Raw genomic sequence first — 262427 nt, forward strand, 5'->3', positions numbered from 1 at the left:
CTTGGGATTGGGAGTTAAGGAAATGACTAAGAGGTTACCATTTTACTATGATCTAAAAATGATGAGAAATCCAAGTTAATAAATACATCTCTTATACATCACCAATAAGTGATCATACTTGCCTCTTCTTGAATCCCTACTAAAAGACTATAAATTAAAATCAGATTTAGGCTGAAAGGGATTAAGATGATAATCTGGAGCCACTATCTTCATTGTGAATTATAAAGAAGTAGTATACCATGAATGTTATCCAAAGAGCCTAAATAGAAGACTCCTTGAAAAAATTAAGATCCCCTATAACATTCCTGAATTGGGTATTATGACTGAGATGACCATAGATCATCTTTTCACTGATTCTCTTCCTAGAGAAAGAGAACCAAAGAAAATAGGTTAGGTCATAAAGCACAGATTTATCTAATCAGTCAATATACACATTAGTTATTATTAAAATATTTGTATTATAGGGCAGCTAGGTGGCACAGTGGATAGAGCACTGTGCCTGGAGTCAAGAGGACCTGAGTTCAAATCAGACCTCAGATACTTCATAATTATTTAGCTGTGTGACCTTGGCAAGTTACTTAACCCCATTACCTTGTAAAAAAAAAGATAATTGTTTTAGGGTTTTTGGGGGGTGGAGAGGTAATTGGGATTAAGAAACTAGTAAATATCTGAGACCAGATTTTGACTCTGGTCCTCCTGAGTCCAGGACCAGTACTCAATCCACTTTATTATTGTTGACTTTTAAAGATGAGGTGATCTGAAGGATTCACCTGAAAGTCTTCTGTGACTCTTGGGCTCTATTTTCCCTGAATAATTTTGTGCAAATTTGTCCTACATATTCATTAAATGGATCAAAGCTGAACTCTTGACTAGTTATGGAAATTAACTGATCCTAAGTAACTTAATCCCATAAACTGCACTCCCAAGGGATTCTTCTTCTACAACAATTTTGTTCTTCAGCCAACCTCAAATATTCATTCATCATTCAGCAAATATTTATTGTTTTATAAGCAGAGTGCCAAGCCAGATGCTGAGAAGCAAAGATGAAACCAGACCCTACTTTATAATCTAGTAGGGAAATTGCAACAAAAATTCAAATAATTTTAATACATAGTAAAGTACTGTGAGAAATCTGAGAGAAAAGAAGACACTACATGGAGGAGGCAAAATTCAAGTTGGGTCCTAAAAGGGGAGGGAAAGATTTCACCTGGAAGAGATTGGTGGTAACTGAGTGGGAGGGAGAAAAGAAGAGAGATATAGAGTTTCTCTGTAGGCCAGAAGGATGCTATGAGCAAAGACATGATCTTGGGAGAGAGCAAGACTAAAATAGGTAACAGTTAAGTAAGTAGTTCAGTTTGGCTGAAATGTGAAGTAAGTGTGAAATGGAGTTGGAAAGTTATATTGGAGTTTAACTATAGGGAACTTTAAATGACAGGAGTTTTTACTTTATTCTCTAAGCAAAGAGGAGAAATGAATTTTTTAAAGTAGGTGAGTGACTTAGACTAATTAATCACCTAGACTGAAAGATGACTGATGGATAGAGCATGGAAAATCTGGAACAGGAGAGATTTATTATTATTATTATTATTATTATTATTATTATTATTATTAAAATAGTTCAAGAAGGAGGTGATGAGGACCTGAATTGGAGGAGAAGAAAGGAAGGGAATGATATTAAAAAAGAAAAGGTTTGGGGCAGCTAGGTGGCATAGTAGATAAAGCACCAGCCCTGGAGTCAGGAGTACCTGGGTTCAAATCCGGTCTCAGACACTTAATAATTACCTAGCTGTATGACCTTGGGTAAGCCACTTAACCCCATTTGCCTTGCAAAAAAAAAAACCTAAAAAAAAGAATAAAAGGTTGTAGCAGTAAATAGTATATGGAATCTGATTAGATATGGAAAAAAAGGAAGAGTCAAAAATGACTAAGCTTTCAAGTTACAATGACTGGAAGGTTGCCAATATTATTAACAGAATAAAGGCATTAAAAGGTGTAAATTTTGGATAAAAGATTAGTAATTTGTTAGAAATCTATTTCATACCAATAACTTTCCTTATTGAAAGGCCATGAAGAGAATGAAATTTAATATCTCCAGGGAGAGGTCTGTTCAGACAAAATGGTGTCAGTGAAATTTGAAAGATCTGAACTTGAAGCTGCCTGCTGCTTTAATCTAGGACTGAGAAAGTAATCAGTCACCTACCCTTTTTGTCAATTCCAGCAATTATGTAGGAGACAAGATCAGGTTGAAGACTTGTTCAGTTTCTGTACCTTTAAGTACAAGGACTTGGCAGGGGAACTTGCTAGTAAGGAGCAGTCAGTGGTTAAATAAAAGGCTGGCATATGAAGCCAAGGAAAGTATAATAAATACTATAGCCATCTCCAAAGTATATTTGATGAATTTTTTTTAAAGTTCTGACAACAAGATAACTAACATACCATAATTTCATGCTACAATATGCTCCATCAAAAACTGAGTATTTGGGATATGTTTTTATATAAGCATGCATGTTAGCCCAAATTCCACAATACCCAAGAAAGGAAACCAAGTCATTCCTAGGGAAAAATCATTATGCAAATAAACAAAAAATAAAAGCAGAAAATCCAATGTAGCACATATTTGTTTAGGCTACTGATGTCATCATTTGGGAATGACTAGGAAACATTTCCCACATTGAGAAAATTTGGAGATTCATGAAAAACATTTTTCACATATCTATCTGGCAGACTAAAGGACTTAGGGTAGTAAGTGTTGAAAGAAAATTTAGTCAGTGTGAAATTCATGGGCAATGTGAGTTTAGACCTGAATTTACAGGAAGTTAGCAATAAAAAATGTGTGAGTATAAGAGATTTTAAATCTTTAAACCTAATGATGAACCTAGGAATAAAACACTAATGATTTCAACCTCCCAAAGAGAAATCCAAAACCTAGAAGACTGTTTAAATTGCACCATCATTTAAATTCAACATACATAGAAAATATGTTCTTGATGGGAGTGATATTCAACCTTGAAAGACTTGCTCATTCCATCAGTGCAACAATTGGGAGCAATTTTGGGCTGTCTGCAAAGGCGAGTGCCATCTGTATTCAGATAAGGAGCTGTGGTTTGAACAAAGTTCAAGGACTATCCCATGCAATTTAGAAAAATACAGATATCTTATTGTCTGATCTCTAAGGATATGATTTCTCTCTCATCACACCCAATTTGGATCAAGGTACAACATGGAAACAAGGTAAAGACTGACAGATTGCTTTCCATGGGGGAGTGGGGGAAGGGAAGTAAGATGGGGGGAAAATTGTAAAACTCAAATAATATCTTTAATAAAAATCAATGTTTGGCAAAAAAAAAAAGAAAATATGTTCTTGATTTCTGAAGCAAAATCCAACAGGATAAAAGAGAGAAGATTCACTATTTCATTTCACACTAAACATTTCAGAGGTGAAATTTAGCTCTTGAGGAGAAAAGAAAACTTTTAGATGTAGCAACAACCAAGGTAGCACTGGGAGGAAAAAAGAAATAGAGGGGGGTTAAGGAATCAGGCAGCAAAAACCTGTTTAAACAACGTAACTCCTGGAGGTTCTAAAACAAAGAAACTTGAGTTGGGGAAATTGATGGATGGAAGGATGGTTGGATGGATGGATGGATGGATGGATGATGGATGGATGGATGGTTGGATGGATGGATGGATGGATGATGGATGGATGGATGGATGGATGATGGATGGATGGATGGATGGATGGATGGATGGATGATGGATGGATGGATGGATGGATGGTTGGATGGATGGATGGATGGATGGATGATGGATGGATGGATGGTTGGATTGATGGATGGATGGATGGATGGATGGTTGAATGGAAGGATGGATGGATGATGGATGGATGGATGGATGGAAGGATGGATGGATGATGGATGGATGATGAATGGATGATGGATGGTTGAATGGTTGGATTGATGGATATCTCTAACTAGAGAGAGATTGTTAGTGTGGAGCAGCCTATTAAGAAAAATAATACTATAACAAATAGAGCCATCAATCTAACTAGCTGAGACTGGGTGCCCGGATCTTGCCAGGGCTGGGGCTGCAGGCTGCTGTCCGGGGTGGAAGGGTGGTCTGCCCCAGGTTCACCGGGCAGCCCGGCGGCCCCTGCCGCAGCTCACAAGCCCACAGCGCACCAGCCTCAGTCTCCCCCGAGGCTGCAGGATTCTCGTCTCATGGCAATCATGGAGCTGGGAGAGTCTGCCCGAGCCAGTGCCCGCCGGTGGGGGGAGGTCCTGGGAGGGGGCAGCGACACGGGCCGAAGCCCGGGCGAGGCAAAGTCGAGTCTTTCCGCTCGCCAGGGCACATGTCTACGTTCCTGGAGAGGAGAGCCTGCGATCGGACCCTTCACCCCCATTCTTCTTAACAGCCTCGCCCCTCCCCTCCCCCAAGCTTCAACCCTCTTTGAGCAGGGGGTGCTGGGATGCCCTTTCCAACGGGCTGGCTGTGGCAACGAGGCCGCCGCCGCAGACGCCAGGTCTGGCCTCTGCCACCCTCCGCGCCGCACTGAGCCAGAGGGCCGGCGCGCGCCTTCCCGCGTTCTGCTCTGGAGGTGCTCGCCCCCTGGCGGCGGGAGCGAACAAAGCGCACGACGGGGGTCCCTCCGGCACGCCTCCCGCCCCCCTGACCCGCCGTGCATCATGGGAGTTGTAGTTTCTAGGTTGGCTCCATCGCGGCCCCGAGCCGCCCACCCCTGGGTCCTCCTTTGGGATGTTGCCGTCGGTCCAGCCTGCCAAGCTCTGGCCCCGCCCCCCTCTCCGCCCCATCACACCCTGGACACGAGGGAAAAACTACTGTTCCAAGCGCTCGGCTTTTCCTTCTTTAACGTGATTTCTGAGAGTCTGTGTAAAAATCACTTTTTCACCAGCGGCAGAATTGGCCGCCATCTCCTCCCTTAGCTGTGGCTTCCCCGGGCAAAACAACTTGGGTACCTCGGCGCCTCTCCTGGCTCCGGCCCAGCGAGGAGGGGGCCCCCGGGGCTGGTCCAGGGACCCAGCCCCACCCTACTGGGCCTGGAGGGGAAAATGGTAGAAACACCCGAGCGAAAGTGGGTCCACAAGCTCAACAGGGGCTCCCCCACACACACCTGAATAGGAGGGCAGGAAATTCTGCCCTCCCTTGGCACTGGGGTAGCTTTTCTTCCCTTTCCTTTCTGGCCATGCCCAGCATCCCGGGCACTGCACCGCTATTCTATTCACTGGAAATGAGCAATGGAGAGCTAGGAAAATGAGATGAACCCCAGGTAAGGGAACCAAACTGGGAAGAAGGAATTTGGAATAGTTTCTGAGAATCTCTAGCTGAACTGGATGGCTCCTGAAAACTCTATTAATCAGGTCCCTATGCCCCCCCCCTTTTAAATTTATTCTCCCAGAGTACTTAGATCATCGCTAAAGATGTGTAGACTTACCACAATTCAGCATTGTGGGAAGCCCAGAAGACTGTTCTAGCCCCTTCCTTTCTCCGCCACGCCTTGCCTCCCCAGCCGTGAATTAGCACACTTGAATTCTAACCTTCACCCAGGAACAGCTCATTGGGGGCTTAAAAAAGAAAACACAGATATTTTTAAATTGTTCTACCAAGAGGGGCGGCTAGGAGGCACAGTGGATAGGGCGCCGGCCCTGGAGTCAGGAGTACCTGAGTTCAACTTCGACCGCAGACGCTTAATTGCCTAGCTGTGTAGCCTTGGGCAAGCTACTTAACCCCATTACCTTGCAAAAAACCTCAAAAAAAAAAAAGTTCTACCAAGGAACAAGATGTGAGGGAAATTTTTTTTTCAGGCAAAATGTGTATAATAGAGAGCTTGTCTCAAAACTAGAGTTTAAAATTCATTTCTCATGGATATGTCTTCCTGGGAAAATCACTTAACTTCTCAAAGGTTTGTAGGCAGTTCTTTTAGACTGTAAGTTATAGAAAAGGTGCAAATCTGCATTGTAAAGGATGCAGTACCTAAACCTAGTTGGAGGAAGGTGGGAAGGAGTTAGGAAAAAAAGAGAATTTGAGACAAGGAGGGCAAGAAGGTAATACCCCTCTATTCATACATCCTATTTCACCTGTAATATAATATTAACTTTCAGTATAACAGATAGTGTTTCTATGTGACCAAAGAAGAAAAAATTTGGAAAAAAATTTTCTTCTTATTAATGCAATATTTTCATTACTTCACAGTCAAATATTTTCAAAACCCACCAATATGACCTGTCCAGTGAGGGACAATTAATCTTACTATTTTTAGAATGTTATAGTTAGCGTGATTTAAACCATGTAAAAATATCAGTGCCATTATCTTAGAATTAAATCTCTTCCCGATACATATGCTACATTTATTTTTAAACTAATTTTTTTCTTTGTCACTATGGAAAGGGAAATAACTGGCCAAGGGAAAAATGGTGACTGTACGCAATAATGAAAGGATCTATAAAGATTACCTTTCTTTTAAACCAAATGCTTCTAACTCCAATGTAGACAGAAGTCTCTTTTCAAAGTTGTTCTTCCTGACATCTAGTCCTTCATTCCTCCAGTCACTAAGAAGAACCAACTTCCTACTGCGTCCTTTTAGGAGATGAGAAATAATGGATCCTTTTTTGAATGTTTTCATAGGCTCATATTTATTGAATCATAAGATACAGAGCTGGAAGGAACCTCTGAAGCTCCAACTCCTCATTTTACAAATGAGGAAACAAGCCTGGGGAAATTGAGCAACTTGCTCCAGGGTCACCTAGAGCATAAGTATCAGAGATGGGACTTGAACCATCTCTGACTTCAAAGCTGGTTCTCGTCTACTGTACTGGGCTCAGAAAATTGAAGAACATGCTGCTGCTTCATTTAACCCTATTACCCACTCTTTTTTCCCTTCTCTCTTTATTCCTGCCTTCCTAACTCTTCTTTCCAACTTCTCTGTATGCCCTGAAATATAGAGCTCAGTCTGACCTTATTGTCCCTTATTGCTCTATGACCAACTGCCCAACCAATGAAGTATTTACTCTCCAACAAAACCTGAAGAAAGAGGTGACTTAATGAGGCTGAGCCAGCCTCAGTCTTCTTGATCTCACAAACTGCTAATGGCTGCTTAAAGACAAATATCTCCCAAACTGGGAATTTCTGTTGATTTTAGATGCTCCTCAATATTCCATGCCTCTAAGAGCTAAGTAACTAAGTGACTTGCCCAAAGTTAGAGCTAGTAAGTAACTAAAATCACCCATTCCTCCTGTCTCTTTGTCTGGGCTATAGCAATTTCACATAGGACAGCTTTAACCTCCTTTATGCTAGCCTTTCAATCTCTAACCCCTCTCTATTCCAAAATATTTTGCTCACTGGCTTAAAATTTCCCTTGATTCAATTACTTGCACAATTTTCTTCTACATAAAAAAAAATAAATAACTTCTGACTGTGCCTCAAAGTAGGTACTTAATGCTTGTCGATTTATTGTTGATGCCTTCCAGGATTTACACCAGGATGATCCATCCTGCTCATCTGGGATACCCTTCACTTAACTACTCTTCTCTCTTACTATTCCCCAGCTTGTTCCCTATAATCCACATTAACTCCATCTTCTCCCACTTCTTGTCTTTGAGAATTTATTCAAGTCCAGGCTACCTGGAATATGCTCACTCATCTTCCCTAACACATCCTTTTATAACATGGAAAATTCTCTGTCTTCTATCCCCTATTAATTAAAAAAAATACCCCCATAGCACTAGATGGTGAATTCCAAAACTATCTGTTTGGAAATATGTACCCCAAGTGTTTTATAAAGTGATATGCATGTACCCTGCATTTAGTGATCACCAAATAACCTAGAGAAAATCTGCAAAGCCTATACTATGAGCCTAGAGAGCGAGAAGGGAAAAAAATATACACAGTGTGACTAGATCCCAGAATTCATTTACTGATTTGAGGTTGGCAAGTCAACAGCAAATTTGGACGTATAGCTGGCAGCAAAGAGTCCTTACCCTCCCCCCCAGGAATCAGCAGAGTCATGGAGGACTGTAGATCTTCTAAGATGGCCATCTGTTGTTGGGCAAGTTTGGTTTGAAGTTGAAGGTTGGCATGCATGCACTCAAGCAGACCTAAGCAATCCTGGGGCTTTTTCATGTAGACTCCTAAAGAAAGAGTGGGATGGGAAAGAGGGACAAAAGGGGAGAGACACAAATTTTTGACTATCCCACAATTGATCATTTTGTAGTTGGTGGGGCTCTGCAAAGATCAACACTTTGAACTTCCCCCTCACTCACCATCTCTCAGACAGATTGGGGAGAGAAGTTGGGGCTTCTCATGTACTTCAAGAATTCCACCAGAGGGACTCACCTGCTCCAGTGCCTCTTAAGGAATGACCATTAGAACTGACAATTTTCCTGTTGTCTAACTTCAGGACTTCCTCCTGCAATATCAATCCATTTGCTCTAATGTTTCCAATTATCTCATGCAAGGCCAATTCTTAATTAGCCTGTGTAATCATAATCATATCTTTTAATTGTTTAGGTATTTGTGCTATCTTCCCTATTATACCACAAGCTCCTCAAGAGTAGGGCTCAGGGCGGCTAGGTGGCACAGTGGATAGAGCACTGGTCCTGGAGTCAGGAGTACTTGAGTTCAAATCCGACCTCAGACACTTAATAATTACCTAGCTGTGTGGCTTTGGGCAAGCCACTTAACCCCATTTGCCTTGAAAAGGTTAAAAAAAAAAAAAGAGTAGGGCTCATGTCTGCTCTGATTACCTGGACCAAGAAATCTTTTTCACCTGATTAGGAAAATATGTTTAATCTAAATCCAGAACGATTTAATTTAACCCAAAGTCTCTGATGTGAAGTGTTGAAATTCTTAGAACTACTGGCATACTTGTGTACAAGAAAGAATAATGAATTTGGGAGTCAGGAAACTTGGTTTTGAATGCCAGCTCTGTCCCTTATTGCTCTATGACCATAGGCAAGTCACTTTATTTCTCAGTGTCATTGTTTCTTCATCTATAAAATGGAGATAATACTTGAGCTACCTATCTAACAAAGTTATTGAAAGGAAATTAATTTAAAGTTCATAAAATGCTCTAGAAATGAATGTCAGTGATTTTTCTACCCCTTGGAAGGTCTTGACAATTATGGAAATTACCCAACCTGAGGAAGGGATGGGGAGTTGGGAGGAAGGGAAGGAAGAGTAAAGACAAGAAGTAGCAATAGCATTGGATAAGGCCCACTCTATCCATTAAAAATTGAGAATTGACTAGACACAGGATTGGCAGCCAAGTCAACAGGAGGAGAATTCATAATGAAAAATGCTTTCTATCTCCAGAGAGAACTGATAAACTCAGAATGCAGTCTGAAGCATTTTTTTTTTTTGCTCTTCATATTCTGGAACATGGCTAATGTGGAAATATGTTTAACATGATTTAAATTTGTAATGGCTATTATATTTCTTTTCTTCTCAATGGTAAGGGAAGATTGTAGAGGGAGGGAGAGAAGAGGGAACTGAAAATAAAATTGAATGTAATTTTTAAATAAAATTTTTAAAAAAGAAAATTGCCAGCAGGAAGCTTTGATCCCCAAGTCTGTTCTATTTGGGAAATACTCTCTATAGGTTACCTGTTTGTAGCTTTGCTGACTGATTGTTTTGACAAGTGGCTGGGTTGCTTGCTGGAAGATGAATGAAACTTGGGGAGGGCTTAGCACGACAAAGAGGCAAAAGTTTGCATTCCTCTTCAACTGGAATAAAATTAGAAACAGCTAAATCAGTGTCTTCCAATAAAAATTGAGCATTATAATTAATACTGTGTGGCAGTGATTGTTCCAAATCACTAACAATAAGAGAAATAAACAAGCCTCTAGTGCTCTCTCTTACTTTTTTTCTACACACACACACACACACACACACACACACACACACACACACACACACAAATTTGGTAAACATGGCAAAATCTCAAAAAACACTTATTAAGCACCTAATTACATGCCACACCCTGAACCAAGCACTCAGGCTACAGAGAAAGGCAAAACATGCTCCCTTCACTCAAGAGAGTTAACAATCTAATGGGACAGATTCTGAAAGAAAAAAAAAGTAAAAAGCTGGAAAGGGGAGGGAGGAGCACCCAGCATGGGCAAATGATGAAGTCCAGAAGAGTGCAGCTGAGTGGGTAATGAAAAGATGGCTGGCCTGGTCATCCTCCTTAAATGGAAGATCTAGGAGTAATACTCCACTCTCCATCCTCTGCTCTCTAACCTGAGGAAGGGAAGGGTCCCAGGGGCACAGGATACTGCGGAGGTGTGAGTTCCAGGGTAGATGTGATCTTGCAGGATGACGAGGTTCCTGGGGACAAGATGGTATGAAGAGTCAACAATCTAAATGGAATGAACAGAAAATAACTAACAAAACCGAATCTTATATAATTAGAATTAACAGAATAAGAGATAAGAAAACATGCTTTCCTCCCTTTTCTGCAAAGGATGAGGACTGATGGAGCAGAAAACCATAAATACTATCAGATTAAGATGATATGTAGGTTAATTTTGCTAAAATACCCTTCCCTCTTATTCTTTGGTAAAGCAAATGGCTCTTTTGGGAAGAAAAGGAGGGGAGAGTATTTATGGAAATCAAGGTAACATTAAAGCAAAAGCATTTTTTTCCAAGATTTTATGGGGTAGTGAGGGGTTAAGCGACTTGCCCAAAGTTACAGAGCTAGTAAGTATCAAATGTCTCAGACAGAATTTGAACTCCAGTCTTCCTAATTCCAGGGCCAGTGCTCTATCCACTGCTCCATCTAGCTGTCCCTCTATAATGCTATCTTTTTTTGTTTTTGTTTTTAATTTTTGCAAGGCAAATGGGGTCAAGTGGCTTGCCCAAAGCCACACAGCTAGCTAATTATTAAGTGTCTGAGGTAGGATTTGAACTCAGGTCCTCCTGACTCCAGGGCCGGTGCTCTATCCACTGTGCCACCTAGCTGCCCCTATAATGCTATCTTAAAGAAGGCATCAATCCTTGCCTTCAAACACTCTCCCTTGACAAGAGTCATTAGAATAAACAGAACCCCCCCAAAAAAAATCAGAGTTGGCAAAATGGAAATCTGACCTAAAATTCTATTTAGTCAGTCAACAAATATTAAGTGCTCCTATTTGCCAGATACTGTGCTAGGTGCTAGATAAACAAATAAGAAAAGATATTCCCTAAATGCAGATTGAGGTACTGTTTTTTTCTCTTTATCTTTTGGAACACGGCTAACGTGGAAATATGTATTACATAATTTCAAATTTAAAATGGTTATTGCATTTCAACAATAGTGAAGGAGAGTATAGCGGGAGGGAGAGATTAGAAAACTGAAAATAACATGCTGGTGCTAGGTGATGCAGTGGATAGAGCATCAAATCTGGTCTCAGACACTTAATAATTACCTAGCTGTGTGGCCTTGGGCAAGTCACTTGACCCCATTTGCCTTGCAAAAACCTTAAAAAAAAAAAGAAAGCTGAAAATAAAATTTAATGTAATTTTTAAATAAATTTTTTTAAAAATGTCAACAGGAAGCCTTGATCCCCAAGTCTATTTGATTTGGGAAATTCTTTCTATAAGTTACTTGTTTGTAGCTTTGCCGAATGATTGTTTTAACAAGTGGCTGGGTTCCTTGCTGGAAGATGAATGAATCTGGGGACTGCTTACATCTTCCTCAGCATCCTGTGCCTCTGGGACTCCTCCCTGCCTCAGTTAGAGAGCAGAGGATGGAGAGTGAAGCATTCTTCCTAGATCTTCCATTTAAGGAGGATGACCAGACCAGCCAACTTTTCATTGCCCACTCAGCTGCACTCTTCTGGACTTCATCATTTGCCCATACTGGATGTTTCCCCCTCTCCTTTTCAGTTTCTTACTGTTTTTTTTTTTTATTTCAGCATCTTGTCCCTTTAGATTGTTAACCCCTCTTGAGTGCAGGAACTATCTTTTGCCTTTCTTTGTAGCCCCCAAAGCTTAGTGTAGGGGGGGAAGATAACACACAAAAGAAAGCTAAAAGGAGGGGGAAGATGTCTGGTATGATGTCCTGAGGGAGAAGTTTAAAGAAATGCACCTGGGTGGGAAATGCTGGCCTGGGCACTTTCTTAAATGGAAACTTGGGAAGGAGCTCTTCACTTTGCCCTCCAATCAGAAGGACAGAGGGTACTGATGTGAGGTGTGAGGATCTAGCCAGATGATGATGATCCTGGGGGTGGAGGGGGGGGTAATAGGTTAGTTAAGTCCAAAGGAGGGAAATAAAAAGAAGGTTGATCTGGACACTATTTTAACAAAACAAAATTAAAACAAATTAGGTGTTTGATAAGTTCTTGTTAGAATTTACTGTTAGAATGCTATGATTCTAACGAAACATCTAATTTGTTGGGATTTTATTTTTCATTATGTTTTCAATTGACATGCCCCCCCCTTTTAATTTATTTTTTTTTGTTTTTGTTTTTGTTTTTAGGTTTTTGCAAGGCAAATGGAGTTAAGTGACTTGGCCAAGGCCACACAGCTAGGCAATTATTAAGTCTGAGGACGGATTTGAACTCAGGTACTCCTGACTCCAGGGATGGTGCTCTATCCACTGCGCCACCTAGATGCCCCTCCCCCTCTCTTTTAAAAAGTCTTTGTAGCAAATATGTATAGTCAAGCAAAACAAATTTCTACTTTGGCCATAACCCAAAACACCAAATATCTCATTTGAACCAAATGAGGTGGTATAATGTAATTAAGAATTAAGAAATTCCGAGGTTCTAATCCTGCCTCTGATATAAAAATACAGGCTTCTCTAGGTAGCAACATTTAAACTCTTCTCTGAGCTTGTTTCCTCATCTGTATAGTGGCAATAACAATATCTGCAGGACATATTCATAAGGAGGTTAGCTGTAAAGATCCAATAAAACACTGTCAGAAAGTTATGAAGAAGCACTATTCTTGGCACAGTCTCTGCCCCCAAGAAGATTACAAACAAGTCAAGATGAGACATTCACATGGGAAATATATGTAGACAAAGTTCTGCATACTATGACTCTAAAGCAGAGTGGTATCAAACATATAACAGCTGCAGCCCCAGAGGAAATGGATTAAAATTAATTAGGAAATATCAAGCAAAATAAATAAAAATACAATAGAACATAGATAATATTATTATGTTTTTTCCTAAAACAACATGCAGGCTTCTCAGGATGTTTAGTGGTCCTGTTTCTAAATGAGTCTGACATCACTTGCTCTAAAGGACTGAGACTCTTATGTGGTTGATAGAGAAAGAATCATTACTTGATTCATAAAGTACAAAGCTGAGCATAGCAGATAATGACTACAGGAATTGAGCCCACAGTGATCACTTCTTCCTCTGGAGTAGTCATGAAAGGTTTCATGGAAGTGAGTAGATTTGGATTGACCTTGAAGAATGAACAAGATAAGAACAGACCTACAATCCTGGTTGGGGGAGGGGGTGCAAGAAAAGGCACAGGAATAGAACTGGCTCTGGGGTATTCAAGAATTAACTTTGGATGAAATAGGAAGATGATAAAGAAAGTTGGAAGTTAGTGTTTGGCCAGCCTTGAAATCTAGAATTAAAAAAAAAAAAACTCGAGGGATAAGAAGATTTAGATTGGAAGGTGCCTCTGGTTTAATTTAGTCTAAATCCTTCTTCATTTTACAGATGAAGAAACTGAGGTCCAGAAAGTATAAATCTATTAAGTAACCAAGGTCCCAACTATTATATGGCAGTATTTTTCTCCCCACTAAACTATACTACTTGTTCTAAATTATTATAAAGCAGAGAATAACCAATGAAAATTTCTAAACAAAAGAGCTATAAATCTCTGCATACCTTTGACCTATCAATCCTATTACTAGGTCTGTATACCAAAAATATTTAAGGAAAATGACCCATTTGTATAAAAGTATTTAAAGTAGCTCTTTTTTCTGTGACAAAGAATTGAAAATCGAGGGGATGCCCAGCAACTGGGGAATGGAACAACAAGTTGTGGCATATGATTGTAATGGAATACTGTATAAGAAATGAAGAAACAGCATACTTTCAGAAAAACCTGGGAAGACTTACAGAACTGATGAAAAGTGAAATGAGCAGAAATGAAATGAAATACAGTAACAACAATATTCTATGATGACCAGCAATGAATAACTTAGTGATTTCTCGGCAATGCAAATATTCAAGACAATTCCAAAAAAAAAATCATAAAAAAAAAAGTGATCCACTCTAGAGAAAGAACTGATGGAATCTGAGTACAGAGAGAAGTATACTTTTTTCCACTGGTATTTTTTTCCTGGTTATTTTTTTCTCTGTGTTTTCTTTTTTCTTTTAGGTTTGTTTTTTTTTTTGCAAGGCAAATGGGGTTAAGTGGCTTGCCCAAGGCCACATAGCTAGGTAATTATTAACTGTCTGAGTCCGGATTTGGACCCAGGTACTACTGACTCTAAGGCCAGTGCTTTATCCACTGTGCCACCTAGCCGCCCCCCTCTGTGTTTTCTTTTACAACATGATTAATGAAAATATGTTTTGCATGATTGCACATCATTGCTTGCTGTCTCAGGGAGAGAGGGAGAAATTATTGAACTCAAAATTTAAAAAAAGAATCTTAAAAACTATTAAAACTATTATTCAAATGTTTCTAAACAAAGAACTGACACAAAAAGAGTGATGTTTTGGGGAAAATTAATTGGTAGATTCCAGGAGATAAGTTATTAATGTATATAAGAAATGACTACATATGAAAATATGCTCCCAATAATGCAAATTTAATAAATTTTAATTAAAGCAAGGTTCAAGTTTTATCCCACATCACAAAAATTAGCAAAAAAGTGAAAAAAGACAGGGTGGCTAGGTGGCGCAGTGGATAAAACACTGGCCCTGGAGTCAGGAGTACCTGGGTCCAAATCCGGTCTCAGACACTTAATAATTACCTAGCTGTGTGGCCTTGGGCAAGCCACTTAACCCCATTGCCTTGCAAAAACCTAAAAAAGAAAAAAATGAAAAAAGACAATTGCAGAAGTATGGGTTGAATAGACACCATGATAATGCAGCCAATGTGGGAGAGAGCATCCTGGAAAGGGGAGTGATCAATAGTGCCAAGAAGGGCAAAGAGATCAAAACCCATGAAGACTGAAAAAGACAGAATTTACAAGATTTAATAAGAGGGCACCAGTTGCAGAAGCAAAAACAATAGGAGTCTCTCTGAGAGCAGCAATCATTCTATTATAGAATTATAGAAAAGGCAAGAAAACCTGGCAATAGTCGAAATTTGGGGGGGGGAATAAATTTCAGAAAGCTTAGAAAATAAAGTGTTCTGGTGATCACTTATATTAGGGATCCCCATAATTGGCAGGGGAAGGGGACTCAGGAAGAATGGAGAGAGCTCTCAAGAAAGAAATCCTAAAGGCACAAACAGAAATTATTCTAAGGAGGATATACAAGGGAAACTATCTAAAAAGACCTTATACAGAACCACCTAATTTTAGAGGTGGAAAGAACCTCAATAACCATCTGGTTCAACCTATACTGTAAAGAAATTTCCTACTATTACATACCCAACATCTGGTCATCAGCCTCTCTGCCTGAAGGCCTCCAATGAGGAGGTGGCACAGGAAACAAACTGACCAACTTGAATTTTAACGAGACATATCTAGAAGATGGAAACAAGGGCAAACAACTGAGGATAAATACAAAAGAGTAGCCCAGTACACTATAAATGGTATAAAGAAATATCTCAGTCCACTGCAATAAAATCTTTTAGCTTTATTGGTGAAAAGAATATCAAAAGAAGGGCCCCATTGCTGGTGGATGGTATTTTGCTTATTTTATCTATCAAGAGCAATGATTTGGGATCAGAAATGACAGACTAAAAATGCCTAAAAGTAAGCTGGTACCCAAGTCAAGTCAGGAAATAATTCCTAGGTGCCTTTTCTAAGTCACTGTCACTAGCATTTTATAGAAGATATTGAATAGGAGAGAATAATGTATTTTCCTACTTTCAAGAAAGATCCAAGAATGAAATTTGCAAACTATAAACCAAAGAACCTGACTTCCAATTCCTGGCAAATTTCTAGGACATTTTATTAAAGAAATGGGTTGGTAAGCATTTAGAAAAGGAAGCAATGAGAAATAAGACACTTGGGTTTAATCAAGAACACATCATGCCAGATAATTTCCTTCCTCAACAGTATCACTAGAATGGTAAAGACATAGTAAACTTAAAGACTTAGAGACATAGTAAACTTAGGTTTCAGCAAATGTCAAAGTCTGTCATGCTATCCTTTGTGTACAAAACAGTGAGCTACAGACTAGATTAGAGCTTTTCAAATTTTTTGACCTCAGGACCCTCTTACCCTCTTAAAAATTATTTAAGACCCTCCAGAGAGCTTTGGTTTATATAGGGTATACCTCTTGGTATTTACCATATTTGAAATTAAAACAAACTAGCATTATAATGAAAATAATTCCAATCTAATAGATCCTCAGAACACTTTTTGAGAACCAATGGATTTAATGATATACTTAAGTGGATTTGGAACTAGCTGAATAACTGAACCCAAAGACTAATGAAGGAATCAGTGTCATTTTGTAGGGTGTTCTCTAGTGGAATGCCTAGGCATCTCATCTGTCCTGGGATCTATATTGTTCCACATTTTTTCAATGAATTTGTATTTGTCATTAATGCCTTTTCTTTTTTTCCTTTTTTTGCAAGGCAAATGGGGTTAAGTGGCTTGCCCAAGGACACACAGCTAGGTAATTATTAAGTGTCTGAGACTGGATTTGAACCCAGGTACTCCTGACTCCAGGGCCGGTGCTTTATCCACTGCACCACCTAGCTGCCCCAATGCCTTTTATTTTCACACAAGCTAGCTGCTATTATCTCCCCTTGCCATATATACCAATTCCACCATTAAAAAATTATAACAAAGAAAAATTTTAAGCAAAAAAAAAACATGTCTGACAGTATGAAAAATGTCTGACATATTTCACATCTGCAGTCCCTCATATCTTTACTGAGAGTTACGAGATGAATTTCATCATCAGCTGAACAGATTGTGCAGACAGCTGGACACTGTTAGGACAGATGTGATGTGACATGATAACCAAAAAAATGAATACTGTTCTAGACTGCATTAAAGAGAGTCCTTTGGGGGGCGGCTAGGGGGGTGCAGTGGATAGAGCACTGGCCCTGGAGTCAGGAGTACCTGAGTTCAAATGTGACCTCATACACTCAGACACTTAATTACCTAGCTCTGTGGCCTTAGGCAAGCCACTTAACCCCATTGCCTTGCAAAAACCTAAAAAAAAAAAAAAAAAAAAAAAAAGCTTATATAAGCTATTTAATTAACTTCCAAATTACTCATGGTAAGAGAAGAAAGTGACCACCCAGTCTGTGAATTCTCTAGGCCTCTTTTCCTCCTTCTTCCTCCAGATTGGGCTATCTTTGGCCATTTGACTATAAACTAGAAGATGGACAGAAAACAGAACAGATGAAATTTTGATTCATTTTTGTTCAGATTCTGAATCTCTTATCATCACTTTGAAATGTAACAACACTGGGGCGGCTAGGTGGCACAATGGCTAGAGCACTGGCTCTGGAGTCAGGAGTACCTGAGTTCAAAGCCAGCCTCAGACACTTAATAATTACCTAGCCGTGTGGCTTTGGGCAAGTCACTTAACCCCATGCCTTGAAAAAACTAAAAAAAAAAAAAAAAAAAAAGTAACATTTCCCTGAACAATTTAAATCATTTTACTCATAAGCCTTCATTCTGAGAGAGCATGTTGTAGTAGAAAAAACAGAGTCAAGTGAGAACTGGGTTTGAATCTGCCTCTGATAATTCTTTAATTATACAACTAGAGCAAATTACTTCACTTCTCTGAACCTCAGTTTTCTCATCTTTAAAACGTGGAAAACATTACCAAAAACCCCAACCTTACAGGGCTATTGTGAGATGATATAACTTAGTACAACAAGGAGTTGGCAAATTTCAAAGTGTAATATAAATGTCAACTATTCCTCATAATGCCTTTCTAGCTGTGATGAATAGTTTTGAGGAATCATTCACACAAAATGGTCATATTTTTCAACTACCAATGTAGTGGAACAAGGTTGAGAGGGAGGAGAAAGCTGTTACTAAGAAATAAGAGGGAAAAGATTTGTTTAAATCTACTTCTTTCTGCCCACCATTGTGATCCCCAGATTGGATCTTTCCTGGATGCGGGCCTGAGCATTTTATTTTTGAATTTTCAACTGTAAATAAAGCTTGTGTTTTGGTTGCCTTCTTTTTTCACTAAAAATAAATAAATCTACTTCTTTCAGATTGAACCCTAAAAGCTGTGATGGTAGGGAAGGGACAATGGTTTGATTTTAGACCATTCTAGGGCTCTAGTTTATATATCCCTCTTTCCAAAGTGGCCTGAAGCCCACTGGGCTAGAGGAAGAATTTTCCATGTTAATCCTAACTGGAAACAAATGAGGGAGTCCAAGCTATAGATAAACTGAAACACTGCAAATTGTTTTGTGAGGTGTCTCACATCATGCAAATATGTATTTATTACCTAATGTGCAACTTTGGCTTACATATGGCAAGTCACAGAACAAGGCTCTACTCTTCCCGGCCTATAGACAGTCATTCTTAGAAATCTGAAGCAGTCTCAAGACTTTGCACAGAATGCCTATCCAGAGGTCATATGGAACTGGGACCAGCCCCCATACAGATGGCCTGAGTTCTAGCATACACTGGTGATCACTGCTAAGAAATCCTCCTGAAAGGAACACTGAGGAGGTTCAAGAGAATCAACAGTATCCTTTGCGGAATGACTATTAGAGAAGACAGGGCAAAAGTGAAAAAGCACAAATAAACACAGCAGGAAAAAATGAGCATCCAATCAACTACAGATTTAGACACCATTACTATATAATAAAGAAGGTCTGGGATTCAAAGGAGGAGAAAAGGGGACCCGTGCCAGGCTGCTTAATTTTTTTTTTTTTTTTTGGTTTTTGCAAGGCAACCGGGGTTAAGTGGCTTGCCCAAGGCCACACAGCTAGGTAATTATTAAGTGTCTGAGACTGGATTTGAACCCAGGTATGCCTGATTCCAGGGCCAGTGCTTTATCCACTACGCTGCCTAGCTGCCTGGCCACCCCCTGCTTACCTTTTCTTTTGGCAGAGTTACTTTTTGGCTTCTCCATCTGATTAGCAAAGTTCTGGTTCCTGAGAAAGAATAACCATATCACTGGGGTGGATAACATATCATCTCTGTATTAGTTCAAGTGTTCTTATCACAATTATATAGAATTTTCAGGGCATGATAAACCCTCCTCTCCATAACCCTGAGATCTTAAGCCATTTCAGCCACCCCATGGAGGATACTGTGAATTTCCATACTTATGACTACATGGCAAATTCAAACATAAACAATTTCTATCATCTACTACTTGGGGGGGTATCATTGCCTCATTCTCTCTACTATTACAAATAATCCAGAGATGATTATGACTATCACTTTTCCTGTTTCTGGGCAGAAGTGTACTTATCCCAACCCAGATTTGTAAAGACTCTCGAAAAGAAAATTTCTGTATATGGCACCCTCCTCATAGCTCCTAGTATCTTCCTTTGTAACTAAGAACTCAAGGTCAGCCAACTTAGGCAATGTCACCTCTTCCTTTTCTATCCTACGACAAAGCAGAAAACAGTGCTGCCATGATCCCCACAACTTCCTCAACCATCTCTACAATCTGCACAGGACATCAAAAAAGATCTGTGAGACTTCAGAATTCTTAAACAGAGAACAAGTTTTTGGACCTGTGGTTTTATTGCTAAAGGGAATTTCCAGGTGAGGAAACTACCTCTACCTCTATACTTTATAATCTTTGAGTGGTTAAGTGCCCAGGGCCACACAGCCAGGATGTAGCGTTGGCAAACCTAAATCTTCCTCACTTCCAAAGAGCTTTTTACCAACCTTGCCAGACTACTCTCAAGAGTTCCTCCAGGAGTGGCTAGGTGGCACAGTGGATAGAGCACTGGTCCTGGAGTCAGGAGTACCTGAGTTCAAATCCGGCCTCAGACACTTAATAATTACCTAGCTGTGTGGCCTTGGGCAAGCCACTTAACCCCATTTGCCTTACAAAAATCCTAAAAAAAAAAAAAAAAAAAAAAAAAAAAGAGTTCCTCCAAACTTTCACCTAACTAGGACAGAGCTCCCAAGAGTACAAATAAGTATACCTACATGATGCATCACTACTATCATTTACTTATACAGAAGTCTGGATTCTGGTTCTGAGACTTACTTGCTGTGACCATGTAGCAAGTCACCAAATATGTGAATACCACAGCTACTATCTGGGACAAGTCCTCATTACATGACCAGGGGCTATTACAACAGTCTGCTTGGGTGGTCCCCACCTCAAATCTCTTCCCCACTCCAGTCCCTCCTGAACATAGGTCTGACCTAGCATCCCATTAATGAACACAGTGGCTCCCTGTTTCCTTCAAGATCAAATATAAATTATTCTGTTTGCCATTAGAAGCCCTTTACAGCCTGGTACCCCAAATTTTTCCAGCCTTCTTACTCTTTTTTCTCCTTCATGTACTCTACAATCCTATAATCTTGTAGCAGTTCATGGAACAATAATTCCACCTCCAGACTCCGTGCATTTTCACTGGCTGCTCCCCAAGTCTAGAATGTTCTCTTCATGTTGCTAGGCAATCCTACTATGCCTCCCTCATCCATTCATTGTCCAGCTCTCCACAGACACTCTTCCCAACCTTTTCATTCCTCCTCATTCCTCTCATGGTTCTAGGATTTTTTTTTTTTTTTAGTTTTTGCAAGGCAATGGGGTTAAGTGGCTTGCCCAAGGCCACACAGCTAGGTAATTACTAAGTGTCTGAGGCTGGATTTGAACTCAGGTACTCCAAACTCCAGGGCCGGTGTTCTATCCACTGTACCACCTAGCCGCCCCAGAACTCATGTCCTCATCTTCTTTGACCCCTTTGAAGTCTGTGATACCACTGATTAGTCTCTCCTCGATATTCTCTTCTCTTCAGGTTTTTGGGACACCATTCTCTCCTGGTTCTTCTCCAACCTGTCTGACCACTCTTTCTCTGTCTCCTTTGCCAAAAAGATCTCCATCCAGGTGACTCCCACTAAAGATAGGTGTCCTCAGGGTTCTTTCCACAATTAAGACTTTTTCTTCAATATCATATCACTTGGGGATCTCCTTAGCTTCCAAGGATTTCATTATCTTTATCCTAAGGATTCTCAAATTCACCTATCCCGCCCCAAACTACTAATCTCATATCTCTACCTTTTAGTTCAAAATGGAGCCAAACACATCCAAAACAGAAATTTCTAAAGCATCCCCCTCTTCTCCTACCTTCACTATTAGTGAGATAGCCTATTAATTGGTCTTCTTGTTTCAAGCCTCTTTATTCCAATACATCCACCAAAACGATTTTCCTACATTGCAGATATGACCATGTTACACCCCTCCTCAATAGATTAAAAATGCTTTGTTTGGCATTCAAAACCTCTCATAACTTTGTTTGGCATTATTCATGCCATAACTCCATCTCTCAAATCTGGGAATTTCCTCTGTCTGTCCTCCATGCCTGTATGACTCTTTCTCAACTCTCCCTGATGACTTCCCTAGCTTTCTTTAAATCCCAACTAAAATCTCATCTTCTACAAGAAAGCGTTGGCCAACCCCTCTTAATTTGAATTCCCTGTTGTTTTTCCTTTTTATTCTGTATATAGCTTGCTTTGTCTCCCTTGTAAACTCCCTGAGGACAGGAACTATCTTTTACTTCTTTTTATATCCACAATGCTTGGTACATAGTGATCAGTTAATGTTTATTGATTGATTGATCTGTTCTCCCTCACCTCCTGGCTTCCTGGCTTCCTCCTCCCTCTCTCTCTCCAGATATGTCCTGTATGTTCCACACTTGTTTGCATGTTGTCTTCCACATTCGAATGTGAGCTCCTAGACGGGAGAAACAATGTTTTTGTATTTTTTTGTGAACCTAGTTCTTAGAACAGAGCCTTACACTTGATGCTTAAAAATATTTGATAATCTGTGAAGTGAGGATGCTCCAACTATATGACTCCCAGGATTTTTTTTTAAGAAAAGTGCACTGTAAATTTTAAAGTGGTATAAAACTGTGTTATTATTACTGATTATCACGTAAACAGCAATAATCTAAGAAGGTAAGATTCGGTCACAAAGCTGACCAGGAAAACCAACTACAAATCCCAGCAGGTACTGTTATCCAGTTGTGAAAACTACAATTCCCATAACAACTTGCGGCAAAACGTCACATTTCTGTCTCAAATGCCGGTTGACGTCTCTCCCCCACCCCATTTCTTCACCTTTGCTGGGTTGAACCGATTGAAGGCTGTTCCGTCTCCCTAGTTCTTCAGAGGCCTGGTAGAGCCGCAGGAGACGGTTCAGTTAACTCACCTGCTATGTAAAACAAAGCATAAAGCCTCCTGGCTTCCAGAGCCCCACCCAGAAGCTGTTGCGCTTGCGTGCTAACACACCGACCAATCAACCGCCTGTGCTAGTGCGGCTGCGTGGAGTACACCGGCGAGCTAGAGCCTGCACGCGGCCCGGCCGGGAGCGGCCATTCAATTGCGCCTGCGCTCACGCTGCCCCGCCCCTTCATTCGGTGTTGTCTCTACCTAGCTTGCATAGTCGTTCGGGGCGGAGAGGCGGGGCCGTAGGTATCAATTGGCCTGCCCTGGTGCCTATCATCGAGACGCGTGAGCGGATTGGTTGGAGCTCAAAGGCCAGCAGGCTTAGCTGTAGGTGCTGTAGCGGCGCTGCTTGGGCTCTGCATTCTGGCTCCATCTCCAGAAGGTTCTGCCGGTTCACCTCGCTCCCGGTTCCCGGCTCCGCGCCGCCATGATGGGCCATCGCCCCGTGCTCGTGCTCAGTAAGTCGTGGGGGGAGGGACAAGGGGTCGACCCGATCCCCCCTGCCAGGCACCCCCACACTCTTCTTGGAAGGCCTCTGCCCCTCAGTAATCCCCCCCGCCTAACCGATCCGCGCCCTTAGTAACGCCCGCATCTCCCCGACGTGCGGGACCCCGGCCCTGCAGGCAGCCCCTCCTCCCCCCATCCGGGCTACTCTCCCTCATAGAGGAAGGAGACCCCCCGGGTCGAAGGCCCGGTCTGCCTCGACTCATTGGGGAGCCCCATGTGACTTATTCCCTTCCCCCAATCTGGTGCACCCCAACCCCCCATCCTTCCCCAGAGGAGGAGCTCCAGCCTTTGGAGCAGAGACCCCGGGCCACGACCCACAGAGCCTCGGTGTCTTCATCTGTGGAATGGAAACAGCCCCCGCAGGGTCGCTGTGAAGGAAGAACAAGAAGTTCTTTATCCCTTTTAACACCAACTCCCTTTAATTTTTTCCCATCCCAGGACCAGTTTTGCCCTTTGGCTCTGTATAGACAGACCTGCCCTCAGATAGTGTTCAAGGACCTCCGAAATAGGCCCGGAACACATTCGAAGTTACTTCGTATTGTTAGGAATTGTGTATTTGGTGACCTTGGTTGTGGTTGTGGTATGTTAAAGGGTTTAAACGACGTTAAATCAGATGATCATAGATCTAGAGCTGGAGGGAATTTTGGAAGTTACCTGGTATAAATTGGATTCTCAACTGCCCTGGTTATTTCTACACACCCACCTGCCACGTGCAGTCTGTTGCTAGTTTTGGTGAATTAAACATCCAAGCTAATACCACTAAAACAGAAAGTAATCTGTGAAGAACTAATTTTTCCTGTTTTTCCTATAATACCTTTGGAATTTGGTCTGATAAAAAATGATGCCAAGAATATGAGGAGTTCTCTTTAAGTCATCATAAGATAATAGATTTTTTTCTTAGTGACACTGGAAAAGTATCTCTTTCCTGGCTATCATTCCTTGTATCTTAGGTGTTGTCTCTTGGCTTTAGAAGATAAACTCTTTGAAGGCAAACTGTCTCAATTTCATATTTGTAGCCCTAGCGCTTAGCTTAATGATTACTATATAGTAATCGCTTGATATAAATATTTTTAATTCTTCATAAATATGAAAAAGCAAAGGCAATCTTGAGACATTGTTTTAACTGTTCGTTTTTTCTGCATCTCAGGTCAGAGTACAAAAAGGGAATCTGGAAGAAAAGTACAATCAGGGAACATCAGTGCTGCCAAGGTATATCTCTTCAGCCCCCAGGATTATTTTAGTCACTATATTCTTATTTCTTTTTTCCTCAATTTCACAACAACCCCTCAATGATATATTTGATGTTTTCTTACTCAAACTTTACAACCAAAGTAAGCAAAGGCAAAGGTGGCATGTGGGGTGAATGAAAGCTGGTATTTAGAGTGTTATGTCTGTGGTGAATGGTGAATGGAATGGACAAAGTTCCTTCAATATCTTACTATTAGAAATGTGAAGTTCAAGGAACCCAAACTCATCCACCAATATGTCCCCTGGGCTTGTTGAGTGTTCTCCCACATTGACAAAAGCAACTGCACAACAATTTGACACATTCACGTAAAAAAATTGTTGGCTGAAGGTCAGCTACAATTCTTGTCCATTTCTTTTTTATATGGTACTCCAATTAAGAAAATTTAACATATAGGTAACTTCTTTATTTGTTACTTTTATTGAATTTAGATATACCTTTTTTAAAGCAATATTAATATCGTATCAATACTTTTTCCCCCAACAGACTATTGCAGATGTCATCCGAACATGTCTGGGACCTAAATCCATGATGAAAGTAAGTTTTAATTCTTTTAATGATACCCAAATTGTAAAAATTTTGCTTCCAATTTCCCCATCCCTAGTACATTCAACTAAGTAAACAATGTTCTCTAATTTTGTCTTAGATGCTTTTGGACCCAATGGGTGGCATTGTGATGACCAATGATGGCAACGCCATTCTCCGAGAGGTTTGATTTTATTTTTTCATTCTTGTAGTTTCATAAGTGATCCAGTATCAAAAATAGAAGAGATTATCATGCTTTTTCCTAAAAAAGATTTATTAAGTGACAAGGGTATCGTGCATGCATTTTCCAGAAAAAAGAATTTAAGGTATAATTTACTTTTATTCTGTTGAACCAATTTTATTTGTAATCTCCTTAGAAACAGAATAAGAAAATACAGAAGTGAGTAGCTACAAGTTGCGTTAGGGACAAGCAGGATAGATAGGGAAAAAAGAGATATTGGGAAATGTCTTTATTCTTTCCAGATTCAAGTCCAGCATCCAGCAGCCAAATCAATGATTGAAATCAGTCGGACCCAGGATGAAGAAGTTGGGGATGGGACTACATCAGTGATTATTCTTGGTAAGATACAAGGAAGTTATTGAAGGAAAATAAAACAATATGAATGAAATTCTATACAAAATAATATTACATAAGTAATTTTTTCTACTCTTTATATATAATCTTAAAAGATTCAAATATGTAAGATAAACTTTTTGGTCCTAGTTGTGATTTATAAGCCATTTGGCATGGTAGGAAAAGCACTAGATTTGTAGTTAGAGGAATTGGGTTCAGCATCTGAATAATAACCTTAGAACCTTACAAGTCATTTAACATCTGGTGACTTCAATTTACTTATCTATAAGTGGAGGAAGCTATATGGATTCCACCAAGGGTAAAGCCTTTGTCTTAGTTTTCCATTTCACATAGTAGCTCTGGTGTTCACCTTACCTTCCTGAAATCTTGTGCCTCACTTTGCTACAAGTTGATACCATTCTCTATATAAATTTCTATTTGGTTGCTTAATTCTGCCAAGAAAATTTTTGTTTAACAATGAATCATTTTGGGACTTGGCCAATATCAGAATTTGTTTTGTTTGACTATGCCTTTTTGTTATAAAAGTTTTTTTTATTCTTTTTCTCATTGGGGAAGAGAAAGTTGGACAGAGAACATAATTGCTTGTACATTGAAAAAAATTAAAGGAGTCAGAAAAAAATTGAATAAAAGCATACTTGGTGTAGGGATTGCATGGAGTCAAAATGTTAAAAGTTGATTTACTTTACAGTGTTGACCAACATATCCCAAAAAATATATTCCTACTTGATTTACTATATCATGTTTAGTGGTGGTTGAAAAATATAGTCTGTGACTGTTGAATTGGATGGGAATTTGTTGAGGCATCAAGCCTGATAACCTCTTTACCCTTACACCAGTTTGCTCAGAATTTTACATTTCACAAGAACAATTCTGAGCTTTAAGAAAAACTTGAGTGAGCTATTAATTCTGTAAAAGGGAAGCAAGGAACTGGATTTCATGAATGCTTATTAAATGTAACTCAAAATATGAAAAACTGATTGGAAATACATTAGGGAAAGTTGGTCTTTCAAAGATATCAAACAGATTTCTAACATTGTCAGATAAACCAAAGATATAATTCACCTGGGGATTAGGAGAAAGGTACTTTTTAATAAATAGGCAGTTTTGATACAGGCAACCTCAAGAGAACACTAACTGTATCTGATCTTGAACAAGATAAACCCAGTTCTTTTTCATCGGAATGACCTATTGATAACTTTATTAAGTTGGTTCTGATGTATATCTATCTCTTCTTTCCTTTAGCTGGAGAGATGCTGTCAGTGGCTGAGCATTTCCTTGAACAACAAATGCACCCAACAGTAGTGATTAGTGCCTACCGAAAGGCACTGGATGATATGATCAACACGCTTAAAAAAATCAGGTATTGGGGAAAAGGGCATAACTGGACCCATCATGTAATGAGATGATAAAAATTGATAGGATATTCACACATTTAATTATGGAGAAGGGGTTATAGGAAGAAGGTGGTTTAGAAAATAAGTGATAGGTATTCTGAACTGGGAAGAATTAAAAAAGGATGAGATCATTGAAAATTCTATGGGATAGTGATTAGCTATTTTCTTTTGGATGTAAGTTGAGAGCACATATAAGTTATTCTAAGTTAACCCATGATAAAGAACTTAATTGTCATCTTGCATAAGCAAGCTCAGTGGGCAATAGATGTTTAAGTCACCCAATTATGGATGGTGGTAAGTCTTGTTTTCTCTGCACTGGTCAGACTACATCTGGACTATAAGGATGGTGACAGATTTAGGAACCGTGTGATATGAAAAGTAGTTAAAAGAACATGGGATGGGGCAGCTCGGTGGTGCAGTGGATAAAGCACCGGCCCTGGAGTCAGGAGTACCTGGGTTCAAATCCAGTCTCAGACGCTTAATAATTACCTAGCTGTGTGGCCTTGGGCAAGCCACTTAACCCCATTTGCCTTGCAAAAACCTAAAAAAAAAAAGTACATGGGATGGTAAAGCTTGGGAAAGAAAATGGGAGGAATATCTTTGGATATTTAATTAAGTGGGATTAGATTTATTCTTTATTTCTCTAATGCACAAAATGACTATTGAGTGAAAGTTAGAGACATACTTATTCCTTGAAATGATGATTTATTGTATCCGTAGGAAATTCCTCTACAATTTTGACTTGAGAACAGTCCTTCATGATAATGATGATAATGGCAAAAGACTTTGCTTTTAATGGTTCCTCTTGACCATATATCTGTTTTGGGAGTAACCTACTTGGGTGCAGGGTGATAGGTTTTTTTCAGGCAGAATAATTTTAAAAATACCACACATGGGAAAAAAAATTTTAAAAAATACCACACATGGGGCGGCTAGGTGGTACAGTGGATAGAGCACCGACCCAGGAGTCAGGAGTACTTGAGTTCAAATCCGGTCTTAGATACTTAATAATTACCTAGCTGTGTGGCCTTGGGCAAGCCACTTAACCCCATTGCCTTGCAAAAAATAAACCTAAAAAAATACCATACACAGACACATACTTAAGGCTTTGTCAAGAGAAAGTATGAGTTGAGTTTGAGAGTTGATATATCTGATCCCTAACTGTGGGAAGCATCTAGATAAACAAAATTTTTGATCCTTGAAGCATATGTTGACTTGTTCTTGGAATTTCTCTTCATCCTATACAAAAGATATTAATGCATAAACTGCAATAATTTCTGTTTGTGAGTCCTTCAAGATGATGTCTCTCTAATGTGGCCTTTTTCATGGAATTTTGTATAATGTTTCTTTTGAGGAGGAAGGGGAAGTAATTGCAGTTAAGTGATTTGTCCAGGGTCACAGAGCTAGTAAGTATCTGAGGTTGGATTTCAACTCACGTCCTCTTGACTCTGGTACTGGTACTCTTACCTACTAAGTCATCTAACTATCCCAAGAGAAATGTTTGACCAAATACTTTACCTTTTTTTTTTTAATTTTGAGACATTCAGAGTTAAATGACTAAGCAGTGTCACACAGCTAGTGTCTGAGGTCAGAATCCTTGACTCCAGGAATTTTATTTCATGGAATTTTGTGTGATTTTAACATTCATTGGAGGTACCTTGTTTGAGGAAAACCTTTAGGGTATCATTTTGAATATGTTGATTGCTTTTTTGTAATAAGTGGACACACAATACCTCAGCAAAAGGTACCATCCCACTGCCTTACCATAGGGAGAAAGGCCATGCTAACAGAATGAAAGTTCTGCCAGATCCTGTGGCCTCTGCTCAGGTCAGCTTTGTCTTATGTAAAAAGGTTTCCTCCTAGTAGATTGACTAGTGGTCATTGGGGTAGGAGGTAAGAACAGAGCAACCTATGATCCATGTTTCATAGCATCTAGTTTCTTTTATAATCACTAGTGATCATGGCAGAACAGTTAAAGGTGGGATGGAGGATGTTAATATGCTTTTCACGCCATCTGCAAACGTTTAATTAATTGTTGACACTTGGCCTATAATCTTTGTCTAATGACCAGAGTGGATGGTTCCTGAAGGAATTATTCTTACTATAAATAAAACCTGGATACATTATGTTGTAGCTTATACTACAAAAGTTCGTTTTGCTTGTCTATATTTTTTTTCAATAAGGGGGAGGTTTTTTGTTACTTTTCATTTAAAAGGAAACTAAGGGGTGTCTAGGTGATGCAGTGGATAAAGCACCGGCCCTGGAGTCAGGAGTACCTGGGTTCAAATCCGGTCTCGGAAACTTAATAATTACCTAGCTGTGTGGCCTTGGGCAAGCCACTTAACCCATTTGCCTTACCAAAAAAAAAAAACCTAAAAAAAATCACAAGAAGGAAACTAAATGGAAGGATGGGTTTCAGAGAAGCCAGCAGAATAATTTCCTGAGATACTTAGTCAAATAAAATATTGTTAATTCACTTTTATATGGCATTTAAGGCTTATAGTTTGTAGCAGTTTTTGTGATAGATAAATCTTAGTTATCCCCACAAGGCTCATCTAAAGTAAACCCACTCTACTTAGTGTAAAGATGAATAAACTTGAGACCCCCAGAAATTAAAGGATTTAAAGCTTACAGAAATATTATAGAGAATTTTTTCTAACCCTATCATTTTATAGATGAGTAAAATGAGGCCCCAGAAAAGTTAAGTAAGCCCAGAAAGTAAAGCAGCACTAAGTATGAGAGTCAAGATTGCAACCTGTGGTGCCTGCCAAGAAGGACCAGCCTTTTTCTCACTTTAGCACATATATTCACTATGATTGAGTGGTCTCAGAAAACTCTCTGGCTCCATGTGATTTCTAGGGTTGGATGTCAATTCCTTGGGCATCTAAAGAGCTTCATGATCTTTTATAGTAACATATGTGCAGAGGCACACTCTTCCTGGATGCTTGTGCAACCCTCTCAGTTCAGCCAAGCTAGCCCCATCCTGCTGGGTGTCACTCTCCCTTAGAATCCTTAGTTTTCTTCACAGGTTGTTTTAAAGATCCTACTACGTCCTCGCCTCCAGTGTACTTTATTCAAAAAGTTGCTTGGCCTTTATTTTGTATAGACTTCATTAAGATGAGCATGTTGCTGTTTCTGTAAAATGGGAGTTCCTTAAGAACATGTTCTGTATCAGTTTCTCCAGCACCTAGCATAATGCCTGACACATTGTGTAAACTCTTTGTGAAAATGTTTAGTAATGATGGACTCTTTTATTATTATTATTTTTTTAGGTTTTTGCAGGGCAAACGGGGTTAAGTGGCTTGCCCAAGGCCACACAGCTAGGTAATTATTAAGTGTCTGAGACCGGATTTGAACCCAGGTACTCCTGACTCCAGGGCCGGTGCTTTATCTATTGCGCCACCTAGCCGCCCTGTGTAAACTCTTAATAAACTCTTTGTTCATTGATTGATGAAAAAACAACATTGCAGAGATGGTGAAGACTCTTTGGAGTGTAGAACTTGAACTTAATTCTTGAGGGATGAGTAAAAGGTAGCTAATGAAACATAAGGAGAGTAAACGTAATACAAATTATATGTTTAAACCATTTAGAGTGGGGAGGGTTCTAAATATGTGCATGCACACCAATTCATATCTCCTACAATTTCTTAATATAGTAAATTCCTAGGAAAAAAACTGCCATGGGCAGCTAGGTGGCACAGTGGATAAAGCACCGGCCCTGGAGTCAGGAGTACCTGGGTTCAAATCCGGTCTCAGACACTTAATAATTACCTAGCTGTGTGGCCTTGGGCAAGCCACTTAACCCCGTTTGCCCTGCAAAAACCTTAAAAAAAAACAAACACCTCCATCAATGCAGGCCAGAAATAGATCAGGTGCTAGACCTATTATCAGAAAGCCTTGAGTACAAATCTTACTTCAGACACTGTGTGAGCCTTGCATTAAGAACTTAAATTTTTTCTTCCTCAGTTTCCTCATCTGTAAAATGAGAATAAAAAGAGTACCTATTTCCCAGTGCTGTGAGAATTAAATGAGATTATAGGTAAAAAAAAGCTTAGCATTGTACCTGGCATATATCCAAGGTGCTTTTAATAAGCGCATTTTTCCTTCCTACCTCCCAAAGAAACTGAAGATGAAATAAGATAATATTTGTAAACACTTTGCAAAATTTAAAGCAATATATAAATGTTAAATTATCAAACTGCCTCTTGGTTTATGGAGAATAAACACAAAGTTGAATACAAAGTAATTTGGAAGAAAACTAAGGTTTGGGGATGCGAGATAGGAGAGACTTCATGTAGTGGGTCATGCTTAAGCTGGATCTTGAGGAAAAAGTATTTTTTGATGCAAAGGTGAGCACCAAATATATTCCAGATGTGGGTGGATGGCAAAGAAAGAGTTGAAAAAGGTACCTTAATTTTATGGACTAAAGGATCACATTGAGTTTGAGAGGCCTAGAGCACATTCAGTTTGAAATGAACAAGAGACAGTTTGGGCCTGAAAATCAGAGAAGGTAGTACTGGATATGTATGATAGATGTCTGTATATCAGCTGCCTAATGAGGATAATGAAGCCCAGGGGAGCTGATGGAGGGAGAAGAGCATAGAAAGATGATTAGGTTCACTTATAGAAGTTGTTTCAGTCACTTAGGAAGTAGGATCCCTCTCCTATATCTCAGCTCATTATTTTAGTCATTTGGCACTTGACCTGCAAACAAGTAACTTTCTCAACAAATGTCCTACAAACTGCCACCTTAAAATTTATTGCTTTCCTCTTCTTCCCCAGTATTCCTGTTGATATCAACAACCGAGATACAATGATGAATATAATTGACAGTGCCATTCGCACTAAGGTGATCAGCCGCTGGTCTTCCCTGGCTTGTGCCATAGCCCTAGATGCTGTGAAAATGGTACAATTTGAGGAAAATGGCCGAAAAGAGATTGACATTAAGAAGTATGCTAAGGTGGAAAAGGTAAGGTCCTCAGTGCACTTTATCCATCCTCAGAAATACAGATACAGATCAAATAAACAAGATTGTCCCTTATGTGGATTATGGGCCTGATAAAGGAGTCTTCTCCATATTTGAAGTTAAACTCAGTACCTCTTAGCAGAATGTCACAGATTTGTTAGTAGATAAACTAGTTGCTCATGTATAAAAGGAAGGTAAAATTTGAACTCAGGACTTTTGGCCCCATTACATATACATAACTATCACACATACCACCAATAGGGCCTTTGCTTTCTATTTTGCTTTTAGTTGGAAAATCATAAAGATTCTTAAAAGGGTGAAATTTTTAGCCTTGCAGTGTTAACCACAGAGTAACAATGTTAGCACCTTGTCCTTATAATTTAAGCTATTTATAGTTTGTCCTTACAATTCAAACTATTTAACCCACTCCAGAAATACTAAACTTTATTCTATATTCCAATCTCTTTGCTTCCTTAGGAAATCAGTTAATGTAGTACTTTTGGGCCAGCAGGGGGAGCCCAGAGCCCTAACTTTAATTAATAGGTTCATAGTCTTAGATTGGAAAAGTCATATATTTCAGCCATTCTTAAACTGTCTCTGACTCCTATATATTCTTTTAATATTATTGAGGCACCCCACCCTAAAAAAACCCACTTTTTGTTTGTATAGGGTACATTTATTGGTGTTTAGTATTACATGGAAATAATCTTGATTTCAAGGACACCCTAAAAATGTGTCAAAGACTGTACTTGGAGAGCTGATTTTGCAGATGAGGAAGCTAAGACCAAGGAAGGTAAAGTCACAGTCCTGAGGTGATTTCCTTAATTGACCAGACTAAATTATACATTGCCCAGCAGGCAGTGCTATTTGGTACACTGTACCATTTCCCTTCATTCTGGGTGGCAGCAGACTTTGAGTAGATATAGGGACTTGGAGTAGCATCAGATGGGCTTTCTCCACAGTGATGTACAGAATACCCAAACTGGACAGGACCTCAGAGATGGCATAGTCTAACCTTTTCATTTCACAAATAGGCAAACTGGTATAGAGAAAAAAGTGATTTGTCCCATTTTTCTTGACTCCCAGCTTATTGGATTCCCCATGATTTTGTGGACTACAGTTGTTCATCTCTGGACAAATGTGGTTTCAGGAGATCTTAGAACATCTGAGGAAGAGAGCTCAATAAAATCAGAACAGACTTAGCTATAGTAGGATAATGGAATGCTACTTGCCCTAAACGAAAGGGGAGTCTAGGAATATCCAAACTATTGCTCTGAAAAACTAGAACTTGCCTTCTACTCAGAGTCCTGGTTCTCATGTGTACAAGTGTGACATATTGAAGAGAAAATGAACCCCACTCAAGATCTGGAAGGCTTTTAAGAGCATTTCTTGGTCTTTTTTCCCTTTAGAGAAAAGGATCTCAAGCAAACGTTCCCAGTGGGTACCTTAAAAAAAAAACAAAATAATTACTATATACCATTCGATAACATATCACTGAAAATCTCATGACCTCAGTCAGTACCACCTTTGACACTAGGAATCATGACCCATAGTTCCTATATATCTCCCTTTCTCTCCCCTCATCCAGTGATATTCAAGGTAAGAGGTATGTTTTGTGATTTTTCAAATAAAGGCATAATAAAAACTGAAGCATGTGTGACGGTGGTATGGTATTTTGGAAGGATGAAAAATTTGTGGAAACAATTGAAGCATGGGTTTCTTAACTTGGTAATATAGATGGAAGTTGGGTTTGTTCCCCACAGATTCCTGGGGGCATTATTGAGGACTCTTGTGTGTTACGTGGAGTCATGATCAACAAAGATGTGACCCATCCACGAATGCGGCGCTACATTAAGAATCCACGAATTGTGTTGCTGGATTCCTCCTTGGAATACAAGAAAGGAGAAAGCCAGGTGAGGACCATGGTTAAAGTTGATGGGAGAAAGAAAATATATATCAAGAGCAAGATGATGAGGGAATGGGGATCATTCTGGACTTCCGGAGGTGGTCTTATATCAATTCCACTCTTCATTCATATTCTCCAAAGGTCAGAATAGCGTTGCTTAAAGGGAGTATTTCCCTCTTTGTGTCATCAAAGTGGGAAGATGGTTCTTCTGCCACCACCCTCTCAAGAGCCTATTGTGAAACTTTTATAAAGCGTAACTGCACCTATCCTTCCCCCATTTCAACCCAGGATTTACACCATTTCTACCCCTTCCCAAACCTGTGATTTTCTGCTTTACTCCTTTTATGAACCAGATGTCACACCTCAAAAATGTGCACTAACAGCCAAAGCAAAGGAATTAAATGGTGTTAAATACCAAAAACATTTCTAACTTTAAAGAAGCTTAGGGTGGTAGGTTTTATTGGCCTTATGGGGGAAAGAAGGAAGGTAGTGACCTTGAGTTCAGAAAATGATAAATGAGGTTCCAGATTTGAGAGCCCAGTATCCCACACAGCTGCTTTGTTACCTTGTGGTGATTTGGGGAAAATTTGGCAGAATTGTCTGGAGGATAAGATGTAGGAGAGAATATGACAGAATGTGCTAGATCACCTACCTGGTTAAATAGATGTCTGCCTCCATTCCCCATTTTTACAGACAGACATTGAGATAACTCGAGAGGAAGACTTCACCCGGATCCTGCAGATGGAAGAAGAATATATTCAACAGCTTTGTGAGGATATTATTCACCTCAAACCTGACGTGGTTATCACAGAAAAGGGCATCTCAGGTAAGCTGGGCTCCCTCACTTTGCTTGGGGTGGGGAGAGGGGAAAGAGTGCTTCTCCTCATTGAGAAGCAAACAGGAAAATGGTCTTGATGGAAGAGAAGTCAGAATTTGAGCCTAGGAACTCTGGCTCCAGCTTGATGTTTTTACAACTCTGCTTTGTAGACTTAGCTCAGCACTACTTCATGCGGGCCAACATCACAGCTATCCGCAGAGTCCGGAAGACAGACAACAACCGAATTGCCAGGTGAGTGAGTGCTAGCTACTTCATCTTCCCTCTGCTTTCTTACTCTGGTCACCTGAAGAAAAGTTACAGAGTCAAATCAGCTGCAGGTTACCTGGGTTACCTTTGCTAGGAGCTATGCACTTCAAGACGACTTGTGTCTTTACGCTGGCTTAAGTAAAACAATCAAACTGTCAAAATGATCAAGTTATACATCACAAAGCTAAATTAAAATGTTCCGAGATTTTGGTTTTCTTAATTAATTGTTATATCTAATTAAGGAGTTGTCTGTGTACAAATGTTTAAAATACATACTTATCTTGTTTATGAGTAAGAGGAGAGAGTTGGAGAAAATAAAATGAAGAATCTAGAACTGATTTAATTTGATTTGGTAAAGCAGTCAGACTCTGTCACTCATTCTTTCTTTCTCCCCCAAATTCCTGATTGATCACTGGCTTCTTCCCTCTCACAGCCCTATTGCTGGCTCTGGAACCTGATAGACAGATTGAGGAGAGAATAGATAATTGCATGTATATACAAATGCATTTTAAACCCCATTAGGATATAATGGGTATAAACTCCTTGGAAAAGTTGGAGTTGCTGCATTATTAATGCTTTTATCTTCAACAAAATATAAACTTTGAATTCATCATGATGTAACATCTAATTAAAATAAAGAATACTGTTTTGCCTTGTTGAATACAAATTTTCTAAAAATAAGGTTTGTCTGTTTAGACCTAATACTAGTTCATCATCTTGTCTTTTGCAAAAAGATAAATGAGAATGAATTGCTTATTTTGGAGTGGATGGAGGGGACCTTCCAACTGCAGCAGTAGCAGCTTCACAGTTGTTCCATTCCATCATATTTTCAGAGTTTGAAATCTGAGAGATGGGGGGAGCATTTCTGAAAACCTTGCATTCCTTGTACAGGGCCTGTGGGGCTCGGATTGCTAGCCGACCAGAAGAACTAAGAGAAGATGACATTGGGACTGGTGCTGGCTTATTTGAAATTAAGAAGATTGGAGATGAGTACTTTACATTCATCACAGAATGCAAAGATCCCAAGGCCTGTACCATTCTTCTCCGGGGAGCCAGTAAGGAGATTTTATCGGTGAGCTATCGCTCTTTCCCTCTCTTCCCTTCTTCTGTGTTGTAAAACCAGATGTCCCACCTCAAAGGGGAACAGGAAAAGTGGTAATATTTTTGCCCTAAATGCTTTACTCCCTCCCCTTCTATGAGATTTCAGTTCTCTGCCCATACCTGACTTTATTTTTCCAGTTCAAATTTACATGTTTTGGAGTTTGTAAAGCACTTACAAATATCTCTTTTGTTCACAAAACCCATTTAATAAAAAAAAAAGGGAAACTAAGTCTTGAAATTAAGTGATTTGCCTAGTCCTACAGCTGATAAGCCTCAGAGGTAGGATTTGAATTCCAGTCTTCCCATATTTAGCACTATATCCTATGCAAACCTTTCCACTTTTCCCTAACTCCAGCCATTGGTGAAGAACTGGGTCACATGAGAAAAAAATGAAATCTCCCTTGTGTGAATTTTATATTCAGTCTGAATTGGACCCTAATGGGAAGAGTATTGGATGCAAAGATAATAGATATAAAGACAAGAAGAAATCCTCAGAATGAGGAGAAACTTGAGGAACTTGAACCATGAAGTAAAGGAATTAGGATTGTTTAGTTTTGAGGGGGAATACGCTAAATTTGTTTCTAAATGACATTTTTCTAGTGAGGGATTATTGGTCTAAAGTTTCCTTTTGACAGAAAGGATATTCTCCCTAAGTCTTCCCAAAGATTTAGAAAAACAAAAATTGGGGGGGGGGGCAACAGAATGGAGTCTGGGAAGGCTATCATAAGTTTTCTTAATCACATGGCCATCAGGCCTGATAGTCCATCTCCCTTGGTTCATACTTTGTGATCTTTATTATTAACCTCGACAGATCGCAAATTCTATGTATTTGACCTCATTTTATTCTGAAATTGGGTTAGACTAGAAAAAAGGGAATATATGATTCATGAAGTTAGATCCCACCCCATTTTTTTCTTTTCTTCTCTCAGGAGGTTGAACGAAACCTCCAGGATGCCATGCAGGTCTGCCGGAATGTTTTTCTCGAACCTCTTCTGGTACCAGGAGGTGGGGCCTCAGAGATGGCCCTGGCTCATGCCCTTACAGAAAAGTCCAAGGCCATGACTGGCATTGAGCAGTGGCCATACCGGGCTGTGGCTCAGGCCCTCGAGGTCATCCCTCGTACCCTTATCCAGAACTGTGGTGCCAGTACCATCCGTCTGCTCACTTCTCTTCGGGTAAGTCCCTCTACCTTTCACCCAATGAAAGAGTTACCTCACCCTGTAGTCCATCTCTCCTATGCCTTGGGGGTGCCACATACTAGTTGTCTCTACCCTATATCTTGTTCTCCCATAAATTCCATCCTTTAACCCACTCTCATTTTTTGTCTTAATTCTTTGTCCTTACCGTTTCCCCTCAATTCCCTCTTAATTCTAATCCAGTTCTTCTACCCAATTCTTTCCTTTAAAGCCTTAAAAAGAATGCTCCTTTCCATTTCCTGTCTTCCCATCCTGACCCAAGAGTTTCCCCCTCAGAGAAAATCTCTTCCCTGACATCCATACAGGCCAAGCACACCCAAGAGCACTGTGAGACCTGGGGTGTGGATGGTGAGACAGGCGCCCTGGTGGACATGAAGGAGCTGGGCATCTGGGAACCACTTGCTGTGAAGCTACAGATATACAAGACTGCAGTAGAGGTGAGGGCCCCTGAATAAGTGCAGAGCTGACCTCCTAGGACAGACAGGGCTTGAGAGGACTGTCTCCATTTCTTTCCATTCCTTTTCTTAGCCACAGCTAAGAAAGAATAGTCCAGATTTAGAGATTGAGAACCAAAGGAAAATGCTCATAGAAACTAGTTAAATGTCAGCCTCAAAATCTTTTTTAAAAAAAAAGATACCTAAAGAACATCATGAGATATCTATCTCCCTTAGAGGTCCTTTGGGCGTAGTTTATAGTTTCCAAGAGGAGTCTGTTTCAGATGGTGGGTTGATGCAGGTAGGGGGAAGAGGTCAGGTGTGTATTCAGTCGCAGGGCACCTACTTTCCCACCTTTGATCTCTCTTGGGTCTTGATTGTCTTCTCCAGACGGCTGTCCTGCTACTTCGGATTGATGACATTGTCTCAGGCCACAAAAAGAAGGATGGTGATCAAAATCAGTCAGGGGGTAACCCTGATGCTGGGCAGGAGTGAGCTGACAACACAAGTGACAGCCCACAGGACCAGCAGGTTTTCTTCATCCTTTCCCCGAGCCAGGCTGCCAGGGCAAACATGGATGTCTTTGGTGGAGATTAGGTTGAGAGGCCTCTCTCAGCCTCTTTCTGCCCCAGCTCAGTTTGCAAAAGGCACTGACATATAACTCCTATTGTAAGCTTTCCATTTAAGTTTGCTTCCGATGATTAAAATCTCAGTCATTTGAGACTCCAGTTGTTCTGTGTTCTTTTTATCCTAAGGTTATACCACTGCCTCTGGGGTAGGGGCAATGCTGGGAAACCTAAGACAAGAAGAAAATGAAAGTCCCACTGTTTTGTTCTAAAAAAGACTATAATTGATATCAAGAGTCTTTCCCCTCAAAGGTCATCTGAGAAGGATTAAATTGCTGGTGTCACAAAAAATTAAGAACCAATGCTTGGATTCAATAACTCAAGTTAGAACTAAAGGAACCTAACTAAAATAAGGGTGGTTCTTTACTGGGATTGATTACTGGGTATAATAACTCAAAATTATATGACTAATGTTTGCAAGTATTTCACATTCTTTCATTTAATTCAACTGAGTGAGGTAGGTGCTACAGGTTTCGCAAAAGGTCAAGTACTTAAGAATCCTAACTAATTGAAATGTCTACCTTTGCTTCCTGCCCAAATTATTTTTCTTCCTACTATTCCTCTTCACAGCTTTCTTTAGAAGCTTCTCCAGAAAGTTTTTGTGTCTGAGGGGAAGTTAGCCTAACCTCCTTAATCATCATTAAACTTTCCATCTTTCAATTCATAACTTTAATCCTTTATGGTCTTTCCTGCCTTTTTTATTCATTCCTATAGGATAGGAGTGAGTAACCTTTTTTCTGCCAAGGGTCATTTGAATATAACATTCAAAGGCCATATAAAATTATCAACGTAAAAATTGGCCAGATTCTTTTTAAAAAAGCTCTTAGATTGATTATTGAGTCCCACCTGAAAGTTGCTGTGGCATCATCAAACCAAATGATTTCTGAGGGCTGGACATTCCCCTGCACCTGCAATAGGACAATGACTATAAAGGGCACTAACGTTTGTCCATGGACAAAAAGATGGAGATGATTTGGGGAACTGGTTTCCTGAGGCTAAAAAATTCTTAAGCTATCTCAGGAACTTTAGAGGTTCATCTTGTATAACCTGACTTCACAGATGAGGGAATTAAGATTTCAAGAGGGAGGACAAGAGGCTTATCCAAAGTTAGGAAGCCAGTGCTGTGACCTAAGTCTCCTGATGTCTATTCTAGATGCCTTGGAAGCTACATATTTTTTTTCCTTCTGCAGTTTTACTCCTCCCCAGGTTGAAATCTTATTATAATCATTTTATATTTTTAGCTAATTAAAAATCTGTGACAAAAAAAAAATCCCTGAACAACTAAGGGAGGCCTTGATTTTTTTTCGTGTGTTACTTCCTCTTGGCTGCTGGTTTCCCCTTTTCCCCCTATGATTCACAAATTAAGTCATCCTAGTCCTTCCTTTCTAGATTTTAAGAACCTTTGTTCACGAAAAGTTAAGAGGTATTAAATGGAGGTTGGAAAGGGGGGTGGGGGGAGTGTTGGGCAAAACACTGGGAAGGCTGGATGTGGATAAATTCCAGAGGCCCCACCTATCTCCCACCCATCCTTTCCTGGCATCTCCCAACTCCTAACAGTTTTCTCCCCTTTCTCCTCAAGGATCCCTCAAATCACACTGCTTATCTTCTTTTGCTAAAATATTTTCTTGGGTTGTTAAAAATTTACTCAGGCTTTAGTTACTTATTGAAAAAGAAGAAATTTCTCAGTATTTTCAGCGTTTTTGAAAAGGGACCAAAACCTTGGAAAGGCATAATTCTTGCTCTGGAGGAGCATGATTCCCGAAACTCTTCCACCTTCATCCCACTTCTACAGAAATTCACTATCTTTATGCTTCTCCAAAGAACTTAACCTGTGAACTTTATGTAGTCTGTGGACTTTTTGTGGGAACTTAAAAATTTGTGGTTTGTACAACTTATGAATTAAGTCTAAGCTTTTTCTTACCTCCCTGAAAAAAAAATTGGTCTGTTCCTCAAAAAATTGATCTAACTTTCCCACCTCTCTGAGTCTGTTCCATTCCCCGATTCCCTATATCAAATTCATAGCTGAAAATTATCTTCCTCTCTTGCTAAGAATTATATAGAGATCAAGCTAATACTATATAGAACTGGGAAGAAACTTAAGAATTTATTTAATTTTGCACAGAAAAGTTTCAGGAGGCGGCTAGGTGGCACAGTGGATACAACACCAGCTCTGGAGTCAGGAGTACCTGGATTCAAATCTGGCCTCAGACACAATAATTACCTAGCTGTGTGGCCTTGGGCAAGCCACTTAACCCCATTGCCTTGCAAAAAAACCCAAAAACAAAAGTTTCCACATGATTTTGACTTGTTATATATAATTTAAATATATATATATATATATATATATATATATATATATATATATATTTTAAGGTTTTTGAAAGGCAATGGGGTTAAGTGGCTTGCCCCAAGGCCATACAGGTAATTATTAAGTGTCTGAGGCCAGATTTGAACTCAGGTACTCCTGACTCCAGAGCTGGTGCTCTATCCACTGCGCCACTTAGCTGCCCTGATTTTTATACATATCTTTAAGCCTAATAACTCACATTTGGGGAACTAATTAGACACATGAGAGCTAATAATGCATCACACAACACATTTAACTCTTAACCCAGTGAAGTAGTTAATGCAAGAATCATCCCTGTTTTACAGAAGAAAAGACATGGAGAGGTCCTATTCACTAAAGATCACCAGAACAGACTCAAATTTAGGCTCAGACCAGTGTTCTCACCATTACACCAAGTGATTCCCAGGATTTATATCCCTATCCCTAGGCCTTAACAACAAACCAACATTTGTCTAAATTACCTACCAGGGATTGCTCCAGACTCTAGAAATGAAAACCAGGCTGCCTCAAGGACCTGAGATTCTACTGGGAGATTATAACATTTTCTTTGATTAAAAATGCAAAACATACACCAAATACATAAATATAAATCTATTGCAGAATTAGCATGCCATAATGGATAGTCTCATAATGAAGCAGAACCAGATCAAGTTTTGTCTCTGATGTATACTGGGCAAGTCACTTAACCCTAGGCAAGTCATTTAATCTCTGCATGGTCTTAGCAACTTTTTTAACATTTATTTTTGAGATGGCTAGGTGGTGCAGTGGATAGAGCACTGGCCATGGAGTCAGGAGGACCTGAGTTCAAATCTGACCTCAGACATTTTTTTTTTTTGGTTTTTTTGTAAGGCAACGGGGTTAAGTGGCTTGCCCAAGGCCCCACAGCTAGGTAATTATTAAGTGTCTGAGATCAGATTTGAGCTCAGGTCCTCCTGACTCCAGGGCCAATGCTCTATCCACTGTGCCACCTAGCCTCCCCTGGCCTCAAACACTTAATTACCTAGCTGTGTGGCCTTGAGCAAGCCACTTAACCCCATTTGCCTTATAAAAACCTAAGAAAATAAATTTATTTTCATCCATATGTACATGCATATTTCCAAGTTACAAAATTTCCCTCCACCCTCCCCTCAGCATTTTGCATACATATTTTGTTAAACATGCTTACAAATTAGAAATTTTTGGCATGAGAAATTAGGATTAAGGGAAAGAGATACATAAGACAATTTTTATAAAGTGTTCATCAGATTTGGAAGGGTTTTTTGCGTGTGTTTTGTTTTGTTTTTCTTCCTCTGGTTGGGGATAATGTAAGTCCCTAACCTGTCAATTACCATTGTACTAGCTCTCTGGACTGCTGAGAGGAGCTGCCTCTATTAAGGTGGATCATCTCACAATGTTGATTTGTACATTGTTCTCTTGGCTCTATTCCTTTACCTCAGCATCAGATCTTGTCATTCCATGCTTCTCTAGAGTCTGACCATTTATGGTTTCTTGTAGAACAATAATATTTGATGGGCATCCCCTCAATTTCCAATTCTTTGCCACTACAAAAAAGCTGCTATGAATATTTTGGAATATGTAGGACTTTTCCCATGTTTTATAATTTCTTCTGGATATAGACCTAGAATTGAAATTGCTGGGTCAAAGGGTATGAAGTTTTATTGCTCTTCAGACATAGTTCCATATTGCTCTCCAGAAAGGTTGGATCTGTTCACAACTCCACCAGCAATGCATCAATGCCCCAGTCTTCCCACAGCCTCTCTAACATTGATCTTCCCTTTTTCTCATCTTGGCTAATCTAAATGGTGTGAGATGAGACCTCATTGTTTTAATTTGCATTTCTCTAATCAATAGTAATTTGGAGCATTTTTTCATATGATTATATATAGCTTTAATTTCATTTAAAAACTGTCTATCCAACAATGGAAAAATATGGAAGTAGCTTTTGTGATGGACTTATAAAGAATGTGATCCACCCACGACAGAGCTGGTGGTGTTGGAATACAGACTGAAGCACATTTTTTATTATTTTTTAAAAATTTTTTCTCTTTCCTTTATTGCTCATGAGAGTCTATGTTTTTTTGGGGGAGGTGGTATTACATTTGCTCTTAAACAAGAATATTTTAGTAATGTATAAAAATCATTTGTAAAAAAATAAAAACATTTAAAAAATAAATATAAAAACTGTCCATCTCCTTTGACTATCAATTGGGAATGACTTGTGATCTTATAAATTTGATGCAATTATCTATATAATTTAGAAATGAGACCTTATCAGAACAACTTATGGTTGTGAAGATTGTTTCCCAGCTTTCTGCTTTCCTTTCAATTTTGGCAGCATTGGTTTTATTAGTGCAAAACCTTTTTAATTTAATATAGCCAAATCATTCGTTTTGCAGTTTATAATCTACTCTGATTCTAGTTTGGCCGTAAATTATCCCTTTTCCATAGATCAGATAGATAAGGGCATTTTTTGGTCTATTAATTTATCTACCTGTACCCTTTTTGACCTTACTTTACTAAAGGGTGTGAGATGTGGATTTATGCCCTAGTTTTTGCCAAACTATTTTCCAGTTTTTCCCAACAATTTTTGTCAGATAGTGAGTTCTTATCCCAGAGGCTGATGTCTTTGGGTTTGTCAAATAGTAGATTTTTGATTTCTTAGCTTTTTTTTTTTTTTTTTTTTTTTTTAGTTTTTGCAAGGCAATGAGGTTAAGTGGCTTGCCCAAGGCCACACTAGGTAATTAAGTGTCTGAGGTCGAATTTGAACTCAGGTATTCCTGACTCCAGGGCCAGTGCTCTATCCACTGTGCCACCTAGCAGCCCCTCTTAGCAACTCTTAAGTCACAAAAAAGATGCCAACCTGCTTTGGTAGAGCAAGTATCCTCATCTGTGTTATTTCGTTTACTAATAATATCACAGGTTGATATAATGGAATTTGGGAGTTAGAAGGGCCCTTGATGGTCATCTAACTTATCATGTGAAAGAAGAATCAATACTAGATAGTTTTTGGCATGGGTACAATTTCATACTTGATAAGAAGAAAGTATAGAGTTGAATTGGTTTACCAAAAGGTCAAGATGGGAGAAGAGAGAGTGACTAGTGCAGGGATGGTGGCCAGGGAGAGAATCAAGAGCTCAAGGGGCTGGAAGTCACTATGGGAAAAGTGTGGGGTTTGGTAATGGAAAGCCAATATGGGATTAGATAATGCCCTAGCCCACTCCTCCAAAGTTTTTCATCTCTCCTCAAACCTCCCAGGGCTTTCCCTTCCCTCCCCATCTCAGCTGAGAATCTTGCTTCATATTCTACAGAAAAAATTCACCAGGTTCTCTTCCCCCACTCCCTCATATCATTCCATTGCCTTTTACTACTACCTCTCCTTTCACCCCATCTCACCAATAATGTGGCCCTATTTCTTGCCAAAACCACCCCTTTGCATGCTAAAATGATCTCACTCCATCTTAATCACTAACAGATTACCTCTTTTTAGTATTCCACATTCTCACTTACCTTTTTTATTTTATTTTTTCAATTACATGCAAAGATAACATTTTCAACATTCATTTTTTTGTAAACTTTGAGTTCTACATTTTTCTACCTATCTTCCCCTGCTCTCTTCATGACAGCAAGTAATGATATAGATTATACAGGTACAATCTAACATATTTCTATATTAGTCAAGTTGTGAAAGAATCAGAACAAAAGGGAAAAAAGTGATAAAAAGCAAAATAAATTTTTAAAGTGAAAATAATATATTTTGGTATATATTCAGACTCCACAGTTTTTTCTCTGGGTGTCCCATTTATCTTTAATCTCTTCTGATCTACTGGCTCATCTACAGCCAAAACATACTTATATCCTACACATCTTCAAAACAACCTTCCCTTTAACCTTCCATCCCTCCTAACTATCATTCTTTTTTTTTTTAGATTTTTTTCAAGGCAATGGAGTTAAGTGGCTTGCCCAAGGCCACACGGCTAGGTAATTATTAAGTGACTGAGATCATATTTGAACCCAGGTACTCCTGATTCCAATGCCGGTGCTCTATTCACTGCGCCACCTAGCCGCCCATAACTATCTTTCTAAATCTCTTCTAAATTCCTAGAGAACATCTCTTCATTATACCCCCTTCTCTCTCCTCTGACACTGTTACCACCCTGGTGAAGACCCTCATTAACCTCACACCTGGACTGTTTGCAATAGCCTGTTGGTGGGTCTGTCTTGCCTCATGCTCCCCCACTTTAATCCATCCTCCATTCTAACACCAATGTGATTTTCCCCAAGCAGTGCTGGATCCTTTGTCCTCCTGCTCAATAAACTCTTGGGGCTCCTTATCTATCACCTTCCAGGATCAAATATAAAATCCTTAGTGTGATTTTTTGTTTGTTTTTAGGTTTTTTTTGGAAAGACAAATGGGGTTAAGTGGCTTGCCCAAGGCCACACAGCTAGGTAATTATTAAGTGTCTGAGGTCAAATTTGAACTCAGGTACTCCTGACTCCAGGGCCAGCGCTCTATCCACTGTGCCACCTAGCTGCCCCCTTAGTGTGACTTTCAAAGCTCTTCATAACCTCGCCATTCCCTCTTTTTCCTGTCTGTTTTCACCTTACTTCTTGTCAAACACTGATCCAAGGACCCAAAAATGAGGTACTTTCTCTGACTCCCCCCCTCCCCATCTCTCCCTCCCATCTATGGGATGCCCTCTTAAATTCTAGTGCCTTCTGCAAAAGAGCTTTTTTTCTCAGTATAACAGGAAAAAAAATGAAATCCTATGTGTACTGAACTAGTAAATATACAAATTTTATTTTTAATTCCACTTGAAGTTACATTTTGTATATAAAAGTTTTCCGATAAGTTTTTATTTTTCAAGTATAAAAGATGGACTTCCAGCCAAGATGACGGAGAGAAGACAGACGCAGTTCTAAAATCTCCTAATCTTTCCCCATATGTGATATGAAACAAACCTCTTAATAGAAATACGATCAACAAAACCCAGGAGAAAGAACATTTGCATCTTCTTCTCATCACCTATAAAAGATGCCTTGATAGTATATGTTGACATAATGCATACCTCTAATGCTAATTACTTGTAGGATAGTTAAACTTCAGTATTGAAGTCTAATCTTTAGCTATTGTCTTGTAGGTATGAACAAGAGTTCATCAAACTTGTATTATGTGTTTTATTTCATGGTACACTGCAACTAAGAAGCCAAGGAATCGACATATGGTAGGTTTGTACCATTCCTATAAACTACAAACTAAGAATGATAAAACTATCAATGTAGTTTAATATTTGCTAATTTTACTAACTTTTTTTGTTCTGTAAATGTAGGGAGGTCATAGGGATTATAAATGCCGTTTGAGTAAAGGTTAAAAGCCACATATTTTATGATAAAGGGTCTTTAACTGAAGATGACCAAAGCATGGATGTTATAAATTTGCTATAAAGAGAATTATGAGTTTTAGTTATCTGTGTCCCTCCTGTTTGTACAATCACCTGCTTATGCCCCCCAATAGTGAGCTCCCTGAGGGCGGGGACTGCCCCCCTCCCCAGGCTCAGCACCCGGGGGGCAGTAAAGGGCCATAGAGGGAGCCGGGCTCCCACTGTTCTACAGACCGTCATTTGAGGCGTCTCCTGGGTCCCCCATTTCCTCCCCGGTTTCTGCCAGTCCGATATCCAGCTAGGTGGGCAGTGGGGCCAGGGCTGGGCCTGGAGCCAGGAAGCCTAGCTGTGCGCCCCTGGGCAAGTCACTGAACCCTCTGGGCCTCAGTTTCCTCATCTGTCAAATGGGTTGGAGCTCCAGGCTCTCTGCCAAGAAAATCCCATCGGGGGTCGGGACGGCCGCGACGGAGGTCGCCTGTGCGGCCTGCCTGGCCCGGGCTCGAGTTCCGAGGAATCCAATGGGGTGGGGGAGGGGACGTTCTGTGTCTAAGCCTTCAGAGGTTGCGGCGCCAAAGGCTTTTCCCTCGGCGCCAGGCACGAGTCGGAGGCCCCTTTAAGAGGCAGCGGGACTTCCGCCCTTTAAAGGGCTCGGAGGCAGCCGGCGTCTGTCATGTGACGCGAGCTGCAGCCGGCGCCTGTCATGTGACGCGAGCTGTAGCCGGCAGCGGCGGCGGCGACGGATCCGAGCGGCGGCGGTGGCTACTACTGCGGCGGCGGATCCGAGCGGCGGCGGATCCGAGCGGCGGCGGCGGCGGCGGCGGCGGCGGCGGAGGAGGAGGATCCGAGCGGCGGCGGCCTCCGCCTCCGGCCCGCATGTTCCCGGGGCGGCCCCCGGCCCGGCGGGCCCCTGCCCCTGCCCTCCGCCGCGCCCTGCTCCTCCTCCAGGTCTTGCTACTGCTCCGGGCTCCCGCCGGCCTGCTCGGGGACCGGACCCGCCGGGTGAGGGGCGCCGCGGAGGTTGGGGGGGGTGAATCAGGGGTAGGGGCTGGCGAGGTCTTGGGGGGCCACTGCAGCGCCCCCGCCCCGGTTCGCCCGGGCGCGTGACCCAACTCCGAGTGGCCGCCCCCGCAGGCGCTGGTCTGTTCGGCCTCGCACCTCCGGGGCGTCTGTGCCCCCCATCGCCTCGGCCTCCCCCCCCCGCAGGACCCCCGCCCATCCCTGCCCCTCCCGCACCGTGCCCAGACCCCTCTGGCCCTCCCCCCAGTGTCTCTCCGGGCCCCCACCCCCTTCCCTCCTGTGAGTCCTGAAAGTAAAATCGGGTCAGATGCTCTCCTGACCTCGGACCCCTTGGACCAGGTGTCTCTGGAGGTTATCCCAGGACAGACGGACCTCTCGCAGACCCTGCTGCACGTCCGGGCCGTAGGAGCCAACTCTACAATTCACTACGTCTGGAGCAGCCTGGGCCCCCCAGCCGTGCTCTTTGTGGCCACCGACACCCCTCACAGCGTCCTGACCGTCAACTGGAGCTGCCTGCTGTCTCCAGAGCCTGAAGGGGGCCTGGCTGTGCTCCCTGCCCAGAGTGTTCGATTTTCCTCTGCCCTGGTCTTCCTCAGGGTGAGAAGGAGACAGAGACAAATGCAATTCAGCTTGAGCCTGTGAGCTGAAAATTGGTGGGATGGCTCAGGGGCAGGGTGGAAAGATGGAATCTGGGAGGGCCTGTTGGCTAGGGTGGCAGAAAACAGAAACTTAGAAGTGAGTGTGAAAACTCAGCTTCTCATCCCTTCCCCTCTCCGACAGCTGTTTGAGTTTGACAGTACCAACAGTTCAGAAGTGAAGGATGGGTCCCCTGGAAAGCCTTATCCACCCTACCAGCTGGCTGACTTCTCTTGGAATGACGTCAACAGTACATTAGACCCTACCACACTGAGTGCAACCTTCCAAGGTCGACCTACAAAGGATCCTTTTGGGGCTTTCACCAATGGCAGCCTGGCTTTTAAGGTGAGGGAGTCTACCCAGGTGAGGGAGAGGGGAGGAAGAGGTTCTTTGTGTTTTATGTCTGTCCTTGCCCCATCCTCTCAGCTTCTTTTTCATTGAACCTCTTCTCCCTCTCTATTTCCCTGTTCCCCCCATCCCAGGTTTGTGCTTTCTCTGGTTCTGGTCATCCAGCCCAGCTCCCTCGACTCTTGCATACAGCAGATACCTCTCAGCTAGAAGTGGTTTTGTCTGGGGCTGTCCCACGAGGGAACCACTCCCTTTTTGGTCTAGAAGTGGCAACTCCAGTTTTCAATTCTGAGTGTCCTCAGCTGAAGGAGCAGGAATCTGTTGATGATGAATACAGTCCTGCAGTCTTCCAGGTCAGGTTTCATTCATTATGGGGGGGATCCTATTAGGGATGGTTGCCAAAGGAATAACTAGACTTTAGAGTGATAAAATAATAAAATATATAACATGTCTAGCCCCTTTTCAATTTACAAAGCACTTTCTCACAGATCCCACAGAAGTACACTTTGAGGTTACCTTTGGAGCCTCCTCTGGTCCCACCTATGAGGACCAGCAGTACCTCAAACTTGTTTCAAAACACCCAGCTGATAGCAGATCAAAGACTTGAACCCTTGTTGAAGGTGGCTTAGCAGCCCAAGGAATAAAGTGCTTAGACTGGGAGAGACTTGAGTTCAAATCCATGCTCAGACACTTGCTGGTTGTGTGACCCTGGGCAACGAATGAATCGCTGAACCTTTGTTTCAGTTTCCTCCTCTGTAAAATAGGGTTCATAATAGGTTTCCTATGGTGGTTGTGAGAATCAAATGAAATAAGAAGTATAAAGTACTTGGTACATAGTAAGCACCATAGAAATGTTAACTTGTCATCTTCATCATCATTATTTTCTGACTTCTCCCCTCTTCTCTGGAAGATTAGTGAAAGTGAAAAGTCCATATGACTCCTAGGTTGCAAACCTGAGTAACTGAAAGAATAGTGATATTCTTGACAGAATTAGGGAAGTTAGTCCAACTTTTGAATATGTGGAGATTGAGGTACATCCAAGTAAAGACAACCAGTTAGCTGTTCAGGACTAGACCTCAGGGGAGATATATGTACATGGGGGAAGTCTTTTCTATTGAGATGATAGTTGAACATATGGAAACAAATGGATAGAGTCCTAGGATTACATCAAAGCATAGGGGGCACATGAATAATCCTGCAAAGCAGATTAGGAAAATTGGTCAGACAAATAGAAAAAGCAAAGCTGAACAGTGTCAAGAAAATCCAGTAGTCACAAGAAGGGAGTAGTAGTCAACAGTTTTTAAATACTTTAGAGTTGTCTTCTATCACATGAGATAATGTATGTAAGGCATTCCAAAACCTTAAAATGCACTATAAATGTCACTTATTCTCTACCCTTTGCCCTATTGATAAGTCCTTAGGGGATAGTAGATGGAAAGGGGATATATGGAGGTGGATTGAGATTTTAGAGGGGGTAAATGACAGGAATACCTTTTCACCTAAACTCCCTTCAGTTGGATCAGCTACTGTGGCATTCCCCACCAAAAGGCTTTCTACAGTGGCGACCAGTAGCCTTCTCACAGAGGCAACCAACTTGGAAAACAGCTCTACCCTGCCAAGTATCCCCTCCTGGCCCCACCTTGACTGGCCTACTTTCCCAGTCACCAATAGTCAGAGCCTTCTTTGGCCCCTCCTTTAACTTCTGTACCTTCAACCTAACCTTTGGAGACTCTACTGGTCCCACCTATGAGGACCAGTACTACCTCAGCTGGTAAGAGATGGAACTGAGGGGGAGGGAAAGGGAATTCTCAGTTGGGCAGGTGGGTAGTGAAGGGAGGGTATGGGGGTTGATGAAGGAATAAGGAATAAATCTAGAGCTTTCTTTTTTCCTTCCTTATTTCCTATCTCCTAGGTCAGCTCTCTTGGGCATAGGAATCCCCCCAGTGGATTCTTTTTCACCTCTGGTCCTAGGAATCATGGCAGTGGTTCTGGGGGCCCCAGGACTTCTCCTGATAGGAGGTGGCCTGAGCCTCTTACTACTACGACATAGGCGCTACTCAGAGTATGAACCAATCAGTTGAAGTTCTGACCTCCCCCCAGGGATCTTTCCAGGTCTTCCTCCCTATGCCATCCCAGAGTGAAGACAGACAAGGATATACCTTGGAGAAGAGGACATTATGCCTTCTATTCCTCTGTTTCTGGGTCCTGCTCTTCATTTTGATGCCAATATCCCAACTCCTTTCCCTATTTTTCAACTGCTGGGTTGTTTTTTTTTAACAAGACAGTGAAGTTAAGTGACTTGCAGCTAGGTAATTATTAAGTATCTGAGGTTAGATTTGAACTTAGGTCCTCCTTGAATCCAGGGCTGGTGCTCTGTCCACTGTGCTACCTAGCTGTCCCTCCTTTTCCTATTTTTAACAGATCCTTCAAACCTCAAGTTTCTTCAGGTCTCCCCTGGGCAAGGGGACAGCTGGAGAATCCATTAATGATTAAAGGGGGATGGCTTAATTTCTAGCCTGATACTGGCCTGTTTGAATTCCTTTCCCCACCCATTCTTTTTGAGTATTTGGTTCACAAGTGTGAACCTTGTACCAGGATCAAAGCAATGGGAAGCCTAACTCCTGATATTTGGGTTCCTAGAAGGGTGAAGATGAAATATATACTTATTTTTTTAACCATGTTGTAGAGTCTCTTGATGTATGTTGAAGGAGGGGGATAGAGGTGGGTGAGGGAAAAAAAAAACCTTCCCAGAGGATATTAATTCTCCCCATTTCCATTGGAGGTCCCATGACCCAAACATACACAATGAGTGTTGTACATCAGAATTTTCTGAAAGTTTGAACTAAGCAAGTAGGTTTATTTTAAAAAGGAAGGAACTGAGAAATATGGTGATCCACTCGATCAGAATTTGCTTTCTCCAACATCATTTTTTACAAATGGACCCAAAGCTTAAAACATAACTCTCCCATTCCCACTCTCCTCTCCATTGCCACATCTCACTTTGGGGACAGGGCTACCTTAACCACTCACAGATAAGTGGGTCACTATGGCAGTCTAAATTAGGAGGAGGAGGAGGAGGAGGAGGAGGAGGAGGATGGTAAACCAGCCAAAGCAGTGAAATTGGAACTGTTTGGATTTGTTTGGGATGATAGGTTTAGTACTAGAACAGTCCTTAGAGGTCATGAAGTCTAATGTTCTCATCTTACAAGTAAAGAAACTGAGACTGACACATCTCTTCCAGCTAAGGACATAGTTAAGGGAAACCCAAAGTTAAGACTTGGTCTTTCTCAGGTCCTGATGAGGAAACTTCTATCAGCTCTGAAAACCCTACCTCTTTGTTTTGGTCAGCTGGGTGGTTGTGGGATAAGGAAGACTCATCTTCCTGAGTTCAAATCCTGTGTCTCAGATACTTACCAGCCATATGACTCTGGGCAAGACACTTAATCCTCTTTGCCGAGGTTTCACAGCTGTAAAATGAACTGGAGAAGGAGATAGCAAACCACTCCATTGTCTCTGCCAAAAAATGCCCCCAAAAGAAGAGTTGGACACAGCTGAAATGACTAAACAATAACCTCCTATTTCAAAATGATTTATTAAGTTATTCCACAGGTTTTCTCTTATGCCAGTTAAGACCTAAAAGGACAGGGATTTTGCTTTCCTTCACTATTCTTTCATCTCTAGGAAGGAGGAATTCCTCTCATTAGTGCTACAGAAAAATCAAGGCAGTAATAACCCTCAAGAGGATTTAGGTTGAAATTGTCTAGGGCAGTATAAGACCTCAGCTACCTGAGGTTGCATGCCCCTTCCTCCCCCCAACTCTCCACCCCAACCAACAGAGTCAAGAATTGGCTAGGTACAAAAGCAACTAGTCCAAAGGTCACAATCCAGGGGAAGTCAAAAGGCAGAGGCAGCATATCTGAAGTCCATTCAGTAAAGAGTTCTGGATCATCTCAATTCCCTGGTGTTGGGGGAGAGGAGGAAGGACATCAAGAATAGGCAGAAGTGGATATCACCCCCAGAGGGGTGACTTGTAGTCAGCAACTCGAGTATGGTCTGGGTAGTCAAGTCGGCTGTCTGAAGCAGTGAACATACGCTCAGGCTCCACCAAGAACATATAGTAAAGATTCCACCCCAGCATTGAGAGGAGAGGCAGGAAGGTCAGCCCATAGCCAAAGCCTCGGAAGGACCGGCCCACTGCAAAAGTCAACCAGTATACCAGCCTGGGAGAAGAAACCAGAGAATCTCAGAATTAGAAGGGACTCTTGAAAATCTCAAAGAAAAAGGCATCTGCTAACTTCTGAAGCAGCCTGTTTAATGTTTCAATAATTAAATATTGGGAATTTTTTTCATTTCATATATATATATACATACATACATATATATATATATATAGGATGTCCTAAAAAAATTAAGCTAAAGACTTAAAACTTCACTGAGATTGGGTCACCCTGGGTAAAGCCTAAATCTGCCTTTTCTGCCCAGTACTCACTGGAGCCTTAAGAATAAAATGAGCCTATCTTTCTTTCAAATACTTGAAGACAGTTATCATGACACCTTTTACCTTCTCTTATCCAGGTTAAGCATCCCCAGTTCCTTATGTGACCTGGTTTTCAGTTCTTTCACCATCTTAATCACCCTGTTCTAGACTCAATTCAGCTTGACATTATCCTTCCTAAGATGTAGCATCCAAAACTGAACATAATACTGTATGTGCCACCTAACCAGGGCAGAGTACAGGAGGGGGATCACATTCCTCATTCTGGGCACGATATTTTTATTGATGCAGCCCAAGAACACATTATCTTTTGGCAGTTAGTATTGAGCTTGCAGTCCAGTAAAAGTCCCAGGTATTTTTTGTGTAAACTATTGCCTAGCCATTCCATCCTGTAATTGCACAGTTGATTTTTTTTTAAGTTGTTTGCCACACAGCTAGGTAATTAGTATCTGAGGCTGGATTTGTACTCAGGTACTCCTGACTCCAGGGCCGGTACTCTATCTACTGTGCCACCTAGCCTCCCTGATTATTTTTTTAATAATTCAAGTGTAGCATTATTTTATCTCTATTAAACTTCACCTTGTTGTGACACATATGAAGCCCCTCAAGATATTTTAGCCAACATGTTAAGACCTTCCAGTTTCAGTTCATCCTTGATTTTAAGTATCTATATCTTTAACCAAATCATTGGCTCTTGTTCCATACTTTTAGGATAGATTACAAAGGTACTCCACTAGAGAGACAGGGTCAGGGAAAAGATCAAGTTTTTAGGTTAAAAACGAATCCCACCCCCTATTACCCATAGCAAAATTGTGGTAGGAAGTTAAGAGTTAATTGAGGTATAAAAATTGAAAAGAGAAGTAGGAGCAGTTGAAACCAACCCATGCTGGAGGGTAAATACATTGAAGTTACCCAATTTTCCCTGTGAGTTAATTGGAAGGAAGGATCTGTATAAATTCTTCCTAATTACTAGAAAAACTCAAAAAGATTCTATTGATTTTATATATATATATATAAAATCTTCAACCATAAAAGATGGCATATTACATTGTTTTTGATAAAGGACTGATAGCAAAGATAGCCCATATCTCAAATTAAGATGTAGGAAAGTGGAAATTGCCAATATTTGAGCACTGTATGAGTTACCCATGGTGTCCCAGATGTCTTACTGTAGTTTTTTAAAATTCAAAACTGTATTAAGACTTGTAGGACATACTAAATAATATTGAAGGAATCTAAGAAGTTAGGAAGCAGCTAGGTACCTCAGTAGACACTGGACATGGAATGAGGAAGACCCCTGTTCAAATCCAGCCTCATACTAGCTATGTGAGCCTAGTCAAGTTACTTAATCTCTGTTTATCTTAATTTACTGATGAAGAAATGGCAAACCACTTTGTCAAGAAAACCCCATGGATAATATGGTCCAGTGAGTTATGGAGAGCCAGATATGACTAAACAACAGGAAGACAGTTAATATATTGGATAAATCAATGAAGCATCAAAAAAGTTTGACAGGCTGAGAAAAATTGGCTGGAATTTAAGCTCTAATGGGGACAAATGGAAAGTTCTTCATTTGGGTTTAAAAAAATACACTAACAACATCTAGGTGGTGCAGTAAATAGAGCACCAGCCCAGGAGTCAGGAGGATCTGAGTTCAAACTCGACCTCAACACTTAGTAATAATTGCCTAGCTGTGTGACTTTGGGCAAGTCACTTAACCCCATTACCTTAGATAAATAAAAAAAATTTAAAAAGTAGATGAGGATTAGAGGAGACTTGATTTAATGCCAGTTCATGTGAAGAATACCTAATAGTTTTACTTTACTATGAGCTCAATGTGAGTTAACAGTATGACAGGCAGCCAGAAAAGCTAGTGTGTTTTTGAGGCTATATTAATAGATATATGAAGTTCTAAAAAAGGACAGGTTTACCATATTCTATGTATTATATTCACCTCCAGGCATTTTTTTTAAAGGGGGTAGACTGAAAAACTAAGACACGTCAAAAGAAGAATGACCAGGATGGTATGAGGTCTATAAATCATCTTATATAATCATCAGATGACTCCAGTGGGAATGTTTTTCTCAAAAGAATACTTAGGATATAATCATGATAGCCCTGTTTCATGTTTTTATACCATTAGAGCTACTACATAAGAGAGGGCAATAAATTTGTTTGCAGTTGCTTTAGAGACTACTATAAGGAAGGACTTTCTAATGATTAGAACTGTCTAGGTCTTTCCCCTCCCCTTCGTCAAGCTTTCTATAGACTGTACAAATATGCAATTCATCCCAAACTCACCGGGAGATGGCGAAAAGGCCAGTGAGCAAGGGCAGCAGCTTGAGGGTATCCTGAGGCAGGTAGGTGGCAAGTACAGCCAGGTTGAAGAAATAGAGAATGAAGAGCTGGACAGATTGAGTCACGTATCGCCTGTGGATTTCAACTTCTCTCTTTTGTTCCCCAAAGGGATGGAGTGCAGAGAAGCACAACAGGGAGAGACCATAGACCAGAAGCCCTGGATTAAAAAAAAATGGGTTCATGATATAAAGGGTATGGAGAGGGAAGAAAGGGGAAGTGACTGGGTAAAATAAAGGGTGAAGAGATGAGGTAATGAGAGCTATTAGGCACAATTAGATTGGACACTTGGGAAGAGCAAATGCATAGGAAGCTGGGGTGGGGTGGGCACTCAAAACATGGTAATAGGGGATGAGAAAGTATTAAATGAAGATGTCCAAGGGCATAGAATAAGAAAAGGGGGTTTGAGGATGGGAAGAGGGAGAGATTAAACTGTCTGGAGAAAGAAAGGTGTAGGATAGTCAAAATCTCTGACTCAGAATTTTGATGAGACCAGTTCTCATGCCTAGACTTCCCCACAACCCACATCTTGACATTGCCATCACCATACCTCCCCAACACACATACTGTACCTTCACTGTACCAGATACAACCCTCACTAGAGAGCCTTAACCCAAGCATACAATACCCCCTGAGATGGCTATTTCCTTCCCACAAATACTCACCTAGAATTATAGGAAAAGTTGCAAAGACCCCACAGCGGAGTGTGTAGACAAGTCGAGAGCTCATGGTAGGCAACCGGGGGGCATCAAAAGGCAGGAAGGCATAAGCTCCATATAACAAGCAAGGGAAGAGGATAAGAGCAGCCCCAAAAGAGGCTACAGCCCTTAACCCTTCACGGCCACAGCTTCCACAACTGCCACAACTGCCACAGTGGGCAGGGGGCACAACTGCTGCCTCTGCCCACTTCCGTTCAGGGGGGTCTGGTCGGGCAGCCCGAGCTAACAGGAAGGCTTGGCACTCACCCTCAACCTTTTTGTCACAGTGGACAATTAACTCTTCTTGGGGCCGCCTCTCAATGCACTGTGGGTCAATTGGCACAAATGCTCGGGCTGCTTGCTCAGGCATCAGGTTAATGTCCTCCTCAACTGGTTCCTCTGACTTTGGGGGCAACTCAGTTAGAATGGGTTCTTTATCACATCCCTGCCAATCAGGGGAGTCTGGGAAGGGGGCACTGGGCTGGGGGCTAGTACCTAATGATGTCTTCACCCAGGGCAAAGTAGTAGCTTCACTGCCAACCTTCCCAGTCTCATTCTCACAAGGGACAAGCTCTTCCCCATCTTCTTCCTGTGGTCTATGTCCATTAGGGATGAGGGGCTGGGACAAATTCTTCTCAAAGTTATCTTGCCCCTTTACCTCCAGCAGAGCCAGTTTCTCAGGTTCTGTCATGCTGGGACAAGGAAAGGCCCAGGTACCTGGGTTCTGGGGTATAATACTGGATTGTCGTTACCCTAGGAGGAGCAAAGGGAGAATTTGTTAAGAATCCTTTTCATCCATGGGGAAAAAGCTTTAGGAAGGAAAGGAACTAGACTAGACTAGAGAAAACTGTTATTGCTCCTCCTATGGTGGTTAAAGTTCTCCATACTCTAAAAGATTTTACCCTTATCATTAAGATGAGTACAAGAGGTCTGCCAGAGATATCCCTGCTTCCCTGGAAATTCAACTCATATCCCTCCTAGCTTGAAAATTCTGTATATCTATGATTCCAACAACTTTCTTCCTAAGATCTTAAGAAGCATTGTGAGTTGGAAAGAAATTGTGGAAATTGCAGAACTCGAGAAGGGGAAAACTGAAATGGAGTCACATTTTGACATAATCTCAGCAGGAAAAGGGTGAGTCAGGGAGACAGAACCCTCCTATCCAGGTCTCCATTCCCTCCTTCCCTCAATTCACAACACTGCTGTGGTCTTGGCCATGACCATCCAGATCTAAGAACAAGTGGAGGATACAATGTCTTCAAGTCCCTCCTTCTGCCCACCACCCCAAGGGCCAGGACCCCCTCCACACTTGACCTCCCCCCATCAATCTTATGCCCTTACTTCTGCTCAGGACCTATCTGGAGATTTCAGATAGCCATTCCCTCTCTTTCCCCATTGAAATCTCCTGCCCTCAGTACACCTGAAAAGAGAACAGCACTCACAGAAAAATGCCCATGGTTAGAGTTTGGAGGACAGGCAAAAATTCAGCCGCCCCTTGCAATAGCCCATTCTGTCACTTGGTCAACTTCCCATCTCATGGATTAAGTTTCAGGGTTCAATCATTGCACACCTGGAAAATCTATTTCCAATCACTGAACGTTTCCTGCCTTCCTTTTCCTATTTTCTCTCCTTTTCCTCCACCTTTCCCCATCACTGACTGGGCTGACCTCGCTCAAGTTCTCCGTATCGGAACCTCCCCCACGCATCCCAGACCCAGGGTCCCTTACTTTCCATCTAGAGAGTCAGAAGGGAGATCCCAGGGCCCATCCGGGAAAAGAGCTCCTCCAGCTCCCTACTGGCTCTGCAGGTATTTCTTCGTGTCTCCCTCCCTTTACCTGCAGCAGCTCCAAACCTGTCTGACCAGAGCAGGTGGGGCTGGGATTAAAGGAGAAGGCCCCACCCTCACTCCAAAGAATCCTCCGACAGAAAAAGAGAGAGCAAGAGTTTGTCACAGTCCCCGAGGTGTAGGTGTGGCCACATTAGGTGTCTCAAGGAGTGGTCTAGCCCGGGCAGGAGGAGGTCCCGGGCTGTAAGATGGAAACCTTGCACCCATTTCCACACTTTCTAGCCTGGGGACTGGGCTGAATCACCAGGAAGGTTGAAGGTTGGACAGTGCCCAAGATTTCTTTCTCACGGGGGGTCATGCAGGAGACACGAAAAAGAGAGTGGAATAAAGGCTTGCTTCTCTTTTCCAAAACTCCTTAAAGGAATTGTAGAAAATCATGCTGGCCTGAGCTGAGGTGGGCGAAGCTACACCGGGCTGGGCTGAGCAACGTGACCTTAGCGGAATCGGGGCAACTGCTCCTAAGCGGGGGGGATCAATGGAATTAAGTCTTTGGAAGAAGAGTCTTCTACTTGAACCAGGTCTTAAAAGCAGAATAGACTATGTGATCGCGGGAGAAGGGCATGAGTCTCCCGCTGGATGCCTGAGCAGCCCTCTCCCAGCTTCCGCTCTCTGCCTCGCCCTCTGTCCCTTCCGTCGGCTTTGTCAATAAAGTTTTTTCGCGAAGCGTGAGAAGCTAGAAAAGGAGCCACGTTGCCCGGAGTTAGTATTGGCAACACCCGATATACCGGGAGAGACCGGGTCTCGCGAGATCTGGCGAAAGTGAAGCGCCTGGCGTGGTGGCGCTGTTCTCGCGAGACTCGGCGGCCGGAGGAGGAGCCATCGCGGGCAGCCGCCTCACAGCGATGGCGGCCGAGCAGGGCCGGCGGCGGTGGCGGCGGCGGCTACGGTCGGAGACGGCGAAGGCGGCGGCGGGTGGCGGGGGCTTGTAACCGGGAGCCGCCCCCGGGCCCCGGGCACCATGAGCCAGGGCCCCCCGGCAGCGGAGAGCAGCGAGCCCGAGGCCAAGGTCCTGCATACTAAGCGGCTTTACCGGTGAGAGGGACCTGGGCGGGAGAGGACCCGGCGGCGAGGCGGGGGGTGGGGGAGGAAGAGTGTGAGGTGGGGAGGTGGGGGGCGGCGGCGGCCGGGGCGGGGCCTCCTCGGAGGGGCGGGGCCTTCCGGCGGGGGGGCGGGGCGGCGGGGCTCCGGCCTGGGGTCTGGGAGGCCAGGCGGGTGGACACGTGGAGCCAGCCCCGACCCCCGGGCTGCGAGAGGAGACCGGGCCTTGGGGAGGGGTGGGCACAGCGAGGCCCCGGGCATGGGGCAAGCAAGGGGCTGGGGGGAACCGAGACGCGCCGGACAGAGCCCTGGGTTCAGATCCGCCGCAGACCCTTAATAATGACCTAGCTGTGTGGCCTTGGCCAAGCCACTTAGCCCCACTGCCTGGCAAAATCTAAAAAAAAAAAAGTGGTTGGTGGATGCCCCGCAGGGGCGCCCGGAGGCGCCCGGGCCTTTCGTTTTCTCTCAGCCTTGTGTGTGGCGGATTCCACATGCTTTATGCTTAGTCCCTGGTTTACAAAGTGACTTTGGGCCTTTGGCAGGAAAGGAGCAGGATGGCCTCCCCACTTAGGGAGGGTATTGGGGGAGATGGGGAGGGGAGAACTCCTTTCATCCCAGAATTGGGTCCCCCTCTGTGGTGATGCTGCATTTAAGCTTTCCATCTCTGACCTGGGGCTGTCCTTTGCATTTGGGACCCAGTATAGAAGGCAACTAACTCCTCATATCCTCAAGCAGCATCCCAGTAGGGAAAGCGGCAGGGCTTAATGTATCTTCTTCAGCAAGTGGGCATTGTGCCTGTTTCGGCTGTGCCAGCCAGAGAGCATGGGAAGCTACAAGCTGCTCCAAAAATAGTCCAGTGATCAAATCCAGCAGCCTGAAGGCTCCCACCTTGAGCTGCCCCTTAACAGTCCCTGGGTGGGTGAAAAGCAGGCTGGGGGTGGCACGTGTGTCAGTGCTGTCTGTCACATGAAGCGTGGGCCGGCACTGGGCGAGATCTCTCTCTAATCTTCTGCACCTGGTAGTTCTGACCCTCTTCTGAATCATCTCAGAAATCCATTCCCCTTCTAAAAACCAACACTTTGAAATACTTAAACTGGAGTGTTGGTGCATGCATGTGCAGGTGTTGGAGTTCTGTCCTGATCTGAAATTTGGGATAGCCAATTATGTGTCATGATTATTGATATGTAGCAAAGGCAGTTGGCAAAGGGGGGGGGTAAGATTCTTTTTGAATTCTGTATGCAGAGAAGGAATTCCATGTAGAAGTATTGGACATGTATCTCTGACCTTAATTGCTTTAGAGGTAATGAGTTACCCTAATAAAAAGGGATGTTTGAAGTTATAGAGGTAGCACAATAAGGGATACACACACATACACAAACACACCTACTCCTCCCTAACACCTTTCCCTTAGTTGTTCATCTACAGGCATTTTAAAGTGCCTTCTTTGTGCCTGTCAATTAAACTGCTTTCAGGGAGATTACATTCTAATGAGGGAATTACATAAATAGATACATAGAAGATAAAAGAAAGGTACCAGCATCTGGGAGGAACCAGGAAAGGCTTTCTACAAAAGGTTTGATCGAGTCTTGATGGAAGGCTTAATTCCAAGAGTCAGAAGTGAGAAAGGAGAGCATCCTAAACGGAGGGAACAGCCAGTGTAAAGTCAGACACAGGGATTTATGGCTTGCCTCAGGAACAGCAAATAGGCCGATCTGTTTAGGTCATAGAATCTGGGAAGAGGGTAATGTGTAAAAAGACTGAAAAGATGAGAATGGGAGTTTTTAAATGCCTAAACAGAGTTTTTAAATGCCTAAAAGGACTTGATATTTTGTTCTAGAGGCAATAAGGAGTCAAAGTTTAGGAATAGTGGGGTGATTGGTCAGATTTTCATCTTAGGAAAATCACTTTGGCAGCTTTGTGGAAAATGGATTAGACTAAGGGGAGAGAAATCATTGCAGTAATCCAGGCAACAGTTTTTGAGGGTCTAAACTTCAGTAGTGGCTGTGTGAGTGGAGAGGACATATCCAGTACATAGTGTGGCAATAGAAATCACATTTGACAAGTAATAAATTATCTGTAGAACATGAGTTGAGAATGACATTAATCTTGCAAACATAGGTGACTGAAATGATGATGTCAACCCCAACAATAATAGAGAAGTTTAAAAAGCTCTTGTTTGGGGAGAAACAACAGTGGGTTTGGTTTGGGATGTATTGAGTTTGAGATTCTATGAAATGGAACAACTATTTTGAAAGGTTCAAGGGTCAGTGATACAGAACTGGACTCAGGAGAGAGAGACTGGGTCTGAATATATAAGTCTGAGAGTCATCTGCATAGAAATGATAATTGAGCCTCCATTGGAGTTCATGAGATCACCAAGCGAAAGAGAGAATATAGAAAGAAAGAGAAAAAGGAAAAGAGCCTTGGGGAACATTCAGTGTGTGTGAGTATAACATAGTGGGTCATATAGTGGTCATATAGCTACTAAAGCCAAACAAGAGCATGTCATGAAAACTCAAGAGGGGGTAGTAGGTTAGAATAAAACATATGCTTACTAAATAGTAGCTGGGACCCTCTAGAGACAAATTACTGGTGCAGGATGAGGTGCCTAATCCTGCTGCCAGAAGTCCACCTGTCCTTTTCCTTGATTGCCTGCTAAAAGACCTTGATAACCATTTAGCCAGATACTGGCAGCTACCCTGCTGGCACCAGAATAGCTACCTAGGTGCCAGACCACTAACATTAAGGTAGAAGTGCCTGCCCCACTCCAGGCAGGGTAGTAGAACTTGGTCTGCTTATGTCTTGGTAGGGTGGTCTTTGCCCTCTGAAGGAGATGGGGGAACAGAAAAGACATCACCATAATCCCTTCCCAATCCAGACAAAGTAGTTGAGGTGAGAGCTGCTCTGCTTGTTAATGTAATGTCACTCCTGGGTCCTTTCTCTTCACCACTCCTAGAGTTGCCTAATCTAAAGCAAAATAGGACACTAAGAATGGCTTTTCTTTGTGTCTAAGAGATGATCAGTTTGCAAAGTTTAGGTTCTATGGATTCCTTGACTATTTTCCTAATCCTAGTTCTTTTTTTAGGTTTGTTTTTTTTTTTTGCAAGGCAAATGGGGTTAAGTGGCTTGCCCAAGGCCACACAGCTAGGTAATTATTAAGTATCTGAGACCGGATTTGAACCCAGGTACTCCTGACTTCAGGGCTGGTGCTTCTAATCCTAGTTCTTTTATCCATGCCACACCAAACTCATGACTCAAGGTTTGCCTATCTTGGATTTCTCTTCAGGGCAGTGGTGGAGGCTGTGCATCGACTTGACCTCATCCTTTGCAACAAAACTGCTTACCAAGAAGTGTTCAAACCAGAGAACATTAGCCTAAGGAACAAGTAAGCTGGGGAAACTTCTAAATTACCAATTCTCCTTCCCTTCTATTCCCCCCTCCCTTGCCCTGCTATCCTTAGTAAACCACATCAGATTCAGAAGTAGCCTGACAGCCTGATAGGAAATAGGAAAGACTTTCATCTTGTTACCTAAGATCTTTGATTTTTCTGAAAGGAGGAAAGAGGAAACATTTCCCAGAGTTTGTCCTCCTTTCTTAACTTCATCTTCAGTTTCCATATCCCAAAGATTGGAGATAGGAACCACATTTGAATCATGTCTATATTTTACCCTGGAGAGAAGGAGGGGAAAAAAAAAGAGAAATCAGAGGAAAAGAGAACAGGATGCTAGGAAGGACAGGTGTAGTTTATTCAAGTTCTTACATATCTTTTGGGACATCTTTTTTTTGAAATAGTGATACTCAGTATCATTTTAGACTGTCTCTTAAGTGAGAGTAGTCATCTTTGTAGTAGGTGTATTTTCAAATACTCCTTGTAACCAGTTCATCTCTTCAGATAACCCCAGAAAGCTTTCTTTTCCCCCACCCTCTCTCCTCCTAGGCTTCGTGAACTCTGTGTCAAGCTTATGTTCCTACATCCAGTGGATTATGGGAGGAAAGCAGAGGAGCTACTGTGGAGGAAGGTGTACTACGAGGTTATCCAGCATATCAAGACCAACAAAAAGGTAAGAAGAGAGGTAGAGCTAGGGGAGGAAAGACAATGAGGAGCAGCTTCTAGGAAGGGGGGAGAGCCAGTTGAGGGCAAAAGAGGGTGGGGTAGAAGAAATGGAGGGTAGGGAAGGAGCCTGTGGTAAACAGTTGGGGATCAAGAGGAAGTAGTATCATTCTGGATTTGGAGAGTTAGGGGAGGAAGGTAACCAGTTCTAGAGAACAGAACTGAGATGGAGGGCATAGGAATATGTTCTAGTTGTGGTGAGGGTATATACTTCATCCTGGGCTTTAAAACTGTAGGCATATTCCCCCTTTGTAAGAGGCCAGGGTGGTGGGGGGCGGTGCCCTGAGCCCTTTGCTTAGCCGGCCCCTCCCCTTCCCTGATCCACCTGCCCCCCAGCACATCCACAGCCGGAGCACCTTGGAATGTGCCTACAGGACACACTTGGTTGCTGGTATTGGCTTCTACCAGCATCTCCTCCTCTACATCCAGTCCCACTACCAGCTTGAACTGCAATGCTGCATTGACTGGACTCATGTCACCGACCCTCTAATAGGTTAGTGAGTCTCAAGGACTTCTCTTTTAGTGGGAGGTGGAATGTGGGCTAGGAGAGCATGTCATATACCCTTTACAGAAACTGTATCAAAACTTGAGGATGAAGTTCTTCTGGTTTTTAAAAATGGCAAGATTCTAAGGTACCAAACAAAACAAAACAAAAATAGTAATGGATGTGAAAATCTTAAGAATGGAAACTCCCCATTAGTTTGGAATGGATGGTGGCAATCTGACTTAGAAAAGGGGAATAAAGAGATGATTTTGGGTAGCTCTGGGTGTAATTGTATTAATCCTTTTTTTTTTTTTTTTTACCAGAACCTTTTTTTTTCCCTTTTGGCTTTGGGAATTATCTTTCAGTGTTTCATTTAAGAAAACTGTTGAAAATTACAAATAGACATTTTCCAAAGTAGCACAAATCACTCCTTTTTCAATAGGTATGCTGGCTAATGTAACCCTCACCCTTTTAATGATTGGCTGTTTGCTTTCCAAAGCTAGGCTTTCTTTTCCCTGTTCATCTTGCCTACCTTTGCTCAGTTAAAAAAAAAAAACCATTGACAGTTCAGATAGATAACTCATCAGCTTGTGAACATTTAATAAACTGATTCTCTAGGAAAGAAGTCACTAAAGAAGACTTATTGATATCTTTTACTCTTATGAAATTCATTTCTGATTATACACCTTCCTCTTTCCTATTGAGCAAGTCTTCTGTAAACAAAGATTAAAGAAAAAAGCTAATTCTCCAACTTAATCTTCAAAAAATTAATTTTCTGATATTGATTTGTTCAACTTAAGATAAAATGGAAGGATTTGAGAATTCTCAAAACTGAAGGAATAAGTAGTTGATTATGCTATCATCATCACCTGGTCACTGAAACCTGTCAGTGGTCTCTTCCCTAACCACAATTATCTATTATCTATTAAACAAGATCATCTTCCTCTAGCATGAGATACTTGGTTTGTCTGGCTCCAAAACCTGTAGTAGTTTCATGTGTATCTTCTCTTCAGTATCAAGTCTTTAGTTTAGATTTCTGGGCCTTCTTTCATTAGGGTTCTCCCTCTCTCATCCTTAGGTCCTCTCCTCCCACTTTTGAAATAAATATTAACTCATTTTTAGTCTTTCTGGTTCAACTTAACAAACCTCCTTTTTTTCTCTCCTTCTACTTCTTATTTATTTGTATTTATATTTAACTTTTTTAATGACTCCAAATATTTTTCTCCAAATATTTTTCCCAATTTCATGCAAAGATAGTTTTCATCATACATCCTTTTGCAAGCTATTGAATTATGAATTTTTCTACCACCTTCCCTTCCCATTCCCTTCCCCATTGCAACAAACAGTATGTGTACAAATTTTATGTGTACAATTGTCTTCAACTTATTTCCATAGTTGTTCCACTTCTAAACCTTTACATACCTTAGTACTTGCCCACATCTTCCTGCTCCATCCATCCCAACTATATTTCAGCCTCTTTTCCAAGAAACTTTTTTAGAATGAGATCTCTAGGTTTGCTCTCCCTAGTTCCATCTTAGTCTCCTAATACTGTTGCCCAAAGTACTGGTAGAATTTTCTATACTTGTCTCTGTCACTATCTGATGGGTATGACCTTTCCTACTCATCAGCCAGAAGAGTTCCCAATGACAAGTACTGCCTCCCCCTTCTAGGTCTTTTCCTCCTCCCCCTACCCTACTCTTACCCCTAGACCCCAGCCTAGGAAAGAGCATGGTGAAGACAGGAAGAAATGTTGAGAGAATAGACTCAAAAGATTTTTTCCCCTCAGGTTGTAAGAAGCCAGTATCTGCCTCAGGGAAAGAGATGGACTGGGCTCAGATGGCTTGCCACCGATGTCTGGTGTATCTGGGAGATTTGTGTAAGAATCTGCATCTTTATTTTTTTGTTCCTTACATCTTCCCTTTTTGGATACTGGGAACAGTCAGGCCCTGGAATAAAAGAGCTAAGCTGCTTAAGTTTTAGCCTCCCTGCCTGGTGTATTGTGTGATCTAAGAGTTAAACCTCTGATTCTACTTCTGCCTCCATGTGCTAATCTCATTTTTCCACTACCTTTCAATAATGCAGAGAAAGTCAGTGAAAGAAATTAGATTCAAACTCTCAGGATGTTAAGAGTTTTTTCATGGTAGGTTAGAGAAAGTTTCATTTTTATATCTATCACTTCACCAGTTTCTTGTCTCTTTGAGTTATTGAATGAGAAGAACATACCCACTCTATTCCTTCATGGAACCTCAGATATACTAGCTCCATATCAGAAAAAGAAATGACAGATTTCAATAAGAGCTTTCTAACTCTCAAGAGTGTCTACTTCCCTGTCTGTTTTCCAGGCCAGACATTAATTTATTATGTAGCCAAGACTGTTTTCTACTTTATGGATTATCTACTACAAATATTTGATCCTTGGTACAATACCTCCCCATCCCAATGTTGTGTGTGCTTAGGGAATATAAAGCATATAATATGAACCTAGGCAAAGCATATTTAGGAAGATAAATGTGCTGCCTTTTCTCTCTCATCCTCCCCATCCCCCCTAACTCCCAGCTATATGATATATTCCAAAACCAAGTAGAAATTTGGAGGGGTTTTTCATTGACTTGGATTATCCTGCTATAGTTTGAGCTCATCACTTCCCACTCTCAAACATATTCTCTCTCCCTTTTTTTCTCCTCTCTCTTCCTCCTCTCCCCCTCTCACATACTCACACGCTTACACTCACTTATTTTGGGGGATATCCTAACAGGTGGAGGGAATACTGAGCAACTTATCCATAGTCAGAGTATTGTGACTATTGCAGGGACCCAAGGTATTGCCTGCATTTCAACTCAGGTTCTTTTTATTGGGGGGGGGGTGTTTTTTTTTGTAAGGCTGAGCAGTGGCCTTGCCTAAGATCACACAGCTAAGTAAGTATTAAGTGTCTGAGGCCAGATTTGAACTCAGGTTTTCTTGTCTCCAAGGCTGGTGCTCTATCCACTGCACTACCTAGCCCCTCAGCTGCAGTTTCTTTATCTTTTATTGCACCTCCCCTGAATGGGTTCTGAGATGAAGGCAAGCGAGGAGCCAATGCTAACTCTAAGCTTTTTCACCATTTGTCCCCAGCCCGATATCAGAATGAATTAGCTGGTGTGGACACAGAGCATCTGGCTGAGAGATTCTATTACCAAGCCTTGTCAGTGGCTCCCCAGATAGGTAAGTGTCATCCCATTAGTTCTCCTGATCATCATCTTGCTTGTGAGAAAATTTCAGAATCTGTATACAGTTTTCAAATTGAGCTCCATAAAGGAAGAGGTTGAAAATAGATTTGAAAGCCGTTCAGACTTTCTTTTCTTCTCACCTTTGATCTCTATAACTTTACAACTTCAGCTTCTATTGACAAAGTTTTCTTCTTGATGTTTATTTTGCCCTGTGTGAATTTCTTTTCTCCTCCTTCCTTATGTTAAAGGGGATTGAAGCAGTAGGAGGAACCAGGGCATCCACTATGGTAACTCTGAAGGAAGATTCTCTGGAAAAAAGATATATACTTGACTTGTTGCCACTGAATGAGAAGGGACAAAGCCCTTCTAATGGAAGAAATGGAAATTAACAGGAAAGATGGCCTAGACAAGAAAAAGTAGGCTGGGATAGTAAAAGAGATATAGGAGATGTCCCTATGCAGCTGTTGATTCCCATGTATCAGGGAGGAAGCAGAACAGAATGCCTTTGATCATAGTTTATAAAGTGAGAAACTCTGTTTCCCTAGGGCTGTCACTAAGAGCAGGGAAATTGAAGCTGGACAGGAATGAAAGAGATAAAACAAGTTTTAACTTCTAATTACCATTAACTTTATAATTTCCCCTTGGCATTTGATTGTCTTTTCTTCCATCTTCTACCTCATCTTGAATTTTGAGTGGGAAGAACATACCCACTCTCTTCCTTCTTGGAAGTTGCTTGGATTGGTCTAACATTTCTTGGTCAAGGCATTCTGACTTCAGCTTATCTGATTTCTTTCTCACTAGGTATGCCCTTCAATCAACTGGGTACCCTGGCAGGCAGCAAGTATTATAATGTAGAAGCCATGTACTGCTACCTGAGGTGGTGAGTAGCCTCCTGCTGCAGGGGGGTGGGGGCGAGTGTGTGTGTGTGTGTGTGTGTGTGTGTGTGTGTGTGTGCGCGCACGTGTGCACACGTGCTGCGTGGAGTATGTGCATGCATGAGTATGTGAGTGTGCACGTGAACTACATTGCCATATGACAGTTTATGATCTGTATCTAAATGGAGTTTCTGCTTTCTGGAAGTTTACTTTCTTTTATTAAAATTTCTTAATTTCTTCTTGTTTTTTTAAATTTAAGATTTTGTTTATTTTGAGATTTTACAAGTTTTCCCCCAATCTTACTTCCCCCACACACACATACACACAGAAAGCAATTTGTGGAAGTTTACTTTCTAAGATGCAAGGGCAAATCTGTAAGATGTAGAGCCAAATAAAAATAACAGCATTAAACCAAGACATGAAAAAAATACTTAACTATTGTATAAATAGGTTCAGAATTTTAGGAATGGGAATGAGTAAATTCATAGATAAGAGAAGAATAACTTTGGTCTTGCCATTTTTAAGCAGGGAAAGTATGAAGAAGGTAAGTCATCTACTCTTGTCAGATTTACCTAGGAAGTCATTTTGATGGAGGTATATTTTTTGGTTTAGATTTTTTTTTTTCCTTGTGACACTTGTCTCTAGATCTAGAGTTGGCTGGACATGGCAGGGCAAGATGAGTGCCATTTGTGGTTATTGGTGATCCTTTTCCCATATGATATAGTATCTTTTCCCATAATCTTAAGCAGCTGTCCTGTACTTCATTTTCTCCTCTGGCTTCAAGTTATAGACACAATGCCTTTCTTCCTCTCTCTCAGTATCCAATCAGAAGTGTCCTTTGAGGGGGCTTATGGGAACCTCAAACGGCTATATGACAAAGCAGCCAAAATGTACCACCAGCTGAAGAAATGTGAGATGAGAAAACTGTCTCCTAGCAAAAAGCGGTGAGTGAAATGAGAGATTCTATGCAGTTGAGACTATAGATACTTCTCCAGAGCCCTCAGCAACCACTGTACTTTTCTTCTCAATTCAGATGTAAGGACATCAAGAGATTGTTGGTGAGCTTCATGTATCTGCAGAGTCTTCTGCAGCCCAAGAGCAGGTATGTACAAGGTTCTATTAGTTCTGAAATTAAGGAAGGAGCTGCATTTCCCTTTCCCAGGATTGCTCCCTGACTGAAAAGAGTTAGAAGGGATAAGATACTCTTGCCAAATTCTACCTTATTGTGGGAAATCTATTTTGTTTCACTTTAATAACATTTAGCCATAGGCAGGAGATTCTTTCTTGGTGTCTAACTTTCATTCTTAGGGGAAGTACAGTAGAGCCCATTCCTTTCCTACTTGGATAGATCAGTCTCTGGGAAGTAGCTTTCCATCCATTTACATGAGGGTAGAGTTATGAGACATGAGACAGTCCTGTTTCAAATCCTTTAAGGTGTATAGTGCCATTATCTCTCAACCTTCTTTTTTGGATCCAGTTCACAAAGCTCTTTTCCTTTCTGTGTCATCTCTGTCACTTGTCATCACTTTGTTTGCTGGCGTCTAGTACCCTGGACTTGGAGCTGACATCACTCTGCCAATCAGTCCTGGAGGACTTCAACCTTTGCCTCTTCTACCTACCTTCTTCACCTAACCTCAGTCTGGCTAGTGAGGATGAGGAAGAGTATGAGAATGGTTATTCTTTTCTTCCTGACCTTCTCATCTTCCGGATGGTCATCATTTGCCTCATGAGTGTTCACAGCTTGAAGAGAGCAGGTAACCATCTTATCAGCCTTTATTACCACCTTCAGGCCCTAGTTCATTCCAGGCTCCATAGAGCTCTCTCTGAAGCAACTTGTCCTCACATAGATGCATAGTAAGTTCCATGATTGCAACCCCTCTGTAGCTCCATTTCTATTTTTCTTACAGTATTTTGGTGGAAGCTAAGGGAGGAGGGGGAAATCTTACTCTCAGGTAGATTCCAGGTAGAAAAGAGTAGAAGACAGTATGTCCCAAGACCCACAAATAAGGGCTTAGGTTCCAGCCAGCCAGAATTTTCTCCACTCTCACTAATAGGACTTAATCAGGCTAGGAAGCCTTTCTTGTAGTGTAGGACAGGGTTTGGGAAATGAGACAGGATTGGGTAGAGTGAAAAGTTGAAGAGACCTGGGTTGCCAGGAATAGCCTGTGTCCACACAGACTTTAGAGCAGGAGAGTATTTCAGTGGCCACCTAAAGTTAATAGAAACCATAAATGGAACAAAAAGTATAAGGTTGTTTTGAGGTCCTATGGTGGAGGGGTCCTTAGCATATAGAATTTGTAAAGTAGTGTAGGAACTTGAGAGAATTGGATGAAGCTTCCTTTGAGCTTCTATATGTATGGGAATTGGAAAAATAAAGGATCCTTATCTCCCAAGGGATGCTCTCATATCATAATTCCTAATAACTTTTCCCTCTCTCTAATTTTAGGATCAAAGCAATACAGTGCTGCCATTGCCTTCACCCTAGCTTTCTTCTCTCATCTTATCAACCACGTCAATATCCGGCTACAGGCAGAGCTGGAAGAGGGAGAGAATCCTGTACCAGCATTCCAGAGTGATGGGACAGGTGTGGGAATAGTGGGAGGGATTTAGGAAAGTCATCAGGAAGTCATTTAGGAGGGGGTATTATGTAAAAGGTGGGGAAAGAAGATATAGCTAGATTCTGGTATCCTTCTGTATCTGTCTGTGGAATTCAATTATGGTTTGTACTAGATGGCATTTCTCTGGCATCCCTTCTAAATGAAACTCTTAATTCTGAGTATTTAGAGGTGGAGAGCTGAGGAGAAGATGCTACTGAATTGAGAGAGAAAGCTAAGCTCTATCCTGCTGCTGAGCTCCTCTCAGACTTGCAAACATCACTTCTTCCCACAGATGAGCCTGAGCCCAAAGAACCACTGGAGAAGGAGGTCGAACCAGAGCCAGAGCCTCCTCCTCCAGCACCGAGAGTGAGTGAGGCCAAGAAGAGTCGTAAGTTCTCCCGCCTGTCTTGCCTTCGTCGGCGACGCCACCACCCACCTAAGGCTGGTGATGACAGTGACCTGAGTGAAGGCTTTGACTCAGATTCAAGCCATGACTCAGCCCGGGCCAGTGAAGGTTCAGACAGTGGGTCAGATAAGAGTGATGAGGGTGGGGGTACAGCTTTTGATGCAGAGACAGACTCAGAGATGAACAGCCAGGAGTCACGCTCAGACCTGGAAGACATGGAAGATGAAGAGGGAACAAGGCCTATGGCCCCAGATCCACCTCGATCCAGGTCAGAAGCTTCTGACCCCTCCAATGGCCCATTGGGTCCAAATGAGGCCAGTATTGCCAGTAATCTACAAGCCATGTCCACTCAGATGTTCCAAACCAAACGCTGCTTCCGATTGGCCCCCACCTTCAGTAACATCCTTCTCCAGCCTTCTAATGAAACTCGGACCACTGCTGGTAGTAGGGCCTGCATCAATGGAGACCTGGACAAACCTGAACCAGGTATTTTAATCTCTTGGGATTATCCAGCCCTGCTTAATATATCTATATTAAATGGGGCTTATTCCAGTGGGAAGTCCTATCCTCTTTTGGATGGTTGCCCTATTCTTATATCTTAGGGAGTCCTTAGTGTAATCTGGATTCCTTTTTTGCTTCTGTAGTAATGGACCTATTTGTTCATTCTACCTGCCAGAGATCTGGAATACTACTTCCTCTCCTCTTTTCTCCTCCTTAATTTTATACTTTCAACTCCTAGCTCCCAATATTTTCTTTCTCTTACTTCTCCATCATTCTTGCTCCTAGACTTAGTGATCTGTATCTTAAATATGTTAGGTGGGTCTTCAGCTTTGGCCTCTGGAGGAGCCAGAAAAACTGACACATAGTGGGACACAATGAAGCTTATTTGGATGTTGAGGAAAAACTGGGTCCTGCCTGTCCTTCCTTTTAGCTCAATGATTATGTATAGGATCATAGATTTAGAACTGGAAATAGATCCTCTGATGTTGAAAACTATGTTTGCATGTAATAGAAAAAAATAAAATAAACATTGAAAAAAGAAAGAGCTCCTCTCATCTAATCCCTTCATTTTGTTGATGCGAAAATTGAGACTAAGTGATGTTAACCAAGGTCACACAAAAGCAGTAATTGGCAAGACCAAGATTCAAACTCAGGTCAACTGACCCCAAATGTAGAGTTTTTTCTACCTCACCATAATGTGGGGGCGGGAACCCCAAATAATCAGCTGTATGCATTAGCATGAACCTAAAGGGAACTAGATGATAAGCTTAGGATAACAGACATCAAACTTTTCATCTCATCTCTTTGTCCTTCCTCCTCCATTCTAGCATCTGATGATGGGTCTGAGTCAGAGGAAAGTGTGTCCAGTGGACGCTCCTGTCACAATGAAAGGAGCATCCAGGAGAAACTTCACATCTTGATGGCAGAAGGACTTCTACCTGCTGTGAAAGTCTTCCTGGATTGGCTTCGGACCAACACTGACCTCATCATCATGTGTGCACAGGTCTGCCTCACTTCTCCCTCTCCTTCACCATCATCCCCCCTCCCCCCAAAGAAATTTCCTGTCTATTAGCTTCACAACTTCTGCTGGGGGAAGTGGGAAGGGTAGGACATAATACTTAGGAATTTTCCTTTGATGTGTTTGCAAATGATTTGTGCTGGAAGGCCCAGCGTGATTGTCTCATATATGCTCCTGTTTCCATACTTTATTCCTTTTATCCTAAGAGTTAAAAAAAATCCTTTGAGAAGACAGTTTTGAAGCTTTGCTCAAAAACCAGATTCTATCTAGTCTTACCCACCTATACTGTCAGAAAATATATCCTATGATATGACTTAAATTTTTCTGTTACATTTTGTCTATTTCCTTTTTTTTAAATTTTATTTATTTAAGACAGTGGGGTTAAGTAATTAAGTGTCTGAGGTGGGATTTGAACTCAGGTCCTCTTGACTCCAGGGCTGGTGCTCTATCCTCTGTGCCACCTAGCTTCCCCTTGCCATTTCTTAATAGAGCTGATTTCAATTCCAGTGTAAGAGTTGAGGGGGGGTGGGGAGAGTTGCATAAAGAGAATGGAGTCAAAAAGACCCCAGTTCAAATCCTGCCTCAGTTTCCTAATCAGTAAAATGTGATTAACACCATCATACACCACATGATTGTGGTGAGGGTCAAATGAAATAACACGTCATTATTAGTCCTTTCTTCACAACATCTTGTGGGGCACAGTAAATACATTTGGATAATTAACTGAAGGGAGAAGAATGTTTAATAAATGAGATCACTAGGGCTTAGGGAAGTGAAGTCTTGTCAAAACAGATGACTGCTGTGCTTTTATATGATTCTTGGGAACACAAATGATAAAGCCAGAAAGGACCTAAAAAGTATTGCTAAAAATTGTAAAGTCATGGGCAGGGAACTGAATGGGAAAAGATATTATTGCTTATTGAAGGCAAGGGATTCAGAAGAAAAAACTCAAATTTAGGATGTGAACAACTAGCAAAAAAATGGCATGTGAAAATGAGATTGGGATTGCTGGACCCCACCTTTAAAATAAAGTTATGACTGATTCCTCCTGAAGGATGCACCTAACAGACCTGTAAGAATATATTTGTTGGGTGTCTTAGAAATCAAAAGTTTAGAAGAACTTTAAACTAAAAGGACTGGAAAAAGAAAGCTGCTTATATAGATCCACCAATCTGAATACCATAGGCAGACTGCAATGAAAGAAGAGTAATAATTGAAACACTTGGAAGTTTATAGAATCTAAGAAAGGAAACAATAGTAAGCACTATAGCTTCAAATAGCTAAAGTTTAGACAAAATGTAAGAGAAACTATAGTACTTATCTCAAGGATCCAAAATCTTACCTTGTAGACTTAGCACTGAAACTTGATGGGGTTAAACACTGAAACAGATGTAGTTCTGAGCATTCTTATAAAAAAAGGTTGCTAAAAGGTGAGATGGAAAAGCATTGTATATGAAGATGTGTGGGAGGAAATCTGAAGAGCAGGGGGAAAGCATGGTAGAAAGCTTTTAGATATAGATTAACAGAAGCAGCATTTGTCGTTGGAGTGGACTCTAGACCACCTGAACAGAATGAGGAAATAGATGAATTGGGGACATCACAAACCTAGCAGAGGGCCAGTGTAGAAATCATTGGAAACTTGCATTGTCCACATAACTTGATTGTTGAAATTCACTCTCTGCCGGAAGGCTTTATGATACTTAGACCTTAAAATACGGGAGCCCACAAGGTGAAGTTCTTCCCTAAATCTGATTTTATAGGGAAGATTGTTTACATACAAGGGATCTCTACCTCCCAGAGTTTTTGAAAAAGGACGAAAACCAGTGTAGTAGCTAACATGGCCTTAGCATAAGAGATCTTCTTTCAGAAGTTTCAGAGGAAAGTTCTAAATCTGTAGGATTCCATGGACTAACATTCAATAGAAACCAATCCAGCAGTGATGGGGAAAATTTAAAGAGGAAAGGAAAACAACTCCATTGAAGAGGAGTTATCAGAGGAAAGTGACATTGGCTACATTAGAGAGCTCTCTGACCATCTGAGAAAGTAGAAACAAATGAGGAGAAAAATGGAACAATACTGCAAACTATTAGGAAGTTAATGCTCAAGATAAATAAGGGAATTGTATCTGGCTCAGTCAGATTATATTTTGAATATGGTGACTGAGCCACCATCAGGGTAATATAAAAGATTGTGGAAAATGTGGAAAGTGCCTTGTGGACTGAAGAATGGCGCAATCTTTCCCTGTTTACCTAAAATCAACAAACTCATTGTTCCATCACAATCATGGGCCACAACTTGTTTAGCCATTCTCCAGTTGAAGGATATCTATCATTTTAGCCAATATAACAGATTTGAGATATCTTCATTGAAAAACTCCCTGTTCTTATCCTTTGATTACCTTGGTTTTCTGGGGATATTCTGAAATAGATTATGCAACAAATGGTTAGTGAACATCTAGAAAAGGAAGCAGTGATTCCAAGGAACTTAAGTGGTTTTATTTTTTTTTTTTTAGATGACTATTATTCATGCTTAACTAACTTAATCTTCTTTTGACTGGGTTAATAAATTAGTATGTCAGAGGCATTTGTTAAAATATAGTATGTTTTGGGGAGGGGAAGATGGCTAGATGTGACCTACTGAGATGGATTTGAAACTTTTTGAATGGGTGGAAAGAGTAGTCCCATTTATAGTTTGTTAGAGAAGGTCTCCTATAGAGTGCCCTAGAGATCTGTTCTTGACCTTTTACTGTTTCATGTTTTGGTCAGTAATTTGGATAAAGGCATAGATGGCGTGCTTATCAGATTTTCAAATGACACCAATTTGAGAGAAGAGAGCTGACCCAGTAAATGAAAGATAATTCAAAATTATCTTGCCCAGCTAGAGCAGAATACTAAATCTTCTTAGATTATATTCAGTAGGCATAACTTTGAAATTTTTTGCTTGGGTTAAAAAAAAATCATCTTTTTAAGTAAGGAGTGAAGAAATATGTTTAGTTAGCATTTTGTTTGAACAACTCCAAGGGTTTTAATGTACACCAGCTCAATATGAGTCAGCAGTATAATGTCCTAGCTGTTTGCTAATTTGATATTGGGCTGCACTGAGAGGAATACCTTCAAGGAAAAAGGAGGTGATAGTCCTGTTTAGCCTGTGTAGTCCACACATCTGGATTTGTGTTCAGTTATAGGTAGCACAATTTTAAAAGGATATTAACTGCTCTTTGCCTCGGTTTCCTCATCTATAAAATTGGGTTGATAATAACCACACCTTCTCAGGAGTAGTTTTGAGATGCAAATGAGATACCATATATAAAGTATTTGACAAACCTTATAGTGCTATATGAATTTTACCTATGGTTATTTTATAAGCTTGAGGCTATCTAGGATGATGAAAAATCTTGAATCATACATTTGAGGATCGATTGAAGGAACTGATTATGCTTAGTCCAGAGAAGAGATGAGTCAGGACACATTAAGGGTTGTCATAAGTAAGAGGACCTAGATTTGTTATTTAGTCCCAGAAGGCAGAATCAAAAATAGTGGATGGAAGCTGAGGAGAACCACACTAGGCTTTAAGGCAGCTCTTGTCCAAAAGTAGAAGGCTTCTTTTTCACTTGAGGCCTTCAAATGGAAGCAGAAAGATTGCTTGGTCAGCAGATGCCTTTCAGGTATAGGTTGTACTAGATAGCCACTGAGGTTCCTTCAAACTCTAGAATTCTGTGATTCTATGATAATGACCTAGAGTGCACTATAATTTTGTACTTCTCATCACTCCCATGTACACCATCATACTAGAACCACCTCTACTCATGGAAAATTCTCTCTTCCTATTTTCCGAAGTGTCATACCCTTTAATAAGTTTGTCAAGTCTACTGTTGAAGTTCAAATCACTGAGACTATGGGTAGTACAGAGAAAAAATGGAGTTATCTCTGAGAGAAATATTTCCGAGCATTTCCTCACCTGCTATTTTTCTTTGACCAGGTGTTGAGTAGACAAAGAACAAGTATTTATCAAGTGCTTACTATGGAGCAGACACTGCACACTCAACTTTATAATTATCTCATTTACCCTCAAATAATTCTAGGAGGTAGTTGCTATTATTCTCCCCATTTTACGGTTGAGGAAACTGAGGAGGTTAAGTGACAGAATCACACCTAGTGTCTGAGGCTAAATTTGAACTTAGCTTTTTCTGACCCTTAGATCCAGTACACCAATTTAGCTGTCTCCAGAAAAGTGGGGGTCTGGGTTTTTGTTGTTCAACCCTTCAGTCATGTCCAATTTTTTGTGACTCGATTTTGGGTTTTCTTGGCAAAGATATTGGAGTGGTTTGCCATTTTCTATTTCAACTCATGTTTTACTAGTCAGGAAACTGAAATCCAGGGTTGACGGACTTGACAAGATCACACAGCCTTCTAAGTGTCTGAGGCCAGATTTGCACTCAGGAAAAGGAGTCTTCCTGACTCTAGGCCTTTTTATCCACTGTGCTACCAAGCTGTCTCTGGGATCTGAGTACAAATTATTTTTTGGAATGGAAAGACCACTTTTTCTTTTGCTTGCTCAATCTGGATCATTCCGCATTTGGAGATTAGGTTTTTCTATGGCCTAATTTCCATCTTTTTTGTGTATGCATTCTGCCCTCTGAGGTAATAGGAATCACCCCTACTTTAATTTTTCGTCTCAGTCCTGCTAAACCTCTTTTCTTGCTCCTGTCCCTACAGAGCTCCCAAAGCCTATGGAATCGCCTCTCTGTATTATTGAATCTCCTGCCAGCTGCTGGAGAACTCCAGGAGCCTAGTAAGTCAGTCCCTTTCCCTTCCTTACTCTTATCTTAACTCACCGGTTCTCCCTCCCTTTTCCAAACTCAGTCCTCTGCTATATTTTAGCCTAATCCCAAAGGTAAGGATGTCAGTGAGATTCATCCCTCCACTCTTTACAGTATACAACAGAACATTGTGGTACCAGCCAGCCTCTTCTGGTTTCCCATCCCTAAACACTATCTCCAGTGTTGGGCATGGAAGCTAACTTGATCCAGTTTGGAGCTCCCATGGGGGCTAGAGAACTGCTGACTGGGGAGAGTGGTAACTAGTGTCACCCTGGTGCTTGTGGTGATTGAGAGACACTTGTCTCTGCTCCCTGGAAATAAACTGTCTGGTGAACACCCTAGGCCAAAAAAACCTGACTTTGTCCTATGAGCTATCCACCTCATCTATTTATTCCCTTTTCTCTTTGCATCTCTGCTTTATGCTCCCCCCTTTCAAGGAACCTCCTCAGATTGTTTTTTTCACCCATACCTCATATGTTTTGTTTCTGCAGTTCCTTCATATCAGTCTTTCAAGTTAGGAGAGTTGGAATGACAGTAGTTGACTCTCCCTTTTTAGATTGACACTTCCCCCAAAGGCAGGGATTCACCCTCATTTAGATCTTTCCCTTTCTTTCCAAAGGTGGGTGCACTAATGTAGTTTTCTTTTCCCAGGCTTGATCTTGTGCCCTGAGGTACAGGATCTCCTTCTGGGCTGTGAACGACCTGACCTTCCCACTTCCCTGCTGCTCCCAGAAGACACAGCTCTCCGCAACCTACCCCCACTTCGAGTTGCTCATAAACGCTTCAACTTTGAACTGGATCGACCCTTGCTCAATCCTATGGAGGAGGTGAGGGTATCCCTGGTTCCCATATATTAGTCAAATATACCTAAAATCACAGGACTTTGAAGGGAACTTTTCTTACCTATGTCCTTGTTTCTGGGTAGAACCACCCCATTCTAACCAGAGCATGGTCTCCTGGCTTATGTTTTCATTCTGGGTCTCCAGCCCCAAGTGGAGCTACTGAAAGAAGAGCAGAGGAGATACACAGTAGAGCTCTGATGGCTGAACCCAAGACTCCATACTCTAAACCCTCTGTTAGGCTACTTTTGTTACCATTTTGTTGAAAAAATATTGATTAACATTCTAAATTCAAGCATGAACTTGAGTTTTAACTGATGGTCTCTTCATCCCCTGAGTTATTTCTCTAATACTGGCTATTTTGAAGTTACATTAGGAATCTTTTTAAAACTTTATTTTTAAAATTTTGAGTTTCAAATTATCTTCTTCCCCCTTTTTCCTCCCCCACCCATTGAGAAGGCAAGAGGTATAAAGTAGGAATCTTGAACAGGGAAAAATATAACTGATAAAATGCAAGTTGAATTAACGTTTTGTTCTAACTTTTATAGTCTTGGGTAAAAGCCATTTATCTCTCCTTGACTCTTCCCTCAGCTCATCTCTAGTGAAGTAATCAAGGGGGATCAGTAGTAATCAAGAGATTAGGATCTCTTCTAGAAATCTAGAAAAGAGTGGGGCTATCCTTAGGTGTAGTATAACTAATCTTTTGGGGGAAAAACAATGGTTTTAACTAGATATTTCTTTCTCTAAATTTGTTCTCTCATTTTCCCAAAACCATCCAGTCTGTCGTGCGAATCTGCTGCATCCGTAGTTTTGGCCATTTCATTACCCATCTGCAAGGCAGCATCCTACAGTTTAATCCTGAGGTTGGGATCTTTATCAGCATTGCTCAGGCTGAGCAAGAGGATCTTTTGCAGCAAGCCCAGGCCCAGTTCAGGATGGTAAGTGTTGGTCCTTCTCCCTAATGTCTTTAATACCTTAAGGATCCTGAGGTTCTGCTCATCTCTTCTATTCAGGCTTATAGACAAGGGAACATTGTCTAGCTGGCAAAGGTATAGCTCTCAATATAGGAGGAAAGATGGGAAATATCAGCAGGGTGGGAAAGGTGCATGGCATGGTTGTTTGGGGACAGAGGGCATGGGGAACAATTTTGAGAAGACTTCCTGGAGAAGGGATGCTGGACATGGTCTGGCAGAGAGAAAGAGGAGAGAGAACACCTTTAGTTAGGAAGCTAAATCATGTTCCTCTTCAGTGTTTCTATGTAATGACCTGTACCATCTTCCCTTCCTTAGGTGCCCTCCTATTTCTGACTCCAGGTACTTCTGACTCCAGGCCCAGTGCTGTATCCACTGCATCCCCTAGAGTGTTTTTTTTTAATTGTTTATTAACTTGATCATCAAAACACACAAAAAGGTTTAAGTGATTGGTGTGATTAAAAGCAAACTAGTTTTCGAAAGGCAAACTTTATCCTTATAATATAAATAGATAATGTCATTTGAACTAATTCAGTCATTTATTCTTCCTCCCTTTCCCCATCTCTTGCTGCCCTCCCTACCCCCCCCCCCCAACTTTCTACATTGCAGTTCTTTCCTGGGCATACATTGCTTTAATAAAAAGCTTCCTTCCCATGGTTCTTCATTCTTCATAGGATCTAGTCTACTCTTGCCTAGTGTTCAGGATTACTTGCTTTGCCAGTCAAGGCAACTAGGTGGTAGAGTAGATAGAGCACTGGCCTTGGAGACAGGAAGGTCGGAGTTTGAATCCCTCAGACCCTTAACACTTTATTAGCTGTGTGAACTTGGGCAAGTCAACTTAAACCTCATATCCAGGGCCATCTCCAGTCATCTTGAGTCATATCTGGCCACTGGACCCAGATGGCTCTGGAGGAAAAAGTGAGCCTGGTGACTTAGCACAGCACCCCCCTCACTCAAATCCATTTCACATGCTTGTCATGGCATCACCTCCCTGATGTCATAGTCATCTTCGAGAACAAAGGATATCAATCATCATTATCATCAGGCTTTGCCAGCCATAGATCCCATTATGCTACTCCTATGACCAGCCTGAATAGGCCACTTGATTTCATTTAATACATTGTGTATTCCTGCTCTCTAGTCTTTTGCCCTCCTCTTCAACTGTCTTGAGTTGATAAAATTTTTTCCAGGTGTCACTTTTTAAAGCCTTCTGTCAACATTTCAATCTACTATGACGCCTTCCTTCATCTAAATGCCTATGCTACCTATATAGTCCTTAGCAAATTCTTCCTTGTTTGATTAGTTACATTTTTATATGTCTATACTTTCTCTTCCTAACTAGATTGTAAATTTTTTGAGAGAAAGGACCAGATTTTTGTAACCATCACAGCATATGATCAGTAATTGTTGGCTGATTGATACAATGCTTTAGATTCCAGGAATGGACTTTTTTTGTATTCCTCTTTCTCAGTAGGGACAGTTGAAAAGTGTTTGATTGTAAGGCTGGTGTTTATCTCAGATCAGAGGGATTTCTTCTGATTATGTTTTGTAAGAAAGGAGATTTCCCTAATCTAATCCTTGTTCTTCTCTAGTTATTCTCTTCTTTTCTTCCATAAACAGGCCCAGGAAGAGGCTCGAAGGAATCGATTGATGAGGGACATGGCTCAACTTCGACTGCAGGTGGGAAATAGAAATCCTGTTTTCCTCATTTCTCCCATTAGAGTATTTCCCATACAGAAATCCCTCCTGCTGTCTTAATTCCCCATCCTTTATTTTGCTTCATTTGCTATTACTTCATAGTTTCAGTAAGTTTCTCTATTTTGGGGGCAGCTAGTGGATAGAGCACCAGCCCTGGAATCAGGAAGATCTGAGTTCAAATTTGACATCAGACACTTGATACTTAACTTAGTTATGTGACCTTGGGCAAGTCACTTAACCCATTACCTTGCCAAAAAAAAAAGTTTCTATAATTTGTCTTCACCTTTCCATTTCTTGTTCTGTCTTTTCCCTTCTTTTTTCTTCTCTCCATCCTCTTTCTCAAAACCATGGCGACCTAAAAATAGCCTGAGGAATTTCCTAATTGTCAACTTCTACCCTTCTTACTGAATGTTAGACCTTGAAGAGAAATAGGAGGGCACCTAACTCATTGCCTTTTGCCCTTCTTCCACCAGCTCGAGGTGTCCCAGTTAGAGGGCAGTTTGCAGCAGCCCAAAGCTCAGTCAGCAATGTCCCCATACCTCGTTCCTGACACTCAGGCTCTTTGCCAGCACCTCCCCATCATCCGCCAGCTGGCCAGCAGTGGCAGGTTCATTGTCATCATCCCTCGGACAGGTAAGGATTTGGGAGTTGGAAGGCAGAAGAACTATGTATAATAGTCAGCAGTGCCATGACCAGTCGGCCCAAGATTCTCTCACCAGGGACACAAGGCTGTAGGTGGGACCTTTTTTCTCTGAGCTCACCAGGCCTCCCAATCCATCTCCCTTCCTCAGTCTCTCCCTTTCCTTTCCATCTTCCACCAACCACCACATTAACATTCTTAAAATACAAATCTGGTTGGTCCCTACTCTAGGGTCAAATATAGATTCTTCAGTCTGATACTGGAGCCCCCATTCTTTCTAAAATTATTTCATGTTACTGCCTTTCTCTAATCCCCAAGTCTCTGAACTCAGCTGGATTCATACCAGTAATGAGGAATTTTGGAAAGAGGAAGCAAAACATAATTAGTTCAGTTCTGGGCTTGTTGAATGTTGGATGTCCACCAAGCACCCAGTTTGGGTGTTGAATATACTCGTTGAAACCCAGCAGAATGGTTAAGTCTGGATGAGTAGATTTGAGAATCTAGGATAGAGAACATCATTGAAACCATGGGAATTTATGAGATTACCAAGTGAAATACTACTGAGGGAGACAAGAGGAGGGCCCAGGACAGAATCCTGAAGGGCATCAATAAACAGTAAAAGATTGTGCTAGGTGCTAGGAATACAAAAAGAGGCAAAGGACAAACCTTGCTTTCAAGGAGTTTACAGTTTAATGTAGAGTGAGCTACATACAGGATAACTAGGAAATAATTAAAAGGGGGAAACACTGGAATTTAGAGAGGTCGGAGAGCCTGTAAACCAAGTGTGGAGAATTTTTTTTTCTACCAACATTTGCTGGTTATGTTTGGTCAAACAATTCTCTCCTGAAAAACTACTAGATTTATTGAATTTTTATTCCCACCTGCAGTTGCCTTGGCTATGCCAGACCAATACAGCCTTTGGGCTAGAGATTTTCTGCCCCGGCTATAGAGGATGGAATTGGAGTTGAGACTGAAAGAAAACCAGGAGGTTAGTAGTTGGAGCAGAGAAACAAAAGCATTCCAAGCATAGTAGACAGCCAATGTCCGGAGTTGGAGTGTCTTAATCATGGGACAGCTAGGAGTCCAGTGTCACTAGATGGAAGTGTATGTGCTAGGGAGTAAAGTATAAGAGTCCACAGAACCAGGAAGAAACTGGGTTAGAAAGGACCAAACATAACATCTTGTATTTGTACCTGGAGGCAATGGAAAGCCACTGAAGTTGGTTTGAATAGAAGGAAAATGATTTAGAAAAATCATTTTAGTGACTGAATGAAAAACAGATTGGAGTGTGAAGTGATAAGAGCCTCCAGCTGGACTGGCAGTGTCAGAGAAGAGAAGGGGGTCTAAACAAGATGTTGTGGAGGTGAAATAGTTGGGCCTTGGCAGGTGTTTGAATATGGCAGGTGAGAGATAGCAATCCAGAATGACTCCAGGTCAGAGCCTGAGGGACTGGGAGAGTAGTGTTGTAGCTATGGGGTTAGAAAAGGTAGGAAAGAGGGAGGGTTTAGGGGGAAAGATACTCTATTTTGGATATAGTGTGTTTAAGATATATACTGGAAGGCAACTGGAGATGTGAGATTGGACATCAGCAGAGAGATTGAGGGGATGGGGGGGCAGCAAGTTAGGTAGATTTGAGAATTGTCAACTTGAGATGGTAGTTAGATTCCTGGGAGCCAATGATATCACCAAGTAAAGTTGTGTAGAGAGGGAAGAGAAGATGGCCCAAGACAGAACTTTGAGGAACACATACAGTTGGAGGGGCTTGATCTGGAAGAGGTTCCAGAAAAGGAGACAGAGAAGGAACAGTCTGATAGGTTAGAGAAGGAGAATGGTCCTGAAAACCTAGAAAGGAAAGTACCAATGAGTAGGTGATTGACAGTGTCAAAGGCTTTGGAGAGATTGGGAAAAATGAGGATTGAGAAAAGGCTGTCATTTAGGCACTTAAGCGATCATGGTAAGTATGGAAAGAACAATTTCATTGGATGATGATGTCAGAAGTCAGATTGCAAGAGGTTAAGTAGGTGAGGAAAGAAAGTTTGTTCAAGAAGTTTGTTCACAAAAGGCAGAAGAGATATAAAATAGCATTGAAAAATGGAAGTTTCAAATGAGTTTTTTTGAGTGTGAGTATGTTTTTAGGCAACAGGGAAGCATCAAATAGGGAAAGATTGCAGACTCATGAAAGAATAGGGATGACAGGAGACAGCCTGTTGGAGGAAATTGGATAGAACAGGATGTCTTTTGCATGTAAAGAGATTGACCTTAGCAAGACACTTCGTTAAAGATAAGGATGAAGGAGAGTGCTAGAAGACATCTGAGTGATGTAAGATGAGAATGGGAGAGGAGAAAATTCAGTAAAATGAGGCAGTTTCTATCTGAAAGGGGAGAGGGAAGAAGGAAGCATCCCTTGGGAGGGATGAAGAGTTTGAGAAGAACCACTGTATTGAATGGGATTATGAAAATTTGGGTGGTGAGAGCTTAGTTGAAGTTGTGTAAATTTGTAGTAGCCCTAAACAGTAGGGTTGCATGATTTTTCTCCACCTTCATTCAGCAGCATATTTGTAGATCGGAAAACAGTGGATGATGGGAGTAATCCAAGACTGAGACTTGACAAGGTGCAAGCAGCCATGTGATAAGAGAGCCAGGGATCGGGGAGAAAAAAAGGACAGTGTGGACTTAAACTAATTTGCTAAGGATCCAGATGGGGAAACAAAGAGAGTGTAGCTTGTGCAGAAGGAAGATGACCTAGGAGGGAGCTGAGGAGGTGAGACATTGGAGGTCCGAATGTGAATGAAGAACATAGGCTTTGGGATTGAAAGGCAATCTTGGTTTTCTTCAAAGACCTGCCCAGGCCACAGCCTCTTACAGGAAGCCTTTTACTCTCCTGAAATTACTCAGTTGGCATTGTATGTCCAGTGTCAGCACAGAGAAGGTAGATAACTTTGTGGATTTGTCTTCATCTTCCCAATCCCTAACATTGTGCCTTGTATGTAACAGGTGTTTAATAAATGTTTGTGGAATCAAATAGCTGACCTTTCCTGATGTCATATTCACTGATTAAGGACCTTATTACCAAAACATTCCAGTTGCTCTTAATCACCCATCATGGTTCTGCTATCCATGGATTTATCTAAGCCTTTAAATTTCTGCCTGTTCATCCTCCATCCCCTTAATACAATTAATTATACCCTTCAATATTTCCTTCCCCCTCCTTGTTTTCATCCTTGCTTCCTGGGAGATCAGAATTTGGGACTTTAGTTCCCTCCTCTAATTGAAAGCTCAGAAGAAAACTATTTCATAGTTCCTGCCTTCTCAAAACATAGCTACTAGTCTCTAGCTTTGGTGACTAAGAAAGCCTTTCTCTTGTCTAACTACTAATGTAGTCAAATGCTACCTTTTGTAGAATCAAAAATGACCCCTCTCAAAACCTTATCTTTCCCTCTTTTCCTATAGTCTGCTTCAGAAAAGAGCAGTCTGAAAGTCTCTTCCTTTTACCAGTAGGCCTGCAAGGGACACTTAATCAAATTTTTATTGAGTTTCTATTATTTTAAAATGTTGGGCTAGGCAAAGTCATTCAATTTCTTCATTGTAAAATAACAACATAATAACAATTATTCCTACTAACCAAGGTTGTAATGATAAAATGAGATATTTCTAGCAAACCTTAAGGTACTGTATAAATGGTAGCTATTGTTTTTCCTGCCTTTGGGGAATTAGTGATAGATGGCTTAGACTTGCTGAAGAAAGAACATCCAGGAGCTCGAGATGGAATCCGCTACCTGGAAGCTGAGTTTAAAAAAGGAAACAGGTGAGAGCTGGTGCAGGTGTGGGTGGGGTTTTGATGGGACATGGCCAGAGGGTTGAAGAAGCATCCCATTTGTCCTATCTACCTCTTCTCCCTCTCATCCCTTGGGCTTCACTGTTTTGGTCTGTTTAGGTATGGGTTGGACATATAGCTTTAAACTAGGAGAGGACTAGGTAGAGCATTACTAATTCTATCAGACTCCCTTTGACAGTGCAATGGGGGTGGTGGGTCAAGAAGAATAGAAGCAAGAGGAAGATCTCTCTAGAGCTGTCTAGATCATTCATACTAGACTCTAGGTCTAGGTGATTTAACATCCCTCCCCCTCACCTCTCCAGAGAAGTACTATGTTGCAGTCTGGCATAGGTTGAATAGTCAGTCTCCCAAAGCGTTCACCTCTGTTGGTACTTCCATAGAGCATGCACATCATAATAGGCACTCTACCCAACAGAGACCAGGACTGTGTGACTGTTCTCAGTCTGGGAGGGCTTGAGAGGGGACTAGTACAGAGAAAAGAAAGAATTCCCCCTCCTCCCCCTCCTCGTTCAAGGAACTGCCAGCCGAGCTGACGCTTTTCTCTACCCTACCCCACCCTGTCAGGAAACAGCACAAAGCTGACTTGTTTAGGCCTTGTTGTCTTCAGAAGCTTTGACTTCAAAAGCATCTATTGCTTTTCTCTTCCTGGCTCTTGGCCTCCCCAGCTGCCTCCCCAGGGAGGAACCAAAGCGGTGATGTTATCAAGAGGAAAAGTGAGCTGGGCTCAGCTCAGCAGGAAAGCAGCCTCAGGTGGCCCTTGCAGACCCAATGAACTGAGCACAGGGCTCCTTCCTCCTCCCCCACCGAAAATTGATTCCCCCAGATTCATAATGACACCCTTTGTCCTGTTACTCCCTCCCCGACACACCCAGTTTCTAGAACCAAAAATATCTTTCTCTTATCTCTCCTTTAAAGGTACATTCGATGCCAGAAAGAGTTGGGGAAGAGTTTTGAGCGGCATAAACTGAAGAGGCAGGATATAGACGCCTGGTAAACTTATAGACTTGGCACCCCCAAGGCCTAAAATGGAGCAAGGATGTTCTCAGGAGTGTCACCTATTTGTCCCTCCTGGGAATGTGGCAGGGAACTAGAAAATCATTCTGTGAGATAGCAACCTGGAATGAAAACAATTAATTCCTTCCTCTTCCTCTGGAGAATGAGTCCCAATAAGGTCCCACATTTTAACATGTCACCTATAGCTTCTCTCAGACCCCTATTCTCGATTTTGTATCTTTAGAAGTTGAAAAGTAAGTCCTTCCTGATGACCTCCAGCTCTTTAAATCATGAGCTTTGTTGCTCTGCTGCTATGGAGATATTCAATGTCTTCCCTTCTCCCCGCTAAAATATCTCTTTGGGATACAGCATTCAGGATGTCATTGCAGCCTGTATTCTCCAATCTTCCCTCCTACCCATTTCTCCTTCCTCTCTGAGTTAAATTGATTTCTAGAGAAAAGCCCAGCTCATGGGCTGATAGGTCGTTTGTCCATCTCAGGACTCTGTATAAAATCCTGGACAGTTGCAAACAACTGACTCTGGCCCAGGGAATTGGAGAGGATGACCCTAGTGGCATGGTGACCATCATCACTGGTCTTCAGATGGATGATCCCAGTACTTTCTCCAGTTCCATGCAGGTAAGCAGGTGGACAGAACTCAAGGCTGGACCCCTTCAACAGGAGATCCCCAAGCTCAGCTACTCCTCATCTTGTACTTCTAGGAAGTTGACTTCTCCACTCAAAGTCAGGTCCTTTAGTAGATAATAAGTCTTGAAGAAAAGAGTGATGTGTCCACAGTTAATGAGTGGTCTGTTCTGCCACAGGTACTTCCTGGCCTTGTATTTCTAAGCAAGTCTTTTCCCCTTGACCTGTAGATTAGAATTTGAATTTAAGCACAGAATTAACAGAGTTGTTGTGAGGATCTAGTGAGATCATATTTGTAAAAAACTTTTGTAAACTTGAAAGTATTTTGTAAATACCAGATATTATTTCAGCTACATGATAAAGGTCTGGAATTATCTACATAGTTGGATTTCTGAGGTCCATTATTCCATTTCCCTTTTTCACCTTTCTCCTCTGACCCATCCACCTGTCACTTACTCCTTGTACTGCAGGAACAGACAAAAAAGGAAAGTTCTACAACTTCTTACTCATGACACCTGTACCTTCTCTGTTCTCCCCTTGCAGGCAGCAGTACAAGCAGCCACCCATGCCAGTGTTGAGATCAAGAATGTGCTGGACTTCTACAAGCAGTGGAAGGAGATTGGCTGAGACTTCCCCCATGCCCCATACTGGGGTTGACTCCAATCTCTCCTCCCTTCCCCTGCAGCCGGGGTCATCAACAGCAACCATTCCCCCATTGTACACAGACAAACACACACACGCACACACGCACACATGCACACACGCACACATGCACACACGCATGGTCCCTACCCCGGTCATGCAGAGAGGCAGCAGGGAGGGCAAAGGAGGGGGCTAGGAGGATGGGGTCCCCTCCCCCAACCTAACCTGTGTCGAAAAGAAGGGAAAGAAATCTTGGAGCAGGAGAGTGCCTCCGGTTCCTTTAATCCTTCCCGTTTTATTTTGCTCCTATTGGGAAGGTCTTGGCACCCTCACCTACCCCAGCCCCCATTGTCACCCTCAGGGGGAAAGCTACAGGCAAAGAGGATTGTATTTCATTTGATTCAAAAGCAGGAGCCGTTTGAGGAGCATTTCCTGGACCTTTTGCAAGGAGGGGATATCAGAGAGCCCCTCTCCTTTCTTACCCAAGATCCAGGGCAGTGGGGGGAGGAGAGGATGACTCGACCCCTACCCCCAACCCCCAGAGGTGGTGAGTTGGTTTGAGGTGGGTGTTTGGGGGTGGTCTGTCCCCAGAACCCTGCCCCCCTTCTAGTACCTAGTCCCCTTCCCTTCATTACCCCTCATCAGGGTCGGGGAGCAGAACAGCTCAGGAGCAAAAAAGAGGCCTACAGAGAAGGCAGAAATGGAACCCTACTTCTTCAGGCAGGATATGCAAGACTTTGGCCTCTTTTCTAGTATTATTGTTCTAACTCCACTCCTGCCTGCTTTGTGTTCCACCGGAACCTAGGCCCCTACTTCTGCTTTTTGGTTCTCCCCATAGCTGCTGGGGCAGGAAACTGGAGGCATCTCCAGGAGCCATGGGCTACTGCATCTGACCCTCAACTTGAGCAGGGTTTCCTGTTCCAGCCATCTCTCTGTAATCTTTTGGCTGCTGAGTTGTGACAGCTGGGAGCTGGGTGGAGAGAGTAATGGCTCCCCTGACCCAGAGGTTTTGGGAAAGGAGAACTTCTGCTAGGCTCAGGGTTAGGTCTCCCCCACTGAGAACTGCAGGGAAGGAGGGACCCAGAAATTGTAGAGACTGAGTAGGTGGGAATGAAGATAGCCCAGAGAGGCTCCCAAGCTGTGCCTGCCCTCCCCTCCCCACCATCTCTGCAGGCCCTGACCAACACAGACTTGTGGGGAAGGAAGTCAGGGTTCTGGTTTCTTGGCTGAGCACAAGGGGCTCATCTCCCAGTAGGGTAGTTTGGGGTTGTTGAGATCAAGATCGGGGTAGCAGGAGCAAAGATCATGGTAAACGCTCAGGACATTGAGGGCAGATCACAGCAGCATGAGCACACTGGGATCCACTGCATAGGCAGACCTCCTTCCCTCTTCATTTTCCTCAGGACCCTTTGGCACATAACAGTGCCCCTTCTTTCTCACTCCCCCTCCCCCAACTCAGTCTTCTTGGGGGCCTGGGGAGAGTCAGGTGGGCACCCAGAGAAGGGGCTGAAAGCAAAGAAAGAAAACTCAAGTTGGATGACTGAAGGGAGAGGAAGAATTTATTGCTCCTGTCCCCGACAGATACCCATACCAACTTCCCTGACAAGGTTTCCAGAGGAGAGGCACACCTGCCCAGCACCTCTGAGAAGCCAAATCTGGGAGAATGGGGGCAGGAGTGGGGTGTTCTCTAACCCCACAGCAAAGACTGTAAAAATGAAACATCACTCAATAAAATCCTCCTAACCCTGTCCCCTGCCTTTTGGAAATTCCTTTCCACATGCTCCTAGAGAAAAGGAAAATGAAATGGGATGGAAGATTTGCTGTTCTCCATAGTTATCCTTAAACCCCGCCCCCTTCCCAACTTCCAAGACAAGTCCAACTATGTGCTATGTTATCTCTAACCAGTAATGTTGAGGTCAAATATGATCTTGTAAGAATAGCCAGTTCATCATCTCATCTTCTCTTCCTTGTTTCAGGGCAGAAAGGTTTGGGGAAAAACGTGCTTTTCACTAACACCTCGTCCTGAATATTGGTGGCCCATGGTGGGAGGGGGGGTACCCCCCCTTTGGCCCCCAGGAGTCATAGAGACTGTACAGGATATCCGGAGGACAAAACCTGAGACGTGCCTTCCAGGAATCATTTTCTTGTGAAGTAGAAAGAATTTAAGTCTAGACAGGGTGTGAGTATAGTTGAAATAGGAGGTGAAAGCAGTAGTGAGGAGAGGGTGTTGAAGTAGAGAGCAAGCTGAAGGGTCATACATCTAGCATTTTGGAGTTGGGGACAAAATGGCCTGGAAGGGTCTCTTTGGAAAGGGTGATCATCAAAATAGGAAGTGTCATTCAGGAAGGCTCATCTCTGTAAGGGGAAAATGACTTGAAGCTTAAAGGAAATAATGTTATGCCACATTAATGCAAGTCAAAAACTTTCACTTATCTTTCTATCCTGGGGTGCCTTCTGCCTCCCTCTTAGAGATTAGGACACATTTAATGGAATTCTAGGCAAGATAAGGTAGGAAAGTACCAGAATTTACCTTAAAGGTTATCACCTCCATTCCTCTGTCTCTGCACAGGACCATAGGATTTAAAGCTCGAGGGAACCTTAGAGACCATCTGACCCTCATTTTACAGATGAGGAATCGGGTCCAAAGAGGATGGAGCCCTTCCCACCCCAAGGTCAACCAGATGGGGTAAGGGGTTATCTGAGATCCTGTTTCGGAAGAGAGAAGCTGATGCCTGATTTTAATTTTAATGTTTCAGAACTGGAAGGAACATTAGAGATCATTTAGTCCAATATCTTTTTAAAGCAGAGGAAACAGACATTAGGCAACTTTGTATGCAAGTCCACACAGCAAATGGCAGGACCAGAATCAGAATCTAGCGTCTCCCTCTTCCATGAGGGAGTTTTCAGATTGGTTTTTAGCCCTCTCCAGAAGGAGTGGAGCAGTTAGGGCTTTAGGGGGACCATCAACAGTCAAAAGGAGAGTGATCAGAGAAGGGTTTGAGAGGAAATCAGATGCCTGTGTCTACAGGCCTCAGGAATTTGGTGGTCAGGACATAATGTGAGTAGCAGAGGTCCTAGAGATGTGGGAGATGGTGTGTTGAAGGGAGCTAGTGGAGGAAGGGTATTTCAGAATTACAAAATGACAGTAAAGGTGGGGGACTCAGGTAGGTTTCTTCCCCCCACTTTGGAGGGAACCAGCAAAGGCTGTGTATGTCATGCCTACCCAGACTGCAGAGAAATTGTCATTGTTCCTTCAGTCACCTCTCCCACACACAAGCTAGAATCTCATTCTTGATTAAATGATATTATATATTAAATAGTTCTGAGTGAAGTTGCTGAGTGGTATGAAGTCCGAGAATGATTGTGAAGTGTTTCCTGAAGTCTGATCTCAAGCCCTTCAACAACTAGTCTCCTGATTAGGAGGATCCCAGATTTAGTCTTGTTACCCCTCTCTTGCTTCTGTCCTAGGCACCCCCCCCCAAACACACATCCTTGGCAGAATGGGGAAGGAGGAAGGGCTGGCCATGGTGGCTGTGGGCATAGGGCCCAGGTCATGTGTAGAGCCAGGCAGCAGTGATCTGCCTGCTAATGGGAATGTACAGATTGACAGCCTGGGGACTTAAGGGTCCCCCACTGACTGAGCCCTCCAATTGGCTGAATTACCACCTCCTTTCTGCTTCCTTCAACTCCTAGTTCCATAACACTATGTCCCACCAAGGCAGGACAAGGCAGGAATTGTTCCCCCTTTGTCTCTCTTCCCATTCTTACCCACCCCCAAGCTCCTGCTTCCTAGTCCAGATCTCTAGTACCAGTAGGGAGATTTGCCAGCCTTGCCCAGCCTCTAGGGCCTAAGAAAAGGAAGTCAGGCCATGGATTGAGTTCCCTGACCACAGTCTCAGTGGGAATCCTACCATCTGATAGAACAGAACTTCAATCCCAGAGACATCCCAGATCAGGCCCTTTACATCAGACATACCATCTTCTGGGTAAGAAATGGCTGAAATTCTCATGAGATAGGGACTGGCTTAGAGACTTTGTCCTGGACTCTGATAGACATTCCCCCACCTCTAGGGCAGCTCTTTCTCTTCCCCCCTCTCTTTATGGGGATACTGAAGCTCAGAGTTAGAAACCAGATGTCCCTGATGCTGGTCATGCCTCTTTGTCTCAGCCTCCCTCTTCCCCTACCCCCCTTACATCCATGCCCACACCCACACCTCCCAGGACTAGACTACCTCCCTGGAGATTGTATAAAAGTCCCCCCAGCCACCACCTCCATGGTGATGGTGTTTCTACCCCACCCCCAATTTGTTAAAATCTCTAAGCACTGCTAGCAACCTTTACTTATAGGACAGAAGGGACTGTAAAATTAAGAACTCTTTTAATTCTTAAGATTGAGAACCTTTAGGATTTGGGGGTATGGAGGAGAAGAATGAAGACCTAGGCATTCTGTACCCTTCAATCATCATTTGAGCCCAAGTTCTTCCCCAAGGGCTGTGCCAGGCTCCCACATCTAACCTTTCTCCTAGCTACTTTCCACTACCCATAATATTCCATAGTTGGACTGGGTGGACAGACTCCTAGATCCCATCCTCACCCTCCTGTGGTGTCCCCTGGGCATCTCCTAAAAGGGCCTGGGAGATCCATTAGTGTGAGAAAAATGAAGGGAGGGAGAAGGGAGTTGGGTGCCTGATTCCCCTGGGATTTTCCTGTAGGAAATGAGAAGCAGAGTGGGGAGAAGATAGCAACGAGGGTGAGGAGAAGGGGAATGAGGATGGGCAGTGGGAGACGCTGAAAGATCAAAAGAAGCAAACAAATTGTCAGACAGGGTGGGAAAACAAGGAGTTAAAAGAGTGAGAGAGATACCAATGGAGATAGGGAGGACTGAACCCCCAGGCCAGCTGAATGACGGGGAGTTGGCAAACAAGGAATAGAACTGGAAAGTTTTATGTTCTGGGGCTGGGTAGGGCTGGGCTGGGCTGGACTTGACTTGGGGGGGGGGTATCTCTCCTCCCCAGGGGGCGGTTCCTACCCAGCCTGGCCCTGCCCCTCCACTTGTGCCAAGGAATGTGCCTAAGAAAGGAGGCTAGAGCAGCGGGTGGGGGAGCCTGGGACAGAGCTGGGCCCAGACGGGGGCCACGGAGCCTGGAGAGAGAGCTTCACAGGTCTGGGGGAGCCCAGAGGGAAAGGGGAGGGCAAAGGAATCAGAAGAGACTGGAACCCAGTGTGGATCTCCCCCAGGCCCCTCCCCTTCCCAAAGAAGACCCAGACCTCCAGTATCTCAGCCCCCCCACCATCTTCCAGAGGACCCAGACTGCTGCCCCTGCCTCTCCCAGGCCTTCTCTCCAGGTGTCTGGGACTTGAACCCATTTCCTCATCCCAGACTGGACTTAATTCTTCCTTCTAAGACTCCTCCCCATTCCAGAGAGGACTCAAGCGTCCTGTCCTGGGTTCCTAGTTTCAGACCTACTTTCTGCATCCTAGGTTGTGAGACATTTTCTGGGTTCAACTGTGCCTGGGCACTCTGCCTGCTGAGTGTCTGCCCTTGGGTGGGGCAGCAGCAGGGAGGCCTAAAGAGGTCAGAACACCTGGGTCTGGTGCCTGAAAACAGACTTGTTGGGGAGGGGAGAGAGAACCAGGCAGCCAGCCCCTGACCCTTGCCTAGGTCCCCTGAGGCTGCCCAGTCCCTCTCAATGGGGTACTTGTCCATAAAAGACAAAGGAGGATTGAATGAAGAAAGCGGTCACAGCGGAATGGGCCCTCCCCAGGGCCAAGCAGAAGAGATAGTCACCCCATCCTGAGTCCATGCACATAGGGGAGGTGACTGGGGTCAAAGAATCAAACCTCAGGGGCTTCTCTGGGTAAAGGAGGTTGCAGAGAGCTGGGAGCCCAGGTTGCCTCTGTGAAGGAAAATACATCAGAAAATTTATTTGGGAAAGGAAGGTAGGGGTTGGGGGGTCAGGGGTCCAGACATTTAAAAAGCCCTTCTGGGAAAGAGGTACAAGGGATAGGAACTACAATCCTGGGCAAAGAGGCTATATTTAGGGAAGAGGCTAGGAGGTGGGGAGGGGGAAGACATTGGGTTATGTTAGACAATTGTTAGGTGGGGGGTAAGTTGGGCTCCTTCCCAAACTGAAAGGAAGTTGAGCCTGGCTTCTCACAGCCCTACAGGAAACCAGGGCGGGAAAGGGCCCCTGACTTTTCTCTAAGCACACCTCTCCCTGAATACACTCCCTCTTCCAGGGAACCTGTCTCCCCAATCCCTGGTTCTAGCCTCTCAGAAGACTGACTCCCAGAGGAGAGGGGGGCCAGTCTGGGAGTCGGGGTGCCTGGTGCCTGCCTGCTTCCAGGTCAGGGTTTGGAGAAGGGCAGTGGGCTGGTTGGGAGTGGGACTGGGCTGGCTCTGTTATGGGTAAGTTTTTTTTTTCCTTTTTCCATGTCTGTAGGCGTCCAGGGTCCATTGACTGTGGCTGAGTCAGGGAGGGGGGGCAGCCCCTCTCCTGGGGGCGCCCCCCCACTGAGCCACCATGCTGAGCATCAAGTTACCACAGCTGCTCCAGGTTCATCAGGTCCCTCGGGTAAGAGAGGGGTCCCCTCCATTCCACTACCCTCCTCTTTCACAACTTGCCTCTTTCCATACCCTGTCCTTTCAACCTAAACTCGGGTGAGGGTTCTCTTTCCAAAGAGAACTTTACTTCTCCATTCTTTCATCATCTTCTCCCTGATCCTTGGGAAGTCCCCCAGGCATCATGTTATGGTGTCAGCTCTTCCTGATGTGATCCTTGGAGGGATGATAATGACAATTTTATGGGTTCACATTTATGTAATGTATAAAAAGTGCTTTCTTGCCAGTATTATAGTTTTTTCATGAAGAAACCAAAGCTTAAGTGCCTCCTCTGGGTGAGGCACTGTTGACTCAAAGAAAGGGCAAGGATGGTTCCTGACCACGATCCACCCATAACCTATTGGAGCAGACAACAGAGGGATAGAGAGGGCACAGTCAATGGAAGGAAGGCACTAGAATGAAGAGGGATTCGGATGGGCTTCCTCCAAAAGGTAGCGGGGTTTAGGGTCACAAGAGGGTTTAGGGTCAAAGAAATGAAGCAGGTTCCTAGTATCTAGACTGTCCACGTGATTTATTTTTCTGTATACTTTTTTTATTTAAGTTTTTGCAAAGCAATGGGGTCAAGTGGCTTGTCCAAGGCCACACAGCTAGGTCATTATTAAGTTTCTGAGGTGGAATTTGAACTCAGGCACTCCTGACTCCAGGGCCAGTGCTCTATCCACTTTGCCACCTAGCCACCCCAAAATGTAGGGTTTTTGCTGGCCCTTGGAGGAAGCCCCAAGAGGTGAGGAGGCAGGATTTGAGTTAGGTCTTCTTGCTCTGACTCAAGCTTGCTTCCACTGTGTCACTGTCATCACAGTAACTGCTATCATTTAATGTAGTAACTATTTCATTTGGATATGAGAGAACAGCCTGGAATGGTCACAAAACTAGGATGACCTGGGTTCAAGGGCTCACCCTGACATAGTTACCTAACCTCTCAGTGTCTTTGGTCTATGGTGTCAAACATTAATAGAAGCAGGTGGAAGAAACTGAACAATTAGGATTCCTGCAAGTTGGCACATATTGACTGAGAAGACCACATGTTAACATTATCTATGTTTTATTGTATTTTTATTTTTTAAAATATTTCCCATTTATAGAGGGTACTAGGCAACTTTCAAAAACAATTCCAAATTGTTAAGGGTATAGGCCTGTATTAATAGAGGGAATTTCCTCACCTGGACATGCCTCATACTAAGGAAACCCCAAGTCAGGTCTCTATCCCTATCTCATTTGAAAAGCACTTCTTGAATACTGCCCTAGGTCTTCTGGGAGGATGGAATCATCTCCGGTTATCGACACCCTACCAGCTCTGCCCTGGATTGTGTGCTCAGCTCCTTCCAGATGACTAATGAGACCATCAACATCTGGACCCACTTCCTGCCCACCTGGTGACAAGGAGGAATCATGGGGGTGGGAGGGAAAGGTGGAGGGGATAAAGGGGAGGTGGGGAAGGAAGAGGAGTGAAGAGAGGGGGCAGCAGGGATAGTTGAGGCATGGAAGTCAAGTCCCTGGGTGAGATTTAAAGGGTCAGTGGGTGTGTGGTCTAGATCTAGCTTCCCCTGGAAGCCCAAGACTGAAGAAAAGAGAGCAAGACCAGTAGATCTAATAATCATATTTAAAAGCATTTTCCTCATTCCCAGCATTCCTGGGAGGCAGAACAGCAACACAGATATCATGATCTCCTTTTAATAGATGAGAAAGTGAGCCTCAGAAAGGTTAAGTGATTTACAGGCTCTTAGGATGTTGAAATGGGACCATAAAACCCTCTCTCCTCCAAGGGAAGTTAATTTGCCCATCAATACAGATAGGAATTAGATTAATTGACTCTCAAAATCAAGTGTTCTGTACCATGTACTATATACCCAGCTTCCTCTTGGTAGCATGGGCTATGGCCCCCATATCTGATCAGAAGATTTACAGAGGTCGTAGACTTCTTTGGGTTTAGGAGTCAAAGTTTCAGGTCTATGAAACACTGTAACAGTGGGGCTTGGAGTATCCTTAGGGACATGTGATTATAGATTTGGAGCAGAAAGAGACCCTAGAGACCTCCAGTCCATTTAACAGATAAGGAAACTGAGGCCCAGAGATTGAGGCAGAATAAGCAGTTGGTTTGGGGTCTGATTCCTAATCCAGCTTTCCTGTCCCATGCCACCTCCCTCCTAAGCAAGGACTTAACTCCCCTTGAGGAGATGCAGGGTTCCCAGGTCAGCAACTAGCTACATCTTCTCAAGGTGGCTACAACCTTGAGTGTGTGGTGCAGGGATAGGAAGACAGTTTTGGAAGCCAAGAGATCTGTATTCTGGTCCTGGTCTCTAAAATTGCGGGGGAGAAGCTATCTTGAGGTGGCTTCTGGCTCTGCCCTCTGTATTCCCTGATTCTAGGTATTTCCTGTGGCGGTTCCTGGCCCTGGCGGAGGGCCCTGACTTCTGGTCAGAGCCATACCACTGGCCGCTGCTGGTATATCTGCTACTTATTTGCCTGTACCCATTCACCTCCTGCTGTGCCCACACCTTCAGCTCCATGTCCCCCCGAGCCCGCCACATCTGCTATTTCCTGGACTACGGGGCCCTCAGCCTCTACAGCCTGGGTGAGCCCGAGACCTCCCATCCTGGTGCGGGACCCTGGCTGGGACTTCCCTTCTTGCTTGTCACCAGCTCCCGAGAGTCACAGGGCCAGATCTCCATGCCCTCTTCTTGCTTTCCCCCAGCAAGCCCAGGGACACAGGCTTCTCTATTGGGTGCCCCAGGGGAACACCAAGAACAGGAATGACTGGCACCACTCTGTTTCCCCCAGGCTGTGCACTCACCTATGGAGCCTATGCCATGCCTTCCTCCTGGCTCAACAGCCCCCTGCATCAGCTGTTCGTGCCCGCAGCTGCAGTTAATTCTCTCCTCTGCACCTGCCTCTCCTGTTATTCGAGGTACCTGCCGCCTCAGTTGTGGCCACATTCATTCCATGCCCTCCTCTCCCATCATGCCCATGCCCCTCCACTCAGTACAGAGAATGAGGGTTCAGGCTCCTCTTTGGTGGGACCTGGAGGACGACTCTCTGACCTTCCCCCTTCAGGTTTCTAGAACTGGAGAACCCACGGCTCAGTAAGGTCTTACGCACAGTGGCCTTTGCCTACCCTTTCTTCTTCGACAACCTCCCACTTTTTTATCGGGTAAAGGGGGGGATGGTCCCAAATCGAACCCCTGGTATCACAGCCTCAATTCCTCACCCCAAGGGTCCAGAGTTCTGCCCCCCAGGGCCCAATCCTGAGAAACAGAGGCATCCCAACTTCCTTCCTAATTCCCAGGCCCAGTCATGATCAGAACCCCATTTCTAGCCCTAGGACCCAGGCATCCCAAGTCCAACCAGGGGATCCACATATCTTAACCCCCCCCACCTCCCCGGCCCAGAACCCAAGGATCTAAGTGTAAAGTCATCAGCCCAAGTCCTAGACAACTCTTACCTAATATGTCCCTTCCTTTATGCACCCCCTCACCCCCAGCTCCTGCTGTGTTCTGGTGGGGGCTTCAGCTGTGGGCAAGAAGCTCTGAGTGCCAACCACAGTTACCACCTGCTCTGTGCTCTGCTCACTGGCTTCCTCTTTGCCTCCCACCTCCCTGAACGTCTGGCACCTGGCCGTTTCGACTATATCGGTGAGGGGGAGACCTGTCCTGGGAGTAGGGGGCAGATAATTCCTGGGTTTCTTAGAAGGCAAAACAGGAGGAAATGTGGTCTGGGAGAGATAAAGGATACACAGCAGGAGGAACTTCCCAATGTAAGCTTTGGTCTGAAGGTTTGTTTAGCACTTGACTGTTTAGAAAACAGGTTTTCCACTAAAAACAATGTTATAAATACAGAAGCTGATGATGTAGATAACTAGATAACTAGTGCTTGCATATATAAAGTCCTTTATAAAACATTACTAAGGAAACTAAAGTGCAGAGAAATGACTTACTTGCCCAAGGTCACACAGCTGATATCAGTAAGGACTCAAACCCATTCATCTTACTTGAGATTTATTTTTTCTTTCTTCCTTTTCTTTTTTCTCTTTTGTTTCTTTTCTTCCCTTCCATATTTTCTCTCTCCTTTCTTTTTTCTTTTTTTTCTTTTTTTAGCTTTTTGTAAGGCAATGGGGTTAAGTGGTTTGCCCAAGGCCACACAGCTAGGTAATTATTAAGTGTCTGAGGCAGGATTTGAATTCAGGTACTCCTGACTCCAGGGCCAGTGCTCTGTCCACTGTGCCACCTAGCCGCCCCCTTTCCTTCCTTTCTGTCTTTCTTTTCCTTTCTTTTTTTCCCTTTCCCTTAGTACTTTTTCCTCCTATACCATGCTATCTCCCAGTTTAATGGTCTAAGTCACGGGCCAGAAAAACTGGAGACTATGACCTGTATACCCTCCCAGGGTTTCTTCCTTATTTCAGTCAGAAAGTCTGATGCCCTTTCAACTCCCTTTGTGTTTCCCTACTTCCTTCAGCCCCCACCCACAATGCTCCCAAGAGTTCAAGGCAAACAGCTGCTAGGAGGACATGGCTTTCTTTGCACTCAGGTATTATAGAAACATGATTATGCCTCAAGCCTTGAGGGCTGATTGCAGCCCTCCATGCTTCCTCATCCTTTGCAGTTCTTGTTCTGGATCCTCACAGGAGGTCACTCAGTCAAATGTCCATGGATGAGGTGCCTACTTAATTATGTGCCAAGCCCTATGCTCACCAGTGGGGATCCAAGGAAAGGCAGCCCCTGCCCTCAAGGAGTCCATAATTTAATAGGGGAGCCTATGTGCAAATGAGTTTGGACAAACTATATAGACAGCATAAATAAAATATATTCAACAGAGAAGATTATGAAGGGCTTTGATGCTGGAACTGATAGGAAGCCATTGGAGTTTATTGGGGAGGAGAGGGACATGGTTAGACCTGCCTACACTTTAGTAAGATCTCTTTAGCAGAGGAATAAAGGACGAATTGGAATGGGGAGACATAGGGCAGACAAAACCCACCAGTAGCTATTGCAGTAGTCCAGGTGAGAGATGCCTGCACCAGGGTGGTGGCTATGTCAGAGGAGAGAAGGAGCCAGTAGAAGAAAGATTGCAGAGGTCAATTTAACAGACCTTAGTAAAAGGTTGAATATTGAGTGAGGAAGAGGTGAGAGAGGATAAGGAATCTAGGGTGACTTCAAGATTTTAGGCTCAGGGGACTGGCAGGTTGCTGGTGCCCCCAAAGGAATAAGGAAGTTTAGAAGGCAGGAAGGTATGGAAGAAAAGATAATTCAGTTTTGGACATGTTGACTTTGAGAGATCCATTTGGAGACGCCTAATAGGTGGTGGGAGATACAAGGCTGAAAGTTAGCAAAGAGGTTAAGGATAGTTAAGTAGTTTTTAGAATGATTAGCATAAAGATGATAATTGAATTTGTGAGAGTTGATAACCTCACTAAATGAATCATATAGGAGATCATTGATAACTTTTTGAGAGAGCAGTTTTGGTCTAATGATGAAGTTGAAAGCCAGTCTGTTGAGGGTTCCGAAGTTAGTGGAGGACTCCCTCAAACTCTTAATTTTTTTGGCTATCAGTGGAGTACATGGAATGTTCATCTATTATCCCTTGCTGACACTACCTGACCAGCCCACATCTTCACCCACTTAAATCCTTGATAATAAAGACTACCTCATTTCTGACAATTTAAAGATCCATTTCCTCAGTATCCCAGTAATAGCCCTTTGAAAGCTTAGAAAGCGTTTCCCTTCACACATACTCAAGAGGCTTGCTAATCCCAACAAGCCAGAAATTAGTTTAGGGAGGGTTGAAAAGTGTAATGAAGATATAAACCATGGGGAGAAAGGCACCACCAGCAAGACTGTCCAGCCCAGGAGTCTTTTGGGGTCAGCACACTGAAGCTCTTCCTGCTTTTTCCCAGAAAACAGGAACCCACAGATCTCTTAAGATAGGAACTTATTTTTTAACACCCCCCCCCATTTCTCCCATTGCAGTAAGCAGATGTGTTTATAGGTTTTCTCTCTCCTGACATAGCCACCACCCTGGTGTAGATTCATAAGAGAGAAGCTAAGAGGAGGGAAAGGCTCTGAGATGTGCATAGACTCCTAACATTCTTCCCTTCTCCCAAAGGCCACAGTCACCAGCTGTTCCACATCTGTGCAGTGATTGGCACTCATTTCCAACTGGAGGCGGTGCTAACGGATATGGGGGCACGGAGGGACTGGCTACCAGCCTTTAGCCCTCCCTCATCCCTGAGAGCCACTGTGGTCACCATGGGCCTTGTGGTGACTGGAAACCTACTCATTATAGCCATCTTCACAACAGCTTTGCTTCATGCCCCCCAAGCCTGCCCCCTACTGCACGAGACCCAGCCTGAGGGAGTAGGCAGGGCAAAGGGGGAATAAACAGAGGAGGAAGCCCAGAAGGCTGCTTCTCTCCAGAAACCACTAACTCCCCAGGATCTGACTCAATCTGCTCCCACCCTTCTTCCCCATAGTTTTTTCCATCTCTAGGAGAGAAATAGTCCAGGGACCTAGGTATCCAGATCCCCCGGCCCTGACTGAGTCCTGGGAAGTTTGGGGCAGAAAGTGCTGAGCCTGTAAGAAAGAGAGGCTAAGAGAGGAGAGGAAAAGATAGAAGAAATGGGGATTGGGAGAGGACAGAGTGACTGAAATGAAAGAACAAGAGAGGAAAGGGAGTAGGAGATCTATTGTTTTGGGTGGAGGTAGGTGCTAAGGGTAAGTGATGGGTCAGGATGAAGGCCTGGGGGGGTTGTCCCTCAGGTCCTCAAAGTGAGTCCAGGTTCAAGGGGATAGGCAGGATCCTTGACCAGTTCAAATTGAATTTGTTTTTGAGCTGTATAGAAGAGATCCTGGGGTCTAAGGACCATAGATTGGGCCAGAGTAAGCTGTGAGGGATATTCAATATTCTAATTGGGGCCTATTAGGTGATTATCTGGGCCTAGGTTAGAACAATATAAGGAAAGCTGTCAAATATTAAAGTTTCTTATTAGGGTCCTATCAGGTTCATGCAGAGAATCTGGGCCAGTCTTTGGGGAAATGTCTCTTTAGGAACTCCCAGAGTCCTGGTGCTCTTCCTGAGGGAACTAACGCTATTAATTTAGACTTCACCAAAGGGGCCATCCTTTAACTCCAATCTTTGGGACCAAACTCAAGAAAGGAGGACAGGAAACATCTGCCTCCCCTGGCTCTCCAACATGCTGAAATGACCAGAACATCTTCATCTCCAAGCCAAGATAGGAGGTAAAATGGATAAAGGACTGGATTGATTCCTGGGAGAAGCTGGATTGAAAGTTATAGCCCTCTTGGTGTGTGTATCTGCTTTACTAGCACCTACTATCGGATAAAGATTTTCTTTTCCCCCAGATGCAGTCTGTGGTGGTCTGTAGAGCTGAGGAGCCCCTAGGATAGCCCCATGGACAGGACACATTTGCATATCTGAGTATAAGACCAGAGATGTGTAGTCTGCTCAGCTATGGAAAGTATTCTATTGGGGGGAGAATCAATAGAACTGTTTCCTCCTCCCTGGAGGCAGTGTGGAACAAAGGATTATACATAAAGAGACAAGTCTTTCTTGGAGGGAGGGTGTGGGAGACTTGGACTGGGATAGAAGTCTCATTTGTGGGTAGAGGATGAGGAAAAGTCCAGATTTCTCTCTCTCTCTCTCACACACACACACACACACACACACACACACACACACACACACACACACATATGAAACAGAGACAAAAGAATGCCAGTCCAGCTGATTCCTCATCCCCATGTGTTTATTTCTGAAAAAGCCAGAAGGTAGGAACTTTGGAGTGGGCAATTTTCGGTGTGTATGAATGGGGGTGCTCCAGGGAACAGATGTGTGGCTTTAGGCTAAGAAGTAGGTTGGGTGTTTCGGATGGAGCCAGGACCTAGAGGCAGCATGGGGGACACATGTGAGGGAATGAGGAGGTGTGTGTGTGTGTGTTGGGGGGGGGGGTCCTAGGCTGTCCCATAGAATCGCCGATATGCTTCACTGAAGCCAATGTGGTCAGCTAGCTCATCACAGTCCGGGTTAAGCTCACACACCTCCCGTTTCTGCTCCAAGGGGTCAGGGTAGGGTGCAGGAAGCCTAGGAGAGAAGCTAAGATTAATCTAGTCTTCCCCCTGCCCTCTAACAGAGTATGACTTCTCCATCCTTGAGTTTTATGAAGGACTCAGATCCACCCCTTCCCCTTTAAGGGCTTGTTCAAGTTTTCAAAGATGGGCAAATAAAATGGAGAAGGGTCTCAGTGCTTTGGGCATTTCATGGCAAAGGGGTCACCAATACTGAGTCAGAGAGAATGAAGCAATTCACCCTCACAGACTCTGCAAAGTCTCTCCTCCCCTAGTCCCTATAAGTTAAGCCTGAGGGCAGCACCCCCTCATTTACTCTCCAGTTCATCCCAGTTGTCACAAACACTTACCCTTGCCAGTTGTTCAGGTAGCGCTTTGGTCTCCTCACCAGCTCACTGCTCTCTCGCTTGGAGGCAAAGGCTGAGGAGCAGAAGAGAGGTCAGTGGTTGGCCAGCCCCACCATACTAGCCCAGAGTGAGGGAACCAGTGTCTGCAGCAGATTCCCTTCAACCCAAGTAGAAGATTGGAGGTGGAGCAAAGGGAGTCTCAACTCTCCTGGTTGAGCCTCTGAGCTGTCTTGAGTAAAGATGACTAGTGGACAAGAGACCTGAGAGCAACCTTGAGGGAGCTAGAGGTAAGGGACAGTGGGAGAGAGACAGGGCTCTGGAACCTTTGTAATTCATCATGAAATGAGTGTGCAAATGAAACAATACGTGATGAAAATTAGTTCCCCCCCCTTGAGTCCCCCTTACATACCTGTTCTTTTGCCAGAGTCTTGGGGACCTGCTTGAGCATCTAAAAGATAAGGAATCCTCCTAAGCATTTTTCTTTCTTTCCCTTTGGTTGTTCCTTTTTTTCCACACAGAACAACTCAGAGAGATTGAATTAGGAGGCATGATATGAACTAAAAAAAATGGAACTCCCAGTGGCAAAAAACATTTTCTCCTTGGAAATCTGGAGGAAATGGTATGATTGCTGGTTAGGCTACACTGGGGGGGGGGGGGGGGGTGGCTGACCAGCCTAGAGCAAAGTGAGAGAGGAAGGTTATCCAAGAGAAGATCTCAACTCTACTTTCACTCTACTCTGCAAAATACTCTAAGGTGGTTGGGTTAAGCCTCCCCCAATTGAAACAATGGAAGGAACTGAAGAATGGAGGCTTGGGGATGAGGACCCCTGCTCCTTCCCCAGACCACACTCACCTTGCTTGCAGAGACAGAGGGTGGCCAGGGTCAACAAGGAGAGAAGTAGGACTATCTTCATGATGAGCTCGGTCCAGCAGGAGACCAAAGTTCAGTTCAATCCCTGCTGGTCCTGTCTCTCTTTGCACCCTTTTCCAGGGCATCATTTATATCCTCTGAGCTTCCTGGCTTCCAAGGGGAGGGGCATACCCCTGGCTGACCACAGAAGGGTGGGCCTGAGGGAAACCTTGCCAGCTCTATTTGAAGGCTATCCGCTTAGGACTGACAGGCCCAAACCTCAAAGGATGTTGTGGTTTGGGAGGCATCAAGTGTTCAAGGGATGGGAGATGAAGACCTAGAGATTTCCATGGGTTCAAATGTGCTCTCAGCCACAGGAGCCCCTTTTGCCTTTTATCCCCATTCTGAACTGTCCATGCTGTAGCCCAGCAATTTTACAAGCTAAAATACAGCTAGGATAAGAAAAGAGCTAGGAGGGGTGGCTAGGTGGCACAGTGGATAAAGCACCTCTGGAGTCAGGAGTACCTGGGTTCAAATCCGGTCTCAGACACTTAATAATTACCTAGCCGTGTGGCCTTAGGCAAGCCACTTAACCCCGTTTGCCTTACACAAAAGAAAAAAACTTAAAAAAAGCTTAAAAAAAAAATGAAGAGCTAGGGAACCAACAACCTCCAGCCATTTCCTCTTCTCTAGCTGGTCATATTCTCTCTACCATGTTCCCTTCTTCCTCTAGTACAATTTTTAATCCCCTTCCAGTCCTTTAATCTCCAAGTCCTCCTCCCTATCCCTAAGGGTAGCAGAAACTTAAATAGGCATAACGGGGAGCCAAGGGAGGAAGAAGGGATTCAGGATGATGGGTTTTAAATAGGTCAATAAGTAGAGTTCAGCTCTGTTTCCTCTCCTAGCCTATGATTTCCATGAATCTGATCCTAGTGGCTCAAGGTCCTATGAGAAGATGCCAAACCCAGAGAAAGACCGCCAGGCAATGCCCTCGATTACCCCGGTCTGGTGACCCCTTTGCCAAAAGTCAGGGTGTGACTTATGAGTAAATAAGAGTTTTGCCTAAGACTCTGAGTGGAGGCTTGAGCTGGACTCCCTGGGGCTCAGGAGATGGAGAGATGGGTAAAGGGCTTGAGGAGAATAATGGGAGAAAAGAATGTTAAGGTTCAAATGAGGATAGAGGGTGGGCCACAGTACCAAACGTCTTGAAAAGGACTAAAAATGGGACTGTTGAGTACCACTTCAACAGACAGAAGGACTGAAAGGCACTTACATTTCAGCAAGAGGAATGGAGGGTCTATCCTATCAAGAAAGACTTCCTGGTGTTTAAAGGTTACAGGAGACAATGGAATACAGAAAGACTCTTTCCTTGGAGACCCCCATCTATGGGGGATGGAAGTAAAGGAGGCAGGAAGCTGAATAATCTGGGGTCTACATAGTGCTTTTCCTTCATACAGAACCCCAGAGCTGGAAGGGATACACCTCTCTTGCAAGGATCAAAGATCTCTGGTGAAGCAGTTCATTCCATCCATTTTTTTTTTAATCACTTTAATGCATAGGAAGTTTTTTGTTAACATTTGACCTCAATTTGCCTCCAAAACTTCTATTACTCCTGGACTAGAGTTAAATGAAACAAATTAAATCCTTCTATATAAGTCTTTTCAAGGGGATACACCTCCAGTCTCTTCAACCATATTTCCTACAGTGTGATCACCACCTTATGATTAATATTCTTTCTGAAATGTGGAACCTACAATCAGTCCGGATATGCTATCTTCCCCCATGAAGTTTCACAAAGATGAATCCTCAAAGGGAATAGAAAGCAAAAATCCCAAAACATTCTGTACCAAAATGCCTTTTTTTCCTTCCTGATACAGGTTTGGTTTGAAAGACAGGCCACATGGATCCCCTCAGTCTGGACTGTATCTTAATCAACCCTAGAGAGAGGTGGGACAGACAGTCTGGCTGACTTACCAAATAAACAAACATATTTTCCCCCTGGGCTGCTGAATTGTAGGGGACTGGAATCAAAGGAGTAAGAAAGAAACTGGCTATTGGTGAAGCTAAACTCCAATCTAATCCTAATTTTCCCAGTATCTATGAGAAATGAAATGATTATTTCTCTGGTTTATTTTGTGGAACTCCTTGCTATCTAAGTTTTCTTTCTAACAGCATTATCTGTCTCATTCTCTACTAAACAGTGAGCTAGAGGGGCCATGTTGCTTTTTATTTATTTGTACATTACATTTAATATGTAAATGAATCCATTTTCCTGCTACCTTGGTATCCTATTACTTCTTATTCTGACTTTATTTTGGAGAGTGATGGTGATTAAGAATTAAAATAAAGGGGAAAGATGCCTTTTAGAGAATATCAATTTATTTTTATCTGAATGTAGAAGAAAGCCTACAAGATACATAAATTACATAAGATTTATTCTGAATTCAGACATGAAACAAGAAGGGTGAGGTGAGGGTCAAGGTTAGACAAAATGACAAAATTATATGCTTATCATTGAGATATTTAGAGAAATCCCATTTGTTCTAGTACCAGAGCTAGACTTAAGGTAGTTTATCTCCCAGACCTGGAAGCTCTAGATTCTACAGATTGAGAAAACTGATTTGAGCCTGGGTGTCCTACTTGCAAAAGGAACTCAAGGACCTGGATCTAAATGCTCCATGTTATTCTGGGGACCAGCAAAAGGACAGCAAGTTGGGGACAGTTGAGGCCAAGAGAAGCAAACATCTTGGGAGTGGAAAGATGACAGTGTAGTGTAGGAAGTTTATTTACAGATGTAGGGGAATTTACAGATGACAGGGAATCAGCCTGGCCAGCAAGGCAGCAATCAGTGGAGATTGGAAACAGATTCTGTGATTAGAGGATTCAAGAACTCTGTGGCTGGGGCAGTCTGGACTGAGAGGGATGTAAGAATGGGTGGGGAAAACTGTGGGGGTGGGCTTAGTGAAGAAAGAGATATTAAAATTCAACCCAAGATGAGAATTGCCAATCTTCCTCCAAAACCACATGGAAACAAAGAAATCACAAGTGGAGTTGGGGAGCAGGAGGAATGGCACAAATGAAGAGGCCATAACCTGTATCCTTGGCTTCTGGTCAATCCCTTTACTGCTCTTGGTTCAGTGGGCTTCCCCTCCCAAAGTAGCTCAGAATTTCTTCTTCCATGGGTCCTCACTAAATTTAATTTGTCCAGATGATATGGATCCCTCCAAAGCCAGAGACAAGTTTTAGAGTATTTGAAGGGTAGGGTCCAGTTGGCTGATCTCCTCACTCTGGGTCTTCTAGCACTGTTGCCAGCTCCTTCTGTTTTTTGCTAAGAGCCTGGGTATGGAGAAAGAAAAAACAAGTGATGGGAAAAATAAAATCTTGTCCTTCTATGAATCTCTACTCTAGACTTAGATTTATTTTATTTTTTTTTTTTTTAGGTTTTTGCAAGGCAAATAGGGTTAAGTGGCTTGCCCAAGGCCACACAGCTAGGTAATTATTAAATGTCTGAGACACACAGCTAGGTAATTATTAACTGTCTGAGACTGAATTTGAACCAGGTACTCCTGACTCCTGACTCCAAGGCCGGCGCTTTATCCACTACGCCACCTAGCTGCCCCTAGATTTAGATTTAGATTTATACAAGCCAACAAAGGTAAGATCTTGTGCTCCATCTTCACTAAGAGTCCAATGGGAAAAAAAAATCACGATAGATATCTATACCATTTATTGTAAACCTTACTTAAATCCCAAATTCCTTTTCTATATTTCTGAGGCAGCCTATTCCACTTTTAGACAGGGTTAATACTTAGGAAGTTTTCTCTTATTTGTTAAGATGAAATATGTTTCTAGGTGTTCTATTAGATTATAGTAATCTGCTGTTTGATAAACCCAGAGTCCAACTTTTGGATAAAAACTCTCTTCTTCACTAAAAACTGTTTGGAAAAATGGAAGGGAAGTTGGTATAGCAGAAACTTGGATTAGACCAGTACCTCACACCCTATACCAAGGTAAGATCAAAATGGATACAGAATTTAGACATAAAAGACAATATTATAAGCAAACTAGAAGATCAAGGAGTAGTTTACCTGTCAGATCTATGGAAAGGGGAGCAGTTTAATGACCAAGGAAGAGATGGAGAACATCACTAAAAACAAACTAGATGATTTTGATCACATTAAATTAAAAACCTTTTGCACAGACAAAACCACTGTAACCAAGATCAAAAGAAATGTAGTAAACTGGGAAACAATCTTTACAACTATTATCTCTGACAAAGGACTCATTTCTAAAATATATAGAGAACTAAGTCAAATATTTTTTTGAATTATAAAGATTTTATTTATTTTGAGTTGTACAATTTTTCCCCTAATCTTATTTCTGGGGTAGGGTGGGGGAGGAAAATGAGGTTGGGGGAAAAATTGTAAAATTCAAAACCTTACAAAAAATGATAGGTAGAAATTACTATTGTATATAATTGGAAAATAAATAAAATATATTTTTTTAGTTGTTTTCTTTTTGCAAGGCAATGGGGTTAAGTGGCCTGCCCAAGGCTACACAGCTAAGTAATTATTAAATGTCTGAGGGTAGATTTGAACGCAGGTATTCCTGACTCCAGGACCAGTGCTCTATCCACTGTGCCACCTAGCCTCCCCCAATAAAATATATTTTATTTTTTTAAATTTAAATTTATTTTTATTAAAGATATTATTTGAGTTTTACATTTTCCCCCCCAATCTTGCTCCCCCCCCCCCACAGAGAGCACTCTGTCAGTCTTTACTTTGTTTACATGTTGTACCTTGATCCAAATTGGGTGTGATGAGAGAGAAATCATATCCTTAAAGTAGAGAAGTCTAAGAGGTAACAAGATCAGACAATAAGCTATCTGGTTTTTTTTTTCTAAATTAAAGGGAATAGTCCTTGTACTTTGTTCAAACTCCACAGCTCCTTATCTGGATACAGAAGGTACTCTCCTTTGCAGACAGCCCAAAATTGTTCCTGATTGTTGCACTGATGGAATGAGCAAGTCCTTCAAGGTTGAACATTATTCCCATGTTGCTGTTAGGGTGTACGGTGTTTTTCTGGTTCTGCTCATCTCACTCAGCATCAGTTCATGCAAATCTCTCCAGGTTTCCCTGAAATCCTGTCCCTCCTGGTTTCTAATAGAACAATAGTGTTCCATGCATATACCACAGTTTGCTAAGCCATTTCCCAATTGAAGGACATTTACTGGATTTCCAATTCTTTGCCACCACAAACAAGGCTGCTATAAATATTTTTGTACAAGTAATGTTTTTACCCTTTTTCATCATCTCTTCAGGGTATAGATCCAGTAGTCGTACTGCTGGGTCAAAGGGTATGCACATTTTTGTTGCCCTTTAGGCATAGTTCCAAATAGCTCTCCAGAAGGGTTGGATGAGTTCACAGCTCCACCAACAGTGTAATAGTGTCCCAGATTTCCCACATCCCTTCCAACAATGATCATTATCCTTCCTGGTCATACTGGTCAATCTGAGAGGTGTGAGGTGGTACCTCAGAGAAGCTTTAATTTGCATTTCTCTAATAATTAATGATTTAGAGCATAAAATATATTTTAAAAGAAAGACAAGATGTGTTTCCCTGTAACTCCTCCACATTGGTTCTCCTTCTGCCCTAGCAAATCTTCTCTTCTCCAAGATAAGCATCTTGGAGGATCTTATGGAACCACAGAATCTTTAATTCTTTTCAGTGATACTTAGGAGACCTGATGTGATCACCATATCTTGATCCCCTTCCTGAAGACACGCAATAGCTTTGTTTTTTAAAATCTTGTCTGATTCTTCATGACACCATGTCTTCTCCTCTACTATCTCTCTAAGTCTGCTCAGGTTCGTTTTCATTGTTTCTATTATATTATTTATCCATCTCATCCTCTGTAATCCCCTTTTTCTTTTTCCTTCAATCTTCCCCCACATTTGGATCTTTTCCAATGACTCCTGTCTTCTCATTATATGGTCAAAGTGTTTACACTTCACTATCTGTGAATAGCCTGAATTAATTTAAGTATTGACTGATCTGATCATCATTGATTCTGCAGCATTACAGCCCACTTCTGCTAAGTTGAGCTACACAACTAGTTCTCCCTCCATCCCTCCCTTCCATTCCTTCCTTCTCCTCTCACCCCCCCCACTTCTTTCGTCCCATATCTATCTATGTTCTACTCCAAGATCTGGAAAGACTTCTTGGGGTTTACAGGTCCCAAATCACTCAGGCCTTCCTAGGTCCTGATTGATTCAGAGTGAATGTAAATAGCAATTCTTTGGCTAGAAAACCTAAGGGTTTTCTCCCAGATTGATTTTTTTTTGACTATACAAAAAAGGCTCTTCTGTATTTACAAAAATATAAGTTTCCCAGGTTAAATGAAAAAGAGATTAAATACTTAAACAACCCTATCTCAGAAAAAGAAATTCAACAAGCCATTATTGAACTCCCTAAAAAAAAATCTCCAGGGCCTGATGGATTCACAAGTGAATTCTACCAAACATTTAAGGAACAATTGGTTCCAATCCTATATAAACTCTTTGGAAAAATAGGGAAAGATGGAACTCTGCCTAACTCTTTCTATGAAACCAATATGGTACTGTTACCTAAACCAGGAAGAGTTAAAACAGAGAAAGAAAATTATAGACCTATTTCCCTGATGAATACAGATGCAAAAATCCCAAATAAAATCTTAGCAAAACAATTACAACAAGTCATCACTAGGATAATACATTATGATCAAGTACGATTTATTCCAGGAATGCAGGGCTGGTTCAATATTAGGAAAACTGTTAGTATATACTCAATTATATCAACAACAAACCTATCAGAAATCATATGATCATATCAATAGATGCTGAAAAAGCTTTTGACAAAATACAGCATCCATTCCTATTAAAAACACTAGAGAGTGTAGGAATAAATGGACTGTTCCTTAAAATAATTAGCAGTATCTATTTGAAACCATCAACAAGCATTATATTCAATGGGAAGAGTCTAGAGGTATTCCCAATAAGATCAGGGGTGAAACAAGAGTGCCCATTATCACTACTACTATTCAATATTGTATTAGAAATGTTAGCTTCAGCAATTAGAGAAGAAAAAGAAATGGTTGTTTTTGAATAACAAACAGCATCAGTCAATCAATCAATAGCCTTTCTAGTCTTTTAGGTTTTTTTTTTTGCAAGGCAAATGAGTTAAGTGGCTTGCCCAAGGCCACACAGCTAGGTAATTATTTTTTTTTTAAGGTTTTTGCAAGGCAAATGGCACTAAGTGGCTTGCTCAAGGCCACACAGTTAGGTAATTATTAAGTGTCTGAGACCGGATTTGAACCCAGGTACTCCTGACTCCAGGGCTGGTGCTTTATCCACTGCGCCATCTAGCCGCCCCATAGCTAGATAATTATTAAGTGTCTGAGACTGGATTTGAACCCAGGTACTCCTGACTCCAGGGCCGGTGCTTTATCCACTGTGCCACCTCGCCCCCTTTCTAATCTAAGATACTATGATGCTACTGGAAAAAAAACATAGCTTTGACTATATAACTATAGACTTTTGTTGACAAAAAAGAAAGTCATTTTTTTAGTTTTTGCAAGGCAGTGGGGTTAAATGGGTTTTCCAAGGCCACACAGCTAAGTAATTATGAAGTGTCTGAGGCCACATTTGAACTCAGGTACTCCTGAGGTACTCCTTCCAGGGCTGGTGCTCTATCCACTGAGCCACCTAGCTGCCTCCTGCTTTTTAATATACTGTCCAGATTTGTCAGAGCTTTCCTATCAAGGAGCAAGCATCTTTTAATTTCATGGCTGCAGTTCAAATCTGCAGTGATCTTTGAGCTCAAAAACAGAAAATCTGACAGTGCTTCCATTTCTTTTTTATTTGCCAGGAAGTGATGGGACCAGTTAGCAGGATCCTAGTTTTTTGATGTTAAGTTTTAGTTTTTACCTTTCACCCTTATCAAGAGGCTTCTTAATTCTTTACTTTCTGCCATCAGAATAAATAAGGTGACAAAATACAGCCTTGCTAGACTGCTTTTACAATCTTAAACCAATCAATTGCTCCATGTTCAGGTTCTATTTCTTCTTGACCCAAATACTGGTTCCTTGAGACAAGTAAGATGATCTGGTACTCCCATCTCATTGAAGACTTGTCACATTTTGTGAGCATATAGTCAAAGGCTTTGGTGAAGTCAATGAAATAGAAGTAAATGTTTTTCTGGAATTGCCTTGCTCCCTTCATAATTCAACGAATGTTGGCAATCTGTCACTTAATCTGCTCTTCTCCAATAGTGCTTTGGGCACCTTCCATCCAGAGGGGCTCTTCTTCCAATATCTCTTTTATCATATTAGTATTATCTTTATATCTAGACAGAGCTCTGTCTAGTCATACTACCTTGTCACACTTTATACTTATACTCAGCTTGGGCAGCTACATATTTTTTTGATCTGTAGGAATCATGATTATATTTACTACATTAGATAGAATAACAAGAATGTAATGGAATCTTCCTGAGCAATAAGAAATTATGACCTATTGAGTAATCCTCATGATTTTCATTGAGCTATATAAGTCCCTCTCCTATGAAAAAACAGTAATGCAGGGTGAACACAATAGTTTAACAATGTTCTTTTTAAAACTGATATCTTATTGTCTGATCTTGCTATCTCTTTTACTTTATGTTTCTTCCTTAAGGATATGATTTCTCTCTCATCACATTCAATTTGGATGTATACCATGGAAACAATGTAAAGACTGGCAAATTGCTTTCTGTGGGGGGGGGGGTAGGAGGAGGGAAGTAAGATTAGGGGGAAAAATTGTAAAACTCAAAATAAATAAATTAAAAAAAAAACAGTGTTCTTTTTAAAACATGACTCCCAGAGCAGGAAAACAATAGTTGAAACAGACCAAAGTGATGTCTGACACCTTCAGTCCAAACAGTTGAGCTACACTGAAATGGCCAAGTGTTGTTTCTCCTCAGCCTCTGAACTAAATTCTGTTTTTTTAAACAATTGTCATCAGATAATAGGAAAGTTAAATTAATTGTGATCAGGGCAGCTAGGTGGGGAAGTGGATAGGGCACCAGCCCTGAAGTCAGGGGGACCTGAGTTCAAATCTAGCCTACCTGTGTGGCCTTGGGCAAGTCACTTAACCCCACTATCTTGCAAAAACAAAACAAAACAAAATTAATTGTGGTCATCTTGCTTAAAAATTCATGTGACTTTGATTTCTTGTCCCCTGCGTTATCTTGGAGTAGACAGAATATCTTCTTATAATTAGAAACAAAGCTAATTTATAGAATCAGATTATTAGTAATTTTTACAATATACATAATTGACATTAGGAGAAAGCTGTTTTCTGCACCTTTTGTAAACCACAATTGGAAAGTTCCCAACTGAGTAAGTGTCATACTTGTTAACACTTAAGAACTTGGGAGTACTAGAATCCATTAAAGCAATAATCTTGGGACCATCTATACAAACTAGGTTCAGGGTTGGCCTAATATGGAATTTTTCAAGAAAAGACTGTTATGTTGACAATAACCTAGTAGAAAAAAGCAAACTAAGGAAACAAAAGGCTGTAAACATTTTTAATTGTTCTACAAGGTTTTCTTTTGAAGATTGGTGTAAGAATTTTGACTTTTTATATTTGAGATAAAATATCAATTACAGTTAAATTTGTATGACTAAATAAATAAATAAATAAATTTCTGAGCAGAGTGTTGGAACTCTCACTCTCCTACCCATATCCTAGTCACTTTGGCTGCCATAGCCCAACACTAACTCATTAACAAGCTCTCTGTCTAGTCACGTTTCCTTGTCATGCTTTCTCTATCCTCAGCTTGGGCAGCTATATATTTTTTTTTGATCTGTAGAGTATTATGATTATATTTACTACATTATATAGAATAACACGAATGTAATGAAATCTTCCTGAACAATAAGAAATTATAAATCTCTTCTTTCACATCATGACTAATATGGAAATATGTTTAACATGACTATACATGTATAACCTAAGTCAAATTACTTGCTAATTTGGGGGGGAAGGAGGGAAGAGAGGGAAGGAGAAAAATTTGAATTCAAAATCTTACAAAAATATTAAAGTTGAAAACTATCTTTACATGAAATTGGAAAGATGAAGTACAAAAATAATTTTAAGAAAAGAAATTATGAATCCAAAAAATTTAGGAAAAAGACTGGGAAGACCTACATGAATATATGCAAAGTGAAGAAAGAAAAACAAGGAAAACAATATATATAATAACTATAACCATTTAAATGAATAAGATGAAACTGAACTCTATAATTATGTCAGAGTTTAATACCAGAGAAGAGCTTTAAAAAATGAAATACTGCATATAAAAATATAGGAATGGTTTTCTTTTTCTTTTTTTACTCTGTGGGGGGAAGGAAAAAAGATATATCTGGAAATTAATGTAATGCAAAAACAAAAAAAAGATTTCATAGATTCATAGAACTGTTCAGAGTTGAAAGGGACCCCCAGAGGCTATTAGGTCCAAAACAGATGTGAGAAAGAATCCTTTCTATCATCTATCTAACAACTATTCAAACATCTTTGCTTACAGCGAAAAGGAATCCATCACCTCTAGAAGTAGCTCATTTCACTTTTGGACAACTCTTAACTGCTGGAGAAATATTTTCATTTATCAAACCTGTATCCACCTCTTTGAAACTTCTATCCACTGCTCCCAGTTCTGTCCTCTTGGATTAAGTAGAGTAAGCCTACATAATCCCTCTTGCAGATGACAGTGTTTCAAATACTTGAGGGACAACTATTCTATTTCTCACAGGTGAGTTCTTCTTCATGTTAAACTTCCCGCCTTTCTTCAGCTGATTTTTATATAACATAATCGTAAATCCTGGCTGCTTTCCTCTGGATTATATCAAAGGCTTCCCCAGAAGGTGGTGTCCATAAACACAGTACAGTCCAACAATAATAGATTATAGATGGACAATCAATCACCTTTCTAGTCTAAGAGATTATGACTCTCTTAGTTAAAGCCTTAGTAACTGCATTAGTGTTGTATTTTTGTTTTTAAACGGGCAATAGAAACTCTGTTCTTGAGTTCAGTGTGCTCCCAACCAAAAGTCTACCCACAAACTTAAGTAAATCATCAGAATTTTTAAAAACCATTTAATCTTATGACACTAATAAAAAAAAAACAGGAAAACATACATTAAAATCATTTTGGAGGGGTCAATTCTAATTTTTTCAATTAGCAAAAATCTGCCTTCTTTCCCTCCCACACCCCCACTATACTGAAAAAAAGCAAGAAACATAAAACCCTGCTATACACATTTCCATACAAAACAAAGTTCTGAAATTGGCCATTCCCCTCACCAAAAAAAAGGTCTCATTTTGCATTTTCATCTCTTCTATCAGGGGGATACCATGTCTCATAACTAATACTCTAAAAAAGTGGCTGGTCATTACATTGATCAGAGCTCCTAAGTCTTTCAGATATGTTTTTACAATATTGTTATATAAATTGTTTTCCTGGTTCTGCTCACTTATTCTACAATGGTTCATACAAGTTTTCCCAAGTATCTCTAAAACCATACCCTTCATCATTTCTTACTGTAAAATAATATTCCATTACATTCACATTCCATAGGTTGGTTCAACTCCCCAAATCATAGGAATTCCTTCAGATTCCAATTTTTTGTCATAGAAAAAAAGAGCTGTATATATTTTTGTACATCAGAATCTGTTTTGCTTAGGACTTCCTTTAGGAAATGTCTAAACTGATCATACCTCTTAGTTTCACCTTTCTCCTTTCCTTTTTCTGCCGAGTGAAATGTGTTTCTGGACCCAATTATATGTATATTCTCCCCTCCTTTGACCAGTACTGATTAGTATGAGGTTCAAGTGTCAGCTACTCCCCCCATTCCTTCCTCTACATGTGCAGACTGCTACTTGTGCACCCTAATTATATGGGATAGTTTTCCATAATCTTCTTTTTCTTCCATAGTGTATTCTCCATCTTCCAAGTCTGATGATAATAGGGTTCAGAAGGGAGGTTCACCTGTATCATCTCCCCATTTTTGAATATAAGCAGTGTATTTAACTTTTTTTATATTTCTCTTCACTTCTGTGTTTGCACTTCAAAGTTTTTACACAGCTCTAGTCTTCTCAACAGGAATGCTTGGAATTCCTCTATTTCATTAAAGATCCAATTCCTCCCCTTCCTCCACTCAGTTATATACTCAGTTTAGCTGGGTGTATTTTCTTGGTTGTAAATTTTATGTATGTCACCTTCTGGAATATCATATTCCAAGCACTTTGTTTCTTTATGCTTGTGACTTCTTGTATCTGAAGTCTTTTTTTTTAAGGTTTTTGCAAGGCAAATGGGGTTAAGTGGCTTGCCCAAGGCCACACAGCTAGGTAATTGTTAAGTGTCTGAGGCTGAATTTGAACTCAGGTACTCCTGACTCCAAGGGTGCTCTATCCACTGCACCACCTAGCCACCCCTGAAGTCTTTCTTTTTGACTGCTAGCAGTGTTTTTATTTTGATCTGGGTTTCTTTCAGGAGTTGACCAATGAGTTCTTTAATTTCCATTTTGTCCTCTGGTTTTAAGATATCTGGGTAGTTTTCTTTTCAGATTTCTTGAAATATGATATCTAAACTTTGCTGTTAATTCTCTTACTAATTCTTTTTTTTCATAACTCTCATTTCTCATTTAATATTTCCTCTAGTATGTTAATTTCATATAAGAAAGTAGTTTAAGGGATAGCTAGGTGGTGCAGTGGATAAAGCACCAGCCCTGGAGTCAGGAGTACCTGGGTTCAAATCCAGCCTCAGACACTTAACAATTACCTAGCTGTGTGGCCTTGGGCAAGCCACTTAACCCCATTTGCCTTGCAAAAACCTAAAAAAAATAGTTTAACTCAAAAAACCCCAAAACTTTTTCACCTCTTCCAGAAATTCCACTTGAATATATGCCCAAGGGGTATTTTTATTTTTTTGAGGCTTTCACTATAGTCAAAGTTAGAGTCATTCTTGTCATCTGGGTTTGTGTCTTGTTCACCCCCAGCACCATAAGTTTTTTATGATGGGATTTGTTTTTGTTTGCTCATTCTTGCAGCTCCTTTCTTAATCAAGACTTTGTGTGGGGTCCAGGCTCTTTGGTCCAGGACTGCTTCTACTGTTGCTTTCTAGGAATATTGAGTGTTGTGTAATTCCAGGGCCTAAGGTGCAGCTCAGGCTTCCAAAATGGTCTAAATAAGAGAAGTGTCTGATCACTGTCTCTTTGTTTGCGCCCTGCAGGTTTAGGACCTGGGGTTTCAGTCTGAGCAACAAGTCTCTATGGGCTCCCCCAATAGAGTTTCTCTCTTTTTTTTTAAAGGTTTTTTTTGCAAGGCAAATGGGACCAAGTGGCTTGCCTAAGGTCACACAGCTAGGCAATTACTAAGTGACTGGGGCCAGATTTGAACTCAGGCATGCCAGACTCCAGGGCTGGTGCTCTATCCACTGTGCCACCTAGCCACCCCCTGTATAGAGTTTCAATAAATTTCTGCTAGACAGCCATTATAAACCAGTTGGAAAACTGCTGGTTCAGTGTGACAAAACTGCAGACTCTTTGGTCTGGGATTCCTGCCCTGATTCCTCAGCTACAGACACTCCTAGAAGCTAAAGTCGAGCCCCTGCCCACTCCTGCCCAGCCATCCACTGCTTGCTTCGGATCTCACTTGTCTCTAGGAACACAGCCCAGGACTCTTAAGTGCAGGTCCCTCCTCATCCTCCCCTGAGGCTGGGCCTGGGAACAGGGAGGTAAGGGACAAATGGGCCCATCAGGGCACAAGTTGAGGTCTCTCTGTGCTGGATCTGTAGCCTCTCCCTGGGTGAACTCACTCACTTTGCTCCTAATGTCTCTCTAAACTGACCTGGGCTGAAAAAATGACTTACTATGATATTTTCATTGGTTTCCTGATCAGGAATTAGTTTGGTAGCTTTTTAGATCTATTTAAAAGGAAGGGATCTGGTTTTTTGCAGGGAGGGGTAGAGTTGTAGGACTTCTGCTCTCTTGGTTCCTATAGTCAGTAAGATCATTCTTAACCTCATAAACCAATGAAGAAATAAATCTCTGCTCATCCCCCTTGGGGGGGGGGGTTAGGTAAGTGATGTAATTTATGCTACAAAGACATAGGAGAGAAAGCTAAAAATAGCCCTACTAACCACTACAAATCTCTTCTCCCCTGCCTCCAGAGGGATTAGAAAGAGGAATGACTTAAGATACTGTTGGTATAGTTTTGTGTACTTGTCTCCTCAGTTGTTACAGTCAATCACAACCAGCTCCACCTCTAGAGCTGTCTGTCTTAAGCTCCTCCAGCTTCAACTGCCAACTAAAGGCTTTCTTTCTCCCATCTGAATAAGTATCCCTGTGCTGCTTCTGGTAACAACCTTTTAACTCCAGGTCTCCTAGACTATATATGTCAAGGCTATGTTGTTAATACTTTTAAAGAGCTCTTTAAAAGATGAGGGCTATCTCCCTCTTTGATCTAACCTTTTCACTTATTTCAAGGTTCTACTAAAGTGACATTGTTTCTTACAGAATTTAGCAGTTTCAGAATTGGAAGAGATCTCAGTGGCCCATTCCTGAAAGAGAACCCCTCAATCACTACCTGGCCCAGGAGAGCTCTCACTAAGTACAGAGTACTCTCGCCCATCCCAGAGAGGATTCTTTCTGGTGTCAGGGAGCTCTTCCTAATCCTCAATCCTGGTTCTGCTCTCTAGAGCTGGCAGAACAAGTGCAGTTCCTCCTTCAGATAACAAACCTTCAACTCTTTGAAGACAGCTAACAAATTTCTCTGTGCCCCCAAATCTTTTCTTCTTCAGTTCCAGTCCCTTCTCATCCCCAATTCCTTCAACTAATCCTCATCCACTGAGGAGCAGAGACTGTCCAGACACAAATAGTTATCATGAGCTACCAGACATCTATTGCCATTGGTGGAACTGCTGGGATCTACTGCCTTATCCCCAGTGGTCAATAAGCTTCTACATCTCTTACCCAATCCAGCCTGCCAAAGAGTCAAGCCCTACTCCCCCACTTAATGTTCTCTCAAATCCATCCATATCAATCCTATCCCTCCCAGGTCCCAACCCAGGTTTGCCTTCCCCTTCCACTGCTCCATTTAGAATTAGCTATTATTAACAAACCTCCTTTCATTTTATACTTCTTCCTTTTGTGTTTCAATCTTCTAGAATTCACAAAGCCTAGTACATAGTATTGTAATCTAGAATATTCTGATATTGGTTGCACCTTCTTTCTTACCCTGTTCCCAACATACTAGTCTCTCAAAGAGTCGGACTATTACTTGTTCCCTATTATCACTTCTAGATTCTCCCTCTCGCACTATAACTCAGTAGCTTCTCCTCCTTTGAGGTTCACTCTATCCAAACATATCACTTAATTCAGTTCCTTGAGACAGTCATCTCCTGGCCCCTAGGTCATTTTTCTTACTTTCTCATTAAATTCATTACCTAACTCCCAGTCTTTCCTTCTACTTGGAGATTTCAACACACAAACTCCTTAGCCTCTAACTTCTTCACTCTCAACTCCTGAAACCTAGTCTTTCATGCCATACCTATCACACCCAGGGATTACCATACCTTTAATTTCATTTTCACCCACAAATGACTATTCCATTTCCATGTCCTAAAATTCCCTTTTCCAATAATACTATTATATCATTTCTCCTTATATTTCAGTCCTATTAATGGCACCCAACTATGTCCTCCAGCTGCTCCATATCAAAACTCTCCCAGGCCATCACTCCTTTTTCAGCCTCCCTTTTTTCCTTTCATGCCCTTTATTTAACCAGGACAACATTACACTGCCTTCTATTCCTGAATCTCTTGTTCCCTTGTCCTATTGCTCTTGACTCCTTACAAATCCCTATCCTAGATTATTCTATTCTGTGTCATCCACACCCACTCACATATGGTTAAATGAAGTTAAAGTCACACAATCATGCAGACTAGGCCCACTATAAATTTATGCTATCTAATCTCATTGTAGCAAAGCAAGTCTTTATTATTTCTACCTGATTTTCTTTTTTTAAAAAAGTTGTTTAAAGTTTATTCACTTCTATTGAATACCAAGTAAACAAGGTAACTGAGACTGTTGGAAAGCACAACAAATAGTTTAAAAATTGTGGGGTTTTGCCTTCATTTTTGGTATTTTACTTTCATTTTCCTTTAAGAAAATCATACATCAGAACTTCTTCTAAACTAAGAAGCATGCTTAATCAAAGGTGGAATAAAGAAGGGGGAAATAGCCTCTAAGCATAGCTTATGTCAGGAGCAGGGGAGCAGCAGGAAGCTTATTACTGCTTGTAGAGAAAATCCACAGCTGGTTTTGCTAGGCTTGCTGATACATCACTTCCTTAGACAAAGGTGTCATGGATAACCTGGGAATTTCCTAAATAATCTTGATATTCTGGTGTGGTTGACATGAATGGATGACTTGACTTCCCAAAGATGTAAGGATCTAATTCTGGAAGCCAGAAGATAAGGGTCACTTCTCTAGAGAACACAGCACTCCTATGGCATACCCCTCCACTAGTGGTTATGGGCTGCTCTATGTGAAGATCAGGATTGCTTCCATGTTTGTTTTTGTTTCTAATGATGATACAAACCTTAACAGTGGCTCCCAAGTAGCCTACCAGATTCTGGGCTTTAGCCAATGTAATGGGGAACTCAGTTTCAGAAGTGGGGATGCTGGACAGAAAGCACAGTTAAGTACAGGAGATCATAGTGACATACTCCACAGCAACAGAAAATGCCATCTGTTACTAATCAAAGACTTAGGAATTCTGACCAGTACTGTAATGACCAATCACATTTCTACCCTATCGTCCCGGACATTCTCTCTTCTTTGAGTTTCCATAACACAATGTTCTTTTCACTTTTCTCCTTCCTCTAACTACAGTTCCTTGGTCTCTTTTATTCATATCCTACCCCCTAACTGTGGGTATACTCCAAGGTTCTGTCCAAGGCTGTCTTCTTTTCTCTCTCTACATTCCCTCCTTTTGGTGAACCCATCAGTTGCCTTTAGTTCGACTAACATCTTACAGACAACTCCCAAATCTATATCTAGCTCTAGTCTCTCTCCTAAGCTCTATTCCCATATCATCAACTGCTTATGACATCCTTACCTAAATGTCTAATAGGTAACTCTAATTCATCATACCCAAAACAATTCATTACCCTTTTCCCCAAGGCCACCACACTACCAAACTTCCATGTTTCTGTTGAGGGAAGCACCATCCTTCTTTGAACTCAGGTTCAAACCTCAGTCATTCTCAATTCCTCATTCTCCTTCAACCCAAAGATCTTATCATTTGCTAATTCTTGTTTCTACTTCCACAACCACAACCATTCTCTTCTCTCTACTCACAAAGCACAGGTAATTCCCTTGCCCAATAAACTCTAATGGCTCCTTATTGTCTTACCAAGTACAAACTCCTATCTTGGATGTAAAGTCCTTTATAATCTGCCTCCATCCTCATTTCTGTGTTGTGGTGAATGATGTTCTTTGACTTCTTCCCCTACCTCAGAAATAGTCATATCTCACCCCATTTTTTTTCTGAGGCTAGGGATACACAGTGTATTGGGTTTCAACTCTCATAATACTCCCTATGGAAATGTTCTTTAAATTCTGATAAGCTTCATCAAAATACCAAATGACTAATGGGGTCAGGATGGAAGAGGTACTAGTAGTGAATCCTATGCTGGCATTCTTGCTATATATATTATTGGTAATAATATAATTGCTCTTTGTGTTTTTTGTAATGAAGTTTCTGCTTTAGTGGTAAAGTAGATAAGAATGTTAAAAATCTGAGTTCGAAATCAGGTCTCAGACACTTATTAGTTGTATGGCCCTAGGCAAGTCATTTAGCCTCTCTCAGCTTCAGTTTCCTTAACTGTAAAAATGGAGATAATAATACCTACTTTATAGGGTGATTTTGATGATCAGATGAAATAACAAATGTAAAATGCTATATCAATAAAAGTCATTACTATCACCACCATCATCATCCTCAGAATCACCAAGTTGGAAACTTATTGGCTACTACCAACAGAAAGGAAGAAGACACTTGCCTGCCAAGCTTGTTTCCGGGCCTGGATCTGTTGTTGCAGCTCCAGCACCTGCTTCCGACCTTCCAGGACCATTTCAGCCAATTTGACATTCTCTTGCTCCTGCTCTTGGACCAGTTGCTTCAGGGATGACTGCTGTTGTAAGAAGTAGGGCATCAGCGTACTGCGCACATCATCTTCAGGGATCCCACTAGGGCGCCTAGACAGGAGATTTAGACATGGCAATAAAAACAAAGGGAATAAAGAGATCTGAGGTGGAGGTAGGATGGGGAGAGGGGAGGGTATTGTCTTTTCCTAATGACTATTTCCCTGTCCAGCCTAACTCAGTTTGGGTTTGAGGTTTCTTCTATGTTTCATTTTTAACAACTCCACAAAAGACTATTCCACCTGGGTAGACCTGCCTAGTGGCCCTATCTTGTATCATTCTAACCAGGAAAATCTTTCTGTTGTACTTTTTTTTTATGCTTACCATAATGTTCTTCCCAATTTTAGCCCTAACCCTCATCTCATTTAAGACTGATCAGATTTTTCCATTTTTCCTTTCCAAATACCACCAAACTGCCTGTCACTGGCTGTATCATATACTTTGTCTATCTTGCCTGTTTTGCTTTGTCAATCTTGGAGCTCCTAAGAGCCAGGATCATGTTTCCTCCTCCTTTTAGGATCTCCCCTGGGGGGCGCTGCATATATTAGAAAACCATATATTAACATTATGTTTTAATGAGTTTTATTTATTTTGTTAAACATTTCCCAAGTTTCTGCTCTAGTCTGTTTTTGAATTATGTAAAAACTTTCATTAGCTGCTGCTCAGTGATTGTATTATAATCCTAGCCTTAAGATCATCTGAAAAGCAAGGTTTTGATGCATACATTTTTTTATGTGACCCCACAAATTTTATGGAGACAGATCAGGTGAACACTGTAGCTAAGCAAGAGTAACTCCCTCTACTGATCTACAGGTCTGAAAAAGTATTATCTAGCAAACTGAATTAAAATAAAGAACTTTCTAAACAATATTCATAAAACTAAATCAGTTGTAAAATAAATTTAAATGAGCTTCCAAGTAACTTTTTTGTAAGTTTATAGCTTTTATACTTCTAAAGTTAATAGTTTAAAACATCAAGTCCCTGTATGATAAATATACTTAAATTTTAAACTAGTTTACTACTTCTATTCTTTGGTCTTTTCTCCTATGTCAGTATATTTCTCATATAGCAGGGATCATGACAGTATAAACTATCTGACAAGCACCACATTTAAAACTTTATATTGATTATTAATTATGATGATGATTAACCCACTCTAGTACTATCTATTCAAAGTTGCAGCTATTTGGAAGAGAATTCCAACATTCCCTGATATTGATCACACAAGGGTTTTCAGTTCCCTTCTTCTTCCGTGCCATCAATTCTTACCACGCTGGCTCCTTTTGGCCCTCAGCCTCCTCTACAATCTTATCCAAAGAATTCAAAACAGCTTCAAGATTGCCTTCTTCCTTAATTGTGGAAATTTCTTCCTAAGAGTAAAGGAGAGAAAAAGTACAAAAAACTCCATTGGCTTCATACAGCCTGTCAGACCAAGTCTACAAATTATTGGCATGCACGGTCCTCTATCTGCGTAATCTTATTGTTATTATTGTGCAACACTTGGCTAGGATAATTTTTTCCCACACTCTAGGAAGGATACTGATAAATTTTAGCACATTCAGAAGGGGTTTCAATATGATGCTAAAAGGAGAACAGATCACACCATGTAAAGACTACTTAGTTTGAAGAAGAGATTTAGTATGGACTACATGGCTGTCTTCAAGAATCTGAAGTTCTCTGGGGTTGAAGGCAGGTCTCCCCAATCGGGAGAAAATACAGAAAAAAAAAAATCACAATAAGAAGTAGAGCTGTCCTAGGCATATCCGTTGTCCCCAGAGATAGTAGGCTATCCATTCTAATTCAAAATCTTCATGCAGAGGCCGGATGAACAGTTTTCAGGGATGCCCATACATAATTCCTCTAAGAACAAGTTGGACTGTTCCTCCTCCTCCTCCATTTAACATGCCCTCCTTTTTCCTCTCTGCCTATTCATATCCTTTTTGTTGTTCGGTCATTTTAATCATTTATTCTACTCTTTGTGACCCCATTTGGTGCTTTCTTGGTAAAGATACTAGAGCGATTTTGCCATTCCCTTCTCTAGTTCATTTTATAGATGAGGAAATTGAAGTAAATAGGGTAAATTGACTTGCCCAGGATCATACAGCTAGTAATATCTGAGGTCAAATTTGAAATTGGGTTTTTCTGACACCAGATCTAGAGTTCTATCATCGTGCCACCTAGCTGCCCCATCTATGTCTTACTCTTCTTTTAAACTCCAAAACGAAGCTTTCACTGATTTGAGTCTATTTAGACTTTGTCCAACATCTTTAAAGTCTATATCACATATTCTTTTATTGAAACATTCTTTCCTATCTTAATTATTCTATGTCTATTTAACTGAAGCATAAGTTATTTAGAAAATATATCATGCCATTTGCTTTTGAAAATTTCCTATAATATTTCATAGTTAACTTAAGGCTGGAAATATAGGAACAGCTCCACAAATACCTGCTCAAATCTAATTTAAATGCTACCCTCTTCATCCAGTTACTGTTCAGGGTATTTTCTATACCCACAGATAAAAGAGTCATATTCTGGCACATTGGCCAGCCCTCCAAGTCACCATCTTGTTCTTCAAATCTGACGACCAAGACCATCATCTTTCATTTCTTTTGTACCTGTCCACTGCACCAGTCATAAGGACAGAAATACCAGTTACAAATAATATAATCTGAGCAGCTGAGGTGATTGGCAATAACTAGAGGAATTGTTCATACAATAATGGGACTTAAGAGCTGGAAGAGAAATTAAAGTCTAAGTTTCTCATTTTACAGATGAGAAAGTTAAAGTCCAAAGAGGTGAGAGGACCAGCCCAAAGTCACAGTGGTTACTGTGACTCAGTGTCTTTTCTCCTACACCATAGGGCATCAGTTGTACCTAATTTCCTCATCCTCACTCAGCCAACTGATACTGATAAATTATTATCTTGATAATAATGTGATGTGAGAAACTATATCTGATTTTTTATATAGAAGATAACTAACATATATAGTTAATATCTATATAAAAAAATATAGTTTCTCACATCAAGGGACTTAAATTTTAGTGGCAAAGTCAGAAAACCTTGGGAATTTACTGGGTTTCTTGTCTACTTACCCGGATGGATGTCTGCAACTGAGTAATAAACTGGTCATAAATTAGACGTGTCATTTCAGGTTGAAGTTTGTAGAAGCGCTTGTAACACTTGGCAAATCGCTCATAACTGGACAGAGGGATGAGAAAATAGACTTAAGTCACCTTTACAAGGCACTTGCCCTACTGCTGATCTGATTACTTCCCTTGGAAAGATGAACAGCTCTCTATCATTAGTCATCTCTGTCTGAGCTGAGAATTCTGGACAGATAGTCCAGACTCTTTTTTTTATTAGGCTTTTGCAAGGCAAATGGGGTTACGTGGCTTGCCCAAGGCCACACAGCTAGGTAATTATTAAGTGTCTGAGACTGGATTTGAACCCAGGTACTCTTGACTCCAGGGCCGGTGCTTTATCCACTATGCCACCTAGCTGCCCCCATAGTCCAGACTCTTAATTTTTTCCGACTATTTATTTTTATGCTCTTCTAGCTGGGAAAGACAGAGGAAATTTAAGCCTATTCATGCTGGGCATGAATGCTAGAATGGGACTGAGGATGAAGGAAATTATTTCTCTGTATATTTCAATTATCTGAGGCTTTCCTATCCCTCCCCACCAAAAAAAAACTTAATGTATTTCTAACTCTCTTTTTCACAATTAACAATGAGTCAAATTAGATGAACTATCGATTCTTTCTCTCTCACTTTGGTTTTTATTTCCACTCCACTGATAACTACAAGATAGTATATCTTTTTTTTATTTTTTATTTTATTTTATTTTTTAGGTTTTGCAAGGCAAATGGGGTTAAGTGGCTTGCCCAAGGCCACACAGCTAGGTAATTATTAAGTGTTTGAGACCGGATTTGAACCCAGGTACTCCTGACTCCAGGGCCAGTGCTTTATACACTGCGCCACCTAGCCACCCCAAAGATAGAATATCTTTATACCACCTTCTCTTGATAACCTCAACAAACATTCAAATTTAGTTAGCAAAATCACTATAGGACTGGGAGTGGGGCAAGGGGCTGGCTATGTGGATATGCTGCCAGAGGAACTGGGGAAGCAACTCTAAATTCTATAGTCCCCTTCTAATAAGTTCCAAAATGTCAAACTCCTCACAAACCAATGTTTACGAAATTCAATGAAAGCTAAAGCATCTTGCACTCTGCACTATGTTGAGAAAGGTAGCATGGGTCCAACCTAGATAAAAGATACAACACTTGTGTGTGGGGGGGAACACACTGCTCTTGCTTCCTTTCTACTGTGTCAAACTATTTCTAATTCCCTACCTCCAAAGCATGGGGAGGTAAAAGAAGTGATAATGGCAACACTCCCCAAAATCCACTGGAATGAGTGTGTCAGAAGTGGGAGTTATGAGACCTAATGTTAAGACCTGGACCTTCTACCTTGCTATGTGATCTTATGCAAGTCCCTTTGTCAGTTTCCTGATTTGTAAAATAAAGGATTAGGACAAAAATGATCTCTAATATTCTATCTAAGAATTATCTAAGATTAGCTCTATACCACTTTCCCTGAGAGACTTGTTCATTGCTTAAAATAAAATTAAAAAAGAACAATATATAGGATATGGGTCACAAAACTCCTACTTTCTGGCTAGAGCATAGTATCCTGTTGACTCAAGCAAAAGTTCAAACAACCAATGCAACTAAATTGCTGCTTGCATCTGGTCCCACTAGAAACAAAGTCTGTGGCTGCAAAGAATTGGAGAGGGGAAGATGAAGATACCTCATCCTGGGTAATTGTGGGCTGATGTTTGGCTTAGCTTTTGGAGATGGATCAATTTCTGTTCCTCCCAGTCCTTTCTCAGGACTATCAAGCAGAAAGCTTGAGCTTCAGGCTGTTTTCTTCTCAGTCTTATACCCCTAGAGATAGCTGAAGTGTGTGTTTGTGTGTGTGTGTGTGTGTTTGTGAATTATATAAATCTATATTTATAAATACACATATAGGCATATCTAAAATATGCATATACATTATGTATACATGTATAATACATGTAAGTGTCTATAATACATATATAGGTATATATACACATACATATATACATAAGCATACACACTTGTATGTGTAGAGAGTGCAACCAGAGAATGGCAAACAGTATAGATAAAATACTGTTGTGGAAGAAAAAACTTCAATCACAGAACACAAATTCGGGAAACAAATGTGAATGGGTATGAAATGGAAGGCATTCCTTAACTGGCAACAGACACTGGAAAAAAATTTGAAGCTTCATTTTTGGAACAGGAGGGAGAGGGAAATGATTGATATATTTTGGGGAAATCTTGGGGGAGGGCTGGATGGGGGATAATTCCTTCTTTCTCTCAATAAGATTCTATCCCTTCTACTGAAGTATGAACTACTTACAGATAAGAACCTTCTAAATCTCTGTGCTGTATTCAGCTTGAATGACATAAGGGTCACAGTGAGTTGCTAAATGAATTTGAATGGCTGAATGGCGTGGGCCTCAGGATTGTTGATTAAATGATAGGAAGAGTTCACTCTGTTTTTCTTCTGCCTAGTCATCCCTTTGAATCAGGAGGACACCAGGTAACTCTGATGCCCTAATGGTGAACCCAAGTGCATCTCTGCCAAGGCTCATGGTGGATGCCCTCCCCTGCCCTCCCCGCCCTCTACAAGTGGGCCTGGAATCTTGCTGATGCAATGAAAGAAAGAAATCAGACTAAGCACTCTGTAAACTGAGCAGCAAAAATTAAAACCTGATTTAGGCCTTAAAAATGTCAAATATTACAGCCCATGCTAATGGCGAAAGTCTAAATTCTCAATCTATAACCAAAGATTATGAGTTTGGAATTTCTACCTCTCCTATTAATTGTTCTAACTTGGGAAGGCAAATGATTTGAAACTGGGAAATCTGGCTAGTTATATCTGTGAGAACCACAGAGGTTTCTGGTATTTGTTAAATATTAAAGCAAGTACAAGATAGCCATCTTCTCTATGAGGATGACTCACTAGCTACTAAAAGTTTTAATGATTCCCTTGTTCTTTTGAATATATAAAATACTCCCTCTCTCTGTGTTCTGGTGGTCATCTTGGATAGATAGCTTCCACCTAAAGTTTTCTTGGTAAATTCTACAGAATAAACTTCATGTCTAATCTATATTTCCTGTCATTTTATTTTAACCCCAAATTTTTAAGGTCATAATTTTGGTGTCATGATACATCAAAAATAAGGGTTTTTTTTTTAAAGCTACATTTATGGAGTTTATGCAACTAAGGTAAAAAATCAATTTTTGGGCTAAAGTTTTATTGTTATCTAATGTATCTAATTCACTATTAAACTAAGGATTTTTTTTTTGTTTTAAAAGGTAACGGGGTTACATGACTTGCCCAAAGTCACACAGCTAGGTAAATATTGAGAATCTGAGGCTGGATTTGAACTCAAGTCCTCCTGACTTCAGGGCCAGTGTTCTATACACTGTGGCACCTAGCTACCCCCTAAAACCAAGAATTTTTTTAAAAAGCTTTAAAATATTCAAAATGTTTTCTTTTTAAAAATCAATGTCCATTATTTTAGGCCCATTATTTAAACCGTTCTTTGTACTTTAAGCAGTCCTTATGTGTCAATTTTCTGATAGACTGGTTTTGATCTAAATAAATTTCCATAAAGATTTGTGCTGATGATTCAGTGGCTAAAGTATTCAGTAGCATGGTCCAGTTAACTAAGTTCCTTGGCTTTTCTCTCCTTCCCTTTTCTATCAAGGAAACCCAGAAGGGGGCAGAGAGAGGGCTAAGAGAAGAGGCAAGTTTCAGAGTCTATTTTACTCCTCATGAACAGCTCTGGCAAAAAAAGAAAAAAAAAGACTAAAGGAAAAAAGGATGATCAATTAAGGAATAGCTGAATAAAATTACAGTATATGAATGTTATGGAGTACTATTGTTCTATAAGAAACCATGAGTGGGGGGCAGCTAGGTGGCGCAGTAGATATAGCACTGGCCCTGGAGTCAGGAGTACCTGGATCCGGTCTCAGACACTTAATAATTACCTAGCCGTGTGGCCTTGGGCAAGCCACTTAACCCCATTGCCTTGCAAAAACCTAAAAACAAAACAAAACAAAAAAAAAAAACAAGAAACCACGAGTGGCCAAACTTTAGAGAAGCATGGAAAGAATTATACGAACTTATACTGAACTAAGGGAGCAGAACCAAGAGAACACTGTATACATTAACAACAACATTGCAAGTTGATCAACTGTGATGGAATCAGAATGAATGCTACATTCACTTTTTAAAAACTCATGTTTTGGGGGTGGCTAGGTGGCACAGTGGATAAAGCACCAGCCCTCGAGTCAGGAGTACCTGGATTCAAATAAGGTCTCAGACACTTAATAATTACCTAGCTGTGTGGCCTTGGGCAAGCCACTTAACCCTATTTGCCTTGCAAAAACCTAAAAAACCCCAAAAAACTCATGTTTTTTTCTTCTTTTTTTCTTAGTCCTAATTCCTCTTACACAAAATAACATAAGTAAATATGTTAAACACAAATGTACATATACAACTTTAACCAGACTATTCATCCTGGGAGGGAAGGGAGAGTGATAACAAAATGTATAACTTAGAAATTTGCAAATGGATGAATGTTGAAAAACTACCATAGCATGTAATTGAAAAATAAAATATCAATTAAACAAAATAAATTTTTTAATTTTTAAAAAGGAAAAAAGATGAAAGAATATTTCCCTTGAAAGTCAGGAGGGTCTGTGTGACTGTGGGCAAATTAAGTCACTTCAGCATCCCAATTTCAACTCTAACTGGATCTAACAAGAATCACCACTAAGAAGAAGAAAAAGGGAATAAGCATGGGGTTACATGTATGCCAATTACAAATATTATCTCGGGGCAGCTAGGTGGCGCAGTGGATAGTCAGGAGTACCTGAGTTCAGGTCTGGCCTCAGACACTTGATAATTGCCTAGCTGTGTGGTCTTGGACAGGCCACTTAACCCCACTGCCTTGCAAAAATAAATAAATGAATAAATAAAACCCAAATATTATCTCACTTGATCAACAGCCCTGGGAAGTAGGTATTATTTTTTTCCCCATCTTACAGATGAGGAAAGTGAGGCAGAGGTCAAATGACTTGTCCAGTGTCACACAGCAAGGAAGTGTTTGAGGTGGGACTTGAACTCTGGGCTTCCTGAATCCAGCCCCAGTGCTTTATCCACCTGGCAGCCTACAGCATATCTGAAAAGTGAGCATTTAACCTTTGCTAGAAGATTTCTAGTGAGGAATGCACTACCTCCTTAGACTGCTCATTCATTCAGCTTTTTGATAGCTCCCATTACCAAGGTTTCCCCCTAGATCAATTCTCAGTTTGTCTCTCTGACAACACCTACTTCACAGGGTTGTTCTGAGTAGGTGAGATAATATATTCAAGATGCTTTATAAATGCTCTATAAATGTTGACTATTATTATTCCACCTATCCACTCTTGCTTCTATTCCCCTAGGGTTAAATAGAATAAAGCTAATTCCTAAGGATTTAAATGTTTACAGAATTCTGTGCAAAGGACTAGGGAGATAAAAGCAAAATCGCACAGTCCCAATCCTAGAGAAAATGATATGCTAAGGAGAGGGTATAAGGGGCACATAAATAAATAAAAAAGACATTTCAGGAAGGAGAGTCACACAGACAATTAGAAAAAAAAATGAAGGCTCTGTCTCAGAGATGGAACTTAAGCTAAGCCTGAAAGAAAACCTGGTATTCTAACAAGATGGAAGGGGGAAGGGAGGAAAGCCCAGAACAGAATCTAAGGGAAGAGATGAAGTAATGAGTGTAAGGAATAGAGAAGAGTCATTTTGGTTAGAACATGAAGAAATGATGTGAAGCTGAAAAGATAGCTGGGCTGAAGAGTTTTCAATGTCATTTTGAGAAATCTGGATTTTACTATAGAGAGCCTAGGAAGATTTCTGAAGAAGGCAATTCAATGATGAGATCTATTTTTTTTAAAAGATTTATTTAGGGGCGGCTAGGTGGCGCAGTGGATAAAGCACCTGCCCTGAAGTCAGGAGTACCTGGGTTCAAATCCGGTCTCAAACACTTAATAATTACCTAGCTGTGTGGTCTTGGGCAAGCCACTTAACCCCATTTGCCTTGCAAAAAAAAAAAAAAAAAAAAAAGATTTATTTATTTTAAGTTTTACAATTTTTTACCTAATCTTACTTCCCTCCCTCCACCCCACACAGAAGGCAATTTGCCAGTCTTTTACATTGTTTCCATGGCATACAATGATCCAAACTGAGTGTGATGAGATAAATCATATCCTTAAGGAAGAAACAAAGTATAAGAGATAGGATCAGACAATAAGATATCAGCTTTTTTTTTTCTAAATTTAAGGTAATAGTCCTTGGTCTTTGTTCAAACTCCACAGTTGTTTCTCTGGATACAGATGGTATTCTCCAATGCAGAGACCCCCAAATTGTCTGATTGTTGCACTGATGGAATGAGCTAGTCTATCAAGGTTGATCATCACCCCCATGTTGCTGTTAGGGTATACAGTGTTTTTCTGGTTCTGCTCATCTCACTCAGCATCAGTTCATGCAAATCCCTCCAGGCTTCCCTGAATTCCCATCCCTCCTGGTTTCTAATAGAACAATAGTGTTCTATGACACACACATACCACAATTTGCTAAGCCATTCCCCAATTGAAGGATATTTACTCGATTTCCAATTTTTTGCCACCACAAACAGGGCTGCTATGAATATTTTTGTACAAGTGATGTTTTTACCCTTTTTCATCATCTCTTCAGGATATAGACCCAGTAGTGGTATTGCTGGCTCAAAGGGTATGCACATTTTTGTTGCCCTTTGGGTGTAGTTCCAGATTTCTCTCCAGAAAGGTTGGATGAGTTCACAGCTCCACCAACAGTGTAACAGTGTCCCAGATTTCCCACAACCCTTCCAACAATGATCATTATCCTTTAATATTGGCTAGTCTGAGAGGTGTGAGGTGGTACCTCAGAGATGCTTTAATTTGCATTTCTCTAATAAGTAATGATTTAGAGCAATTTTTCATATAACTATGGATTGCTTTGATTTCCTCATCTGTAAATTGCCTTTGCATATCCTTTGACCATTTGTCAATTGGGCAATGGCTTTTTTTTTTAAATATGACTCAGTTCTCTGTATATTTTAGACATGAGTCCTTTGTCAGAAACATTAGTTGTAAAGATTGTTTCCCAGTTTACTACATTTCTTTTGATCTTGGTTACAGTGGTTTTTGTCTGTGCAAAAGCTTTTTAATTTAATGTAATCTAAATCATCTAGTTTGTTTTTAGTGATGTTCTCCATCTCTTCCTTGGTCATAAACTGCTTACTTTTCCATAGATATGACAGGTAAACTAGTCCTTGATCTTCTAATTTGCTTATAGTATTGTTTTTTATGTCTAAATCCTGTATCCATTTGGATCTCATCTTGGTATAGGGTGTGAGGTGTTGGTCTAATTTAAGTTTCTTCCATATTAACTTCCAATTTTCCCAGCAGTTTTTATTGAAGAGAGAGTTTTTATCCCAATAGCTGGACTCTTTGGGTTTATCAAACAGCAGATTGCTATAATCATTTCCTGCTATTGTACCTAGTCTATTCCACTGGTCCACCACACTATTTCTTAGCCAATACCAGACAGTTTTGATGACTGATGCTTTATAATATAATTTTGGATCAGGTAGGGCTAAGCCCCCTTCTTTTGTACTTTTTTTTCATTAAATCCTTGGAAATTCTTGACTTTTTATTTAGATGAGACCTGTTTTTAAGGAATGCTAATCTGGCAGCTGTTTGGAGAATGGATGAGGGGTAGGGGGAGAGACAATGGAAAAAAGCATCCAAGTAGAAGAATATTACAAGTGTTAGCAAGGGATCTGGAGGGACAGAATTAAGATAAAGTCAGTAAGAGAGGAGAGAAGGAGACAAATGAAAGGAATGTCTAAGTCTTATTCTATATTTCTAATTTAAAAAAACTGACTTCTCAGCTTCCAACTAAAATCTGAATGGTTGTCATTGTGTGTAAAATGTCCATCTAGAGCAAAACCAGAAGAACATTGTACACCCTAACAGCAACATGGGGTTGATGATCAATCTTGATGGACTTACTCATTCCATCAGTGCAACAATCAGGGACAATTTGGGGGTATCTGTGATGGAGAATGCCATCTGTATCCAAAGAGGGAATTGTGGAGTTGAACAAAAACCAAAGACTATTACCTTTAATTTTTTTTAAAGGGCATCTGGGGGCAGCTAGATGGTACAGTGGATAGAGCACCAACCCTGGGGTCAGGAGGACCTGAGTTCAAAACCAGCCTCAGACAATAATTGCCTAGCTGTGTGACCCTGGGCAAGTCACTCAACCCCATTGCCCTAATTAAAAAGAGAGAATCTTATTATGTAATTTTGCTATCTCTTATATTTTATTTTTTCCTTAAGAATATGATTTTTCTCTCAACACATTCAATTTTGATCAATGTATAGCATGGAAACAATGTAAAGACTATCATATTGCCTTCTGTGGGGGGGAGGTGAAGTGAGATTGGAGGGAAAGATAGTAAAATTCAAAAAACAATTTAAAAAAAGGAAAAAAATGTCCATCTACCATGTCAAGGCCTGATCTCTTCCATCTGAATGTTGACTTGGCCTGTGTTAATACTGCCTGGTCAGCTTTGTAATAGCACCAATAAATTCCTTTATCTGGTTCAACAAATCACAAGATAAGAGATAAGTTGGATGAGGAGAGAGAAATCCTATGTTATTTGTAAACATTTTCTCCCCAGCCTAACATTCGAATCAATAGGAATCTGAAGCAAATATTACAACTTCTAAGAGGATCATAATTTACAATTATATCATCTATATGAAATCTCAATGGTTGCCTAACTCAGTTTTATGATTCTTTGTCCTTTCTATATAAAATGCCCCCCCCAAATTTTGTATTATCTTTAATAATATTGATGCAGAGAAACCTGAGTCATACGTGATTCATTGCAGGGCAGAACCAAACCCAAGAAACAAATCAGCAGCAACAATATAATCCACCCATGGGTTCAATAAGATCCCAGAGAATAAAATTTCATAGATAAAACTAACTTTTTTTTGGCAAGGGAGTGGGGTTAAGTGGCTTGCGCAAGGCCACATGGCTAGGTAATTATTAAGCGTCAGAAGCCAGATTTGAACTCAAGTACTCCTGATTCCAGGGCCGGTGCTCTATCCACTACGCCACCTAGTCACCCCTAACTTTTTATTTCATTTTTAGCCAAAGAGAATTATATTTAATAAGATGTGATGGAAGTAGAGTCAACAAGACTTAGTAACTAAAACTGAGACTTGAAGGAGAATGAAAGTCAAGAATAATAGTTTGCAAAGGTGGCTGGCCAGATTCAGGGGACTTCATCATTAACAGTTTAGAGATTTGGAGGAAAGATTGGTTTGGGGGGAAATACATAATGAGTACTGTTTGGAAATGTTGAATTTGAGATGCCCATGTGATCTCCTGGTGGAAGTATCTAGTAGCAAAGGGATGAAAGCTGGATATGTGGATTTGCCACTTACATGCATAGAGATGACAGTCAAATTCATGGGGAAGTTAATGAGGTCACAGAGTATAAGAGAATCCCAGGACAAAACCATGGGAAACACCCAAGCTTATAGGTTAGAGATGGATGATGACCCAGTAAAGGAGATGAAACGAAATCAGAAAAGTAAGAGGGAAATGAAGATAGTGTCATAAAAAGGAGGGATAAATATCCAGGAATGGGTGGTTAACAGTGCTGAAAGCTAAAGAGAGGTAGAAAAGAAGGAAGACTCAGCACTTTTGAAATCCTTTATGTCTTTGAAGAAGGCAGTTTTAGTAGTTTTAGTTTGAAAAAAATAATTTTATTTTCCAGCTGGGGTTGGAAGCCAGAGAGCAGGAAGGGTTAGTGTCTAGAACTGGTGAGAAAAGAGTACCACTCTACTCTGCTCTAGTTTGAACACATGTGTGGAATACATTCAGTTCTACATTTTAGGAAGAAATTATAGGGGGCAGCTGGGTGGTGCAGTGTAGAGCACTGGCCCTGGAATCAGGAAGACCTGAGTTCAAATCCAGTCTCAGACACTTAATAATTACCTAGCTGTGTGGCCTTGGGCAAGCCACTTAACCCCATTTGCCTTGCAAAAACCTAAAACAAAAAAATCAATTGTAAGATTTGGGAGAGACAATTAATACCTTGCAACAAGAAAACAAATCATTGAAAAATACAATTGGACAAATGCAAAAAGAAAATAATTCTTTCAAAACCTCAATTGGTCAAATGGAAAACTCTTTCAAAAATAGAACTGACCAATTGGGAAGAGAGTTGCAAAAGGTAAATGAAGAAAATTCTTCTCTAAAAAAAAAGAATGGAATCTGTGGAAACTAATAACTTTATGAGACAGTAAAAGGCTGTCAAATGAAACCAAAAAATCGCAAAATAGAAGAAAATGTAAAATACCTCATCAGCAAAACCACTGACCTCGAGAACGGGTCAAGAAGGGACAACCTGAGAATTTATGAAAACACTGAAGAGATAAAAAGCCTGGATTTAATATTACAGGATTTAGTGATGGAAAAACTGCTCTGATATCATGGAACCAGAGAGCAAAATTGTTATTGAAAGAATACATCCATCGGGGTGGCTAGGTGGCGCAGTGGATAAAGAACCAGCCCTGGAGTCAGGAGTACCTGGGTTCAAATCCGGTCTCAGACACTTAATAATAACCTAGCTGTGTGGCCTTGGGCAAGCCACTTAACCCCATTTGCCTTGCAAAAACCTTAAAAAAAAAAAAAGAATACAACCATCCCCTCCAGAAAGAGATTGTAAAATGAAAACACCAAGGAAATGTTGTGACCAAATTCCAGAACTATCAGATAAAAGAGAAAATCCTGCAAGCAGCCAGAAAGAAACAATTTAGATACCAAGGAGCCACAATAAGGATTACATAGGACCTGGCTACATCAACATTAAGGGATTGAAGGGCCTGGAATGAGAAGCAAGGGAGCTTCGAATGGAGCCAAGAATCCACTACTCAGCAACGCTGAGCCTTCTCTTCCAGGGGAAAAGATGGACATTTAATGAAATGGGAGACTTCCAACATTTCCTGATGAAAAGATCAGAACTCAATAGAAAATGTGGACATAGGGGCTGCTAGGTGGTACAGTAGATAGTGTACTGGCCCTGGAGTCAGGAGTACCTGAGTTCAGATCTGACCTCAGACACTAATTACCTAGCTGTGTGGCCTTGGGCAAGTCACTTAACCCCATTTGCCTTGCAAAAAAAAACTAAAAAAGAATTTGGATATCAAACAGGAGACACAAGAGATGCATGAGGAGGTGGAGCCAAGATGGTGACAAGAACAGATCTTAGGCACTCTCTCATAAAACTTATAAACTAAGGACTCGAACTAAATTTTCGAGAGACAGAACCCACAGAGGGACCCAGTGAGGCAGTTCTCCTACTCAAGGTAGCCTGGAAGAGAGCAGAAAGGCTCTGCTCCCCAGGATCGTAGAGGCGACCTGCCAGAGGGGTGGCCCCTCAGAGCAAAAGAAGGTCAGCCTCCCAGAGGCAGCCCCAGGGCACTGGGAGCCACTGCCCACAGAAGCCAGGGAGTTTCCTGAGCTACGCCCTGGGGAGCACCGGGAACAAATTGGGAGAACAGCAGGGGACCTCTGCCAGAGGGAGCACATGAAGTCCAGCCCTCAGGGCACACAGATTGCAGCATGGCCAGCACAGCTGAGTTCCAGGAAGCAGAAGCAGGCAGAGCTGGTAAGCAGGAGCCCCCAGGGCATGAGCCCATTGAACCTAGGGAGGGGAGTGCTGAGCTCTGTCCTTTGCCCCTGGAACAGGACTCTGGGGTTCTGACCACATTCAGATCCTGATCGTAGTCTAGGACCCCCCATAGAACAGCAGGGCCCCCCCCACCTCAGCCCCATAGCAGAGGGAGGCGCTTATGGTCATTCACAGACCAAGAGGGAGGACAGAGCCTCACACACTAAGACCCTTGTGGGAGTGTCCCAAAAGCTCGGGAAGCACCCCAAAACCAGGCTCAGGCTGGGAAAATGAGCAAGCAGAGAAACAAGAGGCACACCATTGAGAAATATTTTGCATATGAGACCAAGAAGGATCAAAATACTCAGTCTGAAAATGAGGAAGCACAAGCTCCTGCATCTAAAGACTCCAAGAAAAACAGAAATTGGGCTTGGGCAATGGTGGAAAAATGTGGAAGTAACTTTTGTGATGGACTTATCATAAAGAATGTGATCCACCCACGACAGAGTTGTTGGTGTTGGAACAAAGACTCAAGCACATTTTTTATTATTGTTATTTTGGGGGGGTTGCAGGGCAAATGGGGCTGGGTGGCCTGCCTGGGGCCACATAGGGTAATCATTGGGTATCTGAGGCCGGATTTGGACCTGAGTGCTCCTGGCTCAAGGACCAATGCTCTGTCCGCCACCCAGCCACCCCACTATTATTATTTTATTTTGGGTCTTTTTTTCTTTTTTTTGGTTTTTGCAGGACAGTGGGGTTTGGGTGGTTTGCATGTCATATGACTGGGTGATTGTTGGGTGTATGGGGCCAGATGTGGGTTCGGGTGCTCATGGCTCCAGGGCTGGTGCTCCATCCATTGTGCCACCTGGCCATACCTACAATTATTACTATTATTTTTTTAATTTTAATTTTTTTCTCTCCCCTTTATTGCTCGAATCTATATTTATGGGGAGGGGGTATTTCATTTACTCTTAAATAAGAATATTTTATTAATGTGTAAAAAAATTATTTGTACAAAATGAGAATAAATATTAAATTAAAAAAAAGACCTACCAAGAATGGATTGTCTTCACAAAAAAGCAATCATCATTTTGCTTAAATGAAATTGTTAATGGTTTGATGTCTAAGATATATAGGGAATTAATGCAAAAATAAAAAAAACTAAGATGTTCTCTGATATTGTGAAAAAAAAAAGAGACACATGAAAAAGTTAAAAGCAAAAGGGGGGTGGTAAAGGAAAAACAACTGCTATCCAATAAGCTGAAACTGGCTATATACACACTTGAGAGAAAGGTTCTCATAACTCTTGAAAATTGTAACTTTATTATATATACTTAGCCAGAAGTGATGGACACTCATGACTTTTCTGTGACTCAGAATGATTTAAAAAACACCTCCTTAAAGAGGGGGGCAGCAAGAAGATGAGAAGGGGGAGGAGATTGAATCGGTAAATCTCATTACATTAAGAGGTACAAAAGGCCTATTGTAATAGAGGGGAAGAAGGGAAGAGATGAGAACCACCTGAATGCTCCTCCCATCAGACTTGGCTTAAAATTAACTTACACACTTAGCTAGGTGGCGCAGTGGATAAAGCACCGGCCCTGGAGTCAGAAGTACCTGGGTTCAAATCAGGTCTCAGACACTTAATAATCACCTAGCTGTGTGGCCTTGGGTAAGTCACTGAACCCCATTTGCCTCAGTTTCTCAACTGTAAAATTAACAAAAGTAAACTTATCCACTGCGCCACCTAGCAGCCCGGAAACAAAAGGAATTGTCAAACCGCCCCGTGGGTGTGTGGGTCAGGTCCTAAATGGGGTCAGGAAGAGCAGAAAAGTACTGAATGACAACAGCTCCGCAGATGCCCATGTGGGCCCAGCCTGGGGGAGGGGGGTCCTTAGCACGTGACAAAGGCGGATGGAGGGGAAGTGGGTGATGGAGCGCGAGAGGTGCCTGGCCCTGGGTGGGCCCCCGCCCCGCCCCCCGCCCCGCCCCGCCCCGCACACGCGCAGCCCAGACCGGATACTTGCTGCCGCGGGGGCGGGCCTCATCCGGGGACCTCCGAGCCGGGCCTCCGACTGTGCAGCCTCCCCAAGGCCGGCCCTTCAGCCCCGCCTCAGAACGGACCGCACACGACTAGGACCGACTGCCCCCTAGCGGGAAAAAAGGTGGAGCCCCGCCACTAGGCAACCGCGTGAGGGCTCTGGCCGCTACGATCTCGCGAGATTTGCATTTTCCCTACCGACTCCCTAGGGCCGCTACAATTCTAGCACTCGCGAGACTTCGGGACGCGCTCCTTACCTCCCCGCCGATACTAGTTTCTGAAGGAAAGTGTCCACTACGGTGTCCAGAACCTTCACCTTCGGTATATGAGCGGGAGCCGACCCCTCTGCCAGGGCCGACTCCTCGCCGCCCACTGTCTCACCGCTGCTACTGCCGCTCGCGTTCGCCATGTTAAAGTCGAACCGCCAAAATACAGGGCACCTCCTGTCCCGCCCACCGAGCAACCCGATTGGCGGATCCCACCCCTTCCTCCCCACCATTGGAGGCGAAGGAACGCCCGTCACCGCCAGCCCCCGGCGCGAGCCGCGGGGATGGACAGAAGCTGCCCTTTGGAGTGGCCGGCTCACAGCCCCGGAAAACAAGACTCAAACAATAAAAATGTTTAATTATACGACAAAGACTTCTTACAGTGCAACAGTGAAACCTGTTTGAATTGTCACATTACAAGTCACTCAGTATTAATGGTCAAAGAGCAGTCTGAGTGTTTCTGCATCTTCTCTCCCGGCCTCCCGCCCTCCACAGCTGGAACGCGGACACTCCGGCCCTCCCCATGGTCTTTCTCCTGGAATAACCGCCCTCTCTTCTCTCCTACCGCCGCAGGGCTCAGGGGCAACACCCAATCCCTAAGCTACAAATAACGGGGTGTTAGGTCTCGGGCCCTTTGGAGACACCGCCTTATCCCTTAAAGGTCAGGAATGGCAGGCAGGGACCAGGTGAAGCTAAGGGTACAAACAGAAGCCGCCGGGGGCTCCTGGGGAAGCGGAGGAGAGGTGCGTGAGGCCGGTGCCCAGCTGGGGCAGGTGAGCGCAGGCATCGCCGCACCCGCCTGAAATCAAAGTCTCGCGGCTCAGAGGCCTGGAACCAAGGGAAGCTGGGGGGGGGGGGGGTTCTCCGAATGGTAAAGAGAATGAAGCGATTCTGTTTCCATTGTGTGGGTCACTCCAAGTGTAACAGCTGGTCGTCTCGGAATAAGGTGGGTGCCTCGGGGATGTAAAGACATGGGATGAAACCCCTCGAAAAATAAAAGGAGGGAAGGATGAGCAAGACTGTCATAAAGAACATAGACTTAAAGATGCAAGTAAGGATATGGAAACCAGAGGTGATGCAGAGAAAGTTAAACACATATACATATATATATTATATATAATATATAAATAGATGTCTCCAGGGGGAGGGGGGTGTAGAGCACAAGAAATATCAAGTTTGATGTGAAGCTAGCACCTTTCAATGGAAAGACTCCTAGCAAGAGGTCCTACCCAAGGCACCTAGGCCAGGAACCAACTTGGAGGCCCCACTGGAAAATCAGCAAGGTTCAATCTGATTCCTTCTGTGTGAATGGCAATGGGAGATACAGTGGTTCAATTCCCCAGGTTTTTGAAGGGCTTCAACAGGAGACCTTGGCAGTATCATGCTGGTAAAATGGCGGTGGCCAGAGGAAACACACACTCTTTCCCCTTCCTGGGTAGCTGGGTTCATGCGGCTGCTCCCCACCACCATCACCAGACTTGTAGGTTTAGTGCCTGTGCTAACTTCTAATACCACAGCATGAGAGAAAATATGGGCTCAGTATCTTATAAAGATTCCTCTCCTTCAGCTGAGGTGTTCAATGGAGGATGGACAGCATCTGCTGTCACTGATAGAAGAAATGTATCCATGACTGGAGCTATCTAGAGCTGATCATGACACACTTTCCCCTCCTTTATCTCAACAAACTTCCTCTTCACTGTTTTTAAACCCTTTACATGATCAGTTTAACTTTTCAGAGTACTACCTTAGGCCTGCTCTTCCCTGTCAGTATTAGTTATGCAAGCATCATGCTGATAAAAAAAAAAGGGTTGAGAGGCTGGGGTGGGGGAACCAGTGAAAGGCGCTGTCTAAAGTCTATTGGGGACTGAACTAAGGAATACAAAGAGAATAAGGAGCCAGAAGTAAGGTAAGAGCTACATATTCCAACTGCTATGGCAGACATGGGGTCTAGCTACAGGAATAGTGTTCTAGCAGGACTTAAGACAACAGTCTGGTTCACAGATTTTTAACAAAAAGAACCCCCATTAATCCATAAAGAATTTCTTCCCATTCCCTCACCCCAAACTATCAACTTCTCTAGAAAAAAGGGAAGAATTTTCCAGACAACTAGAGGTTTTCTGCTGCTCCTTTCTTGATGAGATGGGTATTCCCCAATGGTGAAGGAAAAGATAGATGTTACAGTTTTCTTGGCAGCTCCATCCTGAAGGAATTAAGAATCAGCTAGCTTAAGAAAGGGGACCAGGGCAAGAGGTGACCATGGTCCCTTGAAGACTGGAAAAGCAGGAGAAAGAAGAATAAAAAGTAATCTATATACAACCTAAGGATGGCAATGGAAGGAAGCAGAGAAAGGTTCCTTAACTATTCCCTTTTTAAAAAGGAATTGGCTAACGATTAGACAAGGAAGCCTGAATGAGGGGGCTCAATTTGGCCAGAGAATTAAAAATAGGATGAGTTGGAGATCCAAGTTTTAAGCCTATTCATCTAGAGCAGTTTGGTATCCCCTTTCCAGGCAGCCAGCCTAGCTGAGGACTGGGTGCATGGTCAGGGAAGGGTGTTGTCCCCTTTCTCTCTGTCCCTCTCTTCAAGGCATGGCAGGCTCCTCTTCCCACCACCCTTCACTAGTGTCTGGACTCCACTAGTTCTGGCCGAAGACTGAACTTCTTGAGACTCTCATAGCCTATCACTACAACAATGGTGGAAGGTGTAGCTGCAATGATCCGGGCAGAGAGACCCTTCATGAAGCCCCAGGGACCTTCTTCTGCCAACAGTTGCTTGAAGGTCAAGATGATTGAGCTCTTTCCCTCCACCTGTAAAAAACAACACAGGAAAATCAGTATATGGAATAGTAAAATATGAACAGTTCTTTAAAATATGCAAGGGGATTTACAAAAATTATTTGATTCTCACAACAGCCTTGTATAATGCATAACAAGTGTCGTTATCCTTGTTTCAAAGATGAAGAAACTGAGGCTCAGAACAGAGCCAGTAATTATTGAGGCTAGATATGAACCCAGGACTTTTAACTCCCAGCCTAGAGTTCTATGCACTATGTCACATCAATGAAGCTTTACTATTTATTTACTTTTACATTTTTTTTACATTTTTTATTTATTTATTTACTTTTAATGACTGCCCTACCCCCTAAACCAGCACTAGCACCAAGAGTTCTGGCTGGATCTTTTCTTATTTCACCTCTGAAAAGGGGAGAAAGGTATGCTTACACAAAAACCTCTAGAAAACAAGGAATTTTTTCTCTGAATAACTCCTACAAAACATCTCCATCTTTTGGAGACTCTTATCTATGGCCTAAGGTGACCTATAGAAAGACAAAATCTTTCCTTCTCAGATTTCATTCTTTCCTACCTTAATCTTCACAGATTTCTCTTTAGCCCAAAACTAGAACTTCCCAACTCCTCTTCCTAACTTTCTTAACCTGTGGCATAGTGAGAAAGAGCAGTTAATCAAGTCTCATTTCTAACACTTTCTGGCAATGGGACCATGGGCTAGTCCTTTTCAATTGGCTCATTTAAAAAAATGGAAATAAGGGGTGACTAGGTGGCGCAGTGGATAAAGCACTGGCCCTGGAGTCAGGAGTACCTGGGTTCAAATCCGGTCTCAGACACTTAATAATTACCTAGCTGTGTGGCCTTGGGCAAGCCACTTAAATCCATTTGCCTTGCAAAAACCTAAATAATAATAATAATAATGATTACCTAGCTGTGTGATCTTGGGCAAATTACTTAACCCCATTACCTTGCAAAAACTAAAAAGAAAAATGGAAATAATACCTCAACTTCCTGCCTCACAAGTTTTAGTGCAGAAAATGCTTTGCAAACTTAAAATGCTATATAAATGGGCCAATATTAACACTGTTTTGACTCTTTTCAACATTTCAAAGGTCTTTCAACTCAATAATCTGTCAAGTCTTTGTATCTGACCTATTTTCCTCATCAAAGTGGGGACTCCTTAATCATCATTAAGAAGCCTTTATTGACTGAAGCAACTTTCAGCATCAGAGGCAAGATCCACATCTCTAGAGGAGCTCAGACTGACTGAACCCAAAGAGTTGTAATTATAGGTTGAATGTCAGCCTTGCAAGAGAGTTTTAGTGGAGCACCCCAGGAATCTGTGTTTCACCTTATGCTAAGTAACATTTTTATCAATGACTTGAATATAAGTATGGATGGCTGGTATATTCCTCAAATTTGTAGATGATGCAAAGCTGTGAGGAACAACTAACATGTTAGATGGCAGAATCAGAATTTTATAAAGGCCTTGACAGGCTAGAATGATGGCTTAATGTGATGATGGAAGATGAAATATAGCTCAGAAAGCAGTTTATTGGCCAAAGATCTGAGGATTTCATTGCAATAAAGGGTCAAGTGCCTGTAGCATAACACAGCATTCAGAAAAACTACTGTAACCTTAGCCTGCATTAAAAGACTCTCTAGTCACTAGGGCTCAGGATAATAGTACTTCTATCCTTCAGCATACTTAGGCTGTACCAATATTTTTTTTTTAGTTTTGTTTTTTTTTGCAAGGCAATGGGGTTAAGTGGCTTGCCCAAGGCCACACAGCTAGGTAATTATTAAGTGTCTGAGGCTGGATTTGAACCCAGGTACTCCTGACTCCAAGGCCAGTGTTTGATCCACTGCGCCATCTAGCTGCCCCAGTACCAATATTTTTGTGCCCAGAATTGAACACATCAATGGACTGGAGAGCAATCCTAGAAAGGAATTGAGGATAATGGACCTTGAGATTAGATCAAGTGAAGAAATAAAGGAAAAGGAAAAATGGTTAGCTTGAAGAAGCAATTTAGGAAGAAAAAGGTCTTCATATATTTGACAAGCTATCATGTGGAAGAGAGATTATACTTCTGACAGCCCAAAAGACAAACCTAGAAACACCAAAACTTCAAAACAGATTTTTTTTTAAGGTTTTTTTGCAAGGCAGTTATTAAGTGTCTGAGGCCAGATTTGAACTCAGGTACTCCTGACTCCAGGGCCGGTGCTCTCTCCACTGCACCACCTTAGCCACCCTTTCAAAACAGATTTTTAAGCTTCATCTAAGAAACACTTAATAATAATCAGAACTGTCCAAATGTAGAATGGGCTGTGGTGTAAAGTACCATAAGAAAGAATCTGACCAGAATGGAAAGAGCAGGGAGGGCAGAGCCAAGATGACAGCATAAAGGTAGGAATTCCCCTAAAATCTCCAAAAGCCATAAAATTATGACTCTAGCCAAAATTTAGAGGGGCAGAACCCATAGAAAGACTGAGTGATACAATTTCCCAGTCCAAGACAACTTAGAAGTTCCACAGGAAAGGTCTGTTTCACCTGGACCAAGGGTTGGAAGGAGCCACAGTGTAGCCTGAGTCCATGGCAGAGGGGTTGGTTTCCAGACTTCTTGGCCCAGGGATCACCAGGAACAGCTTGAAGGAATGGTGAGAGAACTCTGCCACACCAGAATGAGCATGAAGTGCAGGTCTCAGAGCAGCCCTGCGGTGAGAAACTGCAGTGGGGATCAGCAGAGTCACCCAGAATTTCCAGAGCTCTCGGCCCACAGATGGTAAGGGGGTGGAAGAGACTACAGAGGTCTCTGCTCTCCCTGGAGCAGGACTCTGTTGTTTGCCCACACTCAGATCCAGGTTGCAGTCTGAGTCTCTATACCACCAAAGTGGAGCAGGAACCCCCCCTCTCATCTCCAGGACAGAGAGTAGTCAGAGCCTGTCATAAGACCTTGGAGGAATTAAGGTCCCTGTGAGGTCCCAAAAACCTCCCAAAGCTTTGAAATGTGGTAAATAGGCTGAGGAAATGAGCAAACAACAGGAAAAGAAAAATCTGACCATAGAAAATTACTTTTGTCCCATGGAGGATCAAAATACACACTCAGAAGATGACAAAGTCAAAGCTTCTGTAACCAAAACTTCCAAGAGAAATAGAAAATGGGTTCAGGCAATAGAAGAGCCCACAGAACAATTTGAAAAACAATTCGGGGGGGGGTGGCTAGGTGGCGCAGTGGATAAAGTACTGGCCCTGGAGTCAGGAGTACCTGGGTTCAAATCCAGTCTCAGACACTTAATAATTACCTAGATGTGTGTCCTTGAGCAAGCCACTTAACCCCATTTGCCTTGCAAAAAAACCCCTAAAAAACCAATTAAGGGAGGTAGAGGAAAACCTGGGAGGTGAAATGAGAGCATGTAGAATGGAAAAATCAAAATTAAACAGGTATAGGAGATAAGCCAGAATAGAAACATGAAGGTAGATATTGAAGATGGGACTTAGAGATGTATGGCTTGGGAGATCATGCTGAAGACAGGGTTCAAGAATGATAAAGAGACTTCTTACCTGTACCCTGGCTCGGACAATGTCCATTGGGTTGGTGATGATGGAGGCAGTAGCTGCAGCCAGGGGTCCAGAAATAGCTTGGAAGATTATGTGGGGACAGTCCTTAGGACATATGTGGGAGAGCTGCTCTGAAGTGGAGAGAAAAGCAAATACATAAAAGACCTGCAAATGATTCCCTCTTTGCTCCTTGCTAATTGTCTGAAGTTAACTATCCTCCACTATCGGCCATCCTTCACCCCACCACTCCCACCTTCTCCTTGTCTTCTATCATCCTACCCTTTTCAAATGTCATTTCAATCACATCACCTAATTGAATAAAAGAAGTCCCCTCTGGGGAAACATATTCTATAACTTTGCTTACCTATTCTTACATGATAGATGTGGCATTCTTCCTGATAAAGCACCCCTAAGCTTCTTAGTGCAATATCTCCCATTTCCAAATTAAATAGCAAAATCACTGCTCTGAAAAACCAGTGTACCTCCTTCTCAAAGCTCAGGCTAGTGGAGTTTACTCTTCAAAAGTACTAGGAAAGGAGATGGTGCCATTTATTCAGTACACACAAAGCCTTCTTGTAATCTAGCCTCAATCTCCCCACATAACCACACTGTAATAGCAGCTACCTCCTTTTAGCATATCCTCCATGGAGGTAAAAAAATGAGGGCTCACCACCTACATGGAGACAGGATTTCCTTCAGTGTTCTCTTCTTCAGACTGAGTTACCATAATTCCTATTACTTCTAGAGAAGATACCTTCTGCTGCCTCTCATCTCCCAGTTTTAGTGGTTTGTTCTTATATTACTTAAGAATGAGAAGGGTAGTGGGGACATTATAAATGAATCACAACTGATATGGTAAAAGTCCTATAATTCAATTCTTCAGTTTCTAGCTCCCTTGCCTACAAAAGCACAGTACATGAGCCAAACTCTGGTTGACTACAGGCCAGCAAGAACAAACTGGATTGGCAACACTGTCTTCAGTCTGAATGTCCTATTTCCCTCAAAAAGGCAGAGGACAGAGATTATGCAACTGGCAAAGAACATCAAGCTTAGCAACACCAGTCAAAATGGGTTTATTTGGACTGACTCCTGAACCTGCAAGCTGTGGCACGAACCAGGTCCAGTTTCTCCCTGTGGTAGAGAGTGAGGAAAGGAAAGGGGAAACAATGGAAAGAAAGCAGAAGATGGGAACCATCCCCTTGGACTAATTCAATCAGATGTTTATTAAGTACCTGTTCTGTACCAGATACTAAGATACAAGACAGACACAGAAGTACAAGAGTACTTGTGTTCAAGGAGCTTACGATCCTCCTTAAAATGAAGGAGTCATTCCCAAATGACACTTGCAGTGAGAGGTTTGAAAAATGTACTAGTCAGCAGATAAGAGAAATAATTTCTAGTTGGGGAAATTAGAATCAGGAACGGCTTCATAAAGAAGGTGGCATATGAAATGAGCCTTGAGATTGTGACAAGCTAAGGGGAGGAGAAAGGGAATTTTAGGTAGAGGGCACTGTACAAGCAGATACAGCAAAGTGGAAAAGCACAGGAATAATCTAGAGTGTGTGGTGATGGGAAGGGAAATGGACTTTATCTGGTAAACAATGAAGGGCAACTGAAGTCTCCTGATTCATGAAAAGACATGAGGCAACTGTAGCAGCAATGTGCGGTCTGGAATTAATGGGGGTTGGAAGATGAGTTAGGAGAGTCTAGGGAGAGATAATAGGGTTCAGATGACCCTGGGAACAAGATGGTAGGATAAGTGTCTGAAATATTGATAGGTCTTGACAACTGGAGATGAAGGAGGAGAAGAAGGAGCCAAAGATGTCTCTAAGAATTTAAGCTTGGATGATAGGGGAATGGTGGTCCCAAAACATTGACACAGCTTGGTTGATTAATTCAGTTTTGAACCTGTTGAATTTAAGAAGTCAGCAGGACATGGAGATAAAGAGGTCCAGTTTGAATATATAGATTTGATATCATTGATATGTGAGATTAAATAAAATTCCCAAAGAATACAGTATAAATAGAAAAATAGTCAAGGACAGAATCCTGAAGAGCAAACACAAATAGGGTGGAAAGAAGAGACAAAAGTAACTGGAAAATTGGGAGGAAAAACCAGGACAGTATATGATTATGAATGCCAAGGGAAAAAATAATTTTAAGCATCTAAGACAATGAATACATACTGCTCTTAAAATCTAGAGTTGGCAAGGCCATTAAAAATCCTCAAATCTAACTACCTAATGTTTGTCTTTCATTCTCAAAGAAGACTAAAACATCAGGAAGATAATGCCATGACAAGTACGTGATTTGGATTTGAGTGAGGGGGTGCTGTGCTAAGTAACCAGCCTCACTTTCTCCTCCAGAGTCATCTGGTTCCAGTGGCCCAATATGAATCAGGACAATTGGAGAGGGCCCTGGATGTGAGGCAATCAGGATTAAGTGATTTCCCAAGGTCAAATACTAGTGTTGTGTCTGAGGATGAATCTGAACTCCCAGCTAGATTGGTACAAATGGATAGAGCACAACCTTGGAATCAGGAAGACTAGAGTTTGAATCTGACCTCAGACAGTTGACACTTAGTAGTTGTGTGACCTTGAGCAAGTCATTTAACCTTGACTGCCCCACATCCAGGGCCATCTCCAGTAGTCCAAATTCATATCTGGCCACTGGACCCAGATGATTCTGGAGAGAAAAAAATGAGCCCCTCACTCAAAACCAATTTATATGGGCAACTAGGTGACTCAGTGGATACAGCACTGGCCCTGGAGTCAGGAAGACCTGAGTTCAAATCCAGCTTGAGACACTTAATGATTGCCTAGCTGTGTGACCTTGGGCAAGCCACTTAACCCCACTGCCTTGCAAAAAAAAATCCAAACAAACAATTTTATGTGCTTGCCCTGGCACAGTCTTCTTTAAGATTTAAGGACAAAACATAACTTCCTATGTAATAAAGCAAACCCTTTCTATCTGTCTCTCTCCTCTCTCTCTCTCTCTCCTTTGTCTATCAATGTCTTTTTCCCCTCTGTCTCTGTCTTTCTCTCCTGTCTCTTCTTCCCTTTCATTCTCTATGTTTCTGTCTTTCTATCCCTCCTTTCTGTTTCCTTTCTGTCTATCTCTGTCTTTGTTCGTTCTCTCTCTCTCTCTCTCTCTCTCTCTCTCTCTCTCTCTCTCTCTCTCTGTCTCCTTGGTAGTGAAAGTAAAGAAGAAAAGAGAAAGGACAATAACTCATGGGAGTAGCAATACTGAAAATTTTCTTTTCAGGAGGAATAAGTGGATCAACGTCAAAATGCTATAGACAATGGGGCGGCTAGGTGGCACAGTGGATAAAGCACTGGCCCTGGAGTCAGGAGTACCTAAGTCCAAATCCAGCCTCAGACACTTAATAATTACAGCTGTGTGGCCTTGGGCAAACCACTTAACCCCACTGCCTAGCAAAAACAAAACAAACAAAAAAAAAAACCCTAAAACTAAAAATGCTATAGACAAGTCAAAGCAGAAAACTGAGAAAAGGTAATTGAATCTAATGAATAAAAAGAATGTCATTGGTGATTTCTGGGAGAATTAGCTTCAGTAGAGCAGGGAGAGCAGAAACTTAATTTGAAGGGAGCACCTGAAGATATGAAACAAGCATAATTGATAGAGCAAGATACTAGAGGATGAATTAAATAAAGGGTTAAATATAAAGGGTTATAGGCTGGAAAAGGTACACTTTATGCCCCTGAAAGAGATAAGTAGAGAAATTTCAAGGGTGGGAGTTAGGGAAGTACAAGTTTACATTCCACCTCAAATCAAACAACAGGAGCAATGCTAGGGAAAAAAAAATTCAACTTAAAAAGGCATCAGGGTAGGGTAAAGTCCTGGCTTTGGAATCAGAGGACCTGAGTTCAAATTCAGACTCTGCCACTTACAACTTTATGAAATGGACAAGATAAAACCTCTGTAAAAAAACAAGTGGAGTCTATAACTTACCCCCAATATTCCTTCCATGGTCAATTTAAGCTTCTTTCCCATTCCAATGTCCCATTCCACTAGCTAATCCTGATTCTATTACAGAATGTCACTGGCAATTACAACCACTATTTTGTAATTATACTCTTCATTGGCTACCCAACTTACCCTTGCCTACCTGCATAAAAGTGGTAGAAGGGCCACCATAAAGCACTGTTGGGTATGTAGGTAAGTAGAGAAGCCACATAACCTCGGTAGAAGCCCCGTATTCCATCAGCTTGCAGGATTTGCTGAATGATATACTTGGTTTGGCCAAAGGCCATTATCCCCCGGGCCTCTGTATCCCGATACACTCGGAATCGGCCCAGGGTCTCACCCTTGCGCTGCATCATCAGGTGCTGGGAGACCACATCAATGGGCACTGTTATACTCTGGGCCACCAATGAAGCTGAGCTACCAGCCACTAGGGACTTCACAGTGTTGCTCTGGCTGTACTTTGACACAAATCTTCGGGTAAGCTCATAGGTGGTAACATAGCACTGACCAGAGACCAAGGTGAGTGTGTTGACCAAGAAACCCCGATAAAGGCCTAATACCCCGTCTGTCCGCAGAATCTTGACAAATGCATCAAAGGTTCCTTGATAGAGGCTCTTGCCCTTCTGTATCTGGAGCCGTGTGCGGATTAGGGCGAATGGGTAGACACTGATTCGGATCATCATTGTCATTGCCAAACCAAAAACATAGAACTTCTTCTTGTCCAGATGCTCCCACTCAATGATTGGGATGTTGCGTTTATCCTCCATTGTGCCTGAATGCCTGGGCAATGCAGGGAGTGGGATGGAATGAAATGAAGAAAAGGGGAAGAGAAACAGCAAGAAAGGAAGAGGTCAAGACTCTTCTGTCCAATGTATCTACAATTTGAGTTCTGAAGTTATATCCTAAGGCATCCTAACTAACACTTCATCTCCTAGGAACCCCAGTCAAACACCACTTCAGTCTGACAAATTTCTCCCTGTCTTAGCCATCTCCACCCTCTAAACTTTCACTTTCTTTTACCACAGTACTCTCATGTTTGCTCAACCCTGCCGCCCCTCCAAAGTCATTTAAACACTTGTCCTTTAAAAAGCTCTCAAATTACTATACCAGGCTTCACTTTTAAGTCTGCTCACCAGCTCCTGGATCTAAAGCTTTCATAGATGGATAATTGGCCTTGTTTCTGCTTGGATTCTGGTAGTTAACCCTGGTCAGGGACTATGTCTTCTCAGTTTTCCTAGTCAGGTCCAAAATAAAGCAGCCTGTGCACCTGCCAATGAGTCCAGTTTCTAGGGATCGACATTCCAAAGGATGTCCCTGAGCAAGATGGGGAAATACAGAGACCTAAAGCCATTGTTCTTCTCATTGTAGTTATCTCCCATTACCTAAATGATCCACCTGACATGATGTTCTCTTTCTCATTTTCTCCTGTTAAAGAGAGAGAGAGCTGGGCATGGGGATCATGGTAGTAAGAAGTCTTCTCCTCCTCTGTTTCCCCTCTGTCTCTGATTTTTCTCTCTGTCCCTCTGCTTTCTCTCTCCCCTCTTTCTTTCTTTCTCTCCTCTCTCTTCTTTGTCTATCTCTCTTTTTCTCCTCTCTGTCTGTCTTTCTCTCCTTCCCTTTCTCTATGTTTCTGTCTTTCTATCCCTCCTTTCTGTCTCCTCTCAGTCTATGTCTTTGTCTTCTGTCTCTATCCTGTTTTTCTGTCTTTCTGAACAAAGTTAAGACAAAAAATAGTGTTCCTTTAATTATTAGAAAACTTTGCCAATTAGACTCTTGCCCTTAAGTCCCCAATCCTAAAAATCCACTCTGTTGATTTTGGAAGAAAGAGAAGATAAAAGTCTTCTCAGACCAAGGAGCTTCCAGTTAGATAAGTTAAATAAGACATAACTCCAGGGACACAAACATAAGACACAAAAGCAAATTTATACTGCCCTCCCCGCCCAAAATTAAAGTAAATTCTTCTAATATAATTTCCAACAAAGAAATGGTCAAGTGCACAACTATTTCATTTCTTAAAAAAAAAAATTTCTTAAGAGGAAACTTACCCTTCCTTACTTCTGACTTTCTTAACTCTACACTTTACCTTTCAACCTTACCATTCAAATAAAACCACTCTACAAAATTACCAATGATCTCTTAATTGATAAATCCATGGCCTTTTTTTCAGTCTTCATCCTCTGTAACCTCTGACTGTGTATCACCCTATTCTCTTTGATACTATCTTCTCCCTAGGCTTTCCAGACTCTATTCTCTCCTGGATCTCCTCCAACCTATCAGAGAGAACCTTCTTAGTCTCCTTTGCTGCAGCTTCATCCAGCTCAGCCCCTCTAAATGTGGGTATACCAAAGGGCTGTATCCTGAGCCCTCTTCTCTTCTCATTCTATATATTATTTCACTTGATGGTTTCATCAAAACCATGAATTCAATTAACTTATTCTGTGTTGATGATTCTCACCTTCTCTGATGAATTGCCTATCAGACAGCTCAAACTAGTTGTCCTAAAGATATTTTAAACAATACATATCCAAAATTGAACTCATTATTTTTTTTTAGGTTTTTGGCAAGGCAAATGGGGTTAAGTGACTTGCCCAAGGCCACACAGCTAGGTAATTATTAAGTGTCTGAGACCGGATTTGAACCCAGGTACTCCTGACTCCAGGGCTGGTGCTTTATCCACTGCACCACCTAGCCACCCCAGTACTCATTATCTTTCCTCCCAAATTCTCCCCTTCTTTTCTGATTTCCCTATTACTGTTGAGACTACCAGAGTCCTGACAGTCCCTCAGACTCACAAACTAGTTGTCATCCTTGACTCTTCATTCTCCCTCAACTCCTATTATCAATTCTATTACCAAGGTTTATCAATTTCATCTTTGTAACATCTCTCAAATGTGCTCCCACCATCCGGGTACAGACCCTCATCTCCTCACACAGTGAGGAGTGCACAGACTGCTAGTGGGTCTGCCTACCACGAATCTCTCCCTACTCTAGTCTGTTCTCCATTTATCAGTCAAAATGATTTTCTTAAAACACAGGTCTTATCACTCAATAAATTTCCAGCTACTCAATAAACTTCAGTGACTCCCCATCACTTCTAGGAACAAATATAAAATTCTAGTTAGCATTCAAAGTCTTTCAGAACCAACCCACCTCCCAACCTTCCAGTCTACTAACATCTTACAAGATTCTCACATATGCTTCAATTCAATGAAAATGGTAATCCTAAATGTTCCTTGAATAAGATATTCCATCTCTTGCCTCTGGGCATTTTTTCTGGCTAGTCTTTATGCCTAGAATTCTCTCCTACCTCATCTCTGCCTCCAGGCTTCCTTGACTTCCTAACCAACTTTGCTGAAATACATCTTTCATTAAGCAAAGGATACCTGTAGAGTAAATTGAATGCATGAAGTTGAGAGCTGAGTCAATGAGGAAAATGAATGGTCAGGATTATTCAAAGTTACCTTAGAGAAAGCTACCTTAGAGAAGACTTTCTTGGAGGAAGGGTATATAAAACAGATTCTAAAAACAGGAGACTGAGAAAATACCCTTTCTATTCTTTTTTAAGTAAACAAAAGTTTGGCAATAAAATAGCATTAAAATATGTTAGAGTAGAAAAGTATGAAAATGACTAGAGTGGCATGTCAAAGAAATGAGTTTAGTGAGACAGGGAGAACATTGGGAGCAAGGAGTATAACTTACTTGAAGTAGTGATACTGAGATAAGGTTTGGGAAGGGTTAAAGGATACTTCCTTCTTTCCCTACTTCTGTAGAAGATATTCACCCATTCTAGCATGAGTGTCTCATTCTGAGAGTGAAGAGAAGAGGGCCTTTACCATATCTTGTTTCCCAGACATATGACTGTGTCATATTCATTTCCAATCTTGCAAGTTAAGGTTTTTGCTCTGGGGAGTGGGAGAATCCATATTAGTTCACTCAATGTTGTTGTCAAGGTGTAATAACAACAATAATAAGTCTATGAGTTTTTATAACAACTGGTCAAAGGTTGATTTTTCTTAGCTATTGAGAGGAATGGAAATGTGTCCTCCTTTAGACTTGCTCTGCCCTCCTGCTACTTAAACTCATAAAAAAATGTTACCTCCCTCAGGTAAGAGAGCATTGTAGGATTTATCTCTTTGATATCAAATAAAAAAATAGTCTTCAGGGAAGTTTTAAGGTTTTGTCTACTCTTGATATTTATATTCTGTTCCCCTCCCCTTGTTTTGTATAAGTTTTCTAATTTCCCTCAGCTTGGGGTGGTCATTACTTGAATGGCCTCCACTTATATATTAATGGTAAATCCCAGAGAAAATAAACTTCATGTCTAACTTATATTTTCCATCATTTTATTTTAACCCTATATCTTATGTTTTTAAGGTTAACACTGTGTTTACTGTCCTTCCCAAGAAGGAAACACAGCTGTGGAAATGTGTCCTTCAGACCTCCAGGTCTGAGTGAGCCTGATAACTACTAGATGTTCAGATACTGTTTCAGTTTGCCCTGGAAAAATCAATACCTTTCTCTGTTTTTCTGTTTCCTGAGTAGTAAAATGCACTGTTTTCCTTTGACAAATATAACAGTTTCTAAAAGGTAGGTTTCCTGTTATACTCATGCAAACATGATGGTGCACTGAGAAAGGCAGGAAAATGTAGTTAAAGAAAATAAGGAGAAGCTGGAAGAAGGTGGGATCAGTTCAAGAATTTACTTTTGGAAAGGAGGAAAATCTTTATGAGAAATCACAGGTTACCAAGCTATCTTCATTTATTAGCCCTTATCAATGTTCTTAAGTTTCTACTTTCTCCCCTCTTTAGTGCTCACCTACACTTTAAATTCTGTGAGAGAGAAGGGTTGCTGTTTTACACCATTTCTAAAGGGTCAGGCAGAAGATTTTCCTCAGAAGAGATTCAACACTTTAGGAGGAAGGATAAGCCTGTTGCTGTATGTCCTTAGTTCTCCAAGAGGACCATGACATAAGGGAAGTGATACCATGATATGCAAGTGAATGGGATTTAAGTGAAGAAGGGCTGTGTTTACCAGCTTCATTCTCCTCTGGAGCATCTGGGTCCAGTGGCCAGATATGGATCAGGATGATGGGAGATGGTCCTGGATGTAGTAGGAAACCTTGGTCTTTTCAATCTAAGGTCTTTAACAGCTCTCAGTTTAACTGAAGCATGGCCCATTTAGAGATTAAGGCTAGGTAAGAAAGATAGGGAAGCAAAGGATGAATGGCTTTTACCAAGTGAAAATTTTAAAAAAATCAAATTGGGAGAGGAAGACCCTCTGGCCAAAACATAAACAATTATTATTTATGTTCACTCTGAGCTAATCAGGGCCCAAAAGATGAACAAGTGAGGCTTGGCCTGAGGCTTATTGGCTAATCAATGAGAACCAGAGTGATTTTTTTGGAAGGAAGAAAGTGAAGCAAGGACACAGAATAAGCCCCTCCCCTTCCTTAAGGAAGTCATTGCTTCTAATCACATGTATCTGAATTTTCTCTTCCCGAAGTCCAACCCCCAAACTTCCAGGTTTAATACTGCCCTAAATAGTTTTTCTCTATGAAACATTCCAGCTTATCTTTCAAACTCAACCCCAAATACTTTGCTTCTTTCCTGATCCTTTCTGTGCATGACCTGATGCTTTCTAATTTCTTCACATTATGGAGAAACAGAAAGAATCTGAAATGGAAAGCTCAGTGTAGTTCTGGTCCCTAAATATACTCTAGGCCAGAGGCAAAGTCAAACCATTGGATTATTTAGATGAGGAATACAAAATGTTCTAGGTAGATAATCGGAGTAAGGTAAGCAATAGGCTGGCACAAATCTAGGTCCACGAAGAGTGGATGCTGTTTCCTAATCTTCACCAAAGTCTACCAAATGACTAGGCTGACTTCCTGCGGTTTTCATTACGATTGGACCTAGGGGAGATCACTTTTGTGACATCATCAGTCCTTTTAATACCACTCTGTGCCTGGCTCAGTCCTCTCACCATTCACAGAGAGCCATAATTTCTCTGCTCTGATCTCCCCTATTGACTTGAAACTGAGGAGATTGGGTCGGGGGCCTAAACCCCCACCACCACCCATCTCTCCTGGGCACACAAGGGGGTTGACTGACTCTAGGATGATTTTATTTACCCTTACGAGTTGCTCCTGCCTCTTTGTTAGCGCTTACATAATCACCTTACGTAAGCCCTAATGTGATAAACCATGCGTGCAGCCCCCCTCTTCGGACCTTACCTGCACCAATGCCATGCAACTCCTCCCACCCCCTCCCCAAAACAAACGCCAAGCAGCTCCCAATTCCGCCTTCCCTGACCCCTGCCCAGTCACCCGCCCCCCAAAAGGCCATGCCGGTCCCGGGATTCCAGCCTCCCCCCTCCTCTTCCCTCGGAGCGCCCCACAGACAACCCCAACAAACCCCCAGGCCCGGCCCTCCGGCTGGCCCCGCCCCCGCGCCTGGCCCCGCCCCGCGCCTGGCCCCGCCCCCGGGGACGCGCGCCCTTCCCCCCAAAGCTCCCACCGGCAGCCCCGGCTCGGGGCAGCCCCTGCTTCCTACCTCCCGAGCCCCGGACTGCTCCGTCGACAGGACCGGCGCTGGGCGGGCCGGGATTCCTAGGCTGTGGCTCCTGCCTTAGCTTCAGCCCCAGGAGACAGGACCTGAGCGGCATCTTCCTCCATATCGGCCCGGCTCCCCACACCGCCGGAGCCGGAAGTGAAGCTGTCATCGGCCTCCCCCTCCCTCCTCGGAAGGAGGTGGGGCTGAGCGACGGGGAAGTTGACCAATGGGATGCTGGAGCCTAAATATCACTAAGGAGGAGGTGAGTTCGGGGGCGGGTCCAAGAGCGGTGACGTAGGAGATTTGGAGGCCATCTTAGAAGAGGGCATTCGCCACGCCCTCCTTCGCTTCAGAGAGCGCCAACCCACTCCTGCCTTTCTTGTTTCACTTTGCTTGTTGCCAATCCATGGTAGTCGAGACGCGAGATGCTCGTTGGGTCACCTTGTGAGTGCAGAACGGATTGCAGGTTCGAATCCCACTTCCCCCAAGTCGTTTTGTGTGTGGGGGGGTTGCCAAGGTATATAAAACAATACCGCTGATAATCGACACTTAGTGTAAATTGACGGATTGATTCCCGTTCCCTGCTCAGTGGCAGCAATCACTGAAAACAAAGGTCAGGGAGGCCCCCCCCGGGCCCGGTTCTACGGAGGAGGAAGCTGAGGCTCGGAGAAGTGAAGCCGTCCCAGAGCCAGGCCGCCTTAGCAGCGGGGCTCAGAGCACCGAGGTGGCCTGGAGAGCGGCGGGGGCCAGTGAGCCAAAGTTACCCGGCTGTGCCGAGGGGGTGGGGGCACCCTGCATTGAGGAAGACACCGGGAGAGAAGAAAGGCAGCCGGAGAGAAGCTGGTGTGCCTTAAAGCAAGAAGGGCTTGTGGGGAGAGGAGGGCAGGAGGCCTGCAGGGCCAGGCCTGGGGGCTGCACCGGGCAGGGCAGAAGGCCTTGGGGTCAGGGAAGCGGGGCCCAGCTGATGGAGCGGAGAAGCCACGTGACCAGAAGGCTGCTTTGGCCCGGTGGGTCAGGTGACCTGGGGTGGGACGAGATGGGGGCGGGGAGCCCCCCCCCAGGCTCTGGAGGCCAGGCAGATGAGAGGGGACGAGAAGGCAGAGGATGCAGGATGTGCTCCAGGGGCAGAAGTACCAGGGTCTGGCAACTGGAAGGCGCTGCGGGGTGAGGGAGGGTGAGGACACTCCGTGGGCCAGGATGAAGGTGTCTTTGACAGAAACAGGGACATTTAGAGGAAGATTCGAAGGGAGGTCATGAGCCCAACTTTAGGCCTCCAGAACATCCAAGTCTAAAGTGCCGATAGGTAAATGGTGATGCCAAGGAGAGGTACGGAAGGTTTTTCTCGATGTGGTGGATATCTCTCTGAAGAACTTTGAAATCAGTTGGAAAACTTGGGAGATACTGGCACAAGACCGGCTAAAGGTGCTGTGTTCCATGAGCAAAACAGAATTACATTAGCTCAAATGTAGAGACATCTCCACGCGGAATGTTCACATGGACTATTTGTACCTGACTGGTGGTAGAATTTTCTGAGCTCATGTTCACCCGGCTACCTTTTCCAATACCGGTGCTGCTTAATGAGACTGTAGAAAATCATAAAATCTTACTGAATAGGCTCATTTCAGAATTCTGTTATATTATCTCATCTGAAAGTTCACTACAGCAATGCAATTTTTATACACCTTCCTAATCAATTTACAATTTCATCCCACCTCATACCTTTCATGGCTCCTCTTCCTCACACCTTTTCAGTTAAGAAAATTAATAAAAATTAAGGCCATTTTGCCAAAACTCCCTGTTTTCTTTTCATCTTTATCTCATGTTATGGAGTAGAGGAAGATGTCTTCCCCTACTGTTTCTTCCTTCACCCAGTCTTATAAAAAGTCCTCTCTTTACCAAGGCAAATATCTTTTTTTTTAGCTTTTGCAAGGAAAATGGGATGAAGTGGCTTGCCCAAGGCCACACAGCTAGGTAATTATTAAGTGTCTGAGGCCAGATTCAAACTCAGGTACTCCTGACTCCAGGGCCAGTGCTCTATCCACTGAGCCACCTAACCACCCACAAATACCTTTTTACATGCACAAATGATCCAAATCCATCCCATCTTCTCCAGCACATTGCCTCCTCTATTTTTCCCTATTGGCTGCTTCTCTGTTGCCTACAAACATACCCATGTTTACAGCTTCAAAAATCCCACCTTTGATCCCAGCATCCCTACTATCTGTGGTCCTATATCTCTCCTCCCTTTCATGGTTAAACTTGAAAAGGCCATCTACAATTTGTGCCTCCACTTCTCTTTTTTATTCTCTTAATTCTCAATACTCTACTTCTACCCTCACCATTCTCTTTTTTTAAAAAAAATATTTTTTTTATTTTTCCAATTATATGTGAAGATTGTTTAAAACATTCTTTTTTGTAAAGTTTTCTCCTTTCCACCCTTCTCTCCTCCCACCCTAAGATAGCAAGTGATATGAAATAGGTTATGCATACATAATCATGTTAAACATATTTCCATATTAGGCATGCCATGAAAGAAGAATCGAAACAAATGGGAAAACCACAAGAAAAAAAACAAATAACATTTTAAAAAGTGAAAATAATGTGCTTTGATCTGCATTCAGACTCCTGACTGGATGTGGATGGCATTTTCCATCACAAGTCTTTTAGTTGATCATTACACAATGGTTCTGTTACTGTGTATAAGGTTCTCCCACTCACTTCATTGAACAGCAGTTCATATAAGCCCTAAGCTTTTTTGAACCCTGCCTGCTCATCATTTCTTATAGTACAATAATATTCCTTCCATTACATTTAAATACCACAACTTGTTCAGCATTTCCCAATTGATAGACATTTACTCAATTTCTATTTCTTTGCTACCTTCTTTGCTACCCCAAAAAGAACTGCTATGAATATTTTTATATATGTGGTTTTTTAAACTTTGATTTCTTTTTTTTTTTTTTTTTTTTGGTTTTTGTAAGGCAATGGGGTTAAATGACTTTGACTTGCCACAGTTACATAGCTAGGTAATTATTAAGTGTCTGAGGTCACATTTGAATTCAGGTCCTCCTGAGTCCAGGGCTGGGTACTCTATCCACTGCACCACCTAGTTGTCCTCAAAGCTTGTGATTTTTTTTTTGGAATACAGACCTAGTAGTGGAATTGCTGGATCAAAAGATATATATGCACATTCTTATAACATTTTAGATATAGTTCCAAATTGCTCTTTAGAATGCCAACCATAGGGGGCAGCTAGGTGGCGTAGTGAATAGAGTACCCAGCCCTGGACTCAGGAGGACCTGAGTTCAAATGTGGCCTCAGACACTTAATAATTACCTAGCTGTGTGGTCCTGGGCAAGCCACTTACCCCACTGCCTTGCAAAAACCTAAAATAAAATAAAAAAATAGAATGCCAACCATACCATTCAACTGAAATTCCTCTTTCCAAAGAAACCAGTGATCTCTTCATTGTCAATCTTTTATTTCTTTTTTGATTTATTGGGGGGGGGCATTACAAGACAATGGGGTAAGTGGACTTGCCCAAGATCACACAGCAGGTTCTCCTGACTTAAGGGTCAGTGTTCTATCCACTTCAACACTTGGCTGTTCCCCATTGCCCCCATTTTTACCTCTTTGTAGTCTTTGAAATTGTTAATCATCTTCTCCTTCACATTTTCTTTTTTCTAGTTTTTATAGACACTACTCTCTACCAAATTTTCTTCTGTCAGAATTTCTCCTCTGATGCATCTTTATCCAGATCATGCCCACTACCTTGAGTATCCTCCAAACCTCTGTCCTGAGAACTGTTCTCTTCTCCATCTACATTGTTTCATTTGGGGTTCTAATCAGACTCAAAGAATCCAACTATCATCTCTATGCTGATGATTCTTGGATTGGTTTATTTAGCCCTAAGCACTTTCATGACTTCCAGTCTCCATACCAATTAGACATCTCAAATTAGATGTCACTCAAACATCTTAAACTCAATAAGTTTGATATTGAACTTAACAAACTCTTTCCTTTTCCATACTTCCTATAGATAGACATCTAGAGCTATAAATTTTATGTATATATAAATGCATATATATCTATTTATGTCGATCATGATATCACTTCTTTAGATATATATTTACAGATAGTTATTTCCTTCCTTCTCTTCTCTGACCCTGCTACCCACCTACTGCAGGCCTTCATTTCTTCACACCTGAACTATTATTGTAGAGAAGTACACTATTAATGTTTGTGTAACCCCTGTGTAAAGGGTGCCCTTGGCACTTTTCTGGGTCCAGAGAAACTCCCCAGAAATACAGTTTGTCTAATGCCCGTAAGTCTGGGAACATCCTGACAGGGCTGACTCTGAGAATCACGAGATATACCATAAATTTTATCTGAGACTCACCTGATGTTCTTGTTAATCTAATCTTTTGCTGTTTCTTCAATATTCCTGCTCCCTTCTAAAATTGCTCCCCCCCCCAGGTGCAGCTGGAGCTATGAGATAGTAAACTCCACCTGACCTAAGTCTCCCTGGTGCATGACTGTCCTGTACCACAGGAAACATGTTAGACCCTGACCCCCTTCTGTCTTTAATTGGCCTCCTATCTATGCTATGTCACATATGTGCAATGTTCTGACAAGGAAATACATCTGCTATTTCTGCTTCTGTACCCTGCTTGCTCATTATACCCCCACCCCTCAAAATACTATAAAAACTTTGCACATTCTTGGGTTGTTAGATTTGGGCTTAGCCCCTAATAACCCCCAGGTAAATAAAATTCCACTTCTAAATTTCATTTGGTCTCCAAATCGCTTTTTGGGGTACAACAGTAGCACCATTCTTATTGATTGATCTCCCTGCCTCAAGTCTTTCTTCATTATCCTCCACTCACCTGTCAAAGCAATACTTCTAAAGTTCAACTTTGACCATGTCATCCTCCCCACCACCACTACTCCCTATTCAAGAGCTATTTCATTGATTCCCTATCGCCTCCAGGATCAAATAGAAAATCCTCTGACTTTTAAAACCTTTTTTTAACTTGCCCTCTTCCTACCTTTTCAGTCTTCCTTCCTCCACAACTCTATGATCCAGTAGCATTGACCTCCTTATTTTTCTTCCCACAAAGACAGTATTCTGTGAATTTTTACTGGTTGTTCAACTCATTCATGGAAGTTTTTTCTTTCTTATCTTTTTAACTTTACCTCCCTAGTTTCCTTCAAGTCTCAGCTAAAATCTATTATGAGAAGTTTTTCTTGATTTGAAAAGTGAGGGGACTGAGCTTCTAAGTTCAGATGGTCTGTGAAATCTTCTCAGGGAGGGATACATAGCAAAAAGAAAAAAAAATACATGAAGAATGACTAAACATGTTGTGGTATATGATTGTAATAAAATATATATATATATATATATATATATATATTTTAGATTTTTGCAAGGCAAATGGGGTTAAGTGGCTTGCCCAAGGCCACACAGCTAGGTAATTATTAAGTGTGTGAGACCGGATTTGAACCCAGGTCCTCCTGACTCCAAGGCCGGTGCTTTATCCATTACGCCACCTAGCCGCCCCATAATAAAATATTATTATGCTATAAGAAATAACAAACAGGATGCTTTCAGAAAAACCTAGGAAGATTTAAATGAACTGATGCAAAATGAAGAAAATGAGAACATTGTACACAGTAATAGCAATTATTGTAGATTATCAGCAGTGAATGATTTAACTACTCTCAGCCATACAATGAATTAAGACAATTCCAAACAACTTTTAATGAAAAAATGCTATCCAGCACCAAAGAAAGAATTTGTGGAGTTTAAATTCAGATTGAGGGGGACAGCTAGGTGGCACAGTGGATAGAATGCCAGTCCTGGAGTCAGGAGGACCTGATTTCAAATCCGACCTCAGACACTTAATAGTTGCCTAGCTGTGTGACCTTGGGCAAGTCACTTAACCCCATTGCCTTAAAGAAATAAAAATTGTAAAGAATTCAGATTGATGCATACATTTTTACTCTATTATTCTTAGAGTTGTTTTTTTTTTTTAGTATCTGCATTTTCTTTTGCAACTTGGCTAATATGGAAATGTTTTGCAAGACTGTACATGTATAATCATGCCTTCTCAAGGAAGGGGAAAGAGAAAATTTGAAATGCAAGATTTTAAAATATGAATGGTAAAAACTTTTGTTTATATATAATTGAGAAAACAACAAAAGAAAAAGAAAAAAGAGAGAAGAACTAGAGAGCTAACTCTATTTCTCTAGCTTTTTAAAAAATCCCTCCCCTCCACAACCTCCAAGTTACAGCTACTTAGCTTATATCCTTTCCTAATTCTTCTTTACATACCCAGGGCCTAGAACATGTATGTTAGATGGGAAGTTCCTTGAGGGTAGAGACTGTCATTTTTTTTTCATCTTTGCATGAAAAGTCCCAAGCAGTGAAGGGTTCATAGTAGGTAATAAGTACATATCTGTTAAATCATCATTCAACTATACGTGGAGAAGAAAGAGCCAGGGACCCAGGTCTTAAAAGGATATCTTACTCTATCTAGCTAATGAAGAGGAGAGGTGGAGATAGAAAAGACTGAAAGGAAAGGAAATATCAAAGAAAGGAGGATATCAATAGATAGTTAATCCCTTCTTAGTCTGCTTGGAGGAGAAGATCACCACCAGAGAAAGCCATGAGAAAGATCAATTTAATACTATACTTTTCAAAGGGCACTGCAATAAAAACTGGAGATTTTAAAATTACATGAGAACCAGTGCTTACCTTTAGATGTTCAAAGTCAAGTTTGGAAGATTAAAACATAGGTTCGAAAGATGAAATACAGATAAACAAGGTGACTTATAGAAGTACTTAATGTGTCATTTACGATTAAATACAATATAGGAAATCAGAGGACAAAGTGTTCACTCAAGGCAAGAGTAGTCAGGAAATGCTTCATGGGGTGGATGGTGGGGTTAGGGCTAGGGACTCTTAACTTTGCTTTGAAGGAAGAATGGTAACCTCATGTAGCAGACAGAAAAGGTCTAGATTAGAATTCTGGCCCTATTGCTTCCTACCAGTGTGACATTAGACAAATTGGGTAGGCTCCCTGAGTCTCAGTTCTTTTGTCTGTAAAATAGAACTAATAATAATTATGGTACTGTAGCAGGGAGAATTAATTGAAGGAGGGGGTTTACAAGGATTAGTCAGGTGTTCATTTATCAGTGAAGAAATCCCTAAACTCTCTTACTCAGAAGAGTAAGAAAATTTTAATTCACAGATTACTGTAAAAAGTTCCAAATCAATTTACAGAGTTTTTTAGGGAGGTAGCAAGGTAAAGAGGTTGGTTTTTTTTTAAGAAGATAGTCAAGTTTAAACAAAGATGAAAATGAAAGGATGGAAAGTCAGGCTTTTTCAAAAAACTTGTGGAGAGGGATCAGGTGGAGTTATGGGCAGAAATTGGAGGAGTTACAGGTAGGACTGGGAGGAATTATGGACAGGACTGGGAGGAGTTAGGGGCGGGGTCAGGACAGCACTAGGGAGGGACTAAGGAGTGGCTGTCTTAATGCTTGAAGTGGGTGGAGTTTTAGATTAAATTTAAATTCTTAAATTAAGGTTAAGAATTTTGTAGCACTTTAACTGAAGGTATCAGGTTGTCTGGGAGTTAGGGGCTTGTTAACACAAGATAACTTTAAGGAATTTATGATATATGTTAAAAATAACTTGGAGTCAACTAGTTTAGATAGGATTAATATAGCCAAGTATTACTGGGTCAATATAGGAAAGGTTTAACAGTTTCAAAAAATTAGCTATTTTAGCAGATTGTCTGCTAGATAGATTCCTTGCTTATAGGGGTTTGCTTGTAAGGAAATTATTGTAACAATACCGAAAAAGAAAAAGATTATAACATTTGTCTCCTCATACATAAAAGGGGAAAGATTGCAATATATCTCTCTCTGCCCAAAGTTCCCCTTTTCAGTATCACTTTTCAAAGAGCTAGTAACCTCTTTGGGAAATTATTTGGGCAGTTGAGTATAAGATGACTTATAGGGGAAGGAGCCAAGAAGGAGAACAGAAACTGGAGGGGACCAGTTAAGAGACTACTTGAATAGCCTAACTATGAGGACAAAAAAACCTGGAGTAGGTGTGGCCTTGGGAAATAATAATAAGAATAACTGACATTTTAAAAGAAATTTAAGATTTCCAAAGCACTTTATATACACAACATCTTATTAAAGCATCCAGACAACCTCATCAAGGAGGCCCTAGAGATATTAATCACCATTTTACAAATAAAGGAACAGCCCCAGGGAGATCAAGGGACTTTCCCAAATTTTCAAAGCTAGTAAGTGTTAGTCAAATCTTCCTGATTCCAAGAAAAGGAAAGGAAGAGACATTTAACAAATGCTCCAAGATTTCTAACGGAATTCTCAGGTTTTGAACACAAATGGACAGGCAACAATAGGTAACACTGACAAAAAAGGTGAGTGTGGAGAAGTGACTTCCAGTCATAGGTTGGGCAATGACACCACTGGATGTTGTTGTAGCCCCTCCAGGAACATGTTGCCATCTCTCCCTCTCCCCACTTCCTTCCTATAATCTGCACATCTCTGGAATGCATCATGCCCCTCTACCTTCCTTCTTCCTCTTTCATGGGTTGTTTTCCTCATAAGAATGTCAACTTCTTGAGAATAGATCATCTTTTTCCTTTCTTACCACAGTGTCCAGAACATAGTAAGTATTTAATGGTTATTGACCCATTCTCCCCCTACACATTTGAAGTCTCTGGGAATAGAAAGTGCTCAAATGTAGAAAGTACATGTGGTCAAAGGGTAAATTCACAGTTCCTATTTACTGAAGGGCTTTTTTTGTTTTGTTTTGTTTTTTCAAGGCAAAATGGGTTAAGTGGCTTGTCCAAGGCCACACAGCTAGGTAATTATTAAGTGTCTAAGGTTGGATTTGAACTCAGGTACTTCTGACTCCAGGACCAGTGCTCTATCCACTGTACCACCTATCTGCCCCCCCTTTTATTCTTTTTTTCAGGGCTTCAGGAAAGTCCCTTTAGTGTACTCCCTTCTAGCCTCTGAAGGGAAATGCCCTTCTAGAGTCTTAAAACTTCCTTGTATCTGGTGTGACCTTGGCATATCTCTCAGTTCCCAAAGCTGCTACTCTGGGGAACACTTCTGACAAGATTTAGGGGAATTCTAGATGTTCCCATCTTTCAAGTTCAAAAGATCATTACCTGGGGGACTCCATTAACAATATCTGTGGTAATTCCAGATCTTCCTATGTTTCAAGTTCAGAAAGTCATCAGATGGTAAATAGGTGTGGGGAGGAGAGAATTCTCTCTCAAGAGATTTTCACCACTGGATTTAACCACCACTCAAACTCATTAATGCTGCAATGCGTAAGTCAGAACTGGCTTGCTATGTTTATAGATAGGTTTAGATGTGTGTCTGATTCTTGCAAAACATTTCTTGTTCAAGTCATATATCTTCATCCAATGATCAAAATACTTCACTTCTCCCAAAGTGATGAAACTTTGTTTCCTTTTTAGTCTTAATTGATCCCATGATTAGATAAATCTGACTGACTTTTGTGATTACCTTAATTGAGGTGGGAGTAGAAATATCCACTTTCACAAGGATAAATTGTATTTTAGAATTGGTCAGTTTTATGCTGGTGGGAAAATTCAGGATCAATCAGGGCTAAAACTCAAGGGAAAGATCAGTCTCTGATTTGGGAATTAACTGCAAAAGCTTTATAACTGAATTGTGCTGACTGTATGATATCACCAAGGAAGAATGTGATAAGGCAGCCACAAAAGTTAATTTGGTCTTAGGACACATTACCAAAGGTCATGGTCTCACCTTTGTTCAATTCTGGGCAAGTAGGGGAGGTCACCTGAGGACTTTAGGCCTCAATGTGATGTCATATAAGGAGCTGTTGAAGGAACTAGGATTTTTTTTCCTCTGGAGATTTAGGAGGGCATGTGGTGATTATCTCCAGGTAATAGAACTAGGTTCCACTCCCTCCACCATTCTTACTAGCTTTGTGTTTAAAAAACGGTTACCTAGAGTGACTTTAACAAAAGACAAACAAGGTAACATTCTTGTGTTTATTGTTTACATTAAACCTGCGGGCAATCATGCCTGAAAGAGAACTCTTGAAGAACTAGGCTCAGAAAGATTTTTGGGGGGAGCACAATGATGTTTTGTCCTTTGTTTTCAAAGAAGACAGTGACATCAGCATACATGAATTGGATTTGAGTCAGGAGGTGCTGTGCTAAGTCACCAGCCTCACTTTCTCCTCTGGAGTCATCTGGGTTCAGTGACCAGATATAGATCAGGATGACTTGAGGTGGCCCAGGTTGTGAGGTAATCAGGGTTAAGTGATTTGCCCAAGATCACACAACTATTAAGTGTCTGAGGTAGATTTGAACTCAGACCCTCCTGATTCAAGACTAGTACTCTACCCACTATGCCATCTAGCTGCTCCAAGAACAGATTTTATACACTAGCACAGTCAGAAAGTGGGGTCTTCACTAGGTAGAATTTTCAGTACTTGTCCATCAAAGGAGTTCCCTGATGTGGTTTGGAGTTATGCCCATTAAGGGACCAAGGATCATTATCACTAATTTTATTAAGTTTCTGGAAAGACCTCTCCTTACTCTGGACCTTGGGACTTATCAGTTATGCTAAAAGACCTTTACAAAGTATGGGGATAGGTCTTATCTTGATGGGATCTAAGGGGACAGGGAGGCTAGCTTGTTTAAAGTTCAGCCTTGATAATTTGAGACATTCTATGTGAAAAGTGGCTTTTTTTTTAAAGCACTTCTATTCTTAGAGGTAGAGGAAAATAAGTCACATTTATATATGTATGTATATATATATACATATATAAATGATCAAAATTTATTGTTCACAGTGTCTATGGGAAAAATCTTCAAGTCTCAGTTTTTCATCTGCAAAATGGAGATTTTTGCATTATCTCATCCCACCAGGGTTCTTGCTTTTTAAATTGTAAAGTACTTTATATATATAAACCAGAGAATATTATTATTTTTAATATTTAGAAAGTTATATAGAAGATATGTTTTATATATATATGTGTGTATATATATATATGTATATATATATATACATATATATATATATATATATTCTGCTTGGTTCTAGAGGTCGGAACTAGGATCAGTTAGTAGAAGTTAGAGAAAAGTGTTTTAGTTCAACAAAAGGAAGAATTTCTTAACAGTTCCAGCCTTCTAAAGTTGAGTTCCATATGATTGGAGATCTTCAAACAGAGACTATTTGAAGGTCTTTTTACCAGATGTTTTAAAGTGATTCTGTGCTTCAGGTAGGGAATTTGATGATTTCTAAATTTTCTTTCTGTATAAAACCCTGCCATTTGGATTATGAAAGTGATTGATTGTGGTTTTGATAAAAGTAGAAGTACAGAAAGCGATTGAGTAATAGGGGCTCATTATCTGCTTCAGCTAGAGCACAGCCCAATGTATACTGCTTGGAGTGGGAGATGGGGTCTTTCTGGCCATTTTTGATGAAGGCTGTAGCTTTATCATACTAAAGGACTTGTGCTTTGAGGTGACAAAGTAATCCTCTTGTTAGTCTCTTGGGTGCCTGTATCTAAGAGGAGTAGCCACTGAACCAGGAAGAAACGCCTGTACCCATTTGAGCTGAACCCAGCTCAAACCAGTTTGAAACAGCTGATTAAATGTTCACTATGAGCATTCACACCATTGGCAAAATGCTATTAATTCAGACCTTGACTTATTGTTTTGTTGACTGCCAAGATTTAAGAAAGTGATAGAGGAAATGTTAATATTTTAGATTAAACTTAAATGTGTCTCCTGCAAACAGTTTCCCCCCTAATAACTAGCCTTTAAACATTTGCTAGTATACTTCAGCATTCAGTGGAATTTCAAGAGAGGAACAATTTTTATTTTCATTGCCTTCTTCCTCTCTCCAGAACCTAGGCCATCAACCCAAGACTTTCTGTCTCTCTGTTAGCATGAGAAAGGAGGAAGATTCATTTTAAAAAGATAAACAAGAGTTTTTAGATTTTAATGAAACCCAAATCATTGGGATATAACTTGCATCCTTCAGGAGTAAGTTCTAGAGTTGATGATGGAAAAAAGGGCAGTCAAAAGCATTCTGACACTCTTCAAATACCCCAAGGAGGTCAAAGAAAGAAAGAAACTATATAAATCAAAATATTCATAGCAACACTTTTTATAGAGAAAGAAAGAAAGAAAGAAAGGAAAGGGGGGGTAGCTAGGTGGCGCAGTGGATAAAGCACCGGCCCTGGAGTCAGGAGTACCTGAGTTCAAATGTGGCCTCAGACGCTTAATAATTATCTAGCTGTGTGGTCCTGGGTAAAACCTAAAATAAAATAAAAAAATAGAATGCCAACCATACCATTCAACTGAAATTCCTCTTTCCAAAGAAACCAGTGATCTCTTCATTGTCAATCTTTTATTTCTTTTTTGATTTATTGGGGGGGGCATTACAAGACAATGGGGTTAAGTGGACTTGCCCAAGATCACACAGCTAAGTAATTATTAAGTGTCTGAGGCCGGATTTGAGCTCAGGTTCTCCTGACTTAAGGGCCAGTGTTCTATCCACTTCAACACTTGGCTGCTCCCCATTGCCCCCATTTTTACCTCTTTGTAGTCTTTGAAATTGTTAATCATCTTCTCCTTCACATTTTCTTTTTTCTAGTTTTTATAGACACTACTCTCTACCAAATTTTCTTCTATCAGAATTTCTCCTCTGATGCATCTTTATCCAGATCATGCCCACTACCTTGAGTAGCTAGGTGGCGCAGTGGATAAAGCACTGGCCCTGGAGTCAGGAGTACCTGGGTTCAAATCCAGTCTCAGACACTTAATAATTACCTAGCTGTGTGGCCTTGGGCAAGCCACTTAACCCCATTTGCCTTGCAAAAACCTAAAAATAAAAGGGGGATGACCTTTAATTGGAGACTAAATAAATCATGTTAATCTGAACATGATAGAAAACTAGGTGGAATAATGTATAGAGTGTTCCTGCTCTTTTGGGAGTTGAAAAGATCTGAATTCAAATCCAGCCTCAGACACTGAATAGTTGGATGGCCCCAGGGAAATCACTTAACTTCTGTTTGTCTCAGTTTCTTCATCTGTAAGTTGGGGATAATAAGAACACCCACTTCCCAGGATTTTTTGAAGTTCAAATGAGATGGTGTTTATAAAGCACTTAGCACATTGCCTGTAACATAAGCATCATTTAAAGCATCATAAGCATCATTTAAAACGTTAGCTGTCATTTTTATATAATTGTGCCATTCTCTAGGCCCCAGGCAACTCCTCAAATATTATAAATTCAGGTTAGTAGAGGAGCCTCATCAAAAAGACCACTATGTCAATGAAATCATAGCTCTGGGCCTAAAAGCAAACAAGGAATATGAAGACTTCAGAGAGATATGAGAAGCTTTATATGGACTGATACAGAGTAAAGGAAGTACTTCCAGGAGAATAATATATAAATAATGACTGTGGGTATAGATTGTTGCCTAAGGTATTGGATACAATTGCTATATGGCTTGGTTTTGCTTTATACAGTTTTTTTCCCTTTGTTACCAGATGTATAGTTATTGGGGAGTAAGGAGATCTGGAAATGTGGTGTATCTGGAAATGACTGTGATTAACTACAAAAAAACTTACTGGAAAAAAAGAAAAAGAACAGATAAGATGAACTGGATGAAACTCCACATTGGGATGAAACTGGAGCCTCTGTTTTCCTGAATATCCATTTAGTTGTTTAATGATTGTATTTTACCCCTTCTTCAGTTTCCTCATCTGTGAAATGGGAAGAATAACAGCACTGACCTCATGGGATATTTATGAGGATCTAGAGAGATATACATATAGCACTTTGCAAAACTTAAAGCATCATATAAATGTTGGCTATTATCATCATTATTATTATTAGAAAATAACTACCCCCCAGCCTATCCATTCAAGTTACTATAAGAATAATTGTATGATTAAACTTGAGAGTGTGTGTATATGTGTGCAATTGAATTGTATTAAATAAATCTGGGGAATATTGTGAATTAGTCTCCATATCTCTACCATCTCCTTTGGAACCTAGCATGACCTTAGCGGATGTGGTGGAAGAACAAGAGGAACCCTTGGAAAAGATGATGTTGAAGATTCTGAGGAAATAGAAGAAAAGGAGTAGAGAAAAGTTCCAAGAGCATAAGTGAAAGGGTTAGCCACAGGAAAAATAACTGTTCCTCTAAAACAGATGAGGAGAAAAAAATGCCTAACAGAATAGACATTTAGAGAATTTCTCTGTCTCCTTTACTGGATCTTCATTCAGGTTATATCCACTAACCTTGGTTATCTTCCAAGACTATCTTGGGTCCTCCTTTCTTCTTCCATTATGCTGTTTTGCTTAGTGATATCATCAGCTCCCATTTATTCAATTATCATCTCTACAGATTATTCTCAAATTTTTAAAATTCTTTTTTTTGGGAGGAAGGAGGCATTCAATCTTGTGACTTGCCCAAGGTCATACATTTAGTATCAAGTGTCTGAGGTCACATTTTCTGACTCTATCCATAGCTCCATCTAGCTGCCCCTCAGATTGATTTATTTATTTAGTCCTAACTTTTCTCCTGACCTCTAATCTTCCTACATCTCCAACAACCTCTTAGAGAATTTAAATTAAATATCCCTTACAAATCTTCAAATCAGTATGTTTAATACTGAACTCATTATCCTTCCCATCAAAACCCTCTCCTCCAAAACTCTCTCACCTTGTCAAGAGCATCCTCAATCACCTAGACTTGTAACCTGGGTGTCATATTCCACCACTCACTCTTACCTCTCAAGAGCAGATCTTTTAGCAAGTCCTGTGATTTCTACTTCCACAACATTTCTCATGATATCATTGACACTTCTACCTTATCTCTGACACTTCTACCACTCTGGTGCAGGTCCTTATCACCTTACACTGGAACTGTTGAAATAGCCTTCTCTCTGGTTGGTCTTCCTGCCTGAAGTCTCTCATCTTCCACTCACCTGTCAAAGTGATAATTTTTTTTCAGGTTTTTGCAAGGCAAATGGGGTTAAGTGGTTTGCCCAAGGCCACACAGCTAGGTAATTATTAAGTGTCTGAGACTGGATTTGAACCCAGGTACTCCTGACTCCAGGACCGGTGCTTTATCCACTGTTCCACCTAGCCACCCCCCCAAAGTGATATTTCTAACCTTCAGATTTGAACATGCCACACCCTCCCTCTCCCTTCATTAAGTAGTTCCTCCCATGGCTTTCTATTGCCTCCAAGATCAAAGAGAAAGTCCTGTTTGTCTTTTAAAGCTCTAACTTGCCTGCCTACCTTTCCAGTCTTTCTGCCTTTCTCCACATACTTGAGGATCTACAGCCACAGGGCCTCCTTGCATGTCTTCCTACAGGACACTTCTTTCCCCTCTTCTGTGCATTTTTTACTAACTGTACTCCATTCCTGGAATTCTCTTCCTTGTCATCTCTGCCTTCTTTCAACACAGCCTGCAAGAAGCCTTTCTCAAACCCCCTTTATGCTCATGCCACTTGAGATTATCTCCAAGTTATCCTCTGTAGAGCTGTTTAGTTGTTTGTGTGTCTTTTCCCTATTTATAGATATATATCCCCAGTGGTTAGCACAGTCTTAATAAATAATTGTTGACTTAAAGACATCAATAATTCATGGTTTCACTCTTTTCCATGAATCAAGTAATCTTCTGAGAGGGAAGAGAATATAAAAATGAATTAAAGCAAACCACCATAGGGAATTGACTAAAGATTGAAAAAAAAGGATGAAAAGGGGCAGCTAGGTGGTGTAGTGGATAAAGCACCATCCTTGGAGTCAGGAGTACCTGGGTTCAAATCCAGTCTCAGACACTTAATAATAACCTATCTGTGTGGCCTTGGGAAAGCCACTTTAACCCCATTTGCCTTGCAAAAAAAAAAAACTAAAAAAAAAAGGATGAAAAAAAGGAATGCCAAGCATTTGAAACTGTACAAACGAGTTCACTGCTTCTCTGGATAGTAGCCTAGAAGGCAGGTGGTGGTGTAACCCTTAGTTTGGGAACTGGCAAAGAAAGAAGTTGAGATTGAAGCAGTTGACAGAACTAGAATAGAGGCACACTCAAATGGTCAGCCATGGGGTTCAAAATGAGAACTAGAATACTATAAAACCTCTCAGCTCACACACCCAACCTAGATTCTCTGTTCCAACTTCCCCACTGTGCCTTCAAAAAGAAAGTAGCCACCTTTAAGTTTTGTCTTTTTAATAAAAAATAAACTGTTTGTGGCAAGATGTATACTTTTCCAAAGACAAAAACAAAGGGGAAGAATAGAGGGAGGTTGCATCTGTATGGAGACTAGTAGGGTGGGGAAGTGCAGAGGCAAAGTTGAAAGAGGCCAGGTTGGTCAGATATGTGCAAGGCTCAGTTTAACCCACTCCCCATAATTCTATGGGGGTGGGAGGGAAATTGGATATTGTTCCCCATTGCATCAGGAGAAATGAAACCTTGGGAGAAAACACCCAAAGGTCATTTATGAAAACACTGGGATAAGAGGGGATGTGGCCCTCTTCTCAGATCAAAGTAAGACAGGAGTGCTGGTGAATATAATGGTCTGAGTCCCAGCACAAGTTGATTAGGTTTCCAACCAGGGTCAATGACTGTGTTGCTTGGGAATATTATCTTAAGAGGATTTCCTAGAGTGACCAGTTTCTGGAGCGTCTCTTGGAATGGGTTATGACCACCAAACAGGTCCAGCACTAAGGGCAGTCTCCTGAAAAGAGAGGTTCCACCCTATGTTCTTCATCAGAAGAAAGTACCTAGGTCTGGCATGTCCCTGCAAGATGGGTCATGTCCAAGGGATGGTCTGAAGCTGCTGGGTGTGCTTCTCATTATTTCCTTGGAGTGGCTCAGAGTAGCAGAGGAAGGACGAGTTTCTCTTGGTAAAAGGAAGGTGACTTTCTCTTGCCATCTCTTCCCATTTGTTATTGTAGGGTCACCCCAACAATTTCCTTTGTTAGGGTCAGGTTATCTTTACCAAGGATAACTCTTTGCCATACCATAATATCCATTACAATCTTTCAATGTCTCATGTGCTGCTGTAGGCTCTATGCCACTTCAGTCCCAAGCTGGTTGTTATCCGCATCCACGCCCCCTCCATTCAGGGTTCTGGTATCCTTGGGAGGCTGGAGAGGAGGATCTCCACTTAAAGGAGCTTTTTCCCCTGGAGGCAAGGTACCACAGCCCTGGACTTTCCTTTGTGCTTGGAGTGTCCGAAGTGGAGAAGAGGCAAAGCCAATTAAGACCCCTGAGAGCACCAAAGCCAAAAGGACAGTGACAATGATGAAGTGGGGCCAGTAGGATCTAGGAGTGATCAGGGGGGTTGGTCCCCCAACAGTCAAAGGGGTTTCTACCCGTTCTCTGGGTATTCCTGCCAATTCTGGGTCCAGGGGCAAGGGGTCCTCCTGGCTTTGTATCCAGTAGGAGACAATAGGATGCATGAAGCCACTCTCAGTTGCCCAGCACTGGTAGAGGCCTCTAACTTCCTCCCGAAGTAGGAGTATGAGGGAACCATTGTAGACTGCTGAGGAAGAAGTCTGAATGGGGGTTGTATTGTGAGTCCAGTAGTAGGTGGCTAGGGTGGAGGTTTGGGGACAGGGGAGTTCCAAGATGGAGTGAAGAGGAGCCAGGACTTCTTTAACTATGTGAAGAGAGAAGAGGAAAGTTGAAGGTTGAGAAAGTAAGCAGGTAGAAAGAAGGACTTTTATCCATATCACCTTCTGACATTTAGGACAAGGATCACTTTGGATTTCCTTACTTTACTTTTTTTCATTGTTAAAAGAATTCCTTGGGCAATGGGGAGGCAGATATGTGGGAGACAAATACAGGGGAATGTTTGAATTTGTCAAACAGGGAGGAACAAGACTCTAGAAAATTCCCTACCCCAACTCCAGCTGCAACTCTGGTCTCAACCTCTGCTCTAAATCAAAACCTGAGTCCTAAACCTAAACCTGACCCTCAACTTTAGTTTTAGACCAAACAACTTGCTCTCTACTTCTACAGTACCCTGTTTCTCAGCCTGTCCTATTTCCACCCAGATGCCTAGGTAGAGTTTTAATGAATAAAATTCCTGGCAGGGGAAAGGAAAGATCATCCCTCAATCCTCTACACTACCACCCAGCATTACACCCCTTTCTTTCCTCCTAGTCATATTCCATACTCACTGAGCTGGGGTAGGCTCTGGGGTCGGTGACTTCTACCCATGGGTCCATTGGCACATGCCCATGCTGGGCTTCCTACATCTATGTCCTGTTTCCAGGAAGTTCTGGAGAGATAAGAAGGCAGAGATGATAAGTTGTTGGAGCTTAGGAAGGGAAGAGGGAAGGGTGGAGGCCAGAAACCACTCTAGGAGCTTTAGAAAGCATCACATTGGGAGTAGGTCAAAGATCTTAAAACTGTCTTGGGCAATGGAACTAGATAGCTGGGAGAGGGGAGAAACATATGTAGAGACATGGCAAAAATGGTATATCTCAACACAACCATGAGGGGAAGGAAAGAGAAGGATATTTAAGCCAATATGACAAGCCAAAGCAGGCTGGGAGACAAGCCAGAATTTGAATCTATATATTGCAAAGGGTAAACTTCAAACAAGAGATTCCCTCAAGACAACCACATCAGAGCACAGTGCAAGAAAACCAGAGCAAAAAGGCAGTGGAAAACCTTATTTCTGTTCCACCATCTTTAGAGCAAAAATGGTGATCCAGGATACAACTTACGAAGAATTGAAAATGATGCGGCAGACTTTTTCAGCAGGGTCCCAGGCACAGTGAGGGTCCCTGGCAAGGACACACTCTATACAGCTTTCATAGACACTGCAGTTGGCTCGGGGGACCCTCAGAAGTCCCTTGGAGTAGCCCACAAATAGTGCTCCCTGGGGGAAGGATGGATAGAAAGATGTGTCACCCTGGGTGAGGAAAGCCCAAGACCAGCCCAAGTGTCCCTTTCCCCAGGAGAGACCCATACTATGAGAATCAATCCCCTTGACAACCAACAAAGTTCCCTTCATCTCCTTCCCCACTTAAAGTGGGACTTGGATCCCTTCCCACCTGGGCAGGTGCCAGAAGTAGGTTTCGGATGGGCTCAGGTTCCTGGAATAGCTGAATCTCTTCCACCAGATGTGTTTCATTGTGCTCACCTACCACAGCCTTGTGGAGAGAACCTGTGTCTGGTAGGGATATAGAAAGAGGAGACTGGGGCACTTGGAGAAGGAATTTTGGCTTCTCTTATTCCTTCTTCATTCTGCTTTCTTTTCATATAAGATTTCCTTTTCTAGGTTTCCCCCTTCCAGCTATCAAAAAAGTTGGTGGGTTTTTTCCCTCTTTCTGAGAAAACTTATATCCTTCTACTAGATCATCTCTACGATTTCTTGTAACTCTAAATTTCTACAAGATGGATTTCAGAGAATACTCCTTAAGAATTCCCACCTCCTCCACTGCCTTCTCTTTTCTTCTGGGACCCTAGCTACCCTTTCCTTCCTTCTTAGTTCCCCCCATCTCCAGATCTGAGAGGCATTGTGGCAGATTGGAAGGAACCCTGTACTTAAAATACAGAAACCCGAATTTGAATTTGACCTCTGACATTTTCCAACTCTTTTGTGGTTGAATCAATTCTTTATTGTGTTCATCTATTCCTTACCCCATTTGGGGGTTTCTTTGGCAAAGATACTATAGAAATTTGCCATTTCTTTCTCCAGCTCATTTTACAGATGAGAAAACTGAGACAATCAAGGTTAAGTGACTTGTCACATAATTAGTAAGTATCTGAGGTCATATTTGAGCAAGTCACTTTCCTTTTCTAAACCAGTTTGTTTCTCTGTAAAATCCACTTATAATATTTATGCTGCTTCTCTTGTTGAAATGTAGAAAAACACTTCATAAATCTCAAGATGCTATAAAATGGATCTCTAGAAGACATCTATGACTTCCCATATCAACTCCCTTTTGTCTTATTAAAATTTCTCTGAGAGGAATCTTTAAGCACTTACTGGTGCCCAAGTACATGACCAAGTAGCCTTTTCCACTGATGTCCTTGGCCATCTCCACAGCCAGTTTGGTGTACTCCACATCCAGTTTCACCAACAGGGGTTTTCCTACAACCTTCTCATCCATCAGGAAATGTTCTTTCACGAAGGTCAAAGCTTTGTCAGAGGAGGGACCCACAGAACACTGAAGCCAAACAGAGGTAAGATTTAAAACTACCATTTAATGCCCCCCACCCCCCATTATCCTCCTTTGAGTTCCTCTTTCCATGTTGCCTTCAACTGTAGATGGAAGATGATGTGATAATAATCAGTATATGTAAGGTGCTTTGTAAATCTCAACAGCTTCAATGGGACAGGTGCTAAGAGTGTTCCTTATAGTCAGAAAGGCATGAGTTCAAATCCTGCTTCAAATACAAATCCTGTGACCCTGGGCAAATCACTTCACTTCTGCCTGCCTCAGTTTCCTCCTCTATAAAATGAGGATGATGATAATAGCATTATCTTCCAGGGTTGTTGTAAGGATCAGATGAAATAATATTTTCAAAGCATTTTCCAAACCTTAAAGAGTTATATAAATGCTAGTCATTTTCTGTTGTTTTAAATCTTAAAGCACTGTAAATATCAGTACCTTTACTTACTAATTAGAACTCCTCACTTTCAGGCTGACTCATTTGGGAGTATTTAAAAGGCAGGATTTTTGTCCCCTTTACCCTCTCCCCTTACCCGGGTTCCTAGCTCAGGTCTTCCTCCATGTCTTTCTGTACTTCCCTTTGGAGCTACCAACCCACATAGTAAGGTTGGCAGGACAGATTCTGGGTGTACACAGAGACAGGGATTGACCCATACTTATCAGGCCTGGAAGGTGGAGCTTGGCAGGTGTGTAGTGTTCTAAGGTGTGGACTTACACTGCCAGGGCGGGGGTTGCTCACAGGGCCACTATATGTATTCCATCGGGAGCTTTCTTTGTTCATCTCCTTGTATTTTCCCTCGAAGACCTTTTCAATGTCTGAGAGAGAGAACTCGCAGACCGCAGAACTTCTAGTCTCTCCAACCTGCCTGAAGATACACACAGGGACTGAAATAGTCTTCTGACTGCCTACCTTTCCTTCTTCAGGAAGGGCAGTGCTCAGCATTTAGAGATTCCCTCAGTGATATTGGCCACCCAGCCTGGGGCAGGATCTTTGCCCAGCATGTGATCTGAAGTGGCATTATCCTTAATGAGGATTAATTGAGGCTCAGGCCCAGGGGCAGGTGGCGGGCACAGATGGGTGGAGGTGTTTCTTACACCTGCTCTTCTTGCTTGGTCTGCCCAGGACTGAGCTGCTAAATGGGAGAGATAGTGAGAATGGCAGAATTACAGAACCCAGATCTCAAAAAAATCTCAGGAACAGAAAGGGGATGCTGGAAACTAAATTTCTCTATACCTTCAAGCCAAATCACAGATCTCTCTCAGACCAGATCTTACAATTAACCAGATTTCTAGATGCTCTCCATATAGGGCTATTGGAACAACAAGTAGCTCTCTCTTTAAAAATTAAAAAATAATTTAAAAACTCAGATAATTTGAGTGTCTCACCCTTCAATTACCAGATCTCTCAGACACCAGATCCATACAGATATCCAAGAGTTCTAAGCTACCAGGATTTCCCCCCACTTTACCCCTGAGCAACTGAGCCTCTTACTCACCATTGGGATGTGAAGACTGCATAGACTTTGGGAGAGGCAGGAGGGTCAGCAGGCATCAGGACTGCATGACGGATCACGTTGAAGGGTAGCTGGCCAGCCTGGCCACAAAGCATCTGAGCTTTCAGGAATGTCGTCCACTTCTTCTGCAGCAGCTTCTCTCCCCCTACGTCATTCTGTAGAGCAGAACCAAACATTAGGACCCCTTTCTTTGTTACACTTTAGAATCCACCCCCTCCTGTCATCCTGACCCATTTCCAGCTCCTCCATCCTATCCCAAAGGTCCCCTCTGACCTTACAGACTCGTGCTACTCGGGAGATGGTGAGTTTCTCGAAGAAGTCAAATTCTTTGGCTGTTTCCCCAAAGAAGAAGTAAACGACCTGAGTAGAGGGGATGGAGGCCACAAAGGAGGCATCCGCTTCAGGGGGGAAGAGGAGATGGGGTTAGGGTCTGGGAACTGGAACCCACAGGCTTAGGTCCCTCCCCTAGCCCATGATACCAAGGACCCCAGAAGCTAAGTTGCCTAAATGTCTGGTTCCTCTGCCTAATCCAGGTCCTAGGATGCTGTGATTATATGCCAGATAGAGTTGTGGGATCAGGGCTGAGGTTGGAAGCCACCAGAACCACATGACTCAGGGGTCCTTACGCTGGAGCCATCGGAGGAAAGCATCAGTCTTGAGGACAGGCTGGGTTCCCAGTGTTCGCATCAGGATGGGCTCATTGCCCAGGAAGTTGTTCATGGTGCCAGTGTAGAGCATTCCATCTGAGGTGGCAGTAGGAAGAAACAGAGTGATTGAGCTTTAGCAAAGTTTCTCTAACTCTCCTGAGATGGGGGAGGGCCTGGGGGAACCAGTCTTTTGTCTTACTTTGGTCCCCTTGACTGTTCATTTGCCTACCTCCCTTCCTCCCTTCCTTCCTTCCCTCTTCTCTGGATTCTTGATAGAAGATTTAGATTCATACTGGGGCTTTGGGCATGTCATTTCATTTTTCTGACCTCATTTTCCTTTTTTTTAATTTAATTTAAGGCAATGGGGTTAAGTAGCTTGTCCAAGGTCACACAGCTAAGTAATTAAGTGGCTGAGGCCGAATTTGAACTCAGGTCCTCCTGACTCCAGGATCAGTGTTCTATCCATTGTGCTACCTAGCTTCCCCCTCATTTTCCTTTTCTGTAAAATGAAGAATTTAAACTAGCTGATCTATAAGATTTCTACTAACCTTAAAAAAAAGTCTAACATAGCTGATATTTATATATTGATTTAAAATTTGTAAAGATCTTTATATAACACTATTCAATTTAATCTTCACAACAAACTATGAAATACATGCCGCAGGTATTGTTATCCTAATTTTATGGATGTGGAAACTCAAGCTCAGAGAGGTTAATATCCTTGCCCATGATCACACAGCTTATTAAGAATTGGAGGGGCAGCTAGGTGACACAGTGGAGCATTGGCCCTGGAGTCAGGGGGACTTGAGTTCAGATCCAGCCTCAGACACTTACTAGATGTGTGATCCTGAGTAAGTCATTTAACCTGGATTGCCTCCAAAAAAAATTGTTGGTAGAATTTGAACTCAGACTTTACTCCAACTCCATCCACTAAATCACACTGCTGCTTCCTATAAGCCTATGATTCTTCTCCAATTCAACTGCATCTCTTATAGAAGCCAGAATGACTTAAACTTTTTCTTATTATGTCACTCTACTGCTCAAAAGCCTTCAGTGGTTTTCCAGTCACTGAAAACTGAGATCCCATGTGATCTAGAGCAATCATACCTTTTCAACCTTATTTCCAATCACCCAACTTCATTACTGTTTGACTTTTCTTCACTGATACATGTTTTGTTTCTCCTTTATCTCACTGGTCTCTTAACCATATCTCCTTTTACTTTCCTCCAAAATTTACTCTGAGATCTTCTCTTGCCTCTTCCTTTCTAAAAGTCAGAGGCTGAGATATGGGAACATATAAGACCAAGACTTCTGACTTCCCTTCTTGTGTTTGTGACTGTCTTTTCAAACCTGCAAACTGGAGATCCCCAATGATGAAGACCTAGGGAAGAAACTAGGGAGGGGAACTGGAGGGGAATTTGACACTTACCCACCAGAACTGCAGTGTGCTTGTGGGCAGGGTCAAAGGGGCTCTGTCCTTTGCCATCCAGGATTTTCTCTTCTGGGATAGGAACCAGGGAATAGTCTTGCTTCAGCTCCTGGGTTGTTAGTGGGGAGAGGAAAGAAAGACCAAGTTGATGGAGTCTCAAATCTGAGAAATAAGTTGTGTGGGAGAGGAGGGAGAAGGGATAGCTAAATCTTGGGGCCTAAAAGTCAGAATTTGAGCATCTAGTATGCCAGCATTACATATTTGGGGAAAAATTATCCAGAGGGTGAGTAAAGAAGGAGTGTTTTTTGGTTTGTTTTTGGTGGGAGGAGAGAGATAAGCCTGGATGCTAGAACATTCTCCCCAAAATAGTCTTCTGAAAAGTAGGAGATTGTGGGCTGAGGATGCCTAAGTCCCATATCAGAAAGGGAATATTTTTCAAGGGATGGAAAATGGGTTGTGGCTGGGTTAGAAGGAAAAGCCAGGAGGCCTAAGGACTCACTATGAAGGTACAGGCTGGGCTGAAGGCAAACGTTCCACAGGCATAGAGCTGAGAGGCATTGACAGCCACTAGGACTCTGATGAAGTTGAAGCATTCAGTCTGGAGGACAAGGGGGGGGGGCAATATTTTCCGGATGTTATTTGCCTGGATACCTGAATCCCTCCAAAAGTAGGACCCAAGGTTGACCCAATGTGGAGCACTAGGAGGAGAGGAGCAAGGGTTTGGGGGCACTGGAAGACAGGGTTAGAAACTAGGAAAGAGGGGCAGTGAATCTAAAACCCTTGGAGTCAGGAAGATCTGAGTTCAAATCTAGCCTGAACTTTCCTAACTGGATTTAACCCTGATTGTCTCAAAACAAAAGAACAAAAGGGAAACTGAGGAAGAAAGGCAGAAACTAGGAGAGCAAGGAGAAGACTGAGGAGACACAGGAAAGACAGAGGAGCAATTATGGGAGAGATGCATAGAGAACAGGGGAGGAGGCAATTCTTATCTGACTTGTTGCTTCTCCAAATTTTGACAGTGTTGACTGTCCCCTCCTATTGGATTCTCTCTTCTTCCTTGGCTTCCCTGACACTGTTTTCTTCTGATTTTCCAACCAGCTTTCCATAGTCTGGCTCCCATTTTACCTTTTAAGATTCATTTCATGTTACTTTCCTTACAAAAATGCTCTTATTTGCTAAGCTGGCACAGTTGCAGTTCTCTGAACTGTATTCTTCCTTCAGTTCCTTTTATCTTGGCACAGCAAAAATTCCATTCCTGGAATGCATTTCCTCCTCACCTCCATTCCCTGGCTTCCTTCTAGGCTGTTAAAGGGTCAGCCTCTACATGAAGCCAACCTTTGGGTGGTTGGAAATAGGTTGAAAAGGTATGATTAGTCTAGATCACTAGGGATCTTAGTTTTCAGTGACTGGAAAACCACCAAAGGCTTTTGAACAGTAGAGTGACATAATTAGCCCTGAAGCAGGACTAAGGGTAGCAAGGGTAACATCAATGTAAATTATTTACCACTTTTTTTTAAGGCTTTTGCAAGGCAAATGGGGTAAAGTGGCTTGCCCAAGGTCACACAGCTAGGTAATTATTAAGTATCTGAGACAGGATTTGAACCCAGGTACTCCTGACTCCAGGGTGGGTGCTTTATCCACTGCACCACCTAGCTGCCCCAACTGCGCCACCTAGCCACCCCCACTGCACCACCTAGCCACCCCTTGAGCACACTTAATATTCTTCTTTTAATATTAAGTTATTATAGTTCTCCAAACACTTCTGTTAATTGTTATAAGTGATTATGAATGATTACAAGATTTAGAGCTAAAAGGAATTTCCTCATTTTTTCAGATAGAGTAATAGAATTGACCCAGGTTACATAACTAGCAAAGTAGAAGAGCTGGGCTTCAGTGTAAAGTGCATTTTACCTGTCTGTGTACCTACTGTATACCCTCCCCCCATGGAATATAAGCTTCTTGAGGACAGGCACTGTTTTTTGTTTTGATCTCCCCAGCCCCCAGCATGGTATTATGCATAAACATCTTTGTTAAATTGGATTGGATTGTAACCGGCATCCAAACTGGCATCCATTGATATCCCAACCTGGGGAAAGCCAGACCAAGTCAACTCAATGAACATTTATTAAATAGGGCTCAGGTATCCATCTTCCAGACCTCTACCCCCTCATTCCCTCTTACCTCATTGCTCTTTTTCTTAAAGACACAATCTCTTTTTTTCTTGGGACTAGCTTCCCAGGAAATCTGGAGAGACAAAAGAAGGAGGATGAGTCCAGGTTCATTAGATCACTGAACCCTAACTTTACTCTTCCCTCTCTCATCTTTCCCTCATAGGTTCTGCCCATCAGGTGAAAGTAATTTGTAAAGGATATGCATCAGTAAAAACCTCTGTTACCATTTTATTTAGCATGACAATTAGTAACATCAGTGTAAATTACTGAGCATTCTTAATATTCTTCTTTTAATATTGTTATTATAATTCTCCCAACACTTCTGTTAAGTGTTGTCAAAAGGGATTATGAATGTTTTCAAGATTTAGAGCTAAAAGGGATTTCCTCATTTTTCAGAAAGAGGAATAGAGTTGACCCAGGTTACACAACTAGCAAAGTAGAAGAGCTGGGCTTCAGACTCATATGGACTAACTCTATATCTACTGTTCTTTCTACCAGACCAAGGTGCTCGTGAATATGGTACTTATAATTAGTTTATCAATAAGTAAAACTGATGTTCTTTTTTACCAAAATTTTAGCATAATTATAATTATTTTAACATTCATTATCCTAGGTGATTGCATGCTCATTCTAATTATTTCATTAATTAGTTACATTATACATGAACAATGAATAATCAGTTGCAAGTGAACACCCCAGACAGCCTACCCAGGGGCCATTAGCTTATGTCCTCTTCCATCAGTCCTCCTTACTCTCAATCTGGCACTCACCTCACTTTGAAGGTCCAGGATGCCTGGTTCACCAATGTTCAAGGCCAGGATGGAGTCCCGAACACCCACGTACAGAGTGGCCTCATCCTCACTTAGAAGCAGTTCATCAAAATCCTGAAGACCCTCCTTGCTAAAGAAGCTCACAGAACGATGCCTATCACCTGAAAGAGGGTGAAAGTGAAGAGAGGAGAAGTCAGAGCTTGGTGGGGGTGACTGAAGAGCCAGGCAAGGGGAGGACCCAGCCAGGAAACAGCAAAGGAGTAGGAGCCTAGGGAACAAGGAAGGAATTGGCAGTGTATGCCATCACTACCCAGACTCTGGCAGCAGTATCACCCTTCTCCTGCCCCATCCTGCTGGCAGCCATGCCTTCTTTGTGTGAAAAAAGCAGCTGTGTTGGAGAACTGGGCATCCAGAAGGCAGATATGACAGACATGGGGCTGGGGAGCTTTAAGGAGGGGTAACAAGAGAGGAAGGGCAGGCCCACAGGAAACGAACAAAAGAGAAACACAAAAGTTAGAGGCAACGTTCTGTAAGTTTATAGATCAAATTCATCAAAGTTAATGCCCTCATTTTTTAAAATGTGATTCAGAGAGCAGCTAGATGGCTCAGTGGATAGAGCACTGGCCCTGGAGTCAGGAGGACCTGAGTTCAAATGTGACCTCAGACACTTAATAATTAACCTAGCTTTATGACCTTGGGAAAGTCACTTGGCCCTACTGCCTTGCAAAACAAACAAACAAATAAATAAATAAAATATGGTTCAGGAAAGGAAGGGAGTTGGCCAAGGTCATGCAGGGTTAGTTGCAGAACCTGAACAAGAACCCAGGTCTACCAACTTCCATACCAGGGTTTGTTCCACTGCACATTTGGTATATAAAGATAACAGAAAGACCAGGTGAAAGGGGCACATCAACATGATAGGGGTTGGAGATGGGTACCCCAGTTCTTCCAAATCAATGGGGAAGCTAGGTAGAAGGAAGTAGTGTCAAGAGATGTTCTCACATCGTTGTGCACGATAATGTTGTAATAATCAGTGTTGAAAGGCTTGGCTGCTCTGATCAATACAATGATGCAAGACAATTCCAAAGAGCTCATAATGAAAAACTTTCATCTATACCTTCAGAGAGAAAACTGATGAATTCAGAGCACGAATTGAAGTAAATTTTCTAAATTACTTTTTTTAAAAGTATGGCTAATAAGGAAATATGTTTTTCATGATTTTTCACATGTATAATTGATATATTGCTTGCCTTCCTAGTAGGTAGAGTAGGTGGGAAGGAAAGAATTCAGAACACAAAATTTAAAAAGAAAAGAATGTTTTAAATGAATAAATAAATAAATAATACACTAAAATGTTACCAAAAAAAAAAGATAGTCTCATAGATAGACTGAAGACATATGCAGATAACAGACAACTATAAGATTAGCAGAGATAGATCAACAAATGCAGAAATAGTCCCAGACAGGATCATAAACAGGCAGACTCACAGATGAGAACAGAAATACCCGTAGGTGGCTGCCTACAGGGTGTGATATTTGAGCAGCACCATGTAGCTTCTCCTCTCAAAGACATTTCCCCCCACATCTTAGCCTGCCAGAAGCCTCCCCACTTCCTACCTGGGCTCAAGCTACCCACTATTCCTTAGCCTGTGTTTTAAACAACCAAAAGAAGTATTATCTCCAGCTCCAAATGAAATACTGGGGAGTGAACAAAGCAAAATCAAGAGAACAATATACTGTTAACCACTATTACAAAAGGAAATCTCTTTAAATGGCAGCAAAACTCAGTTAATAAAAAAGAATAAGACATAGTTAACTTTTAAGTTTTGCAAAGTTTTATATATATTATCTCATTCGGTGCTCAGAACAACTCTAGTGTTATTACTCTCATTTTCCAGATGAAAAAACTGAATCTGGAGGAAATTAAATGATGTCCCTAGGATAAGGCTATAAAGATCCTAAGGTAGTGAGTAGAGTAGTGGGGAGAGCTGGCAACAGTGTCAAGAATACTGGGTATCTTTGGTATTATCTTATAAAACACCCACATAGTCTTCCTGTTCACAAACAGATAACTGCTCAAGAGTAAGATTTTAAGTACTATCAGTCACAGTCCTTCATCTATGGTATTTTTTTTAACTGCTCTAAGGGATTGTGTTGGATGGGACAGACCAGGTACTATGCTAAAAGCATAGCATAAAGCAAGCAAGAGATTGAGGTTTTGTACAGTATATTAAGATAAAATATGTTAGCAAAAATTTCAGTGGAAAATTGTGAGCAGTATGGGGCAGGATGAAGGCTATATGTTCTGGGTGGTCAGGGAATAGCCTAGGGTATGGAAGACATTGGAAACACAAGAAGGTTCCCAAGAAATTCCCCCAAAGCAGGGAAGTAGAACAATAGCGGTAAAGAAAATGAAGACAATTTTGACACACTTCAGAACCTGGCCTGGGCCAGGGGTTAGGACAAATATGAACACCCATACTCACTGACCCAGGAAATCAAACATCTAGAGATTCACAGAAATGCAGTCCCAGAGAAATGCATTGATAAAAACAAACTAGAGAAAGAAAGTCTTAAGGGGATAGGGAGGGAGGAGAGTATGATCTCACTGTCTCTGAAGGGCTCTCCCATAGAAGGGAGATTAGATTCTTTCTGCTTGACCCCACAGGGTTGAAATCAGAGAAATGCAGTGAAAGTTGCAGATTTATACCTAATGTAAGGAAAATCTTACCAACAATAAATGCTCTCCCTCGGTGTCTTTATGAAAAGACTGAGCATTTTTTTAGGGGTTTAGTTTTTTTAGGTTTTTGCAAGGCAAATTGGCTTAAGTGGCTTGCCCAAGGGCACACAGCTAAGTAATGTAATTATTAAGTGTCTGAGGCGGGATTTGAACTCAGGCACTCCTGACTCCAGGGCCGGTGCTCTATCTACTGCGCCACCTAGCTGCCCCTAAATTCTTTGTTAATAAATATGATCCTAATGCAACAATCATAATGTGCTATCACTTTCAATTCTATTTCCTATCTCTCTCTTTAACAAATAACTTTAAAACAGATTGATTTGGTGAGAATATAAATTTAGGTTTTTGAAACTATGTAAATATGTAAATAGACCACTTTCTCTCAAGAAAGAAATAATGTAATCCTAAATTCTCACTTCAAATTCAGTTAACACCACAGTTCTCTAGGGCTTAGCTAGTTGCCTATAAGATACCTTTATGCATGCCAAATAACTTTGTATATATTTTATATTTATTTATCTATGTATGGGGTTATTTTTCTCTGCAATCCTTAAGGGGAGAAGTTATTTTTTTTTGTTTTCTACATAATCCAGAGCCTAGCATAATGCCTTGCATACAGAAGGTATTTAACTAATGTTTGCTGGACTGAATTGAATTGACACAAGGGGAAATAGTATAAAGAAGACAAAATCCTTAATTTTGAGGATTTCAGAGGTTAATTGGGGAAATAACATATACACAAATACCGAACATATGGAAGGGTACATTACTTGTTGAAGAATGGATTAGTACAGATCTAGCACTCAATCAATCAATCTGAGATTCTGTGATTTTGAGCCTGTCAGAAACCCAGTTACTTAGGCACGCATAGGCAATGACCCTGACCCAGGTAAAGATTTAGGCAGATAGACATTCACTCAAACAAACATTGACTGAGCTTCTGTCTATAAAAGGCTCTGGGTTAGGGGCTATGGAAGATATACTCCTCTCGAATCACTCAATCACTTCTTAAACTACAGACTCAAATGACCAGAGCACAAAACCCCAGTGGGATGCCTATATAGAATCATCTTTCTGTTGTACTCTGCCCACTGCTCCCCTAGTTCTTGACTCAGTCGTGAAGCAACCCCAATTCTTGTGTGCCCTTTATTTCAGGCTCAGCCTCAGCCCAGGCCCTAACTTTGACTCTTAAGTAGAAAGATGAGCAGTTGCAGATGCCTGGGGGAGAAATCTTAGCCCAACCTTTTATTGACTACAAGAAGTATATCCCTCCTGAGTTGCAGATAAGAGCCTAGGCAGCCATGGTCCTCTAGGCAGTGGGTAGGGTGGCCAGAATCTGGCTCTGTGGCTTGGCTGTGTAGTTGTGACCCTTGTGCCAGGTCTACTAGGTTTTCTGTCCCCTGGTGTAATCATAGGATCATAAATCTAGATTTGGAAGGGTCCTTGGGGGTCAACTAGTACAACCCCTTGGGAACAAAGGCCAAGACAGGTTAAATGACTTGCCTGGTTCATACATGTAACAACTGACAGGTAGAATTTGTACCCAAATTTTGACTACAAATCCAGAATTCAAATTTCCACTGTATTATGCTGCTTCATAGCCTTAAATATGAATATATGCCATGGGATAAGTAGGATCTGCTCTTGGCTTATCCACTATTGATCTCTTAATTGTCAAATCCAAAGGCCTTTTTCTCCAACCTCCTTCTCTTCAATGTTTCTCCAGCCTTTGATACTGTTGATCCCTCTCCTCCTTGATTCTCTCTAGGTTCTGGGGGCACCAGTCTCTTCTGGTTTTTCTCCAACCTGTCTGACCATTTTCTTAGTTTCTTTTACTGTCTCCTCTTCTAAATCGCATTCTCTATTTGTAGATGTCCTTCAGGATTCTATCCTGGGTCCTCTTCTGTTTTTCCTCTATATTATTTCACTTGCTGATCTCATCAACTTTCTTGGATTTAATTATCATCTCCTTACTAACAATTCTCATATCTACCTATCCTGTCATAACCTCCCTCCTGACCTTCAATCTCACATCTGCAGTTTCCTCTTAGTCATCTCAAATTGTAAGATGTCTATTAAAAGATGTCTAATAGACATCTTACTCTCTTAAATTTAAATATTTATTTATTTTTCCAATTACATGCAACAGTAGTTTTTTTAGGTTTTTGCAAGGCAAACGGGGTTAAGTGGCTTGCCCAAGGCCACACAGCTAGGTAATTATTAAGTGTCTGAGACCGAATTTGAACCCAGGTACTCCTGACTCCAGGGCCGGTGCTTTATCCACTGCGCCACCTAGCTGCTCCTGCAACAGTAGTTTTCAAAAATCATTTTCTTTGCATGATTTTGAGTTTTACATTTTTCTCCCTCCCCCCTTCTCTCTGACAGAAGCAATTTAATATAGGCTCTACATTTATAACATGCTAAGCATAGATTCCTATTAATCATGTCGTGAAAGAAGAATCCAATCCAAATGAAAGAAGAAAAATTAGAGAAAAAAAATGACATAATACATAACAACGCTTACTCTTAACATATTCAAAATTGAACTAATTATCTTCTTTTCTTTAACCTTACCTGTTAGGTGGGGCAGCCAAGAGGCAGAATGAATAGAGCATTAGGCTTGGAAGCAAGAAAACTCATCTTCCTGAGTTCAGATCTAGCCTCAGACACTAGCTATGTGACCCTGGATAAATTACTTTACTCTATTTGCCTCAATTTCCTCATTTGTAAAGTGAGCTGGAGAAGGAAACAGTGAACCACTCCAATATCTACAAAACTCTAATTGGGGTCATGAAAAGTCATGCTAAAATGCCTAAAATCAATAACAAATATTCCCCATTTCCTGCTTTCCATGTTAATGTAGAAGGCAATACTATTCTCTCAGGCCCTCAGGTTCACAACCTAGTTGTCATCTTCAACTATCATTATCTTTCACCTGCCACATTGCAGTAATGTCTCTCAAATATGCCATCTTCTCTCCTCTGTCATTGCCATCACTGTGGTGCAGACCCTCATTTCCTCACACCTATACCATTGGATTAGCCTACTGGTGGGTCTGCCAAACACAAGACTCTCCTCACTCCAGTCTGCTTTCTACACAGCTGTCAATGTAATCTTCCTAAAATGAAGGTCCAAACATGTCATTCTCCTATTCAACAAAATCTGGTGACTACCACCTCCAAGATCAAATACAAAATCAAAGCCCTTCATAACTTACCCCTCTTTCACCTTTCCAGACTTCTTTTTTTTCTCTCTCTTTTTTTACTTATTTCTCCAAATACATGCAATAGTTTTTAGCAGTCTTTTTTTTGCTAGGTTTAGAGATTTATATTTTTCTCCTTCCTTTCCCTTGACAGAAAGCAATCTAATATAGACCATATATGTACAACCATGCTAAATATAGATCTATATTAATCATGTTGTGAAAGAAGAATCAAATCAAAACAAAAATAGAGAAAAAATACCTAAGATAATTTTTAAATATAATAATTAAATATAATAAATATAATACTAAGCTTTGATTTGCATTTAAACTCCACAGTTCCTTCTCTGGATATGGATGGTATTTTCTATCTTTTAGAACTGTCTTTGATTATTACATTACTGAAATGAACAAGTCCATCATAGTTGATCATAACCTAATGCTGTTAGGGTGTACAATGTTCTGGTTCTGCACCCACTTTCCCAATCTTGGCATTCTGGCTCTTCCTTGAGTAAGATACTCCATCTCCCAAATCACTGCCTAGTCTCCATTCCTGGAATGTTCATCTCACCTCATCTTGGCTTCGTGTAAGTTCCAACTAACATCTCATCTTTTATAGGAAACCTTTCCCCAGTTCTCTTAATTTTAATGCTTCCCTCTGTTAATTATTTCCCATTTATTCTGTGTATAGCTTGTGTGTACATATATTTTGCTTACGGTCTTCTTTAGATTCTAAGCTCCTTGAGGACAGGAACTATCTATATTACCTCTTTTTGTAACCCTAGCACTTAGCAGAATACCTGATTCTTTTTTTTCTTTTTTTTAAAATTAGAATACCTGATTCTTAACAAGTATTTCTTGTTCTGTCCCAGCAGATTTCCAGACATTTTTTTTGGTATACCTTTAGATTAAGGAGGGAAGGGAAAGTGCAGGGAAGGTCCTGAGAAGCTGAGATAGGGGCACAGGCCATCTCCTTTACTTTTTTACTTCTCTCACACCTCCTTCCTTGTCTAACTCAATTCTCTCCCCAAATGATTTTTCATTATCCTTGTTTCTCCCCTCCTGCTCCAAAGGGTCTCTCTTTTCTGATCATTTCCTACAGTGTTGCTTTGTCTCAGTCTCTAAAGACATATTTCTTTCCTCTTTTATATAATTTTTGCATGTATATGTCTACTGTCTTTCCCCTCTTTTCTCTTTCCTCTCTTTGTACCACTCCCATCTTTCCATCTTTTTCTGTCCTCCTTATCACTATCACTTATAGTGTTTATCGCTCTGATCTTTCTCAACCATTTCTTTTTTCCCCTCTACTGTCTTTCTCTCATGTTTTGATTCTTTCTCTGATGCCTCATAGCAACCAAATTTTGTTTTTATCTTCATACTGTCTTCTATCTTCACACATCTTTTTCTTTCTTCTTCAAGGCCCCACACCCCCTTCCTAGTTTAGACCTCATCATCATTTGCCCTGACTATTGCAAGAACCTCCTTATTGACCTCCCTGTCTCAATTTTTTCATATTTCAGTACCTCCTTCTTATAGTTGTCAAAGAGATTTTCCTGAAGTACATATCTGACCATTTCGTCTTCCTATTCAATACACCCTAATAACTTCTTATAACCTCTAGAACCTCTATCTTAGCTCCCCAGGGCTCAGGTTTCCCTTCCCTCCTTAACCTAAAGGTATTCTAAAAAAAATCCCTGTGAATCTGCAGGTGTAGAACCTCCAAATAACTATGTTTGGTACTTAAGGCTTTATATGATCTGACTCTAAACTACCTCCCCAGGGGTGGCTAGGTGGTGCAGTGGATAGAGCACTGGTCCTGGAGTCAGGAGTACCTGAGTTCAAATCCAACCTCAGACACTTAATAATTACCTAGCTGTGTGGCCTTGGGCAAGCCACTTAACCCTGTTTGCCTTGAAAAAATCTAAAAAAAAAAACCCAACAAAAAAAAACTACCTCCCCAATCTTGTTATATAGTCCTTCCCTACCATAAGCATTGACAGTTCAGCCAAACTACCCTTCTTATTATATGTATATTATATATATGTGTGTATATATAAAATATACATAATTGTGCACATTTATATGTTTTTGTATATACTTGTTCTCTGTCTGGATGTAAGTCCTTTAAGGGCAGGGACTACTTTACTTTTATCTTAGTATGTCTGGTACCTAGCCCAATAATGCCTAGAACATTTAATATTGCCTGTTCATTGACAGATCTTTGCTGTCTATTTTCTCTTATTTCATTCTCTCTCCTACCTCCCTTTCTCTCTCATATCTCTTTGTCTCTGACCCTTCTGTAACTTTTCTGTCTCTGTCTTTATCTTACTTCCATCTCCATCTCTTATCAGCCTCATATCTCTATTTCTGTCCCATCTCTCTGTGTCTTTCTCCCTTGTCTCTCTAGGGCCCCACTATTCCTATTTCTTTCTTGTTCCCATTCCTGTCTCCTCTCTCCTTTCTCTCCTTTGAGACTCTTTTTACCCCTCCCCCATCCTCTTCTCAACAGCTGTCTTTCATTTATCTTTACCTGCCTATATTCATCTTTCTGTATCTTCCTCCCCACATCTGCTACTCCTTTGCTCTTCTCCCACTGCTTTTAATTCAATTTCTTTTTTTTCTCCTTCTCCATCCATTCCCTCTGCCCAAGCCCTTAAGAACCTTCTCACCTGCAGCATATTTCACTCTGGGTATTAGACCTTGCCCCAAACCTCCAGGAAACAGTAGCAGCAACATTGGGGGGGCCAGGAAAAGGAAGGGGATCCTAGAGTTCAGGTGCAGGGCTGAGTGAACCATGGTGGCTTCCAGTGTCACTTGGAGGCTCTGTAGAAAGACAGAAGATACATATTCTAGTTGAGTAACCCTTCCCACATCCTTTCCTCCCCACCCCCTTCCCTCCACCCCTCCCCACTTTCCCTTCCCCAACTCAAAGAGGCACTGCCCAGGGAAGAAGAAGTAGAATGTTAAATTGGGGGTGGGGGAATGATATAGAAAATTAGAGAAAACTTCTATCCCTCTCATTAAAAAATTTGGGTGGCTCCCCAAATCTGCCCTTTGTGGCAGAAGAAGTAGAACAGCTCAGCTAACATTTCTTCTGGGTTTCCTCTGCCACCCTTGATGCCCTTCCATGTCCATACTCAAACCTTACTCTGGCAAAGTCTAACCTCTATCCCTTCTGCTGAAAGACTAACCCCTCTCTTTTCCCTCTCCATAGAGGGATAGATTAACAATAATACCCAGCCTCTATAGAATCCTTTTTCAGATTCTCAGGAACCAAGGTACCTTCCCTCTTCATCTTTTTTTCAGGACCACCAAGTCAGTTATTTGCAATTGAGGTACACATTCATTCAGGTCATAAATGGCTCAGATTTCCCTTCTCCATCCTTCCCACCTCCCTTGTTCTAATCATCTTTCCACAGCATTTTTTCTCCAATTGCCTTCCCCACCCCACCCCAACTCACACATGCCCCTTGATCACAACTCTACCTATATCTGATACAGTTTGGGCTCTAACCTCCTCAATTTCTCTCTACCCCTTTCCCCAACCCCTTGCAAGTTAAATCAACTGGAATTGAATTGCCCCATCTGTTAGAGCTTAGACAGTTCTCTGACACTAACTCCAAGCTAAATGCAAATTAGTAAGTCCTTTTTTTTCTCACTCTTCCTCTCTGGATTTCAGGGAACTGGGTATGAGTCTTGTCATTGTTAGTCCATTTGACTCAATATGGGCAAAAACCACCGGAGGGGCCTGCTGATTCTCCCCAGTCTTTATTTCTCTCTTCATGTCACCCCATTTCTCTGTATTTCCTTTCTTCATGTCCTTCTGTGTCTTGATATTTCTATAGTTCCCTATATTTCCCTGTCTTCATTCTCTCCTTAAGTCCACGTCCTCCCCTTTACCATCTAAGTTCTTCCCACCCTCTCGACACTCCCAGCACTTCCCATTTTCACATACCCTTGAGATGTAGTGCTGAGCTGCCCCCCCAACAAGAACCCAGACGTCTTGGCTCCCAGCCGGGAAGATCATCCAAGAATGGGTGTAGTCAGGAGGGGAAAGGGGAGAATTGGGGGGGGTCAATGCCCCAGTGGGGGGAAGACTCAATCTGGCCAAGTCAAGAGGGTAGCAATCCAGGTGTCCATGGTGCCCAGGAAAATGCCAGTTTCAAAGCAGGGAGTCCTGGGGTGAGTGAGTCAAACAAACCAGAATTTCCGCCTCTCAAGTTGCTACAGATCCCAATCTGTACCCGGAAGTTGTGGGATTGGGGAGGAGAGAGAGGTAAGCTCCCCCTTCTCCCCAAGGAACCCACCCTGTCTCCATCTAGAGCTAGCTAGAAAACCCAAGTCAAATACCAAAAGGTTTAAAAAAAGCAACCCACCTCTAAGGTCATATCAACCATCCCCCTATTTTTATGCCTTGTGGTTCCTCTTCTCCCCCAACTACCTAGATCTTTTCTTACCCCCAGGAAGGAAACACAACACACCCTCTGACTTACCAAAATTCATCCAACCACTACCTGGGGTCTTCCCAGCCCGCCCCCCCCAACCCTCCATCCACCCCACTCCAGGAATCCCTTCTTTGGTCTGATTATGAGTACAAAGGATCACGTTAAAAGTGCCACTCCTGATATCTAACCTCAGTCTGGCATGCTTCAGCATCACTCTCTCTCATATGCTCCCCTCCCAATTCTTGGGATATCTTCTCCCCATTCTTTCTTCCATGAATTCTAAGTCTGTGACAGGATACTATCCTCTCCTCAGCCAATATTTGTTGGGGCTCCAATTCCCTGGAACCTCTGCCTCTGCCCTCTTCTCCTCATGCCTAGCTCCAAGGAAAAACTCATAAAAGCCAAGTTAACGAGGCATCCTTCCATCAGGGGCCCAGTAGCCCATAAATTGAGTTTCCTGTTCACCCAGAACAGGTCAGCTCCAGCCTCCAACACCCCCAGGTGAAGAGATGATACTTAGAGATCCTATGACCCACCTTATTCCAGGTGCTAAAGGATAAGATTCCTGGGTCCTGATTGCAGCCTCCTAGGAATGGGAGGCATGGGAGTCAGGGCTCATATACCCATGCTCTTGCCTCTGTGACCCTTAAGCCATGGTGCTCTGGTAGAAGGAGCCCTGGAGGGGGAGTCAGAAGATTTATATTCCATCAATCAACCTATCGATCCATCAAAAGGCATTATTAGGTGCCTATTATGTGTCAAGTACTCTACTAGATACTGGCAATGCAAAGACCAAAAAATGATCCCTGATCTCAAGGAATTTATTCTATTAGGAAAGACAATATAATGTATAGCATAAATATGAAATAAATGAAATCAATATGAAATCGATAACAAGGTGATTTAAGAGGAGATAGAGGTGCTTGTTGTGAGTCTTGAAATAAGGAATTCTAAGGTAAGCCAGAAGTACTTTCCAGGCTTGGGGGTAGCTAACCCAAAGTAAAGATAAGAGACAATGCTTTGTGGGAGGTACAGGGAGAAGGCCAGTGTGGCTGGACTCATTCAGGAATGGGAGATCTTATAATAAATATACATCCACACATTCACACACATGTGTATATTGTAGGTACATATATATGTATGTCTAGAGAGAGATTAAAAAGCTAGGTTAGGGCTAGGACATGAAGGGAAGGGAGGGAGGGAATGAGGGAAGGAAGGATGGAAGGAGGGAGTGAGGGAGGGAGGAAAGGAGAAAGGGAGAAAAGTTAGGAGGGAGGGAGGCAGGGAGGTAAGCCCCTGGAGTGAGTAATTGAGTGTCATCCATGGTCACATTCCTGGAGCCAGTCAAGCTATCTGCCCATTCGACTTTTGACTGACTCTCCCTCCTTCCCTCTGCCTCCTGGCTTCCCTGGCTTCCTTCAAGTCTTAGCTCAAGTTCCTACTGACCACAGGAAGTCTTTCCCAATGCCTCTTCATTTTCCTGCCTTCATACTACTGATTACTTCTGATTTGTATATAGCTTGTTTGTCCATAGTTGCTGGTGTGTAGTCTCCCATATTAGACTGGGAGCTCCTCAAGGGCAGAGATTCTTATTTTATTTTCTTTTTTATCCCCAGAGCTTAGCACAGGGCCTAAGGCATAGTAGGTACTTAATGAATGCCTTATTTATTACTGACAGATATCTACACTTAAGAAAAGTTCTTTTGGTAGCTGCATAGATAGGAAGAGACTTGAGGGAGAAAAGACCAATTCTAGTCTCAGAATCTTGAAAATATGAGTCACTTCCCTTGTCTATGCCCCAGTCTTCTCATCTGTAGAACAAGGAGTTGGTACCCAAAGAACGTCTTAGCAGGGGTCAGCTAAATCTTCCTCTCCACAGAAGAATCATTCATTTTTAAATTTTAATAAAATAAACCAAAATAATAAAAAATCTATTAGGAATTTAATGAAAATATTATGTACATGTCCATATAAATCAGTGCACAAGGTTCCCTGTTCTTGAGAGTCAACCTCTGCTCCTAGACCAATGAGACCACACCATCTTCCCAATCCAAATAGATACCCACCGTGGTGGTCAAACCAGGATGGTTTTTCTCTCTTTAGTGTCATCACATGTCTAGCAGACTCATTCTTAAGGGGAATGCATCTCCTTGACCTCCATTCATCCTAGATTATTATTTTGTCTACTTGCTTGCTTTTTTCTTTATCTTTTTTTCCCCCGTACCATCATCCTGTGTTGTTCTGTGCTCTCCATAGACTGAATAAAATCAGCCCATCCCAGATCATGAAGAAACTACATCTAAAGCTTTTTTCCTCTCTCTGTCTCCTCCTATTCTTGAAGTCTCTGCATCTAAATCCTTCTCTGTATCCTCTTGTACATAAGAGGTGCTATGGCAGGGCCCCAGGTACTCTCTATTCTCAGCAATTATTATTTAGAAGAATAATGCTTAGCATTTATATAATGCTTTAAAGTTTGCAAAGCAGTACATATATATTCTGCCATATTGGAGGTTGTAGTTTTCAGGGGTTTTTTTTGTTTTGGTTTTTTTTTTTGCAAGGCAAATGGGGTTAAGTGGCTTGCCCAAGGCCACATGGCTAGGTAATTATCAAGTGTCTGAGACTGGATTTGAACCCAGGTACTACTGACTCCAAGGCCGGTGCTTTATCCACTATGCCACCTAGCCGCCCCAAGGTTGTAGTTTTCAATAGACAATCCTGTCTCCCCCATTTCCAGATGCCTGACTTCCTTCATTACCTTCAGTCCATAGGTCTGAAGGAAACTGGGTAACTTCTAATATCGAGACCTGCCCAGCCTCCACCCCATCTCAATTCTGATCTAGATGCCAGCCCTTTTCCCCTAATCTGCCTGAAGAGATACTCATGCATCTGGGTCAACTGGGAGGAGCTCTGATAAAGGGAGAGGACAGGTGGGGTTGGAACTTCCACTCCACATCATCATCAGGTCTCCTGAGATGGGTTCTTTGGTACTCAGACTATAAGGGGCCTGGAGATGGTAACATGAGGCTCTGTTGAATGAACTACAGATATTTAAGCTGGAAAGAATAATCTAGTTGTTTTCAAATATTGGAAGAGTTAGTTGGTGTAAGAGAGATTGAACTTGCTCTGTTTGGTTTCAGAGGTAAGGATTAGGAACAATAAGCAGGAATTTCAGAAAGGGAGATTTAGACCTGATAGAAGGAACCTCTCCAACAATTAGAGCAGTCCTGAAGTGAAATCTTCATTTAAGAGGATTGGTGTGTGTGTGTGTGTGTGTGTGTGTGTGTGTGTGTGTGTGTATGTGTAATTCCTGTTCAGATTGCAATACTGGACCTTTGAAATATCTTCCAACTATACAATTCTGTCATTTTGGGTCTTCTGGCTCAGTCATGTAGATGAAGGAGGGAAGGAGGCACTAACATAGAATGAAAAAGATAGGAAAGCATTCTAACACCTAGTTAGTTTTACCTTGGGCATCTTAATCCCCAATACCCCAAGGACTCAAGTAATAGGTTTCTCCCCCTTCCCAGCTCTCACAAACAGATATGTGTATCTTTCAAGCAGCCTATGTTGGAAGTTCACCCTGAGGATAAGTGGGGAGAAGGGTGTGGTGAAGGAAATTCCCTTCTCTTCTAAAACTGGAGACTTCTTTCCCTTCTTCTGTCTTGCTGTTGTGGGGGGGGGACACAAACTTCAAAAGAGAAAGGCTATTATGGCTGCCCTCCCAGAACCATCACAGTGATCTGCTCTCTTCCTAAACCTGGCTCCACAGATGGAAAGAACCTTACTCCCTCCCCCCTTATCTGTCTCTCATAATCTAGTTCCTCCCAAAGTCTATCTTCCACAGTGTGAATGGAAAAGGGAGGAGCTGATTCAGAGTCCCCCCCCCCTTCTCACTTAGAAATCAGAAACTGATCCTCCAGAATAATAACTGGGGGAACAATGCAACCCCAAAACAGGGGACTGACCATAATGACCTCCAAAAAGGCCCGGGAAACTCTAAAATTGAAACATAGGACTGCTTGGGTTTTCCATTCAGGGTTCCTCCTCCTTAGCTTCCAGACCACATCAAACATTAACCCCTTCCTGTCTATGTTTTATGGCTTTAGAGTGGAGACCAAAGAGGGAGTAGAGATGGGAGTGAAGACCCAGGTATCCCTAGCTTCCCTATGCTAATCACCACCCACATCCTCCCTCTGAAACCTAAATCTTGGTAAGAATAGCTTCCTGAACTCTACTACAAGCAAGATGGGAGGGTATTTTCTCTTTCCAGGAGAGAAAAGGAATGAATGAGCTGTTCTGCTCATGGGGAAACTGGAAAAATCCATACTGGTCTTGTTCCGCCCCTCCACCCCATAGTTCCCTTTCCATCTGATCTAGGAAGAGTCTTTCACTCTAGGGGAATCCAGAAAGTCCCAAAGGATCTCCTTTCTGTTGGTTTAAATAACCTCATACTCCCTCCATGTCCTCCTAGCCCCTAGCACTCCTCTTCGAATGCCCCCCTTTAATGTTTTCAGTCCCACCTTTCTTCCATAGTGTATCTCATCTTCTTTCCCTCCCTTCCAGTGTCCCCTAACCCCTACCCCTCTCTTCCTAATGATCTTTCCAATCTAATCACCTCTCCTCCATCCCCCCCAATGATACTGAAAGAGCTGGGGTCTCCACACAATAGCTTGCCCTCGCCCTCAGCCTATCTCTTCCTCAGACAGGAAGCAGTGCCAGACAATAACATGGCCCCCACCTTTTCGGGATACCATCTGCCTTCTTAATCTCCCCCCCCACAACACTTACCTGGAGCTTGGGAATTCCGAGCCTCCCTCCCCCTTGCAACCGGGCTGTTCCCATCTCCCTCTGTCTCAGTTCTTGCCACACCCCCGCCCCTCACAGCATCCTCATCTCCGCCCCTCTGGTCCTCATGTCACCATGGCAACCGCATCTCCTTGGGGGGTGGGGCCATAATCTCCCCCCTCTCTCTCCTCCTACCCTCCCCTACAGCAACCAGATGTGTGTGTGTGTGGGGGGGAATATATGAACAACCCCCAGTCATCTAATCCTCTACCATCCCCCCCACTTCTTCACAGTTCAAGATGCAGATGTGCTCCAGATGTGGCAAGCAAGTCTGACTATGGTCAGTGCTCCTCATGCAGACCTTTCCTTCACCACTTCCGCTCTATACCCACCATGCCCAAGGGACTATTTGAAAGATGGGACACCTGGGTTCCAGCCGGGTCCCAGGCAAATAAGGATGATAATAGCCTAAAGAAATGTGTGTGTATCAGTGGGCATTCTAGTCCAAAAACCAAAGAAAGCTTTTTTTTTAACCTGCTTTTGATGGGAAAGGCAACCCTAGGATTCAAGCTTGGGGTCTCCTACTTGGCCACCCATGAAGTCTACTGACCTCCAGACAACTTTCTTTGGATTATCCACTGATGATACCCAAATAAGAAGGGAGTACGTCTCAGAAAGCAATTCTCAATTTTCTTATTGGACTCTCATCTCTAAAGAATTTAATCTGGCCAGGTTAGAAAGAGGAGGAGCCAGTGGGTTCAGAGGCAAAGACTGACCCCCTGTATTGTCAGGATCAAGTTGGAATATCTAAGGGTCCAGACTTATTTTATCCTTCAACTCTGTCACACCAACACAATTTCCCAACTGTTTCCCCTTTTTAGGAAACTTTAAGGCTGGAGCTTGGTAAAATGAAAACCACATTACTCTTATTCTCAGAAGACTTAAGTTTGAAATTCAAGCTCTGATACTTCCTAGCTATGTGACCATAAACAAATCATAAACACTGTAAGACTAGAACTGGAAGGGAAACTGAAGATTGGACACAAGGTTCAACCATCTTATTTTACAGGGGGATGAATGACTTACCCAAGATCATAAATATATTAAGCATCAGAGGCAGGATTGGAACCCAGGTCCTCAAATTCCAGAGCCCATACTCTTTCTACTATCACACTTAACCTTTTTGAGGCGGCTTCCTCACTCATAGAATGGGGATAGTAATACCTGTCCTAATGCCTCAAGAATTAATATAAGGAAAATGTTTTGTAAAATACTATAAAGTATTGTAGAGAGGTTGCTAGGTAGTGAAGTGTATAGAATTACAGTGCTAGAGACAGGAAGATCTGAGTTCAAATTCAGCTTCAAACACTTACTAGCTATGTGGACATGGGTAGGTCACTTGACCCCAAATGCTCCCTTTCTCTACAAAAATAAAAAAAAAAAAGAAATAAAAGCAATTTAGAAAATGCTGAGCCCAAAGTGCCTGAGGCTTTGATGAAGAACTGGAGCTTTTTCCCAGAATCAGCGGCTTTTCCAGGAAGAAATAAAAAGAAAGGTGGTGTGTGTGTGTGTGTGTGTGTGTGTGTGTGTGATCAGACTTAGAGGGAGTTTCAAAGGTTAAGTGAAATATGTCCAGTTCCCCTTTAGAGGGGTAACTAGTCTGGGAGTAGAGGATGAGTAATTTCCTGATGAGAAAGGTAGAAAGCAGAAGGTCAGCTGGACCCACATCTCCTCCCTTACCACTTCCTGTCAATCTAATCCAGCTTCCCCAATTATAGGGGGCTGTGGGTGGGGTCCTTGTTTGGGTGAGGGCCTCTAATTCTGTCCTCTTTTCAGGGTCTAGCACTGGGAAATGTAAAAAGAGGATGGTGATAGTAACTGAGGGAAATGGACATTCGATTTAGAAGGGAAGGCTGTTAGGCTACAGGATAGATTTCTCCTTGAGAAAATCTGCCTCAAATGGACAGTAATGTGCTGCCTCCATTTCCTCAATTGTAAAATGAGGGAATTAAATTCAATGAATCTAACTCTCCCTATTTATGATCTTTTCTTTCCAGCCTCATTGAACATAATCTCATAATCTCCTTTTTCTATAGCCTGAGACTCACCCAAACTGATTCTCTCTCTCTCTCTCTCTCTCTCTCTCTCTGTTCCTTGCTTAGACACTCAAATTCCCATCTCTATGCCTTTGCCCTAGCTGTCCCCTCTGACTGCCATGTACTCTCTCTTGATCTTATCCTCAGAGTCCATTTGAAATGAAGCCCAGGGGGTGGCTAGGTGGTGCAGTGGATAAAGCACTGACCCTGGAGTCAGGAGTACCTGGGTTCAAATCCGGTCTCAGACACTTAAACATTACCTGTCTGTGTGGCCTTGGGCAAGCCACTTAACCCCATTTGCCTTGTAAAAAAAGAAAAAGAAAAAAAGAAATGAAGCCCAGGCACCATCTCTCACATGAAGTCATTTCTATTCCTCTCCCTCCCAAACAACTTTGTATTTATCTGTTTTGTTTTATCAGTTTGAATTAATGCTTTATATATTTTTGTTTATTTTCTTCCCTAAAAGACTTTAAGTTCCTTGCAAGTAGATATTGTTTCATTCTTTCTATTGTATCCTCAATATAGAACCAGCAATAATAGATATTTAATGAATTCTTGTTGATTTGATTGATCTCAGTTTGCCCAGTTGATTTCTTATGACCCAGTGCCTGCTACTCAAGAAAATTTTACCATGATAAGGGAGCTAGGGCTTTGACCTTGGGCAGAGAGAAACAAGGGAACAGTTGATTTGGGTGAGCTGGACATGTGGGTACTTCCTGAGTCCATGGGAGAGACGCTCTTTCTTTGGTCTAAATGCCATCTCTCTTGATAAACCAATTTCATGGTTATTAATTTGCTTCTCTTTCCCATCCTTAGTTTCCTTATTTTGGGAAAACTAGAATGCCCAGGGAAAGAAATGAGATTTGAGGGAACCCAGGAAATAGAGAATGGGGGGGTAAACCAAAGCAAAGATGGAAATCCAAGCATCCAACTTCACTGCATCTGTCTCTCAGGATCTCAGTGAGTTATCTATCTTTTACCTAGGTGTCAGAAAACTTCCCAGTCCTGGAACTGTACTCTGAAAATTTCAAAAATACTGGGGACCCATCTAGGGTATCTCCAGGACCTAGAATTAGAATTATAGAAGAAGAAATCTGCATAGCCATATGTCCCACCTCCCAGCCCCAGAGATTCAGGATCCCTTTCCCCTGACCCCAGATCTTACCCCTGGCCCAGCAGTAGAGACCCCAACCCAGGCGTCCAGGCTCCAGAAGTGTCTGTATCAGGCAGGGGGCGAAGCAGGGAGGGCATGGTAGGGGGAGGTCCTTTGGTGCCAGCCCCTTCTGGTGCCCCAGTTCCCAGGCAGCTCTTAAAGGAGCCAGGTTGGATTAGCTGGGGGCAGCTTAAGAGGGTTGGTATGTGTGGAAGAGTGAATGGTGGGGCTGCTAGGGCCTTAGATCCACACCATTCCCTTGAGTGCTCCAGATCAATATTGTTCAGTTATTTCTAGGTCATGGAAAACCCAGGCATCATATCTTCGCAGACATTTGGTTTCTACTTTTCCTGAACCTGTATCCCCTGAGGGACTCTAGTGTCCAAACCTCCCAGTTCCCCTGGATTCTAGACTACCACTCCCCACGGGGGTCCAGGCACCCAGCTCCCCTTCCCCCAGCATTAGTGCCACCTCATTTCCTGACTGGGGCTGCCAGCTGGCACTGCCTAGCACAGAGCATGGGCACCCAGCCCCTGAGACAAGGCCCAGGGAGAATAAAGGGAGGGAGGGGGAAGGGAGCCAGAGCCTCAGATTCTATAGGACAGACTTGACACGTTTAGCTTCTTGAGTGGACCCTGAGGAGAGAAGGAAACTGGTCCCATAGATGCTAGAGCAGAGATTCTTATTGTCCCCTTCTCATTTGCCTCCTTAAGCTTTTCTTGTTTCTGTCCTCGGAGTAATTATGGAAAATTGAAGCTCTGAGGTAAATGACAAGGACCAGGCAGCCTGATCTCCACCCTCCCCTCCCTTTGTTGGAAAAAGGGAAAGTAAGCCCTTCTGCTTAGTCTTTTGTTTGTGTAGGGGTGGGGCTTGTGGGGAGGGGAATCCTTGTTAGTAAACCCCTCTTCTTAATACATATCCAATAGCAGTGTTTTATTTACAACACACAAAATCTTCAAGAATTGCTCAAGACAGGTTGAGTGTCATCCAGAGTCCCAGTCAGTATATGTCAGAGGCTGACTTAACTCAGTCTTCCTGTCTCTGAGATAGTCTCTATCCACTCTATCTTGCTGCCTTGTACAATATATTTAGCACTTTCCAAAATCCATGGCTCACATTTGGCTGATACCTCAAAGTGTTTTACTAGTCACAGGCTGAGAGGTAGGTTTGGCAAGGTTTATTTATCTCCATTTTACTGGTGAAGAAGCTGAAGTTCAGAGAGGTTGCCCATGACAGAGCTTTAAAGACTCCTTGTTGCCTTTCTTAGACTAATGATTTCTTAGGTCACTTCCTGCTCTGTGGTTCTTTGTGAAGCAGAAGAGCCAGAGAGAAAGCAACTGAGAGAAGCTAAGACAGCACATCCTCCCTGTTCTAGGGGGATGAGTGGATGGCACCCTCCAATGACAAAGACAGGAAGTACAAGCAGGCAGGAGGCAGAGCTGTTGTTACATACATGCTGAGTTTCTGAAGAATAAAGCCAAGATGTTAGCTGCCTTCTAATGGAAAGAGAGTCTGAGAGTTTATGTCAAATCTGAGTGAGGTCATTTCCACCTCTTTGAGACTCAGTTTCCTCAACAGTAAATCAGGAATAGTGATAGTCTAATTCCAGTTTTTCAAAAACACTTTACAAACATTGCCTCATTTGTTCATCATAACAACCTGGAGAGGTAGTTATTATCTTCGTTTCACAAAAAAGGAAAAGGGGAAATGACCATACAGTTACTTGACCAGAATCATCTAAGAACCCTGGACAACTCTCAAATACTTTAAGAGGCAGAACAGTTTGCAGTAAGTATGATAGACTAGCTTTGCTTATTGGAAGTTCCCTATAGGGTAAACATCATAGTTCTGGACTAAATTGATATTCCTAAAATATAGACCTAATTCTAGGACCTTAGATTTGTAACTGGAAGGGACATTAGAGATCATCAAGCCCAAATCCACCAGATTACAGTTGAGGAAACTTAATGGAAGAGCTGAAGTTTGAACTAAGTTTCTCTAAGCCTAAATCCTACCCTATTTTCATGCTGCCACACTTGCTCTGATGTCCTCCAAGTCACCCCCATGCTCAAAAATTTTCACCAGCTCCCTATTACCTCCAGGACATAATGCAGTCTGGTATTTAAAGCCCTGTATATTATTGCTCCTATCTACTTTCTGTTATCATTTATTATTATTTCCCTTCAAGTACTTACTGGGTTTTTTTAAGGTTTTTGCAAGGCAAATGGGGTTAAGTGGCTTGCCCAAGGCCGAATAGTTAGGTAATTATTGAGACCGGATTTGAACCCAGGTACTCCTACTCCAGGGCCAGTGCTCTATCCATTGCACCACCTGGCTGCCCCTTGCTGTTCTAATCAATCTGACCCGACAGCTGCTCTAAAATATTTCATCTCCAAATCTGTGCTTGGGGGGGGCACTTTGTCTTTCACGCCCACCTCAAAGTATCTCTGCCTTCCTTCAAGATGTAGTTCAGACACACACATGCAAAATGTATGTGTTTATATACATATGGCATGGTATATATTCTGTCTCTATGTATACATACATTTCCATGTGCATGGGGAGATTATATGTGCACAAGGTACAGATATCCACATAGGTAATATACATATAGATTATGAGTTTACATGTGTGTACATGTGTATTCTAGACACATAGCCCTCTTGCCCCTTTGTATGTATTCACATTAAATGTATATACACAAAGCACCTCTGCATTTGGATTCCTGGTACACTCATACACATATGCATATTCACACATAATAAACACTTGTGCACATGCACACGTATATAGAACATGTATGCAAGTGTCTATCCCACAGTATACATATTCTGTACTCATGTATATATATGTATTATGCCTAAATATGTCCTTTCCTGAACTCTTCAGTTCTGATCATGCTTTCCTTCTTAGTTATAAAATAACCATGTGTTACTTTGTAGTTATTTGTCTCTGTATTGTATCTTCCTCACCTAACAGAAGTTTCTTGAAGGTCAGGATGATTTTAAGATATTTGTATCAGAGTGCCTTGTCTGTAAGGGCAAGAATTGAATATATTCTTTTCTGATTTCAAATCCTCCTGTCTGTCTGTCTGCTCCATTTTCCTGTTATGCACTTGTCTGAGTTACCATTTGATATCTCTTTTGCCTATGGGATGCTGAGAATCATGAGAAAGGTCAAAGAGTCCACTTTCTAGCCGAGGATGGGGGGCTGCAGGGACTTCCTTTGCCTTCCCAGCATCAAGATTTGCAGGTGCTCACACTTGTGTTTCCAAAGACTCTCAACTCTTCTTACTATCCTCTTTTATAGTGATATTAATTAATGCTATTAATAACTCACATTTCTTAGGCTTTTTAGGCCTCACAAAGAACTTTCTTCACAGCACCTCATGAGGTAAGTGGTTTAAATGGCATAGTCCCTATTGTATTGCGAATAATAGTTGGGGAACAGCAGAATGGAGGGAGGGGGGAAGAAAAGAGACAGACAGGGAAAAAGAGAGGAGGGGGGAACAGATACAGAGAATGGGGAGGATAGACGAGAGAGAGAGAGAGAGAGAGAGAGAGAGAGAGAGAGAGAGAGAGAGAGAGAGAGCCAGCAGCCCTGGAGTCAGAAGATTTAGCTTCAAGTCCTGCCTCTGATGTGTGCTGTAGGTTGTTGGGCAGGTCTTCTAACTTCTCAGGAGTCTTAAATCATTCTCAAAGACATAAGTGGGACAACAGTTTCCCAATAGTCATGGATAGAGGAAGTTTCTTTGCTAGAAGTTTCCTACAGGTTAAATATCATGGGTCTCGACCAAACAGAAATAGAAATAGGACCTGTCATTTCATTACCATAGGGAATGCCTACATAAGGAAATTTCCTTTATCCATGAAGGCTGGAACTTTTTCTGACCGTAAAAAATTACCCAGAGACTGAGAAATTAATTAAATTAACTTCTCCCATCATTACCTAGCTAATCCATGTCAGGGCCAGAACAGGAACTCAAGTGTTTTGACTTTGAGCTCAGTTCTACAATCATTCTGCTTCTCCTAGATCAAAAAATAAAAATGGACACATTAAAATTTTGAATTAATTTATATATATTATCTCAATGGATGAAGAAACTGGATATAGAGATTACATGATGGAATAGAAAAGTGGGCTAGATTTAAAGTTAGAGCCAGTTCTGCAAGTTATTACACCTGTGACTTTGGACATATCAATTTACTTGAGCCTCAGTTTCCTCATCTGTAAAAGGGAGAGTTGGGATGAGATGACCTTTAAGGACCTTTCCAACTGTTAGTCTGGGGAGGAGGAGGAAGGAGAGAAGAGAAACCACAGCTTCTAGCTGAAGTAGGGAATTCAAGGCATTTGGATATTATCAATTAGAGCAGAAGTTCTCAGTCTGGAGTCTGTGAATTTTTTAAAAATATATTTTGATATCTATTTTAGTAGAATTACTTCCCTCTGTAATACCCTTTATTTTGTTTTATACATTCAACATCATAATTCTGAGAAGGGGTCCAGAAGCTTTGCCAGATTGCTATTCAGGTGTAGGACATCAAAAAGATGAAGAACATCTGATTTCATCATTGTGGCTCTAGCCAAATGGACTGGTTGTGCCTGGGAAGTAATCCACAGAGCTTTCTTCCCCTCCCATTCTGCAGTCCCAGGCCTGGTTGCTTTTTGACTCTCCTTAGCCTCTGAGTACCAGGTTTTAGGATGGAGTGTTCAAGGCTGACCTAATAGGTGACTCCTGGGTCTGGAGGGCAGATTCTCCAAGTCTTCTTCTCCAGATTACAGATTCTGCCTTGAAGAGTCACCATGGAGGCATAAGAAGTAGGGGATATTAAAGTGGGCAATAAGATATCATGATATCTAAGGCATGTGGACAGGCAAACTTAGTAATGAGTGTGAGCATCCATGGCACTATATGAGGTTCTCTCCAACAAGTTATTCCCAGGATGTGAACCTGCCTTTTGATTGCCCCATCCCCACAAAGGAAACCACACACACAGGGACAAAAAATTCTAGTGTATTGATTTGTTGGGTTTGGGGGCAGAAGGGGAAATTGGGTAGAAGAAAGCAGAGGGGTTAAGGGGTTTGGGGCAAGGGGCTCCTTAGTGTTTGTCAAAAACCACCTGAATAACCATCTACTCCTCTGACCCACCCCATCCCATCTCCACACACTCCCTTTTCTCTTGGGGGTGGGGCTAGGATCTAGCTAAGTTATCTTCCCAGTTATACCCCCATTGTCCTCCTCTCCCTTCATCAACCTTCAGTGACATATTGGAGCCCACCAGTACTAAAATCAGGTGGAAAGCAGATATTCAAAACTCAGCACCTCCCCTCACCCCTCATTCCCATCCCTTGTCTAAATAAAATGCAGGTAAAGGCACTGTAAGCTGGGGGGCTAAGCAAAATGAGGGAGAGGAGTGGCCCTTGAGGGAACAGAGAAGCCTCAGCAAAGGGAATGGCCTAAGCGCCCTTTCTCTCAGCATGCTGGCCACCCCCAGGAGGGCAAGGAAAAGACCTTTGTTCCTCTTAGGACAGAAAGCAGCTGGGCAGGTGACTTTTTCCACCTGCAGGTCAGGCACCATTGAAGAGGGTTCCTGGTTATATGAGGGGAGAAGGATATTGGAAACAGAAGCAGGCAGTATCAGAAAACAAAATCTAGATTCCCTAAAAGCACCTCTCCCCCCTTGGCCCCTACAGGAAACCCTCTTTGGCTTAAAATATAGGGTTTGGGCTTTAGAGGAAGGGGAAAGGAAAAAGGGGGAATAGACCATTATCAGGAAAGAGGGGATTATTTTTCCCTTTTCTTTTTCTTTTTTTTTCTTTTTTTTTTTGCGCTTGTGTTTTTCTTTCAGTATAAAACCACTGTAGAAAATAACTTCTCTTAGAAAAAAAACACAAAACACAGGAAAGGGGAGCAGAGAGGAGAACAAAAAGTGTAGAAGGGTTGGGGTTTTGTTTTTTGTTTTGTTTTGGGGTTTTTTGGCTTCAACCTCTCCCTCCAGGAAAGGAGGAGGGGGAGAAAAATGGCATAAAGTGGGAAGAGGGAGCAGACAAGGCTGCTGGGTTCTCCCCACACCAAGTTCCAGGTTACATGATGCTGCAATTCTGGGGAGTCTAGGAGAGAAAAAAGGGAGAGGTGAATAGACTCCTAAGCATCTTCTCTCCCTACCCCCTTCCCATCCTACTCACCCACCCACGTCCTCTCAATGGGAAGGACAGGACCCTTATCCCTTGGTGGGGGAAGCTCTCTATGGATCCCAAGCTACATAAAAGCTTCCCTAAGGTCTCTCCCCCAGATAACCAGGAGTATAAGGGGTGGGGAAGGAGCTGACTCACCTGGGTTTTCGCACGTGAATTCCCTAGGAGGTAAGATCGGGTAACCAGGCTGTCCCCAAAGCTACTGCCTCCAGTTCCTCCAACACTTCGGTAGCTCCGAGTAACAGTGACACTGGAGGCTGAGGAGGCAGAGGAGACAGAGCCGCCAGCCCCGGCCCCAGCACCGCTCCCGGATTTGTCAGCTGGCTGCCCACAGGTCCCGCACAACACGGTGCGAGAACGAAGGTTGTACTCGGCCGGGTCTCCCGAGCCACTGCAGTGGGCACCCTGGGGAGGGAGACAAGACTCAGGCGGGATGGGGCGAATCTGGGATGGAGTAACCGGCCAAAAGTTCCTAGGCTTCCATCCATGAGGCTCAAAAAGTAAGGAACTCTGCTTCCTACAAGACTATGGAGGCCGAGAATGGCAGAGCACGAAAAGGGAAGACAGACTGTCTTTAGGAGGGAAGACGTCCTCACATTTGGGAGGAACCAGAAGGTAAAAGTCTGGCATTGCCTTAACTACTCTACATTGCTAAAGGGATGAGAAGCAAGGTTTTAAGTAGAAGACAGAGGTTTATGTCTACAGAGAGATGGAGTCAGGGGCTTCCTATTCCTTCTATCTATTGTGCCTTGTAGGAAAATCCAGATCTCACCCACTGCCTTGCTTCCCCTCCTCTGGGAGCACTCATTATATAACATCAAGCTGTCCTCCCTCCCTCCCTCTCTCTCTAGGACATACAGACACCTGAGTGCCAGCTTTGAGGCATGAGGGAGGAGGAGAAGAAAGGCCAGGGCAGCTGTGTGAGGTTATAAAAAAAAACTCTTTAATGAGAATGTACTTGGCATGGAAAGGCCCAAGGAAAGGGTTGGACAGGGTGCCTAGGCTGAGGGCCACCTGTCCACTTGGCTCAGCGGCGGCTGCCACTCACGTGGTGGTGATGGAGTAGGACTTCTCCATCCTCGTCCTCATCATCATCATTGACAGTCACTGTGCGTACCAGCTTACGCATGGCCACCTCCTGATAAGGGGAGAAAGAAGGGGGATGAGGTCAAAGGACAGGGTGGTCCATCCCATGTGATTTAACATCAGGTATACTTTTTTCTACCCTTTGCCCTCCGAAGAATCCTTGTATTTCTTCAGAGTTTGGAATACCTTCTTTTCCCTTAGGTGCCCCAATCACCCTTTGCCCCCCCACTTCCATCTTCTCTAGGAACCCTTCAGTCATCTGCTGTATATCAATAACTATATATGTATTATATATAGATAATTATTATAAAAAACTTTTATGTATACCATCTTCTCTAAGAACCCTTCATTTCAGTTTCACTTAGTACACATTTATTAATCAGTAACTGATTATTAAAATTATATATTATCAGTAACTGATATATATGTATACTATATATAACTATGGATATAAAAATCTATATATATGTATACAAGTGCTACAAATAATTACTATATATAAATAATAGGGCAGCTTGGAGGTGAAATGGATGGAGTAGTAGGCATGGGGTCAGGAAGACTCATCTTCCTGGTTTCAAATCTGGCCTCAAATACTTCATAGCTGTGTGACCCTGGGCAATTCCCTTAACTCTGCCTCAGTTCCCTCATCTATAAAGTAAGCTGGAGAAGGAAATGGCAAACCACTCCAAAATCTTTGCCAAGAAAACCCCAATGAGGTCAGTCAGATATGACTAAAGTAACTGAACAACAAAATATTAGTAAACCACTACAAAGATGAAAAATTACATAATCCCTGATCTCTCAAAGAACAAGGAGGTCTATAAGAATGCTAGATGGTAGACTGTATCGGAGCAAAAGAAGAGTCTAGAAAAAGTGCTCTACTAACAATTCAGATAGGAAATCACAGATTTCCTGTCTCCATACCACTCCCTCTCTTATCTCTTTTCCAAAATTGGGTAAATTCTACTGCCCCCTGCCCAATACTCCCACCGCTCCTACAGAGGTGAGACTTCACTTCCCAGTGCCTCTGGTGATTGTTACCTGATGATTCTGTCCTCCAGATCTCCCTTAGACTTCATTATCTGCCCCTCAGTTTCCCCATTAGATTGTGAACTTTTAGGTTTGAGGATCTCCAGCACTTAGCACAATAGCTGGCACATAGTAGGCACCTAATAAATCTGTAATTACTGACTTACAGACCCTCTGAGAGGAGATCCTCCAAAATGAAAACACAACAGAAAAAAGATAGGGTAGAGAGAGGAGGGAAGAGGAGGGAGGGAAGGAATGCCTGAGCCAAGCAAGTTGAGAAAAAATTGGCCATCAGGGGGCAATCTTGTACAACAAAAGGAGAGGGGAGGGTGAGGAGGAGGGGGAGGGAAGAGAGATAGAGACAGACTGAGGAGGGTTAGAGATATGAGTGTGGTGGTATGTGAGAGAGGGGTGCATGTGTGAAGAATTTGTGTTTGTGTATGTATGTGAGAGGGTGGGTGGGTGGAATTATGTGTATGTGTGAAGGGGATAAGAGAGAGAGAGAGAGAGAGTGTGTGTGTGTGTGTGTGTGTGTGTGTGTGTGTGTGTGTGTGTGTGTCCATGTACCCCTCACCTCTCCAGTGGCACTGATGAGTGCTGTGCGCAGGCTGTTTCCACAACCCCAAGAACTCTGGGCTTTCCACACCATGTCAGTGGGAGGGCTATGGGTGGCTCCTGCCCCTGAGGCCCAGATCTGAAAATGGAAAGAAGACAAAGTTCACAGATGATCCTCCCAAATACTGCCCACTCCACTGACCTCTCTCCAGGACTTCCAAAAGAAGGCCACCCAAGCATCTAGGACCCCTTAACTCACCGTCACCACCTGCCCAGCCTTGAGAGTGAATTTAGGGGGAAAGCGATAACTCAGTAAGGGCTCATCTCCATTCTGGCGTTTGATCTGCCAGTTGCCCATGGATTGGTCCTGGAAGAAAGGAAGAGGTGGGGTTGGGGAAAAAGAATCAGAGAAAGAGGAAAAAGTTCAAGTAAACCTCTTTTAGCCTTGCCTTGACTCTGAAGTGTCTGATCTTAGAAATTTCTCCCCCTATCTTCATCAGCTCTTTGTAGGCTGAAATGGAAATTGGAATTTTAGGGCTCTGGCCAGTCATTTTTGTTCTTTGATTGGTTTTTTTTTTTTTTGCAAGATAATGGAATTAAGTGACTTGCCCAAAGTCACACAGCTAGGTAATTATTAAGTGTTTGAGACCTCATTTGAACCCAAATCCTCCTGACTCCAGACCTAGTGCTATATCTACCGCCACCTAGCTTACCCTTTCATCAGTCCATTGAAGTCTATCCCCATTGTTTATACAAAGCAGCACCCCCAACCTTCTCTCTGGGCCCCTGAGCTATAAGAGGTTGGGAGCCCAGCTCTCCAGATTGCAGGGTGCCTTCAAGCACCTCCTCATCCCCTTTGCCTACTTCCCCACGGACCTCATTGGACTTGTTGCGCAGCCGCACGAACTTGCCCTCTTCATCCACCTCCTCCACAGCCACTCGACCACTGGTGCGGGCATGCTGGGAGAAGCTGCTTCGGCTATCACTGGTCTCCAGCTTTCGCTTCTTGGTGATGCTACCCCCACTCTGAGTGTGGGATGAATGTGATGAGGTCCGGCCCCGGCTTCGCTGAGATGTAGGGCTGGGTGACAGCCTCAGCCTGGCAGAGGGGAGAGAGGAAGACAGATAATAAAGCTGGGCTTAAGGTGGGAATCTTGGCCTTGTGCTTGCCTCCAGCCCATCCTCCCCCTCATTTTTTAGTCCTCCCCAATTTCCTGGGTCCAGTTTTCCTTTTCCTATCCTTACCGCTCCTCCTCTCCTTCCAGAAGTTTTCGATAAGCATGAATCTCCATGTCCAGGGCCAATTTGATATCCAGCAGCTCCTGGTACTCATCCAGTTGTTGCTGCATCCTTGCCCGCATCTCTGCCATCTCCCGCTCCTTCTCAGCCAGCAGCCGCCGGCTCGTATCCCTCTCCCGGGCCAAAGCATCCTCCAGATCGCGCAGCTTTGCCTCCTTGGCTGACAGCTAGTTGAGAAAGAAATCCTTGAGGTTCTAATGAACTCTCCATAGGGATCTGACATCCCAGTGATGAAATAGGTACAGGGATCTTTTGTGGTTCCCCTTTGTAGTAAGAGGTCAGTCTTTAGAATCTCCAGGAATTCCAGTTAATCCCAATAGATTACTGACCTCAATACTGCTTCCCTTAATGCCAAGAAATATTTCACAAGGTCTAACAATTTCAATTACATTACACAAACATTTAAGGAACTAAGTGATTCAGATAAAAAAAAATAAACTTTTTAAAAAAATATACTAATTCCCTCCTCTCAAAAAACAAAAACAAAAAAAAACAGCTCACCTGCAGCTAAAAAAATTTATGGTCTCTATTCAGAAGAACCCAATTGGGTTCCCTAGAGTCCTATTCCCATATACAATCTAACTGTAACCTGTCTCCATCTGCTTGGAAGCTCCTGAAGAATTTCTCTCCCTCCTCCCCTTTCTCACTTTTTTATCCTGACAGCTCCAGGGAGGAACCTTTCCTCCTTGTCACTGGCACCTCCATCACCTTCAGCCTCTCAATCATCATTCCAAGTCAAGAGGGAGGGCATCATAATACCTGTTTCTGGAGCTGGCTGAGCTGGGCAGAAAGGCTATCAATGCGGATGCGTGATTGCTGCAACTCCTCATGGGCAGCTCCTACCATGTTGCTGTTCCTCTCAGCAGACTGTCTGGCATTGTCCAGCTGATGGAAGAGGTGGGGAGGGAAGGAAAGGAAATCAATTAAATTAGTGCTACAAAGGCATGGTGGGATGAAGGAATGGTAAACAGTCTCATTGGCCAACCCACCCATACCCTCCTATGCTTAGGAGACAGGAGAAAAGGCTTTCCAGAGAAGGAAGCCCACAGGAGCCCAAGGGAAGGGGGGAGATCAAGGCACCTTGGCAGAATAGGTCTTCTCCAGCTCCTTCTTATATTGTTCCACTTGTTCCTCATGTTGAGCCCGAAGGTCCTGCAGGGCATCAGCTAGCTTGCTCTCAAACTCCCGCTGCTTTCCACTGTCAATCTCCACTAAGCGAGTCTCATGGCGACGTTTGGTTTCACGAAGCTCCTAGGAAGTGGAGGGGAGCCAGGGGGCAGGATCAGAGTCAGTGCCAGCCAGGCATACAACCACAGGATCCCAGGTATCAGGGATACTCAGCAGTAGCTGAGTGTTTCACCTCCCCACCCAAGCAGTCAAGTTTTCAGCTGTGCCTTCTAAATAAACTCTGGGCTTAGCTTACTGGGCAGCCCTGTGAGCCAGGCAGTCCTTAATACCCTGGCATTCCTGGAGTTCTGGGCCCCTACCTCGCTATAGATGTTCTTCTGGAAGTCCAACTCCTCCTTTAGTGTTTGCAGCCTGTTTTCAGCATCCACCCTCCTCAGCATCTCATCCTGAAGTTGCTTCTTAGCTTCACTCAGAGCTGCCTCTAGCTGTGGGGAGAGGAAAAAAAAGAAGAGATAGAAGTGTCATAAATCCTTAGAAGGGATTTTTAGAGATCAACTAGAACAGAAGTTCTTATTATCTTTTGTGTCCTGACCCCTTCAGTAGTCTAGAAAGGAAACCTAGATGCCTCTTCTCAGAATGTCTTTAAATGCATAAAATACAAAGGATTCAAAGGAAACTATTTTGAAATAGTTATCAAAATTTTAAAAAATTAAGACTAAAATCAATTAACAAATAAGTAAGCACCTATTATGTTTTAAACACTGGTGATATAAGCATAAGCATAAAGAATGAAACAATCCCTATTCAAAAGGAGTTTACAATGTATTGGGGAAGGCAATAAAAACATATAAAACATAAACATAAAAATAGATATATAACAAAAAAATATATATATATATATACACACACAAAGTAGTTAAATACAGGACAGTTTAGGGGGAAAGGTTCCAGCATTTAGGAGATAAATAGTGTTAAAGGTGAAGAAACTGAGGCTGAGAGGGGGGGCAGTTAAGCCTTCAGCCAGGCTTAAAAGCCTGTTCTCACATATTCTCAGTCTACTAAGTTCTCCATTGTACCACATGACCAGCCTATCTCTTTCTCCTGCAAAATGGGACTTAACTACAAGGTCATCTAACAAGTATGTGGCAGGGCCAGGCAGGAACAGATAGAAAATTCCATTTTGAACTTTAAAGTCTACTATCTCCTTCCTTTAATTTTTTTTTTTAGGTTTTTTCTAGGCAATGGGGTTAAGTGGCTTGCTCAAGGCCACATAGCTAGGTAATTATTAAGTGTCTGAGGCTGGATCTGAACTCAGGTACTCCTGACTCCAGGGCTGATGCTCTATCTACTGTGCCACCTAGCTGCCCCTTGTCCTTTAATTTTTAAGAAAAATTTAAAAACCAATTTTTTTCAATTAATAATATTCAACTTTTTCCTTCCTTCAACTTTCCCCATTAGAAGAGAAGAATAGTCCAGCAAATTCCTAAACTGCTTATATGAAAAAAAAAACAAGTCTCCTTCTTTATCCTGAGTCTATTATTTCTCTGTCAGGAGATGTTTACTGTCTCTTAACTTCAGTGGAGGTGATTAGTAAGGGTTTAGTAAGAGTTGGAAATGTATCTGATCCTAGTTGGGGCTACATTGGGATAATAATAATCTGCTGTCAGTCAAGTCTTAGCCTCAGAAAGGAACTGCATGTCACAAGGGCAGGAGATGACAGGGCAAGAGAATGCTGAGTCAGAAGATAGCACCCCAGCTCTGCCATTAACCATCTAAGATGAGCTTAGGTTGCTCCTTGAACTTTTCTGGGCCAGTTTCCCTAGCTTGTAACTTGAGGATAAAAGGAGATAATAGATAGGAAAGTTCTTTGGAAAGTAAAGCACATTATATTAATGTAAGGTGTTATTAGGACAATTACTCTGTGTGTCTGTCCCCTGCACACCATATAATTATTATTAAATAAATATCCAACTCCCAATTATGACTTTTGTGAGCTCCTAAGAAACACACAATTCTTATACAGTGGAAACATGGGCAGAGTATGTCCGTTCCATGTGTAAACTGAAATGAATTACAGATTCTTTTTTTTTTAGGTTTTTTGCAAGGCAAATGGGGTTAAGTGGCTTGCCCAAGGCCATACAGCTAGGTAATTATTAAGTGTCTGAGACCAGATTTGAATCTAGGTTCTCCTGACTCCAAGGCCAGTACTTTATCCACTATGCCACCTAGCTGCCCTGAATTACAGATTCTTTAATTCAGCTCAATTTATTAAAGAGAGTTCAATATGCCCCAGAGAAGTATAAGACATTATTCCCTGACCTCAAAGAACTTTAGAATCTATTTGAAGCAAGATATACTTGGAAATATTCCCACCTCTTCTTCCCCTTCATGACTGGACTGAAAGATTATTATTCTTGTATGAATCTCAGATTAGGAACATCCTGAAGGCATTAAGTATAAAGTATAAACTTGACTTGGAGAAAGGAAGAAGAATGAGAAAAAAAAAACAAAAGAAAAGAATGAACAGTATGTGGAAGGAAAAAGTATGTGGATTATAGAGCCTGTAGATGGTGATTTGTGTTTACCTTGGCCACCTGGCCCCGGAGCTCATGCACCTCACCATCCAGAGTACGCTTCTCACTCAAGGCTGTGCTCAGAGCTGCCTCCTTGGAGTTAAGCAGTGCTTCCAGGTCCTTGAGCCGGGCCTGAGCTGACAGCAGATCCCCCTCCTTCTTGGAATTGCTGAATAGAAAAGAGAAGAGAAGGTAAAAGAAGGCACTCAACATACCAAGAAAGTAAAATTGTCAGAGATGCCTGGATCTTACATGGAGCCAACAGGAGCCCACATTCTGATGAATAAAAAGAATGCCTGGAAACATCTCACCTCAGCCAATTACATATTAGCTGTGTTGACTATGGACAAATCAGTTAACTTCACTGGACCTCACATTCCTCATTTTGTAAAATAAAAGATTAAAGTAGAAACCCTCAAAGGTCCCTTTCAAATCTATCAACATTCTACATCACACTTGTTCTGTAATATATGTGTCTTGCCTTTTCACTTACTACCAGCAGAGGGTACCATTGACTGAACCATTATTTGATTCCTACCTATAACAAAGAGTTAGAATATTGCCAAGGTCCCTCCCCACCCTCCCCCCAAACTCAAACTACAGGGTGCAGCCAGGATCACCCAGGTCCCATGAAACATTCCACCTCTCCCATGACTCAGGGGCCAGGAACGTGCCTGGGGGTTGTACAGAGAGCCTGGGTCCCATGATTTGAACCGATTCCCTGCCCCCCTTCCATTCTTCCTCTAAGAAACAGGGGTACCTTTGTTCCCCACCCTCCCACAGAGATCCTCAACTTTCTCTTCCTTAGACCCAACCCACCTCCTTTCAAACCAGCCTTCTTCCCTCCCTCCCTCAAATCAACCACCCACATCGGAACCCAGCCACCATGGCTCTCAAGTTGTTTCCATGTCTGTCTCCAAGAGACTTTCAGGTGGCTACCATGTCTGGGATTCCCTCCTTCCCTGCCCCCTTCCCTGGTGCAAAGGAAAGAACTAAAGGGAGAGTTTGGGAAAAGGAAATCTAATTGAAATCAACATTCCAGTGAGTCCTTGAAAAACAAGCCAGAGAGTTCTCCCTGTCTCTTCTCTAAGCCGTGAAAGATGTCTAGATTCTCTCTATTCTTTCTTTTCAGTCAACCAGTTCTTTTGGGTGGGTAGGGGAGAAGTTCCATCATATCCTTGGGAGAACTCTACTCATTCTTCTTACAAATGAGGAACCTGAGTATCTGGCTCCAGATGGAGGCTCTGAGACAACTGGGCACATGTGGGTGCTGGCCCTGAACTCAGTTGAAACTGTTTAGAACCTAACCTAAATTAAATCTAGGGATGGCAGAGATCACAATTCAGCTTACCCCACCTTTAGGACATTAGTTATTTCAGATGGAGAAAGGACACACACACAACCAAAAAAAAAAAACTCTTAGAATCCAGACTGTGAGATCCAATGGATTCTAGAAGAGGAGAGAAGAGGGGGAGAAAGAGGCCCTATTATTGTATAGAAACAGCACATATTTGAAATCATTGAATTCTAGAATTCTAGCTGGAATAGAACCTTAGAGACAATACAGTGCAACTCTTTCATTTTTCAGAAGAGTAAACTGAGGCCCTGTGAAGGATTAAATGAGTTGTCTAGGGTAGGATTTGATCCCAGTTCTCACTGACTTGACTCCAAATCCAGTGTCCCACTCACTTAAATCACATTTGAATCATAGCTCTATTTAGTGGACAAGAAGAAACCTCCCTGGATTTTAATTTCCAGATCTGTAAGATGAAAATGTTAGACATTCTTTCATTTTTCAAGTTACTTTTAGCTCTAAATACTACCATCTTGTCTATATTATGGCACCCTTAGGATGTATGTTAAAGGAAAGGGTTAAAAAAGAAGCAGTCACCACTCCCTTCCCCCAGTGCTACCTACAACTCTTAAGCACAAGGCCATAGCAGTGGATATCCAGAAAACAAAACAAAACTATATTTCCTACCCCCAATGGAGAGCAGAGCCACACTTTCATTTATGCTTCTAGTATGAAATCCTTAAGAATCACTTAAATTCCCACTAGAGCAGGACAGATAGAGGTTAGACTTTAATCTAGGGAAAGGCAGGAAATTGGAACAGGCATATTTGTTCTCTCACTACCCTGAGAATTATAAAGATAAGAAGTCACTCTACCCTAACTAGATCTGATTAGCCCAGGAAGAGGGACATGATGACCCTGGCAAGGAGGGGGTTGCCACTTTTGAGTTTTGCCTTCTTAGCCTCTTCTCTCCAGCCCTGCTGCGTGCACCTCCCACCCCTATCCCCAATCCAGGACAAGGTACCTCATATAACATTCATTTCATCTACAGAAAGAACTGATTTCTCTCTTCCTCATCTCAGCCAGAAAAGCTAAAAATAAAATCAAAATCCAGCTCTGGTTTTGGCCGCCATCCCGTCCAGCCCCTGGCTGGGAGTACAGCTCCAACTTTCCATGACTTCAGAACTTTTCCAAAGTTGAAGCAGCTGGAGTAGAGAAGGAGGAGGAAAAGAAAAGGGGAAAACCAGCCATTAAGTGATAGAGCAGAGAATACTTGTCTGACTCCAAAGCTACAGGAACTTGGCTTTTCCATGAGCCCTCAGGGCCAGAAACACATAATAGATGAAATGCCCCAGATCTAATAGGCTGGATTCAAGGTTAACTAGTAAGGAGGCCTTCCTGAGGCAGGGCCCAAGAAAAGCATGGTAAACAGGGAAGGAGAGAGCCATCCCTACTCCTACATAGACAGGTAAGGGTGAGTTGAGCTACCAGCCTGAGCAGAAACAAGAAAGGAAACAGGGTGATCTCAGTGGGCTGGGCTCCCCCAGGCTCCTGATGAGTCATTCTCATCCTAAAAAGAGTTTAAGATCCTAGACTTGCTTAGGAAATTTTATAGCTAGAGATCACCTAGTGATCCTTATCACCATTTGATGGATAAGAAAACTAAGACTCAGAGAAATAATATGTCTAGGCTATTTCTTCTTTACCTTTGCCACAATTTCTCAAATACAGACAAGTTCTTAACACTAAAGGGAGATTGGGGTGGAAAAGTCTCAGTCTCATCGATGGGCTAGGTGGGAAGTCTTTTCCTTAATTTTTTCCACTGTTGTTTCTAAATCATGATATTCCTGAGAAAAATGGATGAGCTGTTTCCCTTCTCTTCTTGGCTGGAGGAGACCTTAGTTATAGTTTAAGAGAGAAAGAGATTAGGGTATGTATGGTAAGGAAGACAGATCAGAAGACTAAGTCACACCCCTCAGACTAGGGAAGTCACCAACAGAGGAAGAGGAGCTGAGGCTTTTGTGGTTTCCTTAGCCAGGCTAGGGGGGTTCCCGGCCCTTGGGAGAAAGCCACCATCTCCAGGCCACATGACTCAGAGCCCGGGGGAACCCACAGCTATTAGTAACTAAGAGATGGCATCTGGTGATGTGGTTCTCCCCTCCTGTCAGCCCATTGCCCACATCTCACTGTCTCAAGAGAACCTTCTTTCCTAAGTTTCCTTTTTATTCTAGGATCCAAAACCAGATCTCTAAATTTACTCCATCACACCTTTAGGAATTTAAAGGGAATTCTTTTTGTCTTTTCCGTTTCAAAAAGTTCAAGGAAGGGATCCTTCAAAAAGAGTTCATAATTGAAGGCTTGTGGGAATTAGGAGAAACCCAAATTGCAGGGCAAGGAGATAGGTTTGAGATCACTGTACCTTGGTTTCCTCATATGTAAAATTAGAGAGTGGCATAGTGATCTCTTTGCATTCTAAATCATATTATCCAATGCTTGTGCTTATGCTCAAGATGGCCATTTGGGTATCAGGATATGGACAGGAGTCTAAGGAGTCTAGTGGGGACAGTCAACAGGGGTTTGGTGGGCATATATCCACTTCTTTTATTTATGCCTGGGCAAGAAGACTGGAAAGGGCGGGAACCAGGGGGTTCCTCAGGTGACTCATCTTCATTCAGACAATACCCGGGCAAGGGAAATCCTCTAGTTCCCACAGGAGAAAAGCTGACTCTGCCCATGTCCTGTTCCAGAATCTCATACCCCTACCTTAGAGAAAGGATCTCGACCTAACTCCCCTATGTTCTACCTACCAAGACCTCAGAGCACAGTTTGGAGCATTCCTTGCTATATCTTGTCAGATGTAATACCACAGGAAGAAATAGGATAAGGTGGGGGTGGGGTGAGATTCGGAGATGAGAGAGAGTGGGAGTGGGTGGGCAAGAAGAAAAGGCAAGGCTTAGCAGAAACCCCATAAACTGGAAATGAGTGAGAAGGTAATGGGGAAGAAACTGGGTGACCCAGAGATTTTCGAGTAAGGGATAGAAAGAAGCCCAGTTCAAGGGAAGGAACTGAATAGAAGGGAGGTCTAAAGCTAGAATGGGGTGGGGGCTGGATCTAAAGTCAGCTATGAGGAGAGAATCCTGGGCACTGAGGCCTGAGGCCTTGTGCAGGGCTGCCAGCCAGGGAAAAGGAGATGCGGGGGTTGCAGCTATGCTGAGAGGTGGGACGGGAGCCAGAGGAGGCTGAGGGGCTGGGCCGGGCCCAGGGCCAGCCTCTGACCCGCCCGCTGAGTCACCCAGATCCAGCCTGGCTCCTACAGCCACATATGGAAACAAGGGCCAGGACTGGGTGGGGGGAGGGAACTCTTGAAGCCTTACTGGCCGGGAGTGCTCAGTGGGGCCTGGGCCGGGGAAGGAGAGGCCCCCATTTCCTCCACTAGGTTGGGGTGGGGCTGGGAAGGGGGAGAGGGAGGAGAGGAGGAGGAGGAAGGCTCCCTGGGCTGGGGCTAACAAAGAGGGAGAGGCAGGGACAGACAGACACAGAGGGGGGGAGGAGCTCCTGAAAGGGCTGGCGATGAGCAATAGGACAGCTATGCAGGGGAGACACACACACACACACACACACACACACACACACACACACACAAACACACACGTTCCCAAAGTAGACAGCAAGAGATTTCTTAAAGACAGGGTGGGAACAATTCTGTGTCTGTCCACCCCCCCCACACACACACACACAGACATGCTCCCAGGCCTAATTCTGCCCCTAGAGCTTTTGCCCATGCTGTTCCTTCTCCCTGGGGTACGGCCCTCCCATCCTTCTGCTGGCTGTTCTTTCTGTACCTCCTTCCCTCAGACTAATAACAACCATCAAAATCATATTAATTAAATGGTCAACTCCTCGAGTACAGGGACTGTCTTTGCCTCTTTGTTTTCCAATGCCTGGCAAACAGTGGGCACTTAATCATTCCTTATTGACTGATTACTTTAAACTGCACAAAGTGCCTCAATCTCAAGCCTCATGGATTTTTTTCCCCCAAAAGAAAGCTAGACATAGTCAGGAAACCTGAGTTTGAATTCATCTCTGACACTTAGGAGACATATGACCTCTGCCAAGTCCTTTTCCCTCTGTAAGCCTATTTCCTCATTTGTAAAACTGGATAATGAGACTTGCAAGACTTCCTTCACGAGGTTGTTGTTAAGAAATTGTTCTGTAAACCTGAAGTACTGTTTTAACATGTCATTATATTATACTGTCATAACTTCTGTTATTTATCATTTAATTATTCTTTTCCCTGGATGTTTTATTCATGTTGGTCATTTGTTTTTTTCTCCCCATCCCCCCCAAAACACAACTAGATGGTAAAGTTTCAGAACCAGGACACATAAACACACACACACACAGACACACCTTTTCCCAACTTTACACATAAAAGGGTCACATCATATCATACCTGGAAGAGAATCTAACACTCCCCCAGTGGAACTACCTCATTTTTACATAAAGGGAAACTGAGGTCAAGAGAGGTTAAGCACCTTTCCAAATAATTAACAGGGACAAACACACACACATGCTTCATGGGTGAGAGAGTCAGACAGAAATAGCAAGAGACTCATAGGGAGAAACAAGTGTCACACAGAAAGACAACAGTAGAAGACAGAAACACAGGGGGAGACAAAGAGGGAAGGAAGAGAGAGCAACAACCACACACATTAGAGAAAGACGCAGAGACTGAGCAAGACATATACACACACATACCCAGATATATATATATATATACATATATATATATACACACACACATACACACACACATATATACATATTATATATAGAGAGAACCTCCCGCACCATGTACTAAAGTCAAGATTCAAGTTTATGGATCCTCTGCTCCTCAGAACAAACCACCTCCTGGTTTCCTTAGTGGTCTGTGGCTCTGAAACCACTTTCAGGTGGACAGGATGTGGAATCCAGGGATACCTGGGCCCTTTGCTCTCTCCCACTATCACCTACCCCCATGCATTCCCCTACTCTAACTATCCAGGTTCCTTTCTTGGATGGAAAAAATGGCTCTGAAGAAGGGAGAAGTAGGTAGGCAAACAGGTATAGGAAGAGGCAATAAGCCATAGTGGAAAGTGAACAGGTCTTATAAACAAGGGAAATTTGAGCCCTTGTTTGACCAGTTACTACTTATATGATGGTAGAAAAATCATTTCACACTTTCAAAGGACTTAGATTTATCATCAAATTAGGGGTTCCACTTAATGACCTCTTACATTTCTTCTAGATTTGACATTCTATTTCTCTGTGATTCTATATATCTGCACCTTTCCCCTAGCAAGAGCAAGTACCCATGGTGCAAGGTCAGAAAGGGCTCTTCCCTTTCACTGCTCCTCTTATCCCCTATATGCATAATTTCACACCGCATGCAAAACACAGTTTGAACCAATACCTAAATCCAATTACATATAACACAGGTACAGAACACCCCCTAGGCACCCCCAAGAGACTTCCACAAGTATGCACTAGGTGTGGCAATCCCTTTCCACACCACTCATGGTATGACACTCGCCAACATGCCCAAGGTGTGAGGCCCCTCATATCTCCACCCAGAATCAACAAACTCCCAGTCATTCTCCTGCTGCCCCCCCCCAGCTAGGTAGGACTAGATGCCAGGGAGGGAAGATGAGTTTTGTGTGTTGGGGGAAGGGACAGAAGACAACTATTTACATGTTCAGACACAACTACAGAACAGAAGAACTGGGGATTGGCAAGAGGCCATGGGGCTGAGTCACAGCTGCTGGGCGTATCAACGTGGCATTGTACAGAAGCTATGGGCCAAAATGCCAGGGTCCTTTATTAAAAGCAAATGGCAGCTTTCCTGACTCAACTTCAAACTAAAAGATTTTTTTCCTCTTCATTCCTTGCTTCTTTTCTTCCCTATCTTAGTCCTTTTATATTCCTCTATACCTCAGCCCAAAATCACTCTGTCTACTTAGGCAAAAAAGAAGTAGAAGTAGAAAAAGAACTAATAGTATGGTTGGAAAGGAAATTACTGAGGGTAGTGGAGGTCAGTGACTGGATGAAGGAGGCAGCTGTCCAAGGTGTTGAGACTGAAGGGAATCCCCTCTCCCCAAACTTCAACCTCAGCAACCCATCTTTGACTATTATGAACCTTCATTCTGCTGGATCGTGGCTAATAATCCTATTAACCATTAAGAGTACAGGAACTCCACCCCTAAATTATGAAAAGAAGAAAGGGGAAAATCTGGGAATTCTAGACCCACTGCATTCTAACCCTGGTCTAGTAATGATAATGCTCCCTCCCAATATAAGAAGAGTGGAATGGACAGGGCATCCCCACTATCCAGGAGCTGAAGATTCCAGAACTGTGAACTTCTAAAGCCCTCTTTCTCTTTCAATCCCCTTAACTAATCTAGAAGAGGCTATGTGTCCCATACTTCCTCCCATCAAAAGACAACATGAATGAGGAGAAATAGTTGTCCCTTGCTTCAATTCTCTTCCCTCCCTCTCCCCATATCACTGTTTCATAGTAGCATGAGACCAGAGGATTCCTCACAGATCATTATAGTCATCTTGCCAATCCTTCTGATTCTCCAAGTACCACCTCACATGGTTGTTCTCCTGACACAACTTTTTTTTTTTTTGACACAACTTTGACACAACTCTTCCTCATTCCAAGTTTTGGTATTTTATTGTTGAAAAGCTCAAGAAACTAACCTTCAATCCTCACAGGAAAGCTGGATTTTACTTTTTAGAAAGTATTTATTTCCTCGGTCTTCTCTTCTCCAAACATTATAATCCCATGATCTTGACTTCTCTCTCTCTTTCCTAGCTCCCACCATGACTCAGTGCTCCCACCCCTGGGATGCCAGCCAGAATTATGGTTGGCTCCAAGAAAAGAGATTCCAACTTCCTCTCCCAGTCAGCCAGGAGAGACACCCCCACTCCCTTTATGTTCCCTCCTCCCCAAGAGACTAATAAAAGTCCCTAAACTACCTCATACCCTAGCCTGAGGAAAAAGAAACCAGAAGCCAACAAACAGGACAGGAGGAAGGAAGGAAGAATATTGACCATTAAAAATGTAATCCTGCAGGGTGAACCCCAACCCTAAACTATGGATACTGGAAAGTTCTTCCTATTGACTACCCTACACTCTTTTCATCTGCTATACTAACACTTCTTTTTTCTTATCCTAAGTGGAGAAAGGATGAAGAAAGACATCAGAATTTCAATGGATGGAGTAACTTTGAAACTTTGGAGCACTGGCAGCAAGCATTATTTCCCTCCTCTCAGCAGATAAGTGATGGACTATAGGTATGGAAGAAGGTATTCCTTGTTAAATATGGCAAGTGGGTTGGTTTGTTTTACTCTACTATATTTCTTTCTTGCCAGAGTCCTGAGGGGATATCAGGAGATAAAGGGAAGAGATGGTTGTTTTTTAAACACAGTACTATCAATAAAATATTTAATTTTTTAAAAAATCAACTGCTTTTTCTTAATTTAATTAATTGATTAATTAAATTAAATAAAAAATTAAAAGTAATTAAATATCACCCAATGGGTGTAAAATTACTGAAAAAGTTCTTTTAAAAACCAATGATAAAGGGCAGCTAGGTGGCGCAGTGGATAGAGCACCAGCCCTGGAGTCGGGAGTACCTGAGTTCAAATCTGGTCTCAGACACTTAATAATTACCTAGCTGTGTGGCCTTGGGCAAGCCACTTAACCCCGTTTGCCTTGCAAAAACCTAAAAAAAAAACCACACAATACATTGTATAGAAAAATATTGCTTAGAATGCCTTTGGCTATTATATTCATATTTAATGTAAATATTTTCATATTTGATAGGGTTATTTCTCCATTTTATGACCAGTTTATAATGATACTTTTTTTTTTGAACTATGGACTGGGACCTAAAATCTAAGTTATTTGAGATCTCCACAAAGCATTTGAGGGAGAGATTCAGTATTTATTAAGCATTTGAACACATGATAAACATATTAGTAACTTTCTACATTCTAGAGATGAAGGGGATGAAAACAGACAGAAAGCCTGTCTTCCTTTCATCTAGGAAGGAGTAAGAGAAAAGTAAAAGAAGGAATTGAGTTTGGGTAGAAAGGGCAAAGACTTGGGAGTCAGTAACTTTGGCAAACTGTGACCTTGGTCAAAACATTTCCCCTCTTTAGGGCTCAGTTTCCTCATCTGTAAAATGAGATGGTTATACTAACCGATCTCTAAGATCCCTTTCAGCTCTAACATTCTAGCTGGGTACAAGGGCCTCTCTAAGATATGGACATCTGAACCAGAAGCCAGCTTCTCTCTCCAGTTGTCCCAGACAGCTGGGCCTTGCTTTGACTCTAACACTGAGGTTTATTGAATTGAGAGTAAGGGTGGGGTTAAGGAATGCTCAGCTATATTGCATATTGAGGTCAGGGTCCTTACCCTATTAAGGTTAGGGAGAGAAATATTCTGATTGAGTAGGAGAAATTTGAGCAATAGAAATGGAAGAAACAAGTTTTTTTTTTGTGCTTTTCTTGACATTTAAATCCTTTACTGACTCCAGGCTGAGGCACTGTTAGGAAGACCAGTACCCAGGGATATATCTTCACCATTCCACCCTGCTTCCCTTCTCTAATCCTTCCATCAGGATCAGGGCTCAAGGAACCTTAAAGGGTTCACTCACACTCCCATAGTCCAAAGGGAAAACACAATCAGTTTTTGTTTTCCATCAAAAGGCCTTGCCCCCTCCAAAGACAGACAGTCAGAGAAAGATGAAGCCAAAGACAGAAAGGCAGAGGAAAACATCACTTCCAAGTCAGGATTCAGAATTGGTTTCCAGCTAAAGGCAAAATGGATACAAAGAATCTGTCTATACCTCTGCCATATATGTACATATTGTCAGCCAACCAAATGAACCCTGTGCCTTTAACCAATTCCTACCATGTAATTTAGCACAGATCTTGGTCATCATGCTGCAAGTAGTGAGTAAAGTAAAAAGAATGATTTATGAACTTGGAGAACAAGAGATCCAAATTCAAAAATCTCTAACCTTGATGAATCTAAGTCACATCATCTGCTTAAGCCTCTATAAAATGAGGATCCTACTTATATTGAGACTATATTGTAGTAAATGAGGAGTCAGTTTTGGGAGTCAGGAATTCCTAGGGTTAATTCTAGTTCTGTGAGGCTATGAGAAAGTCTCAACTTCAAAGGGCTGTAACACTACAACTTATAGATTTAGTGAACCATCTGCATTAATGGAAGGAGCATCCATAACTCAAGATGATATATAATCAGTCTGACTCCCCTATCCTCTCACTATAAATACATATATGTATATGTGATACATATATACCATATGTTTCACAAGGTTATTTTGAAAAAAGAACTTTGTAAAGCCCAAAGTACTATAACACTATGAATGATTATGAGCATGGGTGGGGTAAGGGTTGCAGCACTTCTGGAGTTAATGAGGCAGAAGTAGGAGTAAAGAGATAGGAAAAAAAGTCTATCTGGGACAAAAGGAAAACTTCTGATCCATAGCATAGCTCTAGATCATGAGGCCCCTAAACCTAAATCTTCTTTCTAACTAAATACTCAAGACAAAGATGGCACAGTGTAGTATAAAAAAAAAAAAAAAGCTATTGGCCTGAGAGTTGGAGTCCTGGGCTCTATTTTTGGTTGACACTATATAGACTATGTGACTTTGAACAAGTCCTTTGAGATTTTGGATTGCCACAAAAGAGGCTTCTAGAAAAAAGGAGGTGACAGTCCCACTATACTGTCTCTGGATCATACCACATTTGCAGTATTATGATCTGTTTTAGGAACTGTAGTTTGGGAAAGACACCAAAAACCTGGAGAGAGTTGGTTGTAGTATAGTGGAGATACCTATCATGTATAGATTCAACTGGATGGTTCTTCTTGACTCAGAATTCTGTGGTTATGTCAGCCATAGGAAAGCTGAAGGGTCTTAAGTCCTTACCAGAAGAATATCAGCTGAAGGAAGTGGGAACATTTAGACTGGAAAAAAAGAAAACTTAGGAGTGGATATAAGTAGCTGTTATTAAGTATGTCATTTGGAACAAAGATTAAATGTATTTAATTTGCTTCTCTAGGGCAGAAATTGCAATTATGATGATGATGATGATAACCAGCTTTTTCATAATTCTTTATGGTTTTTTAAATGTTTTAAAGTTTTTCAAAGTGTTTTACCTATGTTATTTCATTTGATTCTCATCACAACCTTATCAGATAGATATTAGGGTGTGTGGTTGTGGGGATTCTTTTTTGGTATGGGTTGGACTAAATGGCTATTGAAGTTCCTTCCAACTCTAAAATTCTATAATTCTGAGAAATCAATTCTAGACCTCAGTCTCCTCATCTGTAAAATTAGAGGACTGTACTCTATGCTCTCTAAGTCATTTTCTTTTTTCTTTTCTTTTCTTTTTTTGTGAGGCAGTGGGGTTAAGTGGCTTGCCCAAGGCCATCCAGCTAGGTAATGATTAAGTGTCTGAGGCTGGATTTGAACTCAGGTACTCCTGACTCCAGGGCCACATTATCCACTGTGCCATTTAGCCACCCCTAAGTCACTTTCCAATTTTATAATCAAAGAATGTTAAAATCTTCTTAATGCCAGAGTCTCAGCCTCTTAGTCCACATAGCAGCTGGGAGAGTAGAGCAATCCAGGAAATCATCGAGCATTAGGACCAAGTCTGGAGGGAAGAGATGGTTCCGCTTTTAGAAGCCCAGGGTCTCCCCCTACTGATTCATACTTCCCTTCCCCCAAGGACCCTAATGGAAAAAAGGATGAAGGAGCTGATTTTCTAATCAAAGTTGACTGCATTTTAGCTCCATCCATCTCCCATTTCTTTGTAGGCATTCTCTAGTCTGACTTTGACAAGACAGCTTCAGAACTACTTCCCTATCTAGAACTCTAGATTCTAGAATTGCTTCCAAGAGGAATCAACTACAAGGGAGGAAGGTATTCCTCTTCTCTTCCTATCCCTTTCTCTCAAAATAAGGACTAAGGGAAGAGGAAGAATCCAAAAGGAGTGATTTCACCGATGGAAAAACCTGTGTGGCATAGTGGAAAGGATAGGTTATAGAGACACATGAAACCAGTTTGAGTTCTGATATCTACAACCATGGGCAAGTCTAAGTTTGATCATGTCATTCCCCTGATCAAGAAACTTCAACGGCTTTCCCAGTTACCTCTAGAACAAAATATAAACTCTTTTGCTTGTTATTTGAAGCCCTTCATGGTCTTCAAACCATCTTCCTTTTATGTCATTCTCCTTGAGCCTTCTATGTTTAGGCCAAATAAATCCTCTTGCTATTCTCCTACACAAAATTCCATCTCCCATCTCTACATTTTTGCATAATCTGTCCTCCATACCCATAATGTTGTCTCTTCTCATCCTTTTTTCTTCTTGGAATCCTTAGTTCACTCCGTGGAACAGCTCAAGTGTTATCTCCTTACATAAGACTTTTTCTGATCCCCCCATTATTATATTATTATACTCCCTCCACTCTGAAATTACTTTGTACTTATTATGTGTATATATATTATTGATTTATTTCTGTATATAGAATATAAGCTACTTGAATGCAGGGACTGTTTCATTTCTGTCTCCTAACCCTATCACCTGGAAGAGTGCCAGACCCATAGAAGGAGCTTAATAAAATAGAATCACTTTGAACCTTAGTTGCCCTGTTAGTTGGGATTAACAATACTAGTACTTCTTATCTTGTAGCATTTAGTAAATCTCAAAGGGTTTAGAAATGTCAGCAATCCTTATAGGGACCACTCTTGCCAAACAGTAGGAAACTTGGGTTCTTGGTTATTAGTCCCCAGATACCAAGATCCAGGAATCCATTAGGCTATACCCCTTCTCTTTCCTTGAGGTATCTCTCAGTCACCCTCTCTACCACCACCCCTCCTTGTAAAGCCACAGGGTGGGGATATAATAAGACAGCAACTGTGAGTCACCAATACAGCTGTCTGCCATTCCCCCTTGCCTCCCCCCTCGCCCCTGACATTTTCCTAAGCTACTGATCCTGACTGTTCAAGACTGGAGGACTAACTTTGACTCGACTTTCCATAGGCTCAGAGGGTTCTATTTGACTCAGTGGAAAAAAAGGAAGGGTCTGGGGGAATCATAGATACTTTAAGTGGGGACCGTGACATTGCACAATATGAAAAGTTCCTTGGACTTTGGAGTCCAGAATCTAGTAAAGGGAAGGTGTTATTGAGGGAACGGCTGGGAAGAAGTGGCCCCTCCTGTGGCTCCCTCCAAGCCTGACCCTGAGCTCTTATTAAAAATTAAACTAACATTTGCTTTCATGTGTATATATATTTATATGTGTGTGTGTCTCTGTATGTATGTATTTACAGAAGCCTCAACTCTCTACCTCTTGTTACTACCCCTAGCTCCAAGCCAAACATTTCCTTTTAGTCCAAACATCTGCTCTGCACTCAAAGACATCCAGAGGATGAGAAGAGCACTGCTCTCAATCCTCTAACACCTGGAGTACATGGAAGGGGATGAAAAAGCTCTGAAAGAGTCCTTTATCCCAGGCACCCCAACTCACAGCTTTCTACTTTCCTTTGAAATTTACCCTCATCTTCATTGCCCCGGGGCACTCAGCCTTCTCCGGAAACTCAGCCCCACCCCAAGCCAGGATCTGTGGGGGAGAATAGAGGCAGCTGGCTAAATAACACATACATAGCCTACACCCCCGCCTCTCCCCCCCCCACCTCCCACCTCCCCACACTCACTGCCATCCCAGAACCCACGAAGGGACAGCTGCAAAAGAGAAGAGTTAGACAAGTTTCAGAATCAAGAAAAGAATGACCAATCCAGATATAGATCTTTCTATTAACACCCCTGTTCTTCCCGGAAAAAAATAGCAGCCAAAGTCTTCCCTTCCAGAGGGAACCAAAAGAGGACTAATTTAAGACTATTAGCTAGTTCTTTCTTATTTCTTCTTGACTCCTTCATCTTGAGAGATCATACTCAGAAAATGAATGAAATATCCCAATTGATCTCCCTCCTGTCCTATTTAGTCACCCCCTTTCCCACTCCCTAATATGGGGGGGGGGGGTTAGATTGTTTAAGCAAGGCCATGAGGAGAGTTAGTTTTCACACTTAACTAACTTGGATTCTTCCTGGGTCAGCAGGGTATTCGATTGAAGGAGGGGAAAGGGTAGGATGAAATCTAACAAATAGAAGGAAGGGGTAAAGGCACAAGGAATTCTTTGGAGAGGAACAGATTAAAAAAAAAACTTTAGAGAAAATGACTGAGGAAACTGTTAGGAAGGGCAGGATCTCAAATCCATAGATTCACTGGAAAATCTCAAAGTACATTTACTCGTCTCATTAAGGAGAATTCAGATACAAGCATTAGAGGGGAAAAATGCCTTAGGTCTAGTGGTAAGAAGACCAATCCTCCCCAAAGCCATTTTTAAAAATTGGGGTGGGGTGGGGTGGGGTGGGGTGGGGTGGAGAAGAGTAGGAGGAGCTATGAGATCGACTACAGACTTCCAACGGCTGATTTTCAAAAAAGTCATAATCTCTAAGCATTTTAATAGGCAAAGATCAAACGTCAGAGAGGAAAGGGATGAACCAGATGACATAGCTGCAAAAACCTGACCACAGAAAACGAAAGTGACCAGTCCAGGCAGAAGGAAATCACTGAGGTCTCTAATCGGGCAACAAAGACAGATTGCCACTAACTCAAGGTTGAGTTCGCACTGAGAGCGCTAGTGCTAGGCGCAGAAGGTAAATACTTATCCATTTTTCCTCTGAGATAGGTCATGGGAGAACACAGTCCAGACGAGTTTTTTTGCTACGCCCCTTTCCTCTCTTTATTTCCATGCCAGAGAGACCAAGGACAGTGGCAACTCCAGAGGCAAAAACTTTTTTTTGTTGCCCAGCGACTGTAAAAGATCAGGAAAGGTCCCAGGCCAAGGGAAGGGGTATTGGGGGAGAAGGGAAAAGGGCTCGCAAAGTTTTTCCAAGAAAAAGGAACAAGAGTATCTGTGCCCACCATTGACAGGAGGAGAAAGTTTCCATGTCCCCATGTAGGGGGGAAAGGGGAATAGTTTTCCAAACCTGCCCTCCACCTCATAAAAGTATGAGAGAGGTCGTGTGCCAGTTTGGAAACCCATACTTGGCTAGTCTATACCACGTGCACGGAGACAGCCTGGGCAAGGTAGGCGTGGTGCCAATTCATGCAAGGGTAACACTTGACAGGACCCTTTCAACCACCCCAACACCTCTAGGACTTCCTGACCGGCCTATGCCAGCTCCAGTTGGTCATTGCCCAATCTTCTCCTCGGGGCTTCGGGAGCCTGGCAAGGTCCCAGGAGGACTCAGCCAGGATTCCTTAGGCAGGAACCCAGGCGCCCTGACACATGAGTCTATTGGTAGCATTCTCCCCCTCACTTCCCACACCATCTCCAAATGCACCCGATTCCCCCGGTTCCCCTACTTAGAGACTCTTCTGAACTGACACGCGTGTGTCATTGGTCTCAGCCCAGCCATCGAGGGGTCCGAGACTCTGGAACAGGCAAACTTGTTCTTTTCTACGGTTTCTTCCTCTGCTGTTGGCAGAGAGGACCCCTCCCCCAGGAGAAAGCTGCATGATCTCCCCCCCCCCCCCCGTCTCTCTGTCTGTCTATCCCTGTCTGTCCCCCCGCCCAGGGCCATGCCACTTGCGGCTTCCTCGCTCTCGGGGACTGGAGGCACCTCACACCCCACACACCCCCTCCGGCCCTGGCCCCCGGGGCCCTCTCCCTCACCGGGCTTTGAGCTCCTTGAACTCCTCCCGCACTTTGCTCAGCTCCAGCTGCAGGCGGGCGCGCTCCTTGGCCACCGAGTCGAGGGTCTTGCGGGCGTCCCCGAGCTCGGCCTCGTAGGCGGCCTTGATGCCGGACACCTCCCGGCTCACCACCTCCTCTGACTCCGTGATCCGGAGGCGCAGACCCGCGTTCTCCGTCTCCAGCGAACGGACGCGGTCGATGTAGACAGCCAGGCGATCGTTGAGCTCCTGCAGGTCCTCCTTCTCCTGCAGCCGCGTGATGCGAGTCGGGGACAGCGGGGTGGAGCCCGCCGGCGCCCCGCTCCGGGTGGCACGCCGCTGCGACGACGGGGTGTCCATGGCGGGCAGGGTGGCAGCGCCCTGGGGGCGGGGGTCCCGGAGGCTGGAGGAGGACGGGGGGCGGCCGGAGTCGGGCGGGGGGCCTCCTCTCGGAGCCGGGCGCCCGGAGGACTTCGGAGCAGGGGTGTGATCTCAGCCCTCCGGGAAGCTGACAGCGGGCAGCGGGCAGTGGGCAGTGGGCAGCGGGCAGCCTCCGGGGCGCGGACAGCCTCTGGGACGGCCTGAGTCTGAGTCAGCGGGCTCTGGAGCCGGGGCTCAAATAAGCCTGGGAAGAGGGGAGGGGCCACACTCTTAAAGGCACAGAGGCGGCCCACCCAGAGCTGGGGATGGGCAGTGAGGCCTGTGGCCGAGACGCAACGGGGGCGGCAAGGCTTTCCCCCCTCCTCCTCCACGCGTCCTTGCGCGCATTGTAGCTCTGACGGATCCCCCGGGGTCTCGGGTCCTCGATGCCCGCCCGGGGCTTGCAACTTGTCCCTTCTTCCAAGAGGCTGGGAACAGAACAGTGGAGATTAGATTGGGGGAGAAGGCAAAGGGGGGGATGTCAGGAGCATCTAGTGTATCTACAAATAGTAGAGCTGGGGGACAGTACAGTTAAGGGGTCCCAGGCAGGTGGGGGGGTAGGCTGGACCCAAGAAATGACTCACTCCACTTCTCCCCTTGAGTTCCCTTTCCTTTTTCTACCATAGTAACCAATGAGTCACACTCCTGGGCAGCCCATTCAGCAACTAAAATTTGATCAAGCCAGATGTGGGGGAAGGGAATACCTGCCTTCAAGTGAGGGGCTCAGGACACCTGAGACACCAAATCACCCATCCACCTCAAGGTCCTGAATTTTTCTGCCCTTTAGCCCTCCTTCATTCCATTTCCAATCCAAATCCAGTTTGGAGAACAAGACCCCAGGGATCTGGATCCCATTCTGGCCATCTCCCCCATGGTTCAAAACTAAAATCAAGATTGCCAGATGTTGCACCCAGAAGATGGGGAAAAGAACTTACCTAGGTCCCTTCCCCCCCTTCAGCCCCTCTCTTTCTTAACTGTAGGACTTATTTTTAACTAGTAATTCAAAACAGACGCCCAGAGACGTGCGTCACGTTGCCAGGACACCAGGGTCCCAGATTCCTGTGGTTCTTAGAGGGGCCAGGAGGAGGGGAGTCAGGCATAGGGGTAGGAAGTCAGATGCCAGAATCCCTATCCCTATTCTCTTTAGAATGGGGGCAGTGGGTTAGAGTTGGGGGGGGTGTAGAAGGAATAGAAGCCTGGACTGTTGGAACCTTGGACCCTGACCTTGATTTTCCAGAAGCCGAAAGAGGCCCAGGTTCCCCCAACTGATTAGCTGGGAGAAAAGCGAAGACAGGTGAACTCCCTAGGGCTCTCACAAAACCTAGGCTTGGAAGTTCCTAATCCTGTCTAGTCCAGCTTCTGAAAGCTTCTGCTCTTACTTGAAAATCAACTATTGAGTTCTCTCCAATACCTATAGACCCAGAGTTGTGTCCCTAACTTTATCCACCCTTATCCTCCACAGCCTCCAGGGTCAGGTATCAAGACCCAGATTGTGTACTTATTCTGATGTTCTCTCTAATGATGAGATGATAAGCCATGGAAATTGAATTACATTGCTCTTTTCCAGCTTCACAGTCTAATTGTTGAAGGAAGATATTAAGGCTCTGGACCTAGGTATCAGAGGTGGCCAAAGAGAAAGAGAAAGGCTGAGGAACAAACTGAACTTTGGGTATCCAAGTTGACATCAAGAAGAATGAGAAAATAGGGGGGCGGCTAGGTGGCACAGTGGATAGAGCACCGACCCTTGAGTCAGGAGTACCTGAGTTCAAATCCAACCTCAGACACTTAGTAATTACCTAGCTGTTTGGTCTTGGGCAAGAAACTTAACCCCATTGCCTTGCAAAAAACTTTAAAAAAAAAAAAAAGAAAGAAAAAGAATGAGAAGAGACTAAGGGTTGGAACACCTGGATCCCAACACTAGTGAAATAGAGCAAAGTGAGTGATTGCCTGACTGGGTTTCCATCATTTGGATCCCATTGATTCTCCCTCCTGATCCCAAGACTAAAGGACCCATAAGCCTGGCTCCCCACCCTTGCAGTTCTATCCCCTCCTAGGGCGTGGTACTTTACTACCACCAAACATCAGCTTCCCCGACAAAACAAAAGCTCTGTTCTCCCTCTTCTGTTCCCCAAACCACCAGCGGGGGAGTGGTGATGGGGGGGGGGGCGGAGAGAGAGCCAGAGAAACGTGAGGGACAGGGCTCGTGCTGTTCCCGTCTGCCTCAGCCCCCCTCCCCTTTGGCATCTTGCCCCCCCCCACCCCACCCAGCCTGCCTGGCTTCCCTTCAGGGCTGGGGAAGAAAAAACCACATTTAACTCTTCCCAACCTAGAGTCTCCCCCTCTTTAGGAAGAAGAAAGGATTTATCTCCTCCCCATGTCTTTCTCTGGGTTTTGGGTAGAGCTTTTGACTCCCCAATTTTCAAGGAATGAACCTCCTGATTCTATAAGCAAGCCTAAGTCTCAACTTCAAACAAAATCTAGATACTGGATCAGAAACCTCAAACTACAAGTTCTTACTGAGACCAGAGGAGTTCATTTGCCATTTCTTTTTTTTTCCACCTCTCCCCAGGACCAGATAGTCCTGAGGATTGTGCCACAGACTGGGTCCTTGGAAATCATTATAGAAAATGGATTCAGAAGTCAGTAAATAGCCAAAAGCAGTCCAAAAAGTACAATAATGGATTTGTGTTAGGAAAGAAAATTTGACTCAATTATAATGGGAAAAATGCATTTTACAGAAAGTCTAGAGACCTGGGTTCTAGTGACTTCATTCTGAGCTTCAGTTTCCCTATATGCAAAGTGAACCCTAAAATCTTGAGATTCTTATGAAAGGAAGCTCTGGAGTCACCAAGAAAGGTACCATGGGGTGAAGAACTACTGACATGACTGGCAAGTTGGAGAAATTGGGTTCTTGTTGGAGTCTGCTTTGAGCTAAGCCCAGGTCAAGAAAATTGGTATTCTAGCCCCTTCTCTTCATGACTTTCTCTCTCTACTGATCACCAAACTTCCTAGAACCTCAATTTCTTGCCAAATGGGAAGATTTCTGAACTCAAGTATTCATTGTCCATTTACTGTGTCCAGATCCTAGAAAGCATAAGTCTCTGGCCATTTTCAAGATTCTAGGCATTGACCCACACAGAAAAAGTTTAGAGAGCAATTTATGAACCCAAAACAGGGATAAATGGAATAGTCAGGATAGATAGGGTGGAGTTAGTCTAGGCAGGCTTCTTGGTAGAGGTGGACTCAGCCCAAGTTTGAAGGAGGTGCTCAATAACAATTGGTTAAATGAAAAAGAGAAGCTAGCAGTGGATTGGTGGAGGTGGGAGGGGAAAAGAAAGGAAGGGAATGGTTTGTGCAAAGGCTCAAAAAAGTGGAATAAGAACTTGTGCCGGGACCAGTCGGAAGTCTGGTCTGGTTGAAGTGAAGGGACTCTTTTGGGGAGTAAGGTAAACTTGGAGAGGGAAGGGATGGGGAGGTAATTGGTGCAAGGGCCTTGAAGACTGAGCTGAGGAATTTGGATTGGCTATAGGGATCCACTGTAGATTCCAGAGGGAGGGTGGGATGAAATGAAAACACTGTTGTGTGGAAGGTAACTAAGGCAGAGTAGGTGGGGAGGAAACTGGATGGAGGCAAGGAAGCCTATTCGGAGTCAAATGCAGGTATAGTAATTGGAGCGATAGGAACCTAAGTAGGGCTGCTGGCAGGGAAAAATGAGGAGGGTGGGTCTATGAGAAAATTATCAAGGAAGAGTTAACCTTCAGCAGGAAGAAGAGCTGACTGATGACTGGCTGCATGTAAGGGGTGAAGAGAAGAATCAGGAAGAACCAGGCACTTTCAAACTTCAGAAACTAGGAGAATGAGGGACAGAAAGACTGTCACTGGTGGGGGGGGAACACACTGGTGTTGACTTTAGGGAAGGTGAGTTCCAGCTTTGGTGCAATCAGCCCAGGTCTACGACAGGGGGAAGCTCGTTGAGGGAGGGAGAAGGAAGGGAAAAGATCAGAATGGCAAGATTTAAATTTTGAGGGCCAGCCCTCCCCTCCCTACCCCAAAGGGTAATTCTGTGGGGATATAGCAACCACAGCTGAAAAGAAACAAACAAACAAACAAAAGAGCTAACTGCTGCAATAGTCTCCACCTCTAGCTTCCTGAGGTCCTAGCTAAAAATCACCTTTTACTGGCAGCTTTTTCCAATCCCTCTTAATTCTAGCACCTACTTTCAGTTAATTGTTTCCAATTTATCCTGTATATAACGTGTTTATCCATAATTATTTGCCTGTCCTCTCCCAGTTTGCTTTAGTTTTCTCATCTGTCAAATGAGCTGGAGGATAAAATGGCAAATCACTCTAGTACCTTTGCCAAGAAAACTCCAAAAGGGGATATAAGTAGTGGGATACAACTGAAAAATGACTAAAATACAATTCCTTCTTTTAGACTATAAGGTCCTTGTTGAGGGCAGGGACTGTCTTTGGCCTTTCTGTGTATCCCCAGAGCTTAACATAGTGCCTGAAACATTAGGAGTTTAATAAATGTTTATTGATGGACTGAATTAGGATCTTAAAACTAGAAAGGACTATACAGAGGCAATTTAATCCCCCTAATTATCTGATCAGGAATTTCTTTGCCAAATCCCTTACAAATGATCACCCAGCCTCTGCTTGGAGACCTCCAAAAACAGGGAATTGACTATTAAACTAGGCAGCTCATTTCAGAATATTGCCATTTCTTTTATGGGGTCCCAGAAAGGAGTCTGGTGGGTCTGAGTTCCATCTCTGCCAAAGAAAGTTGACAAGGGACTGGTAAGCCTGGGTAAATTCCTCCCTACATCCTCCATCTAGATGCCAAAGGTAGTCTAATGCTAGGCTCAGATCCCAAACCCTAAATTAGGAGATCCTTTTTTCCCAAAGTCACAAAAACCTTGAACCCACATTCTGAGCTTTTCAGATGACCCCAGTACCAACATTTCAAATCAACAGAACCAGGTAACAACCAGACTAGATACCAGATTATGAGTTAAATAAAAGTCAGACAAAGGAATGAATAGAAATCTGGTCAGAAAGAAATGGTCTTTCCAGAGAGATGTAACTACCCTGAAATATTGCTACATTTGGTAGTGACAAAGCCTCAGCTGAAAGTCTAGGACTCTCTCCCCATGCCAATCCAGTTACTTCCATCGTAAGTAACTTTACTTCCTCAGATTGCTGCCTGCAACTCTCTTCTTGTGTGAAATCAGTGAAGGAGCAGGGAAAAAGGATTATCGGTATCTCTTTGGACATTCCTAGTCTCTTGGCATAGGTCAAGCTATTATATACTGTGATAATCAATTAAACCACTCTAGTCTATACTATGCTTGTGTACTTTTATGCACATTGTGATGATTTCTGGAATTCTTGGTAAAAATTTTCTGTCCAGTTTTTGACTTTTTCCTTCTTTTTTCTTCTTTCTCCACCAGCATATGCTCTTCACCAGGATCTGTCTTGTAATGAAGAAGTCCTAAAAACAGGCCTCTGAATAAAATCTCATAAATGAGGCCAATTGTGGTTTGGAACCAAACTGCCAACATCTTCAGGGATACAGGGTACTTTAGTAATGACTGAGAATTGAACAAATTGTACCCCAAGTCTTTCTGGTCCCTAAGTGGGTGGAGGGCAGTCCAAGTGAATGGAAGAGACACTGAGCTCTGACGCAGGCAGGAGTAGGAGGCTGTGTGTGTGTGTGTATGTGTATGTACATGTGTGTCTGTCGTTGCCTGGGGCCTCCCCGGCCTCCTGAATGGGGGTTTCCTCTTCTTGTTGCCAAGGAAACAAACAGAAACATTACAACTCTGGCCAGAGTAGAGGATAAGTGAAAAGAGAAGAGAATGGGGGAAGCCTGCTCCCCTCACTTGGAAGGAAGTTCCCTTTCTGCATCTCCATCTCTATTCTTTCCAGCCCATCTCCTCCAGAAAAATCTTCCTATATCAAAGAAGTGGAGAAAGGAGGACTTTTCTTCCCACCAAGTTCCATAGGTTGTTTCTTGACTGTTCTGCCCTTTCAGCTACTCTCCACTTCAACAACAGGGACTCTATATAGCAAAAGGGATGAGAGATAAGGCCTCAGGAAAGACCCCTTACCAAGTTGAAGATGGAGTGAAACAAGGTAAGAGAATCCCTTTGGATTCTGAAAAACTATTCTTCTCATTGGTTTGGGCTATGACATGATGCTGAACCACATCCTGGATGGCAAGAAGATAGACATGATGATCTATGGCATCTCTGCTCTCCTCCCAGAGGGCAGACTCAGTTCCCTGAATAGTATAAGTGAAAGCCCTATTTCATATCCATCTATTTCCCTAATCCCATCTACCTGTACTTGTCTTGTAGACCTTTCTTCTTCATCCAACAAGACTGTTCTTGAACAGTAGCCATAGCAGTAGAAAGCTAGATAGAGGGAGGTTCCTAGCTATGGGGGGGGGAGCCCACCTGAGGATAACTAAGGCTTCCTCTCTACCCTTCCCTCCACTAGGCTCAAGGGGCATCTGTTTCCTTTTGGCTTAGCCTCCCTCCAAAGGAGCTTAAAATGGTTCTGGATTTCCTGGCTTGGATTTCCTTGGGACAAGAGGATGGGGTGAGAGCTGAGTCCAGGAAAAACATCCGAGCTCTGCTTGACACCCATAAAGTTGGGGTCTGGGAGACTCAGTTTAGTCCTGGAAATGGGTGGAGCTGGCTTCCTATGGGAGGTGTGTTAGGTATCTGGGGGTGTGTTAAGTATCTGCACATTCTCAGAGCAGGATTTCTCCAGTGAATTACTAGGCATCACTGAGGAAAAAGTTCTTCTGGGGGAAAGGAATATCTCTGTGGAGAGCTATAGTATCTAGTGGGCAGAGGGAGAATAGTGAATACTACTGAGAAGTAGCTGGAATAGAGACTGGAACTACAGGTAGAGATTTAAGGAAGTGTGTAGAAATGTGGGAAAGGAGAAGGAACAATAGAGGGAAAAGGGAAAGAAGAAAGGGACAAGAAGGAAGGAATGAAGAGAAGAAGAAGTGAGGGAGAGAGAAGAGGCAGAAGGGTAGAAGTCAAAGAAGGAGGAATGGAGGAACAGAGGGATTGTGATGAAAGGTTAGATGGAAGAAAGAGGACAGAGAAAAATGGAGGATGGAAAGAATGTAAAGAAAGGATAAGGATAAAATGAGTGGAGAAGAACAAGCTTAGTCTCATACCTCACTTCCCCACCAAAGATTTTAGATAGATTTGGAACCCATGATCAGTTAGAGAATTGGGGGAGCCAGTAGGGTGGAGCTGGAGAGATGAAAGACAAAAGACCAGAATGCCCAGACAGGCTGGGCCAACACAGAAGCTTTAGCCCCAGATCCTGGTGGGGCAAATATTTACCGGTTGCTAAGGAGGAAGAGAAACCAATAGCTGGAGGGGTTGTAAGGCTCCTCCTCCTTTCCCTCTGGCTTACAGATTCTGGAGAAACTGGCTTCTTCTCAGGGCCACTACTTGTGTCTTCTCCGAACCACCCCCCACTAGAGGTGTCACCCCATTTCCCTCTGTAACATTAAATCTAGTTCCTGGTACTTCCAAACAGACCTGCATGTAAGGCTTCCTGTGTGTAGAGATCTGGGATTGAAGAGGAAAGTGGGATGGAGAGGACTGGCTTAACCCTGAGGTTGCTAGGACCAGAAGACAGAGTATCTCTGAGGCTGGTACCAACTCCCAAAGGACTACAAGTATAGACTCCCCCAAAGATACTTTAATAAATATTGTGGAGGCATGAAAAAGAGAAAACAGGAGAGATTAGAGAGAGAGAAAATAAGGATATTTCTTTGAAAGCACATAGATTAAATTTTGAATGATATAAACATTAGCATGATCCCAGTACGAGGATGACAAGGAAATAGGGGAGGACTAGAGAGGGAGGATTAAAGGGAAACAGAGAAGGGAATTATGAAGGAAAGGCTGGAGAGAAGGTATAGCGAGGGAGAATTTGGGGACAAATATAAAGGCACTTTCATCCTTAGGCATTGGGTACCTTTGTGGGGGGAGGGAGGGAATGGGCAATCTTCAATGCCTAGGCTGAGAGTTAGAGTTAGGTGGGGCTGGGTGCCTGAGGGGGGTGGGGTGGAAGAGGGAGGTGGTAAATGATGCTCAACTAAAGCCAGATGTCGCGTGTGTGGTTGTGCATTTTCACTGTGGCTGGCACGGCAGCCCAGCCACTGGGAAAGATTAGTCAGCCTGCAAGGGAAAGGATAAAGGAAAGGAGGGTAGGGGTGGAGTGAATATGGGGGAGGCAATCCTCCATCCCAGCAAAGGAAGTTAAGAGTTGGAGGGGATATGGAGGAAGCATAGGGTGGTTGGGGGGGGGAACTATCCTGTGGGCAGCTGGGGTGCAATGGTCTGTGGCAATAGGGAGTGGTTCATGGAAGTAGACTACCTCTTTCCGCTTTTGGGGTTTCTTCTCCACATATGGAAGCTCTTTTCCCTCTAGTTCTTCTTACACAGAGTTCCCAACTTTTTAAGAAAATCTGTGGATCATAGAATCTCTGTGTCTCAGTTTGATGGGGATAAATTCAATGTCAATCTGACATGGGAGAGACTGGGGAGAAATTCCCTATGCTTTCAGTGATTTGGGATGTGAACTGGAGAGAATTAAGAACAGCTGGGGAGTCCTGGGACCCTCTGTACTGAAGAGTCTAGGTTTGTTACATAATTTGTAATGCAAAATATGGTTTTTGATTTCAAATCTGGAAGTCTCAGGTCAGTGTTCTTTAATATCAATCTGTGTTTGAGTGAACATAGTTTAAGTGAAAGTTTGAGAGACTTTATGAGATAAAAGGAAGGGAGGGGCTGAAAGGATCCAGAATAGGAAAATTTCTTTGGGGACAATAAGTAACCTGGGATTCAAGATTCAAAAAAGGGGTATCTCAGAGGATAACTGGTATTAGGTATGAGGTGACTGGATGATGCCCTGGGCAGGATAGCTACCAGGATGGGAAAAGGGTCTAGATGAGTGAAGAGGAATTCATCTCTTTAAGGAGAGACAGATTAATCCTGCAACTGCCAGAGATAAGAGGGACATTATATGACAAAATGAACCTCTTTCTTTAGCACAATGTTTCTCAAACTGTGCTGAAACTATGTAACACCCCAATTTGATTTTTAAATTAACTTTATCTTGTTTGGCAATAGATATTAAAAATAATGATTTCAGATGATCTTGCTACAGGGTTCTGCCAAACTTTTATTAAAACTGAAGGGTCCTGCTATTTAAAAAAAAATTAGTGGCGGCTAGGTGGCGTAGTGGATAAAGCACCAGCCTTGGAGTCAGGAGTACCTAGGTTCAAATCCAGTCTCAGACACTTAATAATTACCTAGCTGTGTGGCCTTGGGCAAGCCACTTAACCCCATTTGCCTTGCAAAAACCTAAAAAATAAAAATAAAAAAAATTGAGAACTATTGATCTAGTGGGAAGATAGCATGTTATAGGGGAAGGAACCTTGGGTCTGGAGTAAGAAAGGCCTGGGTTCAAATCCCACTATTTAATAGATGTGTCATTATGGATATGTCCTTATATTTTTTGAGCCTCAAGAGTTAATAATGCCTATAATATTGACTTTGATCCTAATACTAAGAATCAAAGGAGATTATATAATATACTTTATAAATTTTATATATATATATATATATATATATATATATATATATATATAAACAGTAGTGGTGGAAAGGGTATGGGCTCTGACATCAGAAAACTTGAATTCTAATCCTGACTCAGTTGTTTACTACCTGTGTAACTTTGATTGGCAGATGCAAATTGATGATATAATGAAATCTGATTTAAACATTCCTCTTTTCAGTGTCAGAAAATTTAAACCAATGCCAAAATAAAAGTCAATATATTGTATATTAAAGGATTCTTAAAAACGAAAGAAGACTAAAATTCCAATGAGAGCCTAGGAAAAAGTATATAATTTTCTGATTTAGCTACAGAATCCTGGGCTCAGGGCTCAGGAAAGAAACTGTATTGGTTAAGTCCTAGTTTGCAGTAGGAGCCTGAGGGCCAGGTCAGACAAATGACTCATTTCTGACTACCTGTGTAACTTCGGACAAGTCACTTCACCTCTCTTTGACTCCCTTTCTTCATCTGTAAACGAGACTAGATGGTCTTTAAATTCTTCTTTAGTTCTAATTCCTAAATATGGAATGTATTAAGACTAACAATGTAATAAAAGAGAAGGATCATAGGATCTTAAAGTCATGGGGGCGGCAGCTGGGTGTCGAAGTGGATAGAGCACCCGCCCTGAAGTCAAGAGTACCTGAGTTCAAATCTGGCCTCAGACACTTAATAATTGCCTAGCTGTGTGACCTTGGGTAAGTCACTTAACCTCATTGCCTTAAATAAATTTTAAAAAATCATAAGGGGGCTTAGAGATCATCCTACTGCCCCCCCCCCCAATAGCAAGGCAGCAAGATCATGTAGTAGGTAGAGGTTGGATTTGGAATCAAAAAATTCTAGCTTAATCTGTTTGCCTCAGTTTCCTCATCTTTTAAAATGGGGATAATAGTACTTTACTCCCAGGGCTATTGTGAAGATCAGATGAGATGTGGTTGCAAAATGCTTTGCAAACCTTAAAGCAGTACATAAAGGCATGTTATTATTATTATTATTTTAATAGATCCAATTCATTCAATAAATATTAAGAGCCTATTATGTTCCAGAGACTCAGCTACGTTCTATAAATATGAACAAGGAGCTTACATTCTACATAGAAGGAAACTGAGGTTTAAAGGCCATATGATGATAGACCTAGACACAAGGGTAAGCTGCTGATATAATTTCTGACTCCAAATCCAGTAAAGCTTTGAGATTACGGAGACTTGGACTGGTTTATTTCTAATGGGTTTTAACGTTTCTAAGATTTGTGAGTCTATGGTTCTTTGAGGGACTGGTGGTTGGAAGTGGTCAGAACTGGGAGAATTCCTTCCTGCTCTCCCTCCCCTTCAAGGAAAGCTTTCAACACCTCCCCTTCATGGACTCTACCACCTAGTGATCCTGGTCCCCTAAAAAGACACTCCACCTCCCAAATCCCAACAATACATTTGCATTGGCTGTCCCCCATGTTCAGGAATTCTCTCCCTTCTCATCTCTGTCTCCTATCTCCCTGACTTCCTTCAAGTCTCAACTAAAATTTCACCCCAAGAAGCCTTTTATAATTCCCCCTTTAATGCTGGTGGCTTCCCATCACCTCCGGTTACATGTGGATCAAATGTATCTTATTTTTACCAAGTTGTTTAAATAGTTGTTTCTACCATTAGACTGGGAGATCCCCGATATTGGGGATTGTCTTTCCTCTTTCTTTATGTCCTTAGCTTTGCACAATGTCTATCACAAAATAGGCATTAAATAAATACTTGTTGACTTGATTTAATGTAAGGCCCACAGAAAAGCCACACCCAAAGATGAGAAAAAAAACAGGATAGAAGAATCAATGGAGCCCCAGGCTGGCAACTCCAAGGATGTTATTTTCCAAACTTTCAACGGAAAGTTTGAAAAAAGAAACACACACACACACACACACACACATGAAAACGTGATTCACTGCCCCCCTCCTCACTTCCCTCCCCCTTTCTACAGGCTCTGTGATTTTCTCCCAAGAGTTAATTCAAATCACATTCTCAAAAAAAGACTAAAACGAGGCATTTAATAAGAAGGGGGGTGTGGAAAAGGCAGTCAAAGGGACTGGAAGGAGCTTGAGAATGAAAAAATGGAGGGGGGTTACTACTTTATAAGAAGGAGTAAAGTTAGACCGCTGGGAGTACTTGCCCTAGCCATGAGGATGAGGGATCATCTTGGGGGGGACAAGGGAGATTGTCTTGAGGGACTTATGACTTCCCTCCTTAAGCTTCTTTCAAAGAAGAGGATCAGAGTGTTTGAAGCTTGAAAAGTACCTTAAAGGTTACCTAGCTCAACCTCTCTCATTTTATGAATGAAGAAATGGAGACTCAGAGAAAATGACTGATTTGTCTCAAGGTCAAACTGTGACATAAAGACAGGTTTTCTGACTTAGAATCCAGTAACATTTAAAAAAAAAATACTAGTTCTCTTTATTGCACCCATGTTGGATGCCACTCATGGACCAGACTCCACAATTGGTCAGCCCATGAACTGTGACCTGCTCCATTTTTTCTGTTTTGCTGAACTGTGTCATTTTGTTCCTCCTTAATGACCCCAGTAACTCCCTTTCTCCTTAGAGAGCCTGATGGTCCTGGGGGGCTCACTATATTACTTTTATAGTGAGGATGCCCGATTGGTGGGACCTGCTTCAACCCAGAACTCATAAACTCAAAGGATACCCCCGTCTCAGAATGTCCAATTTTCAATGACATTTTTTTCCCTTAAGCCAACCTGACTCCTCTCTTCTTCCAAAGCCAAAACCAAGATGTTGGCTCCTCTCAGTCTTCTTTGATCTGACTCTGATAAAGGACAGAGGTGACTGGTCAGGATAGGACCTTTCACTAGGGCCTAATTCAGGTTGCTTCCATTCCCTCCTTTCATAAACATCTCTCCCTTTGTCTTGTGGTTAAGTGGCCTAATAAATTCCCCTGGGTTAGCTAGGTAGTGAAGTGGATAGAGCACCAAACCTGGAATCAGAAGGACCAGAGTTCAAATGCTGTCTTAGACATTAGTGACTCTGGACAAGTCACTTAACTCTGCCTCCAAAAGCAATAAAAAATAAAAAAGTTTCCCTATCCCATATCATATTCCCAATGAAGTTCTCTAAAAGTGTTTCTCCACCTTCAAGAATTCTCACCCTAATACATAAGGCATGAAAAGGAACTGCTTATTTTATAGATAAGCTACTATGAAGCCTACACATACCCATCTGAAGGTGATCCTGTCCTCAGATTTCTCATAGCACCTGGCCTAAACATCAACTTTGCACTTGTCTCATTCTCTCCTGTGTATTATAGTTAATTGTGTACATGTCTTACCTCTCCTTTTTAGCATCTTATGGTCCTAAAGAGGAGATACAAAGATGGATAGAACACATTCTATCCATCTTTGTATCCCCAGCACATAATAATAATATCTATGTAGCACTTTAAGGTTTACAAAGCACTTTACAAATATTTCATTTGCTTCTCACAACAACCCTGGGTGTAGTTTTACTATTATTACCATTTCATAGATGAGAAAACTGAGGCAAAAAGAGGTTAAATGACTTGTCTAGTAAGTGCCTGGGGTAGTATTTGAACTCAAGTCCTCTTTATTACAAGCCTAGCTCTCCATCCACTGAAGCACATTGCAAATGGAAAGTCTCAATTGGTTAAGTTGAATTGAGTACTATCATTTTACAGGTGAAAGAAGAATCCATTGGCTTTTTTACATTTCCTCCTTTGAACTGAGTATGTATATGTAATTCTGGTTCAGTACTTCATATTCTGTCAAGCTGCTGTGTTATTTTTGCTTAGCTGCTTTTATTTTCTATTTTATTTTTTATTCTTTGTTACCAGGGATGACTTGCTAGCTAGGGCAGGGGAAAAGGGACATATTCAGAAATGAAGGTGATGTAAAAACAAAAGATATCAATCTTTTTGTAAAACCCATAATCATTTTTGTTATGGCACTTTATAGTTTGTTTTTTTTTTTAACATTGTCACATTCATTATCTTATTTGATCTTCATAATAACCCTATGAAGAAAGCAGGGCAGCTATTATCTCAAGTTTATAGCTAAGGAAATTGAGACCCAGAGAGGGTGCAGAGTGATTTAATCAGGATAAAATCCAGTCTTTCTGACACCCAGTCCAAAGTTCTTTCTATTACCCCATGTGGCTAAAGATACTAACATCTGCATGTAGTCTTTCAGAGTAAAGGGGAAATGTTAGAGGAAGTTTGAGAGAGATAAGGAAGTTGCTGACCACCAATTTAGCTCTTCTTAAACCTCTCTTAGTTCTTGAACCCAGGGCCAGTCATCCAAGCTCCTTTATAATGCTAATTGATACATTCCTTTAATTGCCTATCACAGGGAGGCAATTATACCCCATTATGGAGCACAAGCTAATTAGTACTCGTGCTTCCAGCAGCCTCTAGGCACCCCCTCACCCCTTTGAGGTCTGCAGAAATAAGCCAGCCATCTCATAAGTACTTCCCACCCCCCAGGGAAAAAAACTGTCACTATCATCATCCATGGCAAAAATAATCCTTTTAGATGGACTTCGTAAAGAGGTGAGAAGTGAGGCATCCCCACCACACTTTTCTTTTTAGACCTCCTGTTTCCAAGCCTTACCTAACAGGGCAATGGATTAAAAAAAGGTGGGGGGGCGACTAAGTGGCGCAATGGATAAAGCATGGCCCTGGAGTCAGGAGTATTTGAGTTCAAATCCGACCTCAGACACTTAATAATTACCCAGCTCTGTAACCTTGGGCACGTCATTTAACCCCATTGCTTTGCAAAAACCTAAAAAAAAAAAAAAAAAAAAAAAAAAAAAAAAAAAAAGATATCCCATTAAGTAATCAATGGTATTTACACCACACACCTAATCATTCTTAGAAGCCTTCCTCCTATCCAACTATTACTAACCCTGTTAGAATGTCATCTATCTTAGAATGTCATTTATCTGAGCAAAACGCTTCATTCTCTATCTCTGATGTCACAGACACCACCTGAGAGTCAGGTGATATGAATTTTAGTTTGAATTCTTTTATTAACTCACTGTGTGACTTTAGCAAATCACTGCCCCTCTCAAGACTTCAGGTTCATTAGCTAAGAAAAGGGAAGGTTGGAATAAATAACCTAAGTGGCATCATAGAGCTCTGAACTTGGAGTTAAGAAGACCTGAATTCAAATTGACCTTGGATAATTTATCAGCTTTGTGATCCTGAGCAAGTCACTTAACTTCCTTCAGCCTGTTTCCACATCTGTAAAAGTGGAGGATAATAATAGTACTTACCTCCCATGATGGTTATGAGGATAAAATGACATTCTATTTGAAAAGTGTTTTGCAAACCTTAAAATGTTCTAGAAATGCTAGTGATTATTACCCATTGTTAAAGTCTTTCAAGCTCTTAATATGCTATAATTTCTATAATTTAAAAGACATGTGGAATAGTATAAAGAAAAATGGATTGAGGGTCACAAGATCTGGATTTTAATCTTAGTTGCAACATTGATTAGTTGTGAGACTTGAGAAAGTCACTCACCCTTTTCACCATCAATATCTTCATCAGTAGAGTGGAAATAAGATTTGTCCTAATTAACTTAGGAGATTGTTGTGAGAATCAAATGGGATAATGTATTTTTATTTAAAGTGCCTTGCAAATAAGGACTTATTAGCTCCAATTTTTCTGTTTTAGCCTGAAGATATTTCCTCTAAGTCTTGGGTGGAGTAATGACTTTCCTCTTTCATAGCACCTGCCACCAAGGCCCTAGAGAAGGGGATCCCCATTTCCTCTAGGAACTGGGGGTAGATAGAAATCTAGTGCATGAGGAAGAATGAAACCGATCTTGAAGAATGTTGGTGGCATTTTAGGGTCATGTGGAGATTCCAAAACCCTTAAGAAAAGAGAAACTTAACTTTCCTCTTGCTTTGCCACTCCCATTTTCATACCCTACCCAGTGAGAAAAGGAAGGGGATATGTGTGAGGGGCAATGTCACTGAGATGAAGCCCACAAAATTTCACCAGAATGTTAAGTATGGTTTTCTATAGTTGTTCTATGGCCCTCAGGCTCTTTTTTTTTTTTTTTAAATAACTCCTCTCTACATAGATCTATGGTATGCTGGCCAGAGGTTCAAGTCCTTCCTATATCACATACTGGCTCTGTGATCCTGGGCAAATCATTTAATCTCTCAGTACTCTAGACGACTCTTCTAAACCATATGTTTCAAGGAAGATGCTAGCCTTTATTAGTACAAGGAATTTACTCATTTGGAAGTTCCCTTTATGAATGAAATTACAGTTTCTATCCCCTTCATTCTGTAACTTTTCTGGTAGTTCATGTGTGTGCATGCACACGCTATGACACAATCTAAGATCTTGATCAAATGATAACAGATTGAGCTGGTTTCCCTACATTTAGTTAGTTCTCTGTTAATTTTATGTCATTCATATGTTTCATTCTTCTCTTTTGCCATAATTCTGTGGATTTTAAGAATGGATATTCCTCCAAGGGAAGGTAAATGTTACTTTTATAGAACATACTTCAATGACTATTGAAGATATTACAGTGGCTGCTGATGAAAGGACAGTAGAGCATTTAAAGGATCATTTAATGAAATGAAGCAGTCATGCTCAAGTATGGTTTAAAATAAAGATCTTAACTATTGTTTTAAAACAATCTAAGCCATTCTCAGAAAACAAGAAAAGATCTTCAAAGGAAACTGGAAACTGAATGGGTTGGTATTATTGATTCCTTTATGGTGTGTCATAAACTTTTTGAATTTGGATGAATAGCAAGAAGACCAGTTAAAAAAAAAAAGAACCACTGTTAGCCATTGCTATGAAGATTTGTCAAGGAAAGAAAATACAAAGACTAGTTACAAAAGATTTGGAAAAAGATAATTTTTAGTGATGAAACTTACTTCTTCATTCAAGGCTATAGAAGTCTAGGTGAATGTTAAAAAACTGGATATCATCACTAGACTATAAAAACAATCCATGACAAAAAAGTTTGGATAATTTAAAAAAATTTCTAGTGAGTCTAGTGTCTCCATTGAGATAATAATAAACTCCGAAAAAATATTGATTTTTTTATCAGAATATTCATCAAACATTTCAATAATTTGAATCAGATTTACTCCAAAATTACAGAAATTCCAAAAATTAAATGGAATGCTTTAATACAATTTTACAACAAGTCACACAACAGAAAAGTTAAAAAAAATTTTTAAAATTTTAAAAAAGTTAAAAAAGAAGTGGAAATAAACATACTTGTATTGTCTGGGAACTGGCATGATTTAAATCTCATCGAAAACCTATGAACTATATATAATCAAGCTGAGAGTTGGAAAAACGGATTTTTTACCAAAGGCACCCTTTCTATTTTATTTATTCTATTGACATTTTATTTTTCTAATTACATGTTATGAAAGTTTTCCAACATTCATCTACTTACATAGTTATAAGTTGCACAATTCTGATTGTGTGTGTGTGTGTGTGTGTGTGTGTGTTACTATTTGATTTCATGGTGAAGACTTCAAGTATACATATCAAAATCTTGTGAACTCAATGCCAAATTATGTAAAGCAAGTTTTTGTAGCAAAGGCACGACATATTAGATATGAGATAATTTTTAAAGATGTGAAAAAGTTGTAAGATTAATTGTTCACTTCAATAAACTTAATTATTTTTGCTTTGTCCCAAATGATTTGACCTCCTCTTTACTGCACTTTAATGGGCAGGTTTAAACAGGTAAGGGATGCTATAGGAGTATCTAAGGAAGAGATGTCCTCCATATTCTCCATTGAAGCAAAGAGTATGTGGAAAGATGCTTTGGATTTGAAATCAAGGTACTTTGGATTGAATCCAGGGTCTTTTTTCCCTGTTGGTGTGATATTGGGTCAATCATTTAATCTCTTTAGGTCTCAGTTTCATCCTCTGTAAAATGAGGATTCCCTACCCCTCTCCAGGAGCTTGAAGCAGGGGAATAGAGAATGCACAGGATGAAGGAGCCAGAAAAGAATTGGGTTCCCCTAAACACCCTGCTGCCCTGGCAACCCTTCCTTTCCTGCAATGAATCACAGCCCCACAGCCCAAGGGACCCAGGAGTCCCCTCCTCTCCACAAATACCACCATTTCCATAGCAACAGGGCTTCTTTCCTTCCCTCTCCGTGACTGAGTTTTACCACCAACCCTATTTCCCCAGAGAGTGGTCTTGGGTCCTAGCCCTATTTTTTTTTTTGTAATGAGTTCTGTTTGGTCTTAGCCTTTGACTCATTGGAATCTTATTCAAATATTATATGCATAATCTTTTTGAGTTCCTTCAAAGTCCCTCAAGCTCACCTCTCCTTTCCCTAGTATCTCCCACTAATAGCCACTGTCCCTCTCTTCTACTTTCCCTTTAGTTCCTCTCCTCTTCCGAGACTTTTTCAGATCCATAAAACACATAAGAGGGAAAACTTGTCCTGGAAGCCTCAGTTGTGTTGTCTTGCTTATGGCAATCTGTGCCATTCATCTTAGTACTCAGGACCGGATTTCTTTTTCATGTCTTAACACCCCAACTCCCCAATTCCCGTCAGTGAAGAGGCAGGACCTTGGCCAGCAGCCAGATTGGCTGCGCCACCCAGTGGTTTATGCTCAAACTCTGGTGCCTCTCTCCCCAGACTGACTCCACCCCACATACCCATCCAGCACACAAAGTGAAACCACCTGTCTGCTCTTCTCAATCTTCAGCCCTCTGTGGGCAAGTTATGTGCAGGATGACAGAGGGAAAAACTCAAAAGGAGAAAACACAATATCTGATTTCAAGAAGCACCCAAAATGATGGGAGAGATACAGCCCTTGCTTTGAGAGATCATACTGACGGAAAACCCCTGACCTTGAGGAGTTACCAATCTAATAGGGAGAGCCCCAATTACTGTCTTTGGAGAGCCCATATTCTGACAGAGAAGACATGTCACTAAAATAGAAACAAAGACAGTTTTAGATGTAGTTTTAAGTATCTTGTTTGAGGGGGATAGAAAGGAGTTTGGGATAACAAAGTGGGATAGGGGTCTAGGCCAAAGACTTCCTTGAAGAGACTAATATAAAGTAGGATTGAGAAGTAGTTGAAATGGTATTGGGGTAGAGGATAGGATGCACAGCAGAATAGCCCATGGAAATTCAACTAACGTTTATTAAGCACTTACTTAGTGGGCAGGGCAACAGGGTAGGTGATGGAACATTGAAAGAATTGAGAAAGGCATATCATGGTGTGACAGAACACTCTGGACCTGGAGCCAGGAAGATTAGCCAAATAAGTAACAAGTTACTTAACCTCTCCTAGTCTTATACTACTCAGTTCACAGGGCCATTCTAGTTTGTAAATTTTAAAACAGGATAGAAAAGGAGGGAGTCAGTGACCTTTTTTTTTTTTAAACAACGCATATTTTCATAGTGTTGGATTTGGAGTCATGAAGCCCTCCCTAAGTTCAAATTCAGCCTCAAACATTTACTAGTTGTATGACTATAGGCAAATCACTGAACATCCCTTAGCTTCAGTTTCCTTTTCTGTAAAATAGGGAATAATATCACCTCCCTTCCAGTATCATTGTGAGGATAAAATTAAATAATATTTGTAAAGCTTTGTATACCTCAAAGCACTATATAAATTGCTAAAATATTTTGACAATTTTCAAAATGATTGGTTTTCTTTTAATGAAATGTATTTTATCTTATGCATTTAAGAACATTACTCTGAGAAAGGCATCATAGACTTGATCAGACTGCCAAAGGGATCCATTATGCTAAAAAAGGTTAAAAAAAACCCCTAAAATCTGCTATAGAATAAAGGATGCCAGCAGAAGAAAGAGGAGGAATAAGGAAAATTTAGATGATATAAAAAGTCAATAAAATTATTTTTAAAAAACTCTAGAAATGTGAATAATTCTTATTCTTCTTACATTAGAAGTAGTGAATGGTGTGAATGGAACAGAATTATCTACCTGGAATAGAAAGCCTGAACTGGAGGGGAAGAAAAGCAAACTGAAGGATTAAGGAGAGGGTATAATTGAAAATCTATTGGACTTTATAATGAATGCAAGGAATGTGTTTTTCCTAAGTGCTAATGTGTGGATAAGGGGCATAGGAGCCCTTAGCCTTGTAAAATCAAGTCAAAAAGATGTTGATGTGCTAAGCCCTGGTATATTGTCCTCTATCCTGGACTCCTGGAGGAGAAATGGGTAAGAACCAGGAGATCATATTCTCAACAATTTGGTCAGAATGAATAGAGTAAGGTGGCTTATATGGGGGAAGGAATGGAGGAGGAATGGAAGTAGAGGCTCATAATTAGATAACTAAAAAAGAGGGAGATCATATTACAAAGTTCTATGCAGAGCTGAGATCCTGTAGATTTTTCCTTAACCTTCATATGCTTTCATTCTATCTCTATTCTAGGATCTATAAAATATGACCTCTTTCACCTCACCCTATCTAAAAGTCACATCACCTCTCTTGGCTCCACTTTACTTATCTATAAAATGATGGCATCATTTAGGGCCCCTTCTATCACTTCCATGAGTTCCAGGAATCTATGACATCTGGACAATGGGGACCACCAAAGATGAGAGACTACCTTGGGTTGTCTCTCAAAAATTTAGTTAGAGCCATATTTTTGAAATATTTTGGAGAGAGCTTCTAGGAAAAGCTGTTCTCATGCTGCCATCTTGGCCCCACCCTGAGAGACTACCTTGGGAGAATGACCAGATCCTGGAAGAAGTCAATATAGACACATTACAACAGAAGTGAGGCAAGAACAATGTCTCTGGCAATCTTTAGTACTAGGTATTGGCCTGCAGTGCCACCTGGTGGACAACTTCAGAGCATACTCTCCTTTCCCCCCATCCTTTCTCTCCAGTACCCGAGTTTGAGCCAGTCTGCCAACCCAATATGAATTCACACATCTGTTCCAGATATCCTGGTTCCTCAGGTCACCCCTCCTTTCTTTGTGCTTAACAAGTTTTAATAAATATTAATTGAATACCTTAGGCTTCCAATTGCTTTACCTGATTTTGTGATTCAAAGATCAGCTAAAGTCTCACTTCCTCAAAATCTTCTTGGATGCCTCCAGCCCATGCCTATCTCTACTTCTTTGAAACCATTTATTTGGTTTTTATATACTATACTGTGTGTTATCTGTCCAGTTGTGTCTTGTCTCCTCAATGAAAATAAAGAGTGAGAATCATATTTTTATACCTTTTTGTAAATCTCCAGGTGTCTAATCCTAGGTACAAAGTAGGCATTCAATAATATTCATTCAATTAATCAACCATTTATTAAGAGCTGGAAACATGTTAGGGTACAAAGAATGAAGCAATCCCTTCTTCACCAATGAGCTTACATTTCTTGCTGACTAACTTATTGACTCAGTTCAGAAGTTCTAATTCCAGCCCTGTCACTCTGTCCCCCAGGGACCATTCTCCTTCCCAGCTGGCACCAGGTTTCCAGGTGCCTAGATCCCTGCCCTTCTCCCTCCCCCAGGCCGAAACTAGAGCTGGCGCCACTGGGTGAGGAAACCAGGAGCCAACTGTCACAGCTCTAGTGTCTATTCCTGCTGGGAAACCTGGGTCTGGCCTCCTCCCCCACAAGGGGGTCTCGCTAACCAGCTGTCCTGGAGGGGATCTGACCATCCTGCCCCTCTGAGCTGTACTCCTCTGGGAAACTAGGGGTGGGGGGGAGGGGAGGTGTTAGACAATGGACAGAGATAAGGAGAGAATGAGTGTGTAAATCTTATGATTTAAGCCCAAACTCTTTATCCTGGCATTCAAAACCTTCCACAATCCTGCCCCAACTGACCTCCCAGATTTAATTCTAGCTCCTCTCCAGTGCGCTATTGCCACTTCTTTGTTCACACTGTTCTTCCTGCACAGAACCCATCCTCCAAGATCTACCATCCATGTAATCTTGGCCATATCACTTCCCCTTTCTAGTCTTCAGTTTCTTTATATGTAAAATGAGATAATTGACTGGGAAACCTGTTATGAACAATGCTATCTACCTCCAAAAGGGAAAAAATATATATAGAATCTGAATGTATATATTATGTTTACTTATTTAAAACTTCTCTTGTGTTTTTCCTTCTGATAAGAATTCATGGTTTTCTTTCTTTCCCTTTAGTCCTAATTCCTCTTACACAAAATGACTAATGTTAAATACAAATGTTCATGTACAACTTTTACCAGACTCTTTGCTGCCCAAGGGGAGGGGGGAGGAGGAAAGAAAGAGGGTAGTAGAAAAATGTGTAACTTATGAATCTGCAAATGGATGAATGCTGAAAATTTTTTTTAATTTTAAAAATTGAGATAGTTGAACTGACTATATTATCTCTAAGGTCCCTATGTATTCTCAATTTATGATCCTTGCTGTCAGAACTATTAATAAAATAGACCCCCCATTGTAATGTGAGTTCCTTTTGAGCAGTTACCATTTTATTTATTTATTCATATCTCCAGCATTTAGCCTATAATTTGCATCATGATAAGTACTTAATAAATTTGCTTTTATTCATTTATTTATCATGATCCTGTCTTCTCTAATAAATTTGGACATGGACAAACTCTCCTTTCTTCCCTCCCCCTACTCACCTTACAATCCTTACTACCTTCACTACTCACCCCCCATTCTATGTGAACTGAACTATTTTCCTACTTGGTCCTAGGCTGCTTTTCATAGTTATTTTACAAGCATGAGTTCTACTTATATGGTTTGTTTCTAATACAATACATGATTTGAATTTGGGGTAGTAAGGTGCTTCAGTGGACTAGTCAGGAAGGCCTGAGTTCAAATATGGCCTCAACTACATACATATTAGCTGTCAAAACATTTAATCTCGGGGCGGCTAGGTGACACAGTGAATAGAGCACCGGCCTTGGAGTCAGGAGTACCTGGGTTCAAATCCGGTCTCAGGAACTTAATAATTACCTAGCTGTGTGGCCTTGGGCAAGCCACTTAACCTCATTTGCCTTGCAAAAACCTAAAAAACAAACAAACAAAAAAAAAAACATTTAATCTCTATCTGCCTCAGTTGGGAGGTTGTAGACTCTCTCACTAGAGGCCTTCAAGCAAATCAAAAAGTATTGTTGTTGGGATTCTTTTTTATGGCAAATAAAGTATGATTCATGACTCAAATTACTTACTGGCAGTGTGACGTTAGCAAATCATTTCCTTTATCAACTTTATTTTCTTTCTCTAAAATGCAAATTAAAGCATCTCTGAGGTGCCACTGCACACCTCTCAAATTGACCAATATGACCAGAAAGGATAATGATCAATGTTGAAGGGGATGCAGGAAATCTGGGACACTAATGCATTGTGTTGTTGTATTTTTTTTAGGTTTTTGCAAGGCAAATGGGGTTAAGTGGTTTGCCCAAGGCCACACAGCTAGGTAATTATTAAGTGTCTGAGACAGAATTTGAACCCAGGTACTCCTGACTCCAGGGCTGGTGCTTTATCCACTATGCCACCTAGCCACCCCTACTAATGCATTGTTGGTGGAGTTGTGAACTGATCCAACCTTTCCGGAGAGCAATTTGTAATTATGCACAAAGGGCAATAAAAATGTGCATACCCTTTGATACAGCAATACCACTACTGGTCTGTATCCTGAAGAGATCATGAAAAAGAATAATAACCTTACATGTACAAAAATGTTCATAGAAGCTCTGTTTGTAGTAGCAAAGAACTGAAAATTGAGTGGATGTTCATCAGTTAGGGAATGGCTGAACAAACTGTAGTATAGGTATGTGATGGAACACTATTATTCTATAAGAAATCAGGAGGGATGGGATTTCAGAGAAGTCTGGAAAAACCTGAATGAATTGATGATGAGTGAGATGAGCAGAACCAGAACATTGTACACCTTAACAACAATATGGAGTGATGATCAATCTTTTGGCTCTTTTTTTTTTTTAAGTTTTTTTTTGCAAGGCAAATGGGGTTAAGTGGCTTTCCCAAGTCCACACAGCTAGGTAATTATTAAATGTCTGAGGCCAGATTTGAACTCAGGTACTCCTGACTCCAGGGCCAGTGCTCTATCCACTGTGCCAAGTAGCCACCCGATGATCAATCTTGATGGACATGCTCATTTCATCAGTGCAATGATCAAGGATAATTTTGGGGTATCTTTGATGGAGAATACCATCTGTATCCAGAGAAGGAGCTATGGAATTTAAACAAAGGTCAAAAATTATAATCAATTTTTAAAAAGTTGTCTTATGTATTTCATAATTTTGCTATCTCTAATATTTTCTTTCTTCCTTATGGAAATATTTTTTTCTCTTAACACATTCAATTTTGATCTTTGCATATCTTGGAAACAAATGGCCTTCTGTTGGGGGAGGGGGAAGAGGGAGGGGGGAAATTGTAAAATTCAAAACTTTGTTTAAAAAATGATTGGTAGGGGTGGCCAAGTGGAGCAAAGGATAAAGCTCTGGCCCTGGAGTCAGGAGTACCTGGGTTCAAATCCAGTCTCAGACACTTAATAATTACCTAGCTGTGTGGCTTTGCGTGAGCCACTTTAACCCCCGCCATGCCTTGCAAAAAAAAAAAACCAACTAAAAAATGATTGGTAGAAACTACTATTGTATAAAATTGGAAAACAAATAAAATATTTATATAATTTTAAAATTTTCTTTATAATAGGAGAAGGGTAGAATATATCAAAGGTCCCTGATGGGTTCAAATCTACAATCCCATGGATATCCCTGGAAATTAGTTAAATATTTGTGCATATTTTATCTTTTTTTGGGGGGGGCATTGAGGATTAAGTGATTAACCCAGGGTCACATAGCTAATAAGTGTCTGAGGCTGGATTTCAGCTCAGGTCCTCCTGACTCCAGGTCCAGTACTCTATTCTCTGTATACCACCTATTTGCCCTACACTCTATCTCCATTGGTTAGTTTAAGAGGAAGCCTCAAGGAGAGGTAAAAATTGGACAACTGGACAGAGTTCCAGTAAACTTTTTAAACAGGGAAGGAAGCCTTTTCTAGCTAAGATCAATGCAGGCAAGGCAAGAGGATGGATGCAATGACCTCTTAAAGGGACAGTTTTCTAGGTAGGATTTGTGTTGCAAACATTTTTTTTTAAAGTTTTTGCAAGGCAAATGGGGTTAAGTGGCTCGCCCAAGGCCACACAGGTAATTATTATGTGTCTGAGACCGGATTTGAACTCAGGTACTCCTGACTCCAGAGCCAGTGCTCTATTCAATGCACCACCTAGCCACCCCTGTGTTGCAAACTCTTAATGCTTTAGTTCTTTCTCTTCTCAAGAGGGATTGAGTATGGTGTCTCCAAATAGGAGAAGAGGGATTCTTTTACTCCCTTAGGTATTTTGATGTCTAGACAGAAATTACAGATGACAGATGAGACAAGCAATATAAGACATAGACACAATCATAACCATACCATCTATCTTCTATCTACTAATCTTCTGATCACCTAAATGATGCCTTGAGTCAGGAAGACCTGAGTTCAAATTCTGACTCATATACTTCCTTAATTGCTATGTGACATGAGGCAAGTCACTTAACCTCAGTTTGTCTCAGTTCTCTAAAAGTAGAGTAAAGATCACAATAGTACCTAATTCTCAGGGTTATTGTAAGGATCAAGTCAATACTTGATGCTTGGGGTTTTTTCCTTCTCTTAATAATTAACATGTAGACACACACACACACACACACACACACACACACACACACACCACACTCAACAGTATATTTTGGTCCCTGAACCTGGAATTAGATCGTGACTATAAAACTAGGACTCCAGAATTTCTCTTATTATATTGTCTAAGTTTCCCCTTTAAGTTCATATGTGTATATGTATATGTGTGTGATGATACCTGCATTTCAAAGCTAAATATAAGCAATTCAGGGATTATCTTCTATTTGTTATTTTCTACACTTTCTATTAACATTGTTTTGTTCAGAGCTGAAAGCACTATGGCTAATGTCTGCAGGGAGAGGAGAACAATTAAGAAAGGCAAGTATAAGGTTTCTGTTTAACCTTCTATTCCCAGGGCTAATTGTTTGATTATACACTGTCCCAAATGTCTTCATGCAGTTTTAAGATTTAATCGCTTTTCATACTGTGTTCACTTTTTAAAACTTCTTTTATGTTTTTTCTTTTTTTCCTCATGTTTTCCCTCCACTCGTTTTAATTCTCCTCTTACAACATGACTAATATGTTAACCATATTTGTAAATGTGTAATCCATATCAAACTATTTGATACTCTAGGGAGGGAGAAGGGAAAAGAGGGTGGTAGAAAAATGTGGAACTCAAAACCTTGCAAAAGGATAAATTTTGAAAACTATCTTTGCATGTAATTAGAAAATAAAATAAAGATTTAATTACTCTTTTGTTTAATAATTATTTGATATTAATAACTTTTAAATTTATTTAATAGCTTAAAACTGCACAAAGACTTTTGGAGACACCTTGTACTAGGACCTGTCCTTTCATCAGAAATTTAATAATTTGTGTGTGTGTGTGTGTGTGTGTGTGTACCTATACACACTCTCCCAGAGTCAACTGGGTTGGTAGGGCTCAGAACCAATTGTTTGGGTCATTTAATTTTGCTCAGAGACAAGTTCTGATACTGTCCTTCCTCTTAGCCTACCCTGGAGAGCGAGCTGAGGAGTCCATGGGGTCATCTCTCAAACAAATGCCTCTAATGCTTACTAGCTCTGTGATTGCTTGAAAATTAGTTCTCCCCTCTGGGTCTCAGTTTCCTCACTTTTAAATAAGGGGGAAGGACTAGGTTAGGGATTATTAATCTGGATTATGTGAACTGAAAAAATTGTTGATAACTTTCATTATAATTGGTTTCCTTTGTAATCCTGTATATCTTACTGTATGCATTTAAGAACAGTTCTGAGAAGGGGTTGTTAGATTTCCCTAGACTGCTGAAGAGTTCTAGGACTCACACAGAAAAGGTACAGAATACCTCCCTGGACTAGATGATATGGGGAGGAAGTTTTTCCTGTTTTGAATTCTATTTTCCTATTAACAATGATGCTGTGGGGGCAGCTAGGTGTCGCAGTGGATGGAGCACCGACTTCCTGATTCCTGGAGTCAGGAGTAACTGAGTTCAAATCCAGCCTCAGACACTTAATAATTACCTAACTATTTGGGAAAGCCACTTAACCCCACTGCCTTGCAAAAAAAAACCAAAAAAAAATCTAAAAAGAAAAAAAGCAATGATGCTGTGGCAGTTTGATTGGGATTCACCATAGACCCATTCTTCAGCATCCTTTAACTACACAACCATCAGTGCTAGCCTAGAATACCGTGTCCCAAAAGTGTCAATGCAGTTTTAAGTCTTAACAACTTGAAGCTGCACTAAGACTTTTGGGACACCTTATACTTCATCATTTCCATATAATAATAAACCCTAACATTGATAGAGCAACCTAAAGTTGCAATGCTTTATATATATATATATATATCAATAGATAATTTTCACACTTGCCTACACACATATAACATGCTCGCACCAATGCATGCACACAAACATACATAAACACAAGGACTTATGATTGTTATATATGTGTTTACACTGAATGGTTTACATGTATGCATGCAATGTGGGTCTTCATATATGAATGCATGAGTTATTTGGGAATGTAATGGAAGAGGGAAAATTCTCCTTCTGATAAAATCTCCCAGACTTGGAGTCAGGATATTATTCCTAGCTTTGACAGTTCCTAAGTGTGTTATTTAGCAAAGTGATTCCCACCCCTTAATCTCAGTTTCCTTATCTACAAAATGGGAATACCACACCTTGTACACCAATGAAATAAGTATGATGTGGATAGAGTGCTGGGAGTCCCACGTTGAAATTTGACCTCAGACACTTAGCTGCTTAATATGTGATGCTGTACAAATCACTGAATGCCCTTTTTCTCAACCCTAAAAAAAGAGATTAATAATAGTATTCACTTCTCAGGGTTCTTGGAAGCATCAAATGAAATAATATTAAAAAGTGCTTGATACATAATAGAAGATAAATGTTTATTCCCTTCTCTGTCCTCAACAGGTGTATGTTCTACTGGAGTAATATAGCATATTTATAGACACAAGACCCTTTGAGAAGGAAGTGGAGGATGAAGAAAGACTTTAAACTGTCTGCTTCCTCTGTCTGTGTGGAAAATAAAAGTGCTTAAATATGAGTTATTATTATTATATTCCCCTGCACATAACACTCAACACGAAACCAGGAGTGTTTGTACATGCCCACACTCATATACATACATGCAAAATATACTGATGTGCATGTGAGCACAAAGCATGTGCATGTGTGTCTTCATGCACACATGTTACCATATGCATGTGTATTCATGTATACAAACAAGTCACTAAATTGCTACACCTCTCTCATTGGTCTTTTTAACTGGAATATCTTCAATGAACTAGCACTCAGATTCTACCAGGACTTCTTAAACACCAATAAAGTATCTCTGGTCTAGGGACTGTCCCCTCCTATTACTACCTGCCAGGAAGGCCCCTGTCCCTGCACATCTCCAGAAACCCCGGGCTTTCTCAGTTCTTCTCTTTCTAGGAAGGAAGTAGATCCAGCAGATGTGTTCCCTGTTTCCCATACCTCCCCACTGTGTTTGCCTCTCTTGTCAAATCCCCTGGTCATAGTCTTGGTTGTCATTAACCTGCAGACTTTAATTGGTTTGGGAGGGGGGAAAGTTGAGGACAGTTGAGACTTCAGAGCCAGATCTGGAGAAAACCCAAGGGACTAAAGGTGGGTTTGGGGGCAGGACTGTATCTGGCAATTGGACAATTACAATTAGTTCCATCCACCCAAGGGCGGATCCCACTAACTGTAAAGGACTTCACCCTGTCCTACTCTTGCCCCAAGGGACTAGAGCAAGCACCAAGGGTTTCAATAGACAGCTGTATAACAAAAAAGCATTATGTGTACACATATAGAGACCTACTGTAACTTTGGGTTAGCTCCTAACACATCCCTGGCAACTCTAAATAGATACTAACTTGATTCCTTTGACCTTGCTTTCTGGTACACCAAATTCCTATTTCCAGACTGACCCATTCCCATCATTCTCCCCTCAACTCTCTCTCTCAGTTCCACTTCCTTTCCATATCTTCAATTTTCAATGTGAACTGTTCCCAGTCTATTGGAGGTCAAGAATGAGCCAGAGATCTGCCAGACCAAGGATTTCCAAGAATCTTTAGCCTCAGTTGCTAATGTTGTGTAGTCCTTCCCTCTGCCTCTCAACCTTTGCTCATCTCTCACTTCACTCCTGGTTCCACAGGTGTTCATTTTTATTCTTTTTTGAAGTAATCGATGCAGACAATGCATACTTGGAACTTGGCTCTTATCAGGGTTGAATACTGTCCTGACCTTCTCCATCATAAAATAAATTCCAAAGAGATCCAGACATCAGGTTGCTAAACCCCTAACTGGCCCGATTCCATTTCAGTATCAAGAGGGCAACACCTAGATCTCATCAATCATTTCACACTTCTGTTTAAAAAAATCAACAGATCCCTACTGTTTACTTAGTAATGCTCAAATTCCTTTTCTTGGCATTCAAGGCCCTCCACAAAGTGATGCTAATCTATCCAGGCTTAAGTGCCTTTCATGCCATGCTATACTCTAATCAAACCAGCCTTAACCCACCACTCCCAAACACTGCACCTAGCCACCTTGGTGCTTTTGTTCTTACCATCCTCTGTGCTTGAATGCCTTCTCTCCACTTCTTTGTCCATTTAATTCTTCCTCAGCCTTTAAAGACAAATTCAAATGCTACTTACTCCACAAAGCTTTCTCCTACCCCTCCTATGGGTAATAATTCTTTACAGAAAGCACATTGACTAATTGGAGCCATTCAGACATGGGCAGGAGAATGGATAGTGAGGGGACTGGAGACTATACCTTATGTGGAACAGATAAAAGAACTGGTGATGTTTTGCCAAGAGAAGACAAGACTTAAGTGGGACTCTCTTCAAGTATTTTTGAAGGGCTGTTCTGTGAAAGAGAGGATTTTTGTACTATTTGGCTGTGAATGATTGAAATGGGAGCATCGAGTGGAAACTGCAGAGAGAGAATTTTGGTTCAATATATGCCTAAATTTTATGAAGAATTAAAGCTGCATAACAGTGGAGTGGGCTGTTTCTTGGTCTTCAAAATGGAGGTTGAATAACTAGATTCCCTCTGGAGTCCTTTTCAAACATCTAAGATTCCACTAATCTCCTCACTACCCCATTCTTCCTGACTCCCCACAAATAATACCTAACACTACAGAAACCTCTCTCAAACTTCATGTAACACTTTGTTGTGCAACATTCTAATGTACTTATTATGGAATGTGTATTTCTGTGCCTACTTGTGTCCACTGGAAAGGCACCTTGGCATAGTAGACAGAATATTGGATTTAGCAGCATCAGAAAGAGCAGGATTTGAATCCCACCTCAAACACTAATCTGCTTGTGTGACTCTAAGCAAGTCACTTTAACCTGTCCCCACTTCAGTTTTCTCATCTTAACAGAATATTTGTTACAAGTTGTCAAGGGGATCCTATGAGATAACATATACCAAAGCACTCTGTAAATTCTGAAATTCTCTAAAGATATTAGCTATTCTAGATTATAAACTCTATGGGTCTCTCCGGTTTTCTAAACTGTGAATATCTCCCACAGTCAGATACAGTGTATTAAACAAATGTCTGTTATTGAATTAATATAGTTACTTTATTTCTCACCAATAATCTTAGATGACCTCTATTTTAAAAACTTTCTAGAAGAAATGTCTCTCCCTGACCCAATTCTGAGTTACAGGATTTGGAATTTCTTTTCAGGTCTATCTGCCCTCCATCCCTCATGCTGCTGTTACAGCATTTCCCCCCACCCACCCACCCTTTTTAAGGGACTTGGCAGTTTTCTTTCAGAAAGAAAAATAGAGGAATGCTAGGGTCAGATGATCCCAAACTTCCTTCTCCCCACCCCCAACCCAATCTTATTTTATCAAATCCCAACAGAATGGAGACTCAAAGACTTGATCTGGCACTCCAAGTTCAGTGAAGAAAGAAGAAAAGTTGGGATTCTGTGCTGGTAAAGAAAGTACCAGATCTCTGCTTTTCATTTCTATGCAAGATCAAGGTCTGAAAACCTGGGTTCCAAGCTATCACATTTTTTGCTTCCCTCTATTCTGCACTTCTTCGCTTTCTCTCCAACTCTCCTCATCCAATTCATCTTGAACTCCCCCACCCCAATTTTTTTTCAGCTTGTTCCTACAAAGAGGAGCCCACAGATTTTAATCACAGTCAGGTCCCCCAAGGAAACCGATCAACTCACCTTTCTGCCTGTAGATGACTCCTCTTGAGTCCCCCAACTTGGGAAGAGCTGAGCTGACAGTCTGGAGACTAAGGGGACTCCCGTCCTTGAACTGTTGTCCCCCATTCCAGCCTGCCTGGCCCACTCTGCATCCTCCTCTCCCCCCCTCTCCCTCCCATCCTCTCAGTCCGCGGAGCCTGCCTTTCCCCATATCTCAGCTTTGTCTCTGCAGGGAACATGGAACTGAGGCCAGGATCCGGGATCTAGTTCTGTGAGTGGGAGCGCGGGAGAGAGAGAAAGAGACCGAGAGAAAGAGAGGGAGAGGGAGAGGGGAGAGAGAGAAAGCCGCAGTGACGAGCCGGACCGCTCCCAGCTCCCAGTTCCCCCTCCCTCCTCCCAGGCCTGCCTCCTCCTGCCTTGCCTCATTTCCATAAGAAAGATGGACCTGGGGCTGGGGTGGAGGAGGATGGGGAGGGGGAGTTGGGAAGAAAGGAGGGGGAGAACATTTGCTTTTGCAAACAAGAGCTGTTTGTTCACGCCAGCTCTTGGCAAAATCCTAACACCATCTTCGTCCACTTTCGGTCACTCCACCCCGGCCAAATTGCTCCCTTTCCTCGGCATCAGAGATGGGGATGCGGGCCGCATCTTTCTTTGGCTTGGGTCAAGAAATATGTTCCCCCCAGTCCCTCCCCCGCCCACCCCGCGCAGAGCTGGAGAAAAACTACAATTCCCAGCATCCCCCGGGGCCTCCGCCCCCTCCCCCTCCCCCAGTCAGTCCCATGCTGCTCTATCCAGTTCATTTAAAACAAAAGAGTTTGAGAGCTGGAAGGGGCTGGGCTCTATTGGGGGCGACGGAGAGCCGCTGGGGGGCTTGGTGCTGGGAACCTACACGGGAGGGGGTGCGTCTGGACTGTGAGTGTCTAGAGACTCTGGATCCGAAGCGGGTGGGGTGGGGACAGAGATCCCGCAACCCCCCGGCCCCCCCGCTACCTCCACCTTCACCCCCAGAGAGGGGAAGAAAGCTGCTCTCTTGAATTTGCTACAACTCCCCCCACCCCCCCGGGGGGCTGGGGGAGAGGGGAGT

General features: G+C 42.1%; 11 protein-coding genes across 35 annotated transcripts; 4 read left to right on the top strand and 7 right to left on the bottom strand.

Moving 5' to 3' along the window:
- Positions 1-7900: 7900 nt before the first annotated feature.
- TSACC (TSSK6 activating cochaperone) lies at positions 7901-22649 on the bottom strand. 12 transcript variants are annotated; one of them, XM_074223223.1, is made up of 9 exons: positions 22369-22453; positions 21883-21982; positions 19156-19214; positions 17361-17463; positions 15556-15650; positions 10249-10335; positions 9612-9731; positions 8344-8416; positions 8051-8138 (listed from the first exon to the last, which is right to left on the bottom strand). In XM_074223223.1, exons 2-8 carry the CDS (start codon positions 21966-21968, stop codon positions 8373-8375), a joined length of 594 nt encoding a protein of 197 aa, XP_074079324.1. In that variant the 5' UTR covers positions 21969-21982; positions 22369-22453; the 3' UTR covers positions 8051-8138; positions 8344-8372. The 12 variants fall into 12 exon arrangements, with proteins under 12 accessions (XP_074079318.1, XP_074079317.1, XP_074079319.1 ...); XM_074223217.1 differs by lacking the exons at positions 8344-8416; positions 22369-22453 and adding an exon at positions 22460-22648 and having other exon boundaries at positions 7901-8138; XM_074223216.1 differs by lacking the exon at positions 8344-8416 and having other exon boundaries at positions 7901-8138.
- A 153-nt stretch (positions 22650-22802) lies between these two features.
- Positions 22803-38153, top strand: CCT3 (chaperonin containing TCP1 subunit 3). Its single transcript, XM_074223215.1, has 14 exons — positions 22803-22934; positions 24131-24192; positions 24716-24766; positions 24876-24938; positions 25238-25334; positions 26592-26709; positions 31526-31712; positions 33473-33622; positions 34309-34441; positions 34603-34684; positions 35591-35771; positions 36730-36975; positions 37302-37433; positions 37821-38153. The coding sequence occupies exons 1-14, from the start codon at positions 22904-22906 to the stop codon at positions 37923-37925; spliced, it is 1638 nt and encodes a 545-aa protein (XP_074079316.1). The 5' UTR covers positions 22803-22903; the 3' UTR covers positions 37926-38153.
- Positions 38154-46621: 8468 nt separating this feature from the next.
- GLMP (glycosylated lysosomal membrane protein) lies at positions 46622-50460 on the top strand. Its single transcript, XM_074223228.1, has 6 exons — positions 46622-46780; positions 47138-47395; positions 47579-47779; positions 47917-48135; positions 49297-49553; positions 49695-50460. Exons 1-6 carry the CDS (start codon positions 46655-46657, stop codon positions 49861-49863), a joined length of 1230 nt encoding a protein of 409 aa, XP_074079329.1. The 5' UTR covers positions 46622-46654; the 3' UTR covers positions 49864-50460.
- Positions 50461-51327: 867 nt separating this feature from the next.
- On the bottom strand, positions 51328-57823 carry TMEM79 (transmembrane protein 79). Of its 2 annotated transcripts, XM_074223236.1 has the most exons (5): positions 57058-57823; positions 56672-56750; positions 55298-56083; positions 54579-54792; positions 51328-52002 (listed from the first exon to the last, which is right to left on the bottom strand). In XM_074223236.1, the coding sequence occupies exons 3-5, from the start codon at positions 56019-56021 to the stop codon at positions 51792-51794; spliced, it is 1149 nt and encodes a 382-aa protein (XP_074079337.1). In that variant the 5' UTR covers positions 56022-56083; positions 56672-56750; positions 57058-57823; the 3' UTR covers positions 51328-51791. The 2 variants fall into 2 exon arrangements, with proteins under 2 accessions (XP_074079337.1, XP_074079336.1); XM_074223235.1 differs by lacking the exon at positions 56672-56750.
- Positions 57824-57960: 137 nt separating this feature from the next.
- Positions 57961-88241, top strand: SMG5 (SMG5 nonsense mediated mRNA decay factor). Of its 2 annotated transcripts, XM_074223231.1 has the most exons (22): positions 57961-58208; positions 61501-61599; positions 62152-62275; positions 62662-62818; positions 64596-64685; positions 65921-66010; positions 66817-66895; positions 67709-67834; positions 67924-67992; positions 68436-68644; positions 69337-69474; positions 69780-70379; positions 71222-71397; positions 76128-76203; positions 76883-77058; positions 77850-78008; positions 79662-79721; positions 80213-80372; positions 84094-84184; positions 85130-85204; positions 85707-85845; positions 86395-88241. In XM_074223231.1, exons 1-22 carry the CDS (start codon positions 58135-58137, stop codon positions 86476-86478), a joined length of 3051 nt encoding a protein of 1016 aa, XP_074079332.1. In that variant the 5' UTR covers positions 57961-58134; the 3' UTR covers positions 86479-88241. The 2 variants fall into 2 exon arrangements, with proteins under 2 accessions (XP_074079332.1, XP_074079331.1); XM_074223230.1 differs by lacking the exon at positions 57961-58208 and having other exon boundaries at positions 61509-61599; positions 62700-62818.
- A 4741-nt stretch (positions 88242-92982) lies between these two features.
- PAQR6 (progestin and adipoQ receptor family member 6) lies at positions 92983-121519 on the top strand. Of its 6 annotated transcripts, XR_012475801.1 has the most exons (9): positions 92983-93068; positions 94361-94488; positions 95482-95687; positions 95894-96020; positions 96167-96263; positions 96594-96744; positions 99212-101824; positions 112992-113216; positions 120474-121519. XR_012475801.1 is itself a non-coding variant. In XM_074223237.1 (7 exons), exons 1-7 carry the CDS (start codon positions 93018-93020, stop codon positions 99484-99486), a joined length of 1035 nt encoding a protein of 344 aa, XP_074079338.1. In that variant the 5' UTR covers positions 92983-93017; the 3' UTR covers positions 99487-104257. The 6 variants fall into 6 exon arrangements, 2 of the variants coding, with proteins under 2 accessions (XP_074079338.1, XP_074079340.1); XR_012475804.1 differs by lacking the exons at positions 112992-113216; positions 120474-121519 and adding an exon at positions 104264-104757 and having other exon boundaries at positions 99212-100344; XR_012475802.1 differs by lacking the exons at positions 112992-113216; positions 120474-121519 and having other exon boundaries at positions 99212-100893; positions 101582-104257.
- BGLAP (bone gamma-carboxyglutamate protein) lies at positions 100765-104661 on the bottom strand. Its single transcript, XM_074223248.1, has 4 exons — positions 102390-104661; positions 101947-101985; positions 101541-101610; positions 100765-101206 (listed from the first exon to the last, which is right to left on the bottom strand). The coding sequence occupies exons 1-4, from the start codon at positions 102448-102450 to the stop codon at positions 101077-101079; spliced, it is 300 nt and encodes a 99-aa protein (XP_074079349.1). The 5' UTR covers positions 102451-104661; the 3' UTR covers positions 100765-101076.
- On the bottom strand, positions 104805-138059 carry PMF1 (polyamine modulated factor 1). Its single transcript, XM_074223247.1, has 5 exons — positions 137846-138059; positions 123769-123874; positions 121942-122042; positions 120531-120726; positions 104805-105722 (listed from the first exon to the last, which is right to left on the bottom strand). Exons 1-5 carry the CDS (start codon positions 137995-137997, stop codon positions 105669-105671), a joined length of 609 nt encoding a protein of 202 aa, XP_074079348.1. The 5' UTR covers positions 137998-138059; the 3' UTR covers positions 104805-105668.
- Positions 138060-138192: 133 nt separating this feature from the next.
- On the bottom strand, positions 138193-154932 carry SLC25A44 (solute carrier family 25 member 44). 6 transcript variants are annotated; one of them, XM_074223245.1, is made up of 5 exons: positions 154732-154932; positions 152802-152853; positions 148329-148966; positions 144203-144330; positions 138193-140661 (listed from the first exon to the last, which is right to left on the bottom strand). In XM_074223245.1, exons 1-5 carry the CDS (start codon positions 154904-154906, stop codon positions 140473-140475), a joined length of 1182 nt encoding a protein of 393 aa, XP_074079346.1. In that variant the 5' UTR covers positions 154907-154932; the 3' UTR covers positions 138193-140472. The 6 variants fall into 6 exon arrangements, with proteins under 6 accessions (XP_074079346.1, XP_074079344.1, XP_074079341.1 ...); XM_074223243.1 differs by lacking the exon at positions 152802-152853 and having other exon boundaries at positions 154738-154827; XM_074223240.1 differs by lacking the exons at positions 138193-140661; positions 152802-152853 and adding an exon at positions 140678-143353 and having other exon boundaries at positions 154738-154827.
- A 10927-nt stretch (positions 154933-165859) lies between these two features.
- On the bottom strand, positions 165860-191720 carry SEMA4A (semaphorin 4A). Of its 2 annotated transcripts, none has more exons than XM_074223232.1 (15): positions 191434-191720; positions 190148-190301; positions 181537-181697; positions 180777-180839; positions 179095-179193; positions 178596-178704; positions 177146-177262; positions 176793-176917; positions 176502-176674; positions 175721-175871; positions 174819-174999; positions 173881-173999; positions 173551-173705; positions 172999-173099; positions 165860-172475 (listed from the first exon to the last, which is right to left on the bottom strand). In XM_074223232.1, exons 1-15 carry the CDS (start codon positions 191503-191505, stop codon positions 171883-171885), a joined length of 2373 nt encoding a protein of 790 aa, XP_074079333.1. In that variant the 5' UTR covers positions 191506-191720; the 3' UTR covers positions 165860-171882. The 2 variants fall into 2 exon arrangements, with proteins under 2 accessions (XP_074079333.1, XP_074079334.1); XM_074223233.1 differs by lacking the exon at positions 191434-191720 and adding an exon at positions 191138-191388.
- A 13235-nt stretch (positions 191721-204955) lies between these two features.
- On the bottom strand, positions 204956-230393 carry LMNA (lamin A/C). Its single transcript, XM_074223234.1, has 12 exons — positions 229945-230393; positions 213835-213991; positions 211609-211734; positions 211202-211372; positions 210881-211006; positions 210068-210288; positions 209699-209921; positions 209082-209189; positions 208842-208961; positions 207201-207290; positions 206291-206557; positions 204956-206068 (listed from the first exon to the last, which is right to left on the bottom strand). The coding sequence occupies exons 1-12, from the start codon at positions 230301-230303 to the stop codon at positions 206042-206044; spliced, it is 1995 nt and encodes a 664-aa protein (XP_074079335.1). The 5' UTR covers positions 230304-230393; the 3' UTR covers positions 204956-206041.
- Between the last annotated feature and the right edge of the window lie 32034 nt (positions 230394-262427).

The sequence above is a fragment of the Macrotis lagotis genome, chromosome 2 (genome assembly GCF_037893015.1).
Source record: "Macrotis lagotis isolate mMagLag1 chromosome 2, bilby.v1.9.chrom.fasta, whole genome shotgun sequence".
In the NCBI taxonomy this organism is placed as follows: Eukaryota; Metazoa; Chordata; class Mammalia; order Peramelemorphia; family Peramelidae; genus Macrotis; species Macrotis lagotis.

What these genes read in the sequence shown, in the direction of transcription:
- TSACC (XM_074223217.1), bottom strand. Translation starts at nt 21,968, where the DNA reads ATGTGGAAGACAACATGCAAACAAGTGTGGAACATACAGGACATATCT. An exon ending in GGCTGATGACCAGATGTTGG is followed by an intron (nt 10,336 to 15,555) that starts GTATGTAATAGT and finishes TCTTGTCCCCAG; the next exon opens with GAACCTCGTCATCCTGCAAG. An exon ending in GTCAGCAAAGCTACAAACAG is followed by an intron (nt 8,139 to 9,611) that starts GTAACCTATAGA and finishes CTCTTTCTTTAG; the next exon opens with GAGTCTACATGAAAAAGCCC.
- LMNA (XM_074223234.1), bottom strand. Translation starts at nt 230,303, where the DNA reads ATGGACACCCCGTCGTCGCAGCGGCGTGCCACCCGGAGCGGGGCGCCG. An exon ending in TCCTACTCCATCACCACCAC is followed by an intron (nt 206,558 to 207,200) that starts GTGAGTGGCAGC and finishes CTCCCTCCCCAG; the next exon opens with GGTGCCCACTGCAGTGGCTC. An exon ending in ATTCACGTGCGAAAACCCAG is followed by an intron (nt 206,069 to 206,290) that starts GTGAGTCAGCTC and finishes TTTCTCTCCTAG; the next exon opens with ACTCCCCAGAATTGCAGCAT.
- PMF1 (XM_074223247.1), bottom strand. Translation starts at nt 137,997, where the DNA reads ATGGCGAACGCGAGCGGCAGTAGCAGCGGTGAGACAGTGGGCGGCGAG. An exon ending in AGTTGCAGACATCCATCCGG is followed by an intron (nt 122,043 to 123,768) that starts GTAAGTAGACAA and finishes CTTTACTCTTAG; the next exon opens with GAAGAAATTTCCACAATTAA. An exon ending in GGCCAAAAGGAGCCAGCGTG is followed by an intron (nt 120,727 to 121,941) that starts GTAAGAATTGAT and finishes TCTCCTGTCTAG; the next exon opens with GCGCCCTAGTGGGATCCCTG.
- PAQR6 (XM_074223237.1), top strand. Translation starts at nt 93,018, where the DNA reads ATGCTGAGCATCAAGTTACCACAGCTGCTCCAGGTTCATCAGGTCCCT. An exon ending in CCTCAGCCTCTACAGCCTGG is followed by an intron (nt 95,688 to 95,893) that starts GTGAGCCCGAGA and finishes TGTTTCCCCCAG; the next exon opens with GCTGTGCACTCACCTATGGA. An exon ending in TGCCTCTCCTGTTATTCGAG is followed by an intron (nt 96,021 to 96,166) that starts GTACCTGCCGCC and finishes TTCCCCCTTCAG; the next exon opens with GTTTCTAGAACTGGAGAACC.
- CCT3 (XM_074223215.1), top strand. Translation starts at nt 22,904, where the DNA reads ATGATGGGCCATCGCCCCGTGCTCGTGCTCA. An exon ending in ACAAGAAAGGAGAAAGCCAG is followed by an intron (nt 33,623 to 34,308) that starts GTGAGGACCATG and finishes CCATTTTTACAG; the next exon opens with ACAGACATTGAGATAACTCG. An exon ending in GTCTGCTCACTTCTCTTCGG is followed by an intron (nt 36,976 to 37,301) that starts GTAAGTCCCTCT and finishes ACATCCATACAG; the next exon opens with GCCAAGCACACCCAAGAGCA.
- SEMA4A (XM_074223232.1), bottom strand. Translation starts at nt 191,505, where the DNA reads ATGATCTTCCCGGCTGGGAGCCAAGACGTCTGGGTTCTTGTTGGGGGG. An exon ending in GCCCAGCCTGTACCTTCATA is followed by an intron (nt 178,705 to 179,094) that starts GTGAGTCCTTAG and finishes CTAACAACCCAG; the next exon opens with GAGCTGAAGCAAGACTATTC. An exon ending in TTTCCTCCGATGGCTCCAGC is followed by an intron (nt 176,918 to 177,145) that starts GTAAGGACCCCT and finishes TCCCCCCTGAAG; the next exon opens with CGGATGCCTCCTTTGTGGCC.
- GLMP (XM_074223228.1), top strand. Translation starts at nt 46,655, where the DNA reads ATGTTCCCGGGGCGGCCCCCGGCCCGGCGGGCCCCTGCCCCTGCCCTC. An exon ending in TCGGGGACCGGACCCGCCGG is followed by an intron (nt 46,781 to 47,137) that starts GTGAGGGGCGCC and finishes CCCTTGGACCAG; the next exon opens with GTGTCTCTGGAGGTTATCCC. An exon ending in ATGGCAGCCTGGCTTTTAAG is followed by an intron (nt 47,780 to 47,916) that starts GTGAGGGAGTCT and finishes CCCCCATCCCAG; the next exon opens with GTTTGTGCTTTCTCTGGTTC.
- SLC25A44 (XM_074223245.1), bottom strand. Translation starts at nt 154,906, where the DNA reads ATGACAGCTTCACTTCCGGCTCCGGCGGTGTGGGGAGCCGGGCCGATA. An exon ending in CCGGGGCTCGGGAGGTAGGA is followed by an intron (nt 152,854 to 154,731) that starts AGCAGGGGCTGC and finishes CTTCTTCCAGCT; the next exon opens with TCTCCTTATTTTCTTTAACT. An exon ending in TTGTCCGAGCCAGGGTACAG is followed by an intron (nt 140,662 to 144,202) that starts GTAAGAAGTCTC and finishes TGTTTTTTACAG; the next exon opens with GTGGAGGGAAAGAGCTCAAT.
- BGLAP (XM_074223248.1), bottom strand. Translation starts at nt 102,450, where the DNA reads ATGAAGATAGTCCTACTTCTCTCCTTGTTGACCCTGGCCACCCTCTGT. An exon ending in AGACTCTGGCAAAAGAACAG is followed by an intron (nt 101,611 to 101,946) that starts GTATGTAAGGGG and finishes TCTGCTCCTCAG; the next exon opens with CCTTTGCCTCCAAGCGAGAG. An exon ending in TACCTGAACAACTGGCAAGG is followed by an intron (nt 101,207 to 101,540) that starts GTAAGTGTTTGT and finishes CTTCTCTCCTAG; the next exon opens with GCTTCCTGCACCCTACCCTG.
- TMEM79 (XM_074223235.1), bottom strand. Translation starts at nt 56,021, where the DNA reads ATGACAGAACCTGAGAAACTGGCTCTGCTGGAGGTAAAGGGGCAAGAT. An exon ending in AACTTTTCCTATAATTCTAG is followed by an intron (nt 54,793 to 55,297) that starts GTGAGTATTTGT and finishes TTTTTAATCCAG; the next exon opens with GGCTTCTGGTCTATGGTCTC. An exon ending in GGCCTTTTCGCCATCTCCCG is followed by an intron (nt 52,003 to 54,578) that starts GTGAGTTTGGGA and finishes TTCTTCTCCCAG; the next exon opens with GCTGGTATACTGGTTGACTT.
- SMG5 (XM_074223231.1), top strand. Translation starts at nt 58,135, where the DNA reads ATGAGCCAGGGCCCCCCGGCAGCGGAGAGCAGCGAGCCCGAGGCCAAG. An exon ending in CATACTAAGCGGCTTTACCG is followed by an intron (nt 58,209 to 61,500) that starts GTGAGAGGGACC and finishes ATTTCTCTTCAG; the next exon opens with GGCAGTGGTGGAGGCTGTGC. An exon ending in CCTGGACAAACCTGAACCAG is followed by an intron (nt 70,380 to 71,221) that starts GTATTTTAATCT and finishes CCTCCATTCTAG; the next exon opens with CATCTGATGATGGGTCTGAG.